At 38.1% G+C, this 240,077-nt stretch overlaps 3 protein-coding genes and 1 non-coding gene across 10 annotated transcripts; 1 reads left to right on the top strand and 3 right to left on the bottom strand.

Annotated features, from left to right (window-relative positions):
• Window positions 1-5,464: 5,464 nt before the first annotated feature.
• On the bottom strand, window positions 5,465-74,557 carry POLK (DNA polymerase kappa). 4 transcript variants are annotated; one of them, XM_058564553.1, is made up of 15 exons: window positions 74,526-74,557; window positions 45,936-46,105; window positions 39,892-40,011; window positions 32,091-32,243; window positions 28,973-29,104; window positions 25,700-25,853; window positions 21,523-21,762; window positions 19,714-19,838; window positions 18,172-18,338; window positions 15,873-15,905; window positions 13,464-13,560; window positions 11,180-11,351; window positions 8,641-9,597; window positions 7,816-7,858; window positions 5,465-7,632 (listed from the first exon to the last, which is right to left on the bottom strand). In XM_058564553.1, exons 2-15 carry the CDS (start codon window positions 46,068-46,070, stop codon window positions 7,548-7,550), a joined length of 2,613 nt encoding a protein of 870 aa, XP_058420536.1. In that variant the 5' UTR covers window positions 46,071-46,105; window positions 74,526-74,557; the 3' UTR covers window positions 5,465-7,547. The 4 variants fall into 4 exon arrangements, with proteins under 4 accessions (XP_058420536.1, XP_058420476.1, XP_058420629.1 ...); XM_058564493.1 differs by lacking the exon at window positions 74,526-74,557 and adding an exon at window positions 72,508-74,501; XM_058564646.1 differs by lacking the exon at window positions 74,526-74,557 and adding an exon at window positions 45,326-45,432 and having other exon boundaries at window positions 45,936-46,010.
• Window positions 74,558-74,847: 290 nt separating this feature from the next.
• CERT1 (ceramide transporter 1) lies at window positions 74,848-200,922 on the top strand. Of its 3 annotated transcripts, none has more exons than XM_058565035.1 (18): window positions 74,848-75,286; window positions 80,925-81,059; window positions 118,256-118,372; window positions 142,219-142,326; window positions 143,396-143,534; window positions 148,960-149,043; window positions 157,341-157,498; window positions 161,159-161,251; window positions 169,396-169,482; window positions 171,958-172,044; window positions 172,568-172,645; window positions 177,450-177,545; window positions 180,700-180,832; window positions 181,733-181,803; window positions 184,261-184,389; window positions 184,917-185,046; window positions 185,964-186,100; window positions 197,825-200,922. In XM_058565035.1, exons 1-17 carry the CDS (start codon window positions 75,191-75,193, stop codon window positions 186,089-186,091), a joined length of 1,869 nt encoding a protein of 622 aa, XP_058421018.1. In that variant the 5' UTR covers window positions 74,848-75,190; the 3' UTR covers window positions 186,092-186,100; window positions 197,825-200,922. The 3 variants fall into 3 exon arrangements, with proteins under 3 accessions (XP_058421018.1, XP_058420848.1, XP_058420926.1); XM_058564865.1 differs by having other exon boundaries at window positions 75,103-75,286; window positions 148,960-149,028; XM_058564943.1 differs by lacking the exon at window positions 172,568-172,645 and having other exon boundaries at window positions 75,103-75,286.
• An 8,483-nt stretch (window positions 200,923-209,405) lies between these two features.
• On the bottom strand, window positions 209,406-233,029 carry HMGCR (3-hydroxy-3-methylglutaryl-CoA reductase). Of its 2 annotated transcripts, none has more exons than XM_058564421.1 (20): window positions 232,965-233,029; window positions 227,530-227,717; window positions 226,943-227,054; window positions 226,570-226,657; window positions 224,610-224,694; window positions 223,589-223,694; window positions 219,198-219,304; window positions 218,971-219,087; window positions 218,373-218,533; window positions 218,004-218,251; window positions 217,712-217,890; window positions 216,368-216,562; window positions 215,836-215,994; window positions 215,530-215,687; window positions 214,497-214,602; window positions 212,535-212,705; window positions 212,067-212,207; window positions 211,822-211,980; window positions 211,229-211,383; window positions 209,406-210,862 (listed from the first exon to the last, which is right to left on the bottom strand). In XM_058564421.1, the coding sequence occupies exons 2-20, from the start codon at window positions 227,692-227,694 to the stop codon at window positions 210,808-210,810; spliced, it is 2,667 nt and encodes an 888-aa protein (XP_058420404.1). In that variant the 5' UTR covers window positions 227,695-227,717; window positions 232,965-233,029; the 3' UTR covers window positions 209,406-210,807. The 2 variants fall into 2 exon arrangements, with proteins under 2 accessions (XP_058420404.1, XP_058420315.1); XM_058564332.1 differs by lacking the exon at window positions 232,965-233,029 and adding an exon at window positions 232,537-232,653.
• On the bottom strand, window positions 217,237-217,363 carry LOC131410592 (small nucleolar RNA SNORA25). The gene has a single exon (XR_009221350.1). It is a non-coding gene; the product is annotated as a small nucleolar RNA SNORA25 (small nucleolar RNA).
• Window positions 233,030-240,077: the final 7,048 nt, after the last annotated feature.

Genomic DNA, 240,077 nt, shown 5'->3' with positions numbered 1-240,077 from the left:
GAGTGATCAGCTTTTCCAGAGGGCATAGACCCTTTCATGAAGGTGGCCCTTGGGCTGAGTTAAAGATGAGTGTTATGTATGGGGAGAGAGGGCAAGGGGGCTTTCAGGAAGCACATTCTGGGCAGATGGAGCAGCCGAGCACGACACCAGATGAAAGAAGTAGCTTGGTCTGTTCAGGAAACTACAAGCTGGGCAGCGTGACTTGATTGGCCTTGAATACCAAGCCAGTGTTCGGCCTGCACCGTGAACAGTGATAAGCAGAGCTAGCTTGTAAGGGCTCGCAAGACCCAATTATTAAATTTTCAGTAATTTTGTGAACTGGTTGATATCATGTGTGCAGCTTAAAATCTATCATGGTGTTTACACCACAGAAATCATCATACGCTGAAAGTCAGCTCCCTCTTCTCATCCCACACTGGTCCTGGAGAGAGTTGAGAGCTTCCAAAATCTTTTTTCTTTTGTTTCTAACAGAAGAGCGACATTGTGAAAACACTGTTATGACTAATCTGTAAAAAAGGCACAAGACGGTTGAGAGCAGGGAAAGCTAAGAAATCGGTTGGAAGGTCAGAGTTTAGGCAACTGATAAGGGCTTGATAATAGGGATGGAAAGAAATCAGTGTTTTCAAGGGCAGATGGAATTCAGTAACAGATATGGGGCTGGCCAAGGCAGAAGTGGAAATGAGGGGCAAGGATGAGTTAAAGGGTAAGTAATGGCAAATAAAGACATTTTTAAATGAAAGCAGTGCAAATATTTCCTATTAACTGCTAATTCTCTCTTGCCTTTCCCTTCTGACCATCTTAAATAAACGTCTATGCCCATCGCCTACATTTTCTCACCAGAGTTCCTTCTTAAACTCTGAGATATGGCTTCCATTACCCATGTTAATGCTGAAACTTCTTTGTCTCAGAGGTCACTTCTACAGTGGGTAATTGATTCTGTAGATATCACAATTCCCACACTAACTCCAAAATTAAAGCACTTCTGATGGAACAACGTAGATTCATAAATACTTCTTATAATGCTGCTTTTCCCGTTAGCACGTAAGATTGAGATAAGATGTATAGCCCTATATTACAGGGACAATGTAAAGACTGATATTTAAAAAAGAGATCTTTGAACACCATCAAAAAGAGGATTCACACATGCAAACAATTATTAGGCCTCTTTATAAGACGTCACTTGCGGTATTATACACTAATAAAGATATATTCCAAATGGATAGGCCTCATCTGAAAGATCCTCATCTGAAATTCCCTAAACATTTTATAGATATGAAATTTCTCTGCAAAGCATTTTACAAATGAGGCATAAGAAAGTTACTCTAAGTGATCTTTATCTTTTTTATACTTCGTTCAAATACACGTGACATTTATTTTGTAAATGTGCAGTAAGGGTTAACTCAGCAGGCTCAGGTTGCTCAAGCCCAGCACATTCCAAAGAAAGGTCTTCAGGAGGACTGGCCCTTGACTAGCTCCTGGGAGATAACCTCTGGGCCTTCGGAAGATCCTAGCTGCTGACTGTTTTAGTATGCTGAGGCCTTGGGCTACACTGTATTAGACTGATGGAGGTAGTTTATGCTAACAATGTGACTTACGGTGAATGCCTGTTTTCATATGCCTGAGGCCCCGGGTCTTGAGGTATCATTTAGATCTCTGGCGGGCTGGAGACTGAGTATCTAAGGTCGGTCACCTGGGCACTGCATGTCTACTTGATGGACCCAGGAAAAACCCTGGACTCCAAAACCTGGGTGAGCCTCCCCGGTTGGCAATACTTTGCCTGTCTTGTGCCAGGTCTCTCCTGGACTTGGCCCATCTGCCTTTTCCCTTTGCTGATTTTAATCTGTATCCTTTCACTGTAACAAACTGTAACTATGAGCAAAACAGCTTTTCTAAGTTCTGCAAGTTTTTCTAGCAACTTATCTGGCCTCAGGGTAGTCTTGGGGACTCCTGGCACAGGAAGGCCTGAGGGTAGTCTTGGGGACTCTTGACACAGGAAGGCTATTTTTTCTCTGTGGATAACCAATGGTGCAAGCACCATTTACTTAAAGTCAATACTTATTTTACTGAGTTGTCTCAAGTGTCCATGCCCATGACAATACCAATCTATTAATACACTGTATTAATTACCATAGTTTTATAATATATTTTGATATGTAATAGAACCTGACCTTCTACCTTCTTATGCTTGGGCCTTTGCTATTCCATATAAAATTCAGAACTACTTCATAACTTCCAAGAAAAACCATGATGGGTTTTGTTTTGAATTTTAACTGAATCTATAGAATAATTTGGGAAGAATAGTTTTAAGATAGCTATTCTTCTTATTCATGAGTTGGGTTACTCTTTTTTTTTTAAATTTCTTTCTTTCTTTTTCCCCAAAGCCCCAATAGATAGTCGTTATGTCATAGGTGCACATCCTTCTAGTTGCTGTATGTGCGACACGGCCTCAGCATGGCCGGAGAAGCGGTGCGTCGGTGCACGCCTGGGATCCGAACCCGGGCCGCCAGCAGCGGAGCGCACACACTTAACCGCTAAGCCACGGGGCCGGCCCTGGGTTACTCTTTTCATTTACTCAGATGTACTGTCTTTCACTAATGTTTGCAGTTCCCAAGTTCTTGCACATTTTTTTGATAGATTCAGGTATCCCCCACTTTAGGTACCTTGTAGACTGTTGTCATAAAAGAGATTATTTTTATTACATTTTCTAATTGGTTATTACTGTTGTATAGGAATGCTGATTTTGTATATTCATCTTGTGGCCATAACCTTGTTGAACTATTTTACGAAATGGAGATTTTTAAAAATGTAGACAAACACATCATCTCACAATAAAGTTTTATTTTTCTTTGTTTCCAGTTTTTATTCATCTTATTTCTTTTATTGAATTGCTAGGATCTCCCACAAAATAGTAGAGGGTACCTTTGTGTTATTCCTAAGGAACGCTTCTAAAATTTCACCATGTGATAACATGTAATTTTTGACAGGTATTCTTTACGAGTTAGGCAGAATTACCAACAGAACCTGATTTTATTTGGCGGTAGCAACGTGCCCAGCTAAAAACTACATTTCCAGGTTCCCTTTAATAGGAAGCCATGTGACACATTTCTGGCCAATGACATCTAAGTGGAAATTGTTATGTGGGGCTTCCAGGAAAGCTCCTTAAAGTGGGACAGACCTGTTGCCCTGTTATCCTTTCCACTTCCTCATCCTCCTGCTGGAATTCATGTGTAAGGCTGGATGAGGAAAAGCCCGGCTGTGACCATAAGGTGACCATGTGAGGCCAAGAAAATCAGAGACTTTGAACCCATCCTTGAACCACTGAGGCAGTGCTAACCAATGAAATTCATATTTCAAGAGAAAACTAGAAAAAAAAAAAAAAAAGAGAAAACTAGAACTGATTTCTTTTTCTACAAGACTCTGATTTCAGTCTTTGTAACTCACAGCTGAAGTGAAATTCTGAACTAATACAGAAAGTAGGGTGCTACAAGTAACAAAACCTAATATACAGAATTGGCTTAGTGTTGGAGGGAGGGCTTTAGGGAGTGGGGACACAAATGTCACAGGCTGGAAAGTTGGTGACTTGTTTGGCAGTGACAAATTTTGGTCAAATTGTCAACTGCTGTCCTTTGGAAAGCAGACCAAATGCTAATTGAGGCTGTGGCATTAGGGGAAATGTGAAATGTTAGGAGAAAAACTCAAAACGTTGGTGTAGGATGGCTCTTTCTTGCTGTATTCAGCAAAGGCCCAGCAGGGAGAAATGTACTTTTCCTCTATTAAAGCTAGTAGCCTTCAGAGATGGAGGAAAACATCATCTTGCTAAGGAAAGCAGTTTCTGCCCTTTTTTTTCTTTTTATTGTGATATAGGTCATATATGAACAACAGTGTAAAAAATATATATGTATGGTTTAAAGAATATTTTAAAAGTGAACATCCATGCAATTACCACCCAAGACAAGAAACAGAACATTGCCAGCATCCCAGCAGCGCCACGTGCCATTCCCCGATCACATTCCCCTACTTCCCCACAGAGGAAATCATTGTTCTAACTTTTGGGACAGTAACATACTTGCATTTCTTTATAATTTGATCTCATATGAATGTATCCTTAAAATAATAGTTTAGTTTTGTTTTGAACTTTATATAAATGGAATCATGCTGATGGCATCCTTACAGGACTTGCTTCTTTTGCTTCACATTATGTTTGGGATATTCATCCACTTTCTGATTAGCTATTTCCTTCATTTTCACCACTGTGTAGAATTCTATTGTTTGACTATACATGAATACACAATGGTAGAATTTAACCTATTACAGCGCTGCTATGAGCATTCTTATATATGCTTCCTGGGAACATGTCCAATAGTTTTCCCAAGGCATTGTATTAGTCAGGGTTCTGGCAAGCAAAAAATTTGTAATTTGAGATGAGTTTAAGAAAGGGACCATTTACAAAGGTGCAGGCTAGGTGTGGGGAAACCACAGATAGTGCAGCACCCCAGGCTAATACGAGCAATGCTCTGTTGCCACTGCTAGGCTGAAGGGGGGAGGGAAGGAAAGGATCATCAGAACCTGGACAGAGCAGCGAGTGCAGTATGAACATGGCCACCTACAAGAAGTTGTGACCTTTGATCAAGGGAACTACCCAGCTCACAATCATCCTACAAAAGGGAATAAACACCCAACCTCATCTTCTTTCCTCCCTCATATCTTCCGCAGGGGCTCCTCCGCTTCTGTGACACCTCGCCAGACATAAAGCAAGGTGCTGACAGGCGAAGAGTGGACCTGGAGGGCAAATGGAAGATAACCAGCTAAGCTGTCTATTCAGGGGTGCAGCTGCTGGGTTGTTGAGTGTGCAACATCTTCAAACTTATAAAAGAAGGGCAAACTTTTCCAAAGTGATTGTTTTCAAAGTAAGAGTTCACATTGCTCGACATCATCACAAAAACTTACTATTATTGGACCCTTTCGTTTTTGTGAATCTGGTAGGGATACCTCTTTGTGGTTTTACTTTTCATTTCCCTATTACTAAATGGCGGAGAATGTTTTCACATTTCTTGGCCATTTGGATTTCTTTTTATGTAAAGTGCCATTTAAAGTCTTTTGTCCAAATTTCTATTGGCTGTCTGTCTTTTTCTTACCGGTTCATAGGAGTCATTTATATATTCTGGATACTAGATTTTTGCCAGTTATATGTGTTGCAAATATGTTCTCCCAGGTGGTTCTGTATATTCTGACCCTCTAAGTAGGTAAGATTATAGGTGCTTATTCTTTGTAGTTTTGCTATATTTTCTAAAAATGCCCAAGGCAAAAGTATAATAAAAAGAAAATGAGTTGGATGTATAAGATAAAATAAATAGGAAAGGATGTGGAGAGAATTCTGGGCAAACAAAATAAGAGTGAAAGCTCTAGAGGTGGGAAAAGAGTGGAAATGTAAGGAAACCATTTCTATTGGCTAAAAAGTTAAACATTTTCAATTTTACTTTAAATTATTATTAAATATTACTAAATGATAAGATTCAGTTAAATGGATCTAAATGAAAATAACTTAATATTTACTCTAATGTTGAAAACACATACAAATAAACTTGAGGCAAGATAGAAAACAACTAATATGGTGCTTTCTACTTTTCGATACATTAAGTCAGTGTTCCACTGAACTTAATTTTGCACAGAATTTACATAAGTACATCACACAGTCAAGAACCACAGCTCAACACCTTTGTATTTGCCATCGCATATAACATTAGACATAAGCTTGGCATGCTAATAAACATTAAGCCTAATTTTATTTTATTTTATTTACTTATTTTTTTTGTGAGGAAGATCAGCCCTGAGCTAACATCCATGCCAATCCTCCTCTTTTTGCTGAGGAAGACCGGCTCTGAGCTGACATCTGTTGCCAATCCTCCTCCTTTTTTCTCCCCAAAGCCCCAGTAGACAGTTGTATGTCATAGTTGCACATCTTTCTAGTTGCTATATGTGGGACGCCGCCTCATCATGGCCGGAGAAGCGGTGCGTTGGTGCGCGCCCGGGATCCGAACCCAGGCCACCAGTAGCGCAGTGCGTGCACTTAACCGCTAAGCCACGGGGCTGGCCCCTCATTAAGCCTAATTTTAAACAAGTAATTTAAAGTCAAGTGACTGCTTTCACCAAAGATTGTGTGAGATCCTAAAGTATTCCTAAAATATTATTTTCTTATAAATTTAGATAATGAGCTCTAAAATATCAAATGCAGGAAAAGAGAAAACAAAAATATAAAAGAACAAAAGATTCAGTTCCTTACAGGAGTAACAGAAAATGGCTTCCATCTTCATGTTTCAATTAAATAATTGTTTTTTCACCTTTTTTTTTTTTTTTTTTTTTTTTGCTGAGGAAGATTAGCCCTGAGCTAACATCTGTGCCCATCTTCCTCTATTTTATATGTGGGATGCTGCCACACATGGCTTGGTGAGGGGTGCGCAGGTCTGTGCTGGGATTCAAACCTGTGAACCCCGAGCTGCCAAAGCGTAGCCCACAAACTTAACCACTACGCCACCGGGCCGGCCCCTAAATAATTGTTTTTTGATAAAAGCTCTTATTGATAGCACAAAAGTATTTGCAGCAACTACTTAAGCTAACTACTGTGAAGCTGTCTTCCTTCATGAATACTAATAAAAATATGATAGAAATATATCTAAGATATATGAGATGTTTTAACACACATTAATCTTTTGAATTGCACATTTTCTCTAGAAGATTATAATAAAAATAAAGTGAATGTACAATTTATCCTTTTTGTAGGTTTGTGTAAAGTATAAACATAACTGCCAAGAAATGAAATATTGCCATTTAAAAACCTAGATAACAAAATAATTACTTTGAATCTTAGACTAAATATTTTTTAGTGAACCAAGTGCTTATTCATAAGATAAAGAAATTTTAAATTAAAAAATCAAATGAATAATCATATTTTAAGCAAAATTCTTTTAACACAGAAAATAATACTGAGATATTATTTTCCTGAACTTAACAAAACCACTGCTAGCTTTGCTATGCTAATATTCTTCATAGAACTTATGATAAATATGAATTATGAATGCTCATGAGGTATCTGAAGATACTAGGAGCTAAAACAGGAATACACAGAGTTGTACAAGGTACTAAGATCAAATATACCAGTCCAGCGCCAATGCAGCGGTTAAACGCGGAAAAATTCGCATGCTAAAATAGGTTTGTATAAACCTCTGAGCCCTTATAAATATATGTTTTTATATTCACATAATAAAGAAGGAAATCACGTTCTGATCTCATTCCTAATTTCTTGTTTAAAAACGATCTTTAACAGGACTGACTTCCAATCGATGTATAATGGAAATAAAATTCTCATGGTTATCAAAAAGATATACAAAAGTAAATTAGTATATATTCCAAATTCATATAAAGGTAATGTCATTTGGGGAAGGATTATTGCACTTGTCTTTCACTAAATGAATCTGTCAACTTAAAATGAGGAAGAATAGATTCATTGATTATAAGTTTCAATTAAAAATTAATGATAAAATGTTCAACATTCATTTAAAAAATGTATCAAGGGTGTGTCTCGGATTGCTTGGTTTTATTTTCTTTGATGCTGAGTGCTTTGTCATCAATCCTGGCCTGGAATAAAAAAGAACACACAATTAAAATGCAAGAAGAGATCAAAAAAATTCTTTTGCAAATAATCGATTTAAAACATTTTACCTGATGATTTATAAAAGCAAATTTTAACATCTCCTAAAAATTAGACCTCAAAATATGACTGTTTATAGCCAGTTTTATACAAACTCACATTAGCCATACCTTTTTGTTTTTGTTAAAGTTTTCTGTACTCTGCCTGAGGTACCTTTAGAGGGAAGAAAAGTCAAGAAATTCCAAAATGAACAACATGCAATAATTAAAAAGCTGTAAAAAAATTTAAAAAGTTAAAGCTGACTAATTAAAGATGATAAAACTTCCTTGGTACTACATAGTTCACATTTATACATTCCAGAAACTAACTTTATAGCATAATTTCTTTGTAATTTACTTGTTTTATTAGTATAACACTTGCTTTTATTTCTGAATTTGGGCTACAGTCAGAATACCAAAAAACAAGTTAAAGAGGCTTTCTAGCTATGTAATTACAATTAATTTACCACTGTGCCTTGGGAAGTGTTCTCCAAAGGAATTTCCCTGTTTTTTTTGCTCAGGAAGATTCGCCCTGAGCTAACATCTGTGCCAGTCTTCCTCTATTTTATATGCGGGTCGCTGCCACAACATGGCTGACAAGTGGTGTAGGTCCATGCCCGGGATCTGAACCCGTGAACCTGGGCTGCCGAAGTGGAGCGTGCGGAACTTAACCATTAAACCATGGGACTAGCCCCTAAGGAATTTTTTTGATTAGATTATTCTGCTCCCTAAAACTTTAAGTCCATTCTGTGCTAAATCCAGCCCAAATCAAAGTTTTCCCCAAATTTAAAATCTAACGGCTTCAGTTAATCCTGACCCATGGTAAGTAACATTTTCCTAAATGGCAGCATACACAAACTATCCCTTTAATAGTATGTGTTTCAGATTTAACAACAATCTCAATTTTAATAAAACATTTCTAGAAAATCAGGTTCCTTAAAATGATTGCAAACTCACCAGCACTTCTGGTGCTTTCTTTGGGTTGGTTAACGGGATTAACTTGATCCCTTCTCAGTTCCTGGATAACGCCTCTGTTTAAGCAAACATCCACATGCACATTGAACAGGGTGAGATCCCAAGTCTTTTGTTCCAGGTTACAGACAGGACAGACTAGAGCTTGGTCTGCTTCCACTTCACGTAAATAAGGTTGGAGGGCTTCTTGCCTTCTTAGGGACTCAACGTCTTCATTTTCCAAGGAACCAGTACAAGAATCCTGATGACAGCGTTCAACATTAAATGGTCTGCTTGGAAGACTACAACACTCCTCTTTGCTGTGCTTATCACTTAGAGCATCTACACCTTCTGCTTTAGATGGGTTACCTACAGTCTCTACCAACTCTACACAATCTACTGAAGTGATTTCCATATTCTGATGGGTTTCATAATCCTGCTTCTCACAGAGCAAAAAAGAAGGCTGTACATTTTCTTTCTTGTTAACTTCTGTAGAGGGAGCACGTGAACATGAGGACATTTTAGAGTTTTCACTGATCGAAGGCCCATCAAGACATGCATCTACATGCTTATTAAAGGCTTCCAGGCTGATGATTCCTTGCTCCCTAAAGCAAACAGGACAGGCAGACATCTGACAGTTATCTGAATTCTCGGACGTTTCTAAATTCTCACTCATCTTCTTCTTTAAGACTTGGAATGACTGGGATGCCTGTAAACTTTGTTTATCCACAGTTTCACATTTAAATGTGTCTTGGTGGTTCCATCTCCTTTCCGATCGTTTTTTATCAAAGAAACTCTTCTTCTGAGACACTTCCAGAGGGTTTGGGCACTGGCCTTTGCCAGCCCTCTCTAGTGCACACCGAGCGGCTGACAGGCTTTGGCTTCCGGCCCGTAAGAAGCCAATAATGCTCCTTTGTTGCTGCTTCCTGCCTTCTTCACTGGGAAAACTAGACACCCGCACACCTAAATTGAACCAACCACAATCAATCAATTCCAAAGTCAACAGAGCCAATTCACTCATAAAGCATGAAAACATTTTGCATAATACTATTGTGACATAGGAAAAAAGCTGTTTAGAGAAAAATAACAAGCAACACAATGTATTTTCTGAATTAAAGGGATGCTTTTTCAAAGCTGGTATTTTGAGTGGAGACTTACTTTATAAAATGAGCTATCACTAAATATTAAATATCTATTGGAGTTAGCTTGATTATATAGGTCTTTCAATTAATATCTGACACATGACATCATCTGATACATGATACACATGACACTAATTAAGTAACTAACTGGAGTCAATGACATGCTCTTTAGCTCCCTATTTTTTCAATAGGCTTTATTTTTTTAGAGCAATTTTAGGTTCACAGCAAAATTGAGCAGAAAATATGGAGAGTTCCCATATATCCTCTGCCCCCACATGTACAGCCTCCTCCTCTATCAACATGCTGAACCCGAGTGGTAGATTTGTTACAACTGATGAACCTATACTGACACAACATTATCACTCAAAGTCCATAGTTTACATTAGGGTTCACTCTTGGTGTTGTACATTTTATGGGTTTTGACAACTGTATAATAACATGTATCCGCCATTATAGCATCATACAGAATAGCTAACTGCCCTAAAAATCCTTTGTGCTCTGCCTATTCATGCCTCCCTCCCCTCAACTCTTGATAACCACTGATCTTTTTAGTGTCTTCATAGTTCTGTCTTTTCCAGAATGTCATATGTTGGAATCATACAGTATGTAGCCTTTTCAGATTGACTTCTTTCACTTAGTAATATGCATTTAAGGTTCCTCCATGTCTTTTCACAGCTTGGTAGTTCATTTCTTTTACCTGCTGAGTAATATTCCATTGTCTGGATGTACCACAGTTTCCTTTCACCCAATACTGAAGGTCATCTTGGTTGCTTCCAAGTTTCGGCAATTATGAATAAAGCTGCTATTAACATCTGCTCTTTAGCTCTTTTAGTTAAGATACTTTATTTAATTGACTTCAGTGTGTACTACCTTTCCTAAACGAAAGTATGGCTAACAATCCATTCCTAGTAGTAAAGTTGGCATTTCGAGTGCTTATCCATAAACATTCTCTCATCCAGTTCACTTTGGAAACATGGTTCTTTGCTTTTCTTACCTTGTGGTGGCTAGAGATGTGGTTTTATAGCACCACAATCCCTTATCCATAATTCCAAAATCCAAAAAGCTCTCAAAATCGTAAGCAATAAATGGTAATTGATGTGGGTTATTTAGAGCCTTTACAACTCAGTGTGAATATTTTTTTTTGTTCTGCTAAAGAAATATTAATGTGTTTGATCATGAAGTGCTGCATTAGATCTCAAAGGAGTATTATATAATATACTCAATAATATGCACTGAATTTGCTTTCTAAAATCTGAGAAGTTTTAAATTTTGAAACATATCTAGCCCCAAGGATTTCAGTAAGCAGTAAGGAAAAGAACAACTTTAGTTGGTTCTTACTGGAATTAAACTAATTTAAACTTTAGTCTAGCAGATTTAAGGAAAAACAAGAAAAGAAGTCATACCCATAAGCCTTAATCTCAAGGGATGTGGCAAATCAGCATCAATTTCTGTTCTTAGCAATTCTTTAGCAATAGCAAATATTTCTTCTGCAGTAGAAATAACTGATGAAACTGTAGATGCACGAGTTTTTACTTCAAAATTCACATTCTTCAGCTTAATGGTAACAGTTCTACCCTATGACAAACAGGATACATTATATATATGACTTTCTAACTTCTAGAAAAAAGTTATTTTACAGGTTAGAAAAAATTCAGGAAGGTCTCTCACGTACATACAATATGGAACTGTAATCAATTATTTATAAAACACGGTAATGAAAATGGTCATAAAAATAATTGAAATCCGGGGCTGGCCCGGTGGTATAGTGGTTAGGTTCACACACTCCACTTTGGTGGCCTGGGGTTCACTGGTTCAGATTCCAGGCGTGGACCTACACACTGCTCATCACGTCATGCTGTGGCAGTGTCCCATATACAAAGTAGAGGAAGACTGGCACAGATGTTAGCTCAGGGACAATCTTCCTCACCAAAACAAAACAAAACAAAAAAAATTAAAATCTGTAAGTAACCTAAAAATCCCATTTTAGCCAATAATTATTACTCCCCTCCCCAGCTGAATTCTTATAAAAGACCTTTATATAAAGGGCAAAGTTAACTTATCATTTTTCATTTTACTGAATTTCTTTTAGAGGTTAGTTTGGTACCTAAAAAGGAAGGAAAAAAAATCTTTCTAAAAGGGCCCCATTGAAAAAGTTCTTGTGGATAGCTCACACTGTGTGCCTACTATATGCCAGATACTATGTGAAACAATTTACATGTAAGAACTCCCTTCACAGTACTTGTTTAATGGGTACAGAGTTTCAGTTTGGTATAATGGAAAACTTCTGGAGATTGAGAGTGGTGATGGTTGCACAATATGAATGTACTTAATGCCAGTGAAATGTACACTTAAAAATGGTCAAAATGGTAAATTTTATGTTATGTATATTTTACTACCTGCTGGAGATTGTGAAAGTGGGTTAGACTTATTGAATTACTTCTAAAGCATAGAGTATGGTAAGGGGAAAACAGTAACTTCACAGTGGAAAAGCCCAGCAAACACTACCTTAACCAAGTGACGAAGGTTAACATCACTTGTGATACCATGTGGCTACCATACACCTTGACAGGACATGATGAGAGGGACACTTCACTTCTGTGGTATTCTTTCTAAAAACCCATAATCCTGTCTAATCATAAGAAAACCATCAGACAAACCCAGATTGGGAGACATTCTGCAGGATACCTGGCCAGTACTCCTCAAGACTGTCAAGGTCATGAAAAACAAAGAAATACTAAGAAACTGTCACAGACTAAAAGAGACCAAGGAGACATGAAAACTAAATACAGTGTGGTTCCTGGGACTGAATCTTGGAACAGAAAGAGGACATTAATGGAAAAACAGGTAAAATCCAAACGTCTGGAGTTTAGTTTACAGCAATGTGCTAATGTCAGTTTCTTAGTTTTGACAAATGCACTATGATAATATAAGATGCTAACAGTGAGGCAAACTGGGTATATGGAGCTCTTTATATTACCTTTATAACTTTTCCGTAAATCTAAAATGATTCTAAAATTAAAAGTTTATTTAAAAAAGAACTCTCTTATACTCAAGGTATGACAGAGAAGGATTACAAGAAAAATACTCATCAGATGCTTCATTCTTTGTAATAACTTTTTAATACTTTTGTGTTACACTTTGTAATAACTCCACCTCTGATTTGAGAGTGTTGGAAAAATACCAAATATGGATTGTTGTGAGTGAAGATTGTAAAATACAAAGTTCAAAGCCTTCCAGGTTTTGTTCTCAATGTGTTAAGCAACCTGCATAGAGCCTTGAAACAAAATGCCTGTTATAGAAGGTCACTGTCTGCCTGAGAAAAACATTAAAGGATGATGGAAAGGCATTTATAATAAGTAAATACAGTTCTAGGGAAATCCTGCTCTTTGCTTTATTCTCTAACGCCAATATAACAGATTTTGAACTTATTCAAATGTACTCCTGAGCTAGGATAAACTCCTCTGGAATTATATTGGAGCCATTCCACCCTCAGAGTTGCTTCTTCACAGAATGACCTCATCATCGGCCTCAGATATGGGTCAGAACTGAATTTATCTCCATTGGGGATGGGAATACTCCTGACACTTCCCAATTTGTATTCAAATGCAAAATCTAACTCTTGCTTTAAGGTAGCATTTTATTATTAAAAATTTTAAAAACTAAGAACATCATATCAAAATAAAGTACCTTAAGTCCTTCTTTCTGCAGATCTTGAGCAAGTTCACTGCAAAGTTCTTGGCACAAGCTGTACTGTTCTTCTGCTTTACTTATCTCACTGAATGTCCTAGAAAGACAAGAATGATTTTGGTGCACAAAGTAAACTATAATTCAGGATAATTTAAGAATGATATAGTATGTTTAAATGGCCTAGCATTAAGTTATATTTTCTGCAGTACAGAATAAAGTTTTCAGATGAACTAAGATATAATTAAGTAAAAACATTCAAGATCTACCTAAATAATGGAAGATCATTTATAGTTAAACTGATGAGCAAAGGTCCATTTGCTCTCTCTACAATATTTTTTAAAAAGATGATTAAAATCACCAACACACAATGATTATGCCCCTAGGACTTATAATACATTAGGATATAAGTGTATATAGACTCTGTTACAGAGGATTATTTTAAGAAAGTACAGATGAGAACATCATTCCAATTATTGTACATGTATTTTCTGGAAGAGAAATATCTTTAAGTAGATTTAAGGGGTTGGTTCATGGCACCTAGGAAGAGCTGTCAAATAGACAACTGGGAATGGAGGGCTGGTGAGAGTAAACGTAGAAATTTTGAATTCATCTGCACAAGAGTGTTGAAAGAAGTTGAGAGGTTATATTAACATAAAAGAGGAAGATACTAAAGGGAGATCAGGGTAATGAGTAAAAAACCCTGAGCAAATGACTATTCAGTGAAGAATCCCCCTTCTAACTCTATCTCATATATTTAAGTTATTTAAGTTATAAAGACTTAAGATACTTATTTTCGATTTTTGCTATCATAAAAAAATGCAATGAAAAACCTTGTATACATGTAAAATGACACATGATTACATCTGTGGAATGAATTCCTAGAAAAGGAACTGTGGGCTCAAAGTAATTGTGTATCTGTGATTTTGATAGGTATTGCCAAATTGCTTGCTCCCTCATAATATGCTATGCTCCCAAAATAATGGTCCCCAAAGATGTCCAAATCCTTATCTCTCAGAACCTAGTACATTACATGGTAAAAAGAACTTCGCAGATACAATTAGGATGGGGAGAGTATCCTGAATTATCCAAGTGGATCCAATGTAATCTCAAGGGTCCTTATAAGAGAAGGCAGGAGGCTCAGAGTCAGAGAAAAATAAGATGCTGGGTTTGAAGATGGAGGGTGGGGCCATGAGTCCAAGAACGCAAGCAGCCTCTAGAAGCTATTGGCTAGGAAACGGACTCGCCCCGGAGCCTCTAGAAGGAACGCAACCCTGCGAACACCTTAATCTGAGGACTTCTGACCTTCAGAACCGTAAGTGAATGAATTTCATTATAGCACCAATAAGAAACTAGTACACCCCCTATAGCTTTTTCATTCCCATAGTCTTGCCAATAGAGCATGTTAGGATCTTTGCCAGCCTGATTGGTGAAAAATGCTATTTCAGAGAACTTTCAATCTGTATTTTTTAAATTATAAAGAAGATTGTAAATATTTTCACATGTTTTATAAGCCACTTGTACTTCCTTTTCTGTTAACTAACTAGATCTTTGTTCATTTTTTTCTATTGGCTTGTTGGCCTTTTCCATACTATTCTTTTAGAGTAAGTAGTGTTCTCAATAACAAAAGGCAAAATGGAAGACAAAAATAGGACAATACTATTTCACTTTTGGATGCTTTTTCCCCCTCTTTTCCTTTGATTGCTTTTATTTTAATTACAGCCTAAAACAGCAAATTTATCAGTCATTTACTGAGTGTGTTGTCTTGTAAAAGTCATTCAGCTTTTCTAATCACAAATAATATATGTGAAAAATAAACACAACCTTGTAACTAAGTCAGTGCTTCTCAAATGTCTCCGCGGAACTTTGGTGCTTTGAGGAGATAACTGAGGGACGTTTCAAACAATGACATAGTTCTCCAAAAATAAGGTTCCATCAAGAGTTTATCTGACTTCCAAACAAGATTGTAAACCACTGAACTAGATCACCTCTAAGCTCTCTTTCATCAATATCTTACTATTTGATATCTATGCTCATTCACCAACATTTGAAGAGTTTCAGGAAGAATTTTCATTGTCACTTCTTAAATTTCCCAAATAATTACTCAATATAATTTTTCTTATAAAGAAGGCTAGAAATTAGGATTTGGAATCCTAAAATGCTTGGTTTTCACTCAATAGGAACAAAATCAACATGTAAAAAAATAACTGCAGTTAAATTTTTTCCCACTGAGAGCACAGCAAGCAAAGACAATACAGCATTGTACTGGGATATTTACTTTAGGAGTGTCAACTGCTGAAAATTGCTATTTGGTTTGGATAGATTTTTTTATTTCAGTGATATTTTACTAAAAATTAAAAATTAGTTAAAAATAACATGAATTATGAACAATTAATAATAACAAAACATTACCTCTCAACACTCATGCTTTTCCTCTCTCCATCTCTTGAAATGAAAAAAGAAAAAGTTTTTATTTGCTTTTTCAATGAAGACTGAATTCCTTTTAGTCAACCAAGAGGATTTAACATATCAATTACCTTATAGAGAGCTCAATAATGTTTTTGATTAAAATTTATACATCATGGAAAACAGTGACTTTTTAATCTAAAAATAAAACTATCACCAAAGAATGTAGATAGATAAGATGCTAACACGATTACATGTGTAATGAATCAAGTCTATATCTACAGAAAAGAACAAATGTGAAAACAGGTTCATATTATACATTGCTTCTATTAAAAGCCTGAATATCAAAAACCACAACTTACAAAAACCAACAGGGGGTGGTGGCATATTGGCTTGCAGTTTTAGGATATAATTAAATTCTGAATAATTTAATATCAATCATCTAGTTTTTTGGCCTAGCACATTAACTTCACTCTCCCATAGCCTATTCATTATTCATTTATACCCCTCTATGGAACCATCTAGTTTGGTTGGATTCTAGCTGCTCTGATAGGAGTAGTTGAAACTAGAAGGTTGAAATGACACGTAGATTATTCATTTTCCAAATATTTAATTAACTTATGAATCGAGCACTGTTCTAGGCCTTGGGGATACAGTAATGAAAAAAACAGATCAAGTGTCTGCCCTTAAGAAACTTACATTTCAGTGGAGGGAGACAAATAACAAATATAGAAGTAAATATGGAATATGTTAAAAGAGGAGAAGTACTACAGATTAAAAAATAAAGCAGAGCAGGGGAACAGAGAATGTGGATAGAAGGGAAGGCAAGTTTGCTATTTTATATTACTATAAATTACCTATGAATTTCACTTAACAGTATTACTGCATCCCTAAATACCACAGGTTAATATGCACCATGTTATACCAAAAACTATACTGTTTTCAAGCACTATGGAAATAAAAAGAGGATAATTTTTGGATTAAAGAAGAAAGTTTTATTTCCCATTATCTTCAAATACTAGATTACTTATAGTACTATGATGTCTTTCTCTTATCTTTCATTATATCCACTCAAGATCCAAGTCAGCTAACTGTGGACTCAGAAGAATGAGGAGCATGGAGAGATGAGAAAAGCAATACCACAAGCCTTGCAATTTCTATAAGATTTAGCAGGTTTAATTGGTTAATCGAACTTATTTTATATCCTCCTCAGTATCCTCTTGTTTTCCTTTAAGTATAAGAATATAAACGAGTTATTCTGAGGGCAGGCTGACAAGATGATGATAAAATTGTAAAAATAGTGCCCCCAGCATCAATTTCCACGATTCCTATTCTTTTTTTATTCTCTTCTTTTCACCCACCCCAACAGCGTACCCTTCTAGCTTTAGGATACCTGTTTTAAGACTTAGATGAGGGCCGGCCCTGTGGTTTAGCGGTTAAGTGCGTGCTCTCTGATGCTGGCAGCCCGGGTTCGGATCCCGGGCGCACACCAACGCACCGCGTCTTCGGCCACGCTGAGGCCGTGTCCCACATACGGCAACTAGAAGGCTGTGCAACTATGACATACAACTATCTACTGGGGCTTTGGGGGGAAAATAAATAAATAAATCTTTAAAAAAAAAAAAAAGACTTAGATGAAAGAGTGGCAGAGAGGACACACAGGGCCTCTCCTCCAGCTGTTCCCTCTTCTCCTAGATCTTTGCAGGGCTGCCCCTCAGGCCTCTGCCTCTGGTGACCGCTGCCAACCCCTACTCTTGCCTCCAAGTCATTTTCTGTGCCCTCATTTCTATCTCCCACACTACTCTAAACTCCACAAGGGCAGGACTTTGTCCTGTTGACTGCTATTATCCCCAATGCCTAGAACAGTGCCTAACACAAAGAAAGCACTCAGTCTGAATGAATGGATCATCTACAACTCTGGAAAAGAAAAGAAATAGAGTTAGTTCATGAAGGGTTTCAAAGAATCATTAAATCTTAAAGGGTGAATTCTGGAATATGAGCCATCTTTCTTTCCTCAGCAATCTGACCACCACTATTTTTATGCCCTAAACAAAAAATAAGGCGGGTACAGAAAAGAAAGTACCCCCCATCCCTCTTGTCCATCTATCCATACAGCCTGACAACCCAGGAGTGATTCTTTATTTCTCCTTTCCTCTCCTCCCACAGCCAATCTTTTGAGTTTAATTCAAAAATTATACTCTGAATTTAACAAGCCTATAAGAATTTTAAAACATGTTACCCTTATAGCCTCCATTTCAATGGTTAAAACTGAAAGAAAAAGCAGAAGGACTACACATATAGATACCTTGCCAGGTGTGTTGAACCTAGACCCAGGGAAATGTGAAGGAAATGATGCCAAGATGTCTCAGAGAAAAGGAGAGAAAGTAATGCTCTCTGTTGGTAGAGTTCTGTACATGTAATAATTCCAAGAGCCTTTAACATTTTCTCTGTAACTTTTCCTATTCCAGAAACCTAGAAAAGAATCAATATTTATCACTAATATATTTTTAAATTAAGGTAAGAACTGAGATTATAATCTCAATATACCTTTTATAACCAATAAAAGGTAAGAATAATGTGACTAGCTTCACAAGTCATGCAAAAAATCTCTTTAATTACTTTTTGGCCACATTTCCTAAACTAGTATTCCACGGACATTTAAAATTTAAAATTTTAAACTTAAAATTCCATGAGATTTTAAAAAACATTAAAAAGAGAGTTCTGTGGTCATATACTTGGGAAATGGTGGGAAAAACAAACTTAAAATGAACTCTTTATTGCAAGACTTATGAATTTTTAATATAATATTGTTGTGACCCAAGGATCGTACGTTCCACAGTTATCTGACTCCAGAAACCTTTTTGATGGAGCATCTAACCATACCTTGAAAAATATAAAGCACTGCTTTATAGCTACACTTTACATATATTAAACTATTCAGTAATCATTATACATTTTATGCTTTGACATAGCCTTTCTTCTGAGCATAGAAAAATGCTTTATTTAAATTTACTCAGGGGCTGGCCCCGTGGCATAGCGGTTAAGTGCGCACGCTTCACTGCTGGCGGCCTGGGTTCGGATCCCGGGCGGGCACCGACGCACTGCTTATCAGGCCATGCCGTGGCGGCATCCCACATAGGGTGGAGGAAGATGGGCACGGATGTTAGCTCAGGGCCAGTCTTCCTCAGCAACAAAAAGAGGAGGATTGGCATGGGTGTTAGCTCAGGGCTGACCTTCCTCACACACACACACACACACAAAAATTCACTCATATACATTATGTTGAGTGAGAAAAGCAAGCCCTAGCACATCAAATAGTGTCGAGTGCAATTATTGTACAAAAAAGAAAAAGCGTATATATGCAGAAAAATCTAGAAGCTTTAAAAAATGATAAAATATACCCTTTCTATAACTGCTGAAGAATCATTTTACCATTTTAAAGACAGTAAAGTATTTTGGTTTATTTTTTGTCAAAAATAGTTAAAATTCTAAACATTGTTGAAATATTATACCTATCAGTCTGGCAGCAATCTGGACTTTAGCACTAAGATGGCATATTAAGTTACAGCTGAGAGAACTCTTACAAGTATTCTTTTTATTTCTCTTCTCCTTGGCAGGGGTACACTTAAAAAGTCTGTTATCTATTACTTTCTTAAAACTTTTCAACAAATAAGCTTCTTAAACCTTTTAGGGTTTCATAGAAAGATTTCTTCACGTCTAAATTCAATCATCCCTTATCGTTCTTGCTTATTAACTACTGTTTTAAAACTTTTTGGCAAATAATGATTCCCATCATCCTAAATAGTATCTCTTCAGAATTCAGGGTATATTTTATATAAAATCTCACCTTTCTAATGGGTAAGTCCTTGATGAAGTCCATCACAGCTTGTCTGTTGGGGAGAATTTGGTATTGTCCATTTGGTTTATTCTTATCACTGCATACTTTGGCTAACATTGTATTTGGGGCAATGCCTTAAAAGAAGAACACTCTGATGACTCAAAGAAGTTGATATGTATGATTTTAAAGTATATGATGACAATACAGAAAAAAACAATAATGTTAAGTGCAAAAAAATCTGAAATAATGTGGAATGCTACTTGAAAAATAACATTTGATTACTATCTATCTCCCCAGGGCTTGCTATAGTTTTAGGAAAAGGAATTGTATTAGTTACTGTGGCAGCAGAAATAAGGAATATTTAAATCTCAATGGTATTTTAAAGTCTAAGAGTAATTTCTAAGTTTAAGTGATATTTTTCGTTTACTTACTATCTTTAATAGGAGTACACAGCTGTCTTACAGAAATAAAGAACCAGAATGTAACTTAGGATAGATGTTTACTTTTTGAAAAGGTCTTTTGCATATATTATTCACATAAAGAAAAAAATCAGGGGCTGGCCCGGTGGCGTAGTGGTGAAGTGTGCACGCTCTGCTGCAGCAGCCCAGGGCTCGCAGGTTCAGATCCCAGGTGCACACCAATGCACCGCTTGTCAAGCCATGCTGTGGCAGCATCCCATATCAAGTAGAGGAAGACGGGCACAGATATTAGCCTAGGGTCAATCTTCCTCAGCAAAAAGGGGAGGACTGGCATCGGATGTTAGCTCAGGGCTAATCTTCATCACCAAAAAAAAAAAAAAAAAATCAAAGGTTCTGGGTTGCAGTATATTTAAAACAATGATAATGAGGCCGGCCCTGTGGCTTAGCGGTTAAGTGCGCGCGCTCCGCTGCTGGTGGCCCGGGTTCGGATCCCGGGCGCGCACCGACGTACCGCTTCTCCGGCCATGCTGAGGCCGTGTCCCACATACAGCAACTAGAAGGATGTGCAGCTATGATGTACATCTATCTATTGGGGCTTTGGGGGGAAAATAAATAAATAAATAAAATTATTGAAAAAAGAAAAACACAATGATAATGAACTGCGTGCATCGTTTTTATGTTACTCACAAAGCACATTACTACTTCTCAGAAAAGTGTTTTACAATAGGAGTGTTAATGATTAAGATAACTTGAAATAGTTATATTCAAATATAATCATTAAATAGTTCAGTTCAATTTTTATACACACCTTCCTAAAATTCATTACTGATTCTCATGCTTTGGTTTTGGATAGAAAGAAAAGACTAACCTAATCATAATATGGCTTTTATAAGATCATTTAGGGTCCTCATGATGAATATCAGTTTCTATGCTGAGACATAATGATACCCTCCTGGGTTAGTGACAGACGTAAAGCTTTTTCCCTTCACCAGATGGCCCTAGATTGCTGTGTTGCTAGTTGGTGTTTCTTCTGTCTCCCACCTTGTGGCCATCTGGGGTCTCTCTCGCACTGTAATCCTGGACAGGGCTGAAGTCTCCCAAAGGAAAGTTAATAAAGTATTATGTCCAAAACCAACTAAAATATATTTTGTGCTTAAAAAAGGATAGCTACGTGAGATTTATGATAGTTTTGTCCGTGGGCTCATAGGCTTTTCTGCTTAACTCCATTTTGCCTTTAGGTTCTAGGCATCCTGAATAGATACAGCGGTTAGAAGTTGAATCAAAAAATGGTAAGTAAAATGTTACTATATACTTTACAATGAGAAACTACTAATATTACACTTGAATTAGCCAGTCTGAAAATTCTAACTATTATAGCCAACAATATCCTTTTAAGTACCTGCACTGGCTGTCAATGTTGTTTTTTGCTCAATTCTGAAACGAATTTCCTTTACCACTTCCTCCGCTGATGTTCCAAAAACAACGGAGCTTTGGAGTATTTGAGGATTATTTTGTTCTTCAAAGTTCACTTGGAAAGGATTTCTTGGGAGCTGCAAATCAGGAGGACTATCTTCAAAAAGTAGTGGAGAGATGGATCCTTCATGCTCACTCAGTTTATTAACTTCCTTTCCTGGTTTATCTAAATTATAAACAGGAACAGTAATTCATCTTCATTTTAAGAAGTACATACTTCCTAAATTAAGTTCTCTATATTCTTTCTAAAGACAAAACAAATCTAGTTTAGCTTTGTTTCTAAGAACCAAGATCAGAAATGTTATTTCTATTTTATAATTGTTTAACAAAGAAAACACTGACACTTAAGTTTTTCTTAAAAATAATATTATCCATTTCCATAGCATACATTTTAAAAGTAAATATCCTATGTAAAACTCACTAATTTTTGCGCCTAAATTAATTGAAACCCAGAATTGGGTTTAGATTCACCTTACTTTTTTCTTCAAAAAAAAATAGAGACTGGCCCAGTGGTGCAGCGGTTAAGTTTGCAAGCTCTGCTTTGGCAGCCTGGGGTTCACAGGTTCGGATCCTGGGTGCGGACCTACGCACTGCTTATCAAGCCATGCTGTGGCAGGCATGCCACATATAAAGTAGAGGAAGATGGGCACAGATGTTAGCCCAGGGCCAATCTTCCTCAGCAAAAAGAGGACAATTGGCAACAGATGCTAGCTCAGGGCTAATCTTCCTCACCAAAAATAAAAAAAATAAAGCTCTTTTTCCCTTTACTCATCTCTGGGGGGAAAAAGAACCTTCTTATATTAGAATTTAGGAATGAGGAAAAAGGCATTAACCAATCTAGAATAATTATGACTGAAAAATAAGTTTCGTTTTCAGAAGGGAAAAATTTAAATTTTCTTTACTCATGGAATAAACTTTTCAGATGTTAGAATACTCTGAATTTTCTTCTTTCAAATGCTGATTTAAATTTTGACTTACTTGTTTATAAAGTATCACTTTCACTAAGGGAATATTTGAAATAAACATAAACTACTTCTGAAAGTTATACTTCTTTAAATATACAAATTCTTAAGGTCTGATCAGATTAACCACAATCCAAGTTTAAGGGAAAGAAGTCTTTATTGTTATCAATAGGCTGTAAACTAATATCATTATTAAAAAGCAAAGTAAAAATACCAATCTGGTTATTACTTCATTTTATTTGCATTTTTCATAAATGGACTGTAAAATACACTTAAATCTATACTGATACTAAAAATGTCCTCACAAACAAATCCATTAAAGATTTTACTTTCTGGACTTAATGAAGGAGAAATGCAGTTTATTTTTATTATTATTATTTTTTTTAATGGCCAACTCTTTTTTTTTTTTTTTTTGTGAGGAGATCAGCCCTGTGCTAACATCTGCCAATCCTCCTCTTTTTTTTTGCTGAGGAAGACTGGCCCTGGGCTAACATCCGTGCCCATCTTCCTCCACTTTATATGGGACACCGCCACAGCATGCTTGCCAAGCAGTGCGTCGGTGCGCACCCAGGATCCGAACCAGCGAACCCCAGGCTGCTGCAGCGGAGCACGCACACTTAACCACTTGCACCACCGGGCTGGACCAGAAATGCAGTTTAAATGTATTTATAACAACTAAGATTAACAATAGAGCTTTCTAATCCCATTTCATAATTTTATTACATATGTTTTCCAAATTAAGGTAAATGCAGAAGCAAAAATTAAATTTCTAGTTTCAAGACACATATGAATGCATATTACTTAAAAAATGAACTTGGCCTTTTAGGATGATTTTCTAAAGATAATATACATAATATGACAAACACCTGATTAGTTTCAAATTTTAAAGTATATAATATGAATTAAGTCACAGACAGATGTTTTCCGAATCTGAATTCCCAGGTCACATATAAAATAAGCCTTATTTTCAAACTTACATTTGTTGTTATTTATGTTCTTCAGTTCCTTTCATTTTCCATATTCTGTTTTTAAAGTGCAAAGCAATTCAGAAGGGATTAAGACTGGCACAGTTGAAATGGTATCTACCAGGACCCCCTTTTTCCCCATCTGGATGGGTGGAAGTCAAGGTAAAGAGAGCTGCAGAGCAGATCAAGTGTCACGTTCATAAGCTCCTTCTGCGGAGTTCCTTACGCCAGGTTTACATATCTCATGCCTTTATCACCCTACCCTCAGGGGAGTCACTGAGAGTAGAAAACTGCACTAGGAGGCAAAGTATGCTGCCTTCAGGGGCATTGTTAGAGCTGCTGCTGAACGGTGTAGTCACCTTTTCAATGTCTACTTCTCTGTGAGGTCTGGCTATGTCACTAACTGTTGACGTGGGTCTTGCTTGCTGAAAGAAATATCTTTATAATCCCCATAACTGAGGTGATCAGAGTACAAAACTACAGTTTTTTATATTCTGAAACACTAGGATTAGAATATCGCATCTGGATGGCAAGTGCTAAAATGTCTAAAGTATTTCAGTTTTTTACATTGCCTGGCACTCACCATCCAAATTTATATGGCAGAATAAACAAAAAATAATAATTATCACTTTATTTGTATATAGACATAGTAGTTAGCAATACTTTTCCAAAGACTGCACCTTTTAGAAAAGGGGCAAACAGCAGAAAAACATCTTGGACTTTAGAGGAAGCTATCTCAATCACCTGCCCTGGCTCCAACGCACTGTTGGCAGCTCCCACAGCATAATGTGAAATCAGAAATGCCTGCAAGGCCTGCCCACAAGGATTTACACATGAGGAAAAAAGTTACACTACTTAAATTGTTTAAGAATATGAAATACATGAAGAGGAAGGTACATAAATAAATATGTTAAAAGCAATAGATACTAAAAATTTACATCCTTATAAGTGAGTTTGGACATATAACAAATGTAGAGAATGAAATCATTTACCTTAGTCCCAATGTAATTTTTAAAAAACACATTGTGAAAGTAATTGTTACAGGATGCCCTCAGGGGATGCTTTGATATAACCATTTAATGGTCCCCCCACCCCTTCTCTTATCAAAAGTAAGGAACTAACAAAGTGAGATTTTAAGCAAAGTGACATCAGGCTTTGTGTGCCACTTCCCCAAGCAATAAAGGTATACTAAGGAAAGAAACTCTTTTGCTCCAAGCCTCTGTGCTCAGAAGTTATGCTTGTTTACTGTTGAATGAAACTGTTAAATGAAACGTAAAGAAGTTCTGACTTGATGTCCACATTAAATTTGCTCCAAAGATATGAGTCCCAAACGATGTTAGAGTTGGAATTTTATGCCATTGAGGATCCACCATTTTTGCTTCAGGGAAAGTTACAAACAGGTTTCCCTACCAGTGCCTGTCCCAGGCAATGGGCTGTGCATATGAAATGTGGCTGCGGGTTGATGAACTTTGCTCAGGGGTCCAGGACAGCTCAGACATTTGCAGTAATCATACCTTTGATAGAGGGTTGACAGCAGTATGTGTCTATCTGCATGTTTCTTGGCATTGTTTTGGATAGGTAATAAAGGGACCATTTGAAAAAACCTTTGATGTCATGAAACTTCTGTTTCATTTTATATAAAAGAATCAAAATAAGGTCTAAGGCAAAGAAAGGAGTTGGGCAGTCATTAATTTTGGCAAGGTTGAAAACAGTCATAATCACTGTATAACCAGATTATAGAAAATTTGGGAAATGAAGGAAAAAACCCCACCCAACATTTTGATTATGTTTGAGGCTTATTTTTTAAAAACCTATTCTCTATTAACAACTACAACAAAAGGCCACTTTAAATAGATAACCTCCTCAGATTCAATGCAACCGGACCCTTTGTTAGCTAGATTGTAGGAAAAGAACTGCTGTGAACTGACTTTATTCAGGCACTCTGCAGTCTCTTAAAGTCTAGAGATTTAATAATCTGATTCGGTTTAAAAGTCACATCCCACACATTTCACTCAGAAAACCCACTGGTATCTTTTAAGTTTCTGATTTTCCATTTTTAATAATTTTTCATAATAAAGATACATCTTGTCCTACCACCTATGCATGCCAGTGAGTTAACTGACTTAATTTAAATGTTTTTTTGTTTTTTAGTTTGATTGTTCTAATAATTGCTTACCATTTTCTAGAGAGCTCCCTGTTTTGATGAAATACTTTCTTTTGTCCTCAGGCCAATTTTCTCTTTCTTGTAAGTGCTTTGTTATATTCAAGTAGGCTTCGTCAAGACTCATGGCCATAAAATTGGGATCATAATCAGCAAGTATTTCCTTGACCTTCAAAAGGAACAAAATGGTTTAAATTTTGCTGCCACAACAAAACCTGTCATATACAGCTGATAAGAAACATCAATATTCTTACTTTGCCACTGTAGTAATGATCCTGCAATCAATAGCTCATGGATTTAGGGAATAAATAATTTACTGCCAGGGCAAGTTGTCCAAATTCTCTTTTGTATTAAAATAGATCATGAAGGCAGAAGACCATGAAATAGCTTCATTTGATACAATCTCTATTTAGCCACCTCTTATCTAGATATAGTAAGTGATTCAAATAAATCTCAGACAACATTATTCCGGTAGGTACAGAAAAAATGGTTAAGCAACATAATTTTAGGTAGCTGGTCAAAAGCAGAAGTGGAAACAATAGGATCTTGCTCCCTCTCACCTTTTATGATGGTTTTTGCTCATTTTAAAAAGGAATAATCTTACATAAAGGTATTACATTGCTTTAGAAAGTAGTTCTATTTCAATTAATTGTAATATACAGATAAAACTCCACTTAATACACACATTAGTGCATGTATCCCTTCAGGAAAACAAAGCTCAACTATCAGGATTTAGAATGGAAAAAAATGACAAAATCTGTAGCATATGTGCGTGACTATATTAAATGAGGGGGAAAAGTCTGGAGTTGCATCTTGGGATAAAAGAAATAATTAAAGAGATCAGAATCTCTGTATGATTCTACAAACGCCTTTTGTGTATGTGTGTGTGTGAGGAAGATCAGCCCTGAGCTAACATCCATGACAATCCTCCTCTTTTTGCTGAAGAAGACCGGCCCTGAGCTAATATCTATTGTCAATCCTTCTCCTTTTTTCCCCCTTTTTCTCCCCAAAGCCCCAGTAGATAGTTGTATGTCATAGTTGCACATCCTTCTAGTTGCTGTATGTGGGACGCCGCCTCAGCATGGCTGAGGATCCGAACCCGGGCTGCCAGTAGCGGAGCACGTGCACTTAACCGCTAAGCCACGGGGCCGGCCCCTACAAACGCCTTTTATATAAGATAGTTTTATTACATGAAATTATGAATTTTTTTTTGACCACTGAAGTTAGCTGAAATCAGAGGAAATGACTGTCAAAATATGTATATTAGAAAAACATATTTGCTGAATTATGTTTCATCCAGTATTTAAAAGCTGTCTGCTGTGTCATGAGAAAACCTTATATTTTATAAAAAGAAAGCTTTTTAGTTTAATATAATTATGAACAGCTGAGTCAAAGGTAATTTTAGAAAATGGTGACATAAAACTTTGCCAAGCTTTACTCAGAGTATACCTTAATTAGCTTTGCTCTTGTAGAAGAAACCATTTTTATAATGTACTCAAATGGAATCTTTCTAGTGAAAATGAAACTCTGTGGTTGGCAGCCAACTAAGACTATTCTGAATGAGAAGTATTCCTAAGAGACATTGAGTACTCACTAACTTCCTTTACATACGATACTGCTTTAAGAACGAAAATAGACATGTTCCAGTAAAAATCAAGCACTTAGGCTTTGAGAGCAGTTAAAGTTATTCCAGTCTTTTGAATAAAACAAAAATGGCTTTTCCTTAATCTTTATGTGTTGGTTTAAAAGTTTAATGTTTTTATAGTCAGTGAATGTGTGTAGTTCATTTACACGTAAGAACTCATTTGTTATCTGCAAATAAACTAGTTAGATCCTGCTCAAATTTGAAGATTTCTCCAATGTATGTAAATAACTAGACTAAAGATAACTAAAAACAATTTAGGTCTCATTGTCATACTGTCAGAACTTTTACTTAGTTAGAGTAGGACTTAAAAAATTCTTTCTCACAAAATCTTGAAAGATTTTCAGATTTATTTAAAACCTATAATATTTGTGGTTAGCATTTTCTCTCTTTCTAAGACACAAGCCGTAACCAAATGTGAACGTGCTTCTCCTTCAGCCCCCCACCTCTTCAGACTATTTTTGAAAGAATGAAAAACAATTTTTTAAAAAATTTGGGGTGGAGTATCATTTTAATTTGGGGGGGTTCATTTCTAGGGGAAATGAGGTAGAATACAAACAAGAGTAGCAAATCTAAGATCATCTGCATGACTAAATGGTAATAGGCGCTAGCCCATCGTTTTTTTGTGTGTGTGAGGAAGATCAGCCCTGAGCTAACATCCAATACCAATCCTCCTCTTTTTGCCCAGGAAGACTGGCCCTGGGCTAACATCCATGCCCATCTTCCTCCACTTTATATGGGACGCCGCCACAGCATGGCCTGACAAGCGGTGCAGCGGTGCATGCCCGGGATTCGAACCCGTGAACCCCGGGCCGCCACAGCGGAGGGTGCACACTTAACTGCTACGCCACTGGGCCAGCCCCTAGCCCATCACTTTTTAAGTGTTTCAATTCAAACAGTAGTCTTTAACACACTGCATTTTACCTCAGTAGTCTAAAAGTGTTTGATGTAGCTTTCTAAAATTTTACTTTATGACTTAAGTTTTAGCACTCGCATGATAGTCCAGTTGTTATCAAAAATAGAGAAAATGGCAGTTTTTCACATATGACAGTTCAGGCAATTTTAGTGAATAATCAAATCTTCATACTTCAGAGATCCTTTTCAAAGTAATAGATTATTCCCTTTTTTCTTTGATTATCAGTCTCCTAGACATTCAATGCTCATAAGCATCCTCACTAGGATGTAGGGCAAGGAAAGCAGCTAATCAAAATAAGTGAATTTTGTTACTGTTTAAAAACATTAATAAAAAATTTATTTAGAAAAGACGTTGAAAATAATGAGTAGATTCTGTAAATTAGAAATATAAGGTGATTCTAGAAGAAAACGAATATTGTATATAAAGAAAAAATAGCTAAAGTTAATTTAGATTATAATTTAGGTAATGCAAAGTTTTCTGGGGAGATAAGTGTTTTCTAAGCAGTTGGAAAAAACATGTGGAAAGGCAAAGAATTGGGAAATAGAAGGGTATATTCTGGATACCATATGCAGCTCAGTACTCAATATACAAGCTGAAGAAGTGGTAGGAGGTGAGACTAAAGGGACAAGCTAAGGCCAAATTCTGATGTGCTATGGCATTTGGACTTGACTCTGTAGGTGACAGGAAATGAGTGAAGGGCTACAGCAGGGGTGAGAGACATCAGACTTACCTCTTGACTCACAGCTCGGTATTTATCAAAGTTTGGGGGCACTATAATAAGTTGTGGGCAGAGTCTTTTAGCAATAAATCCTGGCATGGCCGCACGAACACCAAACCTTCTTGCATGGTAATTTGAAGTAGACTGAAAGAAAATGGACCACATGGGAAAAAATATACAAACCTAAATGGAAATATTGATCAATGCATTCATAAGAAACACATTACTGATGTGCACATTCAATTCAAGGGAATTTCTTTTATAGGCCACTGTCTCAAATCAAGCTTTGACTTTACCCTATCATGGTATTATGATACCATGACTTTCTCCCACTGCTGTCTCCATATTTATAATGGGACACCAAATAATAAGCAAGACTGTGCTAATAAAAAAATTTCTCTTACATTTCCAGTAACTAAACTTCATTGTTTTTTTTTTTAATTTTTTGTTTATTGCAGTAACATTGGTTTATAACACTGTATAAATTTCAGGTGTATATCATTATACTTCTATTTCTGCATAGATTACATCACGTTCACCACCCAAATACTAATTACAACCCATCACCACACACATGTGCCGAATTATCCCTTTCGCCCTCCTCCCTCCCCCCTTCCCCTCTGGTAACCACCAATCCAATCTCTGTCTCTACGTGTTTGTTTGTTGTTGTTATTATCTACAACTTAATGAGTGAGATCATACTCATTGGTTTTAAGGCATACTTGTAATATAGTATATAAAAAGTTTGGATGACAGTGGGTGATGTTATATAAAAGCATTAGTATAGTAATAGTAAAGTGTAGCTATAAAGTAATATTATAGTACAAATAGTATAGATGTTACATGAGAGTAACAGTATAGAAAGCAATATTATAGATTTGGAATTGCTCTATTTGGGATTTTGGAAATCTTTCATCTAGAACAAAAATCAAAGGTCTAATATATGGTTAGTCAAATCTAGTCTCCAAAATGAAGTGATTAAACATTCCTTATTAAATCCTGTTGACGATGATAGCTGACAATAGTCTATGTTAATGTAGCGGATCACAGTACCATTTACCATTTATAATAAATTTTATCACAAATGGAATCTTTGGAATCTCAGTGAAAATTCAAAGAAATACAAAACAGAATCTATCAAATGAAGGGGTTACTTCAGAACAATAATATCAATTTGCCATTAATGGTTTTCAAATGGCATTTAAAAAATCTTGATAGTACTCAAAACTATGCTAATCCTTGGTCAGTATTCTGGAACAGAAAATGGAAATAGCACTAGAAAGACAAACCAATGCTTTAAATATAAATAAGTCTAATGGAACTGATATAAAAGCTAGATCTATAGTAGAGCTGAAATAAAATTTTAGATCTGACTTCCTTTATCTTTTAGGTTTGTGGTAGACTGTAAATCACAGCCACAATACTTTAAAGTTCTTCCTTTCAAAAGGTGGGTTCTAGTTCCTCATGCCAAGTGACCTGCCTTGTGACTTGCTTTGATCAAAAGAATGTGAGGGAGTGACATGTGAGTCCTGAAGCCTAGGCATTAAAAAGTCTGTAGCTTCTGCCTTTGCTTTTTGGGATCTGGCAACTTCGTAAAGATCTTGGGTTAGATTACTAAATGATGATGCACTATGTGGAGAGGGGAAAGCTCACCAGCTGGAAGCCATTCCAGCCACCTCAGTCGAAGTGACAGACATGTTAGTGAAGCCATTTTGGATCCTCCAGCCGCAGCTAAATAGCTGTAGCCAACCCCAAGCAGAGTAGAGATGAGCCATCCCCTGTACTCTGCTCAGATTACACAATCATGAGCAAATAAATGGCTGTCCACTAAGTACTGAAGGGGTTTGTTATGCAGCAATAAATAGCTGCTACGGGGTCTAAGTTCTAACTATGAGTGCTAACTTAGAACATTTCAAGGATCCATCGAATTATTCAAACAAGAATTCTAAGTGTTAACAGACTGGAATAATCAAACATGCAACACTACTACACTTTTATGAGTTTAATAGGACAAAAACAACTATGCCTCAAATCTCACTAGAAGGGAAATCTATTAGTTAAGCATACAAAAAGAGCAATCTTTGTTTAAATACAGCAAATAATCATTTTGAATTTGGAAACAATAACCAAATATATTTTTTCAAATATTAGTTGATGATTTGTAGGAAGGAGAGTATCCTTTCAATAAACACTGTTTTGGAATCAAGATTGTTAGTTGCCTGTAAACTCACGGGAACACAGATAATGAAGAAACAGATTACAGTTTTATAATAAAATAAAAACTTAGTAGGAATTAGGTTTATAGCTGTCTAAGGCATTGGAAGGAGTTAGGAACAGGGAAAAACTCTCCTTGTTTCTCTTATATGTTTTTTTAATACCCAAACCTATCTATTCCAGTTGCTATTTTTAATTCGCAACACATTTTTAGCTACATACAGCTATCTTGGTCATCTTTACTTTCTATGGTTAGGGTGGCAATAAGGAAAAGCCACATAGTAATCAGAAAAGCAAAGGTTCTAAGTCATGGGAAAAACTACTTAATCACAGTACTATATTAATGAAATATGTTACTCTAGAACTGGGGCTGGCAAACCTTGTCTGTAAAGGTCCAGACAGTAATTACTTTAGGCTTTGCAGATCTGTTGCATTTACTCAACTCCGCTTTCAGTGCAACAAAAATAATAAATGAATGGGTGTGACTGTGTTCCAATAAATTTTTATTTACAAAAAAAGGCAGCAGGCTGGATTTGGCCTGCAGGCCATTGTTTGCAAACCTCTGCTTTAGAATAACATTTCCTTTCCTTTCTTCTATTCTCTTTAACTAGAACAGTTACTTAAGAAAAATATAATTTGCAACAGAAAGATACAATGCCACTCTACCATTTACCAGGTTTGTAACTGGGCAAGTTATTAAACACCTCTCTGAATTTGCTTTCTTATCTGTAAATGGAAATAATTTGTACTTCAAATGATGTTGAAAGGATTCAGTAATTGAACACATATAAAGCACCCAGAAAAACACTCGACAAACTGGTAGAACTCAATAAAGGCTTCCTCCTTCATGAGCCAGTAAGGCTTAATTGAATATGTTATGAAATTTCCTTTTTGTCATTGATCTTTACCTACTTACCAACATACTCCTTGTTCCTACAGCAATGGGTTTATCCTTCAATTCTGGATTGTCTCTCATTTCTACAGCTGCATAGAAAGCATCCATGTCAATGTGTACTATGGTATTGTTCAGATCCCGGCTCTGTTCTAATTCCATTGCAAATTTGTCAACCTTAATTTTAAAAAAGTTAACATACTTTTAGACAACATAATATGGAAACACTACTAATCATAACATTATTTTTACTTTTAGTAGGTATCTGTCTGTCTCTGTTTGCCCATCTATCCATCCACTCATCCAACCTCCCATCCACCCACCTATCTACGTATATTTGATTGTTTATTAAGGCTACTAATTGCTTGTATTTTCACGAACATAGGCATTCTGTTCTCAAATATCATTCCCTATCAACTCTTTCATCTCTCAATACCCACAAGCACATAATAGGTACTTAATAAATATTTACTGAATGAATGAACTATTCCAACTGCTTGTATCAAAGGATTCTACTGCTTTATAAATTCGGAGGACAACTTATTGTAACTGAAAGCTTCAGTTTAGGTAAAAGAAACAACTCCTATCTGACTCCTAATATTAACGTCTTAAAATAGCAATAAAGGAAATATACAAAAAAAGACTATACTACTTTGTCATATGATGTCTATGCTGAAGAGTATCACGCAACTGAATGTACCAAACCACAAGGTAAACATGCCCTCTGCAGAAGTGCTTTTATGAAGGTAATATTTGATAACCGTTAGTCTATATAAACCAAAATTGAAAATTGTAGCTGTAATTTATTCTTTCCTAAAACTTCAATATATATGTCAAGTATATTAGTGAAGAATCTTAAAGAATTTTTTGTTTCTCTAGAGAGAAAGAGTTCGATTGATAAGAAGAAGGAGAAATGAATGGGGCTAGAAATAACCAAAGTAGAGCAGTAAGAAAAGGGTTTCTGTAGCAAACATAACCATACCCAAGGGTTCCTTCTTTGTGGCCTCTACTATGGAGGCTGAAAAAGCTAAATATGCACTTTCCCAGCTTGCCCTGCAGCTGGGGGTGGCTGTGTGACCGTCTGATCTATGTGACATAGAAAGAAGTCAGTAGGACCATTAAAGTAAAACCATGAGAGAAGATAGAGAAAGCTGTTGAAGGAGAGGGAGGACATGAAGAGCATGGAGTGGCTGGAACAGGGACAAGTCTAATAAATGTGATCTATTTCTAAAATGATCAATGGATAGCTGCATAACAAAGCAATCAAAAATTGAGGGAAAAACAGCCAGAATACAAGCAAGTGGGGTGAGCTCAGGAATGAAAGCAATTTGCATTATGTGGAGATACCCATAGCAGGTTTCCTCAAAGGTGGAGAGTTACAGGGGTGTAATTCAGCTTTTCCCCTGGCTGGACTTCAACCTTGCTTCCCTTCTGCAGAATTTTTTTTCATAGCCTTCCTTCTTAGCATTATAGTGACACTAGCAGCTCACTAGCTGCAGGTTAAGACTGTAACTCCTCTTTTAAACAGTCACCTTGAATCATATTTGTCTCCAGTAGCCACAGAGAGACTTTCTAGAGGGTCTGCTCCTGTTTAGGCTACAACTCACTGAATGACCTGGGTGCTCTCTGCCTTCTTCAGGCTGTTCCTCTGTCTATAACGCCCTTCCTAGTTCTGTCATAAAGCCTTTAAGGATCAGCTCAGATATCTCTCTGTAACTTAACTGGATCTCTGTCCTCTGCACCACAGAATTTAATGTTCCCTTAGTTGTTTTCTTGCTCTTACTATGGCACTTATTGTATTAGATACTGAATTGTGAGTTCCATCAGGAGAAAAACTTTATCTGCCTTTAAAGTCTTTTCTCATAAGAGAGAAAGGGGAGGGAGACTCCTAAGAGAGAAGGAATAAAATGTATACCGATATCTATCTATCTATTTATTTCTGGTTAAAAAAGAGGAAGTAGTATTCGTAGAAAAATTTTCGAGAAGGCTGATCTCACGCAGTGAGACACCACACCTAACAAATGGAACTTTCCATTAGTCCAATTTATTACCCAGATTTAAAACAACTATTTCTTCCAGTACCTCAACTTTAAACTAGAGAATAGCATCCTGACACAAAAAAAGATGTAAACAAATCATGGAGACTAATAAAAACAAGGGTAGATTTAAAACTACTCTATAGTAATCCAGAAAACATGCCTAAGATATGAATCAACTGAGAATAAGGGAGTGGCATCTGAAACATCTTAACCCAGAAACACTGGGAAGGAAAAAGATAATAAATAGCAAACCGAATGAGAAAAAATTCTCTTTAGACTCTTACATTAAAGCTATGACAATTTTTTCAGCAATCTATTGTCTTTTCTGTGCTTAAAGCAAGTGTACCGTTGCCAAAAGGAAACCTCCCCACTGAATGAGTCACACATTCCACTTTACTATCTCTCATTAGTCACCCTTGTCTGAACTCTTTTCCTTCTACATCTACCAAATGCACACCACCACTGCTTTTGTCAAGTTTCTTCTTTTGAAATCCTCATTCATGTTTTCCTTTCTTCCATTTTCCCTTCCAAATAACTTTCAAGTTCTGATCTGAGCCTCTAACGTGTACGTTATCCCTTTTGCTACAGTTCAGAACCAGTGTGCGTGACAGTGGTTAAGAATAAGGCCTTTCATTTGGGTCTCAGCTCTGCCACTTATTAGTTACATGACAGCGGGCAAGTTAACCCCTCTCATCTTTACTTTCCTGATTTGTAAAATGGGACTAAACCAACCTCAAAAGGCTGAAAGAATTAAAAGAGATACTCATGTAATGCACTTATCTAGGGATATGGTAAGGGCTTAATGATATTAACCTATAATTTTAAAAGTAGAAGTGACATTTACAAGTGACATTACAAAAGTAGAGTACATATATGTGTCATATAATATGCTAAGTGCTTCCTATGTTAACTCATTTAATGGTCAAAATAATTCTGAGATAATAATTATTATTCTCATTTTATAGATGAGGAAACTAAAGTTCAGTAAGATTAAGTAATTTGCCCTAGGGCTGGCCCCGCAGCTTAGCGGTTAAGTGCGCGCACTCCGCTACTGGCAGCCCGGGTTCGGATCCCGGGCGCGCACCGACACACCGCTTCTCCGGCCACGCTGAGGCCGCGTCCCACATACAGCAACTAGAAAGATGTGCAACTACTACATACAACTATCTACTGGGGCTTTGGGGACAAAAAAAAAAAGGAGGCAGGATTGGCAATAGATGTTAGCTCAGAGTCGGTCTTCCTCAGCAAAAAAAAAAAAAAAAAAGAGGAGGATTAGCACGGATATTAGCTCAGGGCTGATCTTCCTCACAAAAAAAAAAAAAAAGTAATTTGCCCTAAATCATACAGCTGTTAATGTTAGAACTAGCCTTGAAACCAGGTTACTCCAAAGCCTGTGCTCTTTCCATTATTTTATGATGCTTCCCTAAAATAGATTTTAAAGAGTCTTTTTGTGTGTGGGGGGGGGGGCGGGGGGGGAGATCAGCCCTGAGCTAACATCCATGCCAATCCTCCTCTTTTTGTTGAGGAAGACTGGCCCTGAGCTAACATCTATTGCCAATCCTCCTCCTATTTTTTTTTTCCCTTTTTCTCCCCAAAGCCCCAGTAGATACTTCTATGTCATAGTTGCACATCCTTCTAGTTGCTGTATGTGGGACGCCGCCTCAGCATGGCCAGACAAGCGGTGCGTCGGTGCACACCCGGATCTGAACCCAGGCCGCCAGCAGTGTTGCGTGCGGACTTAACTGCTAAGCCACGGGGCCAGCCCCTTAAAAAGTCTTTAACATTGAAATAAGCTCAAACCAGACTCAAATGGTGTATTTTATATCCACAGTATGTCTTATTTTTAAAAATCCCCCTTTTCAATTACTTTTTAGGAGACTATTTCAGAAATACTGTTTTTCATTTTCTTGACTTAGTATTACCCTAAAAATTGCTGAGTAAATCTAAGTTCATAAAATCAATTGTTAAAATGGTCGAAATGCACTGATTGTCTGTGTAGGAGCCATTTAATATAACGTGGATGTTTGTCCGTTCAATTTGTGAACTCATATAATAACAAGACGTTTTGGCACCTGCAGAAATGATTGTGTCTTTAAGGAGTCTAATGAGGAGGGATGGGGTGGTGAATACTACTTGGTGAAGTTCTGAATAAACATCATGGGAGTTCATGCCTACACAGGTTACTTACCTCAGCTTGACTAGCAATACTTCATACCATCTTATCATACATAATAAAATCTACTATTTGAAAATTTTATGACTCTAAAATAGAAACACATTTCCCATGAAAAGCTGTTTTCTCAGATATTCTACACTCCTTAGGACTTCCTCAATCCCCTCCCGTTTATATAATTTCTTTTAAAGGAAGCTCAACAAATGAAACAATTTAACAATCAACATAAAACACATTTCCTCCCATTCCCCTTGCAAAAGATGCCAGAGAGCCTCCCATGAAATAGTCAACTAAAACTAACAAAATCTGAAGTTCTGCTACACAATGTAAGGTATTTTCTATTCCTTCAGATTATTAGCATATTTAAGGATATGAGCTTTAAAAATAAGTAGTATGAACAGCAAAAAGTTATGTCCTATATTGTTCATATGTCCTATAGCTTTAAAACTTTATTAAAGATATTTATAGACTATAGATCAATAAAATTTACCAAAAAGAGGTCCAGAAAGTAAATTGCCTAAAGATTAAATCAATTTAAAAACAACGTTATTGTGGACAGAGTGGAATTTTTTTTTTTTTGGTGAGGAAGATTAACCCTGAGCTAACATCCGTTGCCAATCTTCTTCTTTTTGCTGAGGAAGATTAGCCCTGAGCTAACATCCGTGCCCATCCTCCTCTATTTTATATATGGGACGCCTCCAGAGCATGGCTTGACAAGCAGTGCGTAGGTCTGCCCCTGGGATCCGAACCAGCGAACCCTGGGCCGCCGAAGCGGAGCGTGCAAACTTAACCACTACGCCACCAGGCTGGCCCCCAGAAGGGAAGTTTTTTTAACTTGATGAAATGATGCTTAAATTTATTTGAAAGAAAACAGTGCATGAGAGAAAAAATTCTTTTTAAAGAACAGTAATGAGGGAGGATATTAAACTATATTATTATCATTCAATAATTAAAATTGCATAGTACTGATACAGGAAAAGATTCAATTGATTAGAAGAGACAGTGTAGAAACAAATCCAAGTACAATGAGAATTTAGTATATGGAAGTGCCTCATTTCTATTCAGTGGAGAAAGGACTCATGATTCAATAAATGGTGTTGGGACAAGTGAATCACAACTTAGGAAAAATAATACCATTTAGGGAAAATATAATACAATTTAAGAAAAAAAACACATCATACCTTACATCAAGAAAATTCCAAATGGACTACGGATTTGAATATAACAAAATCTATAAAAATACTAAAAGAACATTTAGGCTTGGTTGTGAGGAATAACTTTCTATGCACAACAGCAAAGCCAAGAAAAAAATTTTTTTTAATACTGCTGAATTTGATTACACAAACATTTAAAACTGTACAGGAAAACACCCCTGCAAAATCAAAAGACAAACAATATATTGTAAAAATATTTACAATAAATGGCAGAGAAAAAATATCCTTAATATATGATAAGATGTATAAATCAAGAGAAAAAGATACAAACTCCTCTAGAAATGTGGGCAAAGGATATTTATTGCTTTGGACTGCTAGTTGAACCCCTAAATCCATTCTTTCTTCCTTCCATAGTAATAGATTTTTAGCTAGGCACATGGCCACCCAGCTAGAGAATATATTTTACAGCTTCTCTTGCAGTTAGGTGTGGCCATGAAACTTAAATTCTGGCCAAAAGAATGTGAGCTGAAGTAATGGTGCAACTTCTTTTTCACTTCTTTAATAGCAAATTACTTGCCTTCGATTTTTTTCTTTGTTCCTTCTTCCTTACTAGGGGCTAGAATATTGACTGGAGGTAATCCAGTTTTGTCAATCCAAGTAAGGATAACACCAGGGGACAATGGAACAACATGATGTATGTAGAACCTGGGTCTTCAAATTACTATGGTGAGCAGAACCACCTGACCAGCTACAACTACTTGCCTGTTATGTGAGAGAGAAAGAAACGCTTATCTTATTTGGACCATTATATTTTTGAGTCTCTTGTGCCAGCTACTTAGTCTATATCCTAACAAAGAATAAAAGAGGAAATTTCCACAAGAAGGAAATATTAATGGCAAATAAATGAAAAGACGTTCTTTCTCTGTCATAATCAAAGGAGGGCAAATTAAAACAACCATGAAATAATATTTTGGACACTGTATCAGCAAAAACTTAAAAGACTGATAAAACCTAGTTTTAAACAAGTAAGTGAGATAACCAGCACTCTTATCTTGAAAATGTAAAATGGTATAATCTTTGGTGAAAATAACAGGACAAGAGTGAAAAGACATATGAATAAGAATGATCATCGCAAGATTGTGTATAAAAAAAACTGGAACCAAGGTGGGAGAAGGTAAATAAGTTGTGGTACAGACCTCCATACAGTGGAATGCTATGAAGCATTAAAAAAGACGATTTGAGAGACAAAATCATCTTGTCATGATAGCAGACCACTTAACACAGAAGATAAAAAATTAGCTTGCACTCTAGGACAGCATTTATCAAACAAATGACACATTATAGTTTGGTAAAGAAAACATAAAATTTATAATCTCTAAACTATCACGAGAAGACTTTTGTAACAGTAGATTAATATTATAATTTTATCATTATGTTATAGCCTAAAGTGCTTTGTTAAATTGAATCAGGTTTTGATAGAGGGTAAAGCTGTCTTTAAAAGTAAACTTTGGGGCCGGCCTGGTGGTGCAGCAGTTAAGTGCGCCCTCCACTTCGGCAGTCCCAGGGTTCACAGGTCCGGATGCCGGGTGCACACCGACGCACCACTTGTCAAGCCATGCTGTGGTGGCGTCCCATATAAAATAGAGGACGATGGGCACGGATGTTAGCCCAGGGCCAATCTTCCTCAGCAAAAAGAGGAGGATTGGCATCGGATGTTATCTGAGGGCTAATCTTCCTCACACACACACACAAAAGTAACCCTTAGTTTTACTAGCAGAACCTTGACTGCTTTAAGTTCTCTATCTACCACATGATGCCCTGTAGCTTGGCTCTGCTCCAACTTTTCTCCTGAAATAACTTTTAATACCAGAAGAAACTCTGAGTATTTACTCCCTGAAGATGCTGGAGAAGCCAAAAGCCCCCCAATTTTTAGAAGTCTTCTGTTTTATCTTAAACATTCATGCACATTTGGCATTCTACCCTATATGTGACTTTTTGTTTTACTATAACACAATTGTATTTTAAATTACGTACTTTCTAATTTAATTAGTTAACATGTTCCCCCAAATCTTTTTGGCAAAATCAGCATTGCAGAAACATGCCACATTTATCTTGTGGCCTTTTCTAGCTGCAAAGTATATATATAATAAAAAGAACATAAGTTTGGATTAAATCCTAGCTCTGCCAACTACCTGTCATATGAAGCTAGGCAAGTTACTTAACCTAATTCAGCCTTCATTTACTTTTCTGTATAATGGAGGTGACAACATCTAGGTGTGGAGTCTTCATGTAAAAGAATAGACCAATGTTTAACAAAGTAAAGTATGTGCATTTGTTAAATTTTTATGCTTTACATTTACCTTTTACCTTGTTTTCAATTATGACTTGACCATGATGCATTTTAACTGTCAATTACTATTCTGCCAGCTTCCACTTTACTTAGCAATTTGAATTAATACCTGTAATTGTGCTTTCCTTAGCTGCTGGCTGGTAATCTGAGCTTTTTGTTGCATCATATTTTCAATCCTTTGGTTGACTTGCTTTTCTTTCTTGAGTTCATTTCCATAAAATCTGGACCCCTATGCAGGAAAACAAAACATAGCATAAGGAAAGCATCACTTAGTATAACCTGGTGACTAAGAGTACAGACTCTAGAATCAGAATGATCGAATTCAAAACTTAGCTGCACTACTTACTAATGGGTGACTCTAAAATTACCTCATCTTTCTATGTCTCAGTTTCCTTATCTGTAAAATGAATTTATAGTCACCTACATCATAGAATTGTTGTACTTAGCACAGTACAAAGTCTCTGAATGAGTGCAGATCTGCACTCAGAAAATAATGTGTCCTAGGCAGGATCCATGGGGTATATGCAAGGCCTTAGTCAGTTGGGTTATCAGTTATCTCCTTCATTTTTACTTAAAAAGTATTTTTAAAAATTTAATGTTAGTCATTAAAGAAAATGTAGAAATTAACTTTTAGAAAATTACCCATCATCTCATCACTGAACATAATATCTATCCATTCATCAAGCTGATGGACATTTAGATTATTTCTACTTTTTGGCTATTATGAAAAATGTTGCAATGAACATTTATGTATACATTTTTGTGTGGACATGTTCTCATTTTCCTTGGGTATGTACCTAGGAGTAGAATCTCTGTGTCATAAGGTAACTCCATGCTAAACCTTTTGAGGAACTGCCAGACTGTTTTCCAAAGTGGCTGAACCATTTTACAATCCCATCAGCAATGTATGAGGGTTCCAATTTCTCCACATCCTTGCCAACATTTGTTATTGTCTGTCTTATTTATTATAGCCATTCTAGGCTATAATAGTGTGAATGGCATTTCACTGTGGTTTTAATTTGCATTTCTCCAATGACTAATGATATTGAACATCTTATCATGTGCTTATGAGCCATTCTTATATCCTCTTTAGTGAAATGTCTATTGATATCTTTTGCCCATTTTTTGACTGGGTTGTTTGTCTTCTTATTAATGAGTTGTAAGAATTCTTTGTATATTCTGGATGTAAGTCCTTTACCAGATGAGCATTTTGCAAATATTTACCCCAGTATGTTGCTTATCTTTTTATTTTTTAATGGTGTCTTTTGAAGTGCAAATGTTTTGAAATCTCATGAGGTCTGATTTGTCAACATTTTCTTTTATTGACTGTGCTTTTGGTGTTGTATCTAAGAAATGTTTGCCTAACCAAAGGTCTCAAAGATTTTCTCCTAACTTCTAAGTTTTATTGCTTTAGCTCTTACATCTCAGTCTATTTTGACTTAATTTTTGTGCATGGCGTGAGGTGAGGGTCTAAGTTCCTCTTTTTTGCATGTGGATATCCAGTTGTCCCAGCATTATTTGCTGAACAGACTATCCTTTTGCCTTGGTACTTTTTTAAAAAATCAATACACGAGGGCCGGCCCCGTGGCTTGGCGGTTAAGTGCAAGCGCTCCGCTGCTGGCGACCTGGGTTCGGATCCCGGCGTGCGCCGCCGCACCGCTTCTCCGGCCATGCTGAGGCCGCGTCCCACATACAGCAGCTGGAAGGATGTGCACCTATGACATACAACTATCTACCGGGGCTTTGCGGGGGGGGAAATCAATACACTATAAATATAAAGATTTATTTCTGGACTCTTAATTCTGCTTCATTGTTCTATATGCCTAGCCTTATGGCAGTACCAGACTGTCTTGGTAAGTGTAGCTTTATAGTAAGTTTTAAATAGAAAAGTCAAAGACCTCTATGTTTGTTCCTTTTCAAAACTGTTTTGGCTATTTTAGGTGTTTTGCCTTTCATATAAACTTTAGGATCTGCTTGTCAATTTCTGCATTAAAAAAAAGCCCCTGGAATTTTGATGAGGGATTACGTTGAATCTATAGATCACTTTGGGGAGAAGTGCCTTCTTAACAATATTGAGTCTTCTCATCCTTGAACACAGAATGTCTCTCCATTTTTTGGATCTTTAATTTCCCACAGCAAAGTTTTGTAATTTTCAGGACACAAGTGTTGCACTTCTTTTGAAATGCCTTAAGATTTTCCACATACAAGATCATGACATCTGCAGAGAGACAGTTTTAGTTCTTCCATTCCAATCTAGATGCCTTTTACTTCTTTTTATTGCCTGACTGCACTGGCTAGAACTTTCAGGAGTATGTTGAATCGAAGATGTGAGAGTGGACATCCTTGCCTTCTTTGATTTTCGGGGGAAAGCATTTAGTCTTCCACCATAAAGTATGATGATTACTATAGGTTTTTATAGACACTCTTTATTGGGTTGCAAAAGTTCCCTTCTATTTCAAGTTTGTTAAGAACTTTTAGCATGAATGCCTGTAGGTGCTTTTCCTGCATCTATTGAGATGACAATGTGTTTTTTTGTCCTTTATTCTATTAATGTGGTGTATTACATTAATTGATTTTTGGATGCTAAACTACCTTGCATTCCTAAGATAAATCCCACTTGATCATGGTACATAATCTTTTTTATATATTGTTGGATTAGGTTTGCTAATATTTTGTGGAGGACTTTTACATTTATAATGATCTATAATCTTATGCTTGTCTGGTTTTGGTATCAAGATGATACTGGCCTTATAGAATGAGTTGGGAAGTGTTCCATCCTTCTTTATTTTCTAGAAGAGCTTATGGAGTATTGGTATTATTTCTTCTTTAAATGTCAGATAAGCGTCCCACATACAGCAACTAGAAGGATGTGCAGCTATGACATACAACTATCTACTGGGGCTTTGGGGGAAAAAATAAATAAATAAAATTATTAAAAAAAAATTCACCAGTGAAGCCATCTTGAACTGTTCTTTGTGTGTGTGTGTGGGGGGAGGGACGGGGGGGAGATTTTTAGTTACTAATTTAATTTCTTTTCTTGTTATAGGTGTATTTAGATTCTCTATACTGTCTTCAATCAGTTTTGGAAAACTGTGAATTTCTAGAAATTTGTTCTGTTTATTGGGATTTCTTTTAAAATACTCCACGCTCCACCTCCAAAATTCAGTAGGGAGAGATAAGTTAAACAGATGAAAGAATATTTGCAAAAATGTTGATAACTACTGATGTTAGATGACGATTATCCGAGGATTCACTGTACTGTTCTCTCTAATTTTGCGTATGCTTAAAATTTTCTGAGAAAAGTTTTAAAAAAGTAAATTGCATTAAATGGAGCAGCAACAATTAGAAAATTTCAATTTAAAAAAGATATCATTTGGGGCCGGCCCCGTGGTGTAGCGGTTAAGTGTGTGCGCTCCGCTGCTGGCGGCCCGGGTTCAGATCCCGGGCACACACCAATGCACTGCTTGTCAGGCCATACTGTGGCGGCATCCCATATAAAATGGAGGAAGATGGGCATGGATGTTAGCCCAGGGCCAGTCTTCCTCAGCAAAAAAAGAGGAGGACTGGCATGGATGTTAGCTCAGGGCTGATCTTCCTCACACACACACACACAAAAAAGATATTTATGATAAACCCCCCCATTAGAGGAATATATTACATAAAAATATAAATATTTTAATATATAAAATATATGAGGTATATATTTTATGATTGATATACACATGATATATATCAATTATATGATATATGGATATATATTTTTCCTATGATTGATATATATATATCATATCATATAAAATTGATAAAGAAAAGCAAAAGTTCAAGAATACCCAAGATACTCTTGAAAAAGAACAAAGAACGGGGCTGGCCAGGTAGTGCAGCAGTTAAGTGCACATGCTCCGCTTTGGCGGCCTGGGTTCGCCGATTCAGATCCTGGGCGTGCACCGATGCACCGCTTGTCAAGCCATGCTGTGGTGACATCCCATATAAAGTAGAGGAAGATGGACACGGATGTTAGCCCAGGGCCAATCTTCCTCAGCAAGAAAAAAAAAAAAAAGAGGAGGCTTGGCATCGGATGTTAGCTCAGGGCTGATCTTCCGCACAAAAAAAAAAAAGAAAAAGAACAAAGAGCAAAAAAAGAACTTGTTCTAGCAGGCATCAAGACTTAATATTAATTAAGATCATGTGTATAGGTACAAGAACAGACAAACAATCCAGTGGAACAGAAGAAAGCACTGCAGATCAGTAGGAAAAGGATGGACTATTTAATAAATGGTACTGGGACACAGAGAAGAGAGAGGGAGGATAGGGACATCTAGGGTAACTTAAATATTATATTTCTTAACCTGAAAACTAGGCTCATAGGATTACCTTTGTGTTTTAAAATTTTGATGAAGTCTCATAAAAATAGAGAGATTAGTACAATGAACACATATATACAACCATCACTGAGATTTAACAACTGTTAACATTTTGCCATATTTCCTTCTCTGATTTTTTAAGTGAACTGTTTTAAAGTAAACTACAGATACAATGACATTTAGTATTCCATAGAGTATTTTAGTACACATCTTTAAAAATAAGGCCATTTTCCCATGTAATGATAATAACATTTTCACAGCTAATAAAATTAACAATAATACCTTAATATTATCTAGTACTCTCTCCATATTCAAACTCCCCTAAACGTTCCAAATGCATTTGTTTAAACCAGGATCTAATTAGGGTCCGTATGTTATATTTGCTTATTTTATCTCTTAATTCTCTTTTACTTTTAAAATTGTATCTACACTTTATATATTTAAGAAATTATTTTTCCCTCAATTTTTAATTTTGGAATTTGCAAATCTTCAAAAGTTGAAAGAACAGCGCAATGAACACCTATAGGTCCTCACCTAGATTCACCAATGGTTAATATTCTGCTACATTTGGTTTCTCCCCCAACTCCTATATATGTACACACACACACACACACACACACACACACCCAATTCCTACACACAAGCATACGCACACACACGTGCCCGCGCCCACACACACACACACACACACAGACTTTCCCCGTTTTTTAGCTAAAACATTTCAAAGTAAGTTGTGGATATCAGCATGTATTTCCTAAGAATAAGGATATTCTCTGAAATTTTACACTTTTCTGCATGGATATTTTATAATATATAAATGAAACCCAAAAAGTGGTCAGAAAAAACCATTAAAGAATTCTTTTATGACCTCGAAGAAAGCCGTATGTAGTCGCCTAATTCAAGTACATAAAAAGAAACAAACAAAAACCTCTGCACAGAAGAAACTATCATAAGCAAAGTCAAAAGATAAACAATAATCCACTGGAAAATTGTGTAAATAAGAAGAAGAGACAGTTTGTACATAAAGAAATAAAAGTGCCCTTTAAACATATGAAAAGATGCACAATCTCACTTTTCATAAGCAAAATACAAGTTAACGCTACACTACATTACTGTAGATTGGCAAATCTAAAAGTTTAATAACACTCTGTGTTGGCACAGTTGCAGCATGGTAATACATACTCTCATATATTGGCAGTGGAAGTGTGAGTTGATACAACCACTATGGAGGGTGATTGAGCAATTCATAACAATTATTCCACTTCTAGGAATCTCTCCTAAAGTTATACCTGCACAGATGTAAAGTTATGAAATACAAGGTTATTCAGTGTAGGATTGTTTGTAAAAACAAAAGACTAGAAATGACTTATATGTCCATCAATAAAGATTCTGACAGGTTCAATAAATTATATTCACACATGCAGGCATAAAAAAGAATCAAGAACATCTTTAATTACTTATACAGAAAGATTTCCAAGTTATACTAACTGAAATGAAAACAAAAAATACAACGATTACAGTATTCTCCTACTGGAGTTGAAAAAGGGAGAAAAAGAACATGTATGTTATTTTGCTTCTACATGCATATTATGTGCATGTGCGGTAGAAAACTGGATGGCAAGAGCAACAGAACAGAAGGGAGAATGTTCCATACCCATTTGAGTTTAACAATATTATATATTAAAATATTAAAAATTATAATAAAAAGGATATTCAAAACTTACCGATTTTTCTTTTAAACAAAGTTAAAAAGTTAGTAAACTAAAGATACTGAAAGAAACAAGAAACATACCTTTGTGGCTTCCATGATAATTTTGTTAATTTTGTCTTTATCCAATCCTTCCATTCCTGCTTTATTATCATTAAGTCCCATCCTAAGCAGAAGATCATCTTTGTAATTGTCATTCTTCTCCTTTGTGCTTTCCATGATGTAAGCCAAGCTAAAATGGCTTTTTTTATTATCTGAAAAAGCATGGAAAATAAACACTGCTTTTCAAAGCGTTCATGGTGGGGGGAGGTGGACACAAAAGTTAAAATGATATAGAAATCAGCAAAACAAAAAATAACCGTTAAGAATTTTTAGCTATTGAGAAATTATTATTACTCAGACTTTACAATTACTATCCCAAGAATACTGTACTCCTGGAGGGAAGAAGGGAATGAACCTTTCCTGCCAGCTCTGTGCCCGCCATTATGCCTGGTGCTCTACACTTGAAACTCACACAACAGCCCTGGAAGGGATCCATTACTATCCCCTACATAAAGAGAAAGACACTTGAGACTTAGTACATGTCTACTGACACAAATTTGCTAATAAGTGACACCATCTGTGTTGAAACCCAGGTCTGAGTCCAAAGTTTATGTTTTTCTCATATTAATACACTGTATAGGAAATAAATACAAAATAACACTGCCTCTACTAAACATGTTAAGTTCAATAGCATTTATTACCTACTGTATGCATAGCTCCATTCTTAAGGCAGTGAAAAAAATGCGGAAAAAAATAATAATCTATTCACTTCCAGGAAATTACTGCATTTTACAACGTTGTCACTTCTAAGGTTAAGAAAAATCCTTTCAAATAATAATTCTTTAATACCTTTATATAGTTATTCATAATTTACCTTCATATACATTAGCTTTTAAAAATATTTATAACAACCATACAAAATTGCTTTGGTTATTCTCATGTTAGGGAGAAAGAAATTGGAATTTCAGGAAGGTTAAATGAATTACCTTTTGTAAGTCTGCTAATAAGTGAAAGAACTGGGATTGGAATCCAAGTCTTCTCACTTCAAGTCTGTTGCAGCTACCATACATCACAGCTGCCTCCAATTTGGGGTTCACTTACGCTATAAATAAATGGCCAGGTGAACAGCTGCTATAAATCTACAACAAATTACGACAGGGATTTCTTATTTGCATGATTTAGAGCTCATTTACTCTGCCTTGAGGAACTTTTTGCTTGTTTGTTTTCTAGGTAACATCCATCACCACACATAGTTACAAATTCTTTTTTCTTGTGATGAGAACTTTTAAATTCTACTCTCTTAACTATAGTCACCATGCTGTACATTACATCCCCATGATTTATTTATTTTATAACTGGCAGTTGGTACCTTTTGACCCCCTTCACCCATTTTGTACCCCCTCCATTCCACAACCACCAATCTATTCTCTTTATCTATGAATTTGTTTTTTTGTTAGATTCCACATATAAGTGAGATCATACAATATTTATCTTTCTCTTTCTGACTTATTTTAGCATAATTCCCTCAAGAGAACCTTTTTTTTTTTGCTGAGGAAGATTGGTCCTGAGCTAACATCTGTTGCCAATCGTCCTCTTTTTTGCTTGAGGAAGAGTGGCCCTGAGCTAACATCTGTGCCCAGCTTCCTCTACTTTGTATGTGGGTTGCCACCACAGCGTGGCTTGATGAGTGGTGTAGGTCCGTGCCTGGGATCCAAACCCACAAACCCAGGCCGCTGAAGCAGAGTGTGTGGAACTTAACCACTATGCCACCATGCTGGCCCCAAGAGAATCTTTTGTTAACACTGCTTCCATTTTTGGCACTATCAAAGAATAAGAAAAATTATGGAACAGAAGTTGAATACCGTGATTATTAGTGATAGTTCCATTAGAAAAAAATAGTGTACATCACATTAGTTCTCAAACTTTGCCACGCACCAGGCCTACCTGGAGAGATTCTAAAACTCTTGATGCCCAGGTTGCATCCCATACTAAACAAATCAGAAAGTCTGGGAGTAGGAGCCAAATGTCAGTATTTTAAAACAATGCCCAGGTAATTCCAATGTGCCCCAAGGAACAGGAACCACTGGTGACATTGCTTCTCAGTACTCTAGGGAATATAGGTTGGTTTTCTGTTTTTATCGTTTGAATTTTTTTTCTCTGTAACTATCACATTCAGCTTAATATTACCCTATATTTTGCCTTATGCTTATGCTTTAGTAATCAATTACTTGTCCTTTTCTAGTAAAACAGGTGAATGTAATTCATTCATAATTTTCTTGTATCAAGACTACTGAAGAGTGAAGAGGCTAAATGAAAACATCCTCCATTTAAGCTGCCTTGTCCTTTAAATGATGAGATGCATGAAAGGAAAAGAAATGTTTTTTTGAATGCTTACTACTTCACGTAAGGTATATTACTTAGGCCAAAACCGCTGAGAATAATTGGTTTTGGTCCTTAATTGGGTCAGAAGAACTGGGCTATCAGCAATACTGATGCCATCAAAGTTGTGAGATAGGTAACGTTAGTTTTCAGCTACCTTCCTGCCTTGTTGATGCCCAATTACCAGGCAACTTCTGTCCAGTTTCATGGGTGTAGGTTTACTATCATTTACAGGCTAACGACTTCCCAGTTTGCAGCTCCAGTCCAAGTGCCTGTCTGACATCTCAAAGTTAACTTGTCCAAAACTGATCTTCTCACATGCCGCCATCTCCCACACCAGCTCCACCTGCAGCCTTCCTCATCTCAGTTGAGGGAAATCCCAACCCCTTCCAATTGGTCATGCAAATCACCTTGTGGTCATTCTTGACCCCCCTCTTTCTCATACATCCAACATCCAAACTGTCAGGAAATCCTGGGGGCTCTGCTTTCAAAATGAGCCCTGAATGTAACCACTTCTCACTACTGTCACTCTGGTCTGAACCACCAATATCTCTTGCCTGGATTATTGCAATAGCCTCTTAAATAGTCTGTTTCTGCCCTTGCCCTCCTACAGTCAATTATCAACACTAGCCCAACTGACTCCTTTAAATCACAAGTTAGTCATGTCACTCCTCTGCTGAAAACTGTACAATGGCACCCCATCTCACTCCAGAATAAAGCCCAAAGTCCTTACAGAATCTGGATCCCAGCTACCTGTTACCTGTCTACCCTCACACCTGTCTAATATTCTCCCCCTTGCTCACAACTCTCCGGCCACACTGGTCTCTTTGCTCCTCCTCAAATCTCTAGGCACACTCCTTGAGACCTTTTGCACTGGCTGTTCCTTTCTCTTGGAGGGTTCTTCCGCCAGATGTCCTCTTGACTAACCTTACTTATCTCCTTCAAGTCTTTGCTTAAATGTCATCCTCTCAGTGAGGGTCTACCCTGACCTCTTGATTTAAAATTGCAGCCTGATTATCCCTTCCAACCCCGATTCCCAATGCTCCATTGTTTTTCATAGTCCTTATTATTTCCCAATATAATACATCCCCAAAGATTTTTCAACTTTACGATGGTGCAAAAGCCATAGGCATTCAGTAGAAACCATACTTCGAATTCTGAACTTTGATCTTTCCCCAGGATAGCGATACACAGTACAATCCTCTCTCTTTCTCTCGTGATGCTGGGCAGGGAGCTGCAGCACCCAGTGGGCCACAGGATCATGAGGGTGAACAACCGATATACTCACAACCATTCTGTTTTTCACTTTCAGTACAGTAGTCAATCAATTACATGAGCTATTCAATATTTTATTATAAAATAGGCTTCATGTGAGATGATTTTGCCCAACTGTAGGCTAATGTAAGTATTCTGAGCACGTTTATCATGGTTAAGGTAGGCTAGGCTAAACTATCATGTTCGGTAGATTAGGTGTATTAAACGCATTTTTGACTTATGATATTTTCAACTTAGGATGGGTTTATTGGGACATAACCCCAACGTAAGTTGAGGAAGATCTGTATATAAGTTCACTTATAATGTTTATTGTCCATTTCCCCCGTGAAAATGTAGGTTCCAAGAGGGCAGGGACCTTTTTTTTTTTCTTTAATGTATCCCAAACGCCTCAAACAGTACTTGGTACACAGTAGGTGCTCAATAAATATTTGTTTGATATTGAATGACTGAACTCAGTTTATATCATTTTCCCATTCTTTTATTCACATAGCAAGGTCACATAATCACATTAAAAACTGGGGAGAAAAACTGCTTTTCTGAAGTTAATAATTTCAAAATATTTGCAGTTTTTCTTTATTTCAACATTAAATATATAAGGACAACTATATGAGCTAAACAACCTCTGATTTTATAAACCTTGTTTTCCTAAGACATTTAATGGTTAAATTGGTTTATTAAAGTTTATTAAAGCTTTTGGGACTTGTATTAGAACATAAGAATATTTTGAATTTACATATGAGAATGCTCGCTAGGCTCCATTAATATTCAAAAGATTCTAGCTTATATTTATTCTTTGGGAAATTAAGTTGCTTTGTTAAATTTAAATTTCTTTGATTAAATACTTTCCAATTATATTTAAGTCTAAGAAAAATTATCGGAGAAAAGTAATAAACAACATACTAAGTGTTAGGATACTTGGATCTTGATGAGTTCCTTTTGGTACTATCATTTATGTCGCTGTGGTAAGCCTGCTTTGTTTTTATTGGTATTTCTATTATTTTCAAATTTCTAAAATCTCTTATTAGTCTTGGTTATCTCTGTTCTTCCCATTAGTTCTTACTGAGTTTCTTTATCTAGAAATCCATAAATTGAAAGGGAGAGTTCCTAGCAAGAGACGATCACAAAGTATAATGATTTTCCATATTTTTCTGGGAAGTGAGATCTAATATTATTTCAAATTGCTTTGTGAGGGCAGCATATAATGTAAGTGCCCAGTATGGTGTCTGGTACATGATAAACTCTCAATCAATAGTGTCATTATTATTAAAGTTAGGCCAAATTTCCAGAGCTGTGACAATCACTAGTCTTATTTTTCTTCTCTCTCTTTAAGATAAAGAGACTATAGGGGCCGGCCCGGTGGCGTGGTGGTTAAGTGCGCACTCTGCTTTGGTGGCCCGGGTTCACAGGTTTAGATCCTAGGGAAGGACCTACACCACTCATCAAGCCACGCTGTGGTGGTGACCCAAATACAAAACAGAGGAAGATGGGCACAGATGTTAGTTCAGGGCCATTCATCAAGCAAAAAGAAGAAGATTGGCAACAGGTGTTAGCTCAGGGCCAATCTTCCTCACCAAAAAAAAAAAAAAAAAGATAAAGAGACCACATAAAGGAACAGGGTACACCTAAGCATCCTTGAGAAAAAGTCCAAGTTCACAGATCATATAGATGAATTTTATTTGTTTGTTTTGCTTCCAAAGAAGTATCTGTTGTATGATTACTATGCACTATCATATATAAAGTCCCAAAGCCTATAATGGATCTAACTGTGATTTTATAAACAAAAGTTTTTTTGAAAAAGAAAATGGTCAAACATATTTATGGCTTGATATTACAGAATAGAGTCTGCTTCACTTCAACTCAGAAGCACAAACAGTAATGCAGAACTCAAAGGAAAGCACTCTGGGTTCTTGTGGTTTAGCATATTGGTTTAAAAGCACATTTTCTCTGAAAATATTCAAATTCTTCCCAGTCTGATTCTACCACTGACTATTCAGGTTACCACTTAAAAAACATACGGCCAACTGTTTTTGGTGGTAGTAAGGACGGAAAATTAGAATGTTTCAGAGGAAATTCTAAGGAGGAAGTTTTAGTGCGGTAGGGTTCCTCCTACCTATAAAAAGCACACAAAACTATGTAAACACTATCATAAGTGCTAAGCATATTGACCAAAGTCACCTGGAATTAATCTATCAGAAAATATGCAAAATATACTAAGGGCAATAAGAGAGAGAGGGAAGGAGGGGAGTGGGAGGCAAGGGGAGGGGGAGAGAGGAGAAAGAGGGAAAACTAAATATAGTAAAGTCCCTTGGTGGAGCTTGCTTCCTATTTCTAATATACTATAAATAACCAAACCCAATAATGCCCCCAAAAAACCTTATATGGCTTAAACCATAATTTTTACATAATGGGAATGAAAGCACAGATGCAACTGTATGTTTAGCTTTAGCTTTTAATACCTTTGCAAAATAAGATGTAGGAAAATTTCAAAATTATTTCAGACTGGATTATTTGAAAGATTTAAAAATTTATTTATATCATTGAGAGAAATAACAGAAACAATGTAACCCCTCAGATCCTAAACCAAGGGGATGTATGCTAAAAGAAAAATCAAGTTCCCACCAAGGACACAGGGTCTACTCTTTAAGAGAGAACCATGCATATATTCTCTCTGACTGCCTTTTTCCTTCCTAAGTTTTCTACTCATTTAATTTATTCCAGTGAAGAAGAATGAGACAGAACACAGTCTAAAAACCTACTCTACCTACCTAATCCTAAAGACATACCAAATTCACTCTTATTGAATAATAAATCGGAACTATCTGCTTCTTTAGTACAGAATGAAAAATATCCTGATACAAAACACATTAACTGAAGCATCAATTCAAAGGTAAATTCCCCAAAGCTGAATTTATAAGTTTCTATTTTGATGGTGAGTTGCATATTTTGTAAAAAGCCTTCCAGGTTCTTTAACAACAAAAACCTTGTTTACATTCAGAAATAAATAAACTCAGGACATTTAACAATTGTGAAAAATTTAGTTTATATCTTATAAAAGCTGATTGTTTCTGGGGATGTTGATTCATTAACATGAAGGAGGTAGGCTGAGAGGCTCTTTCTTTGGGTACTAGATCAAGTTAGCAAAAATATTTACTTACATAGAAGTGATACCAAACAGAATAATTTTGTTTTAGTTGAGGTATATAAAGCAAAGTGCACAAATCTTAAGGGATAATTAAATATATATGTTCTTCGAAGGAGGAAAAGGTTCTCCTGTAGTACCTTTTTCGGTACTGTAATAATTTTTTAAGTTCTACAATCTCAAATGTTACCATTTTAATATAAAATTACATAAGAAGCCAGGATAATAAGGTAGGGTTACACTACAATGGGAAACTGAGCTATTATACTCTTTATCACTATACCAGGTCCTACATTATTGGAAGAAAAATATTGAATAAAGTCAGAAAGAGTTGTACTAGATATTATTTTCCTTTTCTGGAAAAATGATCCTTTCAATTATCCCCTCTGCCAAACTGCTCCAGTTTTTTGAGTCCTAATCTTGATATTATTTCTTTATCCACTGCTACTGATTTCTTTTCTTTCTTTTTTTTTTTTTGTGAGGAAGATCAGCCCTGAGCTATCATCCATGCTAATCCTCCTCTTTTTGCTGAGGAAGACCGGCTCTGAGTTAACATCTATTGCCAATCCTCCTCCTTTTTTTTTTTCCCCCAAAGCCCCAGTAGATAGTTGTATGTCATAGTTGCACATCCTTCTAGTTGCTGTATGTGGGACTTGGCCTCAACATGGCCAGAGAAGCGGTACGTCGGTGCGTGCCCGGGATCCGAACCTAGGCCGCCAGTAGCAGAGCGTGTGCACCCAACCGCTAAGCCACAGGGCCGGCCCTGCTGCTAATTTCTTAGGTTTCTTATAGCTCTAAGCTATTAGCAAGAGTTTAAAACACTCGAGCAACATAACCCTTTTCAAATGAAATCTTAAGTAAAACCTCAAACTTTTCCTTAAATCTTTGTTCTACAAATGCTGTGCAGCTCTCCTATAATTTCTTCATATATATTCTATCACTAATGTAAAAGAATAAGTAGGTAGCCTACAGAAAAGGGAAAATTAACAGCAACCTTCATTTCTTTGATTCTCCTAATTCCTTAGAAATATCTGTGTGAACACTGATATATATTGAAATTGTTACCAACTCCAAGACTACACTAACAGCATCTGGAATTTACATTAAATTAGCAAAAATAATTATTCTAATTGATGAGATAATCTCTCCTCTTCCCAGGGTTATATGCTGTAACTGGAGGGGGAATAATAGTGGTTTCTTCTCATTGATATTTAATTTGTTTTGAAGCTGCAAATAACATTAAAGGAAGACATGTGAAAGGGAGCATGGGTGGCCCCGTGGCTTACCGGTTAAGTGTGCGTGCTCCGCTACTGGCGGCCGGGGTTTGGATCCCCGGCGCAGGCAGCGACGCACCACTTGTCCGGCCATGCTGAGGCCACGTCCCACATACAGCAACTAGAAGGATGTGCAACTAGGACATACAACTATCTACTGGGGCTTTGGGTAGAAAAAGGGAAAAAAAAAAAAAGAGGAGGATTGGCATGGATGTTAGCTCAGGGCTGATCTTCCTCACAAAAAAAAAAAACCTTGTAAAACACTGAGCTAGAATAATTTATTAAACTATCATCTGTTACACAATAAGTGATTTATGTTACTTAATGAAAGCTATTAACCCATAAAAGGAAAAGCAGTCCAGACTTACTGATATCTATTTTTTCCTTAATGAGATCTAAATATAACTGCTTATTTTAAGACAGAGAAGACTTAATAAAAACAGTTCAATCCAAGAGGCATTTTAATATAGTGCAAAGAGTACTTGCGTTGAAGCCAGACAGACCTGGATTTAGATTTAGAAGCAGACAGACCTGGATTTAGATTTAAACTCTGAAATTTAACTAGTTGTGTCATCTTAGGCAATTTATGTGATTTCAAGGTCTATGAATCTTGGTATCTTGGTCTGTAAACCTTACTTCCCAGGGTTGTTGAGGATTCAGTGTATAAAATGTAAGAGCCCCTAGCATAGTAAATACACAGTAAGCATGCAACAAATGTGGATTCTCTCCTCTTTCATTCTTATTTATTTCTCTAAAATGTGACCAAGGCTACAGGCCTGGCTGCAAATACGAGCATGTAATTGATTGAGAAATCAAGGAAAAGAAAGAAAAATCTTCATTACTAAATAAATGACAAGTGAAAAAAATCACCCCCCTCCCCAGCCACCACACAAAATGCCACCTAACTTTAGGGAAGTCAGAAAGAACAAAAGGCACCCACCCCTCGGATCCTGCGGAATTTGGTGAACCAACAAGAGAATATTCTTCACGGCTTTTAAGGCTTTACCACTGCCATGATCCCAAAATTCAAATCAAGGTACCAAGCAGTTATATTTTAGTTTCCTTAAGTCAATGAATACAATATTAAGGTAACCAAGTCTAGACACATATGAAATTTCAATATTTATACCTAATGTTGAATTTGATCTCATAATGCTTAACTGCATGAATGCACTGGCATAATGTGTTTGGCACGACTGATTTAAAAATCACATATATTACTGTCTAGGATATGTGCAGAAATACTTTATATTAATGAAGCTTGACAAATAAATGCACTTCTAATGTTAAAAAAATCACATTACTGTACTTCCAAGAATAAATCAAGTTTTCAGGGTAAGGTTTTTTTTTTTGTTTGTTTGTTTTTTTAATTTTTTGTTTATTGCAGTAACATTGGTTTATAACATTGCAAAAATTTCAGGTGTACATCATTGTACTTCTATTTCTGCATGGACTACATCATGTTCACCACCCAAATACTAATTACAACCCATCACCACACACATGTACCGAATTATCCCTTTCACCCTCCTCCCTCCCCCCTTCCCCTCTGGTAACCACCAATCCAATCTCTGTCCCTATGTGTTTGTTTATTGTTGTTATTATCTACTACTTAATGAAGGAAATTATACGGTATTTGGCCTTCTCCCTCTGACTTATTTCACTTTGCATTATACCCTCAATGTCCATCCATGTTGTCACAAATGGCTGGATTTCGTCGTTTCTTATGGCTGAGTAGTATTCCATTGTGTATATATACCACAGCTTCTTTATCCCTTCGTCCCTTGATGGGCACTTAGGTTGCTTCCAAGTCTTGGCTATTGTGAATAAGGCTGCAATGAACACAGGGGTGCATGTACCTTTGCAAATTGGTGTTTTCCAGTTCTTTGGATAAATACCCAACAGTGGAATAGCTGGATCATATGGTAGTTCTATCGTTGATTTTTTGAGAAATCTCCATACTGTTTTCCATAGTGGCTGGACCAGTTTGCACTCCCACCAGCAGTGTATGAGAGTTCCCTTCTCTCCACATCCTCTCCAACACATGTTGTTTCCTGTCTTGTTAATTATAGCCATTCTGACGGGCGTTAGGTGATATCTCATTGTAGTTTTGATTTGCATTTCCCTGATAGTTAGTGATTTTGAACATCTTTTCATGTGTCTGCTGGCCATCTGTATATCTTCTTTGGAGAAATGTCTGTTCAGGTCTTTTGCCCATTTTTTAATTGGGTTGTTAGTTTTTTTGTTGTTGAGATGCATGAGTTCTTTATATATTTTGGAGATTAAGCCCTTATCAGATGTATGGTTTGCAAATATCTTCTCCCAATTGTTAGGTTGTCTTTTCGTTTTGTTGATGGTTTCCTTTGCTGTGCAGAAGCTTTTTAGTTTGATGTAGTCCCATTTGTTTATTTTTTCTATTGTTTCTCTTGCCCGGTCAGATGTGGTGTTTGAAAAGATGTTGCTAAGACCGATGTCGAAGAGCGTACTGCCTATGTTTTCTTCTAGAACTTTCACAGTTTCAGGTCTTACATTCAAGTCTTTAATCCATTTGGAGTTAATTTTTGTGTATGGTGTAAGGTAAGGATCTACTTTCATTTTTTTGCATATGGCTATCCAGTTTTCCCAACACCATTTGTTGAAGAGACTTTCTTTTCCCCATTGTATGTTCTTGGCTCCTTTGTCAAAGATTAGCTGTCCATAGATTAATAAATTAAATCCCAGGATACACCCAAGACAATCTCTGGAACTCTAGTTTAGAACATGCATATTTTAAAAATTCTTATATTAACAGATAATTTTAATCTCTTAATCTAAAAGTCCACTTGTATTATATAACCTTCACAGGTAAGCAAATGCATCTCTGCCTCTGCAGAACTCCACAATTTTCTTAAAACATGGAAAATGAATCCCCTGCCTTGGTTTCCTTGTGGAATTTTTCTTTTAGATTTCCAATCTAGTAATTGTTGGAAACATTTCTACTGTCCTGACCAGGCCTCAAAGGGTTGGGAGTCAAGTAGACTCTGAAAACAACATCCATTTATTTCAACAGAGATTAAAACCACATAGCTTGTTACCTCCTTTACTCAAAGGCTTAGAGTTAAGAATAATAGCAACGTAGTTTGGGGACGTAAAATCTAGTCCCTGCTATGTGACCATAATTTCTAAAAGGTTAAAATAGGGCCGGCCCCATGGCTTAGTGGTTAAATGCATGCGCTCCCCTGCTGGCGGCCCGGGGTTTGGATCCCGGGCCCGCACCGACGCACCGCTTGTCTGGCCATGCTGTGGCTGCGTCCCACATACAGCAACTAGAAGGATGTGCAGCTATGACATACAACTATCTACTGGGGCTTTGGGGGAAAAAAATATATAAATAAAATTATAAAAGGTTAAAATAATGTATTCATCTTTATTAAAGGTAAGAGCTTGAATTTATCAGATTTCAGAATTTTAAACCATAATGGCACTAGCATATTTGCAAAACCTACTAAGTTAATATTTTTGCCAAAAACCAGTTGCCAATCCCAGTAAACTACCATGGTTAATTCTGACCCTGTTATTAAATCTGCACATGGTATAGCATTATGAAAACTGGTCAAATGTTGACAGTATCTCCCAGCATATGAAGCATTCATTTCTATACTGTCGAGTACCCTAAGAAAAAAAATTTGTTCTACAAATGAAATATGCATTTCCTAATAATACTAAAATAATTACTTATAATATACTTCACAGATGCTAAGAAAACCAAGAAAAAGGTACAACAAACGAATACCATACTGTGTAATTGACTTACTTCTTATGAACAAAATACAGCAGAAGTGATGAGATGTCATGTCCAAAAATGGGGTATAAAAGAATGTGACTTCTGGGCCAGCCCTGGTGGCCTAGTGGTTAAGTTCGGTGCCCTCTGCTTTTGGTCCGGGTTCGGTTCCCAGGTGCAGACCCACACGACTGTCTGTCAGTGGCCATGCTGTGGTGGCAGCTCACACACAAAAAGAGGAAGACTGGCAGTGGATGTTAGCTTAGGGCGAATCTTCCTCAGCAAAAAAAAAAAAAAGAACGTGACTTCTATCTTGGATGTTCTCATTCTCACTTGGATTACTCACCCTGGGGAAGCCAGCTGCCATGTGAGGCAGCCCTGAGAGGAGGCCTATGTGAGTTAGCTTGGAAGTGGATCCTCCTCCAGTCAAGTTTTCAGATAAACTGCCCTGGACAATAGCTTAACTACAATCTCACGAGCCGGAGGCACCCAGTTAAATCACACCAGGATCCTTGTTCCACAGACACTCTGAGATAGTAAATTTATAGTTTACTCTCAAATTCTATAATTATCTCATTAAGGATCAGCACTGGTCCACAGACCACATTTTGAGTAGCACTGCTATAAAACAACTGTATACTAAAGATTAGTAATGTTTTCATTTGAATAAAAGTGAAAATTTAAAACATACTAATAAACTTATCAACTGAATAATGTTTATGCCAAATAACTTTATCTCCTGGAATCTGTGCAGGAAAAAATAAGGCAATATTTTTTGCACTACTCAGAACAACTAAAATATACATTTCAAGAGGGTAAAAACTGGTACAGTGCTAGGCCAGTAAGCCTTTTATTTAATGAATGTATCATGAATGAATGAATGATGGGCAGATTAATATACAAAAAGGAATAAAATTAATGGTACCACCTCAGTTAAGTCTTTTTACATGCAATAATTGTAAAAGCTAACATTTGGATCTTAATAATGTTTTACAACATGGATTATCCTATTTAATCTCCATAAGAGATGAGGAAACTGAGGTGCAAATTTAATAGGTAGCTTAGATAAGGTCATACAGATTAGGGACTGTATTTCAGGTCTGGCTTCAAAGCCCTCACACTTAACCGTTACACTATAAATACAAGGAGAGTAAAATACAAAATTAGTGGGAACAGTAGTTGTTTTGCAGACTGATAATGGAAGTAACGTGAAAGTGGTGTGAATGATAACAGATACAATATCATACATTATACTATAATAGAAGGCACAATTTATGGTCTAAATTTATCTTTAAGTGACATTATATTTTGAAAACTCTCTAGAAGCCTAAGAAGTCTTCAAATGAAGAATATGAAACAATGACAAGGAAACTAAAATAAAATTATGAAAATATGATGTCCATTCAGACTTTTCTAAAAACCATGAACTTTTTTTTTTTTTTATTGATGTTTTAATGGTTTCTAACATTGTGAAATTTTGGGTTGTACATTTTTGTTTGTCCATCACCATATATATGACTCCCTTCACCCCTTGTGCCCACCCCCCACCCCCACTGCCCCTGGTAACCACAGTCCAGTTTTCTCTGTCCATGTGTTGGTTTATATTCCACATATGAGTGAGATCATACAGTGTTTGTCTTTCTCTTTCTGGCTTATTTCACTTAACATAATATGCTCCAGGCCCATCCATGTTGTTGCAAATGGGACGATTTTGTCTTTTTTTATGGCTGAGTAGTATTCCATTGTATATATATACCACATTTTCTTAATCCAATCGTCAGTCGAGGGACACTTAGGTTGCTTCCACTTCTTGGCTATGGTGAATAATGCTGCAATGAACATAGGGGTGCATAAGCCTCTTTGGATTGTTGATTTCAGGTGCGTTGGATAGATTCCCAGTAGTGGGATGGCTGGATCATAGAGTATTTCTATTTTTAATTCTTTGAGGAATCTCCATACCGTTTTCCATAGAGGCTGCACCAATTTGCATTCCCACCAGCTGTGTATGAGGGTTCCTGTTTCTCCACATCCTCTCCAACATTTGTTGTTTTTTGTCTTGGTGATTATAGCCATTCTAACAGGCGTGAGGTGGTATCTTAGTGTTGTTTTGATTTGCATTTCCCTGATGATTAGTGATGTTGAGCATCTTTTCATGTGCCTATTGGCCATCTGTATATCTTCTTTGGAGAAGTGTCTGTTCATTTCCTCTGCCCATTTTTTGATCGGGTTGTTTGTTTTTTTGTTGTTCAATTGTGTGAGTTCTTTATATATTATGGAGATCAACCCCTTGTCAGATGTATGTTTTGCAAATATTCTCTCCCAGCTGGTTGGTTGTCTGTTCATCTTGATTCTGGTTTCATTTGTCTTATAAAAGCTCTTTAATCTGATAAAGTCCCACTTGTTTATTTTTTCTTTAGTTTCCCTAATCTGGGTAGGCATGTCATCTGAAAAGATTCCTTTAAAACCAATGTCAAATAGTGTGTTGCCTGTATTTTCTTCTATGAGTTTTATAGTTTCAGGTCTCACCTTCAGGTCTCTGATCCATTTTGAGTTAATTTTTGTGAATGGCGATAGCACATGGTCCACTTTCATTCTTTTGCATGTGGCTGTCCAGTTTTCCCAACACCATTTATTGAAGAGACTTTCCTTTCTCCATTGCATGTTCTTAGCACCTTTGTCGAAAATTAGCTGTCCGTATATGTGTGGTAAAAACCATGAACTTTTTAAAGAAATATTAATAGATGAGGTTTTTTGAGTATCCTGAAATCTGAAAAACATTGTACAAAGAAAATATATTTGGGGATCAACTGCAGATCTTCCTTGTGATCCGAAGGGCAATTTTTTCAATTATCATGGCATCTGAAACAAACAGTTCATTTTTACCAAGCATTGCCTTACCTAATAACTTAAATAAAACTCAATTATAAAAAAAGTCATATATTTCTGCCTAAAGCAACACAGAAAATAAAGGGAAAGCATTATTCATAAGAAGACTTTGTCTGAAAATGAGAGCTTCCTAAATTTTGTCTTTGTACAAGTCAAACTAGCAGCAAAAGTGATTTCTCTTTTACAATACTCAGTAGTTTCTTCTGTGTCAAGATATAGCCAACCTCTCTAAAGTTGGGGGGAAAAAAAAGAAACAGATGAAAATAGAAACTATGAAATTCCATAAAGGTTGCCTATATTTGCTAAAAAAATATGTATGAATCAATGATAACTAACATTTTCTAACAATTTAGCACGTGCCAGGCAGGTACTAAATGCTTAATAAGCATTCTCTCATTTATTCCTCATGATTACTCACTAATTCAGATATTATCCCAATAAAGTATATATTAGTAAGATATATAAAGAAATCGAGGCTTAGAGAATTTCTGTAATTCACCCATGATCACAGGAGGTATCCAAGCTGAAATTCAAATCCAGATTTTGTCTCCAGAGCCCACATTCTTATCAGTATGCTAAATATATATAACTACTGCCTAAGATGCCAGCAGGATTATTTTATCTTCATTCTTGAATGATGTTTTCACGAGATATAGAATTGAGTTGACAGTTTTTTTCTTTCAGTACTTTAAAGATGCTGCTCCATTGTTTTCAAGTCTCTGTTATTTCTGTTAAGACCATGATCGTTCAAATTGCTGTTCCCTATATGTGATGTGCCCTTTTTTTCTGACTGCTTTCCAGTTTTTCTCTTAACCTTTGGTTTTCAACAGTTTGGCCATGATGTGCCCAGCACATCCCTAGACCAGCCTCCTGTGTTCTCTGTGAACACTTCCCTCTACCCCTGCTTCCTCTTCCTCTGCCCTTTTAAAGATCTGAAGGTTTTCTCTGTCCCTGACAGGCAGCAGGGCTGCCTTCCTCTTCCCCTCCCACCTTCACATTGTATATATTTAACTTTTTTTCTATTTTTCCAAAATACTCCCTAAAGAGGAAGAGAAAAAAGGCTTTCCAAGGCTTCAAAAATTCCCAACCCTTTTTTCAAGAACATGACTTACAACAAAATCTGTTTGAATCATGTACCTGTTTAACTTCTATCGGCAATATCAAGTACTATACTAATGGTTTGTTGTTTTTTTTGTGTGTGAGGAAGATCAGCCCTGAGCTAACATCCATGCTAATCCTCCTCTTTTTGCTGAGGAAGACCGGCTCTGAGCTAACATCTATTCCCAATCTTTCTCCTTTTTCTCCCCAAAGCCCCAGTAGATAGTTGTATGTCATAGTTGCACATCCTTCTAGTTGCTGTATGTGGGACACGGCCTCAGCATGGCTAGAGAAGCGGTGCATCGGTGCGCACCCCAGATCCGAACCCAGGCCGCCAGTAGCGGAGCGCATGCGCTTAACTGCTAAGCCACGGGGCCGGCCCTATACTAATCTTAAGCATAAAATAGTTTGGGTTCTCATTCCATAAAAAACTAGCAATAATCCCTAGAAAGAAGCAAAGGTCTTTTTGGAGAAGGTGTTTGTCTCTGGAGTCTGCCAGTGTTTCTCTACTTCACACATCTTTTCACAGGTCTGCTTGAGGGCTAACGTAAATATTACTACACGTCGGTCATTGATCCCCTTAACTTCACTTTGGTTTTTGATAATTCTCTCAGATTGTGATTTATAAAGTATGGTTCTACTGTGAAATGCTTATTACAGTAGGATCTACATGATAGCCATACTTTGAAAAATTCTGTTAATATTTTAGATATTTCTAACTTATGAAAATGGCCTAGTCAGATGTCCCAATGAGCAAATATTTATTATACACTTTATACATGATTTTTTACACCTCTATTTTTTGTACTTTATACATCTATTTTTGTGTGTGTGTGAGAGGAAGACCAGCCCTGAGCTAACATCCGATGCCAATCCTCCTCTTTCTGCGGAGGAAGACTGGCCCTGGGCTAACATCCCTGCCCATCTTCCTCTACTTTATATGGGACCTCACCAGAGCATGGCTTGACAAGCGGTGCGTCAGTGCGCGCCTGGGACCCAAACCGGCGAACCCCGGGCTGCGGCAGCAGAGTGCGCGCACTTAACCGCTTGCGCCACCGGCAGGCCTCTACATCTATTTTTCAAAAATGCAAACATTTCACTTGATTGGGCAAAGATAAGTGAACTAGTAATATATTAAAATGTGCTTTGATCTTTAAGATGAGTGCCTTATTTGGTCAAATTATTATTATTTTGGAATACATTACAATGGCTAACACTCGCACCTGACACAGAAGAAGCAAATACAAACTAGTTCTCGTTTGGTTATGAAACAAAATAAGGAATGTAGTTATATTAACCCTTGGAATACCATAAGGATCTATTAGATCCAATTTTAGTTTTTGAGTTTTTTCTTTGAGCAACTTTATTTGTAAGCATTGATATTTTATATCTTATTCTTTCTTAGAAATCTCCCAAAGAACAAAAATAATATTATTTTTTTAACAGAATAAAATTCACTCTATCTTGCAATTTCTATATGGATCTATTTGACTCCTTTATAAACTGAAGATACGTTATAGTGATTCTTTTATAAGTTGAAGACACATTATGGTGATCCCTTTTATAAACTGAAGATACATCATGGTATCTACGGGATCTTATTTTTCCTAAATCTTGAGTATTTTGCCATTTTATCATCCTAGGAATTATTTAATCATTATTTATCAATTATTTTTTAGCAGTTATGCTAAAAAATAAAATAATAAGAAAATGGAATCACCTAGAAAGAAGATCTAATGGTGAAATAAATCATCACTATTACATCATCTGTCAGTTTTCTTATTGTGTTGCACACAGTATCATATCTTTCAAAGTATAAGAGAAGCATAGAGACCATTTTTGCAGGCAGAGAGAGTTGGTAGCTTTCATTAAACATAGTTGAGAGTTCTGAATTTTTCATTTTCTGCCCATACTGGCAAAGAGAAGAAAACTGACAGAAGAGTTTCAAAATTATTTGACAAATCAGAGGATGAATGCAAAAAGACTAATAGCATTCTAGACGATAATGATGGTGAAACTGATCTCATAAGCAAAATCTCAACTATGAATTTTCAGATGATTCAAATATATTTTTTCAAACTCAAGAATCAATGAATGAACAAGGCATTTTTAAGAATAAAAAGCAAATATAGTATTTCCATCCAGTTAGTCATTCAACAGGAAGGATTTCATCACAGAGTATTTTGCAACAAGAACTTGGAACATCCCATTTTGCTAGCAGGATGTATGACAGTGTTCTTTCATCCTTTATGATCTTTGTGCACTAAAAGTTACTTAATATAGTTTGTAAGTGAACAAATGCTTACGGGCAGATGTATATATAAAGGGGATAGGAAGGAAATAGATGATGTAGAAATGAAAACTTTATTGGAATGAAAATGTTTTGCAATTATGGAGTAAAGAATATGGTTGTCTTCTCTTTAACAAGATTATGAGATATCAAAGATTTCAATGTTATTGCATTTTGATGATATAAGTGCAAGATAAAGAACCAGAAGTAATGATAAGCTAGAATCTATTAAAGATGCATATGAAATCTGGAATCTTTATTTACAGGATGGATAGTTCTAGGATCATGTATAAAAGTTGATGAGCAGCTAGTTGCTTTCAAAGGACATCAGCCATTTCAGGAAAACATGGAACAACAATCTGAGTTTACAAAGTTTCAATTTTTCTTACAATATCTAATAAAGTTGTTCACTATTCCTTTATTGTTACTTCTCAAGATTATTCATAAATTACTCAAAAATATAAAAAAATAAGATGATAAATGCCAATGGCTATTTTTCCTGATATATAAGAGTTTAATCAACATATAATTCCTTTATCAACATTAGACAAAAAAATAATTGCAACAGGCTCCAAAGATCACTTAAATTATTTATGGGTAATTAGAAAATAGACTTGCTAGCACACACACACTCCTTTAGTTATCAGTCACAGAAAAAAAATTGTAAACTGGCTACATAATACACTATTGCAGCTTAAAAATGTGCATGTATGTAGATGAATTTTCTTCAAAGAAAATGGTCAAACTCAAGAAAAACTATGCAACATACCTAGAAGGTAATCTGGCTCTAACAAATACTCAAATCTTTAATCATTTTAGGATAATAGTTTTTTTTAGTCTAAAATTAATTTTATATGTATTAAAAATACATAGTATAAGCCTCTGAGGTTCACAAGTCTAGGCTATTTACTAGCTATGACTTTGGGTAACTTATTTAACTTCTTTGAACTTTATTTATATGTAAAATAAGGATAATGTCTATCTTGCACGATTTTTGAGAAGAGTGAATATAGATGTAATAAATCTAAAACAAAGCCTGACATTTAGTAGGTCCTTAACAAATGATACTTCTTCCTCACAAAAACCTACGATGGAATTTAGTTCTTCAGTCTCTCGTTAATTTTAACCATGCTAGTGATTTTTCTCTGGGGCCTTGTTAAAATTGCAATTCCTACAGTTTCCCTTCAATCATCGATGACTAAATTTATTCTATTCATCAATAAATATTTACAGAACACTTACTATGTGACAGGCGATTTTAAATCTTTACTTGCTCTTTAATAATAATGTAACTGTTAAAAACATACCAATATCTTTTTTTTTTTTTTTTTTTTTTTTTTTGTGAGGAGATCAGCCCTGAGCTAACATCCGCCAATCCTCCTCTTTTTTTTTTTTGCTGAGGAAGACGGCCCTGGGCTAACATCCGTGCCCATCTTCCTCCACTTTATATGGGACGCCGCCACAGCATGGCTTACCAAGCAGTGCGTCGGTGCGCGCCCGGGATCCGAACCAGCGAACCCCGGGCCGCCGCAGCGGAGAGCGCACTTAACCGCTTGCGCCACCGGGCCGGCCCCCCATACCAATATCTTTTTATACTCAATTATTGTCTGTATTCCTAGATAGTAAAATGCTAGGAAACAATGAATCTATGGAAGATGTGGTATATATCTCATTTTTATAGCACCCCAATCAGGATCATCATACAGCAGGTCTTAATACCTTAAAGGAGGATGAAGATAAACTGTATATTCATAAACTCTTTGTATCACCATAACAACAAATGTGTTCTATAACAATTTTTTTCAGCTAACTGGACTAAGAAGAGGATCTGAAATTACAGTAAAAGTGAAACAATGAAAGGGCTGGGGAGAAAAACAGGAAGCAAAACATTTACAAAATAACTATCATGAGGATTCTACCCATACTTAAAAATACCACACTACTTAAAAATACCACACTACTTTATATAGTATAACTTAAACACATTAACAAAAGAATTTCTCAATGTAACAGGAAAAGAAGTTAAAAGTTAACAGACTCAAAAGCTTGGGGAAAAACACAGAAAGAAAATGTGTACACGTAGATAGTAGACACTAATATCACTGTTCGTCTAGTACAGATTTATATCGGGTACTTTTTTGACTCAAGTTATAGCGAACCCTATGAAACACCAACTACCATGACAAGTTTTTATCTCACAAAACCAAATAGATGTAAATAAAAGATAATGGAATACAATTTCGATTTTCTTCAACAGCAAGAAAAAATATTTCCGCTTGGGACACACCTGTCTTGGCTCTCCTCTGTACAACAGGAAACAGGATAAAAAGGTAGCCTACATGTTCTTTGAAATTCTGTTTCTGAATCACTGTCTTCTTGTGGAATGTAAGAACTTTCTATGGGATATGACGTATTCTTAAGTAGCAGCTGTATGCAGTACATTAAGGTATCAATGAGCACCTCTCCCCGCCAAATACATTTGTCCTTGGAGAGTTAAATGGTAAAAATCAACACACAAGGATGTTGTTCACAGGGCCTGGAAAAATGGTGAGAAGATTAGGAGCTTTAGGGATACTGACGTGGGAAACAGGATTGAAGTAAAAATTAAGAATAGGCATAACATAAGCTTTTCTTCTCCAGTCCTATGAGTCAGTTAAAACAGGATGGAAGGCATGTTATGAAGAAGGTACCATTATAGCTTATTTTTCTTCCAGCTTCTCACTCTTTCTCACCTACTCCCTCCTCTGCTTTTCCCATCGCTGCTGCTGCTGACTGCTACGGTAGAGGAAGAACAGAAGAGGAAAAATAGTAACAGATAACAGTAATATATAACATATATAAGCAGTAGTAATGCAGGGGAAGGAGAGGAATGAGGAGAAAGAAAATATGCAGGGAGGTGAGAGAAATTCTGCAGCTGTCTGGCTGTGGGGACTATTCATATGAAAAGAATGCACAGAAATTGGTCAAATTAATCACAAGGTTGCATTTCTTTTTTTCCAGCCCTGAGCTAACATCCCTGCTAATCCTCCTCTTTTTGCTGAGGAAGACCGGCTCTGAGCTAACATCCATTGCCAATCCTCCTCCTTTTTTTCCCCAAAGCCCCAGTAGATAGTTGTATGTCATAGCTCCACATCCTTCTAGTTGCTGTATGTGGGATGCAACCTCAGCATGGCCGGAGAAGTGGTGCTTCGGTGCGCGCCCGGGATCTGAACCCAGGCCGCCAGCAGCGGAGCACACACTTAACCGCTAAGCCACAGGGCCGGCCCATTTATAACATTTTTAACGTGACAAGACTCATTAAATAGTTTACATGATAACTTGGTGGAAAGAGATCAGCAAATAAGGATGATCCTTTTTTCTTTAAAATTCCAAACAGCCATTGTTTTAACTAGAAAGAACTCAGACAAGTGGCCTACAGAGATCCAGTGGAAGCAGGATTAAACAACAGGGTTAGAGATTAGGGTTTACCACTGTCAGGTGGTAGGGGGAAAGGTTACCTTCTTGCAACGTAAAAACCACTAGTTCAGCTATTATAGTTACATGTGAACCTTTCTTACCTTGTTTTCTGTTATAATCTCCTTGAAGGCAGAGCCCCCACAGCCCCTCCCCACGTTTTTTTACTTTTTACTATCTTAAAATCACCCACAGTAGTCAACATGTATCTTGCATATGGCATAATTGTTAAATTATTAACTGAAAGATGAGGTTTAATTAATTAATTATATTGAATGCCTTCTATGTGCTGAGCACTATCCTAGGAACTAAGGATAGAACAAAGTTATAAAAAAGAGGCCGGCCCAGTGGCATAGTGGTTAAGTTCGCATGCTCCGCTTCAGTGGCCTGGGGATTGCCAGTTCGGATCCCAGGCGCAGATCTACGCACAGCTCATCAAGCCATGCTGTGGCAGCAGCCCATATAAAGTAGAGGAAGAAGGGAACGGATGTTATCCCAGGGCGAATCTTTCTCAGCAAAAAAGAGGAGAATTGGCAACAGATGTTAGCTCAGGGCTAATCTTCCTCACAAAATAAATAAATAAATAAATAAAAATAATAAAGATTTTCTAAAATAAGAAAAAAGTTATAAAAGAAATGGGTGAAAAAGACTAAAAATTCTTGCCCGCAAGGAACTCACATTCTAGTGGAAGAAAATAATATATGCAGTCTAATACATCCATTTAAACATTTATTATGTGCTAGTGTGTGCTCTGCCCTTGAAAAGGGCATAATCCCATTGCTTGACAATGGGATTTTCACATATGTTAAATGATATTTTTTCCTCAGAACGCCCCCTCCCCCACCCCTACAGTTAGACTATAATGAAAACTACATATATTAGATATGCTTGTTGTTTCTAGCCGGCCTCTCATTCCCAACAAACCACAAAAGGCGTAGCCTTATATTCCACACTTTTGGGAAAAGCTAATTAGAGCACTGGCGGGCCAACTTCCTGTTTCTTTTAAGAATCTGGGGGCCGGCCTGGTGGCACAAGCGGTTAAGTGCGCGTGCTCTGCTGCGGTGGCCCGGGGTTCGCCCGTTCGGATCCCGGGCACGCACTGATGCATCGCTTGGCAAGCCATGCTGGCGCAGCGTCCCATATAAAGTGGAGGAAGATGGGCATGGATGTTAGCCCAGGGCCAGTCTTCCTCAGCCAAAAAAAAAAAAAGAGGAGGATTGGCAGATGTTAGCACAGGGCTGATCTTCCTCACACACACACACACACACACACACACACACACACACACACAAAGAATCTGAACTAAAAGACATCGAGAGGGCCCTGAAACTGAGAGGTAGTTAAACCAAGTTGGACAATATGCAAGATGAGAGTTAAAAGAGACAGAGAAACAGACTGAGAACACAAGAACACAGAGATGAAAGATACCATGAGGCCCCAGAGATGGACAGAAAAACACTAAGTCCTCATTTTCCAAGTTTCCAACAAGGCCCAGCTGAGGATTCAGAGATCTCTATAATAACCTTCCCTTATTTGAGGAACGCTGAATGTATTTCTCCCCCCTTCAATCAAAAGAACCTTGATAAGACCAGTAAGAGTAAAGTATCCAACTGTTCAACCATAATCAACTGATCACTATGCCCAATGTGGCTCCTTCTGAAATTGTAACCTCCAGCCACAATCTCCTTCCAGTAGTATCCTGATGCCATTCTACTATCATCCTTTGTCTTCAAGTGGGGAGGGAGGACTCAGACACTGCCGGGGGGTGTAAACTAATGCAACCTTTTTGGAGGACAATTTGATAGTATCACACTGTAATATGTACATATTCTCTACTTCAGCAGTCCATCATTGGGAATTTACCCCCAGAAAAGAGCTAGACAAGTGCACAAAAACAAAGTTAAACCAATGTTTATTAAAGCATTTTTGTAATAGCAAAAAATGAAAAATTTTGATTGCCTATCAAAAGACGAATTCTACGCAGTCATTAAAAACAATGCCATAAAATAGATGTTCACAATATATTAAATTAAAAATGCAATTTGTACAATGGTATAAATACTGTCTCTCTCTATATATGTGTTTCTATTCTGAAAATCATAAATAGTGCTCTCAGGAAAAAAATGAGGGGACATGCATAAAAAAGAAAAGCAAGTCCCATATTTCATTGCTTTAAAGACACATTTTTTTCACATTTTAACATCTCTAAAATTGAGATGCCTCACATAATCCTCATGAGTGAGACAGCAGTTGTGACATAATTATCATTACCTATGCATCAAAACATGAAGAACAGGTCTCAGCAGCTTGGGGGAAAAACTCTGAAGACAATGATGGGGCCTTCTTAAGGAATGTTGCAATCATCAATTCTCTTGACGGTGAAGAAGAAAATATGTAAAAACAGGGACATCAACAACTCTAAATTGAAAATTAATTTAGGGCCGGCCCCGTGGCTTGGTGGTTAAGTGAGCGCGCTCCACTGCTGGCGACCCGGGTTCGGATCCCGGGCTCGCACCGACGCGCTGCTTCTCCGGCCATGCTGGGGCCGCGTCCCACATGCAGCGGCTGGAGGGATGTGCAGCTGTGACACACAGCTATCTACTGGGGCTTTGGGGGGAAAAAATAAATAAATAAAATCTTTAAAAAAAAAAAAAAGAAAATAAATTTAGAAGACTCTGAATGTGAAGAGACTAACTGATCCTTAACTAATCTGTATCACTTACAATTACCTTTTCTTCTATTACAAAAGTGATACATTTACATATACACATGTACACACATACTCACACCTATATAGATATATTTTTCTCCTACAAAATAGTACAAAGAAGAAAATTCAAGTGGTCCATAATTTCACCACACAGATAATTATTCAAGACATTAAAATAGGAAAAAAAAAACCCAGCTGTTATTCATATGTTGTATTTTGTTCATTTGTCTTGTAATTTTTAGACTGTTGCTCTTCATAGATCATTACCTCTATTTCATAGATTAATATCTCTATTTCTAAATTTGCAAAACCATGTTTCTTACATAAATCCCTAATTTTTAACTGTTTATGTTTCAGTTTGGAACAGCATTATAAAAAACAGTTAAATTCCTAGGTTAGCTAAAAAGAACTATAACTCAAAAAGCATCTTTAATACATACTGTGGGAATACAGAACCTATAAGCTCTGTTATGGACTACACTGTGTCCCTCCAAAATTCATATTTGAAGCCCTAACTTCCAATGTGACTGTATTTGGAGATAGGGCCTGTAAAGAGGTAATTAAGGTTAAGTAAAGTCATAAGTGTGGGGTTCTTATAAGAAGAGGAAGAGGTGGGCTGGCCCTGTGGCTTAGTGGTTAAGTGCGCGCGCTCCACTACTGGTGGGATGGGTTCGGATCCCGGGCACGCATGGACGCAGCGCTTCTCCAGCCATGCTGAGGCCACGTCCCACATACAGCAACTAGAAGGATGTGCAACTATGACATACAACTATCTACTGGGGCTTTGGAGAAAAAAAGGAGGAGGACTAGCAATAGATATTAGCTCAGAGCCGGTCTTCCTCAGCAAAAGAGGAGGATTAGTATGGATGTTAGCTCAGGGCTGATCTTCCCCCCCAAAAAAAAAAAGAGGAAGCGGGACTAGAGCTACCCAGTCTGTGGTATTTTGTTATGGCAACCTGAGCTGACTAATAAAGGCTCTTTACAGCACCATTTTTAAAAATTAGACAATCTTTTCAGTTTCAATGTGGGACATCCTCTCCTGTTATAGTTACAGAATTGAGAACAAATATTTCCCCTCATTCCTCTATCTGTTAATCAGTAAAATTGCAAAGAGTCTCAGTTCCAATACCTCAGTGTTTTCTGGCTTCTGTGTTTTGCCAGTGGGAGTAGAAGGCAGGGATGAAGTCTTTGGGATTGGTGTTTAGTGGAGATAAGAGCTGGGAGAATGAGATAAGGTGGAAAACAGGGAGAAAGAGGAATTGAAGAACTCTAGTGGGATGAGAAGGCTGGAAACAGGATACTTGGGCTCAAACTACAACTATGCTTTTTACTAGCTGTATGACCTTTGGAAAGTTATTTAACTTCTCTGTGGTTCAGTTTATTCATGTGAAATATAAGAAATAGAAACAGAATAGAAATAATAAATTCTACATTGGAGTTAAATAAGACAGCATAGATCTAAGAGCTGGATAAAGGAAAGATTTTCAAAATCATTAGCTGAATTAAGAGCATAGTTGCTCTGATATACTTATCTACAGGATATATTATTTATTTACACAATTCTTCCCACTTTGAGAGGTATTCTGAAGCAAAGAAAAGGGTATGATCTCTGAAATCAGATAGGTCTGTGTTCAAATCCTAACTCTGCCACTTAGCAGCTATACAACACTGGGTAACTTAGCCTCCCTGAGCTTCAGCTGTATTATCCTTATTTTTTAACCCCCCCCCCCCAAAGCCCCAGTAGATAGTTGTATGTCACAGCTGCACATCCTTCTAGTTGCTGTATATGGGATGCGGCCTCAGCATGGCCGGAGAAGCGGTGCGTCGGTGCGCGCCCGGGATCCGAACCCGGGCCGCCAGCAGCGGAGCTCGCACACTTAACCACTAAGCCACGGGGCCGGCCCTGCAGTATCCTTAAAATGAGGCCAAACTTATATAGTTTGTAAGGAAAAAGTCAGATCAGGAATGTAAAACGCCTGACCCAGGCTAAGACTTAAAATTGTAAAGATGTCATTTTCTTTACAAATTAAGTGCATTCTCAATCCAAATCCCCATAGAATTTTTCATGCAATTTGACAAGCTGTTCTAAAATTAACCTGGAAGAGAAGATACACAAAAATATCCAAATGAAAAAGAACATTAGCAGAATTTTGCTATTATATATATGAAAAGAGTGTAAAGTCAAGTAATTAAATCAGTATGGTATTAGCATAGGTAGACAAATAGATCAATGAAAAAGAATGGAGTCCAGAAACAGACCTGCATATCACATAGATATAAGGGTAAGAACAGACTATTCAATGAAGTGTTGGGCCAAGTGGCTGTCCTCAAGTAACAATTAAATTCCTACCTCATTCCATATACAAAAATAAATCCCAGGTGGGTTCAAGTTCTAAAAGTAAAAAAAAAAAATTACTAAAAGAGAAAATACAGAACATTCATAAGAGGGTTGGGGGAAGCTCTAAGTAAGAGAGAAATCTCAGAAGGTATCCCTCTCACCAGAGAACAGAAAGCAAGCTCACGTTATTTTATTCTTGTACTGCAATTTCTTCCCTTCAACAGAAATGAAGAGAATCCCAACCTCTAATGTGGTATTCTAATCAGTATACAAAAATCCTTCTGTACTTAAAAAAAATTTTTTAATAATCTTATAAGTATAGAGGAACAACGTGGCAAAAATCTTTTTTAAAAAGGAAATTTTCTCTCATATTAATATTAAATACAATGAAACAATTTCCTACTGAGTAAGTGGGCACCTTAGTGAGCTACGTGTTGGTGGTTACAACCACACACAACTTAGAAATGCACACAACAGAAAGTCCAATTTAAAAATAAACATATACTATGCTCCCACGATTCTAAACTGCATTATGAAGTGGATATCTCAACAATTCACAACCATTTATTAAGACTAATGACATTTTAAAACTTAGAGCTTAAAAGATCCAGAAATAGGAAGTCTAACTATATTAGGTAATCGGAAGGCAAAACAAAACTTAATTGCTTCAGTATTCATCATTCTAAAGGTATAATTTAGTAACTCAATAAAGAGGAAAAGATGTGCTGTGGATTTTCTTTTTTGTCTTTTGAATGACAACCTTGGGATTATGTTTTAATTAACATGTTAATACAGTATTTTCAAAAGCTTTATCTCAAGGTTTTATTCACCTGAATGGCTTTCAATTATTATCCCTTGATTTCACAATGGACAAAATTTGTAACTTATTTACATAGATTCAGCATCTATAAGTGTCAATCTAGGGGACTGAAAGATACCTTAGATATTTCTCAGAGGCACTTCCCATCATTCCGTTTTTTGCTAAAGATCCCAGTTAAATTGGCCACTATCGCTACCAGAGTTACTTCTGGCCACTGTGCCTTTTCCCCTAGGCTCGTAATTTCACTGCTATCCTCTCGTCCCTGCAGTAAGCAGGTATTCTTTCTAAGGTTTAACCAGGAATTTTACTGTTGGTAATGATTAGGAAATTAACAAGATGTAAAAATAGCAAACGAGAGAAAAGAACTGAAGCTACATAGCTCAAGATCTCACAATAAAAGTTATCCTTAAACGTATGCAAAACGACTAGACGAGACGTTAGTTCTTTTACTGGTCCTTCCACTAATTCTGGTCTTAAAACAAAGCCAGCCTCCTATTGCCTAATCCCTCCATATGCAATACGACTACTGCACTTGGATCTTTCCTACACAAGAGAGTTTCTATTCCAACCTTTCCTGTCTTTCAGAGAGAGGCGGGTCGGTAGAGATGGTTAACCTGGGGCTCAGGAAGATCCTCACCCACAACTCAGAGAAAACTCCAGGCTATCATCTCACATTCTCATTTTACTTTAAAAGCTCCTCAAGCGTCATTTATTCTCAGACATCTTCAAAATGACTTTCCACAAAACAAAAACCGAAAATCTAACAACGAGAAGGGCTTGCTCTGGTGCGACGGGACTGAGCATGCTTCCTTCAAAAGCGGGAAACGTCAAGCGTGAAGACTCACTTCCAAAGAGCAAGGTGCAAGCCCTCCGAAATTGGCAGAGGAGTTTGGGCGGAAAGGAACTCCCGTGTCACCAGAGAGGTGGCAAACCCCTGGCCCGCGGCCGAGGCGGATGCGCCGGGTACACTCCCGCCTGGGCGAGCGGGAAGATGCTCCCGGGCTTTCGGGAAGCCGTCATGGAGGCAGGCCCGCCATCCTCAGCGGAGAGTTACCACGTCCGGGCCCGCAAGCCCAGGGGGTTCGTCACAAAGAGGCTCGGCAGAGATAAAAGCGCGGCCGAGGGGACGGGTCACGCAACTGTCACACGAAGCCCAGCCACTGCTTGACCGCCCCCAACGCGACAAGCCTTCCCGGCGCGGAGCACTCACCCGTTGCCTCAGGATCGCGACTACAACTCCCGGGAGGCCGCGCGGCCGACGGAGCAGCGACCTTCCCAAAATGCAGCGCGGCGGCGTCCCCGTCCCTCCTCCTCCTCCTCTCTCCGCTCCTCCCCCTCGTCTAGCCGCGTCACCCGGGAGGGCCGGAGGCAGGCGCGGGCGGAGATCCCGAGCCTCGGCGTGCCGCGTCAGACGTCGGGAGGGGCCGGGGCGGGGCCCGGGGGAGAGGGGAGGGCAGAGCGGAGGGGAGGGTAAATAGTGGGCCAGGCAGGAAGATGGCGGCGTAGCGGAGGTCTGAGTGGCCTCGGGTCTGCGGCTGGATTTCCTCGTCCGTCTTCCTCCCGTGTTTTTCTGGCTGAGCTTGGCATCGAGGGGGCTGAGTTCGGGCGGCCGCGCCGGGCGCACCGCGGGGGTCACGGCGGCGGCGGCGGCTGACGGCTGGAAGGGCGGGCTTCCCTCGCCGCGCGTCCTCCTTCCCCGGTCCGCTCGGTGTCAGGCGCGGCGGGCGGACTTCGTCCCTCCTGCCGCTCCCCCCCGCGCCGGAGCGCGCTCCCCTGCCTTCGCCATCCCCCGACCCTTCACCCCGGGCACTGGGCGCCTCCTCCGGCGCAGCGCAGGGAGCGGGGGCCGGGCTCCTGCTCGGCTGTCGCGCCTCCATGTCGGATAACCAGAGCTGGAACTCGTCGGGCTCGGAGGAGGACCCGGAGACGGAGTCCAGGCTGCCGGTGGAGCGCTGCGGGGTCCTCAGTAAGGTGAGCACCCCGGCGGCCAAGGGCCCGCGGCCCGGACTCACCTGCCGCCAGGGAGCCGGGCCGCTGAGGGCGTGGGCTGGGGCTGGGCGAGAGGCGCGGGCCGTCCGGGCGGGGGCTGCGGAATGTGCCGGGGTGCGGAGCGGAGGGCCGCCGCGGCCGGGCCCGGGCCAGGGGGCCGTGGGGTGCGGGGGAAGGGGACTGTCGTCCTCGCCTGCCCTAGCTCGGCGGCCGAGCACCGGGGAAGACGTGTCCCAGCCCCGGCTCCAGTTTGGGAACGAGATGCGACCGCGACTTGGGACTCAGGGCGGCAGCTGTCCCGGGTGTAGGAATCCAGGACGGACAAGAGCGGTGTCTGAACAGCTGGGTATGGGAGTGATGCCAGTCGGACCTCAAACGGGGGTAGCCGGGAGATGCCGAACAGAGGGAGGTTGAGGGTTCTACGGCCGCGGCTGTTAAGACAGAAGCAGGAGCAGCCCGGCTTGGTGCTGAAATCGGAGGTGGTGAACTGTGCCAGGTTAGATGGGGTGAGACATCTCACTGAGGAGGACCTGTGTACTTTTCCCCTCATCCTTGACCCCAGTTCAGAAAAGAACTGTTGAATCAGCACATGATAGGTACAAGAAATATTCATAGTGACTTGGAACATGTCAGAAGGAGACCGACCTTTAGTCGAGGAAGAAGAGCGTTATTTAGTATTAATTTTAGTTAAAATATTCTTGCAGTCAGAGGACCAGCGTAAGGAAAAGACATCTTATTTTGCTGTATTTTTTAAAACTCCCTTTTTCAAAATTTTAGCAATGCAGATAGTCACTTGTAGGACTTGAAGGCTAAGTTAAAATAGATGAGGCCTTTTTTAAGGGAGAAAGTGGGTGATCTTTTATTTTTCTGGGGCAGTTTTTTGGTTTTGGGTTTTTTTTTTTTTTTTTAAGTTTTTGCTATCAGAAGGTTCACATTGTCTTTTTTACTTCCTTCTCCCTTCCTGTTAAACTTTTAGAAATGGTTGGAGCTAGCATTTAACTTGGAGAGGGGGAGCTGCGGCCAGTCCTTCAACAAGCTGGTTGGTCATAAGATACTAGGTCATGTGCAGCTACTGGCTATTAAGAAATCACCCTGTTCCCAGTATACGTGCGTTGGCTAGGCATTTGGTCATCGTTTGTGGAATTGTTTCATATTAGGCGTTATATTGTCTTCAGAAGGCTGGTGAGAAAGAGCCTAAGAAAGGCGAGAGATGTCAGAACTAAGGCTTGCAAGTGCTAACTTTTATTTGTATAGCAGAAAAATTACTATGTGTGTTGGTATTGTGATCATTATTGGAATTTCCATGAAAAGTTTTCAGTAAAGTGAAGTTCCCTAGGATTTCTTTAGATTAAATATATCTTGTAATTTAGAAATCTGTATTGAACGCATTGTGTAATATAGGTATGCATTTTCAGATGGAATTGTTTTGTAATGGGTTCTTTGCTTCTCAGTGATTCTGGTAGTTTCATCACTTTTCTCAATAAATGAAAAGCAGACTTCCAAATTAGTATTGTGGTGACGTTAAATATTTTACAAAACAAGCTGTACATTTGACCTGTTGACCATCAGTTTTGGGGGAGTGGGGGGAGGATTGGAGTGACTGGTGGAAAGAGCACTGGTGCTCTGAGTATTCACTGTGTGCAGAGCAGTGTAGTAGGTATATTGTATGACAAAAAGTGGAAGACTGTCTCCTTGATATTTAAATGCACAAAAATGTAGTATTTGGCCACTTTTATGGTAGGTAAGTAATTTCAATGTTGCTGCATATGTAGAAGCAACAGGAATATAGGTTTTGGTATTATTCTTGTTAATCGCTATGAAGGAAATTTCCCTGAAATTTAACAATTTAGGGTTATATATAGTGTTTCCTGGAAGCTTTTTAATCAAGAGTATTTTATATTGAATACGTGTTTTTAAATTTAAAGTACATATATATTTTGAGGAGGGAGTAAACTTCTATTAGAAATATACCAGTGTAGGGGCCGGCCCCGTGGCTTGGCGGTTAAGTGCGCGTGCTCCGCTACTGGCAGCCCGGGTTCGGATCCCGGGCGCACACCGACGCACCGCTTCTCCGGCCATGCTGAGGCTGCGTCCCACATACAGCAACTAGAAGGATGTGCAACTATGACATACACCTGTCTACTGGGGCTTTGGGGGAAAAAAGGAAGAGGATTGGCAATAGATGTTAGCTCAGGGCCGGTCTTCCTCAGCAAAAAGAGGAGGATTGGCATGGATGTTAGCTCAGGGCTGACCTTCCTCACAAAAAAAAAAAAAGAAGAAATATACCAGTCCAGGGACCAGCTGGGTGGCGTGGTGGTTAAGTTCACGCATTCTGCTTTGGCTGCGGCCCAGGGGTTCGCCGGTTCAGATCCTGGGTGTGGACCTACGCACTGCTCATCAAGCCATCCTGAGGCGGCGTCCCACATAGAGCCACTAGAAGGATGTACAGCTATGACATACAACTATCTACTGGAGCTTTGGGGGGAAAAAAGGAGGAAGATTGGCAACATATGTTAGCTCAGGGCTAATCTTCCTCAAAAAAACAAATAAATAAAATTTTTTAAAAAAGAAATACAGCAGTCTAAGGTTTTTTCCATATGGTAATCCAAAATACATGGAATTACTTCTGAAACATATTTTCTATAGAATTGCTTCTTAAGCACATAGGTTTCAAAAATACTGGATAGACAATAATTCTAGGTAGTTATAACAAATATCAGCATGGATCATGGATAGGAGAAGATTCACGCCTTGCTAGTACTTGAGAGCAGCTAAACCTGGATAAAATAAATCTCATCCAGCTTCTTTGGAATCCCTCCATCCTTCAAGGTTTACCTTATCTTCTATTTCCCCATACGCCTAACTGTTGGCTGCAATTCTGGCCATTGTTAGAGTCCATCTCAAATACTGTTCTTTCCGTGAAGCCTTTTGTTATTTCGCCAACCATTTCAGATCTTCTTCCCTTGAATTCCCATAGCATTTTATTTGTAACTTGCTTGACTCTTACTCTAAATGTATTTTTTTTCTCTTGAATTTATGCTTGCTGGAGTATTGGGAGCAGGAGTCTTTGATTCTCCTGCAGTATCTAATGTATTGTCTCTATTTGTTAAATGGGGAAGAGTGAGGGAACATCATGAGGGTAGAGAAAGGCAAAAATCTGCCTTCTAGGTGTGGTAATAGGAGCTGACATTTACTGATAAGAGGGTCCTGAGGCTTAAGTAATTTACTGAGTCCTCTGTAAGAAAATAATATAAAATTATGGACACACAATTGCTGGGGCTCCTTCTGTCACTTTGGAAGGGGTCTCTTCTAGTGAGCTGTGCTGAAGATTAAGTAAGCTTCATTAGCTATGCATAACTCTGCCTCCAACTGAGAAAATACTATGTGCCTGCCAGTGTTCTAAGTCTATTCTTGTTTAATCTTAACTCTGAGAGGTAGAGTTTGACCAGGAAAGAGAGGATAGGGGGCTGGCCTGGTGGCATAGCGGTTAAGTTCGTGCACTCCACTTTGGCGGCCCGGGGTTCACAGCTTCGGATCCCAGACGTGGACCTATGCATTGCTTATCAAGCCGTGCTGTGGCAGGCGTACCACATATAAAGTAGAGGAAGATGGGCATGATGTTAGCCCAGGGCCAATCTTCCTCAGCAAAAAGAAGAGGATTGGCAACAGATGTGTGCTCAGGGCTAATCTTCCTCACCAAAAAAAAAAAAAAAAAGGATAAGTAACTTGACCATAGTCATACAGTTAGTAGCTCTCTGAGGGGCAGTAATTGGAAGGGAGGTAGGATTAAGGTCTTCCAGTCTAAGCAATTTATATTATAGGCAATGGGGAGTTGTCTGTGTAAGTTTTGGAGCTGGAGGCTCAATGAGATTAGTATGTGAGATAAGTAAGCAAATATACTTAGTAAATAAGACTATGTAAGTCATGTAATAAAAAGCAGAAGATACCAGAGGTAAGGTTGTTAAACCTTCTCAGGAATCCAGGAACCTGATAATTTGACTGGATTAATTGAAAATAGGGAAGAGGAGCCAAATTTGAGTTTAATATGAAGGAAAGATGAATAGGAGTTTGTGATGGGCTGTGAAGATTCATAAGGAGCTGTCAGCTGTTGAGTATCTCCTATGAATATAGTAGGCGTATTCATGATTTTATTCAGCCATTGAAATAACAGACAAAGAAACTGAAGTTCAGAAAAGTTAAATAACTTGTCAAAACTCCTCACACGACTGGTCAAGTAGCTGAGTCTCTCTGACCTTGTATCTACTACTCTGTCCATGCAGTACACGAACGCTGAGCCAGGGTGAGTGCAGAAGTAGCAGAATAGCCCAGGAAATAGCAACAGAGGGAGGAAGTGCACCTTAAGGGAGGAAGTGAATTCAGTTTTGTATGTAGCCATCATTATTTCAGGTTGGTGTCTAAATGGTGGTAAGTCATAGGGAGTTAGATATAAGGAATTGGTGATTAGACAGCCCTTAGGAAAGAATGAGTTAAATTGCCAGCGTGGATGAGCTCTCAGGGAGGGGTTGTAATGATTGGGCTTAGAAGATTTAAGAGCTGAACCATCTCAAACATGCTGAATTAGGGACTAGGAAAGTAAAGATTTCTCAATGGCTAAAAAGCCTGAGCCAATGCGAGATATTTCTAACAATGCATTTTGAGTTAGTTTTTGGCAGATAGTTTTTGGCATATAGTTTTTGGCATTAGCAGATAGTTTTTGGAATTGTCTATACATACTTAAAACCTCCCAGAGCGTAAAAATATGCAAAATCAAGAATTCCCATAGAGGTTACCTTTCTGCCTTTGCAAGTTTATTGATTGTGATCTTCAGCGTGCAGCAAGACTTGAGCATAGCAACGTAGAAACTGTTTGTAGGTACTGGGAACAGCTAATCCAAGTATGTTTTTGAAAACCAGTTTTATATTTGTATTATTGTATTACTCATGGGTTCAAAACATAGATCTTCAGAGAAACTTGGAAAATGAATTAACTATTTCAAATATGTACTAAGTTCTGTGGTGGAAAAAATAAAGTTGATGTGGACTTACTAAAGATTAATGATGTAGTATTTTTACTTTGATGTAATTATGAACATTATAAATTTTCGTATAGGGATAACAACGGAAGTAGAGTTTTGGCCATGATTGCCTTCATACTTCTGTTGATTTAGAAGGCTTCACGCAGTACTTGGTGTGGGAGAATGAGAGGCTATATAACCACTTTTCTATTGAATATGTTAATTATGGCAGGGGCCAAAACAATTTAAATGTCATGAAGGTGGTGAGGAGGAAGAATGAAAGCACACAAAGAACGAAGCAAAAGTTTTAACTGAAATCTGCCTCCGTTTTATTCCTCAAATGTTAGAAGAAAATGTTATATTTTATTTATCTATTTATTTATTTTATTTATAATTTTGTAAGGATTACTGAAAACCATTATATAAGCCAGAAAATCTCAACTTTTCATTTTTTATAATCATTTTTACTGTTTATAATCAAGTTAGAACTTTTCACGTTTTGGTTTTAAAATTAGATTGATTGCTATTTCAGAAAGTTTGGATTTCTAAAATACTGAACTTTTTATTTTTTGTTTTTCTCTGCCCTCCTTCCCCTCTTACCCCCAGTGGACAAACTACATTCGTGGGTGGCAGGATCGTTGGGTAGTTTTGAAAAATAATACTCTGAGTTACTACAAATCTGAAGATGAGGCAGAATATGGCTGCAGAGGAGTGATCTGTATTCACAAGGCTGTCATCACGGTAAGTTCCTGTTCTCCTTCATTCAACAAATATTTATTGAGCATCAGCTATACACCAGGAACTGTTTTAGGTGCTTGGGATCCATCTATGAACAAAATGGATAAAGATCCTTGTCCTTGTGGAGCAAAGAGTGTAGTACGTTTTTTCATCAATTTATTTTAAAGTGTTTATTACTACATACTATTATTTTATATAGACGTGGTATTTATGTAGTTGGTATAGCAAGCCCTTAAACAGGGGCTTCAGAAAAAAAGATGTTAGAAGGCTTCATATCTAATGAGTTTGGGACAGTTACTTGTAGGTTATTGGAAAAGTTAAAGCAGGAAAGTTTAAAAACACATATTTTAACATTTAAAATTTTTAACTTAAAATGTATAAATCTATATTCGTTTGCCAACTTTTTGATGTAGAGCTGACGCCATATCTGAATGCAGAGTTGAGAGAAGTTGTTCTTGTGTAAACTATATCCATAATGCATGGTTTGTGATTTCCAGTTTTGATTTCTCTGAAGTGGAATAAAAGCTTAAAGATACTTTTGAAAAACCCTAAATATAGGGTTTTTTCTGGCTTTTAGTGATTTTCTCTAATATTTTACAAATGTCTCACCTTTATCTTACTCAATATCTTTCGAAGAATGACTCACCTTCTATTGAGTCATTCTACTTAGTTTGCATTCAACTTAGTGTACATAGAAACAGCTGTCTTCTTGCACTTGTATTCCATAGACTTACACAATGTTTTAAGTTATGTAAAGGACTACAGCAAGTAAACTGGCATAAACAGGTTTGAGAACAAACCAACTGAACTTATTAAACATATAACTTAACTAGTGTCTGAATATGGTAAGAATAGCATACTAGTCGAGAGCGGTCAGCATGCCATGGCGTATTTAATGGAAGGCAAAAAAAGGTGTTCGCTAAGGCAGGTCAGTTAAGGGAGCCACTGTAGTTAAAATCTAAAAATGGGTGTATTAAAACAATCATAGATTTTACTGATACATTCAAAGAGAATTCACTTCATGATAGAATTTATATTGCTTATAAAAGTAAAAGGTATACTTTGGATCTGTGTTGATATCTAAATCTGACTTACATATGTTTGTGTTACACATTTAAGGAAAATCCTACAGTATTTTTCCTTCATTTTTCATACATTCTCCCCCTCTTGTATATTCAAAGTTTGAAAACAAAAACTTAGTTGAATATTGAGTTGGAAAAACTTACAGAGGAATTGTTTGGAAGTGTTAAGAATGAAACACTAGTCTCCATTCTTAGGGACAATTTTAAGGAAATGTTTTGAACATAAAGGCTCACTATTTATTTTAGTCTGGTATGTGGTACGTTATAGAGTATTTTGAGATTGTATCTCGTTTAGTATTTTGGGGTTTTATTTCTCTTGAGGTTGACGATTATTCATGCTAGAGGACGGAATAGTGGCCAGAAATGTACTTGATAATCTTGAAGTATCTTTCCTTGGTTCTTCCCTCCTTCCTTCCTTTTGCATATTGTGGGTTCCTTATTAGTTACAATGCTTGACTCTTTGAAAATAATATGTTGATGTGAAAATGGGGGAGAATGAAATTTTCTCTTTATTGTTTACCAAGTAGTAGTATTCCGAGAGTATATGCTAGTTTCTGTAGAGTTAATATAGTTATCCTGTCTTGAATTATGGATTGTGGTATTAGTGCATGGCCTATTTGGGGAAAAGAAAAAATTTTAATAAACATTTACTTTGCATCTGCTCTGGAAAAAACAATATGTTCTCTGTAGATTTTTTTTTGTTATATCTTTATTTGCATGCAGAACTTTCATTGTGGTACATAGTCAAAGAAATGGGTAGGAAAGTGAAACCATTTGAGTACTTTGAGAGAAGAGATGAGGAAGAGATCCAGCAGAAGTATTCACTGGGCTAAGTGGCGGTGGAGAAGGTAGAAAGATGAATGAGGCAGCAGAATCTGAGTGGTAGTTAATCTTAAACGCAGTGAAATGGGTGGTAGGGAAAAGCACAGGCATTTGTATTCCTGAACTCCCTCGACTGTGTTCCTCACTCTGTGGGTTCACAGTTACATATTTCAAGGAAATTACAAAATATAACTGAATTTGGTGAACTTCTCAGAATGAAGTTTACAAATATCAGTATATACTTGAGTTAAATTTTAAAAATGTAATACTAATCTTCTCTGTTAAGTAGGTTTCCTTTGCTTTTCTTAAATACAGGCTATTTATCACTTCATCTCTAAAGACAAAGAATAAATATCAGTGTTGAATTTGCTCACGACACCCTTGTGAAATTGATAGTGTTCATATATGAGGAAATGTGGACTTGAGGAGTTGTGACTTGACTGTAACCATTCATTAACATATGTTATTTGTTGGTAAACTAAGTGTCTTGAGCCCACGTTTTCTGTTAGAACCTAATTCATTGTTAAATTCACTCTTATTTTAGTTTAACAACTAAGTCATTCTTAATTTATTTAAATCATTTCCTTTAGCTACGGGATAATAAATTGGGTGGAAAACTTTCAAGGAACCAAGTATTTCCTGGGAGAATTTATTTGTTACCTGGGAATAATTCTTAATATTAAGGGATTGGGAGTGAGTGAGTCAGAAAAAAACAGTACTCTTTCACTTTGTGAAAAAGGAGCTACCTGTATGTAGAATAAATAGAATTTAAAAGAAATTGTAGAAAGAAAAAAAGTTGTAGAAAGAAAGTTGGATTTCTCATTTATTATAGTTGAATAGTTATTTGCTTAAGACCCTGCTAGAAAACTTGCCATATAGTAGATGTTCAATATATGTTAGTTGTATTTCTTCAGTCAAAAGCAGTGTTTATGGAGTATTTAAACTGTTCTTTATTTTTTAAATTCTGTTTTTAAGTAAAACGCCCATGGTAAAAAATATAATCCATGGCGTGAAAAGGTTTAAAAAGCAAATACTTCTCTTTGCTCTTAGTCCTCCACTCAAGAAATAACTGAAGTTAAATTTATGGTCTGTCCTTCCCAAAAATTTGTATGCCAATATCAGCATTTATTTGTTTATGTTCTTCATTTTCATTTACACAAATAGTGTCATACTTAACCTGTTGTTCTGTACCTTGTTTTCTTTTTTTTTAAAGATTTTTTAATTTATTTTTTCCCCCCCAAAGCCCCAGTAGATAGTTGTATGTCATAGCTGCACATTCTTCCAGCCGCTGTACGTGGGACACGGCCTCAGCATGGCCGGAGAAGCGGTGCGTCGGTGCGCGCCCGGGATCCGAACCCGGGCCACCAGCAGCGGAGCGCGCCCACTTAACCGCTAAGCCACGGGGCCGGCCCCCTTGTTTTCTTTTAATGTCATGGACTTTAACTACTAAATTCTGTTGAATTGTATGTACCATATCTTTTTTATTTGCCCCTTTCCTGTTCTTGGACTTTCAGATCATGTCTAATTTTGTTTTACTTACATACATTCTTGAAACAAATGTATGTATTTTAAATTTGTTTATAGTAGTTACTGTCAAATGCCCTTTCAAAAGAGTACCACTTTTCACTCCTACCAGCAGTGTGTGTCTCTATTTCCCCGTATCCTCAAGTATTGAGGAAGTTGGGTTTTGGCAACTTTAAAATATTTGTCAGACTGCTGGATAAAAATGGTGTCTTATTATTTTAAATTGTATTTTTATTCATGAGGTTGAGTAACTTCATATGTTTATAGCCCATTTATATTTCTTTTTCCTATTCCAATCACTTGTTCATCTCTTTTTCTCAGTTTTCTTTCCTTATTGATTTGTAGAAGCTCTTTATATCATGATAATTGGCCATATGTCATATTTGTTGCAAGTATTTTCCCCCAGGTTGTCATTTGTCTGTTTCTTCCTTCCTTGTTTTATAGTCTTTTTTAAGCCTTATAGAAATTTAAAATGTCTGCATACTCTTATTGACTTTTTTCTTTATGGCTTCTGCATTTAGTTATGTCTAGATAGGTATTTCCCCCTCAAAGGTTATAACTCTACATGAATGTAGCTGTATTTTCATCTACAATTTACATTTGGATTTTGATTCCTGTGGGAGTTATTTTAGTGTGAAGAGTGATGTGGGAATGTAGCTTTTTATTTTTTTCCAAATGACTAACCATGTATTCTCATACCATTGATTGAATAATTCACCTTTTCTCCGCTGGTTCGAAAGGTCACCTATATTATATAATACATTCCCCTGTATGTTTGAGGTTGTTTCTCGACTCTCTTCTGTTCAGTTGCTTTGTCTATTCCTTCTTTTTGTATCACGTTTAAAATTATATTGCTAATAATTCATCAACCAATTCCTTGAACTGCTAATGATCCTTTTGTGAAGATAAAAGAAGTGGTTTGTTTGCAGTTGTTGAGATTAGAAAATGTTTGGGGAATCAGGAGGGTAGAGATTTTTGGTATGATGGAAATAGTAATGTGTTTAGAATTGGCTTGCCTAAGTTCTGTAGTCCCAAGTCTCGTCTTAGATATCTGACTTTGTGTACCGAATATGTTATAGAACTTCTTTAATTACCAAATGAATGGAATTCCTTTTATTCTTATCATAGGATGGTTATAGGGAAATTTATTCACTAATTTCATGTTTTAATATTTTCAGAAGGAAAAGTTAAAGGTAGTGAAAATGTTTATTGCTAGATTAAAAAAATATTAAAGCCAAATAGCTCTTGGAAGAGAAGAAGTTGAAAGATCCTGGCAAAATTAAAGAAGCCAGTAGAGATATAAAAGCAAGGGAAGGAGGTGTTCAAAATTGAAGAGGACTGTAAAAATAAACAAAAAATTTAAAAGTGCCAAATAAAGAGTAGTCAGATCCAAAGAGTTTTTGAATGTGGGGTTGTAAAGTGAAAAATGATGATACAGAATGATGTTCAGCAAATTGGATATCACCAAAGATGACTGGTGCTGTAAATAATCATACAAGGAACTCCAGATTAGTGAGAAATCCAAGAAGGTGGTCTTTTATCAAGTGTGCAATTTTGCTATATTGACCTGTGTTAGTAAGAACTGAAGGAGAGAGAGGGAGGTATATGCAACAAGTAAAAGCACTAGATAAGATACTAGTTGATAATAATTCTCATTTGAGGAGCATTTGCCAGTGAATTTCTAAAGAAATTAGAATCTTATACTACTAAGTAGTAGTGTAAGTAGTAGTAGTAGTTTCTCAAGTAAGCCTTGAGAAACTAATAATATCTGGTCAGCAGTTCATTTGGAAATATTGTCTCCCATCTTTAGATAACTTGAATGTAACTCGAATAACATAACTTGAATAATTAGAATTTAGTAGAAAATATTTAAAATATTTGATAAGAGGTTTTAGAAGAGGAAAAATATAAAAAAAGGATACCTGTTGAAATGTAAGACCCAGAATGTTGAAATAACTTACCCAAAATTATATAATTACAAAATGTATTAGTTTGCTAGGGTGGCCATAACAAAGTATCACAAACTGGGTGGCTTAGCCACCGGAAATTTATTGTCTCACAGTTCTGGAGTCTAGAAGTCTGCATCAAGATGTTGTCAGTGTTGGCTCCTTCTGTTGCTTTTGGTGGTTTGCTGGCAGTCTCTTGCATTCCTTGGCTTATCAATGCATCACCGTCCCAATCTCTGCATTCATGTTCACTTAGCCTTTTCCCTGTGTGTGTATCTATGTCCAAATTTCCCCTTTTTTATAAGGACAATAGTTGTATTGGATTAGGGGCCTATTCTACTCCAGTGTGACCTCATCCTAACTCCGAGTACCCTATTTCCAAATAGAGTCACATTCTGAGGTACTTGGGGTTAGGACTTCAACATATAAATTTGGGGACACACAATTCAACAATTGTGCGTCCTTAACAATCAGAGTTAAGACTAGAACCCAAGTCTCCTGATTCCCGTCTGGTGTTATTTTATCACATGTCACTGAGATAGGAAAAATGTATATATGATGCATTTTATTTTATGTAAGACTTGCAGGAACACAGCTGTTAAATATTTATAAAGCAACTCTTAAAAATTTGTGATTTACTATTAATGCCTTCTGTTAAATTTCTGCAATAAATATGATCTGTATTTTGGCATTCAAGTTTGCTTAAAGCAAGGAATACACATAATTTTTAGATTTCCTGCTTGAAATAGTTAGTAAAGGGCTTGTTTCCTTAGTTTTTCTGAATGTCTTTTAAGCTTCACGTACACCAGTTTTTTGTTTAGTATTTTCTATTTAGCATTTTGTCTTAATTTCCAGAGTGCTTAAAATATCATTCATGGGCTCTGAAGTAGAACCTGGGTTTAGATCTTGGCTCTGCTTCTTATGGCCAAGGGTACTTTTGTACAGATTACTAAATTTCTCTGAGCTTCACCTTCCTTAACTGGTTAAAGATAGGGAGATAAGGTCTTAGTATGGGAAGATTATGTGTATTAGATGAAATAACGTAAAAGCACTTGTACAGTTCTTGGCACATGTAGGCACTCAAATTTCTTTGTTTATTTTGAAATGTTTGTATTGGAAATAAAGCCTGCAGTTTAAAAAAAAAAAAAAAAGAAAGCATAGGAGAAGTGGGCAAAGACTTTTATTAAACGGGGACAAAGATGCAAGTGACTTCTTAGAGCCAGGATATATGACATGTCATATTTGAACAGATTCTCATGCATTTCCTATAAGCAGTTTCCTTCCGCCAAGTGGTTGTATTTCACAACTTATATATATATAATATATAGTATTTATATAATATATATATATATAAAGTTAACTCTCTATATGCTTTCTGCATGTTCCTGACAGACTGTTTTTTTCCTTGTTCCACTACTTGTTTTTTTTAAAAAAGACATGTTGTGCCTTTTTAAAAATCAGATTTATTCCTAATTGTTCCTTTTTATTACCAAGTACTTGTCCATGGTATAGATGTACCACAGTTTGTTTATCCACTCAGCAGTTGATGGATGTATATTTGTTTCCAGTTTTGGGCTACCTTAAGTAAGGCTGCTATAAACATTTGTGTACAGGTCTTTGTGTAAACATATATTTTTATTTCTCTTGGATAGATACCTAGGAATGGGATTGCTGGGTCGTATGATAAGTGTATGTTTAACTTTATAAGAAACTGCCAGGCTGTTTTCCGAAGTGACAGTACCATTTTATATTCCTACCAACAATGTATGAAAATTCAGCATTTTTGTCAGCACTTGTTTTCTGTTTTGTTTTGTTTTTTTTCTTTATCTTAACCATTCCAGTAGGCGTGTAGTGGTATCTCTTTGTGGTTTCAGTTTGCATTTTCCACACATTTTTTCATCTGCTTGTTATTTGTATCTCTTTGGTGATATGTCTGTTCAAATCTTGTGCTTTTGTTTGTCTTAATCTTGAGTTATGAAAGTTTCTTTATATATTTCGGATACCATAACTTTTATTAGACATGTGTTTTTTTAATCAGACGTGTATTTGGCAAATATTTTCCTCCCAACCTAAGTGCTTTTTGTCATTATTATCAGAAAATCAGTTACATTTAAAACATATGTGAATGTGTATTTTGCTGACTTTTTGCTCTGATTTCTTAGGAGTCTTTGAAGCCTATTTATTTCCCAGTATTGTCTGTAAAGATACCAGCACTATTATTTTTCCTAGATTGTTTGTACAGAGGCAACATTTCTTACAGTTTTTTAATTTTTATTTTTTAGTTTGGGTCTGCAGTGGCACACTGTCATTTAATAGAAGTGACGAAACTTTAGATTTAAAATTACCTGCTGACAACTCAGCATGTAGTGAATTCACCAGGGAAGCTGCTATTACTGTTGAGCTTCTTCCTTGGAGTGAGGGCTGTGTAGGTTTGACTTCTGTTGTGTCTTCATTGAAGGAAGAAGACTATGGCTAATAAAGAGAGTGAGATTTTCTCTTGGTCCCCAAGTTAGAGAATATGTATTATCCAACAATTATTTATTTTAAAAATATACTTTCCTACTAATGAGGATTTATCACTTAAAAAAAAGAAAAAGATCACTTATAAATTGTTTATAAGGAACCAAGAAGCCATGACCAGTTGAAACTCATCCAGAAATTAAGGTGGTCTCTAAAGTGATAATGTCTTGAGGGCAGGAGACAGGGTTGGATAGTGACTCCTGAAAACTCACGTATAAACCCAATTTCATAAAGTGAAGTTTTCTCCTATTGTGAAAGACTTCAGGTGGTTTCATTTGGCTTTGAAAAAATTAGAAAGTTCATGCAGATAAAGATGCATCTACTTTATCTCCTTGCCCATAGAAAGAGTAGTGAAGGGGTTAAAAATTTTTTTTAACCCAAAAAAAGAGAACAGGCAAGGAGACAATAGAAGACAGCTTTTTAGAAGCTGGAAAACAGATGGGCAAGAGCTAAATGAGTTAGTAGATCTGAGAAACCTAAATCCTAAGCTATCAGTTGGGAAAGCTGAGAACTAGGTTTATGTCACAATCATAAATATGTTAGCAGTACCAGAGACTTCTTGAAATGAGAATTTGGGTGTGAAAGTTGTTAAAAATAAGGAGGATGAGTTAATATCGGTTTGAGAAGCAATCAAATCCCCTTTTTCTCCCCCAACTCTGGGTGTTTGGGTGATTGACTTACCCCTAACCTAACAAAAAATAGGTTTATCCTATAGAGAGGATGAAATAGTGGTTTTATCTCTCTGGGCTGGAGAGTGGGGGAATAGGCGCTAGAAACAATGGAAAGCAAGGAATCATACTGACTAGAGGGGATTAAGGGAAGTATGCTGACTGGATACTGAGATCTCACGCCACTCCATCCCACCTTTATTCCCCACGTGGCTCCCAAAACACTGGCTGACACACTTTCATCTTTAGAGCAGGAGGTTGCTGGGGTCTTCTCTCGAGAATCTGACCAGCCCAAGAGGAAAGACCTAAAGATAAAGTGTCCCCAATGAAGTAGCCCAACTAGATTATCCAGCAGTGAAGCACATCTGTGATAAACTACACAGCCTTAACAGCTTCCAGTCAGCTTTGTAGATTCCTCACTTTTAAAAATGAGCGGATAAGCAAGGACTACGTGGCACCTGAGGAAAGTTTCCAACATGAAAGAGATCAAGAGAATAAATGCAATACTAGGCAACAAATTATTCAAATATTCCACAAAAATAAAGAAAAAAATTTGTTAGTATTCTCACGTGGTCAAGAGTATTGGGAATCATGAAACCAAAAAGTGTTACTGAACCAGGTTCATTTTGCGCGCCACACAGTATGTCAGTTAGCAAAACAGCAAGTTTGCAGCAGAGAAAGGGTTTATTCACACGACAGCCAAGTGAGGAGATGGGAGAACAAATCTCAGATCCGCCTCCCTGAATATGGGCATTAGGGATGTTTATGGAATAGAGAGGCAGAGTGGTCTGAAGTGTGGGAATAGATGATTGGAGGTAAGGAGAAGTGAGGTAATTGATGATCTGCTCAAGTGTAGTCAATCTTCATGGCTCTTCATAGGGTGCACATTCACAAAATGATGGCATTAGCGTGATCTGAGGGTGGACTTTTCAGCCCCCTGATGTCATAGGGTCACCTGTCAGTCATCTGCACAGGCCCAGTTGATGAGCCAGTGAACTGGACAAGGAGTCCACTCTCAGTTCCTGAAAAAAACTGAAGCACCCTTTACCATGGTAACCTCAGCATCAGAGACGTTATCTCTAGGGTGGGTTTTGGTAATGCATTATCTAACTACTTTTCCAAACACACCAGTGAGTATAGTTAAAGCAGGTTAGCCCCTGGTTTCAGAAGTATACTATAAAAAAGGGCTCAAGAGGAAATTATAATTATGGTCGCAGTGATGAAAAAAATCAGAAGGGTTGGAAGATAGAATTATAGACATTTCCCAGAAAGTAGAGAAAAGGAAAAAAGATAGTGAAAAGGAGAAAAGATGAAATTAAAGGAATGATCCAAGAGTTTTAAAATTTGAACAAGAGCTTCAGGAGAGAACAGAGAAAAAGGAATCGACAGTGAAAGAATACTAGAAAAGTTCATAGAAATAAAGGACATGAGCTTTCACATTGAAAGGGCCGAGGAGTGCCCAGCGTAATAGATGAAAAAAGACCCACGTTAAAGACACATTGTTGTGGTGAATCAGACCACTGGGAAGAAGGAAGATCCTGGATGCTTCCAGAGGGAAAAAAACAGATCACAACAAAGGATAAAGATTTAAAATGACTGTGGACTTCTCAAGAACAACACTGGAAGCTAAAATGCAATGGGTCATGTCTTCATTCTTCTGAAGAATGATTTTCAACACTGAATCTATATCCAGCCAAACCACTAAGCAAGTGTAAACCACTAAGCAAGTGTAAGGGCAGATAAAAGCATTTTAAAATGTGAAAGTCTCAAAAAATTTACTTCTTGTGTTTTTTTAAAAATGTCTTGTTTTAGAGATACATAGGTTATCTACAGATGAAATGATAGGTTTTGAATGTGTTTCAAAATAATCCATTTGGGATGGTGTGAATTGGTGGGGGGGAATAGGTAAAACAAGAATGACCATGAGTTAATGATTGTCAAAGCTGAATAGTGGTATGTGGGGTTTATTTCTCCTATCCTCTATTCGTGCATATGTTTGAAAATTCCCATAATAAAAAGTAAAAAACACACATACATTTGACACACCTTTCTTCTGGAAAACGTGCCACATCAAAACAAGGAAGTATTAAATAAGAAAGAGGAAGCAATGGCAGAGGAGGTTCTCCAAATGGGATCTCCAGGTCAGTAGCATCATTATCAGCTGTGAACTTGTTAGAAATGCAAATTCTCAGGCCCTACCCCAGACTTAATGAATCAGAAACTCTGGGTATGAGGTCCAGCATTCTGTCTTAACGAACCCTTTAAGTGATTCTGATCCATGCTGAAGTTTGAGAACCACTCTCCTAAAGCAAGAAAAATAGCTGTGCTCAAGTAAAGCATAGACATGTGGTGGTTTATTCGATCTCATTTTTTTAACTGCTTGCTCTCTGGACTTAGATAGTTGATCTGACATTTAAATGAATCTCCAATCGAGTTGTTATGCATAAAGGCAGAGAAATTGCTAATAGTTGTACTATTTAGTGCTAGCAATCTGAATGGACAATGGATGTAAAAGTTTCAGATTTTGGGAAACTGTTAAGTATAGTGATTGTCTCAGAAATGGAATAGGTGGAGGAAGTCAAGATGCCAGCGTAGGCAGATTCTGAACTCACCTCCTCCCGCGGACACAGCCAATTTACAACTACTCGTGGAAAAACTACCCCTGAGACAGAACTGAAAACTGGATAAGAGGAACTCCTGCAACAACGGACAATCCTAGTTGAGGTGGAAGAGGCAGAGACTCCCTTCTAGAGAGGAAAAACCCCGCCTTCACAAGCCGCCAGCTTCACAGCTGCCTGGGAGCAGCGCATAGGTACGAAGCCCTCCCTGGAGGAGTGGGGCCCTGAGCCTGAGAGCACCCCCGCTGTGGGCATTTTGTGGACCCAGCACAATCGAGACGAGTGGCATAATATCTGACTTTGCCTGCTACTAAAACATTGGGGAGTAACCCCAGAAAAGCTGGTTCACAAAGAAATTAAAACTGGCTCTTAAACGGCCCGTGCGCAAACTCACCCGTTTCAGAAAGCAACCTAAAATCACCAGAAAGAAAGGTGCACAGTGCTGTGGTGAAAAGAGACTCACCTAATAGGCCCTGAGTGCATCTTGGTGAGGGGTGAGACCTCTCCAGGGACTGGGACATTGGCGGTGGCCATTGTTGTGGCCTGGTGTGGGCGTGCTGACACAGACACCATTAGAGTTCTCCCTGGGGCCTGCTAGCCCAGAGTCTGCCCCACCCGCTAGAGCATGGATTTAATCTAGCTCAGCCAGGGCAGGCAGCCCACCCTAGAGACGGGCCCCACCCAACAACAAGCCCTCAGGCAACTTGTGGGCCTGCTTAGATTGGTGACTGGATTCTCTGCTGCCTGGCAACTGAGCCAACTTCAGTGGGGCAGGACGGCAGGACGTGCACAAGGAGCGGGTGGAGAGTGTGGGGCAGCGGTGGAGTGTGTGGGGCTCCTGCCGTGGAGAGACTGGGTCTGCTTCAGGAGGTTGGGGCACGCACATGGGGCAGGACTGTGTTGACTGTGTGTGTGGACCTGTGGGTGGCAGGGCTTGTCAGCTGCAGAAGACTTGTGCTTCTCAAAGACCCACATAGGGGGTTTGCCCCACCTTCCAAAGCCTGAAACAATTGGGTGCTCCTGTGCCTGAGGCCAGCCCCACCCAGCTGCAATCCTCAGAGAGCTGACAAGAGACCTAAAGGCTGGAGGCTTATAGCAATTGTAAATCCCTGAGCCTAACAACCTGCCACGATGGGGGCCTACTAACTTAAAAGAAATACTGCAACACAAATGTGGTATTAGAATTTGCAGCCAACTGTGCTGGGGCTCCCCACACCTGATAAAGAGACTGAAGGGCCCACAATAACTACAAGCAGCTGAGCATTACAACAGCTGGCCAGAAGCATAACTCGGCCTCCCTGGGCACCTACAGTGAGAGCAAACAGGCCACAACAGAAGTAGCCCACATAGAGGTCACACCTGTAACATTGAGAACTGAGGGAAGCACACTGCAGGCACCCTAAGGCATCACTTACATAAGGTCACCTATCCAAGAGCAGGAGACTACCTAATACGTAGACACAAGCACAGGGAAAGAGGCAAAATGAGGAGGCAAAGGAATACATTCCAAGTAAGGGAACAGGACAAAACCCCAGAAAAGGAACTAAGTGAAACAGAAATGAGCAACCTACCCGACAGAGAGTTCAAACAAAGAGTGTTAGGGATGCTCACTGATGTGGGGAGAAGAATAGATGGACTCAGTGAGAATGTCAACAAAGAAATGAAAGATATAAAAAAAAGCCAATCAGAAATGAAGAATACAATACTGGAAATGAGAAATTCGCTAGAGGGACTCAAAAGCAGAGTAGAGGATACAGAAGAACGGATCTGTGAGCTGGATGAAAGACTAGAGGAAATTACCCAAGCTGAACAGGTAAAAGAGAAAAGAATTAAAAAGAGTGAGGACAGTCTAAGGGACCTCTGGGACAACATGAAGTGCACTAACATCCGTGTTATAGGTGTCCCAGAAGGAGAAGAGCGAGACAAAGGGGCAGAGAATCTATTTCAAGAAATAATAGATGAAAACTTCCCTAACCTAAGGAAGGAAACAGACATCCAGGTACAGGAAGCACAGAGAGCCCCAAACAAGATAAACCCAAAGAGGCCCACACCAAGACACATCATAATCAAAATGCCCAGAATTAAAGATAAAGAGAGAATCCTAAAAGCCGCAAGAGAAAGTCAGGTTACATACAAAGGAAACCACATAAGGCTGTCAGCTGACTTCTCAGCAGAAACCTTACAGGCAGGAGGGAGTGGCACGATATATTTAAAGTTCTAAAAGGAAAAAACTTACAGCCAAGAATACTCTACCAAGCAAGGTTATCATTCAAAATGGAAAGAGAGATCAAAAATTTCCCAGACAAGCAAAAATTAAAGGAGTTTGTCACCAAGAAACCAGTGCTACAAGAAATGTTAAAGGGACTTATTTAAGGGGAAAAGAGAAGACCACAAGTAGGAAAAATTATCTATTTCCAAGATAAGAGAGTAATGGATACAAATGCACAAAAAAGAGGTTAGATATGATATCAAAAACATAAAAAGAGGAAAGGAGGCAGGAGGGGAGTTAAAGAGTAGAGCTTTCAGACAGAGGTCAAACTAAAGAGACCATCAATTCTGTATAGAAGAAGAAAAGAACAGAGAAGGATTAATAAAACACTGAGAAAAAAAGTTAAAAAATGGCAGTAAGTACATACTTATCAATAGCTACTTTAAACGTCAATAGACTAAATGCTCCAATAAAAAGGCATAGGGTGGCTGATTGGGTAAAAAAACAAGACCCATATATATGCTGCATACAAGAGACACACTTCAGACCTAAAGACACTCACAAACTGAAAGTGAAGGGGTGGAAAAAGATACTCCACGCAAATGGCAATGAAAAGAAAGCTGGGGTACCAGTACTCATGTCAGACAAAATAGACTTTAAAACAAAAACTGTAAAAAGAGACAAGGGCATTACATAATGATAAAGGAAACAATCCAACAAGAGGATATGACACTTGTAAATATTTACGCACCCAATGTAGGTACACCTAAATATTTAAAGCATTTATTAACAGACATAAAAAGAGAAATAGGCAGTAACACAATAATAGTAGGGGACTTTAACACTCCACTTACACCAACGGATAGATCATCCAAACAGAAGATTAATAAGGAAACATTGGCCTTAAATGACACACTAGAAGAGATGGACCTAGTAGATATATACAGAGCATTCCATCCAAAAACCGAAGAATACACATTCTTTTCAAATGCACATGGAACATTCTCCAGGATTGATCACATATTAGGCCACAAAACAAGTCTCCATAAATTTAAGAAGATTGAAATAATACCAAGCATCTTTTCTGACCACAACAGTATGAAAGTAGAAATCAGCTATAGGAATAAAATCAGAAAAGCCACAACTACGTGGAGATTAAAGAAAATGCTACTGAACAACGACTGGGTCAATGAAGAAATCAAAGAAGAAATCAAAAAATACCTGGAGACAAATGAAAATGAAAATACGACATGCCAGAATTTATGGGATATAGCAAAAGTGGTTCTAAGAGGGAAGTTTATAGCGATACAGGCCTATCTCAACAAACAAGAAAAGTCTCAAATAAACAATCTAACAGTGCACCTAAAGGAACTGGAAAAAGAACAAACAAAGCCCAGAATCAGTAGAAGAAGGGAAACAATAAAACTCAGAGCAGAAATAAATGAAATAGAGACCAAAAAACAATAGAAAAAATTAATAAAACCAAGAGCTGGTTCTTTGAAAAGATCAACAAAATTGACAAACCTTTAGCTAGACTCACCAAGAAAAAAAGAGAGAAGGCACAAATAAGTAAAATCAGAAATGAAAGAGGAGAAATTACAACAGACACCTCAGAAATACAAAAGATTATAAGAGAATACTATGAAAAGCTGTATGCCAACCAATTTGACAATCTGGAAGAAATGGATAAGTTCTTAGAATCATACAAGCTTCCAAAACTGGATCAAGAAGAAGTAGAGAATTTGAATAGACCGATCACCAGTAAGGAGATCGAAACAGTAATCAAAAACCTCCCCAAAGATAAAAGTCCAGGATCAGACAGCTTCCCTGGTGAATTCTACCAAACATTCAAAGAAGACTTAATGCCTATCCTTCTCAAACTCTTCCAAAAAATTGAGGAGGGGGGGAAGCTCCCTAACTCATTCTACGAAGCCGACGTTACCCTGATACCAAAACCAGGCAAGGACGACACAAAAAAAGAAAATTACAGGCCAATATCACTGATGAACATCGATGCAAAAATCCTCCGCAAAATACTAGCAAATCGCATACAACAATACATTAAAAAAATCATACACCGTGATCAAGTGGGATTTATTCCAGGTATGCAGGGATGGTTCAACATTCGCAAATCAATCAGTGTAATACACCACATTAATAAAATAATCAAAATCACATGATCGTCTCAATAGACGCAGAGAAAGCATTTGAGAAGATACAGCATCCATTTATGATAAAAACTCTGAATAAAATGGGGATAGAAGGAAAGTACCTCAACATCATAAAGGCCATATATGAGAAACCCACAGCTAATATCATCCTCAATGGTGAAAAACTGAAAACCATCCCTCTAAGAACAGGAACCAGACAAGGATGCCGACTGTCACCACTCGTATTTAACATAGTACTGAAAGTCCTAGCCAGAGCATTCAGGCAAGAGAAAGAAATAAAAGGGATCCAAATTGGAAAGGAAGAAGTGAAACTGTCACTGTTTGCAGATGACATGATTTTATATATAGAAAACCCTAAAGAATCCACCAGAAAACTTTTAGAAGTAATAAACGAATATGGTAAAGTTTCAGGATACAAAATCAACATACAGAAATCAGTTGCATTTCTATAGACTAACAACAAAGTAGCAGAAAGAGAAATTAAGAATACCATCCCGGTCCCGGCCCCGTGGCGTCGCGGTTAAGTGCGTGCGTGCGCTCCGCTGCTGGCGGCCCCGGTTTGGATACCGGGCCTGCACCAAGGCACCGCTTCTCAGGCCATGCTGAGGCCGTGTCCCACATACAGCAACTAGAAGGACGTGCAACTATGACGTACAACTATCTACTGGGGCTTTGGTGGGGGGGAAGGAGGAGGATTGGCAATAGATGTTAGCTCAGAGCCGGTCTTCCTCAGCAAAAAGAGGAGGATTAGCATGGATGTTAGCTCAGGGCTGATCTTCCTCACAAAAAAAAAAAAAATGAATACCATCCCATTAACAAGTGCAACAAAAAGAATAAAATACCTAGGAATAAACTTAACTAAAGAGGTGGAAGAGCTGTACACGGAAAACTATAAAACATTGCTGAGAGAAATTGAAGAAGACACAAAGAAATGGAAAGCTATTCCATGCTCTTGGATTGGAAGAATTAACATAGTTAAGATGTCCATACTTCCTAAAGCAATCTATAGATTCAATGCAATCCCTATCAAAGTTCCAACAACATTTTTCACAGAAATAGAACAAAGAATCCTAAAATTTATATGGAACAACAAAAGACCCCAAATAGCTAAAGGAATCCTGAGAAAAAAGAACAAAGCTGGAGGTATCACACTCCGTGATTTCAAAATATACTACAAAGCAATAGTAACCAAAACAGCATGGTACTGGCACAAAAACAGACACGCAGATCAATGGAATAGAATCGAAAGCCCAGAAATAAACCCACACATCTATGGACAGCTAATCTTTGACAAAGGAGCCAAGAACATACAATGGAGAAAAGAAAGTCTCTTTAACAAATGGTGTTGGGAACACTGGATAGCCATATGCAAACAAATGAAAGTAGACCCTTACCTTACACCATACACAAAAATTAACTCCAAATGGATTAAAGACTTGAATGTAAGACCTGAAACTATGAAACTTCTAGAAGAAAACACAGGACGTACGCTCTTCGACATCGGTCTTAGCAACATATTTTCAAACACCATGTCTGACCAGGCAAGAGAAACAATAGAAAAAATAAACAAATAGGACTACCTCAAACTAAAAAACTTCTGCACAGCAAAGGAAACCATCAACAAAATGAAAAGACAACCTAACAATTGGGAGAAGATATTTGCAAACCATACATCTGATAAGGGGTTAATCTCTAAAATATATAAAGAACTCATGCATCTCAACAACAAAAAAACTAACAACCCAATTAAAAAATGGGCAAAAGACCTGAACAGACATTTCTCCAAAGAAGATATACAGATGGCCAGCAGACACATGGAAAGATGTTCAGAATCATTAACTATCAGGGAAATACAAATCAAAACTACAATGAGATATCACCTCACGCCTGACAGAATGGCTATAATTAACAAGACAGGAAACAACATATGTTGGAGAGGATGTGGAGAGAAGGGAACTCTCATACACTGCTGGTGGGAGTGCAAACTGGTGCAGCCACTATGGAAAACAGTATGGAGATTGCTCAAAAAATCAAGGATAGAACTACCATATGATCCAGCTATTCCACTGCTGGGTATTTATCCAAAGAACTTGAAAACACCAGTGCGTGAAGATACATGCACCCCTGTGTTCATTGCAGCATTATTCACAATAGCCAAGACTTGGAAGCAACCTAAGTGCCCATCAAGGGACGAATGGATAAAGAAGATGTGGTATATATACACAATGGAATACTACTCAGCCATAAGAAACGATGAAATCCAGCCATTTGTGACAACATGGATGGACATTGAGGGTGTTAAACAAAGCGAAATAAGTCAGAGGGAGAAGGTCAAATACTGTATGATTTCCTTCATTAAGTAGTAGATAATAACAACAATAAACAACCACATAGAGACAGAGATTGGACTGGTCGTTACCAGAGGGAGAAGGGGGAGGGAGGAGGGCGAAAGGGATAATTCGGCACATGTGTGTGGTGATGGGTTGTAATTAGTATTTGGGTGGTGAAATGATGTAATCTATGCAGAAATAGAAGTATAATGATGTACACCTGAAATTTATACAATGTTATAAACCAGTGTTACTGTAATAAACAAAAAATTTTTTAAAAAGAGAAACAGATGAGGTTAATTTATATTTTATTTAACTTAATATATCTAAATATTATCCTAATATATAGTTATAAAAAATTGTTACTGAGATATTTTACATTCTTTGTTTTGTACCAAGTCTTCAAAATTCAGTGTGTATTTTGCACTTACAGCACATCTCAGTTCAAAATTGCCACACATGCCTGATGACAACTGTATTGGACAGTACAGGTCTAGATGTTAAAGTATATTGAAAGTTAAGAAATTGGGGGCTGCCTGGTACATCAAGTCAATATGTTAAATGAAAAAAGTTGCAATGAATACTTATAATTTGCTTTCCTATATATTTTCCTGAAGATTTGCAAATTAGATTTACAAACAAAAAAGGGAAACAAAGTCTTGGGAAAGATATTATGCACTTGGGGGCCGCTAAGTTATTTATTCAGACTGATCTTGTCTGGGAATCTGTTTTCAGGTTCTGTTCTCTTAAACTAACACATTCTTATTAAGTAGTTTTTGTTATTTTAGCATCTTTTATTGTAGCGTGATCTGGGAAGATTTCTCTGGCAAAGTACTACTGTGTTTTAATGAGTTTTGATGCCACCAAATTTAAGATGCACCATTATTTTATATGCCACATTGCCAATTCTAGTTTATATCAATTGTAAGAGACATCATTATTTCAGAGATGTAAAAATGTGTTAGGGGGGTCGTTTTTATAATGGTTGAAATAGGGCATTTGAATAGAAATCTCAAGAAGGAAAAGGAATGAGGGAAGAGGTGACCAGGTAAGAAGGAGCAGCAGTTGTAAAGGCCCACCAGGGCTAGTTGAAGGAACTGTCAGGAAGCCTGTATGGCTGGAATGGAGTAGACAAGGGGGAAAGTAGTAGCAAAAGAAGGCAGAGATGTGGTAGGGCCTGATGGTGTAGAGCCATGTGCACAGGTCATTATAAGGACTTGAACTTTTATGCTGAGTGAGGTAGGAAGTTATTGAAGGCTTGAGCAGAGGAGTGATTTGATCCTTGTAACAGGATCACTTTTGGCTGCTGTGTTAAGAATAGATTGTAGGAGGCAGGAATGGAAGCAGGAGAACAGAATTAGGCAGACTTAGGATGCTATTGCAGATAATCCAGAGGAGAGATGATGGTGGCTTGGACCAGAGTAGTAGTGGTGGCAATTATGAGAAGTGATTGGATTCCAGATTTATTTTGAAGCTAGAGCTGACAAGATTTGCAGGTTTGCTGATAGATTCCTTTTGGAGTGTGAGAAAAATGAGGAGTCAGACGATTTCAGGTCTAAGCAACTGGTAGTTACCGTTTATAGAAATGTAGAAGCCTACCGGAGGAGAATTTTCAGGAGCAGATCAGGTGCAGTTTTGGATATGTTGAGATGCCTTTTAGGCATTCAAGAGAAGATACAGAGCAGGCAGTGAAGTAGAAGTCTGGAGGTCAGGGAAGAGGGCCTGGTTGGAGTTATAAATTGTATGTGTTTCTCTGAGCACGAATGTGCATGTATCACATGGCGTATGTGTGTGTAAGTTTATCTTTTGATCCTTGTGTCATTGAGTGTTTCTTCAGAATTTCTTTTTTTGTTTTTCTGTGTTTAGTCTTTGATTTTAATGTTAGAGGTTTTCTCAAGTGTTTGATGACATTGGCTCCCCTTAACAATGGGATTTAAGGAGAGATTAAGTCAGGAAAGAAAGAAAGAATAGAGTTGAGTACTGGTGTATTTTTTTGTATCATTTTTAACTTTTTTTTTATTGTGAAATTTTTGTTGTACATTATTGTTTATCAGTCACCATATAAGCGCATCCCTCCACCCCTTGTGCCCACCCCCAACCCCGCTAGCCCCTGGTAACCACCAAACAGTTCTATCTGTCGTGTGTTGATTTATCTTCCACATATCATTTTTAACTTTTTATTTTGAAGTAATTTCATACAAGTTACAAGAGGAATGTAGATAACTCCTGTGAACACCTAGATTCACCAATATTTTAATGTTAACAACATTTCTTTTATCTTACTGTCCCTGTACACACATATACACACACACACCCCACCATTTTTTTTCTGGGTTGTTTGAAAGTAGACTGCATACATCATTCCTCCTTTCCCCTTAATATTCAGTGTGTAATTTCCAAGAGCAAAGATATTCTCTTACTAGGTAATCGTAGGATAGCTATCAAATTCAGGAATTTATTTATAATACCTTTTTCTACTCTACAGTGTATATTCCAGTTTCATCGCTTATTTCAACAGTATCTTATTTATTTATTTATTTTATTATTTTTTTTTTTAAGATTTTTATTTTTTTTTCCCCCCAAAGCCCCAGTAGATTGTTGTATGTCATAGCTGCACATCCTTCTAGTTGCTGTATGTGGGACGCAGCCTCAGCACGGCCGGAGAAGCAGTGCGTCAGTGCGCGCCCGGGATCCGAACCCGGGCCACCAGCAGCGGAACGTGCGCACTTAACCGCTAAGCCATGGGGCCGGCCCTCAACAGTATCTTTTATAGTGTGTTTTTCCCCTTCATTATAAAATCCAGTTCAGAGCATATACTGCATTTACTTGTCATGTCTCTAGTTTCTTTTAACCTGGAGCAGGTCCTTAGCCTTTCTTTGTCTGGCATAACTTTGATATTTTTGAAAAATACAGGCCCATTATTTTATAGAGTGTTCATTTGGAGTTTGCCTGATTTTTCTTCTTGATTAGATTCAAGTTATGCATCCTTGGCAAAATACTGCCAAAAATGGTGTGCTGTGCTGCACAGGTTGTCACATTAGAGGCATAGATGTCTGTCTGCCCCTCATATGTGTTGTTAATTTCAGTCATCCAGTGAAGAGATTGTCCAGTTTTTCTACTTGTAGTGACTGTTTTTCTTCTTGAAACTAGAATGTAAGCTCTGTGAGAAGACGTTTTAAGATCATGTAAAAATCCTCTTCTTCATCAAACTTTTTCCTCTTTTTTTTTTTTTTTGTGAGGAAGACCGGCCCTGAGCTAACATCTATTGCCAATCCTCCTCCTTTTTTTTTCCCCCAAAGCCCCAGTAGATAGCTGTATGTCATAGTTGCACATCTTTCTAGTTGCTGTATGTGGGACGCGGCCTCAGCATGGCTGGAGAAGCGGTGCGTCGGTGCGCGCCCGGGATCCAAACCCGGGCCACCAGCAGCGGAGCGCGCGCACTTAACCGCTAAGCCACCGGGCCGGCCCAAACTTTTTCCTTTTTGATTTAGCAACCATTTATGATGTGCGCCTTACTTAGTCTTTTCTATAATGGTTGCAAAGTGGTGATTCTCCAACTCTACAAACTCCTTCCACATTTGGCAGTCAGCATTCTACTGTTAAAAAAAATAAATAACCAGCCCTCTCTTTTGTCCTATTTGTTAGCAGAGTGGCCTCATATATTCCTGATTTACTCAATAGGTTATGATCCATTGCTGTACTTATGTATTTTGATGATCAAATTGTCCTAGATCTGGCTAATAGAAGTCCCTTCAAATTGGCTTATTGGTCCTTTTGACATGCCCCATGACCCCTCCCCTCTAAAGCACTTCCTTACTTTTAGGCTCAAGATTTTCCAGGTTCATAATGTACTTTACCTGCCCCAGTCCTGGAATCAGCCGTGTCTCTGAGGAGCCTTGGTTGCTTTGGGTATGGAATAGTATCAGATTAGGATGGAAATCTTATTACTCAGTATAGACTTTGCCTTAATCTTTCTGTTTTAATTATTGTACCCTTTTCTTCAGTTTTGCTTGGTAGCCCTTAGTTTAGGGATTCCTTTAGTTCAACATAAGCCAAATAGAAAACCTCTAGTCTTCTGCTAGAGGGATAATTTGGCTATTTTTAGAGATGATATCTAAGGCATTCTAATTGTTTCTTACTTTTAGTCAGTCCTTCTGTTTGTAGCTTCAGAGGAACCTGGATCTTCAAATTACTGATTCTCATTCTTTTATTCTTTTTGTGGTTCTTTGGCAGAAATAAACTTGCTACTTAGCCTGTTCTCCCCCTGCTGCACACTTAGGTTTCCCTAGTCACCTGTGACATATCAGTTTTCTCTTCTGCTTTCCATCTTCTAAAATTTGATTGAAATCTCTTTTTTGCTGTTCTACCTATTTTCTTTGTCCTAGTTTAATGCCTTTTCTTATCATTTAAATGGGGTTTGGTGAGTGAGTAGAGGTGAATATATTCAATCTACCATATTTAATTTAAGCACAAGTTCCACATATTTTTAAAACAAATTTTTTGCCTTTTAACAAAAGTATTATGTGATTTATAGAAGATATATAGGTAAGCAAATGAAGACAGTTAGCTCTAATCATACAGTTTAGAGGTATTTACTGTTAATCTTTCATGTAATTTTTTTCATATGCACTAGCTTGTTCCTTAAGATATCCATATAATATTCCATGGAATAGGTATCTTATTTGGCCTTTTTTTTTTTTTTTTTTTGGTGGATAATCTTATTAGACCTTAGTGACCTTCTATGAACTTATCTGCGATGTATATTATTATGATCAGGACATGGGGGTCAGCAATAAGGCAATCAGAAAAACTCAGAAATTCTTAGAAATAACTCAAGAGATTTTAAAGAATATGTCAGGGGAGATTTTGGTAGTCTCCCAGTTCAGGTTGAGTAGCATGTCGTTTCATGGAAGCACAACTGAGAGAGTAGAAAACTAATTGCACTATATTTTATCTAAAGAAAGACTATTACTGGGCCGGGCCCGTGGCTTAGAGGTTAAGTATGTGCACTCCGCTACTGGGGGCCCGGGTTCGGATCCCGGGCGCGCACCGACGCACTGCTTCTCTGGACATGCTGAGGCCACGTCCCACATAAAGCAACTAGAAGGATGTGCAACTATGACATACAACTATCCACTGGGGCTTTGGGGAGAAAAAAAAAAAAAAAAGGAGGATTAGCACGGATGTTAGCTCAGGGCTGATCTTCCTCACAAAAAAAAAAAAAGACTATTACTATGTCATAGATAGACTTTCTACCTGCCTTGTTTTCAGCCCAAGCTGTACCTTTTAGATAATAGACCAGAGAAACCTAAGTATGGGGAGAGCCAATAAGCAGTATCAAAAGAAGACTCAGAGATCAAAGCATTTAGAAGAGAAGTTTACTTACAAAGAAAATTTGCAAGGGAAAACAGACTTTAGAAGAACTGGCTCCCCAAATAAAAATACTATCGATAAGGTTATAGAATTTATAGCTAGTCTAGTCATAATAGAAAAAATGGCAGTTTTTTACAATATGATTATATCTGTAAAGGTCATCTAATAGCTTCAGATATTACCTTTGTAGAAGTCAAAGATAAAGTTTTTTTTAGGAAGTCAGTAAGTTATAGGAAAGGCTTGAGGTTTTGTGTATTTGGAACTAGATAGGGTGACTTTGGATTTTTTTTTTTTCCATTACAGAGTGCAAAGTACTTTTCCCCCTGACTTTTGTATGAGATGTGCATACTTCTCCATAATGGTGGCAGGCAATGTATCAGTTTTGCCTCCAAAGAAGGGTATTATGCCCTTATTACGGAAAAAGGAAAATCAAAGTATTTTTCACTCTTTCCAGTGTTGTTTAGGGTTGAGAATGCCCAATCCAGTAGATGTATTTCAGTATTCCAGTCCTTACATATACTCAACAGCCTATCATTTTGATCACCTAATTAACTTTGCTCTAGTTTCTTATTTTCAAGCAAGTAAATGGAGTGGAAATCATATGTGAAGAGGTGAGAGTAGAGGTGGAGGTTGAAATTTTAGCTATGGAAGGGGGTTCACTTGAGTCAAGTCCTTAAGGAAATAGCACAGCTAAACAATGAAAATATTTAGAGGAGAACATTCTAGGAAGAGGGAAGAGCAAACCCGAAGAGCCTGAGGCAAGTGGGAGAGTTGTAGAGCTGTGTAATGGGGGCTATTGAAAGGCTTTGAGCAGAGGAGAGGCGTGACTTGGTTTTCCTTTTAACAAGCATTTTGGCTACTATATATACTAAATATATGGTGATAGGTAGTGATAGGTCCAATGAAGAAAACAATATCAAGGTTTCTGTGCTCTTCCAAAGTCTCAGTAGAGTTGGGATGCAGTTATCTGAAGCCCAGTGTTAAAAACTGGAATCAAGAATACTCCCACTTTAACTCATCATTTAATATATGTACAGCATAAAATGCTTTTTACTGCCAGATTATCTAAAATATATTTATTTTTTCCGCCTGTGTTTGTGTTTTTATGTTGTATAGTTAAACAATCCCTATGTAGTTAGGTTGAGTTAGGCAGAGGTTTTAGAGAAGGTTGTGCTGTTTCAAAGCTATATTAGTGTAAAAAAAATACACTATTAATCTAGTTTATTAACCTGATTTTACTTTCCCCTTGAAGAAATTCCAAAATAGAATTTTTTCAAATACATATAGCTAATAACATTTGAGTGTGTTTGGTGCGCCGTATTGTTCAAGTGCTTTCCACATTTCCATATACAAAATGTGTATTATGACAGTTAATCCGCTCAGCAGCCCAGTGAAATAAGTGTTATTGCCCTTGATTTCATAGATAAGGAATTGAGACTTAAAACAGTTTAAGTAACTTGTCTAAAATCACAAGAGACTATGTCACCATCCCCAGATCTTTGATAGGCTGAAAACTAACATATAAAAGAAGAGTTCTACACGTGGGTGTGTACCTACTATTCTAGGAAGACTTCAGTTGGTAGTTGGTAATTGTTAAAGAAAATCAGCAGCCGGGAAGCCCTCACACAGAAAAACAGATACAGTAGTGCTCCCTTATCCACGGTTTTGCTTTCCATGGTTTCAGTTACCCACGGTCAACTATAGTGCTAAAATATTAAATGGAAAATCCCAGAAATAAACAATTCATAAGTTTTAAATTGCGCGCCATTCTGAGTAGTGTGGTAAAATCTCACACCTTCCCTCTCCGTCCTGCCCAGGACATGGCTCATCCCTTTGTCCAGCGGATCCACACTATACACACTACCCACCCACTGGTCACTTAGTAGCATCTCTGACTAGATCGACTGCCATGGTATCACAGTGCTTGTGTTCAAGTAACCTTTATTTTACTTAATAATGGCCCCAAAGCGCGAGAGTAGGGATGCTGGCAATTTGGATATGCCAAAGGGAAGGCGTAAAGTGCTTCCTTTCAGTGAGAAATTGAAAGTTCTTGACTTACGATGGAAAGAAAAAAAATTGTATGTTAAAGTTGCTAAGATCTACAGTGACTTTTATTACAGTACATTGTTATAATTGTTCTATTTTATTATTAGTTATTGTTGTTAATCTCTTACTGTGCCTAATTTATAAATTAAACTTTTTTATAGGAATGTATGTATAGGGAAAAACATATTATAGGGATTTGGTACTATCTGCAGTTTCAGGCATCCACTGGGGGTCTCGGAACGTATTCCCCAAGTACAAAGGGGGACTACTGTATCTGAAAGAAGAGATCTTTCTGGAACTTTCCTGGCAAGTTCAGGAAAAGAGATGACTCCATGGAAAGTATAATTCTCAAAAGATGTGTTAATCCAGTGGTTTTCACAGTGAAAGTACCTCAGGAGTCATTTGGTGAGAGTAGCAATGATCTTTAGGAAAAAATCAAGCTGGTAGGGCTCTTCATTTTTTCCAACCCCCATCCTCATTGGTTTTTTTTTATATGTAAGTGTCATAGTTAACATTTGGGGCAGGGGATGGGGGCAGAGTTCTGTGACTTAACGAAAGTTGGAAAAAAAGTTGCATTAAGCTTGGTATGCTACTAGCTACTAAAAATCTTCCAACTAACTCTCCTTATTTTGATTCCATGCTGAAACTTTCAGATCGTATTTGAGTTTTCTGGTTGGATTTCTTAACAAGGAATGCATTTACCAGAAAATCGAAATGTCTGGTTACCATAGCATTTATTCCTCACTGTAAACCATTCAGTTGGCAGTATGTTATTTTCATTGATACACGCCTAAATCTCTTATAAGCATGGCTGGTTTGACTTAGTCTCCCTGTAGCTGGGATGCTGACAGGATCTAGTTTCAGGATTTACAAAGCAATGTTTTCATTCCCTAGGCTGTGGGGACTTCCAAAATCATGCCATCTGTGTTAGATTCTGAATATAGCCACTTGGCCTCCTTTAATGCCTCCAACTCATTGTGTCATCAGCCAGCAGAAGTGGTAATAATCTCACATAGTCCATAAGAAGGAGTGGTTCAGCCATAATAAGGCTAAATTCACTATTCTTCAGATTGGATGAATGCCTAAAATCATTTATTTTTAACTGACTTTCATGATGCACTACTAAGGGAACATCTCTTCTACTTGATTAGCTGTAGATTCTACCATCAAGTATTTTCATTGCCATTTTATTTAACTAAGCTATAATGATCGGTAAGATAGCCAGCCCTTTCTTCTTTTAAAGTAACATTTTTTCCTCATTATAAAAGTAGTGCCTGTCTGTAGTGAAACACTTAGAAAATGTATAAAAGTCTGAAGAAGAAAATCACTTCTAATTCCAGTGCTGAGGGACAGCCACTTGTAACATTTTGTTGAACTTTTTTTTTCACTTAAAAAAAACATTTAGTTTTAAAATAATTGTGGATTCACAGAAACTTGCAAAAATAGAACATGGGTTCCATTTATCCTTCATCCAGTTTCCCTCGATAGTAAGATCTTACATAGGTATAGTACAGTATCAAAACCAGGAAACCAACATTGGTCAACCCATAGACCTTATTCATATTTTACCAGTTTTACGTGTGTGTGTGTGTGTGTGTGTGTGTGTAGTTTTATGCAGTTTATCACTTGTGTAGATTCTTGTAACCACCATTGCAATCAAAATACAGAACTGTTTCATCACCACAAAGATCTCTCATGCTACCCCTTTATAGTCATACCCAGCTGTCTGTCCCTCCAGCCTATTCTGCAATCCCTAACCCCTGGCACCCACTAATCTGTTCCTCAGTTCTGTAATATTATCATTTTGAGAATTTTATATAATTAGAGTTATACAGTATTTTACCTTTTGAGATTGCTTTTTTCACTCAGCATAATTTCCTTTAGATACACTAAATTGGTGAGTTTATCAGTAATTTGTTCCTTTTTAAAATTGCTGAGTAGTATCCCATGTATATACCATAGTTTTTTTAACTATTCACTAATTGAAGACGTTTGGGTTGTTTCCAGTTTGAGCTGTTACACATGAAGCTCTTATGAACGTTTGTGTGCATGTTTTTGTATGGATGTTAGTTTTCTGAAATTCATTCTCAGCATTCAATAAACAAATGTTTGTTCAATGTTACATCACTGTCCTAGGGCCTGGAATATACTAGTGTACAAAGCAAGGCCTCTAGTCTCTTGGAGCTCACAGTCTAGTTATGTAGACAGTCTTGAATCACATATGCTTGTATAGGTACAAACAAGTGCTGTTGCGGCGACCTCATGATTGAGATCACATTGTACGTATACTTTTGTAACCTCTTTATTTTCTTCACATATTAAGTTGTCAAATTAAATTTCTAGTCTTTGGAAATATTGTTTTTAAATGGACATATAATACTCCTTTATGAAATGAATATTTGCCATTTTGGACTGCTTATTATATCAGTCAGAGGTCCACTCGACACCAGAAACCACTATAGATGTTTCAGCAGAAAGTGTTTAATATAGGAAATCCTTAGAAAGGGAAGAACTGAAAGAATAAAACAAGAATATTGAGGTAAATCAGAGGTAACAACTACAAGGACCAGCTTCTGCTCCTTGGGCTGGAGGAACCAACGGGATGAGGTTGGGTTATTAGAACCTGGAAGTGGGAGGGAAAGCCCTGTGGAGTTGGGACTTGGACCCCTGAAGAAAAAGCGTTGCCCACTGGTGCTGTACCAGTATTGCAGGAACCTCATGGAACTGAGGCTTAAACCTCTGAGTTGAAAGAACTGCCTGGCTAGTGAGTGCTTCCAGAATCAGAGAAAGGGTACCTGAAGAGCTGAGACTCAGACTTCTGGAGAGAGGCACTGTTCATCTGCCATCTTAGAAGCTTAGAGAAAATGCCCTGTGCAGCTGAGTCTCACACATCTAGAAGGGAAATTATACCCATTGTAGCTGGTAGTCATATCTCTTAGTAGTTTGAAATGTGGAGTTACATGTCACATATCTAAGAAGTGGCCCTTGCACAGTTGGTGCTGGTACCTCCGAGGTAGCTAGATGACACTGGTTTAGGGAGTTCTAAAAGAGGCTGGAGACTGGAACTGACTGCCCCTGCCAGGGCTAAGGAGCTTTGCTGGGCAGTTGCTGATGGAAACAGTATGCAAACAAAAACACAAGTTTTTTCTATCTTCTTCCTGGCTTCCAGTCTCCATCTAGCCTGTTGCCCATATTGGCAGAACCAAACAAAGGAGACTAGCAGAGGAGAAATGTAGTTTGCAGCATCCCAGTCCCAGTAGCACAAAACAGTATAGAAGTGTAGATTAAAAGAGAGACAATAGGTTAATAAATGGCATGCTCATTATCAAAATCTCCCCTTTGCTTTTGAAGAATTTCCTACTATGAGTCTGAGTAGAAGGTCACCCACATGAATCTGCAAAAGTCAGATACTGTTTCCCCTCCCACCCCAGTATCCCTCTACCCGGTCAACTCCCCTTAGTTAGTATATGGACAAAACAAAAACACTATTTTTCAGAGCAATATAACGGAATCCAGAGTTCACAACCTGACATTCACAATGTCCAGCATCAATCTAAAATTATTCAACATACAAAGAGTCAGGAAATTGTGACACATTCTCAAGGGAAAAGACATGAACAAATGCAAAATTCAGGATGAACTAGATGTTGGAATTATCTTGCAAAGATTTTAAAGCAACTTTTAAAATTATGTGAGATAAAAGACCATATGCTTGTAATGAATGAAAAGGTAGGCAGTTTCAGCAGAGAAAAAGAAAGTAAATAAAAGAACCAATGGGGATTTTAGAACTGAAAAGAATGGTATCTGAAATAAAAGACATTCACTGCGTGGGATTTATAGCAGATAAAGATGACAGAGGAAATAATCAGGATTTTGAATATAGATCAAAAGAAGTTATTCATAACAACAGAGATTTTTAGGTTTTTGTGGGGTTTTTTCTCCTCTTTTCTTTTTTATCCTTTTTTTTCATGAGGAAGATTGGCCATGAGCTAACATCTGTGCCCATCTTCCTCTATTTTGTATGTGGGACGCAGCCACAGCATGGCTTGATGAGCAGTACGCAGGTCCACACCTGGGAGCCAAACCCACAAACCCTGGGCCACTGAAACGGAGCGTGCGAACCTAACCACTATACCACCGGGCCGGCCCCTGTGTTTGTTTTTAAGTGAAGAGAATCTCAGGGATCTGTAGGGCAATTTCAAATTAAATGGGTTTTAGGAGTCTCAAGAGGAGAGAGAAAAGAGAGTGAAAAAATATTTGAAGAAATTTTAGTAAAAAACTTTCCAAATTTGGTGAAAAATATAAATTTACAGGTTCAAGAAGCTCAACAAACACTGAACAGGATGAATTGGAACCTAAGCATGCCGCGGTCAGACTGCTGAAAACCAAAGCTAAAAAAATCTTGAAAGTAGCCAGAAAAAAATGACACTTATTAGAGGAGAGTGATTCAAATTGCCATACTCTTTTCGTTAGAAACCAAAGAGGCTAGAAGACATCTTATAATTTGATGAAAGAAAAAATATCTATCAATCCAGAATTCTGTATTCAGTGAAAATATCCTTCAAAAATTAAAATAAAGATATTTTTAGATAAAGGAAAACTAAGAGAACTTGTTGTGGGCAGACCTGCACTACAAGAAGTGCTAAAGGAAGTTTTTCAGGCTGAAGAGAAATACACCAGAGGCAAACTCAGATCTTTAAGAACTAATGAAGAGCGTCAGAAAAAGTAAATGTATGGGAAATATAGAATTATTTTTGCCCTCTTAATGCTTTTAAGATATAGAAAAGCTGAATAAATCAATAAAAAACTGAAGTTAATATCTTCCCACCAAGATAACAGGCCCACATGATATCAGCAGTCTGTCATTTCGTACATGCAAAGAAATAATCCCAATCTTACACAGACTCTTTCCAACACGTATCTTGTGGCCAGTATAACCATGACACCTACACCCGACAAAGACATCACAAGAATATAAAATTACAGCTCCATCTCTCTCATGGACATAGATACCCTATTCCTTTACAAAATATTAGCAGATCAAATCTGATAGCATATAAAAAGGATTATACATCATGAGCATATAAAAAGGATTATACATCATGACCAAGTATATTAGCAAATCAAATCTGATAGCATATAAAAAGGATTATACATCATGACCATCTCAGGAATGCAAGATTAATTTAATGTTATTAAATCAGTTACTGTAATTCACCATATTAAACTAAAGACATAAATTTCAGTAGCTGCAAATAATAAAAGAAGCATTTGACAAAACCCAACTCTCCTTTAGATTGAAAAAAAAAATTCTTAGGGAACTAGAAATAGAGAACATCAGCCTAATGAAGGCCATCTGCAAAAACCCACAGCTGGGGCCAGCCCGGTGGCATAGTGGTCAAGTTCTGCACACTCCGCTTCAGTGGCCGGGATTTGCAGTTTCAGATCCCAGGCGCAGACCTACACCACTCATCAAGCCATGCTGTGGCAGCAACCCCCGTGCAAAGTAGAGGAGGATTAGCACACATGTTAGCTCAGAGCTAATCTTCCTCAAGCAAAAAGAGGAGGGTTGGCAACAGATGTTAGCTCAGGGCCAACCTTCCTCACCAAAAACAAACAAACAAAAACCCCACAGCTAACATCATACTTAATGGTGAAATATTTTATCCTTTTCCCTAAGATTAGGGACAGGACAAGAATGTCTGCACTTATCACCTCAATTTAACATTGTACTGGATGTCCTAGTCATTTCAGTGTGGCAAGAAAAAAGATATAAAAGGGCATAAGATCAGAAAGGCAGAAGTAAAACCATTTGCAGATAACATCGTTGTTTTGTAGATTCCTTCATGTTTATTATGTAAACAGCTGTTAGAACTACTAAGTGAATTTTGTAAGATTTTAGAATATAAGGTTAATATACAGTTATAAAGTGTATTATCATATACTGTAAGAAGTGAAATTTTTAAAAACAATTCCATATAGAGAGCATGAAAAACATAAAATACTTAGGAATCAGTCTAGCATTGTGCATTGTACCTGTACGCGGTAAACTGCAAACTACATGGGATTCCTGAGATAAATTAAAGAAGACCTAAATAATTGGAGAGATATTATGTCCTTGGATTAGAAGCCTCAATATTGTTAAGGTATCAGATCTTCCCATATTAATCTATAGAAAACATGGAACTAATGCAACCTGGTACTAAAATGTATATGGAAATATATATGTAAATGCAAACTACCTAGACTAACCAAAGCAGTGTTTAAAAGAGGTGTAAAGTTTGAAGACTTAGATTACATGATTTCAAGACTATTAAGCAGCAGTACTTAAGACAGTGTTATTGGAGTAAGAATAGACATTTAGATCAATAGCACAAAATAGAGACCAGAAGTAAACCCAAGCAAGGATGTGTGGAGTAAGTGGACTTGAATAGACTGCTGGTGAGAATGTAAAATGGTATAGCTACTATTGGCAGTTCCTTAAAGTTAGTGTATACCTGCTTTATGAGTCAGCCATCCCACTCTTAGGTCAAGAGAAATGAAAATTATGTCCATACAAAGACTTGAATTTTCAGAATAGCCCAAAACTGGAAACAGGTGTCCATCAACAGGTGAATAAATAAGCAAAGTATATTATATCCAGCATAATTAAATATTACTCAGCAATAAAAAGAATTACTGGTAAGACAACAAAATGGATGAATCTCAAAATTGTTATACTGAGTAAAAACAGTGAGACACAAAAGAGTACATTCTATCTGATTCCATTTACATAAATATATAAGAAATGCAAACTAATATATAGTGAAAGAAAGCGGATTCTTGGTTTCTGGAAGCTGGTGGCAGAGGAAGGGATATTTGTTCTGCAGATGAGCATGAAGAATCTTTAGGGAGTCATGGAAATAAAAACATTTCCATCTTGATGGGGGCAGTGATTTCATGGGTTATATACAAATGAAAAACTCATTGAATTGTACACTTAAAATAGATAAAGTTTATTGTACATTAATTATATCTCAATAAAGTTCATTAAAAATTTGGTTGGCTTTCTTTGAATTTCTAGCTAAGTCTGCCTGCACCCTGTCCACTGAGTTTTAGCCTTTTCGATAATCTTTTCATTCTACTTTTGCCCCCACTGGAGAAATGCCTTCTAATGCATCCTGTCATACTGTTCTAATCTAGACCTTTGAGTCTTCTGCATAATTCTGCTGCTGGCATTTTCTTTACTGTCTTCCTGGGATGTCCTTTTGCTGTCTCTTTTCCTGGATCTCAATTGCCTCTTACTTCTCTTGGTTACTCCCTCCTTTTGGTGAAGCATATCTTCCAGTTCTGAAAGGTAAATTTTTCCTTATCTTCATGGTCTAGAACCTTTATACTGATGAAGCGCCTGGGTGTGAAACCCTTAAATATCATTACTATATGCCTTTTCTCTGGGATTGCTTAATTTTCCCATAGAATAATCTTCCTTACAGGCAGAAGATGATGGAAGGAGCGAGTATGGGTGCTGGCCTTCTGGGAGTCAAGTAGCGGAAAGAAAGGTGTAATATGAACACTATTCCTTATCTGCTTTTTTGTCCTCCTGCCCCCCCCCCCCAGTGCTGTGTAGGAATCTCCCTACTTCTCAAATCTGTCTGATGTCATCTCTCTGAGGGGTGGGGGTGGGACATCTAATATCATTGCACATTGGTAGGTGAGTAGTCACCAATGCTTGGGTTGGCCAAGTGGGGTTCCAGGGATCTAGTTGTACCTTTTAATGACTCTTGATCAGTTCTGTTTTCAGCTCCACTCATGCCTTTACCTTCAGGGCTATCTGATGCCTCCAAATCCCTTGCTTCTTCCAGTGTTGCATACACATTGGCTTGATTCTTTTGTATTTTTTTTTCCCTTGTAGGTGTTTGATTTTCAGCTTTCTCAGGCCTGTTAAGTCATTTACCACATTCTACCTTTAAATTTTGTTGACAACTTTTTCTCTTCTTTTCCTTTGTGGATTTATGCCTCTTTTGTTCCTATAAGTTTATTTTGATAGTTAGTGGATGCTGTGGACTGAATGTTTGTGTCTTCTCAAAGTTCATATGTTGAAGCATTAATTTTCATTGTGATGGCATTTGGAGGTGGGGCCTTCAGGAGGTAATTGGGTTTAGATGAGGTCGTGAGAGTGGAGCCTGAATGCTGAAATCGGTGCCCTTAGGAGAGAATGAAGAGACCAGGAAGGTCTCTCTCCTCCATGTGAGTACATGACTAGAAGGCAGCCATGTGCAAACCGGGAAGTGGGCCCTCACCAAGCACTCCACCATGCTGACACCCTGATCTTGGACCTCCAGCCTCCAGAACTGTGGGAAGTTTCTGTTGTTAAAGCTACCCAGTCTATGGTATTGTTGTTACAGCAGACCTGACTAAGACAGACCAAGACAGTGGATATAAGTGCCATTTCACCTTTTGCTGTATTTTTCGTCCTTAACAGTGAATGTTGACGTGAAGAAGTATGAGGCCCACCTGCATTTTCCTTTACATTTTCCTTTCTATAGTTGGCTTTCCTCTATAGCATGCATTCTCAGTGGGGGCAGTACTTGATTCTTTGGAGAGTGAAATAATCTTAGATATTACAGTACTTTGGCCCTACAAGAAAAATCTACTGAACAAAATCTTATTCCTTAATATTTAATTTCTCTCGCTAAGGAGAAATTATTTTATTTTTTCTCCCAGAGGGGCGTGATAATTTGTTACAAAACGCCTGAGAAAGATTGTTCTGTAGCATTTCCTTTATTCTTAACCTAATTAACTTCACAGAATAAGCCTTCATATTGATCTTTCTATGTCCATTTTTCCTGGGCATAGTATGTCTTGCTGATCTGTAACTTGAGTATTTTATTTAAAGAAAAGATAATATCTTTGAATATTTTTCCTGTTACATTTGTTACATTCTCATCTTTCTAAACACCATTTGCTTGACCTCATTTGTCTAGTTGTTATGATGTTTCTTTTGCTTTGTATTTTTCTCAAGTCTGTTCACCATGCCCTTTTAGCCTTATTTGCTTTTTATTGCTGCATCTGATCTGGTTTCAACTCTATTTCTTTTTTCTTAGCTCTTGTAACTTACTTTTCATCACCTGTTACCTTATGTCTTGTTTAAATTTTTTAGAATTTTTTTTTCCTGAAGTTAGGTCACGTTGTCTCTTACATCTACTACCTCTTGAAGTTTTTCAACTAATTTTGGCATTTATCCCATGTTTATTTCTTTCTAAAAATTGTCTGTCAGGGCTATGACTAGGGTGAGACCAATGAGGAACTAACCTCAGTCATAAAATTTAAGAGAACATCAAAAAACTCAATAATCAGGATAAATGGTACTTTAATACAATATTTTTTAAAAATTAATGCATAATAAAATATTTACAGTGAACAAAATACCAAAATTCTAAATAAAGGCAGAATCAGTTGTGTTTGAATGAAGCAATGAAGTCAGATGTTTGGTGAGGTTATGTGTATGTGTGTATGTGCATGTGTCTGTGTTTGAGACATGATGTGAGCTTTATTGTCTAGACTTCAATTTATCTCTGAAACACATCCTCTTAACAAATCTGTCGTTTCCTTTACTCTGTAACTTAGCTTCCCTCACTTTTGCACTTTTTTGGGATTCAAGGCTTCTGTGTTGTTCACAGACTCTCTATCACCTGACAGTTGGTGCATCCTTTTTTTACGCCACCTACCCCTCCGATTGCAGATGGTAGAAATGGCTACCTTGTGTACATTTTCTGTCAACTCCATCTCTGGGAGTAGATGTTGAGATATTGCATCTCATAAAAATGTGTGACATTCAAATCAAGTTTTCAAATCCTTTAATTACAGCTTTCTAGACTGTCATTTTCTTCCATTCCTAATATGTATAACTCTTTATCTGTTAAAAGCTTAAAATTCTCCACATTTCCAAACTCTGAAACATAGGGAGAAGAGATCATAATCGATATATTGGGTAGATTTAGTAATTTGGCAGATTTCAGATTTTATTAAATCACATCCAGAGGAAGCTTAGTGGCAGATTCCTGTTTTCAGGAATTTTGTGTGTGTGTGTGTGTGAGGAAGGTTGGCCCTGAGCTAACATCTGTTGCCAGTTTTCCTCTTTTTGCTTGAAGCAGATTGTCGCTGAGCTAACATCTGTGCCAGTCTTCCTCTATTTTGTATGTGGGATGCCACCACAGCATGGCTTGATAAGCCGTGTGTAGCTCCACGCTTGGGATCTGAACCTGAGAACCTTGGGCCGCCGAAGCAGAGCGTGTGAACTTAACCACTGTGCCGGCCCAAGGAATATTTTAAATGTGGCATTAGGCTCATTGGAAGATTGTGAGGAAATTCTGAAGATGTCAAAGCTGGAAAAGTGTTTGCTGGAGAAACTAGTAAATTTTGAACTATATGTAATATTTCCTTTTATTTTCTAAATCTTTAGTGAGGATACTGAACACAATACAAAATGTAAAACATTTTTTAGGAATAGTAACTAGAAATGGAATGAGAATGGTTATGAAGTAAAAGTTAAAAAACCTATGTGCTACTTCGAACAGTAGACTGATCAGTTAAATTATTTATTTGGTTCTTCAGATAGTGTATATGCTCTCCCATTCCTCCAAGAAGCTTTTCTCAATAACTGGACTCCTTAAGATTGGGCACTCTCTTAAATTTATAGTCATTATTGTATTTATGAGTGTTTGATGTTGTCTTTTATGAATTTCTTTTTGCTTCTTTCAGCACACTCTGTGTCCCACCATGGTCCTAACTATGATAGGACTTTATTTTCCTAGTTTTATAGTAAAAAATTTACTAGTTTCTCCAGCAAACACTCCCAGCACATAGTGATGCAGAAAATGTTCAGTTTGTATCCTTTAGCCAGTTAGAACCGTGATTTGTTATCTTAATCTTAAAAGAGAAATTGTTTCATAGGCAAAAGAACATTGTGGAGTTGCCGTATATTGTTTTTGCTAAATAAACTGCTAAGGAGATAAAAGATTGATGCTGTTAAGGGGGGAGAGAGAATAAACAATAAACCCTGGAAGTACCATATGTAGATTCTGTTCAACAAATAAGTTTATTGTTACATTGACCAGAAAGGATTTTCTCCCCTGTGAGGCTCAGATTGTTCACAGGAGAGGAAATTGATTGACTCTTTGTGCTCTATCCAGTGGAAGAAGAGGTGGTATGAAGACTTGATGTGATCCTGTCATATTTGAATTCATTTATTGGGGAAAAAACAAGGATATAAAATATTCATATCATATATTCTTATGAAGAATGTACAACACTGAACCAAATAGTTGACATTTTCAGTAAATGTTTACATTTTGATGCAGACAGTTTCCTCTAGCTATCTAACTTAGGTCTCATGTAATGTTTATTTTATGTTTGCTTTTCATTGGAAGCTCTCCTGGCTGTTATTATCAAAGACATTTTATAAAAGCCTAGAACTTAATAAAATTTAATGAAATAAAACTGTTCATGATAAGAATTTGCCTTTGAAAAATGGAGGCAGGAAAAAAGTAGTAAATATATTTCCTAAAACTAATTTGCCCCTTTTTCTATTGTGCTTTTGGTGGTGTTCCCACTAGTTAAGCTCACTCAAAGCATTTGATTAAAAATATTAGCTCTGTTTTTTTGAAATATATTTGCAGTTTGTGTCAGTTCATTTGTAGGAATAGTGAATGAAACTAAGTTTTTGGTAACTATGCCCTTGTTGTGCTCTTTAGCTGAAACATCTTCAAAAAAGTTATTTGAGTAGAAAAATAAAAGAATAACAAGAGTCTCTCACCAGCTAGACTGGTATGTTGCTGTTTGTGCTGTAGGGTATCGCGCTCTTAAGACTATAACTAGCTTTGCTTTTCATTTTCTGCTTTTTTCTCCACAGCCTCATGATTTTGATGAGTGTCGGTTTGATATTAGTGTAAATGATAGCATTTGGTATCTTCGTGCTGAGGATCCAGCTCACAGACAGCAGTGGATAGATGCCATCGAACAGCACAAGGTAGGGTCTCCAGTGTTTGCTTGTCGTGGAGGACTAGGCCAGAGACTGGTGGTAATAACTCCTTTAAAAACATCTTGAGCTGTAACATTGTGTTACTGAAAAGTTGAACATTATTTGGGTGGTAAAGGTTAAAGCAGTACAGATGTAAATTTTCAAAATAATTTTATTTCTAACACTTGAGTTGCACTAAGGGAATTTGCTATGATAAATATTTTTAATTTTTAATTAAAACAAAATATACCCTTTTTTATAAAACAAATCTTGATTTTCATATTTAAGATTTGCTTCATAATAAATGCCTTTTATATGATCTGGATAAAAGGATTTTTGAAATAACATTGAGTTATAAACCCTAATATTTAAAAGCTTCGATGTTAATTTTTGTAGTTGTCTATAACTTATACATTTGGGTAAATTTTTAATGTAAACATTTGTAAATTGTTGAATTTTGCAAATATGAAACTATCTAATAATAAACTTTAAAAAGTCTTTCTTAAATGTAAAAGCCACATTCTTATAATTTAAAGCTAGTCTTTGATTTCTGCTGTAAGTCTTAAATAGACTAAAGAAGTATATATTAATAAATCTGCATTATTAGCTAATTCAGTATATCATGGTGAAACAGGGAGTAGGGAAAGTTATAAATTTGCCATGCCGTTCCTGAGTGTGACTTCTGGGAACTCGGGTTTGTTCATATACTTGTTGGTACTTGTTTCTTTGGGTTTTACAGAGCTGTAGTTGAAACACCTGTTTGGGTTATTTAACATGTATAAAACATGTACACACACACACACACACACACACAAACAAGAAAAACCAGTCTGGCCTAGGATACCACAGGTACATTCTTGTTGATAGTTATCATGCGTTAGCTTTTATTTCTTTTTTTTTTTTTTTTTTTTTTTTTTTGTGAGTAGATCAGCCCTGAGCTAACATCCGCCAATCCTCCTCTTTTTTTGCTGAGGAAGACGGCCCTGGGCTAACATCGGTGCCTATCTTCCTCCACTTTATATGGGACGCCGCCACAGCATGGCTTACCAAGCAGTGCGTCGGTGCGCGCCCGGGATCCGAACCAGCGAACCCCAGGCCGCCGCAGCGGAGCGCGCGCACTTAACCGCTTGCGCCACCGGGCCGGCCCAGCTTTTATTTCTTGATTATTGATTATCAAGTTTTCCCAGCCTAAAGAAAACTGGCTGTGATGCCCATCTTTTTCTCCTGTTGTAGCTTTAATATTATATTGGTTTAAAACATTTTGTGACTCTTAGTTGTCTTGGTATTATTACGTCAGAAAATGGAAAATGGGAAGCAGTTTTCTATTACATGCGCTGCGTAAGGACATTTCAATCAGTGACGGACTGCGTAACCAGCAGTGGTCCCGTGAGATTAGTACCATACAGCCCAGGTGTGTAGTAGGCTGTGTCACATAGGTTTGTGTAAGTGCACTCTATGATGTTCGCACAACAGTGAAATTGCCTCACGTCTCAAAACGTATCCTCGTCCTTAAGCAGCACATGACTGTATTTAAAAGAAAGATGAGCTAGCATAGATGAGCTAGACTCTCAATGCTTTGAAGCCAGGCTGACCTGGATTCAGACACTGCAGCCTCTGCCATGTATGACATATGTGACCTTGGGCATGATAATTCACCTCTTAGTGTGTGTAAGGAATACATGAGATAAAACATGTAAGGCTGATATACTTTCCCATTGATGACATAGTGGAAAAAGAAAGGGCTTTGGAGTGACTGCTGAATTCACTAAATTATACCATGTTGCTTCTGGATGAAGAGTTCTCTATTCAGTGCGAGTTACTAAATGTGCGTATGAGGCAAGTGGCCAAGTTTGTATGTTTAATCAGGGCCAGACTTCTTACTAATGGTTAAAGATGTTATTAAGTAGAACTAATTTCTATGTTTTTGACTGAGATGACTTTTAAAGGCTTAATCAGTTGATTTAGATGACAGGGCTAGTTTTTTCTGTTTTAGTTAAGCATATTTTATTTTGCTTGTTTTTCTTAGTAAAGCCAAACCAGGATTCTTTGCAAGTTCCCATTTTGTATTTTCTCCGTAAGTGAAGAAGGATGCATGAAGCAAGTATTTCTTCCATATCATTGATTTCTTTGCATCTTTGAACAATGGATAAATATAATCTTTGGGTCTCTCTTAGAGAAGTGTGACTTAAGCTGAGATAACAGATTTTTAGTGAATTTAAGTTCTTAGAAAAAAGATTCAACAACAGGGATCTGTGTACAAACTTTTCCTTTCTGATTTCTTTTTTTAAGTTTTTTTTTTTAAGTTTTTTTTTTTTTTTAATTTATTTTTTCCCCCAGAGCCCCAGTAGATAGTTGTATGTTATAGCTGCACATCCTTCTAGTTGCTGTATGTGGGACGCGGCCTCAGCACGGCCAGAAAAGCCGTGCGTCGGTGCGCACCTGGGATCCGAACCCGGGCCGCCAGCAGCGGAGCACACGCACTTAACCGCTAAGCCACTGGGCCGGCCCACCTTTCTGATTTCTAAAGGTAGTTTATTCATAGACAAGGAAGGAGAAATCATTGTTGTTATTCTTATTAATACTTAATTATTGAGTTTTAATGTAAAATATGTGATATGTGCTAGTAGCTAAGCAACATATCAATGAAAATTTTAATTGAATGTGAATTCTAAAAATAAATTGAGTTATTAAACTAATATATAGGAGGGAGAAAGTTCAAACACTATCACCAAACGTAATCAGCAGTTCTCTTTTTCCTTGTTTTCCATAGACTAGGGGCAGGGAGATAGTGAGGAGATGTTTCCTGATTCATTCTTCAATATCACTAAAGCATATTAAATGTGGAACCTAAATTTAGTAATTTTACTATTTAAGCATGCATTGTTTTATTGATATTCAAAATTAATATCAAACTGTTAAGGTGTGATGATGATGGTGGTGGTGGTGGTGGTGATGATGATGATGATGATGAGAGCTACCATTTATTGAGGATCACCAAGTACTAATTATTATATTATGTATTTCATGTGCTCTATTTTCTCCGTACTCTCTTGAGAGGTGAGGGGAGTATTGTGTTACAGAAGAGGAAACTGAGGTTTAGATTAAACTTAAGTAACTTGCCTGAGACTATACTATCTTTTAGTTCATGGATTCTTAGGATTCGATTTTATGTTGATACTGCTTTCTTTTTTTTTTTTTTTAAGATTTAAGTTATTGCAATTTTACTTTTTAATTATCACAAAGTCAATACAGATTTAAGTATTTCTTATAAATACTCAGAAAATACAAGCATTTTAGGTTATGTTAATTTGCATCTTGATTTAAGAAAAAGCCAGGAAATTTAGGAAATAAAACATTACTTTATTGACTTAAGATTGTTTGCATTAATTTGATGCACTAATAAAAGTTTAAACAACATTTACAATACCCGAGGAAGACTCAACTGCAATGTATCAAATCTGAAAAATTTTTCAAAACTAGTAGATACTACACTAAAAGTGCAGCTAAAAAATTTGAATAGGTTTAAATACCGTAGCAATAAGGAAAAGCACTCGACGTCAAAATGATATAAGATAAGCTATATCCTCTGTGTGTGTGTAAGTGTGTGTGTGTGTTGTATTAGAGGAGTTGATTAAATCAAGTTGATTAATCAAGACAGTTGATTAAACAAAAGCTAGAGTTTCTCTCACTCCCCACATATCTAGAAATACCAAGAAAAATATATGAATAAGACTTCCAACGTACTCAGAAACATCACAAAATCCCGGAAAGATAGAGGGCAAATGAGGTTGGATTGAACAAAGAAACCACTATCAAAATGCTCACAGAAAACTATGGGGAAAGGTGGATTTAGCACCGAGAGGTCCAGAAGTAGGAGGGAGTCCAGAGACCCCACAGTATAGCTATTTGGGATACAATAGCAGGAGCAGTTGTGGAACTCTATCCTATCCACCTACCCTCCTCTTGGGCCAGACCAGAGTCACTGACTCTCAAAAGGACTTTCAGTATTGGAGTTTGTGTTGAAAAGATAGGATGACCAGGCAGCTGAAAACTGAGGGGATGATTAGCAAGTGCCCATAGGCAAAGATTGCCTATTGAAGGACCCTATCCAGCAGGATGATCTTCTCTTCCCCCACACACATTTCATATGAATTCTCCCTATCTCTACTACTCATAGGTTTCTCTGAGCCACTAACATTTCTTGCTTTGGCTGTCTCAATAGCCTTACAACTAGGGTGATCAGACATCAAGGTTTGCTTGTGACAGCTTCAGTTTACACCTTTAAGTCATTCTCCTGCTTAAAACTCTCCAATATCTTCCAATTACTTTTTTTTTTTTAATTTTTTGTTTATTGCAGTAACATTGGTTTATAACATTGTAAAAGTTTCAGGTGTACATCATTGTACTTCTATTTCTGCATAGATTACATCATGTTCACCACCAAAATACTAATTACAGCCCATCACCACACACATGTACCGAATTATCCCTTTCACCCTCCTCCCTCCCCCCTCCCCTCTGGTAACCACCAATCCAATCTCTGTCCCTATGTGTTTGTTTATTGTTGTTATTATCTACTACTTAATGAAGGAAATCATACGGTATTTGACCTTCTCCCTCTGACTTATTTCACTTTGCATTATACCCTCAGTGTCCATCCATGTTGTCACAAATGGCTGGATTTCATCGTTTCTTATGGCTGAGTAGTATTCCATTGTGTATATATACCACAGCTTCTTTATCCATTCGTCCCTTGATGGGCACTTAGGTTGCTTCCAAGTCTTGGCTATTGTGAATAACGCTGCAATGAACACAGGGGTGCATGTGTCTTTGCAAATTGGTGTTTTCAAGTTCTTTGGATAAATACCCAGCAGTGGAATAGCTGGATCATATGGTACTTCTATCCTTGATTTTTTGAGAAATCTCCATACTGTTTTCCATAGTGGCTGGACCAGTTTGCACTCCCACCAGCAGTGTATGAGAGTTCCCTTCTCTCCACATCCACTCCAACACATGTTGTTTCCTGTCTTGTTAATTATAGCCATTCTGTCAGGCGTGAGGTGATATCTCGTAGTTTTGATTTGCATTTCCCTGATAGATAGTGATTTTGAACATCTTTTCATGTGTCTGTTGGCCATCTGTATATCTTCTTTGGAGAAATGTCTGTTCAGGTCTTTTGCCCATTTTTTAATTGGGTTGTTAGTTTTTTTGTTGTTGAGATGCATGAGTTCTTTATATATTTTGGAGATTAAGCCCTTATCAGATGTATGGTTCGCAAATATCTTCTCCCAATTGTTAGGTTGTCTTTTCGTTTGTTGATGGTTTCCTTTGCTGTGCAGAAGCTTTTTAGTTTGATGTAGTCCCATTTGTTTAGTTTTTCTATTGTTTCTCTTGCCCTGTCAGATGTGGTGTTTGAAAAGATGTTGCTAAGACCGATGTCGAAGAGCGTACTGCCTATGTTTTCTTCTAGAAGTTTCATAGTTTCAGGTCTTACATTCAAGTCTTTAATCCATTTGGAGTTAATTTTTGTGTATGGTGTAAGGTAAGGGTCTACTTTCATTTGTTTGCATATGGCTATCCAGTTTTCCCAGCACCATTTGTTGAAGAGACTTTCTTTTCCCCATTGTATGTTCTTGGCTTTTTTGTCAAAGATTAGCTGTCCATAGACGTGTGGGTTTATTTCTGGGCTTTCGATTCTATTCCATTGATCTGTGTGTCTGTTTTTGTGCCAGTACCATGCTGTTTTGGTTACTATAGCTTTTTAGTATATTTTGAAATCAGGGAGTGTGATACCTCCAGCTTTGTTCTTTTTTCTCAGGATTCCTTTAGCTATTTGGGGTCTTTTGTTGTTCCATATAAATTTTAGGATTCTTTGTTCTATTTCTGTGAAAAATGTTGTTGGAACTTTGATAGGGATTGCATTGAATCTATAGATTGCTTTAGGAAGTATGGACATCTTAACTATGTTAATTCTTCCAATCCGAGAGCACGGAATATCTTTCCATTTCTTTGTGTCGTCTTCAATTTCTTTCAGAAATGTTTTATAGTTTTCGGTGTACAGATCTTTCACCTCTTTGGTTAAGCTTATTCCTAGGTATTTTATTCTTTTTGTGGCAATTGTAAATGGGATGGTATTCTTAATTTCTCTTTCTGCTACTTCGTTGTTAGTGTACAGAAATGCAACTGATTTTTGTATGTTGATTTTGTATCCTGCAACTTTACCATATTCGTTTATTACTTCTAAAAGTTTTCTGGTGGATTCTTTAGGGTTTTCTATATATAAAATCATGTCATCTGCAAATAGTGACAGTTTCACTTCTTCCTTTCCAACTTGGATCCCTTTTATTTCTTTCTCTTGCCTGATTGCTCTGGCTAGGACTTCCAATACTATGTTAAATAGGAGTGGTGACAGTGGGCATCCTTGTCTGGTTCCTGTTCTTAGAGGGATAGCTTTCAGTTTTTCACCATTGAGGATGATATTAGCTGTGGGTTTCTCATATATGGTCTTTATTATGTTGAGGTACTTTCCTTCTATCCCCATTTTATTCAGAGTTTTTATCATAAATGGATGCTGTATCTTCTCAAATGCTTTCTCTGCATCTATTGAGATGATCATGTGATTTTTGTTCTTCATTTTATTAATGTGGTGTATTACGTTGATTGATTTGCAAATGTTAAACCATCCCTGCTTACCTGGAATAAATCCCACTTGATCATGGTGTATAATCTTTTTAACGTATTGTTGTATGCAATTTGCTAGTATTTTGTTGAGGATTTTCGCATCGATGTTCATCAGTGATATTGGCCTGTAATTTTCTTTTTTTATGTGTTGTCCTTGTCTGGTTTTGGTATCAGGGTAATGTCAGCTTCGTAGAATGAGTTAGGGAGCTTCCCCCCCTCCTCAATTTTTTGGAAGAGTTTGAGAAGGATAGGTATTAAGTCTTCTTTGAATGTTTGGTAGAATTCACCAGGGAAGCCGTCTGGTCCTGGACTTTTATTTTTGGGGAGGTTTTTGATTACTGTTTCGATCTCCTTACTGCTGATTGGTCTATTCAAATTCTCTACTTCTTCTTGATCCAGTTTTGGAAGGTTGTATGATTCTAAGAACTTATCCATTTCTTCCAGATTGTCGAATTGGTTGGCATATAGCTTTTCATAGTATTCTCTTATAATCTTTTGTAGTTCTGAGGTGTCTGTTGTAACCTCTCCTCTTTCATTTCTGATTTTACTTATTTGTGCCTTCTCTCTTTTTTTCTTGGTGAGTCTAGCTAAAGGTTTGTCAATTTTGTTGATCTTTTCAAAGAACCAGCTCTTGGTTTCATTAATTTTTTCTATTGTTTTTTTGGTCTCTATTTCATTTATTTCTGCTCTGATTTTTATTATTTCCCTTCTTCTACTGATTTGGGGCTTTGTTTGTTCTTCTTTTTCCAGTTCCTTTAGGTGCATTGTTAGATTGTTTATTTGAGATTTTTCTTGTTTGTTGAGATAGGCCTGTATCGCTATAAACTTCCCTCTTAGAACTGCTTTTGCTGTATCCCATAAATTCTGGCATGTCGTATTTTCATTTTCATTTGTCTCCAGGTATTTTTGGATTTCTTCTTTGATTTCTTTGTTAACCCAGTCGTTGTTCAGTAGCATTTTGTTTAATCTCCATGTATTTGTGGCTTTTCTGATTTTCTTCCTATAGTTGATTTCTAGTTTCATACTGTTGTGGTCAGAAAAGATGCTTGGTATTATTTCAATCTTCTTAAATTTATGGAGACTTGTTTTGTGGCCTAATATGTGATCAATCCTGGAGAATGTTCCATGTGCATTTGAAAAGAACGTGTATTCTTCGGTTTTTGGATGGAATGCTCTGTATATATCTACTAGGTCCATCTCTTTTAGTGTGTCATTTAAGGCCAGTGTTTTCTTATTCATCTTCTGTTTGGATGATCTATCCATTGGTGTAAGTGGAGTGTTAAAGTCCCCTACTGTTATTGTGTTACTGTCTATTTCTGTTTTTATGTCTGTTAATAATTGCTGTATATATTTGGGTGCACCTACATTGGGTGCGTAGATATTTACAAGTGTTACATCCTCTTGTTGGATTGTTCCCTTGATCATTATGTAATGCCTTTCTTTGTCTCTTTTTACAGTTTTTGTTTTAAAGTCTATTTTGTCTGATATGAGTACTGCTACCCCAGCTTTCTTTTCATTGCCATTTGCGTGGAGTATCTTTTTCCATCCCTTCACTTTCAGTTTGTGAGTGTCTTTAGGTCTGAAGTGTGTCTCTTGTATGCAGCATATATATGGGTCTTGTTTTTTTATCCAATCAGCCACCCTATGCCCTTTAATTGGAGCATTTAGTCCATTGACATTTAAAGTAGCTATTGATAAGTATGTGCTTACTGCCATTTTTTAACTTTTTTTTTCCCCTCAGTGTTTTAGTAGTCCTTCTCTGTTCCTTACTTCTTCTATACAGAATTGATGGTCACTTTAGCTTGACCTCTGTCTGAAAGCTCTACTCTTTAACTCCCCTCCTCCCTCCTTTTATGTTTTTAATATCATATCTAACCTCTTTTTTGTGCATTTGTATCCATTACGTTCTAATCATGGAAATAGATAATTTTTCCTATTTGTGGTCTTCTCTTTTCCCCTTAAATCAGTCCCTTTAACATTTCTTGTAGCACTGGTTTCTTGGTGACAAACTCCTTTAATTTTTGCTTATCTGGGAAAATTTTCATCTCTCCTTCCATTTTGAATGATAACCTTGCTGGGTAGAGTATTCTTGGCTGTAAGTTTTTTCCTTTTAGAACTTTAAATATATCGTGCCATTCTCTTCTAGCCTGTAAGGTTTCTGCTGAGAAGTCAGCTGATAGCCTTATGGGGTTTCCTTTGTATGTAACTTGACATTCTCTTGCGGCTTTTAGGATTCTCTCTTTATCTTTAATTCTGGACATTTTGATTATGATGTGTCTTGGTGTGGGCCTCTTTGGGTTTATCTTGTTTGGGGCTCTCTGTGCTTCCTGTACCTGGATGTCTGTTTCCTTCCTTAGGTTAGGGAAGTTTTCATCTATTATTTCTTGAAATAGATTCTCTGCCCCCTTGTCTCGCTCTTCTCCTTCCGGGACACCTATAACATGGATGTTAGTGCACTTGATGTTGTCCCAGAGGTCCCTTAGACTGTCCTCACTCTTTTTATTTCTTTTCTCTTTTACCTGTTCACCTTGGGTAATTTCTTCTAGTCTTTCTTCCAGCTCACAGATCCGTTCTTCTGTATCCTCTACTCTGCTTTTGAGTCCCTCTAATGAATTTTTCATTTACAGTATTGTATTCTTCATTTCTGATTGGTTCTTTTTTATATCTTCCATTTCTTTGTTGACATTCTCACTGAGTTCATCTGTTCTTCTCCCCAGATCAGTGAGCATCCTTAACACTCTTTGTTTGAACTCTCTGTCGGGTAGGTTGCTCATTTCTGTTTCACTTAGTTCCTTTTCTGGGGTTTTGTCCTGTTCCCTTACTTGGAATGTATTCTTTTGCCTCCTCATTTTGCCTCTTTCCCTGTGCTTGTGTCTACCTATTAGATAGGTCAGCTACGTCTCCTGCTCTTGGATAGATGACCTTATGTAAGTGATGCCTTAGGAGGCTTCCAGTGTGCTTCCCTCAGTTCTCAATGTTCCAGGGGTGGCCCCTATGTGGGCTATGTGTGTTCTTCTATTGTGGCCTGTTAGCTCTCCCGATAGGCGCCCATGGAGGCTGAGTTATGCTCCTGGCCAGCTGTTGTAATGCTCAGCTGCTTGTAGTTGTTGTGGGCCCTTCAGTCTCTTTATCAGGTGTGGGGCACCCCAGCACAGTTGGCTGTAAGTTCTAACACCACATTTGTGTTGCAGTATTTCTTTTAACTGAGTAGGCCCCCAGCGTGGCAGGTTGTTTGGCTCAGGGCCTTACAATTGCTGCAAGCCTCTAGCCTATTATGTCTCTTGTCAGCTCTCTGAGGATTGCAGCTGGGTGGGGCTGGCCTCAGGCACGGGAGCACCCACTTGTTTCAGGCTTTGGAAGGTGGGGCAAACCTCCTATGTGGGTCTTTGAGAAGCACAAGTCTTCTGCAGCTGACAAGCCCTGTTGCCCACAGGTCCACACACACAGTCAACACAGTCCTGCCCCGTGTGCGTGCCCCGACCTCCCCAAGCGGACCCAGTCTCTCCACGGCGGGAGCCCCACACACTCCGCCACTGCCCCACACTCTCCGCCACTGCCCCACACTCTCCACCCGCTCCTTGTGCACACCCTGCCCCACTAAAGTCGGCCAGGCTGCAGAGAATCCAGTCACCAGTCTATGCAGGCCCACACGTTGCCTGAGGGCTTGTTGTTGGGTGGGGCCAGTCTCTAGGGTGGGCTGCCTGCCCTGGCTGAGCTGGATTAAATCGGTGCTCTAGCGGGTGGAGCAGACCCTGGGCTAGCTGGCCTCAGGGAGAACTCCAATGGTGTCTGTGTCAGCACGCTCACACCAGGCCACAACAATGGCTGCCGCCAGTGTCCCAGTCCCTGGAGAGGTCTCACCCCTCGCCGAGATGCACTCAGGGCCTATTAGGTGAGTCTGTTGTCACCAAAGCACTGTGCACCTTTCTTTCTGGTGATTTTAGGATGCTTTCTGGAACGGGTGAGTTTGTGCGCGGGCCCTTTAAGAGCCAGTTGTAGTTTCTTTGTGAACCGGGTTTTCTGGGGGTGCTCCCCAATGTTTTAGTAGCAGGCAAAGTCAGATATTATGCCGCTGGTGTCGATTGTGCTGGGTCCACAATATGCCCCCAGCGGGGGCGCTCCCCGGCTCAGGACCCCGTGCCTCCAGGGAGGGTGCGTACCTGTGAGCTGCTCCTGGCGGCCGTGAAGCTGGCGGCTTGTGAAGGCGGCGTTTTTCCTCTCCGGAAGGGAGTCTGCCTCTTCTACCCCAGTTAGGATTGTCCGTTGTTGCAGGAGTTCCTCTTATCCAGTTTTCAGTTCTGTCTCAGGGGTAATTTTTCCACGAGTAGTTGTAAATTGGCTGTGTCCACGGGAGGAGGTGAGTTCAGAATCTGCCTACGCCGCCATCTTGACTCCGCCTCTGATACTGCTTTCTATCAGTTACGGTTGGTAGACTCTGAGTGTTTGAAAATAATTTCTGTAAGCTCACCACCTGCAGGTTAGAGTGTATCCTCTGAGTTCTACTACCATATTTATGCAAGACAAATATGAACTCATCTTTCTGCGCATGGATCGTCAAAAAGAGCATTATATTGTATTGGTTAGTGTTTGAGCACTGGATTCTGGGGTCTGAGAAATATGGAGTTGAATCCCGGCACTACTAGTTAATAGCTGTGCAACTTTGGTTAAGTTACTTAAAGGAGAGAAGATGACAGTATGAAGGATGTGCCCTCCTCCCCGCAAAAAAACAAGCAAGCAAAATAACCCAGTCATGGTAAACCCAGATTGTTGTACTTCAAAGTTGACCAGGGTTCCCGTCATTCCAACTCATTTAATTCAATTCACAGTTACTCTCTTATTGCACCACCTGTCCTTATGATCCCTGGACGGGACACCTGAAACGGAGGACCTGTCATTTTCTCTTCTGATGTCATCAGATGGGCCTTAATTGCCTTTTCTTGCTATTGGGCCTTTGTTAGGCTTCCCTGACAGGTTTTAGTAATTTTCAATATCTGGAAGAAGCTGGAGGTTTCCATTCTTTCCTTCCCAGGAGGCCCTTATACTCAGTATAATAACCCCTGTGTATTGATCTGTTTCACACACACTCTCATCAGGAGTTCTGTCCTACAGGACGTCTTCAACAATAATAATAATGTGGTGGTGGTGGTGGTGGTGGTGATGATGATGATAGCTAACCTTTTTGAGGATTAATTTGTGTCAGATATGGTGATAAACACTTTATATATTTTATCTCAGTCACAATCTTATGAGGTTAACATTATTATTGATTATGATAATAACATTATTATCCTATTTTTACAGATTAGGAAATTGAGACAGAGAGTAAGTATCTTGTCCAAGGTCAAACTGCTAATTAGTGAAGGAGCCAGCATTCAGACCCAGGTCTGTCTGACCTGCGAACCACAGCTTTTGGCCGGCAAGCACTTCTGCCATCCTATAAGTATATATTTATGTGAAATATATTTTGTTGACTTAAATGATGGGCTTCTTGAATCACAATATTCTCGTATTTTTTATATGTTCTTCGTATCTCTAGTGTTTATTTTAGACCAGAAACTCCTTAAAGGCTCATATTTACAACTTCTTTGTAGGAATCAGCAAAGCATCAGGCATATTAATTTTCCAATTGAATTAATTTATAGCATTGTAAAACAGATTTTATGGGGGAAATTTATGACTTTTGAAGTTCATTTTTTTCCTATGCTCTTCATGGTTGGTGTGAGAATGATTACTGACAGAAATACTGTAGGGTTCTATATTCTCTGTCTAGACAGCTCTCTTGTTTTGTCCTCCTTGGTATTCATTCCAGAATAACTTGCTCACTATAAGAAAAGTTTACAAAAGATGATTTTGTGATTTAGATTTTCTCAATATATTAGAAATTGCATAATTCAGTGTGACATTAGCCAGCAGCTCTCATGGAAAAAAGATATTCCTGAGATCATTCTTACATTTGAAGATTCTATTTCAATTTAAAATACAGAAAGGGGCATATGTATACCAGACCAGTAATTTTGTTTTGAAATAGTGTGCTGGCTTTATTGCATGGAGGCCATTCATATTCTGCATTTCTCCTTAGGATTTGAGACAACTGTAGACAAATGATTTTTAAAGACAGGGTTTTTTTCATTACTCTTTTGGCTGTCTCCCATGTTGTCTTAAGGTCAAATGAGATGGTGTTTATGAAAATTATTTACAAACTAAAAGCTGTATGAATGTAAAGTTAAGATGGTTGTTTTTTATTTGGATTAAACTAATATTTTTGTAGTAAAGATGTTGTCTATGTATTATCAAAAGGCCTCTGTGAGCATTTTCTGCGTAGTTTATCAAGGAAGTGTGATTAACCATCTGTTGATGCTATTATTTAAAAGAATTATAGAATTATTCCTAGAATCTTTTACCATTGCAGTACATGTGATTTTGACTAAATACAGTTTCTTCTTACCATGAAAAAAATATACTCTCCCCCGCCCCCACAAAAAACTAGCAGGAAGGCTGTCTTGGCACTAGCAGATTAGAGAATCGTGTTGAAAAAGTTTAGTCTTTTGGCTCTTAAAGAGTTTGTGGTAATTGTGACAGTCCTTTATTTCCAAAAGGGAGCAACCTTCATTGATCTCAAAATTTTGGTGGTCATGGGCCACATAGACTTTCCCCACATTTTGGAAATTATCCAAGACATGAGAATTAATGGGAAAATACAAATTAGGGAGGAAGAATCCAAATGGTAATTTGTACAGATGTTGTTTTTCTGTAGTGAGAATCTACAGGCACTTGTTTTGTAGTTTAATGTTTGTGGATTTGTTCTCATCCCTTTGCAAACGCCCACTGATTCTTATGTGAATCTCCATTGAATACTTTCAGAAGAAAGGTTTATTCTCAACCTGAGAAATTTAGAGATCTCTGTTGGAGGAAATTATGTGGAAAACAGTTTTTGAAAGGAATTTATGTGTTTTACTTGAAATGGGGTGTGAAAAATGTTTCTTACCAAAAGATTCTTATGATTGAACCACCTAAATGAGGCCCAAAACTCACTTTAAAGATCTTTTAAAAATTGTGTTGCTGTTTGTTGTAATGAAATTTTTTTCCCCATGCTGTCTCAAGGTCAGCTTGGTTTTCCTGCCTTTTCTCTATTTTTAATAACAATTTCTGCTTGTTTGACACTTTAATTTCTTTTGTCTTAAATTTGACATAAGCTTATTAGGAAACTATTTTAAAATAGCTAGGTGGCAGAATATACCTGTTTCTTCTTAGCACTTTTTAAATATCAAGGTCATATGAAGTCATATTATCTCTGTTTGCCATTTTTGATCAACTATAATATTGGAAAATTTTCTTAACAGATACTAGAGGTTCTTTCTATACTTGCCTGCTTTATAAATGATTATCACGTAAACTTAGCTTTGCATTTTGAATCTGATGTAATTGGCTTAAGAATGTAAATATAACTTTTTAAACTACTATTTTTAGTGTATATTTTGTGTAAGTAATTTCATGGGATCTGTGGATTAGAACCAATTTTCCATTTACCTATTTGCCTCATACCGCGGTGATAGAGAGAAGGAAATGGAATCAAATTTTACTTCTCCTTTACGTTCAAGAGTTTTAATTTTTGAGGAAAGGACAAATCTAATAGTTGCCAGAGTAATCAGGGCTCTGCCATTTTCTCTGATAAGTTGTAGAAAAACCCAAATACATAGAAAAACCAAGTACACAACTAAACTTGATTAACCAGCAAAGAATCTTCGTTATGTTTCTGGATGTTTCTCTCATTAAGATTAGGAATTTGGTTAGTTCCTAACAGTGGGAGTTAATTGCTAAATTGCTTGCAGTAATCGGTACATGGTTAGTAAATTTTTTTAACACGTAAATGTAGATGGTGTCACACTACCAGCACTTTTGTGGTTGTTGAAATCAAGGAGGAAAACATGGTACCAACCCTCTTTAATATTCTTACTATTCTGGAATAAAAATAATTCAGCTGTCAAGGGCTTTTAAAATAACTTTGTTAGTTTTTGTTGCTTACAGTTTTGAAAGCTGAATTCACCTGAGCCAGCATCTGTACTTTGTACTTCCGTATGTTGCCTAAATACTTAATAAAGTATATCATCTTGAAAAGAGGGGATAAGTGTCAGAATTTATATAGTTTTCAGCCAGGTTCTTTTATCTGGGGAAGGTATCTTTTACCAAGATGGTAAAAGAGGTTACATGGAACAGTGAAGAAAGAAGGTATTTAGGTAGCTAATATTAACTGTGTAGCCAGTTGAGGAGATATAACTTGACGACATTTTATGTCAAAAAGACAGACTTCCACAAATCGATAAGAAAAGTTTACACAGCTCAATTTAAAAACAACAAAAAAAAAGCCAAAAGACTTAAACTGGCACTTCATAAAAGAGAATATCCAAATGGGTAATAAACATTTGAAAAGGTTCTCTATGCCATTAGTCATCAGGGAAATGCAAATTGAAACCACAGTAGAGATACCACAATATACCTGTCAGAGTGGCTTAAAAAAAAGACTTAATACCAAGTGTTGGCAAGGACATGGAGCAACAGGTGTAAATTGGTGCAAACACTTTGGAAAACAGTTTTGCAATAATACTAAAACTGAATATAGTCATCTGTTCAGGTCAGATGAATATTGAAAATTTGCCAAGATCCTGCAGGTATTGATATCGTAGGTCTGTTCATTTTAGTTAAGCTTTTTCAGGTTACAAAGAGTACAGGCCAACCCATGCTAACCTTGAGAAATGGGAATATTGCCAGGAACCAAGAAACTTTAGAATGCTCTACCTGCAAAGAAGGTCAGAACTATATACTGAGCTCTGAGTGCTCTTATTGTTGACAAAACCCAGCTACTCTCCTACCCCCTGCCCCACCTACAACTAATGTAGCTTAGTTTCATTCCATTATTTCTTCTCTCTCTTTCATAGCTCCTGGTTGTTTACTCATGAGTTTTGCTCTCCCATTCCACTCTTAGTTTTTTTCCTTGGTTCGTCATGACCTTTTTCCTATCTTTGACTTCTTTTCAATTTCAACTCCCACTGCAAACTGCACTAATCTCTTGGCTTTTCCCAAAGTAAATGTCTTGAGAAAATCTGATCACCTTTTCACTCCAGGTTACTATGAATTGGCCACCCTCAGTCCATTTATAATTAATTGTGTACTTACTTCTGCTCGAAGGATAAGTTGGGATTGATAGTTATACAAATATAATGTTCTGAAAATGGATTCTATGATTTTTTAGAGTTTACCAAACTTGCAAGTTTTTATAATGCTTACCACGTATTTGCTGCTCACAATTTAGGTGAATATCACTAGATTTTCAGCTTATTTCTCTATCTTTTCTTGGTTTGTAATTTGCTTGCAAAATGTTTCTTTAGATAAGAAAGGTAAAGAAAAAAAGGCAATCTAGAGTTGAATCACTATTCCATATAACTGTTCCTATAGAAAATATTAAAATGAAGTTATATGCTACAAAAGCCATTTTTTACGATGTTTCAGTATTGTATTTGAATTTTTATTTAATCAGGAGGGAAGATTTCTGACAGTCAGTGTGACAGATGAGATTCTACTTTTTCTATATTTGATGTGGAAAAGTAATTGTGGGTGGCATGTCTTATGCATATTGACAGCAGTGGAAACTACTTTCTAATTTTACTTGCTGAGTATGTTGGACGTTAGCTGGGAGAAAATGTTTCTTAAAAAAATCAAAGAGCACAAAACTGCTTTTTTTCATCAAATAAATCTTATAGCTAATAGGCTAAAAATGATTTTGTTTATGTTGTCTTTATTGCCTGGCAAATATTCTGGGCTTATTTGGTATTGAGGGATGAAAGACAGCATTGGGTTAGGAATAATAAGAATAGGAGCAAAGTAAATGAATGTCCTACGGGTTAAAATGTCATCCTCTCTGAAAACAATTTCGTCATTTTTCATTTTGTACTTGACAGACAAGATGTGCGGGTTGATAGCAGTGCTTATGTCACTGTGCATTTCCTAGCCCCTTGTTCTTTTCAGCAGCACCCATTTGATCTATAGAGGGATAGAGGAGTAATTAGGCACTGTTATCATTTAATCCTCCGTAAAGCCTTTCAGTGCAGATGTTATCCCCGTTTTGCATAAAAATGAAGTTGAATGAATTATGAGAACATTGATCAGTGAGTGGTAACATGATTATTCCAGGAACAACAATCTCAATTTTTTATAATGTCCCTTTCTAGTTAATTTTAGCTTTACTCATGGATTCATAGGTGAATTCCAAAAAAATAAATCATCAGTCAACCCCCTTAAAAAAAAAATCTTTCCCATACAGTTAGATCTAAAATTCTCATCAAGTCTTTTAAAACCATTCCTGCAAATAGTTTTTTAGTGATTAGGTTTTATTGGCTCCCCTCCACCCTGGTTTTTAAGAGTAATATTTGCTTATTACAAAGAAAAAAAGTACAAAACTACCTTCACTACCTTCAGTCTTATAACTGAGACAATTACTCTTCGTTTTAGTGTATTTCCTTCTTATTCTCTGTACATTTTCTCTCTAAAACATTATGGAGATAATAAAGTTTACATCCTGTTTTTTTTCCATCAAACATCGTTTTCACCTTATAACACAGCTTTAATATTTTATTGTACTGTAATTTTGGTACTCATTTGCTTATTATTAGACCTTTAGATTGTTGTGATTTTTTTTTTCATTTACTATTTACTGCTTTCCTACATAAAGGATTTTTCTGCAGTTTAGTTGTGTCTTTATAGTAGATTCTCAGAAGTAGAATTGCTAATTTAAAGGATATGAGCACTTTTGATATGTGTTGCCAAATTGCTTTCCAAAAAGATTGTACTAATGTACGTTTCATCTGCAGAATGTGCAGATCTTCATTTCACTGTAGCTTTACCAGCATTATTATTATTTTTATCTCTAAGTGTGATAGATTAAAAATGTGTTATTTTTTTTATTTTTGTAGAAGTGATATATGATTACTGTAAATAATTCAAACAGTATTGACAATACTGGAAAGTACAAAAAAAAAAGAAAATTCAGGCCACATAGAAATGACTACTGTTCATTCTTGGTAAAGATTCCTTCCAGATATTTATTTGCATGTACAGCCTTATAGTTTTACATAAATGATATCATACTGTTTTGTAGCTTTTCCTCTACTCAGCAATGTTATAAGTATCTTTTCATGTTTGATATAGATCTCGATTTCTCCCCTCTCGTCTAAAAAGGGAACGCATATCCTCTGTAGAAAATTTAAGTTTGGGGCCAAAGTCCCAGGGTCATAAAGAATATTCATTTGCTGGGGCCAGCCTGGTGGTGTGATGGTTAAGTTTGCTTGCTCCACTTCAGCGGCCTGGGGTTCATGGGTTCAGATCCCAGGCTTGGACCTACGCGCTGCTCATCAAGCCATGCTGCGGCAGCATCCCATATGTAAAGTAGAGGAAGATGGGCACAGATGTTAGCTCAGCTACAATTTTCCTCAAGCAGAAAGGAAGATTGGCAACAGATGTTAGCTCAGGGCCAATCTTCCTCACCAAAAAAAAAAAAAAAGGAATATTCATTTGCTGATTATTGTTTTATGCACATATATTTCTTTTAGGATCTTTGCAGAGAAGAATTAATTAATGGTTCAGGTCCCCTGGCCAAATATCATCTTAACATTTCAGCAGTCCTGCGAATACTACTTAAACGTATTAAACCTGTTTTTTCTCGTACTGGCACTTTTAAAGGACCTTCAAAAAGTAGCATTAACTATTTTGCCACTGTCATCTCTTTGTAATTAGGAGAATGGAATTATGGCCTTTTTATTCTGTGCCTATGAAACATTCTTCTAAAAGAAAATATGCATTGGCCCTTTTTTCTAAAGCAAATCATAAAATAAGAAAGTTAAAGAGCAGTGTTGGTATTTTGTTCCATCTGCTGCTAGCTTCTTTTTTTTATTTATTTCCCCCTATATAAGTGTTTCTGGAGTAGAGATATAAAGGAATATCCTGCCTTTGTGGGGGCTGAAGAGGGAATGGTAGCTAACATTTATTAAGCACTTATGATATAATATAAATATTACAAAATATTATTAAAGATTTCTTCACTATAAAACACACTTCTTATATCCTTGCCTATTTCTTCGAGTTCCACTATTTCAAAACAGATAATATCTGCTTACAACAAATAGATGCTAGAACAAAAGACTCCAATACAGCAATACTGATGCAACAAGTGTTAAGTGATAGACAGTAAATGAATATGGAGGCTGATAGTGGTTTAGTGTAATTGTATTTCTACCTCTAACAGGGCCTTGTAAGGAATGTATGGACTTGATCCTGGGAGAAATAGGGAGCCAAATAGGATTTAAAACGGGAAGTGAAGAATCAGATGTCTATTTTCAAAGGACTGTTTTGGCTACAATAGAAAGAATTTCAAGAGGAACAAGAGGTAAAGCACTTAGAAAGCTGGAGCATTTATCCAAATGAGACACTTAATGACCAGAACTAGAGAATGGCAGGGGGAAAATAGAGAAAGGGACAGATTTGAGAGAAGTAGAAGCAACGTGTCTGAATGTTGAGGCAGCATAGCATGATGGTTGACATCATAGGCACTTAAATCAGGAATTAAATCCTGGCCCCTTACTTACCAATTCTTTAACTCTTAATGGTGCGATAATAGTACCCATTTCATGTAGGCTGTTAAAAGGATTTACTGAGATAATGCAGTTAAAGTGCTAGCGTCATATCTGGCACATAGTGTCCTAAGTATTAGCTTTTAACTGTTGTTGTTATAATTTATTCAAGGTGGCTCTCTGGAATTAATATATAAAATATCATTTAAAATTATTCAACTCTTTCCTCAGCCCTCCTCTGAAAGCAAAACAAAAAAGATTTCCCTTATCCCTTAGTATTTGTTTTCTAAAGCTGTAGTGGAAAAATTAACAGACTTCCTTTATACAGCCTCATTTGATTTATCTAGTTATTTCTTACCTCCATTTTAATGTCACTAAAAAAAAAGACAATTGGACCTCTACGCTCCCTCAAAGGAGGAAGGATTTTAAAAAAAAGGATAAGACTGAATTTCAGAGTGTCAAAGTTAGTTTATTTAAAATCATCTTTTGTATCAGATTGGGTTCTTAAAACAGCTTTTGGTACAAAGGAAGGACTTTGTAGCTAACTGATGTCTACATTAATTTCCCCCTGTAGGTATGAGGATATATTATGGAATCTAAAGCCATAAATTATAAGTATAAGAAAGAAGGTGGTCTGAAATCAAGGAGACAGTGGGGGCAGCTGTTATTACCCCTCTCCTTCTACAGGACCAGCTTGTGTTGGGGCATTGTTTTAGTACTTTGGATTGTGATAGGCAGTGTCTTACTGTCTTCTGCCCCTCCAGCATTCATTTAACACTTAACTAGGGTGTGTGATAAGGCCCTGGTTAACCCTTCCAGTCTCATCTCAGTACTATACTTTGCCTGTTTAGATGTTTCTGTAAAGGAAAGCTCATCTCATGCTGTAGTAGAAGAAAATGCAAAATGAATAACCAAGTTCCATAAATGACCTTCAAATGAGATATTATATTTGATATTGGTTTTTAAATTATGATACAAGAATGACTAGGATTTGAAAAGAAGAAAATCTCTTGAGGACTAATTTGAGCAAATGTTCTGTTTTCCAGTGTGATTTGACAAGTGTCTTGAGGGTAAGCAAATATTCTACTCAAAGCAATTAATTGTATTGCCCCCGGGTTCTAGGCAGTTAGAATATGATAAAATCCTCTTTAATACCATTTTCTTCAATATATTTTTAAATTTCTTTGATTCATGAGGTGCCTCAATTCCTAGAAATTATTGTGGATTGAACCTCTCCTCATCTGATACATTATAAATATTGCTTTTCTGAATAAATTGTGTTATATCTTTCCAACTGGTTCAACAAAGGACAGCCTTACATTTGGCCTCCATTTGGATATGTACATTTTTAACCTAAGTTTTGGTATTTAGGCTTAGGATATAGAATTGTAGTTCTAGACTAGCCATATCATTTTAAAGATGAGAAAATTAAGCCCAGGAAGGTGACGACTGACTTGTGTGGTTGTCTGGTGGTCTCAGTGATGCTAGAGCTGTGTTCTCTCTCTGACCGTGTGTTTTTTCTACTTCAGAGGCTACTGCTTCTCTAGGGGGATACATACATATTTGAAAGGCTAAATAAATGAGATTTTAATATTTATGAGCATGAAATTGTCGTGCCAAATTTTCTCATCTCAAATAATATGTTTATATTGACCTAAACAAGAATGAAATTGTTGCCATTACAATTTATTATATTTTAAATCACAACCCTATTGATTAAATTGTCCTCCTGATTATAGTGTCTTTTTTTTTTTATATAATTTTATTTATTTATTTCTTTTTCCCCAAAGCCCCAGTAGATAGTTGTATGTCATAGTTGCACATCCTTCAGTAGTTGCTGTATGTGGGACACGGCCTCAGCATGGCCGGAGAAGCGGTGTGTCGGTGCGCGCCCGGGATGTGAACCCGGGCCGCCAGCAGCGGAGCGTGCGCACTTAACCGCTGGGCCACGGGGCCGGCCCCTGATTATAGTGTCTTGCTTCTCATGTGGTTTGCTTTAAAATAATAATATCGAAGGTAGATGTGTGGATGCTCACAACATAGCAAGCTTATTTGGTTTTCAGAATTTGTTTCTGGAAAATGCTCCCTTGTTGTCATGTTAACATTTAATCTTGCTTGTATTTTCTCTCTTCCCATAATCAAAATGGAAAGAGACAGTATACTTTGAGGGTGGGAAGGCTATGCCACTAATAACTAGATAAATTTTGACACCATGAAGAAGTTACTTAATTTCTGTCTCGATTTCTTTGCTGTGCTTCCTGCTAGAGGGTGTTATTAGGAAAAAGAATAGGCTTTTCGAAAGGTAGGTAGTATTAAAATAAGCCAACCTTTTTGCTGTGTTTTATGCCACTGCTTGTGGAGTAGATGGGCTGATGATCAGACTGTGCAAAATGATATAAAGTGTATCTCCCACATAATTAAACCAAACTATAAAATTTAGCTGTGACTTTGAGGGAGTCTTCAAATCAGTTCTTAGGCATTTCTGGTGCTTTATCAAATTCATAACTTTGAACTATATGGTTTAATTTATCCTGCTTTTAAATGTTCTCAAAAAGTCAAGATACAGAGGGTACAGGTACATGTAAAGGAATTAGTCTAAAGGTTACTATTGGACTTTGACCAATAGTAACCTTTGTGTCAGCTTTCCAAGTATACTGTGACTTGGAAAATGGCACTGACCCCCTCTAGTGGCCAAAAAATTGTGGGGTTTTTTTTGTTTTGTTTTGTTTTTGTTTTTTGTTTTTTCATAAAAAGGATTGTTATAACAAAGGTGTAGTCTCAGTACTGTAGTATTTAAAAGAAGTAAACCTTGTTCTAATATAGGGCATGTTCAGTAAGTGTTTCACTGAACCCAAATGGCATTTTATGTTCATGAAAAACTTGTTCAGGAATACTGCTTACAAACACACAAATTTGGAAAAGAAGGGGTATTTTTGCAAGGCAATTTGTATGAGGTATCTTAAAGCAGACATGTTGAAAGGGGAAAATATTCCTACAGTTAACTGTGTTTAAATTCCACATTATTAATTTTAGCTAGAATTTGATGTTTTCAAAATGCTGTATTGGTGATTAGAGGTTTTAAGTAAGCTCAACTTCTTTTTTCTTGTGTAAAAGCAAGTGGGATTAAGAAAAAGCCAGCCTTTAAAGTATTACCTAAAATCATACCGATGAGATTTTGAAAGCATGTTGCAATTTTTAATAACATTTAACAGTATATCAATTGTGACCATAAAATAATTTTTTGCCATTTTCATCCTTGCTCCTCTCACCCCATCCTGCCATCAGAAAGCAGATCTTATAAATTCAGGATGTGTGTTTTGCCTTCAGACACTCTTGAGAAGCCAAAATAGGTGTATCAGCAACATTGCCACTTTTCAAAATAGTTTTATAACTTCTCTTTTAGAATTATTTTTAACCCCTATGAAAGTGTTTTTAAAATATTGATATCTTTGATGAGATTAGATTTTTGAGAGAAATCCAAAACTAAATCTGAGCCATGTCATGTGAAGAAGAAAGGCAGTCAAGCTTAATTATACAGTTTGAAGCTATTCTTTTAAAGTAGTGAGACTTTTAAATTTTTATACTGCGACTCCCAAAAATGATTTGAGATAGCTCCATTTTGCGGAGCTCCATATCGTGATAGCTCCATATCATAAAATTACTCTAAATGTTGTGGTAAGGGCCGGCCCCATGGCTTAGCGGTTGAGTGCGCGCGCTCCGCTGCTGGTGGCCCGGGTTCGGATCCCGGGCCGCGCACTGGCGCACTGCTTCTCCGGCCATGCTGAGGCCACGTCCCACATACAGCAGCTGGAAGGATGTGCAACTGTGACATACAACTATCTACTGGGGCTTTGGGGGAAAAGTAAATAAATAAAAAAATTATTAAAAAAAAATTTTTTTAATGTTGTGGTAGAACCATCAGGAATGCTTTATGCAATAGCAGCATCATTGGCACAATTATAGACATTTCTAGAATGACTAGTTTTTAAACAGTGAGGATTCATTTGTGTGTGTATACGTATATTTGTTAAACACTTAAATTGCTTATATTTAAGGTTATCTCAATGTGGTTACTGACTGAAATAGAGTGACAAATGAATCTCCATTATTTAAATTGAATAACAATGGAATTGATGTTCATTAGTGTCCTGTATTTTCTTTTTCCTTGGAATGATTTATATAATTTATAATGGAATTTATTTAAGTGAAACTTTATTAGAGGTAGAAATAGAGTTATGCTAACTTTGCTTATGCAAGCAGATTGCCTGTATTTCTTGAGTGGACTCAAACTGCTAATTATTGTTATAATAACCTTATTAATTTATAGGAAAACTTTTGTTTTAAGTGTTTTTTCCAGTTTTATTGAGATATAATTGCCATATAACGTTGTATTGGGTTAAGGTATACAACATAGTGATTTGATATGTGTATGTTATGACATAATTACCACAATAAGTTTGGTTAACATTCATCACCTCACAGTTACAATTTTTTTTTCTTGTAATGATCAAGTATTTTTTGTTTAATTTTTTTCGTATGGTTTACTTTCTTTTTCAGACTGAATCTGGATATGGATCTGAATCCAGCTTGCGTCGACATGGCTCAATGGTTTCCCTGGTGTCTGGAGCAAGTGGCTATTCTGCAACATCCACCTCTTCATTCAAGGTTTGTAGTTATGAATGCTTTAAGTTAAGGCAACATAAATTTGAGTTTAATACTGAATGTTGTGAACAGAACTTATTTGATAGTTTTTTGAAAGAATTTCTATAATGTAATTTGTTTGAAGTTGTTATTGAGTAGTTTTTTAAGGGGTAAAATCATGACTCACACAGTGGCTGGCCCAGTGGCATAGTGGTTAAGTTTGCACGCTACGGTGGCCCGGGGTTCTCAGGTTCAGATCCTGGGCGCGGACCTACACACGACTTATCAAGCCATGCTGTGGCAGGCATCCCACATATAAAATAGAGGAGGATGGGCACAGATGTTGGCCCAGGGCCAATCTTCCTCAGCAAAAAGAGGACGATTGGCAACACGTGTTAGCTCAGGGCTAACCTTCCTCACCGGAAAAAAAAAAAAAAAATCATGACCCATACAAATATAAAACGAACACATGTCAAGATTTCATTTCATTCATTAATGAGATAAGATGTAAAGAAAAAATTTGATTCAAAGGAGAATCTGAAGAATACTGAAATGATTTTGCTAATATATGCAAAACTAGTCGGTATCCGCAGATTAGTAACCCATGTATCTCCACTGGACAAAGTTCATTTGCATTTCATAGACAAGAATCATTTACATTGCTCGCAGTTTTCTGCTACTTAAAGAGTTGTAAAATAGCTCAAATGCAATGAAATCAAAGACTTCTATATGGTTAGAGGACACCCTCTGCTAAGGGTTCCGTAGATGACACTCACCATTCCTTTGAAAAGGCACCCAGTAATATTTTTGCCCATTTCAAAGTCTTTCACAATTTTTCCTCACAATGTGTAATTTGAAAATATTAAATGTTATTTAATATCTCTTATTTCGTCTAGGCTTATCACAATCAAGCCACTAATTAGTGAGTTTGAAGTCTATTCCTGGGAGTATTACGTTGAACTTGACAGCTCTCCCTACCCCATGCCCTTAGTAGTAACATGTAGACCTTAAAAGGTGATGAAATACCATAGGACTAAATAAATTCTAGTTTTGTTAACTTGGATTACATTCCCCCCCTTTTTGTGTTTTGCAGAAAGGCCACAGTTTACGTGAGAAATTGGCTGAAATGGAAACTTTTAGAGATATCTTATGTAGACAAGTTGATACTCTGCAGAAATACTTTGATGCCTGTGCTGATGCTGTCTCCAAGGATGAACTTCAAAGGGATAAAGGTTAATTAAGCTATTACCACTATTTTTTCTTGGAGAATGAATGGATTTAAAGTTTCTTAATCTTAAAGGGTAATGTCTTTAAGCAATAAAGGTAATTATCGTCACTTTTGCTGCAAACCCCATGTAACCAATTTCGGTGTCCATATAACTTGTGTACCTTAATAACATCCTAATTAATCTGATCACCCATACCAGATACCACTGAAGTTTTTTAAATGCTTTTAAACTCTTTATTCCATTAAAAAATATAATGTCTGTCATATTGGTAATATGGGGCATTTCACATGATTATGTCTAATAATTTACCCTATGATGAGTCTTAGTGACAAACATATTTATGTTAAATCTTCCAGATTTGGAATCGATCTCTTTCTCCCTCCTCTTCCTCTCTCTCCTCCTTTCTCTCTTCACCTCTCTTTCTCTCCCTCTCTGTATCTCTCTCTCTTCCTCTGGCCTTTTTCTCATAGAAGAAATCAGTAATGGAGCTACATGTACATTTAAAAATAATTTATAGTGAGTTTTTTTTTTTTTGAGAGAGAGAGATGATCTTCAGGTAACTTACTTATAATGTGAGTTTTGAAGTTACTTTTTCTTTGTTACTGCTAAAGATTTTACTGAAGTCGTCAACATCTGTTCTTCAGTTTTTCTCTTAAGGCAAAAATGAACTACTCATAGCTGTATTACTAAACAGCACTAAGTTCATTCCCAGTATAACTAGGTTGCTTTACGTGGTTTCATTTCTTGGTCTTATTAATTGTGTTTGATCTGAGTTCAAATTCCTTTTGTCTTTGTTCCCTTTTTCTGCCTTCTTTTGGATTATTATTATTTTTTTTTTGTAATTCCATTTTTTATCTCTTTCTTGGCTTTTTAGTTATAACTCTTTGTTGTTGTAGTGGCTACTTCAGGGTTTATAGTACAGGCATACCTTGGAGATATTGCAGGTTTGGTTCCAAACCACTGCAGTAAAGCAAATTTCACAATAAAGCGAGGCACACGAATTTTTTGGTTTCCCAGTACATATGAAAGTTATGTTCATACTATACTCTAGTCTGTTAAATGTGCAATAGCATTATGTGTAAAAAAACAATGTACATACTTTACTTAAAAAATACTTTAGGGGCTGGCCCGGTGGCGCAGCGGTTAAGTGCGCGTACTCCGCTTCGGTGGCCCGAGGGTTCGCAGGTTCGGATCTCAGGCACGCACCGACGCACCACTTGTCAAGCCATGGTGTGGCGGCATCCCATATAAAGTAGGGGAAGATGGGCACGGATGTTAGCCCGGGGCCAATCTTCCTTGGCAAAAAGAGGAGGATTGGCATCAGATGTTAGCTCAGGGCTGATCTTCCTCACCAAAAAAAAAAAAAAAAAAAGACTTTATAGCTAAAAAATGCTAACCATCATCTGAGCCTTGAGTGAGTTGTAATCTCTTTGCTGGTGGATAATCTTGTAAAAAACGCAGTATCTGCAAAGCACAATAAAGTGAAGTGCAATAAAACAAGGTATGCCTGTATGCACGTTTAACTTGTTACAGTCCACCTTCAAGTAATATACCACTTCATGTATAGTATAAGAACCTTACAATAATGTATTTCCATTTCTCCCCACTACTGAGGCAAGACTCTTTGGCGTTCTCTAACCAATTCTCTGTGAATTATGAGGTTTTCCAGTCTGTGTTGTGGGAACAGGTACTTTTCCCTGCCCCGTGTAGGCTTTGGATACTGTTCTCTGGAATCCTTTCAGATGGTTCTTTCCCTGACCTCTACAGTTCCCTCACTTGTATGTGCTGTCAGTTCTCTACCGAATACGCAGGAGGACCTTCTGCCCGTCTCTGGAGTTCTCTTTCTGCGTAGCTCTCTCCTCTCCAGTACTCTGCCTTGTGAACTCCAGTTGCCTTTGTCTCTTTGGACTCTCAGCTCCATTCCCTTACCTCAGAGGGTGCACCGGGCTCCTCCAGGGTTCCTCTTTACTCTGTAGCTTGGGAACTCTCCCAAGGCGGTAAGCTGGAGCAGTCATATGACTCACATCATTTGTTCTTGACTCTCAGGGGTCACTGTCCTTTATTGCCTAATATCCGATGTCTTGGAAACCGTTGTTTCATATATTTTGTTTACCTTCACGCTAGAGGGTAAATTCAGTACCTCTTATTCCATCTTGGCTGGAAGCAAAAGCCCCCATTCCTCTTAAAGTACTTAATTTTGTCTAAATTAAGTAGTCTTGAAATTCTTTATATTTGATACACTTTAAGTTTTTGGTTCTTTGACATTTGTTTATTTCTGTAAAGGCAGTTGAACTTCTATTTCTCCTTCATTAATACCCTTTTTATCAAATTAAACATTACACATCATCTTTCATTGGTTTACAAATAGGCATTTAAACAAAAACAGGATATATACAGAATTGGATTCCTTGTTTATTTTCAAATGATCCACATCAATAGTATATAGCATTTAAAGGACACAAGTGATGGTGGGAGGAGTAGAAGTTGGGATGCAATAATAACAGATTGTATAGGATATTTGAAAAATAATTTTAAACATTACTCATGTATGAATAAATAGCAACAGTGGTAGGCTAATGTATTAGTTTGCGAGGGTTGCCATCACCAAGTACCACAGACTAGATGGTTCAAACAACAGTTTATTTTCTCACAGTTCTGGAGGCTAGAAGTCTGAGGTGAAGGTTTTGGCAGGGTTGGTTTCTTCTGAGGGCCATGAGGGAAGGATCTGTTCCTAGGCCTCTCTCCTTGGCTTAGAGATGGCCGTCTTCTCCCTGTGTCTTCACATCATCTTCCTTCTATAAGTGTCTGTGTCCAAATTTCCTCCTCTTATGAGGACACTGGTCATATTGGATTAGGACCCACCCTAATGGGCTCATTTTAATTTGATTACCTCTGTCTGCCTCTGTAAAGACGCTATCTCCAAATACAGTCACATTTGGACGTATTAGGGGTTAGGACTTCAACATAGGAATTTTGAGAGGAACACAATTCAGCCCATAACAGCTGATTTTCCAATACATACTATTTTAAGAAATACTGATGTTTTTAAGAATACATACTGTGAAAAGGTGAAATAGGGACATGGACCGTAGTTTCCTACTTTGTGGGTCAAAGTCGCCGACCTGAGTCTAAGGATCGCTATAGATGCATTTACATTATGTTATCAAAACTGTCTCTGACTTAAAGAATTTTGAGATCACTGTTGTTCATTAAGTGTGTCATTGAAATGATAATAGCAAACTCACATTTTATTTTAGGTGTTCAGTATTTTCATATAAAATGTTTTCATCAGAATTGCTAGTAAGACAGTCTTAACCTGATCCCCCACCACTCACACACACACTTCAGTAAGATTTAATTAACCTGTTACATCTAGATACTCGGGGATTACAGAAGTAGAAGATATTATCTCTGACCTAAACATGCTGTTTTGTTTTAAAACAAGACATATATACCGCATTAAAAGTAAAAGTTCATCTAATACTGCTTTTCTGTTCATTGTTAGTTTGATAACTTGAAGTAGATAACATTTCTCCACATCTTTTTCCTCCATACCTCTTTCCTGAAGTAGATAACGTTTTCCACATCCTGTAACTTGGATGTTATATCCAGCACATATGAGTGTGAGAATTAAATGAAAATATATATGTTAGCACTGTGCTTAACAGCAAAAAAATCAATAAATACTAGCTGCCATTATTAATGTGGTTAATTTGGATTATTGCAGTGATAAGGAAAGCAGGAATATGAAGATCCAAGGATGGAATTTAGTGTGGTAGATTTGAGTGTCGGTAAGGGAGACGTGTCTGATTGGGATGGAGGATTTGTATCAGGACAGTGGTTTCAAACCATGTCAGACATCCCTTAAAGGTGCCTCAAGGATGGACAAGGAATGCTTGACTGGGAAGGAAAGGAAGAAGGCCACTCTTAGCCAGAGCAGCTCTTGTTTTCATCAGTTTTATGTATTGAGTATTGGGCTAGAAAAAGAAGGTTGAAAATCCCTGTTCGGTGGTACAAGGCTGTTGGATGGTTAGAGGTATGAAAATGAATCCTCAGTAACCCAAAGTAGGTACTAATGAGATGAGTGAAGTGCAGACCTTTTAGTAGTAGTATTTAAAAGCAGCTAATCAAAGTAGTATTGAGTCAAGGTCAAGATCTTGTCTGATGACGAGTACTGATTTAAAAACAGAAGCATGTGCTGTGTTAATGAATTTCTTAGAATTGACCATATTTGCAAATGATTGATGAGAAATGAAGATCCACAGAATCTGGGAACCTGATTAATCTTGAGACTAAGGTATCTGCCGAGGCTTCAATATGGATATTGAAGTCTGTCGGAGTGATGGGCGTGAAAAAGAAAAAAGTCAGATATTGGTATCAGTTAGCTGGGTAGAAATGAATAGTAAATGTTAGTAGATAATAATAGCAGCTTATGATTTGAAAGAGTTGTTATAGATGAGTAGCAGAATTTTTAAGTGGTAAAAAAAATGAAATAGCCTAGTAATTAGAAAACAGCAGTACAGAATACAAGTATTTCCCATGTGATTCCTACCATTTAGTCAAGGGTGGGAATAAGGAATAGGAGTGGGCTCTGCATCCATTGGAGAGAGAGCTAAAGCAGATGAAATATTCCTTGTAGAGCCAAATTACTCCTGAGGTAAACAGATATAGGCAAGAATTAAGACATTAGCTTAGAAGGAAGATTCCTTCTGTAGAAAGGGAGTTCCTCAAAAGATAATAAAATAAGGAAGCCATAAAAAAGCTTGATAGAAAGCAGAGAATAAGTTTGGGAACTGAGGTTTGGAAAGTTGCAATAAGAGTGAAATACATAGTGCACAGGATTCAAGTACGTTAGGCAGTAGGAAAAAGGATAGTAGTAGAAGGAAGAGGTGTGTAGAATATAGGGGATTCTGTTTTTTCTGTAATTGGGTAAGTTAAAAAGGATGTCTGGGCACAGACATACTGGGATGAGTGAAAGTCGATATCACAACTGTAAGTCATTGTATTTTCCCTGCATATCCAGAAATGGTAAATTGAAGAATTCTCAGAGGCAAGCTCTATAGCGTATCCTCTGTCTGTAAGTTAACCTCTTACAGTCCTGCTCAGCCCTTGGAGGCCTCTTATAGACTTATGAAATTGCCCCAAGTAGGTAGGAAGAGATAGGAAGACTAAGAGACAGAGTAATTCATATCTCAGTACCATCCCTTACACGAATAAGAGTGGGTACAGTTTTTATAATAATGTGTTGTATTTAAAGACATTCCACAGCGTATTTACTGGGCATACCTTGATAAGTACTGAAAATACAAAGATGAGTGAGATCTTGTACTCACAGCATCCAGAGTATTTTGAATCAGTTGACCATAAGAATAAACTGGTTAGTTTCTATTTCCTTTCATCCTAATATCCTTAAATTTATTTTATTTAGTGGTAGAAGATGATGAAGATGACTTTCCTACAACACGTTCTGATGGAGACTTCTTGCATAATACCAATGGTAATAAGGAAAAGAGTAAGTAGTACATTTTTCCTCCTCAGCTGGATAAAATACACTTTTGAAAGTTATATAATAACTAACTATAGGGGCCGGCCCCGTGGCTTAGCGGTTAAGTGTGCCTGCTGCGCTACTGGGGGCCAGGGTTCAGATCCCGGGTGCACACCAACGCACCGCTTCTCCAGCCATGCTGAGGCCGCATCCCACATACAGCAACTAGACGGATGTGCAACTATCACATACAACTATCTACTGGGGCTTTGGGGAAAAAAAAAAAAGGAGGAGGATTGGCAATAGATGTTAGCTCAGAGCCGGTCTTCCTCCCCAAAACGAGGAGGATTAGCATGGATGTTAGCTGAGGGCTGATCTTCCTCAAAAAAAAAAAAAAACAAAACAAGATAAAGATAACTAACTATATAACAAGATAATTATCTGAGTAATTTTTAAAAAGCAGTGGAACTGCTAGAAAGTGAAAGTTTCTTCTAGGAAAAGAGGTGGGTAAAATACACATTCTGACATTAGATAATGAGTGGCCATTATTATTTAACCAAGACTCATTCTGAATTCCAGGCATTGGCTCACTTATTTCAGCAGCTTTTGGTAGAATCAGTTTCTACTTCTGAAAAAGTTTATTTCTTAGAGGGGAAACTTTGCAGTGGAATTTGAATATATCTTTAGAGTGTATTTCTCTTTGTTTAACATTTTTTTCTCTCTCCATTTGACAAACTGGTGTTGAAAAGTATATGATCAGTGTTATTAAAGGAAAATTATTTAAATAGCTCTGATTTCACAGCACAGTTGTTTATAGACCCAGGAGCAAGGTGGTTTATTTCATATACCAGTTTATTAATTGTTGCTCTATTTATAATGGCTAACTCATTAGATGGAATTCTGAATTGTTCATTAGAAACCTGTGTTTTGCAACAACATAGATGAACCTGGAGGCATCATGCTAAGAGAAATAAGCCAAAGACAAATACCACATGGTATCACTTATGTGTGGAATGTTAAAAACAAACAAACAAACCCAGAAGCTTGTAATTCATAGTCAGTGCTCTTCTTTTGACATATCCTAAGAAAAAGCTGGAGTGGATTCCCCAAATTTTTTTGTTACGAATAAGCCTTTGTGAAAAAAATAAGTTAATCTAACTGTGCTTATTTTTGCTGAAGTAATGAAGGAATATGAAGTAAAATCTGTGGCTGTGGCATATTTTCAAGTAATTTTTTAAATTGTTGAATGCATGGAAATAATTTTCTATTTTAGAGGTCATATTGGAATATTCTGTTGTTGATAATAAAATGTAATGCTTCTCTCCCTCACCTTTTCCTTCTTTCCTCTTCCTCTTATTTTCATCATGGCTCTCATTTTTTTCCTTATAACCTACCTCCCTCTCAATCTTGCAAAGTACTAGCTTCCTTTTACAAAGTTGTCCTTATAACTTGGGACTGAAATGTTGAACCTTACTGAGTCGTCCAGATTTATATATCTTTATGGAATTAGAGCATTATTTTGGGAAGGTTCTTTCAGTTAAATTTTAATTTCACAGCGAATAATCTGCTTTAATAGAAAAAAGATTTTGTTTGGATATTGGGAAAATTACTGAAAGAAGTTGTAAAACTCCCAGGTCTAATCTTCCATTCCACATATACTCAGCTACCCCATGAACTACAGAGTTCTAGATTCAGGAATACCTAGCACAGCAAAAGATAGGTGTATTGGCCTATCAATATAGTGATTAAATGGAAATTTGCACACTGATAATTAAAATCTAACAGCATTGTTCTTCTGCTTGTCTCCAAGAATTCTGGTAGCCGGGGACTAAATGAAAATGTATGTCCTGAAAGATGCAGTCCCTAGCTCCCTTCTCTTACTTTGTTTCCAGAATACCCATCAACCAAACACGTATTTTCTGATACAAAATTAGAAGGTAACTCTGGAGACACTGAATGGCCACAGAAAAAAGACCTATAAATAGAGATTTTGGGGACATCCACCGTGAAAAAACTATCTCACTACCAGGTCACCCTTTGATGAAGTCCACTAGTTAAAAAGCCCTGCTAGTACATATAGAGCTTCCAGTACCTAACTCTTAAATATGAATGGATAGCCAGATCTCCAGACATTTGAGGAAAGCCTCCAACATCTCTTTTTTGAAGAGACTTAAAACCAAGCTGTAGAAGACAGGGTTATTAAAGTCATTTAGAGAAATACTCTACAAGATGTCTGCATAATTATTTAAATCGTGAGTCATGTTTTAAGTATACTTGTGGTATTCACTGTTTAAAAATAATTCCTTTCTTAGTGTTGATGGAAGTTAACTCTTGTTAATCACCATAGATGAAAAGTGTCTTTCTGTGGTTAACCTTTAGAAATAAGTTAATCAGCAGCATTGGGTATAATCTGGTAAAGTGAGCAGGACATGTCGTCTTTAAATCTGGAACTACTTGATCATAGTCTGGGATTAGGGTGTGTCAGTCATCTCTCAAATACAGAGAGGATCTTAGTGCTAGATCCAACAAGCTTTGAAAAAGGGAGAAAAGACACTGTTCTTGGGAGTGATCATTGTAATGATTTTCACCATTAGGGCCATCATTAAAGATAGTGCGTATGCTGAAGTTTTTAAAAATTTAGAACTAGCTTACCAACCTGCTAGTAAATATTCCAAGAATAGGATTAGGGGGTAGAGGTGAAGACTAGAGGAAGAGTAAAACTTGCAGAGATTCTAAGATGAGATTAAAGGCACTTAAAGTAATTTGAAGATTAGACCAGAGGAGAAGTTTTCGGATAAGAAAACACCTTCCTTAGTTAGAGTAAAGACCTCAAGAGTTCTAGATCATGGTGGAAGGACTGGTTCCTCAATCTTTTGTGAACAAAGTTCTTATCTATCTCTAATGTAAATTTTCTTCTGTTATATTCTATATCTAGTCTTTCTTAATTTATATTTCTAGAGATAACAATTATACACATAGCTGCATGTAACAACAGAGGCTCCAAGTACTTGAAACAAAAACTGACCAAATTAAAGAGAAAAAAAGACAATTCAATAGTAATAGTTTGAGACTTCAAAACCCAACTTTCAATAATGGATAGAATAAGTAGGAAGAAGATCAACAAGGCAATACAATACTTGAATAGTATAAACAAACAGACCTAGTAGCATCTCCAGAACACTCTACCCAACAATGGGAGAATATATATTCTTCTCAATTGCACATGCAAGATTCTTCAGGGTAGACCTTAGGCTTAGCCATAAAACAAGCATCAGTTAATTTAAGATTGAAATCATACAAAGTATGTCCTTCAACCACAATGGAATGTAATCAGAAATCAGTAATAGAAATGTGGGAAAGTCACATATATGTAGAAATTAACACACTCAAAAATAACTAGTGGATCAAAAATGAAATCACAAGGGAAATTAGAAAATACTGGGAGATGAATGAAAACAAAAACACAACATACCAAAACTTAGGGGCTGCAGCTAAAGCAGAACTTGGAAATTTGTAGTTGAAACACTTATTATAAAAGAAGAAAGAGACGCGAAAAACAGCAGAGAAAATCAATGAAACTGTAAGTTGGTTCTTTGAAAAGACAACAAAATTGACAAACCTTTAGCTAAGTTGATCAAGAGAAAAAGGGCAGAGACTCAAATTACTAAAATCAGAAATGAAAGCAAGGACATTACTACTGACTTGACAGAAATAAAAAGGATTATAGGGGAATGCTGTGAACAAATGTATGCCAACAAATTCGATAACTTAGGTGAAATGGACAAAAGTCCTGCAAAGACACAAACTACTGAAACTGACTCAAGAAGAGAGAAAATCCAAATAGACCAAAAAGAGATACAATTAGTAATAAACTTACCTCAAAGAAAAGCCCAGGCTCCGATGGCTTCACTGGTAAATTCTACCAAACATTTAAAGAAGGACTAATACCAGTTCTTCCAAAAAATAGAATGGGAGGCACACTTCCTAACTCATTCCCTGAAGCCAATTTTACCTTGATACCAAAACCAGATGAAGATACCACAAGAAAAGAAAAAACTACAGACCAATATCTTAGGAAAACCACAATTAACATCACACTTAATCATGAAAGACTGAATCAGAAAGAAATATAGTAACAAGTGTCGGTGAGAATGTGGAGAAATTAGAATCCTCATACACTGTTGGTGGGAATGTAAAATGCTGCAGCTGCTTTGGAAAACAATGTGGTGGTTCCTCAACAGGTTAAACATAGTGTTACCATTTGACCTAGCAATTTTACTCCTAGGTATATATTCAGAAGAAATGAAAACATACATCCATATAGAAACTTGTACATGAATGTTCGTTACAGCATTAATTATAACAGTCAAAAAGTGGAAATCTGGGCCGGCCCCGTGGCTTAGCGGTTAAGTGCGCATGCTCCGCTGCTGGCGGCCCGGCTTCGGATCCTGGGCGCGCACGGACGCACCGCTTCTCCGGCCATGCTGAGGCCGCGTCCCACATACAGCAACTAGAAGGACGTGCAGCTATGACATACAACTATCTACTGGGGCTTTGGGGAAAAAAAAAGGGAGGAGGATTGGCAATAGATGTTAGCTCAGAGCCGGTCTTCCTCAGCAAAAAGAGGAGGGTTAGCACGCATGTTAGCTTAGGGCTGATCTTTCTCACGGAAAAAAAAAAAAAAGAATTTAGACCACAGATCACTTTTCATCCCCTTTTAGCTCACAGATTTTTCATGTGAGAATATTTTAAATTTAGGTTTTCAGCCAACTGTATCTTATTTGGTTAGAATAATGGTGTCTACAATAGGCTAGTAGTCCCAAACCCCAGTTGATTGTTGACCCTAGTGTGATTGATATCAGGGTCAGAGTCTTCAGCTGTGTTTCTTCTTTATCATAATAGACAGGTGAGAAGAGATTTAAACAAAGTTGCCATCCTGTGTTCCGAAGAGCTTGTCCACCAATTATTTTCTGCTGTGTGTTTACACACACATACACATGGTCATTTGGAATACTTCGTGTGGGGAAATGAAAAACTCCTCACCACAGAAACTGGGTATTCCCCATTACGTTGCCTACTATTAAAAATAGTGTGTGAGAGTCTTAATGAAATGAAGGGATTACAAATCTCTCAGCTTCTGTCAGCATTTGTCTATGTGAGCATATGGGTTTCCTCATTTTCTGAGTGTTAGTACCCTTAAAAGAGTTTTGAAGTGTCTAAGGTTAGAGTTCAACTGAAGGGACTATAAATCTGAATGATCATCTTTGGAGCTTAAATATTTACAAATCTAGATTTATAGATTATTTTGTAATTTCTTCTATTTCTGCCCATCATATGCATGGTTACATTCACATATTTTCTACTTCCTTTTACTACAGTGTATCATTTTCCCAGAGGAAACTAAGGCATGTCACCTTGTCTCTGTAAGGTCATCTTTCCCTTGTTTTCAGCTGAGACATTTAGATGAGTATGCTCATCTAAACTTATCAAATACTTTGGGGTTTTGCCTCAGTTTTTCCATCCACATTAATTTAGCTCTACAATATAAGGTATATGAGACTTGGAGCAAAAATGAAAGTAACCAGTACTTAGAGGATCCCAGTGGATGACAAGTTAAGATGAGGTTTTGTCTTCATGCCTTTCATTTCCTCATAGATGTAACATGAGAGAAATTTATTTCAGGGACTTTACTATGTGTGAGACACTTATTTTCAACTGTTTGAAAGCTTAAGAATCTGTTACATAACCCCTTTATCATTCTGAAAAGGATTTGAGGTGACTGCCTGTGAAAGTAGTAAGTGCAGCTGAAGAGGTACATTTCTAAAGTTTTTGTTTTTTTTTTTTGTGAGAGAGATGAGCCCTGAGCTAACATCCATGCTAATCCTCCTCTTTTTTGCTGAGGAAGACCGGCTTTGAGCTGACATCTATTGCCAATCCTCCTCCTTTTTTCTTTTTGTTTCTTCCCCAAAGCCCCAGTAGCTAGTTGTATATCGTAGTTGCACGTCTTTCTAGTTGCTGTATGTGGGACGCGGCCTCAGCATGGCCGGAGAAGCGGTGCGTTGGTGCGCGCCCAGGATCCGAACCCCTGGCCACTGGTAGTGGATCGCACGCACTCAACCGCTAAGCCACGAGGCCGGCCCATGTATTTCTAAAGTTTTTTCAGAGACATTTCATGTTGCTCTTTCATCTCGTACTGACGCTTAAGTATATAAATTAGCAAACATTTATCAGGGAGGACCTGTTATTACAGTTGCACACATTCTCTTATATATGACACAGATGACTTTTAATCTAAGTTGATTATTAAGAACAATAGTAGTTTATAATAAAACAGCAATCTTGGTAAGAGTGATAGAAAATACAGAAATTAGAGTGATACAAAGGGTTTTCAGAAAATGTAAGTTTTTTAACAGCTTTATTGAGATATAATTAACATACGAAAAATTGCACATGTGAAGTGTACGGTTTGGTAAGTTTTGGTGTCATCAGGAAGCTATCACCACAATTAAGATCATTATGTCCATCACCCTCAAAAGATACCTCCATCCACTTTGTTATCCCTCCCCCCACTCTCAAACAACTACTGATCTCTTTTCTGTCACTCACTATAGATTGCATTTTCTAGAGTTTAATATAAATGGACTCATAGAGCATGTGGGTGGGGTTTATTGCCTGGCTTCTTTCTTTCTTTCTTTTTTTTTTTTTTTTTTTTTATAATTTTATTTATTTATTTCTTTTTCCGCAAAGCCCCAGTAGATAGTTGTATGTCGTAGTGCACATCCTTCTAGTTGCTGTATGTGGGATGCGGCCTCAGCATGGCTGGAGAAGTGGTGCGTCGGTGCGCGCCCGGAATCCAAACCCAGGCTGCTAGCAGCGGAGCGTGCTCACTTAACCGCTAAGCCACGGGGCCGGCCCTGCCTGGCTTCTTTCTTAGTTTGAGATTCATTGTTGTTATTGCATATATCAGTATTTGATTTCTTTTCATTGCTGAGTAGTATTCCCTTAGATAGATACACCACAATTTGTTTATCTGTTCATCTGTTGGTGGACATTTGGGTTGCTTAGTTTTGGGCTATTATAAATAATGCTGCTGTGAACATTCACATACAAGTCTGTTTATGGGCATATATTTATTTCTTGGGGGTAAATACCTAGGAGTGGAACAGCTAACTCATATGGTAGATGTATGTTTAACTTTTTTAAAAACTGCTAGACTGTATTTCACCAGCCATATTTGAGAGTACCAGTTTCTCCAAATCCCCATCAACACTTGGTGTGGTCAGTCTTTTTGAATTTTAGTCTTTTAATAGGTATATAGTGGTATCTCGTAGTTTTAATTTGCTTTTTCCTAGTAACTAATGGTATTGAGCATCTTTTCACGTGCTTATTTGCCATCCAAATTTCTTCTTTGGTGAAGTGCATGTCAGAGTTCTTTTTGGGGGTTTTTTTGGTGAGGAAGATTAGCCCTGAGCTAACATCTCTTGCCAGTCCTCTTCTTTTTGCTGTGGAAGGTTGGCCTTGAGCTAACATCTATGTCCATCTTCCTCCATTTTATATGTGGGACGCCTGCCACAGCGTGGCTTGATAGGCGGTACGTAGATCTGTGCCCGGGGTCTGAACCCATGAACCCTGGGCCACTGAAGTGGAGTGCGCAAACTTAACAACTACGCCACCGGGCTGGCCCTATGTATGAGTTTTGAAAGTTGAAGGTATCATTATTTCATTTATAAGAATTCTATTGGAATGATTTTTTATTAGCTATAGTGTATTATGCTCTCTTGTTTGCATCTTGTGAATTTTAAGATTTTTCATTTACTTCAAAGGCTAACTCTGAATTAAAATTATAAAATGTAAACATAACCATTTAATGTGTACATTGGTCTGGACTTAAATTTGGACATTAATTTAAAAATTTTACATTACCTTATTCAGTTGTACAGTTTATATTCAGATATTTTTTAAATTCTAGGTTTCTCAAAATGTAAGGTAGTTCTTTCCATAATTAGGTCCTGCTCTAAGCTGTCAGAGTATTATTGTTAAAGTATTACTCCTCCTACCACTTTATTCACTGGGTGCAGCACAGCAAATAGATTTCAGGAAATAGAATCCAGAAAAAAAAGGACTTAAAAAGTACATATGCTGCCACAGCTTCTTTGCTCATAGAATATGAATGGAAATTTTTAAATGTTGGCCTACAGGAAGGAAATCATAATCTAAAAGCGTACTCTGACTTGCTAGTTTTCTAAACATTTTCTGATTTTAAGTTGTGATGAGGAATTATTTCTTCATTAGGAAGATTTTCAATGAATAACTTTCTTTTTCAGTATTTCCACATGTAACACCGAAAGGAATTAATGGTATAGACTTCAAAGGGGAGGCGATAACTTTTAAAGCAACTACTGCTGGCATCCTTGCTACCCTTTCTCATTGTATTGAACTGATGGTAAAACGGGAAGACAGCTGGCAAAAGAGGCTGGACAAGGTAAGACTTGTTTTTCTTCCTTTTAAATAATAGTCAGATTTTATTTAAGTCTTACATATTGGTTGAACATTTAAACCAAACCAACTTCTTAGGGAAAAGTCTATTGGGTTGATAGAAGTAGCAGGCAGTACTCCTCTGAAACTTTGTGGACATTCTAAACTGGTTTTCCTAATGAGATTCACCAGTTAGGTTTTCAGTTACTGTACAGTGTGCATTCTTGATAGACTTTTAATATAAAAATTTTTGTAATGATAATAGTAATGCTTTGGAATAGAAGTGATGAACCATTTAACATTATCCAGCTTTATTGTGTGATATATGAAACTGCATTTAAGTTATATGAACTAATTTAAACACCAATTTGTAAAGTTAAACATTAACTTATTGTGTTCATAGCCATGTATATTTTCCAAGGTCATGGCGATATCATTTAACACACATTATGTTGTTCATTGAACATTTGCCTTATGTCCACCTTTTCCCGCCTTTGTTTAAGCTACAGCACTGATAACAATATTACAACATGAATCTTTAGTTTCTAGTGTAAAGTATGGCTCAGTGAATTTGTTTAGTAGGAAAACTTCTGTTTATAATTTGTCAGTAAAATAGTAAAATGTTGGAACTGAAACAGTTCCATTTAGTTCTAGTCCAGTGCCATCATTTTATAGAAAGAACTGAGGCCCAGAGACTTGTCCAGAGGTATTAAGTAGCAGAATTAGAAGAATTTTACCCTATTCTGTATTTCAGCTCTGGATACTAGGCCAGACGTTGGTCAGAATCTTATCATTCATCAGTGAGTCATACTGCTTACAGTATCTGAAGGTCTTATCAATTTGAGCAGGATACTAAGGAAAGCAATATCATCACTGATGTAATGGCAGAATGGCCACAGGATTTGAATAGCTCTGTGTGTTTAAGAAGGTCCCCATGTTTAGAAGAAAAGAGAATTGGTCAGAAATTCTCAAGTGCAGGTGAGAGTAAGCCATATTGATTGGCAATATGTATTCTTTTGAAACAAGCAATGAACAAGTTCTTTTAAGGTACAGACATTTCATTATTATTCTGGAGTTGAATTCCTATATCTTCAAAGATTTCAACTCTATACTGACGTGGATCAAATTGAATTTTTAGGAGATTCTTTGTGCACAAAAAATAATGTATTGAGAAAACAGGATAACTCCTTAAATCCATTAGACTAATGGTTCAAGAGAATCGTTCAATTTATCCAGACTAGCTTATTTAAAACTTTACAGCAACTTTCTCTTAAGATCTCCTGTCTTTAGTCTGTTTGTCCTTCACTAAGAGATCATCTTCTGTCATATACTCTAACCACTTTACAATACTCTAAAAAAATATTCATTAAATATAAAACATGGCTTCTCCATCTTTTCAGCAATCACATTTCTTATTTGAAAAGGGAGGTGGGCTTTTGACTATCTTCACTGTTGGTAATCTTATCCATTCTCTTTCTTTGTTGGGTAGCAGTAAGTAGAGCAAACCAAAGGATCTGTGAAAAGATACTTTTGTTGCTTCTCCATGCACCACATCTAATCAAAGAACAGCCACAAAAGATGGCAATATTAACTGAAATCTGGAAACTACTGTATTTGTAGTCCTCTTACAGGTCTATCTGATATCAAATCTTTTTTTTTTTTTTTGTGAGGAGATCAGCCCTGTGCTAACATCCGCCAATCCTCCTCTTTTTTTGCTGAGGAAGACGGCCCTGGGCTAACATCTGTGCCCATCTTCCTCCACTTTATATGGGACGCCGCCACAGCATGGCTTGCCAAGCAGTGCGTCGGTGCGCGCCCGGGATCCGAACCAGCGAACCCCGGGCCGCCGCAGCGGAGCGCGCGCACTTAACAGCTTGCACCACCGGGCCGGCCCCTGATATCAAATCTTATTCACCTTTTCCACTATAATTTTTTCTCAAGGTTGAAATAGGATCCCAGTTACATTTTACATGAAATTATGTTAGTATATGTGTGCATCTATGTGTGTGTATACATATATACAGTGTGTGTATATGAATAATATAGTGTATATATACACATAGTATATATATGCATATGTGTATGTACACACATGTATATACACAGACTCTCAATAAAGAAGGCTAGAAAGTTCTTGAATAGAGAGAGCTGTTTATCAACATATATGTCTTTTAGGTGATTCATATATTTGGGAAGGAAAGTGCAGTGATGACTTAATATATCACCACCTCAAGAGATGACTACAGTTCTAACTTATATCATCATAGATTAGTTTAGCCTCTTCTTAAACATTATCTAAATGGAATTATACACTACACAGTCGTGTCTGGCTTTTTCCCCCCCTCAACGTTGACTGTAAGCTTCATTCATGTTGTTACATTTAGTGGTAGTTTACTCTTTTTTGTTGTTGTATAGTATTATTGTTGCATAGTATTCATTGTATGATAAATTTTCATTGTATGACTTCAATTTGTTTTACCTGCTGAGGGACATTTAGGTTTTTATATTTTGGCTATTGTGAATAAAGCAACTGTAAGCATCTTATGCATATCTTTTGGTGGACATATGCACTCATTTCTCTTGGGCATATACCTAGGAGTAGAATTGTTGAATCGTGGGGTATATGCTTAGCTTTAGTGGATGTTGACAAACAGTTTTCCAAGGTGGTTATATCAATTTATATTCCCACCAGCAATAGATGAGATTTCCAGTTGCTCTTTACCTTTGACAACACTGGGTATTGTCAGTTTTTTGTGGGTGTTTTTTTGTTTTGTTTTATTTTTTAATTTTAGCCATTCTGGTGGGTCTGAAGTCCTATTTTCTCTTCACTACACAAAATCAGTTAATCTTTGGATCTAATGAACTAATTCATTGATTTGCACTAGCTTTAATTCAGATAGGGTATTTGGAAGTGGTTAGCTTTGTGTGGGTCCAGTGTGGACTTTAGTTTAGCCCTTAGGTATGTGAGATGAGGGAATGAAGGCATCAGTTTCTCTACAAGCTTGTTAGACTTCAGCATCAGATTTGACCCACTGCAGCCCATTGTCGTGGAAATAGTTTGAGATTGGTGCCAGGGCCAGCCTTTGTCTTTTAAGTTTTGACATTGGATCTTTTCACCTCTTAGAGCTGTAGCCCTGTCTGTCAAAGGAGAGGGTTAAAATAGAATCTCAGCTCTTTTTCAGCTCTAAAATAGTTTTAACCAGCAGTGGGATAGTACAAGAAATTTATCTTTCTTGGATTACCTTTTAGCATTCATTGATTCTACCTGTTAATTGAGTTATTTTCTTCCTGGCATCCATTGTTTGCTCTTTTCTTTATAACAAAATAAATATAGCTCTTACTGGGGGGAAACAAACACCTGACTATATGTTGTAGGCATTTCTCTGGTGTTAATTTATCCTTTTTTTTTTAAGTGTAGACACTTCGGTAGTTACTTAATTCATTTAAATACATAACCTACCTGTAAGGTGATCTCAGTGGTGATTTAAATGTTAGCTTGTATACAATTTATAGCCCAGAGAAAAGTGTTTCCTTGGGCAGAATAATACTCATTTTTTCACTGGAATAGAGTTATTTTTTGGCCAAATTATAAAATTTTGCTGAGATGCAGAGAAAATCCTCACTTCAAATGATAAATTTTTCATTTGCTTTTTTTTTTTTTAAATAGGAAATTGAGAAAAGAAGAAGAATAGAGGAAGCATACAAAAATGCCATGACAGAACTTAAGAAAAAATCCCACTTTGGAGGACCAGATTATGAGGTATGAAGTTATATTTTGATCCTAGAAAGGGAAACATGTGGGCCATATCCATCACAAGAGTGGTTAATTTGTAAACAAAACTTTTGTAACCTTTAACTATTCTAAATATATAATTTTTTCTTCAGTGTTTATTTTAATTAAATATATATTTCCTAATATATAAATGCTAGGCCTACTCTGAAATAGATTTTTTTTATTGCCTGCGAAGTTTAGTATAGACTTTAAAAGGCTCATTATTAGGTCTGTCCACTTTATAGGACAAGTTTTTATCTCCCCTGTGAGGATGATAATTTTTAATGTTATCTTGTAACTCATTTTTTTTTTTTGTATAAAAGCAACCTATAGAGGAAAAACCTGAGAACTTTACAGACAAGAGATTTTAGTCTGTGCTATATACTGTGAGGTCTCATCTGTAGCAGAGAGTGGAGTGTTCTGATTGCCTTGCCTTATGTTTGAAAATGTCTGAAACCGACTTCTTTCCCTTTTGGATATTTGTTAGACAGTTAGTAAAATCTCCCTCTCCTTATACACACACATATATTAAAATTTTATTTTCTGTGATATTTCTTTAAATAAAAAAAGTGTAAGATATATATCTGGTAATTGTCATTAACCTTGTTGATATTCCTGAAATGAAAATTTTAAAAATGGAATGGCATGGAGTATCGTTGAGATAGAAGTAGAATGATAAAATAGTTATAGTTAGATTATATTTAAGAAAATAGAAGAGAAACTTCTTGCCATTTCTAGAAAGGAAAAAAAAAAGAGCTGCTACTGACTGAATACTTTTTATGTTGGAATTTCCAAGTGTGGAAATCCATAATATGAAACTTGAGCTGTAATATGTATTTTAAAATTATTAAGCTGTCAATTCATTCCTTATAGAATGTATAAAAATTATATAATTAGATATTCTCTGCAGTTTTTAAAAATCTAGATTACTGAAATATAAGCTATTACAATTTTTATTCTGAAGCTAAGCAGATTGTTTTCCTGTTTTAGGTCTATTTTTGAGGGGAACTATCAGCTTTTTGAGATTACCTTACTTTTTTATATTATAAATAAAATAGATATTCGTTATAGGAAGATTATACAAAATACAAAAAAGCCCATGTTTCTAATTTAACAATATATGGTACCGGTGTATATCCTGTCGGCAATATGTAGGTATAATTGTATACTTGTTTATCTCCACTTCTGTCAACACAGGTTTTTTTCCAGGGGAGAAGCACAGGGTGGAGGGAGGAAGAGCCTTGTGCTACGAATATGTGGTTACTAGTTTCCAATCCAAAAAAAATTGCTTTATTTTTTGATGTGATTTAGGCTTTCTTAGAAAAATGTTTATTGGCTCATTGATATTTTTCTTCTTTGGTGATTCACTTGTCCATGTCCCTTGACATTTTTCGTGTTAGGATTTTGGGGTTTTTTTCTCCCTGTTGAGTTAGAAGATGTGTAGGATTGGCTTTTCATTTCTCAATTATTTTCTTCCTTTTGTAGTTTTTAAACAATCTTTTGATTGTTGGTTTCACCATATAAAAGTTTTATACTTCCACGTAATTAATCCTTTAGTCTTGTGATATACTTACCTCTACATTTGGTATCATGCTTTAAAAAGCACTCTCTTGTCAACCTAAATATATAACTGAGGCAAGCTCAAATTACCAGAAATTGTGTTTATTGGGAATAGCAGAGGAATTGTAATTTGGGAAATGCATGTGATAGCAAGCTACAGGCAAGTCCGATGAAGGTATGGGGAGGCTAGCTTTATGGGCAAGGATGCAATAATGGGGGAGTCCAGCTAGAGTCCAAGCTGTAAGTTCATTGCCTTGAGGATGGAGAGAGATTCTTGGTGGATGTTCGTTGGTCAGGAGATAAGTTTCAGTCTTCTGTAAATCAGGCATTTACGGGAAATCAGTCTCCTCATTTCTTAAGTTCCATTCTTCTGAGGGCGCATGCATGAGAATTCTCCATTTTCTATCCTCTGGTTCCGTTTTAGATTGAAATCCTTTCACACTCTACTTCAAATAATTATCTGTATTTTCTGTTTTTAAAAAATTTTTAATCGTCTCTTCTAAACATATTGTTAATACATCTGGATTTTTAAAAATTATGGTTTAATGGAGGAATCTATATTTTATTCCACTGACATTTGTTGAATAAACCGTCCTTTTTCCACCCATTTGAAATGCACCTTCCTCTTTCTCTTTTAACGAAGAAAATGGTTAAGGGTACTTCATTTTTTTCCTCACCGACTCCCTGTGGTATCAAGTGAAGTATACAATGCTTAAATAAACTAGTGCCTGTTTTTACACTTTTGTTCTTCCTTTTGGAGTTTTGAACCATCTATATTTTCTTGCGTCAGTACTACACTTGCATGGATTTTAGACACTAATTCAAAATATGACTTTATTTTGGTTCTTATCAAACATTCATAATGTTCCAATTATTGAACAAGGTTTAAATATTTCTCTCATCTGTAGCCTCAGAAATTACGATCTTAAGTCTGTTCCTTAAGACTTACTGTAATGCAAGGCACTGTGCTAGGCATAGGGGATATTGCAAAGAATGAAGGAGACAAGGATCCTGCCTGAGGGCCCTACCTGAGTGTATAATGGAAACACAGACGTGTTAACAGGCGGTTAGAGTACTTATGAAGCACTTGTAACACTGGGAGGATGTTGAGTCAGGGTTGGCTCACCAGAGGAAACATCTTAGCCAAAAACTTAAGAAGGAGTAGGCTGAGTAGGTGTTAACCAGGCAGATAGCCTAGAAAGAGTGTTTGCTTGTAGGGGCTGAGATGAAAGAAAACATTTGGAGGCCAGAAGCAAAAGATAGCAGTTTGCCACAAGGGACCTGAAAGAGCTCTTATCTGTGGAGCGTGGAACTGATTGAGAGGAGAGAGTGGTAAGACTGGCTAGAAAGGTCTATAAGAATCAGTACAGACCCTCAGGCAATGGGTTTTAAGCAAGTGAAGTTTTCACATTTACGGTTTAAAAAATCATTCTTGCATGCACATGGATTGGAAGAATAAACATAGTTAAAATGTCTGTATTACCTAAAGCAATCTGCAGATTCAACGCAATCCCAATCAGAATGCCAATGACATTCTTCACGGAAATAGGAAAAAAGAATACTAAAATTCATATGGGGCAACAAAATACCCCAAATAGCTAAAGCAATCCTAAGAAAAAAGAACAAAGCTGGAGGCATCACAATCCCTGACTTCAAAACATACTACAAAGCAATAGTAATCAAAACAGCATGGTACTGGTACAAAAACAGACACACAGATCAATGGAACAGAATTGAAAGCCCAGAAATAAAACCACACATATACGGACAGCTAATTTTCGACAGAGGAGCTAAGAACATACAATGGAGAAAGGAAAGTCTCTTCAATAAATGGTGTTGGGAAAACTGGACAGCCACATGCAAAAGAATGAAAGTGGACCATCTTCTATTGCCATTCACAAAAATTAACTCAAAATGGATCAAAGACCTGAAGGTGAGACCTGAAACTATAAAACTCATAGAAGAAAATATAGGCAACACACTATTTGACATTGGTCATAAAGGAATCTTTTCAGATGACGTGGCTACACAGACTAGGGAAACTAAAGAAAAAATAAACAAGTGAGACTTTACCAGATTAAAGAGCTTCTACAAGACAAACGAAACCAGAATCAAGATGAACAGACAACCCACCAGCTGGGGGAGAATATCTGCAAAACATACATCTGACAAGGGGTTAATCTCCATAATATATAAAGAACTCACACAACTGAACAACAAAAAGCAAACAACCCAATCAAAAAATGGGCAGAGGACATTGCAGCATTATTCACCATAGCCAAGAAGTGGAAGCAACCTAAGTGTCCCTCGACTGACGATTGGATTAAGAAAATGTGGTATATATATACAATGGAATACTACTCAGCCATAAAAAAAGACAAAATCGTCCCATTTGCAACAACATGGATGGGCCTGGAGCGTATTATGTTAAGTGAAATAAGCCAGAAAGAGAAAGACAAACACTGTATGATCTCACTCATATGTGGAATATAAACCAACACATGGACAGAGAAAACTGGACTGTGGTTACCCGGGAAGTGGGGGTGGGGGGTGGGCACAAGGGGTGAAGGGAGTCATATATGGGGTGATGGACAAACAAAAATGTACAACCCAAAATTTCACAATGTTAGAAACCATTAAAATATCAATAAAAATCAAAAAAAAAAAAAAATGGGCAGAGGAAATGAACAGACACTTCTCCAAAGAAGATATACAGATGGCCAATAGGCACATGTTCAACATCAGTAATCATCAGGGAAATGCAAATCAAAACAACACTAAGGTATCGCCTCACACCCATTAGAATGGCTATAATCACCAAGACAAAAAACAGCAAATGTTGGAGAGGATGTGGAAAAACAGGAACCCTCATACACAGCTGGTGGGAGTGCAAACTGGTGCAGCCTCTATGGAAAACGGTATGGAGATTCCTCAAAGAATTAAAAATAGAAATACCCTATGATCCAGCTATCCGACTACTGGGAATCTATCCAACAAACTTGAAATCGACAATCCAAAGAGACTTATGCACCCCTTTGTTCATTGCAGCATTATTCGCTATAGCCAAGAAGTGGAAGCAACCTAAGTGCCCTTCGACTGATGATTGGATCAAGAAGATGTGGTATATATATATGATGGAATACTGCTCAGCCATAAAAGAAGACAAAATCGTCCCATTTGCAACAACATGGATGGGCCTGGAAGGTATTGTGTTAAGTGAAATAAGCCAGAAAGAGAAAGACAAACACTTTATGATCTCACTTATAGGTGGAATATAAACCAACACATGAACAAAGAAAACTGTATTGTGGTTACCAGGGGCAGTGGGGGTAGGGGTTGGGCACAAGGGGTGAAGGGAGACGTATATATGGTGATGGACAAACAAAAGTGTACAACTCAAAATTTCACAGTGTTATAAACTATTAAAACATCAATTAAAAAAAATCGTTCTTGCTTCCTGCAGTGGGAAGACTGGATTAAAAATGACAGTTGTGACTGGGGTCTTGGAGACTTTTTCAGTATTATAGGGTGAGAATTGAAGATAGCCTAAATTGGGATAGAGCAGTAGGAATAGACATGGACAAATCATATATTTGGAAAGTAGAATTGAAGGGTGTGGTGACTGAATGAGGGAAAAGGGAGGAATCCAGGAACCAGCCCAGGTGTCTGCCTTAGACAGATGGGTGTGGAGGTAGGGAGGACCGAGTTTGAGGCATGTTGCGTATGAGTTGAAACATTCACCTGAGGAGGTCTTATATATTACTAGATGTAAAGATCTAACCCTTAGGAGAGAGGTGGATACACTATGAATTTGGGAATCATCAGATGATGACTGAAGTCTTAGAAATGAATAAGAATGCTGTGGGGAGAGCAAGTATGGAACCCAGAGAAACACTTCACATTTAAGGGCTAAGCAGAGGAGGAGGACCTGTACTGAAGCCCAAAGGAATGTGCTTAGAGAGAGAGGAGCTGGGAAGTTAGGAATCCAAGGGAAGAGAACTCTTGAAAGACAATCATTAACGTAAGAAATGCCACCAATAGGGCAAGTAAGATAAGACCGTAGAGTGTCCAATAGACTTAGCAATAAACAGCTTTCTCCCTTGGTGAGCATGATGAGATAAAAGGGGTTTTTTTTTTAAGTTTTTTAATAAAGGAAATTTTATTCCAGTTACTTTTAGTTCTCCCTCAGTTTTGCCATCAAAGGGAAAATGTACCTGTCTCGTTTGCGCCCGTTTCGCTTGTCAAAGTAGAATTTTTTAATGCTATAGTTCCCAATCAGTGGACTCCTGAGCCCCGGACGTGACTGCGTGGATTGAATGAGTATTACAATGTGTGTGTGTGTGTGTGTGTGTGCGCGCGCGCGCGCGCGCGCGAGAGAGAGAGAGAGAGAGAGAGAGAGAGAGAGAGAGAGAGAGAGAGAGAGAGAGCGAGCGAGCGAGAGGGAGGGAGGGAGCGAGAAGGAGGGAGGGAGAGGGAGGGGGAGAGAGAGAGGGAGAGAAAGATTGGCCCTGAGCTAACATCTGCCAATCCTTCTCTTTTTTTTGCTGAGGAAGACTGGCCCTAGGCTAACATCCATGCTCATCTTCCTCCACCTTATATGGGACGCCACCACAGCATAGCCTGACAAGCCGTGCGTCTGTGCGCGCCTGGGATCCAAACTAGCGAACCCCAGGCTGGCAGCGGAGCGCGCACTTAACCACTTGCACCACCAGGCCAGCCCCGAGTATTACAATTTTTAAAAGTGTAGATGTGGTTATGATCAATAGAGTTTAAAAATCATTAGAAAATATGTTTGAGTTCAGAGTAGATTTTGGATAATTTGTATTTTTCTCACATCAGCAAAGACCAAAGTGATACTGCTGTCGCTTGAGTGTCTTTGAAATGTTTTGACTTTATAAAGGCAATCCTGTCAGACAGAGGCCTCTGGAGTGTTGTTACTGTTCTTTTTCATGATCCAGCTTGTTGTTAGATGGTTATAGTCACTTAATGATAATTCATTGAGATTTGCACTGTTCTGTGTGTGTGTTGTAGCTGAGTAAAAAATTGGGCTATTTTGAAGTGGATTGTGAGGGAGTCCTCACAGATCTAAAAGAATTACTGCATTAGATCTCATAAACCTGTGCCAAATGACAGGAGTGTCAACTATAGTTCCTCCCACCCCTCCTGTGTGGGCCAGCTGGTAGGAGGGGTGGGATGGTGTTGCTAGATGCTTTTTAATGGAGTAGTGATGACTTGGGATTATCAGTCTAACTGGGAAGATTCCAGACAGACCAGCAATTGTTCATGTGTCTTATTTTGTTTCTTTAAAAATTTAGGGGGGCCGGCGTAGCGGTTAAGTGCGCGCACTCCGCTGCTGGCGGCCCGGGTTTGGATCCCAGGCGCGCACCAATGCACTACTTGTCAGGCGATGCTGTGGCGGCGTCCCATATAAAGTGGAGGAAGATGGGCATGGTTGTCGGCCCACGGCCAGTCTTCCTCAGCAGAAAGAGGAGGATTGGCATGGATGTTAGCTCAGAACTGATCTTCCTCACAAGATAAATAAGTAAATAAATAAATAAAAATTTAGGGAACCTTAAACCCAAGCCTACCTTTTCAGCCTCCACTTTTACTATGATATGAAGCTTCTGTCCCGCTTACAGTCCACTTAAATTTGTTTTATCACAGCAGGATACACATGTACCTTGCTTGTTTCCATTTTGCTATTGTTCTTGATACTTTTATCTTGTGATACAGCTGAGGTTCCACTTATGTAAGAATCACTCAGCGGACTTATCAGACATACATATTCCTGGCTCCACCCAAGACCTACTGAAAAGTAGTTTCTGCATATGGGGCCCTGAGGATTTTCATTTTAGCAAGTTCCTCAGGCAGTTTCCAGGTGATTCAGAACCACTGCCCTGCCATCTAACCAGGCTTTCAAGCATCAGCTCAACTTTTCTTTCTCCGTGAAGTAACTGTCTTTGCTCAGGAAGATAGATCCCCCTCAGAACTCCTGTCTGTACTTTTCATTCACTCTGGATCTTCTGCAACTGTGTACTTACCTTTCTGCAGTTTTATATGGTTTCTGTGGCCAAGTACTCGAGTCACAAGTACTCAGCTCTGTCACTGTAGCGTGAAAGCAGACGTGGACAATACATAAATGAATGAGCATGATTGTATTCCAGTAAAACTTTAATTTCATGTAATTCTCACATCATGAAATGTTATTCTCTTCTTTTTCCTCAACGATTTAAAAATGAAATTCTTAGCTTAAAGACCATACATAGGTAGACAGCAGACTGGATCTGGCCCATGGACCATAGTTCACAAACCCCATGCTCTAGATGATCGCCCTAACACAGTGTTGGTCAGTACACAGTATGTATTTGCATACTGGGTGAATTAATTGTAACACTCATGTTTTGCACAGAGCGTAAGTTACTCATCTTTTGATAATATTAGCTAGTGTACTAAATGGTTCATAAATCTTTGTTGAGTCACTTTTCAACTTTCCCCTCGAGTTAATGCCAGGGTTATCAGTGTTTTCTATTTTCTTAAATCAAATGCTTTTTTTTTCTTGTGTGTTTAAATAGGAAGGCCCAAACAGTCTGATTAATGAAGAAGAGTTCTTTGATGCTGTTGAAGCTGCTCTTGACAGACAAGATAAAATAGAAGAACAGGTATGGTATATCTATTATTAACCTTTCTAACACTAGGCATTCCTCGATGTTTGTTATTTCATATAAATAGAATTTGAAAATCATGAACCTGATAACCTAGAAAATGAACTGTATCTACATTGAATCAGAAACATAGAAGAATTTTTATAAGTCAGTTCCTTCATTGATCAATTTCCAAGCAATATAAAGAAGACCAATGATTGGTGAAAGGAAGCGTGCACAGTTAACATGAAGTTAGATGGAAATATTGACTCCTTTATTGCTTTCACTTCCTTCACCTTCAGTGGCTTCCTCACTTTTAACATTGCTCAGTGTTTTATCGTCATTAAATTCATAGCAGTTATACCCGGCTCCTTCTGTGGAAATTGAAGGAAAGCGTTTCTTAAATCCATTCACTCTACTTCCAAGATTAATTTGATCTTTTGCCTTTTTTAATTCTGCAACTATGCAGTTACTGTATCTTACCACTAGATGGTACTTAAGGATGAATTTCAGTTAACTCTTCCCAGGCCTTAAGCATCTTGCAAATAAGTCATGTGTGTATCAGTTTTATACTGCAAATAAACTTTCATAGAAAGTTGGCTTGCTCATTCCCTGTCATTGCTAAAGCAGCATGGCCGCCGTGCCCACTTACTGCTCTGTCCACCTGAGGCTTAAATCCCCTGTAGTAGTGACTGTTTGCTTTTCATGTTTATTTTTCATTATGTTTTTTCTAAATCAGTGATAAAAAGTTCATGTCACATTAATTATAAAGCTTATTACTCAATTTTTATACCCTGAAAATGCTACACAGCGCTCCATAAGAGTGGGAACTTGTAGTTCCTAAATGGGCTCTAATTTTGGATGCCAAAAGTATTACCAATGATGCCATTGGTAATTTGCCAAAGGATTGCCAAACGATGAAGTAGCATCATTGTGTTTGGTTTTTTAGGGGGTTTTTTTTCCTTCGCTGTGGTTTTTTTATCCAAGATGTGTTATTTTGGGACGAATAGTGAACTATGTGGTCAAGACAACATTGGTCTTATTCTTAGTTTTGCCACTGACTAACTCTGTATCTCTAAACTTAACACTTCAATTCTCTGGGCCTTGATTTCTAATCTGAAACAAGAGGTTAGACAAGATGATTCAAATCATCCCTCTGCTTCCAAAATGCTACGCTACTGAATATCAGTATGGTGGTTGAGTTGGAGTTGAAGAGGATCAATGAAACCTTCTGTATGCTTTAGAAAAGAGAAATATTCATGGGGCTCTCAACTCATTTAATTTCAATCTATTCTCTACAAAACAAGTCATTAAACAGACCATGATTTTCCTTGCCTAAGGAGTCAGTATGGTTCCAGGCACATCAATGTGACAAAAATAATTACAGTGTGGTAGTAATGCTCTAGACTAGTAAGCCTCAGTAATCCATGAAATCAGTTCCAGAGGTTCAGATCATTTCCCTCATTGTACGCTGTAGATAGGACACAGGGCTCTCAACAGCACAGCCACTACATAGGTATTCTGTAGTGACACATTTTTGAGTTTACACTGTTTTACATTATTTGCCAACATAGGGAAAGACTTATGCAACAAAGTGTTACTGAGAAATGAGATCTTAGCAGATGTGTTCAGATAGTGTTGAATAGAAATTACCAGTTGTCTTCTGCATAGTTGGAAGATGAGTACACACGCAACACAGCACACTTTCTGGTATGTTATATTTAGTAAATATTTATTGAATAAGTGAGAAGAAACTAGGCAAGCTGAGGAGGAGGAAGGAGATTAAGTGGCAGCTGAACAGTGAGATGATGGGATGAAGGCAAAGAGGAGACAAAGATATACATGATATGTTCTTTGAAGCAAACAATGATATTGGTTCAAATGAAACAGCCCTGATGAGATGGAATGATTGGAATAATTTGGCCAGAGTTTGGATAAGAAAATTACTTTGGCAGCAGTGTAATATTGGCTCATGGTAGCTTGGCACGCTCCACTTCAGCAGCCCAAGTTCGGTTCCCGGGCATGGACATACACCACTCATCAGTGGCCATGCTGTGGCAGTGACCCACATACAAAATAGGGAAAGTTTGGCACAGATGTTAGCTCAGGGCAAAGCTTCCTCAGCAAGAAATGAAATAAAATAAACTAGAAAAAATTTATTAAAAAAAAAAAAAAAAGATTGGCTCATGGTAAATGATGCCATACTGATATTAGAGAGTCTGACTAGGAGCAAAATCAAAGAAATAATCCCTGTTCGAAGGTAGTATTTATGAAGTCCAAAAGAAGAGATTGAATTTGGGATACATGAAGTAAGTGTCAAGATTTGGCAAGACTTGTATCTTTAGAGTAGTTTCAGAATACAGATATATTTACAAGTACTAAAGTTTTCAGTAATTAAGTGTTGGTAGTTCCAGGTTATAGTATCCATTCTCAAGCTGCAAAATATACTTTAAAACCTTCCCATCTTAACATTATATTTTTTCTGAGTCACAGAGTGAAAAGGTCAGGTTACATTGGCCTACATCCATGCCATCTGGAGATGCCTTTTCATCTGTGGGAACTCACAGATTTGTCCAAAAGGTAAGCTAATCTCTGAGTTTACTGAAAATATATGTTGTATTGTTCTTCACTGTTGGTGGAATTATCTTGTATAAATTTTCTTCCTTTTCTTGAATTTCGGTAGTGAGATTTTTTTGGTAGTATATGTTTTCTTCCGTATACATCCTCCAAAAGAGTTAGAAATCTTCTTCTGAACATAATGTTCTTTCTTTTTTATTTAAGGGGAAAAGGGGGGGGTGGTGGGAGTAGATAGGGAGTGGCTAGTACAAAATAGTTAACCGGAAGCAGAGCCAGTGATATTGAATCTTGTTTTCCTTTGGGGTTAAGTGGTACTGTTTTTGTATTATTGGAAGCACCGCGTTCTCCTTAGAAAGATTGGGAGCGTAGCGCACAATAGGTGCGTGAAGTCAGCACTTGCTGCTGAGCTTGTGTCACACGGTGCTTCGTTCTCTCTTCCTTGATCTTGTGTTTGGAAGTTGGTGCTGAATGCTCTGTTGTGCCTTTGTTCTGATGACTTGGTTTTTTCTTTGTCTGTCTCTGGTAGCCCTATAGTCGCTCTTCCTCCATGTCTTCCATTGATCTAGTCAGTGCCTCTGACGCTGCTCACAGATTCAGCTCCCAGGTACTGTATGAATGTTTAGAGTGGACTTGAGTCCTTCTGTGCTATATTTCAGCCTGCTTTCCCAGTTCCTAGAAATCTTTTGGTTAGGCCACTAGTTTTGGTTTTGAATTTTAAATAGTAACAATAAGCATTAAAAAGGCCTTGCTCGTCTACTGAATAGTTCTTCTGTCAGGCTTGCATGTGCCCTTTGTATCCTCTACTGTGAATGGCTTGGAATTTTGCCATATAGAAGGTACTCCTGGAAGGTTCCAGACTGAATTGAAATAAGTAGAAGGGACCTGCTTTTTAAATATCATGTAATATCTGTTTCTTCAGACAAAATTGAGCGACTTTGAGGGACATGGTCTATAAGATACATTATAGCATAAAAGCAGGTTTCAGCAGTCTCGCTTCAACTAATCTAAAATATTTCATAATTATATTCAAGAGCAAAATAACTTTTAAAATAAAATTTGTCTCATTACCATTTTAATATTAAGTTCCAGTTAAACAGGTTGTATTTTCCTTATGCAAATTATCTTTGGATATTATAAGTTAATATTTCTGTCCATATGCTAAATTTATGGAAATTGGTTTTAAGTTATTTAGCATCAATAAGGATTTAGGAATTTAAGACAGGAAGCTGGATGCTTGCAGTCTCTGCCCTTATAATAAAATCAGAGTATCATTGGAGGAATACTTTTTAGCATCAGCATTAGTTAAAACAATTTTTTTTATCTTTAGCATTCAACTTTGTATCTTTATGGTGATTGCATTTTATTGGATTGTTTTATGTTATCTTACATTAAGAACCTGAGCTCTATAGTCAAAATGACTGAGTTTAAATTCTGGTTAGCTGCATGGTGTTGGACAACTTTTCTGACTCTCCTTTGCTTCAATTCTGTGGTCCAGCTAGAGCCTGGCACACAGTGAGTGCTCAATAAGTGTGAGCTTTCATTAGCTCTGTAAGAACATTATTTCTTTGAGTTAATCAAAATGATGTACATTTTTTTCTCCATCAGTATTCCAACAAAAGTTTTTAAAAGTCATAATTTAAAACAGATTTCTATTTTGTGTAAACATGAATAAAATTTACGTTGGGTTCTTTTGTTTGTTTGTTTGTTTTTTGCTGAGGAAGATCGGCCCCAAGCTAACATCTGTTGCCAATCTTCCTCTTTTTTTGCTTGAGGAAGATTCGCCCTGAGCTAACATCTGTGCCAGTCTTCCTCTATTTTGTATGTGGATTGCTGCCACAGCATTGCTGATGAGTGGTGTAGGCCTGCACCTGGGATCCGAACCCACAAACCCGGGCCACCGAAGCGGATCATGCTGAACTTAACTACTACACCATGGGGCCAACTCTTACATTAGTTTTTGACTATACAGTAAAGAAGAAAATTAAATTTTAAGACTCAGAATGTCTTTTTCTGACTTTTGCAGCTTTTTTTCTCCTTGAACATTTTGGAGAAAGAGATTTATCAGTTCTTCATCAGAAATCACCATAGCCAAACTTATTACAGTATTTCTTACCTTTTGCTCATCCGTGTATGCATACTTTTTAAAAAGTGGCTCATATTCACAATAAGTCAGGGACAAAACTAGGTAATACTGGGAGACTTTGGTTTATTCTGCTCAGCTCTAGCTTGCATTAAAATAATAAAATAACAGAATAACTAAAAGCCATCAGTACTGGGTGCCATTTTCCCTTAAAATATAAGAAAACACAGGTTATAAATGAAAAGAAATGTAATGAGAGCAAGAAAAGAATGTAAGCTCCTGATGGGTGCCTAAGAATGAGGGCTTCTGAACCCAGACCTGGGCCCCAGCCATGGAGCTCTAGAACAACTAATACCCTTCAAGTACAGATGAATACGTCTCTGAGAAGGAGGTGCCCAGATTTGTACAAGACTTTGCCAAATCGTAGCTTACTTCTTTACGTAATTTTTTGTGTAACTCATGTACATAAGTTGAGAAAAATCTTTCTAGTGGATATTTTTCTAATATATGATACTTGTGATTGGTCAAATTCTGTTTTTAGCTTTTGATTATTGTACCATTTTATATGCCAAAAGAGGCAAAAATAAAGAAAAATAACATTCAGGTCTTTAAGTATGGTCCTTACAGAAGTATTTGTTGTCATTAGCAGACTTGGGCTCTGGTGATTAACTATTGATGAATTTGGCTTTGCCGTCTACATACATGTCTTGGCTCATAACTGCTTTGTTCTTGTTGAAATGATGTTTATAGTCCTAATGGGGAAGGATAATTATATGTAAAACTGAGAGAAGCCCTGAAAGTAATTTCAAATAAAGTATGTGGATCTCCTGGGAAGTTAGTAGTGATGCAAGAGTCTGTCTGATGGACACTACTGGGAGTGAGTAGCGCTAAATCAAAGTGCACACAAAGTAGACAGGACTTGATTTATGAATGGCTCTTTCTGATCAAATTTATTTGCATAACACAGTTACTATCTAAAGATGTCGCCTCAAAAATCAAAGTGAAAAAAAATAATCCTCTGTTAAAAAAAGAGAAATCAAAGGGTGGGCAGTACTCTGCAGGTTAATCTATGGTGAACATCATTGCACGTCAGTTTTGTGTAAAGCTTTTTCCCACTGTATGTCCATACCAATGCATTATTGTGGTGGTAATTATGTATTTCACTCCTCCCTTTTTATTGTACAAGTAGTACATGCTGATTGTAGCTGAACTAGAAAGTAAGTTAAAATACTAGATCACTGTTAATATTCTCATACATATTCTTTTTCCATATATATTTTTAAAAATCAGGCACATATTGATAAATTCACAAACCTTATTGTCTTTTTCTAGAAAATTAGGTAATTCTGTATATACTATTTTGTAACCAGCTTTTCTTTTTTTTAACATATAATTAGGCCCATCTTCCCATCAGTAAATATAGGTCTATATCTCCTTGTCTATTATATGGATATGCATACTGGGTTTACCTACTCAACTAATATTGAACATTTTCTTTGTCTCCATTATACAAGGTGCTACATAAGCATCCTTGTATATACAGCATCCTTATATATACATCTTTGTACACTTATCCAATTATTTTCTTAGAATGTATTCCAAGAAGTAGAATTGTTAAGACAAAGGGCATGCACACTTTGAAGTTTTTTCATTTTTATTGCCAAACTGTTCATTAGAAAAGGTGAACCAGCTACACTCCCAGGTCAATTTTCTTTTGCTATACTGACACTGAATGTTTTAATTCAGTTAATTTTTGTCAATCTGGTAAACTAAAAGTGTTATTTTTACTTCTTGGCTGTTTGCATTTCTTTAGTGAATTGACTGTTCGTGTCCTTGGCCATTTTTCTTTTGGGTTAACAGTACAATGTTAATTTGTTATTAATAAATTATTCTATCCAACCAATCCCTCTATGACTCTCTGACTACACGTGTAACAGTAAACATAGTTGTATTCCTTTCACGTGGCGAAGAGGAAGAGGTCTGAGCTGTGTTTGACTTTTGTTCATTAGAATTTTGTTGTACCATCAGAGGGCAATTTTCTTTAAAAGTTCTGTATTAAAGTTAGAAAAATCTAATTAGATAGCCTCCTAAAATGGCATACTGAATGATTCAAATGTGAGGTGGAAGAAAAGGTTAGAATTGGAGTGCTGTCACCTCTTATTTCAAATTTGTTTTATCTCCATTTTTTTCATAGTTCATTTGGATTGAAGATGCTGTGTGTGTTAGCTCATCATTTTCAACTCTAGGTGCAAAAAAATGAAGAGCGTGGTTCCTGAAATTATGCTTAGTCTAATTAAAACTTGCAAACACTGTTAAAGCAGGTACAGCCTGCTTCAATGACTTTGATCTAGTCTTTTTTTTTTTTTTACATGATAGCAGATGTTTCTAGTAACATTTTTTCCTAGTGTATCAAATTTTAAGCCTAATGAAATGGTAAATTTGGCTTATATTTATTCTTGCCATCCAAATTAATGGTCTCATTTCCCACTTATTTTTGATATACAGAGTCATAACTGAAAACAGTAAACAGAGCAGATCATTAGGTTAGGTCTGAAGTGTCAGTATGGGCACAAATGCCCAAGTCCGTGCCCTTGTATAACACTGGCTACTTCATATGTCGTTGCAGTGAACAGAAAATTCATTACAGTGAGATTTACCTGTGTCACCTCTCTTCTTAACCTTAATGTTATTGCCTCAAGGAAGATGCCATAATGGATAAAGATTCCATGATGAAGGCTTTGCAGGGACGGTTATTTTACTGAATAAAAGGTGCACGAAGAGACCATCTAGTCCAGTGTTCCTATATGTAAGACTACATAGAGATTTAGAAAGTTGGCTAGACATCAAGATTTCCCTACAAAAAGATAACAAAAACTTTCATTACTTCACTGATAAACTCTTATCACGAATATAAGCCAACTCAAACCCCCATTTGATTCCAATTTTACCATTCATTCCATGAATTTATACTTTGAGACATCATGTCTGTAAGGAAGCGTTGTATGGTAAAGGAAGGAATATTTCTTTTTTTCCAGAAAGTGCTTATTTTGGTCACTTGATGCACATTAGGGAGGTATATGTAATTTGAGTGAAGCATCTTCCTTCCCCACATTTTTCCCTCCTGTCATTAACTTGAATATGATATCTGGAATGTGGACTAAACTCTTCAACACTATATAAAACCTACTAACCTTCGTGCCTTTTGGTTGCTCAGTTTCTAAGAACATCATTTCTGAACTGAAGTAAACTGAATACCATTCTGTTTTAGAGATTATGACAGAGCTGTTAATTGGATGTGGATTCTTATGGCTTTATTTTTCTTTTCAAGGTTGAAGAGATGGTGCAGAACCACATGACTTATTCGTTACAGGATGTAGGTGGAGATGCCAATTGGCAGCTGGTTGTAGAAGAAGGTGAAATGAAGGTAATTCCCAATGAAAGGTTATAGGTTCCTAATTGCAGCTCTTATGCAGTCACATTAGCATTACCATTGATAGAAATAAGGATAGCATTTTAAAATTACTTTTAAACAATTATTGTATATGATCAAAGAACCACCAGATATTGAGAAATAAAATGTGCTTTTGCTTCCCTGGTTTAGCTTTTACATAATTTCTTTATGATCAAAATATAAATCTATGCACAAACCATTCTGTTTTGCCTAGGCTGTGGAGAAAATAAAATTTGGAGGTTTAGATATGAGCAGGTCACAATTCAGTGATGACTCTCTGTTTGTATATTTCTCTTTATTTTTTTTTTACTTGTTTTTTTTCCTGGGGAAGAGTTGCCCTGAGCTAACATCTGTTGCCAGTCTTCCTCTTTTTGCTTGAGAAAGGTTCGCCCTGAGCTAACATCTGTGCCAGTCCTCCTCTATTTTGTATGTGGGTCGCCGCCATAGGGTGGCTTGATGATTGGTGTAGGTCTGTGCTCGGGATCCAAACCCACAGACCCAGGCCACCAAAGCAGAGCACACAGGGCTTAACCACTGCGCCACGGGGCCAGCACCTTTTGTTTTGTTAATATACTAAATATTGTGCTCAGATGTCACTTTCTTCCCCTCTTTGGTCTATACCTCACTTTTTGGCCTTTCTCTCACAGCATCTTTTTTTTTTTGTTTTCCACTGAGGAAGATTGGCCCTGGGCTAACATCTGTGCCCATCTTCCTTTGCTTTATATGTGGGACGCCTGCCACAGCATGGCTTGACAAGCGGTGCATAGGTCCACACCCAGGATCCGAATCCGTGAACCCTGGGCCACTGAAGTGCAGCGTGCAAACTCAACCACTACACCACTGGGCTGGCCCCTCACTGTGTCTTTTTTTGACATGTGGACATTGGTCAGCTAATCTTGCTCACATCCCTAAACACAAGAGACAGAGAATAAGAGCAAGGAACAAGAGGCTCAAAGGTGGATTAAACAGCAGCAGCAGCGCTGGATTTTGGACTACCTCACGCCTAGGGCACGATACTAAAGATAAAGAGATGTTTAGTAAGACTCCCTCCAAGCTGAAACTTTAGTTGGGGAAAGAAGATACTGATATTTAAAAGATACCATTCCTTGACTCCATTCGATAATGAATTGAATGAAGAGTGCAGATGAGTAGTGGAGAAAAATTGGAAAAGAAAGATCTCTGTGATTTGAAACAATTAGCTTGTTTTACGCTAAGGAGAAGCTTTTGAACTATGTCTGCAAATGGAAACAAGGTTGTGACAAAAGTGAGTTGAGGCTATTTTAGACAAGAAATATAACATGAGCAAAAACTTGAAAGCTTACGTCTTATTCAGGAGTTTTGTGTAGACTGTGTTGACTACTGTGAGATACAATACTAGTCACTAGAATTTCTACTCCTCCTAAATAGGGAACAAATTAAGAAATAAGAGGAGACAAGTAAATGAGATATCAAAATGTTAGTTATAATTCTGATAAGCTAATTGGAGAACATGGAGAGCAGCTGCCACAAGGTCTTGCCAACAAGTTAACCCAGAATTAAATATAATGTTTCTGACATAGCTGGATAATCACAGCCCTTCCCTACAAGAGCAAGCCCCAATAGCAGACCAGGATGCATGCTCCCTGCAGAAGAAGCAGTTGAGCCAAGCCTGCCTAGTCTGCCTTCTGTAGTCGCCATTCAGATAAGTTACTTTCTTCCCCCAGGAAGGAAATGAAGGGGTGAGGAGAAACCAGAGTGATAGTCTAGAAGAAGTCCCTCCATGTGGGATGAGAAGTGGGGAATAAGTGCTCCTACAAACCACAACTTCAGAGAGAGAAAAATTGGAGTTGGGTTATGGGGAGTATAAAATAACCCACTGAAGAGAATAGTCTGTTTTCTGTAACAGCAGGTTAGCCACTATATGCGAAGTACCATTTTAGGAGCATTAAGCTGATAAGGGAAGAAATTAGAAACAAGAAAACCACCTAAGAGAGTCAGGTAGAAGATGATGAAAGCCTGCCTAGAAGAGGTAACCAATGGTAGAAAAGTCAAGCTGTTGGATGTCTTATGAAGATTAGTAGTAAGCTGAATAGCTATGTGAAGTGTGAGGGAGGAATCAAAAGTCTCGAGTTTCCAGTTTGAGTGACTGGGAAAATTGCAGGCCCAATCACATGAATAAATAAGCATGTAGGGAAAGGTAGTTTGGTGAGAGAGATTGTAAAAGAGAAGCTCTGTGAACTGCCGCCCAGTGTCTGGCCCCACAGGCGTCCATAAATGGGGCTCTAATTCTCCCTGTGACAGCATGTGTATTTTTTTCCAAAAGAACTTATTACAGAGCTCTCTAAAGTAGCTAACCCTCTGTCATTTTGAAATAATTAATTTTACTCGATACTTTAGGTACACAACCTCAGTATCTAAAGCGAGATAGCAGGCCGGCCCCGTGGCTTGGTGGTTAAGTGTGCGTGCTCCGATGCTGGTGGCCCGGGTTCGGATCCCGGGTGCACACCGAGGCACCACTTCTCCGTCCATCCTGAGGCCGAGTCCCACATACAGCAACTAGAGGGATGTGCAGCTATGACATACAACTATCTACTGGGGCTTTGGGGGAAAAAATAAATAAATAAAATCTTTAAAGCGAGATAGCATAGATCTTTATGTCATTTTAGCTTTCAGTCGTTGGTTCAACAAATAACTGAGTGCCTGCTGTGTGTCAGATACTGTCCATATGCTGAGGGTACAGCACTGAACAAAGCTGTGTTCAATCAGTATCCCTGAGGAGAGGAGGTTCTAGCCACGCTTATTGGCCTTTTTAGCCATGTTGAACAGTCTTTGAGAATGTTCCGTTAATAATGTCTAATTTAAATTAATATATTTATTTTTTAACAACTCTCTCTAGTTATTTATCACATAGGCATATTTTTCATAGTTGACGTTTACCTCGGATTTGTAGTTTTAAATATTTTTTATGTGTTGTCTGTGTTAATAATTTGAAATTTTAACTTTCTTTTAGGAGAATATTTGTTCCATAAGTAGATTTTCATAAATAAAATTCTAAAAAGCAGCTAAATTTAAAAACATGCTTTCAAGTTTGTACTTTAGGGGTTTGATTTTTGTTTTTTAAGCAGGTTTTTAAATATGTCCTCTTTAGGTATATAGAAGAGAAGTAGAAGAAAACGGGATTGTTCTGGATCCTTTGAAAGCTACCCATGCAGTTAAAGGCGTCACAGGACACGAGGTCTGCAGTTACTTCTGGAATGTTGACGTTCGCAATGATTGGGAAAGTAAGCTGCCGTTACTAGTGTATTTTAATATAATTATTATTTTGAATTTAATACCAAATCCAACCTGGTTTTCTGCGTCTGATCTATAGTTTACAAGGTCATTGTAGAAAACATCTGGAGGAGCATATAGGGAACTGATGATACATTACATTTAAATAGAGCTTTTCACTGTATAAAATGCTTCTCAGTATATTATAGCATTTGATCCAATACCTCAATAATCTTGCATGATAGGTAGGTAATAAAGAAAAAATCAGATAGGTCAAGTGACTTGTCAGAGGCCACAGAACTAGCCAGTGGAAAAGCCAGAACTAAAATTAAAAGTTTCTGTTTTATCATCTACTCTTTAGACTGTTTTGTTTCCATGGTAAATCCTAGATGAATCCTGCTGTAGTTTCTTTACAGTTATTCTTGGTGTATGTGTGTGTGTGTATTTCCCATAGGCACCAAATTTCATGAATACAGATATTTCTGAACATCATAAGGTGTTTGTCAGTGGCAATTTGGCCTTCTTTTTTCATAAATATAGTCCCCTATCCTAGATAGAACAGTTTTTTCAGCTTCAGTAAATTAGGAATTATATGGAAGGGTCATAGTGTTGGGGAATAATTTGTGCCTGAGTAATGCAGTAGTGATTGGAATTGCTTTCTTGCTGTGGAAGCTAGATATTGGACCAAAGAAAATGAAGTTTCTTAGTGATTTGGTCTCACAGCCACCATCTAAAGCCCTAATAACTAAGTATTGACTACTTTCCATGTGGTCTTCACCTAGGTAGGGCAGAATCCTCTTTGTTTTACCACAGTGTCCATTTGTAATTGACTTTCAGTGTAAGTGAATTAATCACATTCTAGGAAAAGATAGTATATCTCTTTGGCTGCTAATATTTTCTCTTCATTTCAGCAACTATAGAAAACTTCCACGTGGTGGAAACATTAGCTGATAATGCAATCATCATTTATCAAACGCACAAGGTAAATATCTCCTCATCCCAAAAGGATTCCAGTGCAGTTCAAACTGAGACATGTAAATTCTCTAAAGTAAAATTTGGCAGGATGTTAAATGCCGCAAAAAATCCAAAGACTTTATTAATAATTCATAAATGTCGTGTATTTGAAAGGTGTATCAACTCATTTAAAGCAGAAATGGGTGCAGGCAAGAACCTGAGAAATACCCAGAAACAGTGTTTGATAAAGATCTGCAGTTAGTTATGCACACTTTAAGTCTAGAAAAGAAAATACCGCAATCTGTTTAAATATTTTTCTAGCATCTGGTTTCTATAGGAGATAAATGATAGTTGTCATATATGAAAGTGAATCATATCAAGTATGAAAGTTCCTGTGACAACAATAGTAAGGGGAATGGGAAGTATGCTGTTAGACTAGAAGATATGAAAGTGATCTAATTGGATTATCTGAGAGCAAGGGAAAATTGCTGAGCATGACTATTGGGAGGTTGGTCATACACCAGAGCACACAAAAACACTGTCATTTAAATTGGTTCCCTTTCCCTTCCTTTCTTCCTCTGCTAGTCTAGGTATTTAAAAATATAAAATTAACATTTCTCTCACCTTATTCTTCTCTGTTCTCCTTCTAAAAATTGCCAAATAATATAGTAAATAAAGAATAATATAAAATGAATTTAAATTTTGGAGAGATCCACTAAAAGCAATATTGTATGTTATATAAGAAATATAATGATTCAATAAATGCTTCATTTTTCTCTTTTTTAAATGATTTTTTAGCTGAATATATGAAAATATTTGAGGTTTGCTGTGTTGCTTGAGCTCAGTCTTGTCATCTGAGACATCGTATCTTATATCTAGTGACTGTGAGTTAGGCTTTATTTTATATGAGAGCTGCTCAAGAAATGTGTAATAGCAAAGATGCTATTTCAGCCTACAGATTTAGGGGGGGTCTAAGTGAAATCTAAAATTTAGTAGATGTTAAAATATCAATTAATTATCCTATAATTTGGAATTAAAATAAATAACGAATAATTTAGAATCAGAAGAATCTTATTATCTGAAGATAATTTGTCCTGGACAACAATCTGCTGAAAGTATTTCACTTGGTAAATAATAGATGGAGGGGAAGATTATATAGGTTGTGTTAGGATTACTTCTTGTAAAATAAAACTAAAAATTATTAAAATAATGTATCTTATATGTAACAAAATTTAAGTTACAGTTATAATTATTTGAATAAAGAAATTGCCCTGGGGCCGGCCCTGTGGCTTAGCGGTTAAGTGTGCACGCTCCGCTGCTGGCAGGCCGGGTTTGGATCCCGGGCGCGCACCGACGCACCCGCTTCTCCAGCCATGCTGAGGCCGTGTCCCACATACAGCAACTGGAAGGAAGTGCAACTATGACATACAACTATCTACTGGGGCTTTGGGGGAAATAAATAAATAAATAAAATTATTAAAAAAAAAACAATTGCCCTGGCATACTTTTTCCAGCAAAATCCAATAACGCTATGTAACATCTTTTTCTTTAAATTTGGCGTCTTTTAAATATGGTCTTAAAGAGGGCTGCTTTATCTCCTGATATTTAAGTTATTCTCATTCTTTAAATTTCTGTCTTATCATCATGCTTGTGGATTTGCATTTATTAGTTCTAATATGACCAAATTTTCATTTATTTTTCGCTTCACATAGATTTGCCCAACACTACTTGCATCAGCTTCATGAAATTTTCTGTCTTTGAAAGATGAGCCATTTCACTTTGCAAATGATTTGTGTGGTGTCAATGCTGAGTTGTTGGCTATTTATTATACTCAGCAATCAAGAAAGACACTGTGCATATTTTCTCTCATTTAAGTTTGTAGCCCAGTTTCAGAGACCTAGGTTCCCTGCCATTGCAACTGCGTATGTTGTTCCTTGCATATCATAAAGCTGAAAGATTCGATCTGGAATTCTTCCAGTGTGATTTTGATGTCAAAAGAGCAGTCTTCTTTCCCTAAAATCTTTGCTTTTAAGTCTCTGAACAATTTAAACAGAGGTTTAATACTATACCTAAAAGCAGGTACTGTGCTTACCAGCGGCTGTGGGAGGAGAGGTAACAGGGAGTAATTGCTTAATGGGTACAGAGTTTCTGTTTAGGGTGATAAAAAATTTTGGAAATAGATAGTGGTGGTGTTTACATAACATTGTGAATGTAACTAATGCCGAATTTTACACTTAAAAAATGGTTTAAATGGCAAATTTTATATTATATATAACCACAATTTTAAAAAAAGAAAAAAATCGAACATTATTCCTTTGGTATTGTTCTGCAAAGCCGTTAACTCAGTGTTCATAATTAATCCTTTGGTGGGTATTCTCAGATGCTTTCCGTTTAAAATTTGATGGATTTTACCTTTAACTAAGGCATTTATTGGTTTTACATTTGTTTCTCCGTTAGTTCCATATTACATATTATTCTTCCACAGAGAGTATGGCCTGCTTCTCAGCGAGATGTATTATATCTTTCTGCCATTCGAAAGATACCGGCCTTGACTGAAAATGACCCAGAAACTTGGATAGTTTGTAATTTTTCTGTGGATCACGACAGTGCTCCTGTAAGTACGCTGTATAGTGTATAGTTCTACAATATAAAGTTAAAGATACATTGCAGGGCAGAAGTGGTAAACACATACCACACACACAGATACTTGATTTGATAATGCTTCTTAAATTCTATTTTATGTTGGATTGGCTCCTTGGAGCAGTACAGCCCATGTGTTATCTGAGGGCAGCAGTCATGGCTGTGAACATCCCAGCAGGGCTGCTTACCTGTTCTCCTGAGCGTAGGTGAGACAGAGTTGAGTGGGTACCATATGGAGGCTGCTTCTCACAGTTGCCTCTCAAGCCATGATCAGTCTTTGCTTTCTACCGCGATTTAGTTCCATTTACTACTCAGGAGGAGAAATCATTCCTGGTGTCATATCAGCGTGGCGTGTGTTATGTATTGGTGCTTATAAGATTTTCTTAGAGATTTTGATGAGTTACAGTTGTAGTTAATGTAATGTAGAATTAGACTGGTAGAGATTACAAAATACTTGGTCTCTACTCTACTGGTGTTTTCTTTAATTTTTTGTTTTGACAGCTAAACAATCGATGTGTCCGTGCCAAAATAAATATTGCTATGATTTGTCAAACTTTGGTAAGCCCACCAGAGGGAAACCAGGAGATTAGCAGGGACAACATTCTATGCAAGATTACGTATGTAGCTAATGGTATGTATTTTGTTGTTTGTTTTTGCCACTTGGTAGTGTGGGTGTTCTGGTGATGATCTACATGATAGCTGACAGTCTGGACAAATGCCATTTACAAATGCCTGTTTAGTTTTTATCCTTTAGATTAGTAATTTTAATTTGGATAGATGTATATCAGAATTATCAGGAAGCTTTCAAAATACACATGCCTGAATTTCATCTAGAACTGCTATATCAGAATTTCTGAAGCTGGGGCTGGATAGGTAAATTTTAAAACTTCATCTCTAGATCACTATCACATATCCTTGGTTTTAAGAACCATTTTATTAGATATTTACCTAATAGGGTATATGTATAATTAGGAATATAAGCAACAATAGGAAATGAAATTAACAATTCTTTTTCTTATTGTCAGTCTTGTTAGTTTTCTAAGTCATTGCTCCCTAATCCTTATTAGTTGCTAGTTACGTATTTATTTCACATTGGCCTGCTACTAGACAGCCGTGTTCATCGCATAGTATTTGGTTCCTTACGCATTTCCCTGCGGTAGTTATGGGAGTCCCTCTAATCAAATACTCAAACCTCCTTCTTTATATAGGGCGATAACTATGTTTAAAGAGATAATTATGCTTAAGTTACTCTTTGATTATAGTAGAATTTGATGAATAAATCTGCCTTAAGTAACCTAAAAGTGTTGCTATACTAATTTTTGCATATAATGTAGGGAAGCAAGAACATTTTAGAAAGGTAATAGACGCTTTCTTATTTGCTATCTGTTCTTGTCTGGTGGTTAGTATTAAGGAATTAATGGTCAAGACTTTGAGGTGCTAACTGTTCCAACGTAAGGAATTTTTTAAAAGCGAAGAAACAAAGTGAGTGCTTCATATGTATTTGGAGAATTATATCTTAACAGGTTTTAATTTTCCTTTATCTTGCAGTGAACCCAGGAGGATGGGCACCAGCCTCAGTGTTAAGGGCAGTGGCAAAGCGAGAGTACCCAAAGTTTCTAAAACGTTTCACCTCTTACGTGCAAGAGAAAACTGCAGGAAAACCTATTTTGTTTTAGTATTAACAGGTACTGGAAAATACGTTATCCTTTTTTTTAAACTTTATTGGACTAATATGACTCTGCAGATATTAAAATTTAGTTAATTGTTGAAACTACTTTCTGTGTTTTATGATGTTCCAGATAGCGTTGTAGTTTTTATAGCCTTTGAATTCTGTTTTTTCATTTGTTTCTTCTTATACTAGATAATACCTGCTTATTTGAAGAAATTTCAACATTATAGAACTATAAAATTTCAGAAGTACAAATTCTCTTTATTTCTCCCTTCCCAGAAATTACTGTTGGGTTTGTTGTATATTCTTCTAGACTTTTATATGTATGTACAGACATATTCTTGATCGTTTTTTTTTATTGATGTTTTAATGGTTTCTAACATTGTGAAATTTTTAGTTGTACATTTTTGTTTGTCCATCACCATATATATGACTCCCTTCACCCCTTGTGCCCACCCCCCACCCCCACTGCCCCTGGTAACCACAGTCCAGTTTTCTCTGTCCATATGTTGGTTTATATTCCACATATGAGTGAGATCATACAGTGTTTGTCTTTCTCCGTCTGGCTTACTTCACTTAACATAATACCCTCCAGGCCCATCCATGTTGTTGCAAATGGGACGATTTTGTCTTTTTTTATGGCTGAGTAGTATTCCATTGTATATATATACCACATTTTCTTGATCAAATCCTCAGTCGAGGGACACTTAGGTTGCTTCCACTTCTTGGCTATGGTGAATAATGCTGCAATGAACATAGGGGTGCATAAGCCTCTTTGGATTGTTGATTTCAGGTGCATTGGATAGATTCCCAGTAGTGGGATGGCTGGATCATAGAGTATTTCTATTTTTAATTCTTTGAGGAATCTCCATACCGTTTTCCCTAGAGGCTGCACCAGTTTGCATTCCCACCAGCTGTGTATGAGGGTTCCTGTTTCTCCACATCCTCTCCAACGTTTGTTGTTTTTTGTCTTGGTGATTATAGCCATTCTAATGGGCGTGAGGTGATACCTTAGTGTTGTTTTGATTTGCATTTCCCTGATGATTAATGATGTTGAACATCTTTTCATGTGCCTATTGGCCATCTGTATATCTTCTTTGGAGAAGTGTGTGTTCATTTCCTCTGCCCATGTTTTGATCGAGTTGTTTGTTTTTTTGTTGTTCAGTTGTGTGAGTTCTTTATATATTATGGGGATCAACCCCTTGTCAGATGTATGTTTTGTAGATATTCTCCCCCAGCTGGTGGGTTGTCTGTTCATCTTGATTCTGGTTTCGTTTGTCTTGTAGAAGCTCTTTAATCTGATAAAGACCCACTTGTTTATTTTTTCTTCAGTTTCCCTAGTCTGGGTAGGCATGTCATCTGAAAAGATTCCTTTATGACCAGTGTCAAATAGTGTGTTGCCTGTATTTTCTTCTATGAGTTTTATAGTTTCAGGTCTCACCTTCAGGTCTTTGATCCATTTTGAGTTAATTTTTGTGAATGGTGATAGAAGATGGTCCACTTTCATTCTTTTGCTAGTGGCTGTCCAGTTTTCCCGACACCATTTATTGAAGAGACTTTCCTTTCTCCATTGTATGTTCTTAGCTCCTCTCTCGAAAATTAGCTGTCCGTATATGTGTGGTTTTATTTCTGGGCTTTCAATTCTGTTCCATTGATCTGTGTGTCTGTTTTTGTACCAGTACCACGCTGTTTTGATTACTATTGCTTTGTAGTATGTTTTGAAGTCAGGGATTGTGATGCCTCCTGCTTTGTTCTTTTTCTTTAGGATTTCTTTAGCTATTCAGGGTCTTTTGTTGCCCCATATAAATTTTAGTGTTCTTTTTTCTATTTCCGTGAAGAATGTCATTGGGATTCTGATTGGGATTGCATTGAATCTGTAGATTGCTTTAGGTAATATAGACATTTTAGCTATGTTTATTCTTCCAATCCACGTGCATGGGTTCCATTTCTTTATGTCACCATCAATTTCTTTCAATAACGTCTTGTAGTTCTCATTGTATAGGTCATTCACCTCCTTGGTAAGATTTATTCCTAGGTATTTTATTCTTTTTGATGCAATTGTAAATGGTATTATCTTTTTGAGCTCTCTTTCTGTTAGTTCATTATTAGCATACAGAAATGCAACTGATTTTTGTAGATTGATTTTGTACCCTGCAACTTTGCTGTAGTTGTTGATTATTTCTAATAGTTTTCCAACAGATTCTTTAGGGTTTTCTGTATATAAAATCATGTCATCCGCAAATAGTGAGAGTTTCACTTCTTCGTTACCTATTTGGATTCCTTTTATTCCTTTTTCTTGCCTAATTGCTCTGGCCAAAACCTCCAGTACTATGTTGAACAGGAATGGTGAGAGTGGGTAGCCCTGCCTCGTTCCTGTTCTCAGAGGAATGGCTTTCAGTCCTTCCCCGTTGAGTATGATGTTGGCTGTGGGTTTGTCATAAATAGCCTTTATTATATTGAGGTATTTTCCTTCTATTCCCATTTTGTTGAGAGTTTTTATCATAAATCGATGTTGTATCTTGTCAAATGCCGTCTCTGCGTCTATTGAGATGACCATGTGGTTTTTATTCTGTTTTGTTGATGTGATGTATCACATTGATTGATTTGCGGATGTTGAACCATCCCTGCGTCCCTGGTATAAATCCCACTTGATCATGGTGTATGATCTTTTTAATGTATTGCTGTATTCGGTTTGCCAATATTTTGTTGAGGATTTTTGCATCTATGTTCATCAGCGATATTGGCCTGTAATTTTCTTTCTTTGTATTGTCTTTGTCTGGTTTTGGTATCAGGGTGATGTTGGCCTCGTAGAATGATTTAGGAAGTGTTCCATCTTCCTCTATTTTTTGGAATAGTTTGAGAAGGATGGGTATTAAATCTTCTTTGAATGTTTGGTAAAATTCACTGGAGAAGCCATCTGGTCCTGGACTTGTATTTTTTGGGAGGTTTTTGATTACTATTTCAATCTCTTTACTTGTGATTGGTCTATTCAGATTCTCCATTTCTTCTTGGTTCAGTTTTGGGAGGTTGTATGAGTCTAAGAATTTATCCATTTCTTCTAGATTGTCCAATTTGTTGGCATATAATTTCTCATAGTATTCTCTTGTAATCCTCTGTATTTCCGTGGTATCCATTGTAATTTCTCCTCTTTCATTTCTGATTTTATTTACTTGAGCCTTTTCTCTTTTTTTCTCAGTAAGCCTGGCTAGGAGTTTGTCGATTTTGTTTATCTTCTCAAGGAACCAACTCTTTGTTTCATTAATCCTTTCTCCTGTTTTTTTGGTCTCAATTTCATTTATTTCTGCTCTGATTTTTATTATTTCTCTCCTTCTGCTGACTTTGGGCTTTGTTTGTTGTTCTTTTTCTAGTTCTGTTAGGTGTAATTTAAGGTTGCTTATTTGGGCTTTTTCTTGTTTGTTAAGGTGGGCTTGTATGGCTATGAGTTTCCCTCTCAGCACCACTTTTGCTGCATCCCATATGATTTGGTATGGCATATTTTCATTTTCGTTTGCTTCCAAATAGTTTTTGATTTCTCCTTTAATTTCATCAATGATCCATTAGTTGTTCAGTAGCATGTTGTTTAATCTCCACATTTTTGTCACTTTCCCAGTTTGTTTTTCATGGTTCATTTCCAGTTTCATAGCATTATGATCTGAAAAGATGCTTGTTATGATTTCAGTCTTCTTGAATTTATTGAGTCTTGCTTTGTTTCCCAACATATGGTCTGTCCTTGAGAATGTTCCATGCGTGCTTGAGAAGAATGTGTAGTCAGCTGTTTTTGGATGGAGTGCTCTGTGTATGTCTACTAGGTCCATCTCATCCAGTTTTTCATTTAAGTCTACTATTTCTTTATTGACTTTTTGTCCGGATGATCTATCCATTGATGTAAGTGGGGTATTAAGATCCCCTGCTATTATTGTGTTGTTGTTGATTTCTCCTTTTAGGTTTGTTAATAGTTGCTTTATGTACATTGGTGCTCCTATGTTGGGTTCATATATATTTATAAGTGATATGTCTTCTTGGTGGAGTGTCCCTTTTAGCATTATGTATTTCCCTTCTTTGTCTTTCTTAACCTGTTTTATCTTTTTTTTTTTTTTTTTTGATTTTTATTGATATTTTAATGGTTTATAACATTGTGAAATTTTGGGTTGTACATTTTTGTTTGTCCATCACCCCATATATGACTCCCTTCACCCCTTGTGCCCACCCCCCACCCCCACTTCCCGGGTAACCACAGTCCAGTTTTCTCTGTCCATGTGTTGGTTTATATTCCACATATGAGTGAGATCATACAGTGTTTGTCTTTCTCTTTCTGGCTTATTTCACTTAACATAATATGCTCCAGGCCCATCCATGTTGTTGCAAATGGGACGATTTTGTCTTTTTTTATGGCTGAGTAGTATTCCATTGTATATATATACCACATTTTCTTAATCCAATCGTCAGTCGAGGGACACTTAGGTTGCTTCCACTTCTTGGCTATGGTGAATAATGCTGCAATGAACATAGGGGTGCATAAGCCTCTTTGGATTGTTGATTTCAGGTGCGTTGGATAGATTCCCAGTAGTGGGATGGCTGGATCATAGGGCATCTCTATTTTTAATTCTTTGAGGAATCTCCATACCGTTTTCCATAGAGGCTGCACCAATTTGCATTCCCACCAGCTGTGTATGAGGGTTCCTGTTTCTCCACATCCTCTCCAACATTTGTTGTTTTTTGTCTTGGTGATTATAGCCATTCTAACAGGCGTGAGGTGGTATCTTAGTGTTGTTTTGATTTGCATTTCCCTGATGATTAGTGATGTTGAGCATCTTTTCATGTGCCTATTGGCCATCTGTATATCTTCCTTGGAGAAGTGTCTGTTCATTTCCTCTGCCCATTTTTTGATCGAGTTGTTTGTTTTTTTGTTGTTCAATTGTGTGAGTTCTTTATATATTATGGAGATCAACCCCTTGTCAGATGTATGTTTTGCAGATATTCTCTCCCAGCTGGTTGGTTGTTTGTTCATCTTGATTCTGATTTCATTTGTCTTATAAAAGCTCTTTAGTCTGATAAAGTCCCACTTGTTTATTTTTTCTTTAGTTTCCCTAGTCTGGGTAGGCATGTCATCCGAAAAGATTCCTTTAAACCCAATGTCAAATAGTGTGTTGCCTATATTTTCTTCTATGAGTTTTATAGTTTCAGGTCTCACCTTCAGGTCTTTGATCCATTTTGAGTTAATTTTTGTGAATGGCGATAGCACATGGTCCACTTTCATTCTTTTGCATGTGGATGTCCAGTTTTCCCAACACCATTTATTGAAGAGACTTTCCTTTCTCCATTGCATGTCCTTAGCACCTTTGTCGAAAATTAGCTGTCCGTATATGTGTGGTTTTATTTCTGGGCTTTCAATTCTGTTCCATTGATCTGTGTGTCTGTTTTTGTACCAGTACCATGCTGTTTTGATTACTATTGCTTTGTAGTATGTTTTGAAGTCAGGAATTGTGATGCCTCCTGCTTTGTTCTTTTTCTTTAGGATTTCTTTAGCTATTCGGGGTCTTTTGTTGCCCCATATAAATTTTAGTATTCTTTTTTCTATTTCTGTGAAGAATGTCATTGGGATTCTGATTGGGATTGCATTGAATCTGTAGATTGCTTTAGGTAATATAGACATTTTAACTATGTTTATTCTTCCAATCCACGTGCATGGGATATCTTTCCATTTCTTTATGTCATCGTAGATTTCCCTCAATAATGTCTTGTAGTTCTCATTGTATAGGTCCTTCACCTCCTTGGTAAGATTTATTCCTAGGTATTTTATTCTTTTTGATGCAATTGTAAATGGTATTATCTTTTTGAGCTCTCTTTCTGTTAGTTCATTATTAGCATATAGAAATGCAACTGATTTTTGTAGATTGATTTTGTACCCTGCAACTTTGCTGTAGTTGTTGATTGTTTCTAACAGTTTTCCAACAGATTCTTTAGGGTTTTCTATATATACAATCATGTCATCCGCAAATAGTGAGAGTTTCACTTCTTCGTTACCTATTTGGATTCCTTTTATTCCTTTTTCTTGCCTAATTGCTCTGGCCAAAACCTCCAGTACTATGTTGAACAGGAGTGGTGAGAGTGGGCAACCCTGCCTCGTTCCTGTTCTCAGAGGAATGGCCTTCAGTCTTTCCCCGTTGAGTATGATGTTAGCTGTGGGTTTGTCATATATGGCCTTTATTATGTTGAGGTACTTTCCTTCTATTCCCATTTTATTGAGAGTTTTTATCATAAATGGATGTTGTATCTTGTCAAATGCCTTCTCTGCGTCTATTGAGATGATCATGTGGTTTTTATTCTTTGTTTTGTTGATGTGATGTATCACGTTGATTGATTTGCGGATGTTGAACCATCCCTGCGTCTCTGGTATAAATCCCACTTGATCATGGTGTATGATCTTTTTAATATATTGTTGTATTCGGTTTGCCAATATTTTGTTGAGGATTTTTGCATCAATGTTCATCAGCGATATTGGCCTGTAATTTTCTTTCTTTGTATTGTCTTTGTCTGGTTTCGGTATCAGGGTGATGTTGGCCTCATAGAATGATTCAGGAAGTGTTCCATCTTCCTCTATTTTTTGGAATAGTTTGAGGAGGATGGGTATTAAATCTTCTTTGAATGTTTGTTAAAATTCACTGGAGAAGCCATCTGGTCCTGGACTTTTATTTTTTGGGAGGTTTTTGATTACTATTTCAATCTCTTTACTTGTGATTGGTCTATTCAGATTCTCCATTTCTTCTTGGTTCAATTTTGGGAGGTTGTATAAGTCTAAGAATTTATCCATTTCTTCTAGATTGTCCAATTTGTTGGCATATGATTTCTCATAGTATTCTCTTATAATCCTCTGTATTTCCATGGTATCCGTTGTAATTTCTCCTCTTTCATTTCTAATTTTATTTACTTGAGCCTTTTCTCTTTTTTTCTTAGTTAGCCTGGCTAAGGGTTTGTCTATTTTGTTTATCTTCTCGAAGAACCAACTCTTTGTTTCATTAATCCTTTCTACTGTTTTTTTGGTCTCAATATCATTTATTTCTGCTCTGATTTTTATTATTTCTCTCCTTCTGCTGGCTTTGGGCTTTGTTTGTTCTTCTTTTTCTAGTTCTGTTAGGTGTAATTTAAGGTTGCCTATTAGGGCTTTTTCTTGTTTGTTAAGGTGGGCTTGTATCGCTATGAGTTTCCCTCTCAGGACCGCTTTTGCTGCGTCCCATATGGTTTGATATGGCATGTTATCATTTTCGTTTGTTTCCAGATAGTTTTTGATTTCTCCTTTAATTTCATCAATGATCCATTGGTTGTTCAGTAGCATGTTGTTTTATCTTGAAGTCTACTTTGTCTGATATGAGTATGGCAACACCTGCTTTCTTTTGTTTGCCATTAACTTGGAGTATTGTCTTCCATCCTTTCACTCTGAGCCTGTGCTTGTCTTTAGAGCTGAGATGTGTTTCCTGGAGGCAGCATATTGTTGGGTCTTGCTTTTTAATCCATCCTGCCACTCTGTATCTTTTGATTGGCGAGTTCAATCCATTGACATTTAGGGTAATTATTGATATATGAGGGCTTAATGTTGCTGTTTTGACACTTATTTTCTGGTTCTTTTGCATTTCCTTTGTTTCTTGTCCCATTTGTTTTGGACTGCCACTTCAGTTTGGTTGTTCTGTCTTATGACTCTTCTAGTTTTCTCTTTGTTTATCAGATGTGATTTTGTTTTGATTATTTGTTTAGTGATTACCTTGAGGTTTGTGTAAAAAATCTTGTGTATGAGATAGTACATTATCTGATGGCCTCCTGTTTTCTTATACTAAGTCAATTCAATCACTTTCCTCTTCCCCTTCTAAGTCGTTCTTGTTATACCTTATTCTATCTTGTGTTGTGGCTGTGTGTTTACAGTGATGAGGTTAAATTTATTTTTGGTGAATTCCTTCCTTTGATCTTTGATTTTAGTATTTAAGTGGTTGCTAACCTATTCCGGTAAAGATCTACTATTTTTCTGAGTTTATCTACCAATTTTTCTCCTTGCTCCAAGCTCTGTATTCCCTTTCTCTTCTTTTTTTCAGGCCTGAGGGCCTTCTTGAGTATTTCTTGTAGTGGGGGTCTCGAGGCCATGAACTCCCTTAGCTTTTGTTTATCTGGGAGACTTACTATTTCTCCATCATATTTGAAGGATATTTTTGCTGGATAAGTATTCTTGGCTGAAAGTTTTTGTCTTTTAGTTATTTTGAATATATCATTCCAGTCTCTTCTAGCCTGTAAAGTTTCTGTTGAGAAATCCACTGAGAGCCTGATGGGAGTTCCTTTGTACATTATTTTTTGTTTTTGTCTAGCTGCCCTTAATATTGTTTCTTTGTCATTGACTCTGGCTAGCCTTACCACTAGGTGTCGTGGAGAGTGCCTTTGCCTGTTGACATATTTAGGTGACCTTGATTGTTTTAAAAAATGTTTACTCCATATTTATTGCTTTGCAGCTTGCTTTTTCTCCTTAACAATATATCTGGACCATTATTGCATATAAAGATATGAGAAGTATAAAACCATCTCATTCTTTTAACATCTGTTACATAAATTGCAGAATTCATTAACCAGTCCCATGTTAATGTCTGGATTGGTTCCATATTTTTACTGTCAAATAATGCTACATTGAACATCTTTGTGCAAGGAACTGGAATCTTTCATTTTTTTTAAATGAGTGATAGGTTAACATGGCTCAGAAGTCAAAAGTATGAAAAGATAAACAGTGAAATTTATCCCCTGCCCCCTAGTTGCCCAGTTTTGCCCCCACACACAAGTGTGTAACTGCTGATACTAGTTTCTTGTGTATCTTTTCAGAGATTTATTTTTTATTCCTAAATAAGTAAATACATGTATATTCCTCTCACACATATACAGTTTTTGTTGTTGAAGAAAAGGTAGCATACTGTACACACTGATCTGGTTATTTTTTTTGCACTTTATCTTGAAGGTCTTTCCATATCCATGCAGAGCTTCTTCATTCTTTTTTATGGCTATATAGTTACCACACTGTATGGATGTACATAATTTATCTAACCAGTCCTCCATCTGTAGATATTAAAGTTGTTTCTAGTTTTTGCTAGAACCAACAGTGTTGCAGTTATATCCATATGTCATTTTGCCCCTGCAAGTTTATATGTGGGATAAATTACTAGATGTGACACTGCTGGCACTTCTGGGGCATTTGTGCATTTATAATTTGGGTATTGCCCTCCATAGAGGCTGTATGAATGGACCATCTCACCAGCAATAATGTGTTGGAATGCCTGTTTCACTGTACCCTCTCACGCAATGTGTGAAATACAACTTTGTGATTTTTTTCCAACTTGATAGGTGAAAAATACTCTACCAGTGTAGTTTTAATTGTATTCTCTTATTATGAATGAGTTCGACCATCTTTTGGTCCATCTGAGAACCGTTTGTATAATTCTATTTCTTTGAACTCTCAGTGTGTGTTAACATTAAAATTTTTAATAGATATTACCAAAGTATAATTCACAAGCAGGAAATATATGTGAACATCCTCTCGCTCTCACCTGCATTGAATGATAAGTCATTGGCTGAGTAATTTATATTCTTGAGTCAATTTCTTTAGATAAAAATAATATAGTCAATAACCATATAATGACGGATGTTTTTAATCAAGTCTGGTTTCTGATGCTGTTTTTGGTCTTTCTTTAAAAAAACAAAATAAAAACCCAAAGGCTAAATTGATTGTCAGATATAACAAGGGTTATTGCATTGATGTCCGAGATATTTAGCTTTTCCCAGGAAAAGGTTACCTGTTCTGGTCTTACTATCTGAATGGTTAGTGTTTGGGGTACAGCCTGACCTCTGAGGGATTCTCTCTCTTCACACGTAAGTGCACTGTAGAAATGCTCTATTTTTAGAATATCTTGTACTTTAGAATTGTTTTGACTAGATCTGGACACGTACTTATTGATCCTGTCTTTGCACTGTATTTTTCAAATAAACCAGAAACCTAATGCCACATGATGGCAGCAGGCTTATCACCTGGCTTAGCTGTGTGTCTCCCCACGGCCTGAAGATTTCTAGAGTTGCTGTTTGCTCTAATCAAGACCAGGCACACAGCTGTATCAGCTTTCTCTCTTCTTCACCTCCACCCCAGCCTTGCTAAGCAGGGCAGAAAATATAACCATGTATTAAGCAAAAGAAATCATAATGCAGTTGTATATAGAACATGCCCTCATGTTTGAGAAGAAAAATAATTTTCTTAAACATTTGAAAAATACATGCTAGCATATTAACAGCATTTTCCCCTAAACTGGTGGATTTGAGCACTATTTTATTAACTGACTGTATGTGTGTCTGCGCGTGTGCATGCAAGCACACGCATCCTTCTTTTGCGTACCTAGAAAAGAAAGAGTTGAAAACCTGTGAAAAAAGTTTATGTCAGGGGAAGGCGGTAGCATTGTTTGTGGACGTGTGTGTAAAGACAGAACTGAAAAGACTCCCTGGCCTAAACTCAGCTCTGGCCTTGAGTCCAGGTTGAGCTTCTCTCTGGCAAAGGACCAAATTCAAAACAACATCTGGTGAAAATCTTTGTTTACCTAATGTAATATTTGTTTACCTAATGTAATATTTGTTTCCTAGTAATTTTGGAAGATGTATGTATGAAGTGGATCCTAGCATTGACACCTGAGGAGAGCTAACATTCTTAATCTTGGTGACAGAGAAATATAACTTTGAGTAGTGTGTATCATCTTTAGGGAAACTCCATAAAGAGTTAATGAGGTCCCAAGATATTTAAAATTCTTAGTCAGAACTCTTAAACTGGGCCAGCCCCGTGGCTTAGTGGTTAAGTGCACGCACTCCACTGCTGGTGGCCCGGGTTCGGATCCCAGTCATGCACCGACACACCGCTTCTCCGGCCATGCTGAGGCCGCGTCCCACATACAGCAACTAGAAGGATGTGCAGCTATGACATACAACTATCTACTGGGGCTTTGGGGGAAAAAAAATAAATAAAATTATTTTTTAAAAAACTCTTAAACTTTTGACAAGGTCTGAGCATGTTTGTTTCTTAAGGTAAAGCAGACTTCTTTTCCATAGTCTAAATACATTTTTAAAATTCGTAATGAATGGCATTGTAGAGTATAATTTTTATTGAAGACTAAGAAGGAAATGGCAGTTCATGGGGTACAAATCCAGAGACCTCCATTTGAGTCCCTCTTTGCTTACCTGTACACATTGCCCTTTTTAATTTTTTCTAACTTTGAAAAGATCCCTCATGGGGCCGGCCTGGTATCATAGTGGTTAAGTTCACATGCTCTGCTTTGGCCAGCCAAGGATTAGCAAGTTCAGATCCCGGGCATGGACCTACGCCCTGCTCATCAAGCCATGCTGTGGCGGCGTCCCACAAATAAAGTAGAGGAAAATGGGCGTTAGCCCAGGGCCAATCTTCCTCAGCAAAAATTTTAGCTCAGGGTTAATCTTCCCCAAACAAACAAACAAAAAAAAAAAGGATTCCTCATACCTTCTATTCCTTGCCAATGGGTAAGTTTCAAATATGTAAGATGAATAATTTTACATTTCTTAAAGGTGAAAATCCTTAAAATATAAATTTTAGAAGAGGTTCTCTGGATTCCATGAATTCAGAGGGTAGAAGGAATCTGTTCTGATAGTCTTGCAGCTGTTAGTAATAATATATTGCTGAATTGTTTACTTCTCGTTCTCTTTTCTACAGTGACTGAAGCAAGGCTGTGTGACATTCCATGTTGGAGGAAAAAGTAAAAAACAAAATTGAATGCTCTAAGCTGGAACATAGGATCTATAGCCTTGTCTATGGCCCAACACCTTGGCCTTGTGTACACGAAGGAAGAAGTATTGCAATAGCAAAGCCGAACGTCTAACACTAGCTGTCTCCTGCTAGATCTCCTCGCTCAGCATTTACCTATAAATACATGTACAATGACATGTATATGGCTATATTTTTATTTGCTTGCTCCTAGAAGAGAAAAAAATCAACTTTGAATCACAACTAGGAATTGATGCTTTAATTTTTGGAAACTTTTTCAGAATTTTTAATTTACTGTGGTCAGGCCTAAGATCCTCAGTTGTATCAGGTTTTGTGCACAAAAGAAAAGCACAAAAGTTGAACGCACATGGGGCCTGTGCTTTCTGTGCACCAAATATCTGGATGGGGGTCTTTTTTCAGGCCTACAGTCAAATATGTGTCCTGAATTTTTTGACTTTTTTGCTTTGTATAATCATAGAATTCATTGCTGCTGATTTCTCTACTGATTGGTGTTGTCGTGTAAAGTGTCTCAGTGACAGGGCTGTCCATCACCTGCGAGTTTGCCTTTTCTATAGTCTTACTCCGATGAAGAGCCTTGGTTCTGATGGAGAAAGAGTGAAAAGCTGTATTTTTTCCCCAGATATCTTTACATTTCTGTTGTCTTTTTAGTTGTGTACTGTGTACTACAGATTCTTTTCAGTTTGTTACAAACACAATTTAGTAATTCCTTAATTGGTTTTGCCTGCCTCCAAACAGAAACATCTGTACACATCTTGTGGGTATAAATTACTTTCTGGTAAAATGGTTAGGATAAAATGAGCTCATATGTTCCTGAAATTTATAAGAGGACATATGGTATTACTTGTTAAAGCAAATCAAACTGTTTGACATTTGAGTCAATATTTCTAGTATTCATAACAGGTACGTTCGTTAGTTCTTCTCATTTGGGTCAGTTTAAAAGCTATGTTGTAAGATATGCATAGAAAATGTGACCAGTGCACCTGTGTCCCTCTTTATCAGAAACTGCAGCAGAGCAGTAAAGGATTCCATGTGATTCAAACTGAAATTCTTTCTTTAGTTGCATTAAGAACTTAAATGTAAAATACCTTTTCTAGTTTTAGGCCTCTGTGAAAAACCTTGAAGCGTGGAGCTGAGGTAAGAAATGGTACTCATTGAAGTAGAAATGACTGCCCTCTTAAAAATCTTCGTTTTGTTTATACACATATGTGCTTACAGAAATCAGAGGCATTTGGTAGACACTTTGCTGACTTGCACATCTCTGTAGAAACACAGAAATCAGATGAATTTTGTAAAGCAGAAAGTCATGTCACATGGACCATGTCCTGTATATATTTCACACATGGTAATGGGGTCTTAATGATAAATGCAAGGTGATAATTTAATGATGGGATTAGTCTGATCACTTGTGCACAATCCTGGAAGTGAATTACTTGCATCAGATATAGTGGTATTTATTATTCTGTACAGAGAGAAAAATACGTATAAAACATATGCTTACATTACATGCACGCAGATTTCATGCTCCATAAATCTTTTCTATTTTTTAATTTGCCGTTCTCTAAATGATGTGCATGGAATATGCCTTATTTCAGAAAAATGCTGTTCATAATTTGACTACATGGAGAAGTGCCTATATGGTGGTAATGCTAGTAAGGCAAATAAGACAAATTATCATATCAGTTTACTACATCACCAGTTAACATTTTATATTGTGACGTTTAAAAAAGAAAAGTTTATACCTCAAATGTGTACTTTATTTTACAATCAGCTGTGGCGTTGGGATGGGAGTATGGGAGGGTTGGGAGAGGAAGGTTTGTTTACCATAGCCGCTGTGAGAGGAATCTTCAAAAAAATTCTCTATGCCCACTATAAATGTTTCTCTGTTTGCCGTTTCTGGTAACTATCATGAACACAGACAAGTAACTTTCATAACTGAATTGGATAGCTTTATTTTACAAAGATATGGAAAGTTTACAAAGCAGTATCTAAATCTAATTATCATAAGTTTCATTTGCACTAAATGTTAATGATAGACTTTTGCAATTGTGTAAATAAAATGATTACACTAAAAATATTTGTATTAAAAAAGAAAAGAAAAAGATGCGTTTTACCTTTAGATAACTGCACTGGTACTTCACTGAAGTTAATTCCGTCCAACCAGGGTTAGAAATGAGTTGGGGAATATGAAAAGAGTTTAAAAGAGGTCAGATTTGGAGAGGTACTAGCCATTTAGACAATATCCAGACCCTCTAGAATTATTTCCATATGGCTAATTCCTGTATACAAATATACACAATGCTTTCTCATCCACGGTTATTTCCTATTTCTCTTCCCTAAGCAAAAAAAAAAAAAATGCTATGCTTTCACTCTCTTGTCTTCTCAGTTACTCTTTTGTACTGTGATGGAAACTTGAAAAATACTGGTGATGAGGGGTTTTGTCCCTGAGTGCCCACTGTACAGTTCAAGAGAGCACAGTATTTCACTTGGAGTTCAGGACTCCTGATGTGGAGGTGGAGCGTGATCCTAGCAGCTCCTGGTTTGGGATCGCCCTAGGGACAGCCAGACCAAGGAGGGGGTGGCTGGGAGCGAGGTGTAAGAATACAGAATAAGGAAAGGAGGAATGCGTTCCTATTTGTTCCGTTCCATCAGCTCACGTGTACACCTGTACAACATCAGTGTCAGTTGCTATTGAGAAAACTTTAGTTGGGCTGAGCTGGTTCTCCTGTGAAATTGTGCTGGTTATCTTTAAGCTTATCAGTTTTTGTCCAATTAAACACTTTCACCAGTATTTAGTCCAAGTTGTACAGACGATGTATTTGGATTATTGTCATTGTTCATCTATGAACTCAACACATAATCATTTTAAAGTACCCTGGGAGTGTGTAGAGTGTAACTCTTCTATAATAGCTTTATGATCCTGATGATGTTTTTAAAAAATAATAAAGTTGGATCTTCCATGTTACAATCACAAAATTAAAACCAGTATTTAAAAATGGAAAAGTATTAAAATATTATGGACTACTGTACTTGCTTGATTGTTTTCCTTAACCCCAAGATACTGCACTACAAATTCTCTGAGTAGTTAAGAGCGTGAAGTACTCTGGTTCAGTGTTCTTCAAACTATAGGTTGTAACCCAGTTAGGGATCAAGAAAACTAATGAGTTTCTGCCTGAATTTTTTTTTAACAAAATAGAACAGAATGGTATAGATCAAGTACATAGTGTGTAATAAACATAAATATTTTTGTCTTTTTTCATATGTGTACATATACATGTGTGTAGTGGATTACAATTTAAAATGAATTTCTTACTATGGATTCTGGTCCAAAAGTTTTTTTTAGTTGCTAGAGAGTGGAGCCATATTCAGTTGGATATCTGTAAAATGAAAGCACAGTGCCTGTAAGTCATACACACTTAGAATTCACCTTAGAATATGCATTTGGCTAGAGATGAATCCTCTCCCATTTATTCCTTTAAATAATATGGCTAGCCCCCTTGTTCCGCTTGGGCCTAGAACAGCCGTTAGACCAGAAGTGTGGGTGTGCAGTTCCCTCCCTTGGTGGGTTCCTCCCTGGTTGGACTGAAAGGCACTGAGCCTGTTTCTCTCCTAGTGTTCAGAGAGACTACTGTCCAAACAAAATGATCTCTAAACACACGCCAACTGCTTAATCTGGGGAGACGCTGGAGAGAAAATCTGGCTGATGTGTTGGATTTATTGACAAACTGTATGTAGTTCTCATGGCACGTTTCTAAGGAGTTTTCAAGAGCGATTTTAATTTTAATTCAGTTTTTGCCTTAGGCTTGACTTTGGAACATAACCTTCAAATAAGATGTTGTTCTAACTAGCTATTTCAAATCGAGTTGTTTTTACAGTATCTTCCGAGTTTTTTTGCCCTTGTCTGAGCTAGATTGCAACAGGTCTCATACTTATTAGCGTTTGTTTTGTTTGCCCATGGAAACAAATCTGTGAAGCCTCACGTCTGTATACTTTGAATAGCCTTAAACAAATATAAGGTTAAACTTCATTTGGCCTCTTTGTTCTGTTCTCTTCCACAGAATTCTCTGAGTTTAGTACTAGAACAAATCTTAAAGATCTTTGAATTTACTAAAAAATGCCCAACCAGGATTTTTTTTTTTTTTTTTTTTTTTTTTGGTGAGGAATATTGGCCTTGAGCTAACATCTGTTGCCAATCCTCTTTATTGCTGAGGAAGACTGGCCCTGGGCTAACACCCGTGCCCATCTTCCTCTACTTTATATGTGGGATGCTGCCACAGCATGGCTTGATAAGCAGTGCGTAGGTCCACACCCGGGATCTGAACCTGGGAACCCTGGGCCGCCAAAGCGGAGCACGCAAACTTAACCACGACACCACTGGGCCAGCCTCCAACCAGGATTTTCTTATCACCCAGGCTGTGTGACTATTGAGGTGCTGAATGAGGATGTCTCCATTAAGTGTGTACCTCGTACCCTGCCTGCATTTTGTCTGACTTATCTGCTTACCACAATGCTGGTGCCACCCCTGTTTTACAGGTAGGGAAAGGCCAGGCTTCCAGGTCTACTGAGTGACTCTCAAGTCTTTTCTTTCCATTAGGCTCTGCTGCTTTTTAATGCCTTATGTATTTAATATCTAGAATACAGTGTTGGACAGACTAGAAAGAGCTGACATGCTTGAAGACAAGCACTTTTGGGGTATGGGTCTTAACACCACACACTTCATATTGACTTCACAAAATCCCAAATACCTATGTGTCATAAAATGCCACCAGATATATAAATTTTACTTTAAATAAAGGTGGAATTCGGCCATCATTTGGTGCCTCAACTGCCTTCTTGTTCTCCAGCTCAGAGGGATGAAACACGGATCTCTGTCGTAAACCACCACCACGAACAAGCCCAGGGAGGGTATTTTATCTCCGATTTTTCAGCCCAGGGACGAGCTCCGACAGAGCTCTCACTGTTTTGTGAGCCACGTGCCGCCGAATGACCACTATGGCAGTGACTGAGGCGAGCTCTGGGTCCGCCCTGGTCAGTTTACTGTGGTTCCTCTGTATTACTAGTCCTTGGAACTGGAAGGCCGAAGTGGCAGCCAGGAATCGTGTGTGGCAGCTAAATCAAGATGCAGTCAACCTCCAAACCATTTTCACAATGTGGATAGAGGGCACAATTCTCCAGCACCTAGAACAATTCCCAGAGCAAAGATTTATTGAGCACCTAATGCACGCCATGCAGTGCTCCGGGATTGGGGATATAAAGAGCAATAAACAGAACATTTGGCCCTCGTTTTTGTCATAATCAAGCTTTTTAGAAATGTGTCTAAACTGAGGAAATAGGCTTTGACATCAGGGGCATGTGAATAAGGTGCATTGAACAATGGGCTTAGCCACATGTGATATGTGCAAAAGTCTTGATTCTTGGTTCTGTTTTTCTCAAAAGTGGATAGGAAATGGCTTGTCGCTGTGTTTTAACAAGGTTGCCAATTTCTCTGCATGTTGATAGCCCCAAATTAATTGCTAAGCTGTTCTACTCTGCTGATTTTTCATTTTAATTTAAAACCGCAGTTTAATTTTCAGTTTGTGACTTTGACTTTTCATTCCTAACATCCGATAGATTTTTGTTATTTGTAAGTGAATTTCTCTCCATGTTCCTGGTTACCACGTATTTAACATACTGAAAGGGGGTGACACTTAGAAGCCAGAAGACTGGAGTTTTTCTGGCTCTCTCACTTGAAAAGCTTTGATGTTGCCAAGTCATTTCAATGTGTGAATTTATTTTTCTCTTTTATAAAGTAATACAAAATCACCTACCATGGCTATATCACAGGGTTGTTTGGGGAAGAGTGAGATAATGTATTTAAAATGCTTTTAAAACTTTAAAGCACTATGCAAGTGTAGGAAATTATTTAGTCAACCATAAATATGTACTCGGAACTGTCTTCTGAGTGCTAGAGATGTGAAGATGAGTAAGACACAGGAATAATGACAAGAAGGATGCTAACTAACATTTTGGGGCTTTGAGCCAAACTGTAAGTCACTTGGCTTGTCTGGGGGCTAGCCTGCAGGGGTATGTCCAGTAAGGGAGAAAACTACAGAGGCAGAGGCAGTTCCTGCAAAACCTTGAAGGCTATGCGAAGTAGTTTGATATTCATTCTACCAGCGATGGGAGCCACGGAAGGGCTTTTTTCTTTTTTTTTTTTTTTTTTAAAGATTTTATTTATTTATTTTTTACCCCCCAAAGCCCAGTAGATAGTTGCATGTCATAGCCGCACATCCTTCCAGTTGCTGCACGTGGGACGCAGCCCCAGCATGGCCGGAGAAGCGGCGTGTGGGTGTGCGCCCAGGATCCGAACCTGGGCCGCCAGCAGCAGAGCGCGCGCACTTAACCGCCAAGCCACGGGGCCGGCCCCCGAAGGGCTTTTTTGAACATTATTGTTTTACACATCTGAGAAAACTCAATGGGACTTGGTGCCTGGTTTTGTTTGCATATGGAGTAAGACAACTATGTCATTGTTACTTGTAACTCCCATGCCAGTGTTGACAATGGGGAGGGGAGATGATAAGGATAGTTTTTTTTTTTGTAAGGAAGATCAGCCCTGAGCTAACATCTGATGCCAATCCTTCTCTTTTTGCTGAGGAAGACTGGCCCTGAGCTAACATCCGTGCCCATCTTCCTCTACTTTATATGGGATGCCACCACAGCATGGCTTAACAAGCGGTGCGTCAATGCGCACCTGGGATCCGAACCGGCGAACCCCGGGCCGCCGCAGCAGAGGGCACACACTTAACTGCTTGCACCACTGGGCTGGCCCCAGGATAGTTTTTAAAACTGGAGAAATGGACATGAGAGTGTCTCAAACTGGAGCTGCCCACAGTCACTGCCGTGTTTATAAAATATTAGCTGAACGGGAATGAGTTTAGAGCTGGAGAAGCAGTGTAGAGATGAGTCTCGTAAGAGAACTCGTTGCCTTTTTCCTTATATTCAGTTCCTCCTCCTAACCCTATCGGATTATCCTTCAGTACATAATGTCTCTTGCCAAATGTTTCAATAGTGCCCTTGTCTCCAGGACCGAGTCCACACCTTGACTTCAGTCTGATGTCCAAGGTCTGGCCTTTAGGAGTGTGGCCTTACCCCGTCTGCCTTACCAGCGTGACTCTCCTTTGTCCTCTCCACAAATTAATCACCCCAGCCGTGTGGACTTACTCCATGTCACTCAGCACGCCACGCTTACCTTCTAAGGAACTTAGAAGGAACTCTCTCCTCCCTTCAGTCAACCTCCAAAACGTACTTCAGGGCCCCAGCTTCTGACCTTAAGTGTACCAGCCTCTCAACTCTTCCTCTTTAGTTCTCCTGAGTGTGCTTTTTCCTTCATACCTGGATTACATCACTACTATGCCATTGCTTGTTCTCTTAGTCTGGCGGTTCTAAGACGCTAGATGCTGCCCATCAGCCCCACTGGCTTGTAAGCCTCGGAACACAGGGCCTCGCTGAAAACCAGCAGTTTCAATAGAATGTCTGTTTGAGGCAGCAAATAAGTAATGAAAACCACGGGTAGCTTATGAAAAGGAGCACATGGAGCTGAGAGAAGAGGGTTTTTAACTTCAATGAGAGGGTGCATATTGAAAACAGAAGGGATAAATGGAGAAGATAAAGCTGTCCAAGAAGGGTACATTCGGTACGAAAGGATGAAATCCAGGGAGAGGGATGCCATTATCTCCTGTTCCCCTAGGACAGCTTTATGAAGAGATCCAAATCTCCCAGCCAGGGATAGTGACAGGCGTGCAAGGAATCGTAAACCAAGTGCTGGGCAGCCTGCAGGGGTCTGGGCTGCAGAGTTCAGCAGAGTTAGCTGTGCAGCTGCTGAGACACGATGGAAAGGGAGGCGAATGGCTAAGCCACTTGTGTCGAGAACCCTATGGTGCTCTGTGGGAGGTGCTGGGCTGTTCCCTAAACTAGATGAACATGAGATCCATGTCACAACACTGGCAAAGTACCTCATGTTTCCATCTTGGATAATAGAATGATCCTGTATGTATATGAGGAGAGAATAAATACAGCATTTCATAGAATGTGTAGAGCTAGATAAGGCCTTAGAAGCCAGCTAATTCAACTGTCTCATTTTACAAATAAGGAAACAGAAAAAGAGACATGAAGTGAATGACCTAAGTAAGGTCTCACTGCTGGTAGTGGCAGAGCCATGACTGGAATGGAGGCCTCTGGATTCCCAGCTCCCTCGACACTGCCATCCTCATCCTTTGTAAATGACTATTATTTTCTCTTTGGAAAAAATGAGAAAAATATTTCTCTCTGGAGAAAATGTGGGCAAGATTTACCACTGGCGTACAGAAAAAAAAACAACTTCAATTTTTATTTGTATATATTTTTATCATTTTTGTTTTCTGTTTGATAATGTAGGTAATTCAATATAATTTATCAAGAAATACACTTTTATTGGAGGTGTGTGTGGAACTCTTTTCTGATGGGGTGTTCAACGTTTGGATTCTACTGGCCTGGGTAGGCACTGTCCTGAGCAAGTTAAAGATGGGCCTTTCTCCAGGAGCATTCCATTCAAAATTCCATTTATCCAGGCTATGCCCACAAGCCAACTTGAAGCTTTGGCAACTCACCAAGGGTTGTGCGGCCTGGGTCAGGGCATCCAGATCTGCTGAAGGAGCCATGGCCAGAGGTGACTGGGCTGCTCTGTACAGATCTGAGCATAGTTTGCTATTAAGAGCAGTAAAGGTTTAAGAATGAGGTAGAACTCACAGCTTACACCCTAGAGCAGAAGAGGCTGAGGCAGGAAGTGCACCAAAACTTGGTTTCCCTAAGAGCCCTTGGAGGCTCCAGCCTTCGTCCAGCCAGTGAAGCAGGCAGGGAGGTAGAAGCTCCTGTGCTCATCTCCCCCTTGCTGAGCTCCGGCGCTAGGAGAGAGCTGCAGAGTGAGGGTCTCCCCTGACATCGTTTAGGGTTAACAGCCCTCTGGATTTGCTTTACTGTGTCCAGTGCTCTCCAATAGTCCCCACTGCTGTAGAATGGACACCAGCAATTGCTCCTTCACCATCCCCTGCCCCGCCCCATCCACTAAGCCCTGTTCACCGTCTCAAATTTCAAGTGACAGGAAAGCAAAGGAGTTCCATAACCAACACTGGCTGGATGGCTGCGGCCCTTCTGCTTTGCATTACTTCCTGATGACGCTTTCTTTCCATGTTTCCTCGACAAGACCCACGGGAGGTGCCTGTGTGCTTTCTGTGAGCAGCTGGCACAAGGCCCTCCCGCCTTTCGGCTCCAGTGCTGCAATCCTGGGATGTTGAGTACAAAGGAGTCAAACTTTGGGGCTAAAGGATGGGTGAGGCGAGGATGGCAAATCTTAAAGATAGGCTGACCTTTCTTTCTTTTGCTTCTGTCCCCCACTCTTATTTGGCCCTTTGGGAGGGAGAGCAGGGACCAAAGGGTAGGAGAGTGAGGGGAGTAAGTGACTACACTTGTCTCTTTCTCTGGAGCCGTCATTCCATTCGTTGAAGACCTGGAGAAGACCTTTAGTATTGCTGAGGGGGTCGCAGTTGGGGAGACACCAAATCCAAATAACAGACCAAGGGAATCAGAACCCCTGGGGCTGCAGCCCGGCAACCTGTGTTCTGCCGAGTCCTCCAGGTGAGTGTGCTGCCCCTCAAGTTGGAGAACCACAGGATTAGAGCACCTTTCATGTTCTACCTCCTAACTCCAGCTGCTAGCACAAGGCACTCCTAACTCCTACTGGCCTTGCAGGGCAAGTGTTGGAAAATGTCTCACATTCTGACCCAAGATTGCCCGTTAACTCCCTCAGCAGCTCTCAAACTCACAGAAGGAAAAGACAAAAAGCAGGGGTGGGGGGCATGGTCCATATACATCACAATGAAAAGGAATCTGTTAAAATGTAGTTGTCAGCTTAATCATGTGCCATCTTCTCTTGGCTTCCAATGTAGAGGCTGTCCATTTGCTAACTGGGCAAAGTCTGTTATTAATAAATTCAACTCTTGTCCAGAACAAGAGGAGGATAGTTTGAGAAACACTGGTCTTAAAAAAAAATCTCTAGGGGCCGGCCTGGTGGTGCAAGCAGTTAAGTGTGCGCTCCGCTGCGGCAGCCCGGGGTTCCCCGGTTTGGATCTTGGGCGCGCACCGATGCACCGCTTCGCAAGCCATGCTGTGGCTGCATCCCATATGAAGTGGAGGAAGATGGGCACAGATGTTAGCCCAGGGCCAGTCTTCCTCAGCAAAAAGAGGAGGATTGGCAGACGTTAGCTCAGGGCCGATCTTCCTCACACACAAAAAAAATCTCTAATGAACTTACTGCTCTTATTTCAACTTTCTGTACACAGAGAGTTTGTATTGATGTGTTTTGCTGTTCTGTGTCCTCTTGTTTGAGCTCAGACCCTTCAATGTGAGACGTGCCCTTTGGATTTAATTCTCTATCCTCTCCTAAGATGAGGTAGAATCCTGTCCTGACACGTGCCTCTCACTGCTGATCAAATCACCCAAGCAGAAAAGGGGATGAAAATCTTTCACTATCTCCCGTCCAGCCTACTCCACTCTGCAGGGGGCCGACCATAGAAGCGATCACTTATCATTTCAGGAGAAAAATTCAAACTGATTTTCTAGTATCTGGGCCTTGGTTCTTAGTGACTCATACACACCTTTTCACCTCTAACTACAGCAGAAGTATAGTCAATAATTCCATACAGCAGAAGTATAGTCAATAATTCCAAGTAAATGGGAATCAGCTTCTAACGAGGCCAACCTCAGCTATACTAGGCTGTACCCTCCGATTCAACCGATACAGCCTAACTGCACCCCTGCGATGGCCATTTGGTTTTGGCTGCCCAATCTTTATGTCCTCTTCCTCTCAACCAACGCTCACACCCCAATATCCAAAAGTAGTCCAGTTGAGATGATAAATCTGAACTAACCAAAACAAACTAAGTATAAGGAAGATAATATTAACGCACATACAGCACTGTTAACGTTGCAGAGTTGGAGAATATAATGGAGAATGATAAGTGGCCATGGGACACCTAGCGTGAATTAGTCACCACTCCGGCCGGACTTTACAAGCTTCCAGGCCTCCGGCCAAGGGTTAATCCAAACACAAAGGTTACTGCTTACACTTCTCAGTATTAACTTCCTTTTCATAATTTACTGGAACTGGAAAAAAAAGTATAACAAAATGTATACAATTTAGTAATTGTACAAAACATTAATTTAGCAAGACGATATTGGTTACAGTCACCAAAATGAAGACTCAACATACTTTTTCACTGCCACTTCCATGGAAAGTTCAGATAAGTCGTCACTGGCTGAAAAGTCACAACAGAAGCAATTTAAACTTTACATACAACAGAAAGGTCACTCTTCACAACAATACTGCGAACAGAGTCGCTCAGAGGTTCTCTATGCTGCCACGGCATTTCTGGAATGTCTTCCAGAGTCCATCTTCTAGAGGAGCCATCAGCCCTCCAAGACCAACACTTGAAGCATTAGATGTAATACAAAATAAGGAGTTCTTTATTATTTATACAAAACTGGTACATGAAAAAAAATTAAGATTCAACAAGTCTGCTGACCCCCTGAGGAAGCTAAGAGCTTGTATGGGTCCATCAAAGAGCCCCATGTGAAGTTTCAGTCACCAACCTCCTGGCCACAGGAACAAGGCACACTCCTCCAGGGTCATTCACGTGGCGCCTTCACTGGCTCTGAAAGCTGACATTCCCTTTCATTAGGTTCAAAAAGCAAGCCAAGGTTTCCTGGATAACATTCAAGAACACTGTCTTCTCTGGCCCACACTTAGAGTGTGTTATCAGTCTACAAGCTGATCTTATTTACTTCTTGAACACTTTCAATAAACTCCTAGCATAAGCAGCTTTATTACAACATATACAGATTTGATACAGTTCTTTACAAAAAACTATCTAGACTTTTCAGCTAAACAAATTTAAGTATCTTTCAAGAAATTAAAATTGGCTTAGAGAAATGGTGTTTTTCTTTCAAACCTGTGTTTTCCACCCTCTGAGTTCTGAGAGAGGTCACAGACTTGTATGTTTTGATAAACACAGTCACCTTTGTCTAAGCAATATTAAGAGCTCTTGTATCTTTAATAAAGAGCACAAAACTCTGGTTCGTAAAGCCTTATGATGAAAGGTCTGTGATAGCCAATCTAGACAAATATTCATATTTAGACAAGAGGCCTCTCTCAACAAGCAGCCTGCAGAGAGAAATACAGTGATTTGTTTCCTGATAGAGAACTATTTAGCACTGCTTAGTACATTATTCTGTAGTTTGGGAATAAGAGTAATTCTTCCCTTGAAGAAAGCAGGTCCCCTTCTGAAGAATCATGTTGGCCACCCCAAAAGAAATCAAATTAGACCAGCACCAAATGAAGTATTAGTTTACAAAATATAAACTTAGCTCTTATTTCTTAAAGTTCTACAACCCAGACTTAATAAATTAACTATGAAATTAGGAGTTTTGTCAGCTACAGTATAATTTAAAAATCCATTTTCTATCCTGGGGGTGGGGGCACAATCTCACACTGATCACCATGAACTCCATGAATTTCACCAAAGGAAAACACTTTTCTCCAGCTTGTATTCTCTTTCAGAAGTGAGCTATAGATTATAACACCTGTGATGCTTTAAAGCATAATATCCGTGTTGACATCTTTCCAAAGAGCACTGCACATAAAGCACTAAACCTTTAGTTCTCAGATCTGAGGGACAGGAAAGGACCTCAGACCTTTCTGAAAGAGCCCAAAACCAAGCAGTCGTCTCACTGATCACGTCCATTCATTCTCAACAAGACAGCGCATTGAGCTTTTTAATTCACAGATTTTATGTTAGTCCTTTAGAACACAATGCCTGTGCTTCAGTTCAGAACTGTCAGGCTATTCAAGCTGCCTTCTTAGTGCAAGTTCCTTGGAGGTCTTGTAAATTTATCTTTGACCTATGGCAGAAAAAGACAATGGAAAGATATACAAAATGTCAGGAATGCAGAATTTTAAGTTGGGACTACTGTATCTGAGGAGTAGGTTTTTATACTGTATGTATATATATATATATATGTATATATATATTTATGCTGAGGAAGACTAGTCCTGAGCCAACATCTGTGCCAATCTTCCTCTATTTTGCATGTGGGTCCCTGCCACAGCATGGCTGACGAGTGGTATAGGTCCACGCCTGGGAATTAACCCCAGGAACCTGGGCCACCAAAGCGGAGCGTGCCAAACTTAACCACCAGGCGGGCTGGCCCCTATACTGTGTATTTTAAGTATAGGGAAAACACGCTAAATAAATCTTTACGTCTTACCTGTTGTGAATCATGTGACTTTTGACAAGATGTCCTGCTGCCAATGCTGCCATCAGGGACAATTCCCCAGCCATTACTGTCCCACACACAATTCTGGCCAGCTGCCGGGCATTTTCCCCAGGATTGTCTTTGCATGCTCCTTGAACACCCAGCATCTGCAGCCAGGGAGAGAGACAGCAGGACTCACCCTTGAAGTCATGGTAACAGCTTCCTACTCAACCAACTAAAATAAGGGCAACTTCAACAGCACTGGAACAGAACTGGTCTCCACTGGAAGTACCACGTTTCCAAGATCTGACAGCCAGTACTGACAATGCACACACAGAGGGAACGTAACGTCCACCACCTGGCGGGCAGTGCACCTACTCAGAGTAGATGAACACTCATTGTCTCTCTTAATCTGCTTTCTCAACTGACTAAGCATATGCCCGAACATGCTTACTTGGATACACTGGATTAGGCTGGTGGAAACAAAAGAATGAAAAGACCAGCTAAAACAGAGGTGAGCGATATGCAGTCAGGTAGAAACACAGAATTCCAGTTAGTCAGAACGAGGCTTACGGTCACTGGGCTCCATGCCTGATGCGTCATACCTGCAGACAGGCTTGCTGAGGGAGCAGGTTGGTCCCACCACCCACAGTTCCTATTTCTATAGATGGCATGGTGCAACTGATATACAAATCTTCATTTGTGGGACCACTTGCTTCCATTAAAGTAATACAGTTTGAACTACCAACATTCTGTGCTGCATCCTGAAAAAAATAAAAAGGAAAAAAATAAAATAAACTTCTCACTTAGAACAATAACAGAGAAGAGGAATGGAGGCAGGAGCCCTCACCTGTCCACAGGCGATGTAGATGGCGGTTACAATGTTTGCCGCATGGGCATTGTAGCCTCCGATGCTCCCAGCCATGGCAGAGCCCACTAGATTCTTATTAATGTTGACCTCAATCATAGCTTCTGTAGTAGTCTTTAACACCTATAAAACAGAGTTGTGCACCTTTTACATCTTCCCCAAGAAGATTCAGGGGTGTGTTACCCAGATCTACCTTTCTGTACCTCCAGAAAACAAGGGAATTTACATGTGGCCCCATTTCAGCGCTGTCCTCAATAAAAAGAGTATCAGTAAACTTTGCTCCTGTGACTGCCCCACACAGACAGACAGGCAGGATATGGTAAAACAGTCATCTTCAACATAAAACATACACCCATACATTAAACTTTACTTTCAATGTTAATAATCCTTTCCCCAATTTTTTAATCCAATTAAAAATTAACAAAATAAAATATTCATCCAATCACTCACTTCTCTGACAACCTTGGCTGGAATGACAGCTTCACAAACAACAGACTTTCCTCTTCCCTCTATCCAATTTATAGCAGCAGGTTTCTTGTCAGTACAATAGTTACCACTAACTGCTAGAATCTGCATTTCAGGGAAATATTCATGAAGTTTTGAAAGTGCTTTCTCTGTACCCTATTAACAACAACAAAAAATAATAATTACATTAAAATGCACAAAATTATTTACAGAGCAGAGGCTTTAATTATATCTAATAACACTAATACTTCTAAATACAATAACTATAATATTTCCAAATACACTAGCTATATTTCCAAGAAACTTGAGCACAGAAGTGCCAGCTGTTATTAACTATCACAGCGACTACTTTCTCAGTCAGATAGAGATTCCGTACATGTTTCTTCTTACATATGCAAATGAAGTTCTTTGCAGTCACTGATAAACAAGAAGTAGATGAGAATATCACAAAGTACTCAGAATACTTATATTCATGTCATTGGAGAGTGAGTACCCAATTCATGATCAGTGCGTAACAAACTCCCTCTTCTGGCTATTACACTGTCACCTAAAAGCCCAAGTTACCAAGCCTGTAAAGAGAAGTCAGGCATTAAAGTAAATCTTATTGTTAATGGAAAGCTGTTGGGATTTACACCACATAAAATGTAAACAAGGCTTCCAAGTAAGTGAAATTAATTCAATTAACAACTCATACCTCAATAACCCAAAACATACTTATTGGCAATTAAAAAAAATTTTTAATTATGGTATAAAATACACATAACACAGAATTTATTGTCTTAACCATTTTCAAGTGTACAGTTCAGTTGTGTTAAGTACATTCACGCTATTGTACAACCAATCTCCAGAACTCTTCACCCTGCAGAACTAAAACTCTACACCCATTAACAACGCCTCCCCATTTATCTTTCTCCTCAGCCCTGGCAACCACCTCCAACTTTCTGTCTCTATGAATTTAACTAATCTAGGTACCTCATAAGTGAGAATCATATAGTATTTGTCTTCTTGTGACCAGATTATTTCACTCAGCAAGTGAACTTCAAGGTTCATCCACATTTAGCATGTGTCAGAATTTCCTTTCTTTTTAGAAGGCTGAATAATATTCCATTGTATGTACACTCCACATTTTGTTTATCCACTCATCTGTCAATGAACACTTGGGTTGCTTCTACCTTTTGGCTATTGTGAATAAAGCTGCTATGAACATGGGTGTACAAGTATGTCTTTGAGACCCTGCTTTCAATTCTTTTGAGTATATACTCAGAAGAGGAACTTCTAGATCACAGTAATTCTATTTTTAATTTTTTGAGGAACCGCTATACCGTTTATTGGCAATTTTTAAAGCTTATGCATTTAGTCACTATCCTCTCTTTCTGAATAGTCCTTATAAACAGGTAAACCACAAAATAAATTTTGCTAGGCTGACTGACTTGAACATTTTACACTGGTGTCTGGCAAATAATAAATATCAGTAGAATAAAATGTAAGCCATACACAACCTTCTTATAAGGAGATAATTAAAATAAATGGACTATACACATGAACTCTGCCTCTTAAATACAAGTCTTGAAGTCTCTTGAAAAGGTCAGTTTCCAAGGTTTACAGGACAAAGTTTTGAAGCGCTAACCCCAAAACTCTTCCCAGTCCTTCTGAGCAGACCCAGAATATGCATAATGCCAAGTCTACATTAAATACACCAAATGCAAAGAACACCAATCAACAAACGCCTGATTTATATAACATGAATTACATGAATCAATATTTACTTTTCAATAAAAATCTTTCAATCAATTCATGCTTTGAGTAAGTAGTGTATGTACATGGTACAACATTCAGAAGTACAGGAGGGCATAAAGTATACAGCTAGTCTGCTCCCCCTCCTGTCACCAGGACACCCAGCTCCCCCCTCCTGCTACTGGGGGTTCTGTTATGTCTATCCATGCTCACCTTCGAAATCATGTTCATCCCCATGGCGTCACCAGACCTGGATTGGAAACGGATATAAAGGTTGCGTCCAGCCATACTCATATGAAGTTTCTGCAGACGTGCAAATCTATAAACAAAAGAACCAAAGATTTTTTATATTTTTTAAGAAGATGGAGGTTTTCTTAAAATCTACTTTAGTTAGTGCATTTTACACATACAAGAAAGCTCGTGGAGATTACTTACTAAATATATTTTCTTTTTGTTTTTTTTTTCCCTTTTTCTCCCCAAAACCCCAGTAGATAGTTGTATATCATAGTTGCACATCCTTCTAGTTGCTGTATGTGGGACGCGGCCTCAGCATGGCCAGACAAGCAGTGCGTCGGTGCATGCCCAGATCCAAACGCAGGCCGCCAGTAGCGGAGCGCGCGCACTTAACCACTAAGCCCCAGTGCCGGCCCCCTAAATATATTTTCTTCAACTAAACATTGTATTAGAATGCTATTTCAACTCTGTCTCATTTGTATATGCCACAAGAAGGGAGGGCTGCAGACAGTCATTTCATCATAGATAAACTTTAGAAGTCCAAATAAAAACAAGCATATAAGCTTGAATTATACTGGGGTTAGCATTTGTATTGATTATGCTCCTTTATAAATTTAATTTTCTCCATTCAAAGTAAATCTACTACACTAATACTTACTTCTATCCTACTTGCAAAATCTCTTCCTGACAGGGCAGTTCTAAGTCGAAACTCTTCTAGGGCAAAGTAACAGTCTAATCAAAGTGAGCCTTGTAAAACCAACACATAAACTTACTAGCTCACACTATTTTTTTCTAATTTACCTCTATGGAGGTATTCATTTGGATCAACATCCCCCTACCTCCCCAGCCAAGCATTAATATTACTCATTTTGAATGAATGCATTTAAAGTTGATATTTTGTTATGTCATCTTAAGCAGGCAATATGTTAACAGTTATGTTTAGCGATCATAGAAGATGGCATTGGTTATGAACTAAATGTGAATGCACAGACAAACCCACAAACACACAGACCTGCTGGTGCTGTCAAATGCCTCCTTTATCACTGTGAACCCCTCAGGCGTCTCGAGCCAGGCCTTCACTTCTGCTGAGTCACAAGCACGGGGAAGCCGCACCACTGGGCCACGAGTCATCCCATCCGCAAGGATTCGGCTGTTGGCACCTCCACCAAGCTACACAGAGTATGTTATAGAAGCATATGTTAATCCTGAAAACACTTCAGCTTGTCCCCAAAAGTGTCCTTGATTGTCACCAAATCTGTTCTCATCGCCTGGCCCAGAGTGTATCTTAAAATAGGCAAATACATAAATGCCAACTTACACCTATTGCTCTGCACCCTCTATTGGTGCTGGCCACAAGACAACCTTCTGTGGTTGCCATTGGAACCTGAAATTCTTTTCCATCCAAGCACAGAGGTCCTGCCACTCCAACAGGGATGGGCATATATCCAATAACGTTCTCACAACAAGCTCCCATCACCTAAAAGGTAAAGTCAGGCACCAAGTGAAAATCTATATTGCAAACACGCAGCCCTTGTCGTTACTAACTTTCTTCAAACTTAATCCCTTAGTATATTTTCAACAAAATTTTTTATTTACTCTTTAAAAATATTCAAAATACTAAAATGTTTCAGTAATGACTATAAACAACAAGAAAAATATTTTGAATTTCTAAGAACCTGTATCATAAGCAGAATACAAAATTACAGTAAAATGATTTAAAAAGGAAAATGTTTTATAAGACTATGTACATATAAAAAACCAGTCAAGAAAAAGACTAAAAAGCTAAAGACCAAAGCCACAAGACTAAAAAGCTACAAAGCAAACCTTCTCAAACCAAGAAAATAACATACCAAGGAGTAATTATAGTCCCTGTAAGGTAGATATTGGAGAGAAGAAGGCTCCGGAAGTTTTTTGGAAAGTAACTGTCGACGAATAGATACACCTCGTTCATGGGTTTCCATCAGAGTTTCCAATTTGTAAGCTGGGATATGCTTAGCATTGACCAGTTGGATGATTTCAGCATCACTAAGGAATTTTGCACCTTTCTAAAGAAATAAAAAAAAATGGGTGGGGGATTCAGGGAAGAAAATGACAGAGACTTAAGGGACTGCACTTCAGATGATTTATAATAAATAACCATTCAATACAAACAATGCTCTCAATAGAGCTAAAACACAAGTTATTTAATAGGAGAACCCAAAAGACTTTGGGGTTCTAAAGGAGAAGATTTGAGTAGAAATAAGAATATCAAAAGGAAAGCAAATTCTTTAAAAAATGTGAAAACTAAATAAATGTAAGATCAATACACTAAATTTTGCAAGTGAGGTTCATAGAGAAAAAAATATGTAATTAAGATTCTGATGCCCACTCTGTAAGTTTTACTAACCCTTGTACACAGCAAGACAGTTGAGATATCAGTCCCCATGTTAACAGGAAATGAGGGAAAGGACGATGGTAAAGAAAACCAAATATGACTCTACTATCACTCAAATGTACATAAATGAAGAATGAACCAGATCAGGCAGATACGGATGGAACTCACGCTAAAGCACGAGTGGGCTCACATGGTCACGTGAGTGGAACACCCTGTTCAAATCTCAGGAAGGAAAATAAGCTCCTCGTGATCATCAGCCTAACTTTATTATTTATTTATTTTTTAAACCCGAGAGACATTTTACTTACTTTCCCACATCACCCAGCATGGATATAAGTGGCTAAATCTTGTATCTCCTCAGGAGAACACAGCACTACTGAGTGACTATTACATCCTATGGAGAACTTCAATCTTTGTTCACAGTGTTAAGAGCTCCTGGTTTTAGTCCCACAAGCCCTCTTTGAAATGACCTACAAGCTTACTTTAAAAAAACAAACTCTCTTCTATCTTTGAATCTCATTTCTGTGTTAAACCGTTTTTAGGCTTCGACACACACATGAGAACACAGTAGTTGCTCGTCTCCATGATAAAGAGTAATAAAGTAGAAATAGCACTGACTCTTGAGTCAGGACATCTTGGACTCCTGCTCCCAGCTTTACTATTTTCTAGATGCATTACTCGGGGAAATACTTAAACCTCCTGGAGCATCGGCTTTCTCATTTCAAAAAGGGAGATAATTCCACCTGACTTCCTTCTTTTAACAAAAAACTTCCTTTTCTTAAGAAAGATGCCAAGCTTGAGTGTATTTTATTTTCCTCACCTCCACATTCTCAAGTATCTGCAGACATTCTTCGTTAGGCCGGGGCTCCGTGGGAAGTTCAACTTCAGGTTCCTGTGTCTCCAGTTCCAGTGAAGCATCCAGTGAGGAGGAGTTACCAACCACAAACGTAGCTCTGTTTGAAGTGTCCGTTTCTGCCACTACGGGTTTTATAACCTCAACTGTTAACAGATCAAAAGAAATCTCACAACACTGAACCTAAGTTTTAAAATGGACTCAACTTCTTCACAAATTAGCACTGTAAGAATGAGAAATGAACAGAATAAGAAATCACCTTTTCTTTCTCTGTTTATCCTTGTCTCTTCCTCCGCTGCATGGAATTTCTGGTTCTTTCTGACCAATATAGGTTCACGTCTACAACAATCATCTGGGACTTTCTTTTGGGTCACTACAGGAGATGTGATAGGGTTTTTTAATGAGAGTGTAGATTCTGTCTCTGCTTTTTCAAAGAAGATGTACTTGACAGCCAGAAGGAGAGCTAAACTTAGGGTAATAACTTGTTCAATATCCATGCTGATCATTCTAAATAAAAGAAAGCAAATTAAAATGTTATTACTTGGAGATATAAAAAGCACAACCTAAACCTTTAGTAGCAGAGAGTGCTATGATTAATATACAACAAAGTAGATCTCAGACAACTTACTTAGAGAGATAAAATTGCCAGAGGGAAACACTTGGTTCAATTCTCTTGGACACATTTTCATCCAATCCTAAAGAAACCTTAGAATTTTCTGCTGTACTGTTTTGAGGAGAAGGATCAGCTATCCAGCGACTGTGAGCATGAACAAGAACCAAGCCTAGAGACTGAAATAAAATTTTAAAAATTATATATCCTCTGCATATCAACGGAACCTAAACTTCTCATCCTTAGCAACTAGATAACCAGACACCATCTTCCATGGCCTCCCCTTACCACGGAAAGAAAGCCCCAGGCTTGCTTGCTACATGCCTAACTAAAGTAGTGGCCCCACTGAATCACTGAAAACATTCCAAAAAACAGGTTTCCAAAGAAAGATAAAGTAGAGGAACTCGAAAAATATGTTTAGGGGAGAGAGACTAATAAAAACCAGGAGCCTCAAAGAAATGAGAAACAAGTGAAGAAAAAAACGGAAGAGGAACAACAGCAAAAGAGCCAAAAATGGTAGAAAGATAAAAGGAAGGAGCAGAAAAAACAAAATTAAAAAGCAGAATATGACATGGAAACTGAAGATATCGAAGAGAGAAGAAAACTATGTAATTACCATAATCATCTTAACCCTCTGAGTAACAGGATTTGGTTTATTTTCTTCTTCTTCTAAAACTCGAGCAAAATGGCTGAGCTGCCAAATTGGACGACCCTCACGGCTTTCCCGAGAAAGCTACAAAGTAAGTCAGTGTGACATTAGAAGGTATTGATTTTATTTAGGTGAACAGATATAATCAGAAATATTACTCTTCTGCTAATGCCATAAGAATGAACTGCTCTTACCTCTAAAACCAAGGACACACAAGCTGGGAAGAAAGTCATGAACACAAAGTAGTTGGCAAGAACAGACATGCAGCCAAAGCAGCACATAATTTCAAGTTGACGCACTCCTGGTTAGAGAAAAATTAAATATATAATTAGTAAAGTATGTGTATTTTTGATGCTGCATACATCACAAGAACTCTTCCTATAGGTAGACAAATACATGAAAATGTTAGTATATTTAGCTCTTGGCCATCTACTGGAAAAAGAATTAGGAACTCAGAGGTGATGCCAAGACTGAGAACATGGCAGGAATAACTCCCTCAAGGGCAGAGGCCTCATCTTCTCCCATGTCCCCAACATCACAATGCCAAGTGTGATGGTTGTGTTTAATACACACTTGATAATCCTCTTTTATGAAACGACAGTAGTCATGCATCACACAACAATGTTTTGGTCAACGATGGACCACATATATGATGGTGGTCCCATAAGATTAGTACCATACAGCCTAGGCGTGTAGTAGGCTGTACCATCTAGGTTTGTGTAACTACACTCTATGATGTTCACATAATGACAAAATCGCCTAACACATTTCTCAGAACGGATCCCTGTCATTAAGCGACGTGTGACTGACTGTACCATCTTGAAACAAGGATATCAAGGACAGGCTACTCTCATGAAGCAACCCCTACAGTTATACCACCTGAACCAAGCCCACCTGTTACCACAAATGCAATTCACCCGCGGACCAAGGACTTTGTTATAAAAGTAAAATGTACTGCCAGTTATACCACTCCTACGATATCGGTATCATAAAAATATTTTATGTGTACTACTGAACTCTAACTTCAATGTAACCTCTATGGTGTCTACTGATGTTCTTACAATTTTGGTTCATTTCACTGATCTGTTTGAAAAATGATGTAATGCAAAAAGGCAACTCAAGATTCAAAATTAACCAACGTTCCACTACAAAATGTTTAAGGTATCATTTGGTAATCTTCTTAAATAGAAGGTAAGAGAACTACAGAGCTGGAAGACCTTAGATTACCAAATCCTACTCCCTCGCTTTACAAATAAACTTAATATAAGACATATTTCCAATGTCACTCATATTAAATATAAAAATACTTTGTTTTTTTGTTTTGAGTATGAGGAACTCAACCAAAGTGATGACAATGGAGATGAGAGGGGAATTATGACTATAAAGTTAATTAGAAGCCAATTTTCATTTCAAAGAACAGAGTGGGAGATTGGGGATACTCTGGGTTTTTTTTTTTTTGAGGAGATCAGCCCTGAGCTAACATCTGCCAATCCTCCTCTTTTTTTGCTGAGAAGACTGGCCCTGGGCTAACATCCGTGCCCATCTTCCTCCACTTTATATGGGACGCCACCATGGCATGGCTTGCCAAGCAGCGCATCAGTGCGCACCTGGGATCCGAACTGGCTAACCCCGGGCTGCCGCAGCAGAGTGCACGCACTTAACCGCTTGCGCCACTGGACCCGCCCCGGGGATACTCTGGTTTTAATCCAAAGGAATGCTGCTTTTCTTATACTATTTCCAAATAACACGACTGTGTAAACCTCTAACAAAATGCTCATTCCCCAAACGTCCACAACGACCAACCAAATCACGTAACGCAACCAAGTTGCATTAAAAAAGGAAAGAATTTGACTAGTGTCCTGGAATTTGTCAGGATAAAATTTAAACTACAGTACTGGGAAGAAAAGAAAACAACCTCTAGGAAAACAACCAAGAGAAAACTGGTAATTGCTTTGACTCTTACCCTGGTAGAGGGAGGGACACACAAAAAATACCAATTATGCAAGTCTTCAAAATCATTTTCACAATTCATTAAAGTACTGATGCATAGTCGATTATCAGAAGTTAAGTTAGGAAGGCTTGGTATCCATCCCTCTTTTTTTTTATTTTTTAATTTTTTTTATTTTTTTGTGAAGAAGGTCAGCCCTGAGCTAACATCCATGCCAGTCCTCCTCTTTTCGCTGAGGAAGATCGGCCCTGAGCTAACATCTATTGCCAATCCTCCTCTTTTTTCCCTTTTTCTCCCCAAAGCCCCAGTAGATAGTTTTATGTGGTAGCTGCACATCCTGCTAGTTGCTGTATGTGGAACACTGCCTCAGCATGGCCGGCCAAGCGGTGAGTCGGTGTGCGTCCAGACCCGAATCCTGGGCCATCAGTAGCCGAGTGCTTGAGCACTTAACCGCTAAGCCACGGGGCCGGCCCCTATTTTTTAATTTTTTATTTTTTTACCTTGTGACCCCCTTCAAGGCAAAATGCTTTGAAGTATAAATTAAAAATGAGTCCCTTTTCCTATAAAAACTGCTAACTAGAACAAAAAAAACCTCAATCTTATATTTTATTTTCTAAATTATAATAGATCATTTGACCAAAATAATAGAAAACATACACCGTATTTTTTAAAATTCTGTAGCAATTACTCTCAAACGTGGATTCAAGAGAATACAAAATTACAATAACAGTGGCATTATGAACAACCTACATTTTAAATAGTAGCCAACATAATCTTCTCAAACTTGAGACCATGGAAACCATTACTGACCAATGCATTTACGACATGGCTATCTACTATTTGCCTCTGTACAACACAACTCTTGTTGTTGCCGTACGTTCTGCAGGCATTCTTCCTTACTCTGTCCCAAAATAGTCTCTCCGTGCCACTCTGCTACTACACAAAGAGACAGTACCAGTCCATACACTTTCAAAAGTTAAGACTTTTTTCTTTTTTTACTGGCTTTCCAAAGGGTTACTTCCTAGTTGATATGTGTTAAATCTGTCCTTTTTTCCTACCCTAAACCCAATCCCTAATTATATCATTTCTGTATAGCTGTAAATGCCTCCTAGCTGGCTTCTCCAACCACAAATCTAATCCCTTCCTTTGTCCATTTCTCTGACCTATCATAACAAAACTCATCGCCCTACTTTCCACATCAGTTTCAAATGAAGGATCCTTGGTTTCATGGCCTACTACCTGTGGGCTAATTCCTAGCTAATCCTCTCATCTTCTTATATACTCTCTTGCTTGAATAAATTCACATAGGTATGTCTTCACCTGATCAAAACATTCTTCTCGATTCTGGTGGGGGTTACACGATTACATCTTTGTCAAAACTCAAAATTATACCCAAAAAGAGTAGGTGTTAAGGAATGTACATTTTAAAAAATAATTTTAAAAAATATCTTCTTTGCTACATAAAACCTTTGTTGAATGACAGATTAAATAACTGAATAATTGATTTACCCTCAGAAAGTTAAAAGAAACATTATTATTTTGTGTGTGTGTGAGTAAGACCAGCCCTGAGCTAACATCCGATGCCAATCCTCCTCTTTTTTTGCTGAGGAAGATTAGCCCTGGGCTAACATCCGTACCCATCTTCCTCTACTTTATATGGGACGCCGCCACAGCATGGCTCGACAAGTGGTGCGTTGGTGCACGCCCCGGATCCAAACCTGCGAACCCCAGGCTGCCGAAGTGGAGCGCGCGCACTAGACCGCTGTGCCACCGGGCCAGCCCACAAGAAAAATTATATATTCAGTATACTACCTAGTGAAGACACCTCAACTAATAATGACAACCAACTACCCTCTTAACAGTTAGATAATTTACTTCTGAAAGATGAAGCCCCTCACTGAGGGCAATAAGGCACCAGGAAATACACTAGAACAGTGGTTAACTAAGTGTGGCCTTCATGACAAAGCCATAAAACCTAGTCCTAAGGATTAGGAGGCCTTGACAACAGCATGATCTATTCATTCTGGCAAATTTCCATGCCAGGCCATAATTTTTGTCCCTTATTATGGAGTTCTATGTTTGCTATTTAACATCTAATTCTCTACGATCCAATTAAAGATGAAGAAACCTATATGTTGAGGCTAATGCTGTACTTGCTAAAATGTACTACGTACTGTCTGATTAAAGCTTCCAACCACCCCAACTTAGATCTGTCCAACTCCTGACTCGTGCACTGTCTCCTACATGACAATTAAAACACAAGGAACCAAGTCGGTCATTTAGTCTAGGCCACAGCAGGGGCTGGAAGGTGCTTTCCAGATGAGCCTTGTAATACAATCTCGGTTAAAAAACAAACAAGAAAACAAACTAAAACACCACAAAGTCATCAAAAGAGTGCAGCAGAGAAAGAGAGGTCAGCAAGAGTGAAAAATAAATTGCTAGCTTGCTCCTAAGTGTTCACTGCAGCAGACAGACGTAAGATCAGATACACCCACACACTCATACAAGAAAAATTCTTCAGAGTAATGTCAGACTTTTAAAAGTCAGAATCTAAGAATAACCAACGCAATCTAAGATGTTCTTTTTTCTGTTTGTCTACAAACTTATTTTAAAATATATTAAAAAGTGCTTACAAACCTGACATGGTACCAACTCCAATCACAAGACATTCTACAAGAGCATCGAGGGTGAATGTGGGACCTAAAACTGCCATTCCACGAGCAATATTTTCCCTCACTTCATCCTAAAACACAGACCATAATCAATGAGGATAAGGTACAAAATAACTTTTTAAAATGTTAGAGAGCATCCTAGGGCTTGTACTAAAATCTGATTTACTATGCAAAGAATAAAATACACAATGTGATAAGACTAACAGGCATTCCAGGTGCCAAGTATGCTAGCAATACAGAGGATTAAAAAAAAAAAATATATACAGTGGCCTGCTTTCCCTTTCCACTGAATGAGATATTTCTTGAGAAGATTCCTTTGAGGTGGTACATTTTCTGTCATTAAAGTCCCACATAATTAAATCCTACATTTTATATTTTGGCTACCAATGACAGACGTTCTTAGTTGCAAATTTTTCGAGACCACGTTAGCATTATGAAACCAAAACCATATCCTTGTCAACATGCTCAAATGATCATAAATATCTATCAAATACATAATCAGGGCAGAAGTACATGGTATTTTATACTCAGATACTCTGATGTAAGATTGTTAAAAATGGGCAGTTCTTTAAAGTGACTAATGAACACCAAGATAAACTTTAGATGGGAAATGATCTGGTGTTAATTCAAGGGGCTTAGAAATAAATCTACCCTGAGACTCTCTTCCATTAGAGCCTATCCTGTTCTCTGACTTGTTTCACCAGGAAGATACTCTTATTTATCCAAAAGTCACATTACCTTAATATCTGAAACCTTCAAAAAGGAAAATGAGAAGACTCCAAATTCCAGAAGCTATGGAATTATAACAGAGTTGTTGGATGAAGGGGACAGTTCCTAGGGCACCAGTCTTAGGAAGTGACAAGTCAAAATTGAGGGCAATTCCTGAAACTTGGACTATGAAGAAACTCTATTAATCCTTCCTATTAATGTAAACAAACTGAAAAAAGGAATACTACTAACATTCATGTCTTATAAATAATACTTACCTGCGAGTTGGAACTGAGGGCAAACTTTGCAAGTGCACTCGCTCTGGAAAGGTCAATCAAAAGCAGGAAAAAGGGCAAAGCTTCACTGGGAAAAAAAAAACAAGATGATCCAGGACATTTAACAGAGGAAAAAATATGGCTTAAAAAATCTTTTCTAAGGGCTGGCCCTGTGGCGTAGCGGTTAAGTGCACGTGCTCCGCTGCTGGCGGCAGGGGTTTGGATCCCAGGCGTGCACCGATGCACTGCTTGTCAGGCCATGCTGTGACAGCGTCCCATATAAACTGGAGGAAGATGGACACAGATGTTAACCCAGGGCCAGTCTTCCTCAGCAAAAAGAGGAGGATTGGCATGGATGTTAGTTCAGGGCTGATCTTCCTCACCCCAAAAAAAAAAAAAAAAAAAAAAATCTTTTCTAAAATAAAACATTCCCCCTCATACATGGCATGATCCTCTAGTACATTTACCTTTTTGGACCAAAAGGTAGAATGTTAAACATGTAAATATATTTACAAAGACACATAATTTTGATAATTTCACAGCAAAATATCACCCTTAGTAAAAAATGTCTCCTTGAATTAGTGTACAGGGAAAAAGCGGAATATATATAATTTTTTTTCATTAATCACTACTTGTGGAAGGATAAACTAAACAACCTTTCTGGAGAATAAATTGGCAATAATAGCACTCAAAAGTCCTAAAAACTTACACGGCCACTGTCTTACTGCTAGGAATGGATCCTAAGAGAATGATTATGAATATGAATAAAAATTTAGCTAAAAGACATTCATCACAGTGTTGTTATTAATGGAGGAAATTAAATAACCTAAGAATCCAATCCTAGAAAATTAAATAAACTACAACAGGGACGGCCCCATGGCTTAGCGGTTAAGTGCGCGCACTCTGCTACTGGTGGCCCGGGTTCGGATCCCAGGCGCGCACCGACACACCGCTTCTCCGGCCATGCTGAGGCCGCGTCCCACACACAGCAACTAGAAGGATGTGCAGCTATGACATACAACTATCTACTGGGGCTTTGGGGGGAAAAAATAAATAAATAAAATCTTTAAAAAAAATAAATAAATAAACTACAACATATTGATACAGGGGAATACTAGACAATCATTACAAATAATTTAGTTTAACATTAAGGACACGCAAAGATGTTGAAAAACTATTACTAGGCATAAAGAAGTTATAAAGCAGTATACAGTAGTCCCTTCTTATCTGTGGGGAGACATTCCAAGACCCCCAGTGGAAACCTGAAAACGAGGATACTACTGAACCCTGTATATACTATGTTTTCTCCTGTATACACATACCTATGATAAATTAGGCATAGTGCGAGATTAACAACAACTTCTCTTTGGCATGTCCAAATCGCCAGCATCACTACTCTTGCACTTTGGGGCCACTGTTAAGTAAAATCAAGGTGACTTGAACACAAGCACGGCCATACCGTGACAGCTGATTTGATAACCCAGACGGCTAGTAAGTGACTGACGGGCAGGTAGCACGTACGGCATGGATATACTGGACAAAGGGATAATTCAAATCCTGAGCAGGATGGAGCAAAAGGTGAGAGATTTTTATCACGCTACTCAGAATGGCCCACAACCTAAAACTTATGAATTGTTTATTTCCGGAATTTTTTATTTGAATATTTTCAGACTGCAGTTGACCACGGGTAACTGAAACTGTGGAAAGTGAAACTGCAAATAAGGGGACACTACTGTGTACAGTATGATCGCAGATGTTTTCTGTAAGTATAAAATAAGTGGGAAAGGATATAGACCAAAATGTTAACCAGCAATAAAATTAGCTAAACAATTACATAAACATTTTCCCCATATTTTCTAAAAACATTTGAAAATTTATATATTACAACACTTTATAACATGGAGAAGAAAAGTTCTTAACAATATACTTTGAAAAAAAGCATATTCAAGCTTTAAATACTTACTTCAAGCCTGTCAATTCTTTATCTAAGAAATGAATGACAACTGTACTGAATACGAAACTTGAGAAAATTGTGAAGAGGCCAGCAATACCTAAAATGACAGAATTCAACAAACTGAAAAACATGTCCCTTGTTACACAAGTAACAACACACAGTCCCACACAATATTCTGAGAAATAATATTATTTTCTCCAGATTATTAAGTCTCGAATATCAGAGTATCTAACTCCTAATAACAAGGACATTACTGAATGTATGCAGCATACTTTAAGGGATACATACATTTTCATAACATGATTTGAACAAACAGGTGTATTTCCACAGCAAATCAAAAGTTTGGTAGCACACAAAGAAGTTAGATGTATAAAATGATTACCCAAAATATATTTTGATCCAAGTTGACGTAAATTCTGGAACTGGAAATAAATATACAGGATTGCTATGCATCGTGTTATTGTCAGAATTATAATGTCACTGCTCAAAACATCCTATTGGGAGAGACAGACAAAAAAAAAACCCCAATAGCTTTAGCTTTTAAAATAAGCAATCAAAAATAATAATTTTTATTTTGTACACATCATTAGTTTACATATTATCATGATAATATGAATATGGGCACAAAACAAGTCAAATAAAAATATTAAATAAGCAAATCAAAAATTAAATGCAATTTTTAAACAATCTGCTCATTGGTTAAGCCAATCATCTTTCACTGTTAGTCACTTATAAAAGCTATATTTCTCAAGTAAAGCTAACTACACTCATTTGTGTAGAAAAGATAAAAGAAAAGTATTTCCAGTGTATTTCCATACTATATAACTAAATGGAAATTTGAGGTAAGTTCATGAATACTAAAAGATTTTACTTATAACTCTTTTTGATTATATGGTCTCTGAAAGGAGGCATTCTTTAGAAACTGAAAATGTAATTTACTGCAGTCAATATCAAATTAATTTCACAAACCTCTTCAAACTTTGGACACTCATAATTCCAACCACAGATCTTACTGTTACCAGTAAACATGTTCATGGACATCATACAGATGGTCAGTGTCACTGTCCCCACTATGACTTCCCAGGGATGGGAGGCCACAAAGAGGCCATGCATTCGGAAGAGTCTTGACAACATTGTAGCTACAGAATCCTTGGATCCTGCAAGGAACATAAAGTAGGAACACTTAGTATACAACTCATTTTACTTTTTTTTTTTAAGATTTTATTTATTTATTTTTCCCCCCAAAGCCCCAGCAGATAGTTGTATGTCATAGCTGCACATCCTTCTAGTTGCTGTATGTGGGACGCGGCCTCAGCATGGCCGGAGAAGCGGTGCGTCGGTGCACGCCCGGGAGCCGAACCCGGGCCGCCAGCAGCGGAGCGCGTGCACTTAACCGCTAAGCCACCGGGCCGGCCCCAACTCATTTTACTTTTAGGAAAAGATCTTAAGGAAAAGTGTTATGTAAACCCTGCTTTCTATGCACAGTGTCTTGTACATATGAATAATACTATTTGACAGTGTTCCTTATAATTCTGGAAAATAATTATATATATATATATATATATATATATATATTTGTGTGTGTGTGTGTGTGTGTGTGTGTGTGTGAGAGAGAGGAAGATCAGCCCTGAGCTAACATCCATGCTAATCCTCCTCTTTTTGCTGAGGAAGACTGGCTCTGACCTAACATCTATTGCCAATCCTCCTCCTTTTTTTCCCCAAAGCCCCAGTAGATAGTTGTATGTCATAGTTGCACATCCTTCTAGTTGCTGTATGTGGGACGCGGCCTCAGCATGGCCGGAGAAGCGGTGCGTCAGTGCGCGCCTGGGATCCAAACCCAGGCCGCCAGTAGCGGAGCGCATGCACTTAACCGCTAAGCCACGGGGCAGACCCAATAATTATAAATTTAAAATAAGAGGACTCTGTTATTACTTCTTTACTTCACAACACTTAAATCCTCTATTATACACTAGCAACCAACATAAAAGCAGCTATTTCTTACAAGTATGAACTCAAGCATTTAAGATCAAACCAAATAAGTATCTCAGCCAAGGAGGAGAGCAAAAAGGCAGAAAACAAAAGTGAGAAACGACTATTCACATTTATTTTCTAATTACCCTGATATAAAATGCATATAAGCACCCTCTTCATTCTCCACATTCTGGTTACACAAAAGGTAAATACCAAAGAATCCACTCGTAGAGCATCCTCCTATAAATCATGATCTCAGTCTATAAAGCTTCTCGAGGGCAGGGGCCCACCATACTTTTCCATTCCATCCAACATATGACATAACATCACTAGCCAACTGACGTTAAATAAATCTTACCAATATTGTGTCACCAAAGAAAAGTCTTTTCCAGCTAATCAAACTTTTACAGCTAATCAAAATGCTAGCACAGGGGCCGGCCTGTGGCGGCGTAGCGTTTAAGTGTGCATGCTCCACTGCTGGTGGCCCAGGTTCGGTTCCCGGGGGCGCACTGATGCACCGCTTGTCAGGCTGTGCTGTGGCGCCGTCCCATATAAAGTGGAGGAAGATGGGCATGGATGTTAGCCCAGGGCCAGTCTTCCTCAGCAAAAAGAGGGGGATTGGCATGGATGTTAGCTCAGGGCTGAGCTTCCTCACAAAAAGAAAAAAAAAAAAAAATGCTAGCACAGTATTGGAAGAAGAGGGCAGCTGGCTAAAGTAGATGTCTACAGCATTCAAAAATTCTCAACAGATCACAGAGGTAATTTTGATCTAATGACTACCATGACTAAACTTCCCCACGTTAGCTGGCTAAATAACAACAACAATTTTGATATTCTGATTTTTTAAAAACCTCATATAGTCATTGGTCTCTAATATAGGAACTTGCAAGCCTTACTTAACTAAAAGTAATGCTTATGATAAAGCATATTAACTACCCATAAAAATCAATTAAAATTAAGATTTAAAAAGTAAGCCCACTGACACACTAGCAAGAACTCAAATGAATCTCACATTTATAGTAATAACTAAGAAATCCATTTACTGAAGACAGAAAATAAAAAGGCAACAAATTAAGGAAGAGAAAACATTAATCTATGTAAAGGATTAGGGGAAAGAAAGTAAGTGTAGCTTTCAGGAAACAAAGCAATTACTGAGTGTCATCTCGCACTGCATCACTGTTGTCTACGTTTCAACCATACCAGGCCAGCAGCTAGATATGTGGTTTTCAAACTGCAGGTCACAACCCTTCACTGGATCAATTAGATCAAAAAATCAATTTTGTGAGTCAGAACAAACATTTTTTAATAAAATAAAATAGATTTAAAAAAAGCTGTGGGTAAAGACATGTAGTATGGGTAGGTATTATGTCTTGAAACTTTGTTTCCTGACACGATACATATATGAGTATGTGTACTGGCTTCCAACATAACATGCATTTCTTACTGTGGGTCTCAGTTTAAAAGGCTGGCAGTCACTAAGATATATAAATGTGGCATGCATCTGCTTGTGCTTATTCAGGCCTTTTCAACGTTCCTCCCCGTGTCTTATTCCTCACTCTACCCTCCAGCACCTTGTACTCATATACAGCAGTTGCTAAACAAATACCTGCTTAATGAAAAATAAATTCTTAAACCACAGTAGCACACATTTTACTGAAACATCTTGAAACAGACCTAAAGATGATTTTTTTTTTTTAAGTCTGCTAGATATCGATAACTCCTCTCCTCTAGCCACCCCCCCACCCTCCCCCCAGCATTCAGGGAACATGTTAAAGCCAGATGGGTGGGGAAGGAGGATACATTTTATCTACTATCCTGGAAAATGAACAACAATAACAAAAATACTTTCTACTAAATTCGCAGGGACTCGGACTTAAAGTATTGAAGAGTATTAATCGTATCTTAGATTTGACCCCTATTTCATCACAACCAAAAGCCTCATAAGAGGCTAGATTTTCATGATGGTTTTCTATCACAAAACTTCCTTCTTACATTTAAAAACAAAAAATAAAACCCTACAAACTGGTCTAAAGGATCAACTAGCACCAATGTTCCAGAAAACGAATTAACTAAAAACACGTTTCAAAACTGGATCAAAATGATTTCTAACACTCTCTCCTGAAAACACCCCTCAACTTAGATTATTCCCTATCAAGTCAACGTATTCTTCACTATTGAAAAGCTAATTCAGTTGAAATAAAATCTGTGCTGCTAGCAGCAACGCACCCCAATCTGATCACAAATCAATTTAGCATTATTAACCCATAATTATATATTAGGCACATTATGTCTTCCCTCAAAAAGATTCATGGTGGTATTGTCAATTCTGCAACCTTTCTTTCCTAGATGTAGTCATCTTTGCAACAGTCAGCAAAAGAATTACACAGGATCCTGTGAACCATCCCTGAACACAGAGAACCTCACCTATTTGGAAATACAAATGAGTAACCAAATGTACAAAGGTGTGTCAAAAGTAACCATAATCATACACAATCTCATTCCTCATGAGCACCCTCTTCATTTCCCTGTGATTATGCAAGGCATTTAAATGCCATAGAATCCAATCTTCCACCTTCATCAGCAACTGCAAGTGGCACTAGCAGGCTACAGGACAGCTCATGCAAAGTCAATAGACAGTATTTATGCCATGCTGCAATAAAAATAAATTTTACTTTAAAAAATCAAGTTCAATAGGCAATGTATGCCTTGCTTATTTAGACTGAAGTCTGCTGCAAACATTTCACAGAGCCTTCAAAACAATGGATAATTTAAATTCAAAGGAATCCTCAAACTCTAATCCAATATAATATGCTACAGAAACCACCTACCATGGCCAACTGCAGAAAAGGATGCTTTGGCATCCTACTCTAATTCTTTCCTCCCACTCAGCACTCCTCCTGAGTACACATTCCAGTATCTGATTATACACCGTCTTACACTGTTCTCAAATTAATTGCCGAATAGTTTTGTCTCTTTGAAGGCAAGAACAAAGTCTTTAACTGAGTCATTTTTAATCCCAACAAGATGTAGCATTCTGCTGCTCAACCTAGTACCCTAGGGGGAAAAAAAAAATTCTTGCACTGAAATCAGGAAACCTGGATTCCTCACCCAATTCTATTACATGCTACCTGTTTGTAGGTCACATCTCTCTTTATATACTTAGGAAGCCAGATCTCCAAAGTTCTTTAACAAAGACAAGACTAAGTGGAACCATATGAAACTGCTATTTTTGTAGATAAAAAAAGCTGAATTTCAAATATCAGCAATTTCATATGGGTCAATCTGAATAGACACTGATATAGATGTGGTTATAGAAACTGGACCACACGAGAATAAAAAGAGAGTGTGCACATGCACGCACACACTTCATCTTGAAATGCTCATGCCACACACACAACAGTTTCCATATGCTAACGCTGTAATCTTTGCACACTTTTTTAATCTTCATGTTACTAATTTCCATTTGTCCTTACTGCCAAATTTACCATAAATTCTGGAAAGACAGTACAACAAAGCAGGCCCGCAAAATCCAGTCTATCCCCAAAGCACACTCCAGGCCTTTGCCAGATTACCTCTAAGTCATAGAACGTCTTTAATTGCATGGAGAGGAAAATAAATTCACAAGCAAACAAAAAATACACTCTCTACATTGTGAGATGCTGACATTATGCACGATCATTTAGCATGGCCCAGAAACAAATGTTTCCTACGACTTTTCAGGACCAAGTCTAAGAAAGCATGTCCTCAAGCCCTGAAATATTCCAAGCGACCATTTAAGACAGAGTACATCGGCTTCCTTCTCCCGCAGAAATTATTCTATTTTTGAACCGCCAAGGTACGTTTTTCCTAACCATAACTAAATAATCCCGAAAAACCTACAAGGTTTGGACTAAGAGACATCAGCACCAAGGAGACTACGCCCCTTGCAAAAAAAAAAAGGAAAAGCAGCAGCAGCACCCTCAAGTCCTTGGGCGAGTCCCTACACCGCGCTCCGCATCCTCTCACCCCGTCTCTCCCGGAAATAAGCGGACACGTCTATGCAGATGCAACCAGCGGCTCCGGGCTGGTCAGCAGCATTCACGGAGCTCGCCCCGTCCCTCGGAAGAGAGTGCTGACCACCAGCAGCGCCCCGGCGCGGACGCCGGCGCCCGGCGGACCTCCGCGCGTCCTCCCCGCGGCTGCGGGCCGGGCCGCCTCCGAGCCCCCAGCCCTTCTGGACCCGAGGGGCCTCCGAGGTCACCCTGGCCGGCACCCTCCCGCCCCCACGACCTCCTCCGGACGGGGCCGGCAAGCGCGGCGACCCCGCGGTCCCCAAGAGGCCGGCCCGCCGCCCGCCCGGCCCCGCCACGCTCAAGGACGTCCCCGGCAGTCCCGCGCCCCGCCGCCGCGCCAGGGCCGGGGGCTCGAGAGCCGCCCCCCGCCGCCTGCCTCACCTCCGGTCTCACTAGAGGCCACCGAGGCAGGGCGCCGGCGCTCCAGCCGTCTCCACTCGACGGAGACGCGGGGCGGAAGGAACCCCAGCTGACGCACGCTCGGGGCGGGCCAGCCCGCGACCAATGAGAAAGGATCGTCCGATCGTCCAGCCAATCACCCGGGGGCTGCCCGGCCTGACCGCGCGACGTCACGAACGGTCGCCCTAACAACCGCCCACAGCTCGTGCCGGTGCGCAGAGCCGGCACCGCACCATCTCTCACCACGGCGCCGCCAGCCAATGGCTGCTCGAGGCCCAGCAGCGGGGCCTGCCCATTGGTCAGAGCGCGTGGGGGCGCCGGCATGGCCGCGGCCTGGCGCCGCCGACAGGGGAGCGCGCGGGCGGAGCGGCCCCGGCCTCGGCCGTGACCTGTGGTCGCCCTGCTGAGGGAGCACGACGGCGGCAGTCGTGGACCTCGGAATTGGAGCGTGGAGATGAACGCGGGGGCCGGTTGAGGACAGAAAGCTGTTGCTCAGTGGAGAGCGAGGGAGGGAAGTGGAGGTGGCCCTGAAAACAGGGACGTAGAGAGGGGAAGGAGGCAGCGAGGTGCAGCCCAAACATCGAGCTGACCCATATCCGAAAGCCAGGCCGCCACCTGCCCGTGACTTACCCGTTCGTGTAAATGGCTCTCTTTCTCTGCTCACCCCGCCTCGGGTGCGGGTGCTAGTCACACAGCGCGCATTCTCTCGGAAACGGGCCTCTCCTGTGTCTGCTCTGGCGTCCCTCTGCCCTCCTGCGGCTGTAGGCCTTTGTCTCTTACCTGAAATGGTGCGATGCCTCTCCTGAGGGGTCTCTCCACCCTTAGGTGCCTCCACCTTACAATCCTATTAACTCCCGAGGCCTGCCAAACCATCAGGAATTCTCATTGTCTGCTGGATTAAAGAACCGGACACCACCAATATGGCCACACCCCACATTTCTTGTGTATCTGTCACTCCTTCCCTGTGTCAACCTTACATTTCAACAAAGAGTAACTGGCCTTTTTTCAGTCACACTCAGTACCTTTTTACCTCCTTGCTTATGTTCTCTTTGTTTAATCTGGATATGCCTACCCATTTTAATTGTTGAAATCCTAACTATCCTTCAAGGACCATTTCGTATGCCACTTCGTTTCCTGATTCCCTCAAATGTGTGTCATCTCTCACTACTTTGAACACCCATAACGTTTCCATAATATTCTGTGACTTAATATCTTATGATGTGGAAATTCCTTAAGAACAGCAATTGTAATCCACTCAATTTTTTGCAGCCCCTGGAACATACTATACACTTAGTAGGAGTCTTAATAAACTATTTTCTTGCTAAATTCTCGTAATCCTTATAGATATTATCTCCCTTTATTTTAAAAAAAGAAAGTTTTGTTAAGCAACTTGCTGTAGATCACATAGATAATAATTAGAAAAACTGGGATTTGAACCTAAATCTAAAGTTTATGCTGGTTCTGCTATACTCGACTGCTTCAGTATAGAACCTTTATTCGTATCTCGTTACCAAATACTTTTGGAACACACATTATGTGCAGTGCACCATAGTTGGCACTAGAGATATACTGACAAACATGGCAGACGTGGGCACTGCCTTTGTGAACCTTACATTCCTTCACACAGTAGATTAAATATTTGTTGAATTAATTATAGTGGAAGGAAAGAATTTTCACAGTGAAGATGACTGAGGTGAGCTCATCAAAGACTGCAGGATTCTGTTATGAGTCTTATCAAAAGGAAGAAGGAAGGAGGGAGGAAAGAAGACCTGTAAGTACTAAGAGCCTAAAAACTTTGTTTTGCTTTTAATGTCTCTAGAAGTCTAAAGAGCCAGATATCTCAGAATTAGAAATTACAGATTATACCAATGCTTGCCAATATATATTCAAATAAGAATTATAAAGGTGTTTCCACAAAAGGCTTTAGACCAAGATTTGGAAACTTTCATTCCCAAACTCTGCTTAATTGAGAACTTCAATGAATAAATGAGTTCAAAAACAAGCAATAATAAAACTTATTGTCTGGTTTTATGTTCTTAAAACAACTTCTATATGATTCCCAAAATGCGTTTCAAAAGAATATTCCACCTAACTAATAATTTGTACTTAATGATAAATCAAAATTTGGCATGGACACAATATAGAAGGGGACAGTGGGGGGTGGAGTGGAGGAGATCTATGTGTCTTCTCTGATGGGTTTACCCTCAGGGCAATGGGTTTGTAAAAGTATAATTTTAAGAGCCTCTTTTAAAATAATGAATAATCCACATTGCCATCTTAATCCACATCACCCTTAGCATTTACTTATGTTAATATGTTAGATGGCCAACGTTCACTTTTCCTTCTTTTTGTTGTCATGGGTCATGCTTTAAGATGGGGAATTACAACAACAACAATAACAATAGTAATAAATACTTATACAGCTCTTTCTGTGTACCAGCCACTGTTCTAAGTGCTTTATGTATAGTAACTCCTTTAATTCTCATAACAGTTCCATGAGGAAAGCATTAGTAGAATCTACCTTTTACAAATGGAAGCTACGGAAACAGAGAAGTTAAGTAACCTGCCTAAATTCATGCAGCTTGGAAGTAGCAGAGCTGGAATATGAACTTTGAAACCTGGCTGCCAAGCACGTGCCCTGACCACTCCACTGTACCATCGTCTGTGTTAGCGTGATGTGCACTGCTGTGTATTAGCACATATATGATTGTTTAAGCTTCTGATGCTCCATTGCAAAAGACCCTTCGTAACATCAACGAGAAGTCTTACCTATTTATTTATTTCCCAGTCACCGTTCCCAGATGTGTTCAGATTTATGTCTTCCAGCCTTGGGCAGTTTTCTCTCTCTCTTTGCCTTGCACAATCATTTTTTTTTTTCATTTCAGGGATAATTTTTTTAACTAGTACATTCCAAGTAATAATTAGTCACTTAGTTTTTAGCAGAATCTGTGGTCGATTATCACTTCCTGCCCAAGGTCAAGAAATATTTACTGAGGACCTACTCTCTGCTAGGCGAAGGGCTAGGTGCTCAAGGTAGGAGTCAAATAAGGAAACATCCACAAAGAGCTTCTTTCCAGAGAATGTGGTAAGTGTTCTGAGTAAGGTATGCAGAGGGTCCACTGAGAAAGGAGAGGGGGGTGCTGGCCCGGTGACATAGTGGTTAAGCTCATGAGCTCTGCTTTGGCCGCCTCAGGTTCGCAGGTTCGGATCCTGGGTGCGGCCCTACATATCGCTCATCAAGCCATGCTGTGGCGGAGCACGTACAAAATAGAGGAAGACTGGCACGGATATTAGCTCAGGGACCATCTTCCTCAAGCAAAAAGAAAAACAAAACCGATCTCTTAAAAAAAAAAAAGGAGGCGGGGCCTCGAGTTAGGAGTGCGGTGTGTTTTCAACAAGGGGAAGAAGTGGTTTGAAGGGAGGCTATTCCAGCCACTAGGGCCAAGATTGTAAGCATGAGAATGGAGGTGACGCAGACTCAGGAGCAGAAGACAGGAGCAAAGGTTTCTGCAGGAGAGGGTGCACACAAGTAAAGATGTCTTCTGTCCACTGAGCCTGCTTTCACTGTTTAACTGTGTGTTTGTTTGTTTTCTTCTTGACAGTTCCCCATTTTTCTCTCTAGGCCTATCCTCAGCTTTGTAGAGTCAGTTGGGGAGTAGGTATTGATACTGGCTCAATACAGGGTTAACATAAGGTAAGCCATATTGTAGAGGGGAAAGCATATTGTGACTTGGAATGACCTCTGACTAACCTTAGACTTTATGGCCCCTCCCAGCTGCTATAAGTTGATAACTTTGTTCTTTTGAGTTCTTGAGGAATGTGGTGTGATGACCCCTGGGCAGAGAGTTTATGCTGACAGCCATCATCAATGACAACTGAAAGATCAGGGTATGAGGCAGTGCTCCAGTCTCTGATGCGTATCAGGTAAAACAAAGGACTGTCAGGAACTAAGACCAGATGGATGCCCCCACCCTGGGACCCGATGCCTTCCCCACTCAGAGACCAGCCCTCTATAGAACTGGCCTGTAGTCTTTGTTCTGTAAGATGGTTCTTTGAGACATTAGTCGGCCATCTTCCCCCTTGCTAGCAAGCTGTAATAAACTGCCCTTTCTTTTCCACCATCTTGCCTCTTGACAATTCGCTTTTGTCTCGCAGTGAGCAGATTGTGCCCCTTGTGTGGTAACAGAAATCTGGCGACCCAGATGGGACTTTAAGTCCTGCTCGTGGCAAGCCGACCTCAGACGGGCGACCTGTTGATTAAGTCCCTAGTGGCTGCCGAGGCTCTCTTTGTCTCTGGGATCTGCCCTACCTGCTCTCCTGTGCTGACGCCGGCTGCCTCCTACTGCTCCCTGTGGTGGAAAGAGAAACGGCTACTTCTGGTGGGTCGACGGGCTCTCTTCTGGAGTAGAGTTAAGTCACCTTGGCAGTGCACCACCTACTACCTGGTTAGTAGGGTGCCCTACCAGAGTGGGAAGAGGGATAGGCCTTCACCCAGAACCTAGGAACCGGTTTCAACTGTGTCTGCGTCTGTGTAAAGAGCTCCAGGATCAGACGTCTTTTGGGTTTGGGTGAGTGACCTCCTTGAAATGTGCCTGTGCCTAGTTGTCTAATATCTCGTCAGGGCAGTGGGTTAGAGGCCCCACTGGTGAGCTTTGTTTGCTGGGTTAAAGTCCCAAGGCTAGGATTGTGGGAGACAATATAAAGGTTACAGCCGCTGAGGCACTCAAAAGGATGGGGTTCGAGTCCCGAGCTCTGGGTTGGAGTCCCAGAGTACCCTGGGTTAGAGTCCAAGAATATTGGATTTTGGTGTCTGTTCATGTTTGTCTGTGTTTGACTGTATTATTTGTTAAAATTGGCTGCTGGGGGACTGAGTTTCTCGGTGACGGTAACAAACAGCCTATTAGACTAATCTTTTTTTTGTTTTTTTTGTGAGGAAGATCAGCCCTGAGGTAACATCCATGCTAATCCTCCTCTTTTTGCTGAGGAAGACCATCTCTGAGCTAACATCTATTGCCAATCCTCCTCCTTTTTTTTTTCCCCCAAAGCCCCAGTAGATAGTTGTATGTCATAGTTGCACATCCTTCTAGTTGCTGTACGTGGGTCGCGGCCTTAGCATGGCCGGACAAGCAGTGCGTTGGTGCGCACCCGGGATCCGAACCCGGGCCTCCAGTAGCGGAGTGCGCGCACTTAACCACTAAGCCATGGGGCTGGCCCACATAGACTAATCTTTTCTTTTTTTTTTTAACAATTTTATTTATTTGTTTTTTTCCCCCAAAGCCCCAGTAGATAATTGTATGTCATAGCTGCACATCCTTCTAGTTGCTGCTTGTGGGACGTGACCTCAGCATGGCTGGAGAAGCGGTGCGTCGGTGCGCACCCGGGATCCGAACCCGGGCCGCCAGCAGCGGAGCACGTGCACTTAACCACTAAGCCACGGGGCCGGCCCACATAGACTAATCTTATGGGGTCTTCTGACTCTGAAGAAAAGAGGCACTGTTCCCTCTGGTCCTTTGGGATGTTCCCAGGTGACTGGGGACTTTACAGAGGTGTCCGGGCATTTGCCCATGACGTGCTACGGCCTCATAGGGACCCCTCCTGAAGAGCATATTTTACTGGGCCATCATTGTTCGTGGTGAGGCAGTCAGCAGCGGCAGCTTGTCCAGGGCTTGAATCACCTGAACTTAGTGGGTAGCAGGACACGTAGGGGAGGGAGCCAACTCCTTGATTATTCTTTTTTTTATTTATTTTTCCCCCCAAAATTCCAGTAGATAGTTGTATGTCATAGTTGCACATCCTTCTAGTTGCTGTATGTGGGACTCGGCCTCAGCACGGCCGGACAAGCGGTGTGTCAGTGCGCGCCTGGGATCCGAACCCGTGCTGCCAGCAGCGGAGCACGCACACTTAACCGCTAAGCTGTGGGGCCGGCCCCCCTTGATTATTCTTGAGGGAGCTGCTCCCACTAGCTCACTGACCTGGTTTGTTATGGCCACTTTGGAAAAAGCCCCCTAAAATGGAGATAACTGTAAACAGCTGGCAAGATAACCTGGGATAATTTAATTCTTGCTTTTTTTTTTTGTGAGGAAGATCAGCCCTGAGCTAACATCCATGTTAAACCCATAGCTGCACATCCTTCTAGTTGCTGTATGTGGGACATCGCCCCAGCATGGCCGTAGAAGCGGTGCGTCAGTGTGAGCCCGGGATCCTAACCTGGGCCACCAGTAGCAGAGCATGCGCTTAACCGCTAAGCCACGGGGCCGCCCCACCCCCCACCCCCGGGATAATTTAAAGTTACAATGGCCATTTGGTGATCCTTTTGAGCTTTCAAACCAAGAGACAAAGAAATCTTTAAAGGGTCAAAGGCTCCACACCTGGGAGATCTCTTCTGGTTTCCGGGCCTGATCACCCCAGCGACCCCAGGTGAGGTGCCCTTTCTTGGCTGTTCTGGTTTCTGGTTTCTGTTAATCTGTTTGGGTACCTGGAGTGATTTCAGGTTAGCCCATGGGTCAGTCCTTTGACTGACAAGGCTACAGCTTCTGGTTTCAGAGAGTCCGAGCTCCACCCCTGGGAGCTCGCCTCTGGCTTTGGGGCACCTGGAGTGATACCAGGTTGACCCTGGGTCATTTGACTGAAATCTGGAACCCTGTTTTGTCTTGTCAAGAACCTGTGGAGCATTTTAGGCGCCTACTGAGTCGGTTGTGGGGACAGGAGACCTGTAATTTATTCTATAAACTGTCCTGCCGGGGTTGTGTGCCCCAGCATGGGAACTGTTGTCTACGTGATCCTTATCTTGATAACCGTTGGGAAGAGGCCATGAGGGTGAGGCCTGATCCCCTCTTTTCCTTCTTTGTCTGTCTCGTTCGTCACCTCCTATGTTGTCGCCAAGTCTCGGTTAAGTTCAGGCTGGACCTGAGCAGAACCTGGACCTTCTGTAAAATTGAAAACTTGAAAACTTTTGCCAGGGACTTAACTCTCAACCCTGGCGTTGGGCGCCCTGGCCTCCAACCCGCTCCAGGCTTGTGCCTCTGGCCTCCCTGGCTTGCCTTGTGCTGGCTCAGGGACGAAGTGCCTGGGCTGAGTGGGACTTGACTAAATCTT

The sequence above is a fragment of the Diceros bicornis genome, chromosome 1 (assembly GCF_020826845.1).
Source record: "Diceros bicornis minor isolate mBicDic1 chromosome 1, mDicBic1.mat.cur, whole genome shotgun sequence".
Classification (NCBI taxonomy): domain Eukaryota; kingdom Metazoa; phylum Chordata; class Mammalia; order Perissodactyla; family Rhinocerotidae; genus Diceros; species Diceros bicornis.
The sequence above is the reverse complement of the archived record's forward strand: the minus strand, read 5'-3'. Positions and strand labels throughout refer to the sequence as shown.

Excerpts from the sequence above, each read along its gene's own strand:
- POLK (XM_058564553.1), bottom strand. The coding sequence starts at position 46,070 with ATGGAAAGCACAAAGGAGAAGAATGACAATTACAAAGATGATCTTCTG. Across the intron at positions 40,012-45,935 it reads TTATCATGGAAGCCACAAAG|GGGTCCAGATTTTATGGAAA; the intron begins GTATGTTTCTTG and ends TTTCCTGCATAG. Across the intron at positions 19,839-21,522 it reads AACATTGACAGCCAGTGCAG|GCATTGCCCCAAATACAATG; the intron begins GTACTTAAAAGG and ends TCTTCTTTTAAG.
- CERT1 (XM_058565035.1), top strand. The coding sequence starts at position 75,191 with ATGTCGGATAACCAGAGCTGGAACTCGTCGGGCTCGGAGGAGGACCCG. Across the intron at positions 142,327-143,395 it reads CATCCACCTCTTCATTCAAG|AAAGGCCACAGTTTACGTGA; the intron begins GTTTGTAGTTAT and ends TGTGTTTTGCAG. Across the intron at positions 169,483-171,957 it reads AAGATAAAATAGAAGAACAG|AGTGAAAAGGTCAGGTTACA; the intron begins GTATGGTATATC and ends TCTGAGTCACAG.
- HMGCR (XM_058564421.1), bottom strand. The coding sequence starts at position 227,694 with ATGTTGTCAAGACTCTTCCGAATGCATGGCCTCTTTGTGGCCTCCCAT. Across the intron at positions 219,305-223,588 it reads TGGAGTTGGTACCATGTCAG|GAGTGCGTCAACTTGAAATT; the intron begins GTTTGTAAGCAC and ends TTCTCTAACCAG. Across the intron at positions 218,252-218,372 it reads TGGCAATTTTATCTCTCTAA|AATGATCAGCATGGATATTG; the intron begins GTAAGTTGTCTG and ends TCTTTTATTTAG.